At 44.0% G+C, this 266,840-nt stretch overlaps 3 protein-coding genes, 2 long non-coding RNA genes, 1 other non-coding gene and 2 pseudogenes across 8 annotated transcripts; 6 read left to right on the forward strand and 2 right to left on the reverse strand.

The window, feature by feature from the left end:
- Positions 1 to 231: 231 nt before the first annotated feature.
- On the reverse strand, positions 232 to 33,601 carry KHDRBS1 (KH RNA binding domain containing, signal transduction associated 1). Of its 2 annotated transcripts, none has more exons than XM_070774560.1 (11): positions 33,042 to 33,601; positions 20,747 to 20,871; positions 19,465 to 19,581; positions 18,100 to 18,246; positions 15,308 to 15,441; positions 14,315 to 14,516; positions 13,758 to 13,825; positions 12,914 to 12,972; positions 10,472 to 10,664; positions 7,810 to 7,869; positions 232 to 541 (listed from the first exon to the last, which is right to left on the reverse strand). In XM_070774560.1, exons 1-9 carry the CDS (start codon positions 33,421 to 33,423, stop codon positions 10,567 to 10,569), a joined length of 1,332 nt encoding a protein of 443 aa, XP_070630661.1. In that variant the 5' UTR covers positions 33,424 to 33,601; the 3' UTR covers positions 232 to 541; positions 7,810 to 7,869; positions 10,472 to 10,566. The 2 variants fall into 2 exon arrangements, with proteins under 2 accessions (XP_070630661.1, XP_019834868.1); XM_019979309.2 differs by having other exon boundaries at positions 8,382 to 10,664.
- Positions 33,602 to 34,002: 401 nt separating this feature from the next.
- On the forward strand, positions 34,003 to 48,262 carry LOC139177988 (uncharacterized). Its single transcript, XR_011562406.1, has 2 exons — positions 34,003 to 34,393; positions 36,917 to 48,262. It is a non-coding gene; the product is annotated as an uncharacterized lncRNA (long non-coding RNA).
- An 18,344-nt stretch (positions 48,263 to 66,606) lies between these two features.
- Positions 66,607 to 93,750, reverse strand: LOC109576017 (refilin-B pseudogene; annotated as a pseudogene).
- Positions 93,751 to 109,534: 15,784 nt separating this feature from the next.
- Positions 109,535 to 137,564, forward strand: PTP4A2 (protein tyrosine phosphatase 4A2). The gene is made up of 6 exons (XM_070774576.1): positions 109,535 to 109,685; positions 125,703 to 126,400; positions 128,599 to 128,691; positions 132,571 to 132,701; positions 134,025 to 134,099; positions 135,074 to 137,564. Exons 2-6 carry the CDS (start codon positions 126,305 to 126,307, stop codon positions 135,180 to 135,182), a joined length of 504 nt encoding a protein of 167 aa, XP_070630677.1. The 5' UTR covers positions 109,535 to 109,685; positions 125,703 to 126,304; the 3' UTR covers positions 135,183 to 137,564.
- On the forward strand, positions 115,848 to 120,563 carry LOC139177990 (tubulin alpha-1C chain pseudogene; annotated as a pseudogene).
- Positions 137,565 to 162,949: 25,385 nt separating the features above from the next.
- TRNAG-GCC (transfer RNA glycine (anticodon GCC)) lies at positions 162,950 to 163,021 on the forward strand. The gene has a single exon. It is a non-coding gene; the product is annotated as a tRNA-Gly (tRNA).
- Positions 163,022 to 174,356: 11,335 nt separating this feature from the next.
- LOC139186474 (uncharacterized) lies at positions 174,357 to 183,982 on the forward strand. The gene is made up of 3 exons (XR_011570035.1): positions 174,357 to 175,355; positions 181,980 to 182,143; positions 183,304 to 183,982. It is a non-coding gene; the product is annotated as an uncharacterized lncRNA (long non-coding RNA).
- Positions 183,983 to 211,311: 27,329 nt separating this feature from the next.
- On the forward strand, positions 211,312 to 243,084 carry SPOCD1 (SPOC domain containing 1). Of its 2 annotated transcripts, none has more exons than XM_070774582.1 (16): positions 211,312 to 211,422; positions 211,977 to 213,183; positions 231,734 to 231,775; positions 232,766 to 232,942; positions 233,389 to 233,481; positions 233,600 to 233,660; positions 233,972 to 234,062; positions 234,835 to 234,994; positions 235,133 to 235,249; positions 236,805 to 236,930; positions 239,337 to 239,448; positions 239,665 to 239,815; positions 240,128 to 240,263; positions 240,779 to 240,868; positions 241,160 to 241,346; positions 242,245 to 243,084. In XM_070774582.1, exons 2-16 carry the CDS (start codon positions 212,107 to 212,109, stop codon positions 242,910 to 242,912), a joined length of 3,288 nt encoding a protein of 1,095 aa, XP_070630683.1. In that variant the 5' UTR covers positions 211,312 to 211,422; positions 211,977 to 212,106; the 3' UTR covers positions 242,913 to 243,084. The 2 variants fall into 2 exon arrangements, with proteins under 2 accessions (XP_070630683.1, XP_070630684.1); XM_070774583.1 differs by having other exon boundaries at positions 233,389 to 233,430.
- The last annotated feature ends 23,756 nt before the right edge of the window (positions 243,085 to 266,840 follow it).

Raw genomic sequence — 266,840 nt, forward strand, 5'->3', positions numbered from 1 at the left:
GCTCTGAGGCTAAAGAACCTACCTTTTAAAGTACATGAACCTTCTTACATGGCTTTTCTCAGCCTGTTACAGAGGTAGTGACCAGCCACTCTCTAGGAGACCTCTGCAAGTGCCCAAGGCTGGCACCAGCAACACACATGTGGCAGGATGGGAAACAGGAGGCGGTGGTAGGGGGCTCCAGCCAGTTCTGCTGGAGACTAAAGGGAAGCAGGCAAACTGGGAATGACACAATTGGAGTTGCCAGTTTATTCACATCTAGGAGGCCATGCTGAGGATACTGTTAGTCCCCTTCAATCTTTCAGGTCCTGAGCAGGTTTAACTGTTAGCATCACAATCCCCTGTTGCCCTAAGGACTCCATTCTGGGCCTAGAGACTCTTAGGGGACTCTAGCTGGCTTTCTGTGGGTAAATCAGACAGATCAAGAGGTAGGTGGGAACAGACTGTTGATCTCCTCTCCTGGGTTTCTCTGTGCTCAGCAAATGCCCTCAGGCCAGCCTTGACACAGTAGACAGCTCTCCTGGTTTCCGGAGTCCTCTGATTGCTGCAAAGACATAGGCAAAAAAATTATGAAGCATGAAGCTGCCATACTGGGGGGATTCCCAAGCTCCCATCTGACCACTCTGCCTCCCTTACAATCTCCCCACCCTACAGCACAACCCCAGTTTACTGCATCCTAGACAAGGTTTTAGGTACACAGATGGGTAGAAAAAGAAGTCCACAGTCTATGAGCTCTCTTTTTGCTGTCAGTCAGCAATGAAAATGGAGCCTCACACATCCCATCCTTGGCCATGCCTGAGCTGAATGATCTGGGACAGACGCAACTAGACCTTCGGGGCCATTAACTACACAAGCATTGGAACCTCTAGCCATATAAAGAAGAAAATAATTTCTACTCTCTCAGAGATGTGAAAAAGATAAAGATTGTAACAAAAAGTTTTAAATCCTTTGGAAGCGAACGGGCATCTTCTCATAGCTATTAGTAGTACCTCAATCCTAGGCTCAAGGGTCCACTTTTTCTGGTTCTTACCAGCCCCTGATACTCAGCGTTATCCACTGAGAATTGGATAGGCGAGACACCCTAAGCCTGGGGCACAGGCCAGGGCCCTAATCTCATGCCAAAGAATGTAACTGTGCTCCTCATCTTAAAAAAAAGAAATGGTACTACCATCCCCTACTTGTTCAAGCCAGTAACTTAGGGTCCTCTTCTCCCACACCTAATCAATCATCAAATTATGTTCATTCTCTCTCTTAAAAGTCCTTGAATCCATTCATTTTTTGACACTTTCACTGATGTCACCCTAGCGCAGGTCTTCCTCAATTCTTTCCTTGTAGGTCTCCATAACCCATTCTCCACTCAGGAGCAAATGAAGTTTAAAAAGGAGAAATCTAACTGTGCTTCTTACCTCAGACTTCTGAATTCAACAGTCTTCAGTGATGAGCACAGCATAAGGCCCAGATTTCTACCTCACCCTGAAGCTGCCTCAGCCCTACCCTCTGCCTAGAATGTGTTTCATGTCCTTTCCCTAGATCATCTCCCAAACTCTCTGTCTAGTTAACTCTGACTCTAGATGTCAGCTCAAACATTATTTCCTCAAGGAAAATCTCAGAGTTGGTTAGCCCCTATTTAAGTCCTCACAGTACCCATTCTTTTCTTTCATAGCACCTATCACAACATAGATGATTTATGCTATTTAAGAGATTAACACGTTTAGTGTCTGTGTCCCTGGATACACTACAAGCTTCACGAGGTCAGGGACTAGTTTTATGTTACTTACTTACCACTGACTCTCCAGTGTCTAGCACATAGTAGGTGTTCCAGTTTATAATAGTGAATGTGTTAAAAAAATAAGATTGAGAGGAGTCATTTATACTGATCTCTGAGAGAAGCTTATGAAGAATCGTTATCAGAACACCAGGTATTTCTCTTTTTCAAAGGCAGATGCAGAGTTTGCTTCCTATATTCCAACCCCAGAGAGGCTGAGATATTGGGAGCACTCATTTTGTACCTAAAGCGAGGCCATAAGTAGGAATCATGAAGGCTGAAGGAGCCCAAAGACAGCAAGAAGAATTAGCTCTGTATCTCCATCTTCTGGCTCAAATGCTTTACGTACCTGCTGAGGAGACTGGCTACCCTGAGGTGGTCCAATGTGGGCTCCAGAGCTAATGCAGGCATCTTAATGTAGTATTAAGAGCATAAACAGTACCCAAATTTCCAGCAACGTGTTCTACTTTGGTGATTAATCTGGGCTGACAGCCTCGCTGGACTCTGTCTGGAAACACCTCAAGTGGGCTGTCTTTCTTCAGGAGTCCCCACAACCTCTCCCAATTTGACTGGGAAATGACAAGGCCTCTTTGAAGCAAAAAGCTCCCCGGTCTAGGTGGGGAAAAAGCACTGTGATAGCTTGTGTGCCTGTACGAAAATTCCAACCTGCTCATTCCTTCCTGAGATGTAGCTAAAGACAACCAGCACAGCTTAGGTTGGGGGTGAGAAGTGCACCTACTGCTGAGAAGCTGCTGGATTTGTAGTCAAGGAATGTCAAGGAGCTAACCTCCAGCAGCATGGTTATGAAATTCAAATCTCTTCCAGATACAAAGTTCCTTCCTTTTAAAAAGAGAGCTACAGTTGGCAGAACACTGGAAAAGAACACATCCTCAGCCCCAGAGCCATAGCAGGCTACTGAGAAGACATATAGCCGGAGGGGTAGAAAATTGATTTTAGAGGTCAGTGAATATATCTGCTCCTCATTACCAAACAAATGGGTTTGGTCTACTGCTTGAATGCAGCCTCACTGGGAGCCATCAGGCCACAACAGGACTAGGGTGCAGCCCACCATAGGTCTTTGCTCCCAAGGGGCCTACAAGGGTAAAGACAGGGAACAAAAGGATGCGAGCAAGGCAGTGCACTGGCTTCCTCCCAACGGCTGCAGCCTCACACAGCTGTATGCAGCCTGTCTGCTCAAGGCTATTAAATACTCATTGGATGCCTGTTAGCTTTAAACATGCAATAACAATCCAAAGAGCAAGAGGTACATGAGGGTCCAGAGAGAAAAAGGGAGGGCAAAGAAGGATCTAATTTTTTTAATTTTAGGAATCCGGAAATCAAGCTAGGGGTACCACCCATCTCGTGTATCAAAGCTAGGAACCACTTCCAGTGTAAGCGAATCTTTTGGTGGCCACTGTAGATACAGAGGAAAGACCAGGAACAGAGAGACTTGGGTCTGAACTCCAGCTCATGGGCCCTGTGGTCATCCTAACAAGTGCATGTCAGTTTCCCAGGAAAACTCACTTCACAGGTTGTAAGAATTGCCCTAGATGCTGCAGTATGATACTCCCTGGACAGTTAGCTCAGAAATGGTGGCAGAGACTTCATTCATTCAAGACTTGAAAGTGGTTAAGCAAAGCCTTGCTTAGTAATTCCTTAAGAGTGTGGTTTTCATCAGTGGAGACTCACAGAGTTTTGGTCTCTAATTCACAGGGTGGGTGAAAAGGACAGTACATAGCATGATGCCCTCAACGTATGGTGAAGGCCTAACATCCCCGCCTCAAACAGCCCTAACATCTGAGAGGAGAGATGGCTGTTCTTTCTGAAAAAGGCTTTTAGGTAAGAGGGAGCAGAAGCCAGGCATGAGGAGGGGAGAATACTTCCTTTGCTCTCCCACAAAGGAGTGATGCATATATGGAAGGTATTTACCGTCTGTTTCCTTTACTTCCCCAGCTCACCAGCGTGAGGGCAAACACAAGTGTGCTCAAGTCACTTTCCTGGTTAAGGCCTTAAAATACCTCCCTAAACTTCAGGACAATGTCCAAATTCCTTGACTAAAATTTAGCTTTTCAAAATCAGCACTAACCTACTCTCCCAGCCTCTGTTTATATAGGTGCTTAGCACATGTCCTGTTGAATGTTTTATACACATTAACTCACCCAACCTTCACAACAATGTAAAGTAAGTATTAAAATTTAAATATATAACTGTAAAATAAATATTATCCTCCCATTTTACAGATGATGAAACCGAGACTTGGGACGTCCCTGGTGGTCCACTGACTATGTCTCTGTGCTCCCAATGCAGATAGCCTGGGTTCGATCCCTAGTCAGGGAACTAGATCTTGCATGCTGCCAACTAAAGATCTGTATACCGCAACACAGATCGAAGAGCCCGCATGCTGCAACCAAGACCCAGCACAGTCAAATAAATAAATATTAAAAATGAAACAAAAACTGAGCCTTGGAGAGGATAACCCACCAAAGGTTCCAAAGCTAGTTACCATTACGTAAAAATGTGTGTTAAACTGTGTAAAAATGGGATAAAATAGTTACTTCACAGGTGGAGAAGATAGCGAATGGCATATAGTAAAGAATGTTAGAATTGACAAAAATGCAATTGTAGCTAAGTGACCTTTTTTCTCCGATTTTATCATTTCTGAAATCAGGACTCATTTTAACACTCATGAAAACAAACCACTTTGTCAGTTTAACTGACAGTATTTTTTCTTTCTGTGCACTATTTCATGATGCATCTCATAACACATGCCCTCAGTGTCAATGAAATATGGTGTTTATCTTAAAGCAGCAGCATGCTTTTGGCATAGAGAATGGGTTTTGGTGTACAAAATGCTAATGGGCACCTCCTCCATGACTTGTTATGCAACTGTGGTAAATTACTTCACCTCCCCTAGTAACAGCTGCCTCATTTACAAAAACATACAGTAGATAGTCAAATTAACTTTTTTTCTCTCTTAGCTTGGCAAAGCTGCCTATTTCCTCTATGTCACTTTCTCTAAAAAAAAGGCGGGGGGGGGGGCAATGGAGCTATCCGTGGTGATGCAGCAGATAAGAATCCGCCTGCCAATGCAGGGAACATGGGCTCGATCCCTGGTCAAGGAAGATCCCACACGCCACAGGGCAACTAAGCCCGTACACCACAACGACTGAGCCTGTGCTCCAGAGCCCGTGAACCGCAACTACTGAGCCCACACACAACCACCAAAGCTTGTGTGCTAAAGCCTGTGCTCCACAACCAGAGAAGTCACTGCAAGGAGAAGCCCATGCACTGCAACTAGAGTAGCCCCCGCTCGCTGCAACTAGAGAAAGCCCATGTGCAGCAACAAAAGACCCAGCTTAGCCATAAATAAATAAATGATTTTTAAAAATGGGGTCAAGGTCAATAATGGGAATAAACAAGTAATAAAATAAGTTAAAATGTATATTAAAGTTAATAGTAACTCTGCTGGCAAACAGTCGCCTGTACAGACTCATGCAAAGCACGAGAACATATCAAGAGGGAGTCCGCGTGCTGCCTGATGTATTCTAACTCAAATGATCTTTGGGTGACATACAGCTTCAGGGTTTGAGGTCAGGAAGGGATTACTTAAGGTTCAAACAACTGAGCAAAATACCCACCAGCACCACCCTTATCCTCCTAGTTCACTTGGTTCAGGAGCATTCTGTACATGCAGGCAAGAAGCCTTACAGGCCCTAACTCTCAGGTTGCTGTTCCTGAAATAAAACACGGTCCGAGTCTGTTTCACTCTTGGTGGCCAGAAAGCCCTAGTGGTTGCTAACCCATCTCCACCTACATTTTTAGTCTGAGACAGGAGGTGGCAAGTGGTGGGAGAGAGAGCAAGATGGACAAACCCTAAGGCTATTTGAATGCTGCCATATCCCTAGATAAGGAAGGGTGAGAGAGTTTCTTTAGCAGCAAGTGTCACTGATGAGTACCCTGGAAACCCTGGAAGGAGATGGGGAGAGGAGCAAAGGAGGTTGATGGTGGGGGAAGGGCATGTAGGGGCTCAACCTCTGAGCCTCTGGAGAAGTACATACAGCCAGGCATGGTAGCTACAACAGCCTCGTTTCCACGTTAGCAGCCTGCAGTGTTACAGGCATGACTTGGAGTCATCCATACCTGAGATCAAATGCCAGACCCACCAGTGACGAGCTCTTAATGATGCCAAAATAGTCTAATCAGCTATTGAGTAGCTGCTGTATGCCCCAAATTGTATTAATCAGTTTAAGTAATACCAACTTCAAAGGGGATAGATTTATACCTCTATGGTCAACTGATTTTCAACAAGGATGCCACGGTCTTTAAAGGGGAAGGAAAAGTCTTTTCAATAAATAGTACTGAGACAACTGGATATCCACATGCAAAAGAAAATGAAATTCCCCCTTCATATACAAAAATTAAAGCAAAATAGATCAAAGATCTAAATGTCAGAATTAAAACTATAACACTCTTGGAAGGAAAAAGATATAAATCTTTAGGTCCTTTAAAGAGACAATGGCTTCTTACCTATGACAACAAAAAGCATAAGCAGCAAAAGAAAACAACAGACAAACTGAACTTCATCAAATGAAAAACTGTTGCATGTTTCAAAGAAAATAAAAAGACAGTTCATAGAATGGGAGAAAATACTTGCAAATCATATATCTGATAAGGGTCCAGCATCAAAATATATAAAGAAATTACAATTCAATAATAAAAAGACAAATAGTCCAATTTAAAAATTGACAAAAGAGTTAAACATTTCTCTAAAGATGATAAGACAAATGGTGGTAAGTACATGAAAAGATGCTCAACACTGGTCATTAGAGAAATGCAAATCAAAACCACAATGAGATACCAATTCACATCACATAGTATAGGATAGCTATAATAAACAAAAAAAAAAAAATAGTAAGCGTTGGTAAGGATGTGGAGAAATTAGAAACCTCATTGCTGGTAGGAATGGTTTAGTTTCTGTGTAAAAAATTTGGCAGACCTTTGAAATTAAACACAGAGTTACCACATGACCTACCAATTCCTCTCCTAAGATATATATCCCCCAAATTAAAAACATGTCCAAAAACCCCACAAAAAACATATGTCCACACAAACTCTGTACATGAATGTTCACAGCATTATTCATATTGGCCAAAGCAGTAAATAAAATGTAGTACATGCAAATAATAAAAGTGTTTGACAAAAAAGGGGAAGTATTGACAACATGATGCAACATGGATATGGCTTGAAAACATTCTCAAGTGGAAGAAGCCAGTCATAAAAGATTATATATTGTATAATTCCACTTTATGAAGTGTCCAGAATAAGCAAGTTGATAGAGACAGAAAGTAATTAATGGCTGCTTAGACCTAGAAAGGATAAGAGGACTGTGGGAAATGGCTTAAAGGACATGGTATTTCTTTTTGAGGTGATAAAAACTTTCTAAAATTGATTGTGGTGATGACTGTAGAACTTTGTATATAATGAAAACCACTGAACTGTACACTGAGCAAGTGAATAGTATGGTATATGAATTATATCTCAATAATCCTAACATGTCTTTTAATTTGTATTAATAGGAGCTAACCTATCTGCAGAAGCTGCAAACTGGCAAGTGATGGCAGCATTTGGGTTGCACAGATGTTTTACAAGGTTGACACAGATCTAAGCAGACGGTAAACAACTGGCAGTATATAAAATCCAAATTTCTAGCTTTTCTTGAAAATCAGATCTAACAAGTCTAACAAGTAACTTTTAAAGCTGGGAAAGAAACATAAATGATCTTCAAATACATGATAGGATATTCCTGCAGTGGTCTAAAGCAGAATCAGTTTAAGTCACTAGAACGACTCATTCAAAATGAAAGAAAACTTCTAATATGTGGAGCTATCTTAAATGAAATAAGTAGCTTTGGGAAGTAATATGTTTCCTATCACTGTATATATATTAGGTACTGAAATGTACTATAATATGCATAAACCACCTGGCACAACCATTTTACAGTTAGGATAAAAGTCCAATATCCTTAACAGAAAACCACCTTAACATACCTGACAAGGGTCTTCACTACCCATTCTATTCCAGGAAATGCCTCAGGACTTTTCAACCACCTGAAAATGGAGAAGTAAGAGATCAGTATTTTGAAGAGGAAGTTTTAAAGACATACAAAATAAAAGATAGAGATCCTGCATGCAGTTTACACATTACAGGAGAGAAACATGCAACTTTAAAGAAATTTTAAGTAACATTTCATTGTGAATATCAATACGGGGACCTAATAGGGGATAATCCTTGTACATTTTAAAATAGCTGAGCAGAAAGCTTTACTTTGGGGAGCAGCAGATCTAAACTACAGTCATTGAAATTTTACAATGTGTCATTTAAGATGTCAGACTTTGTGCCCAGGTTACATTACAGTTCACTTGTGATGGGCAGGATTATTAAGAGTTATGGCTAATTTATGCGGCAGCATATGGTTCTTCTTTTTACAGCTATTTTTATTAAACAAGTTTTGCAAAGTTTTAACATTAAAATTAACAGCTAAAGAATTGTTTATGCAAGTTGCTGTCACAGTTTATGTAAAAGAGAAATATGTGCTATTAAAATCAGACATTTAGGTTACCTTTGGTTTTTTGCGATGCATGTTAGCTTTACACATCCTGATTCTCTTGCGATAATTTTCCTTTAAAAAGGGGGGTATAGAGTGATCTCTTTTCATCAAAACAAGACATAATGCCCTGAAAGCTGACTTCAAACCATGGTTGAAAATTCAGTTATTTACACTTTATCACAATCTACAAATACATTTTTTTTGTTGGTGTGTTTTAAAAAGAAAAAAAAATGTCCATCATGCACTGCTGCAGGCAGCTTGGCACTTCATACAAGAGGATTTTTCACCCCCGAGCAGTTTAGAGTGCTCCCTTAGGGAAGGCATGAGAATCCTAATAATTAATGTGAAGGAGTAGAAACAGGGTCAACCAATTCCATCACTTCCTCTCTTGGTCTCAGAAGGTACAGAGCCAGGCTTCACACCAGATCCTGCCCCAGCCCAGTTCTTTGATTAACAGCATTTCTGGGATTGGAAGGGAAAACCCTTAAGGGCACCCAGGGTTTGCTGAATTGTCATCATCTACAGACAAGTGCTATCCCTTTCCAAGCTCACAGAGATGATTTGGTGTCACACTTAGGGCCACCTAGGGGCTCTACAAAAGGTGCAAACTAGAGTGACTGGAACTTTAAATACTGAGGCCTAGGTATGGAAACCAATCCAAGTTTTAGCTTAGTTTGATTCTTCTCTCCAGAAATCAGAGCTTGTGATAAGGACTGGATAAAACTTCTTTTAACAACTTCCAGGGGGTGAAAAAGCTTTGGTTATTTTTAAACTAAAACTTAACAACTCATAAACTTTTTTTTTTTGGTAAACTTAAAATAAAATCCCCCCCAACCACTTTTAAGAATGTCTCCAACTTTTAACAAGCCCATTAACTTTAGAGTTAATTTAAGTTTATTTGAAAGAGAAAACTATTTTATTGTCCACCCAAAAAAATGACAATTCATCACATTTACTTTGATTAAAAAAGGACTAAACTTTATTGACAAACTGCTGCAGACATTTTGACATAAGTTTAAGCTACCTATTTAGGCAGACTTACACATGTAGCATTTAATCTTCCAAGAACAAAATGGGAGGACGGTACAAATCCAATTAGGACTTTAACTTATGTACAAAGTGGATTTTGATTCCTTTTTCATTCAGCTGCAGTGTCCCTTTTTATATCATGCTAGTGTTGAGACATACTTGACTAACTTCCTTGGGAACAGCTCAATATTGATAACCGTCAACTTAAGGATATCATCAGCTTTTGGCCCCAGTGTCCAAGTGAGTTTTTCATGGAGTGTAGATCTCAGATGGACAAAATACTTTGTCTTTTGAAATACTGAAATGTTAATTATTAGAACTATTACTGAAAGGTTGTTCATGATTAAAAAGCTCTCCATCAAATTCAAGTGGCCAGCCCCTCTCCCCAAATCAACCTCTTTAGAAACTTACTTCCCGCTAAGTATCTCTCAACACTGTATGTCTGGGGCTAGATTTCAAAACCCACGTAATGAAAAATTCAGTTTTACGAACCTAATTTTGTTTTGTTTTTAAATCAATTAACGTTAAAAATTGCATCAACTATTTAATTCATTAGGATCTTTCATATTAAAATTTAACCTTAAGATTCAACCGCCATGTGTTTTTTTATATAAAGGAAACATTTTTAGAGACATCTGAGCTCACTTTTACATGGTGGCACCTACTGCCGTTAACATTTGTGATTTTAAATCTTAAACAGCCCTGAATTTTGAAATGTAGCCTAGTTTGGGATTCTGCAACTACAACTTTACGGGATGCCTCAAATCAAAACTAAGAGAAAGTTAACAAGCCTTAACTTCAGAACCTTTAAGCAAGCAATGTCACTTTTGAAACTAACAGGTTTGTGTTTTTTTTTTTTACTCAACTTCTTTTTTATTATAAAAGGTACATTTCTGTTTATATTTAAACAACAAAGAAAAAAGCATCTACACACTTAAAAAATTAATTCGATATTCCTAAATCTATTTTAACTCATTTTAAAATACTACATACAGAAGCCAGAATGCAGAGTTAAGAATGGAGTAAGGTGGGGAGAAGAAGGGGACCACGAAGAAAAACACTTAGACAATTACTTGTCTGTTGTGGGTAAAGCAACAGGAATCCTGGGAGATACAAGAAATCAGTAACAACTTTGCTCATAACTGATATTTTCCCCTCATGTTTGTTTTTAATAACGTCCATATGGGTGCTCTCTGTATGCTCCTTTCACCGGCCTAGCTGGAGGGGCCTTCAGCGACGGCCTGGTCCCATTCCAGTCATCCTGGCCTGTGGGGAAAAGCAAGAACAGTTTATAAACCATGTGCCAATGGCATTTTGGAATGGGCAGGTGTACGTCACCTGGTAAAGATCACCAAACATGCTGCTTTGCTTCCAATGTCTTGCCACCTCCTCTGTGGTTTACTTTTTTACTCTGCTTGGCCCTCCCTGCCAAGCAGCTCAGGCAACTTCCCAGGTATAGGGCAGTTCTGAGTGGATGGCCAGAAGGAACAGTTCAGAAAGGACTTGCGGTGATGTCCAGGAAAGAAGCTGTCCATAGGCAACACGCATGATCTATATTCCAGCCCCCAAACCTGGATAAACCCAACACCTTGCTTCGGACAGTGAGGAATCAATCTCACTGGGGCTGCAATGCTCTTTCCTATTTCCAAAGCAGTTCAGGAGAGAGCCTCTAGTAAGGTGACAACTTCTGGAAGTCTTTCAGATTGAAAGCAACAGAGGCAGCTCCCTCTCCATGCAACAGCAAGTCAGATTTGCCTGTGGAGAAGTATCCTCTGGCTCCCTGGGAAGAGCAAGCAAGGATCACATTTCAAGAACCCTCCACCAGCAGAGCTGGCCCACTGCTCTGGCCGTGGGAAATACAATCAAATGTATCTATAGCACTCATTAGGAGAATTTATTATCTCATTTTTGTGCCAATAGTCCAGAGACGCTAAACAACATGACATGACTGCTATCCTCAAATGGTTTTCCTTTGTGACGGGGAAAAGCCTATAGCAAAAACAATCATGTACTTTTAGAGTTGATCTCTCATGAACATGAGTCGTTTATAAGTTTATTCTTTCCGCTCACCCCCAGACTTTACCCAGGCCTGCTATTTCTCTAGCTGCTTGCATTCACAAACATCTACTTCCATCATTCTAGGTCTAAAACCCCTACATGGATGTAAAGTTGCTATCTAAGCCTGTTTATACCTCTAGTACAACAGACATGTCCATCACTTTCTAAGTGACTTCTTACTGTACCAATCAGATAGTATATTTTTCTAGCTCTGTTTATAAAGGCAGAAATCAGAACAGATTAACCATGGCAGCATCATACCAGAAGCACAAGGAGCAGCCTGCCTGTTGCAGTGCAGTCTTTTTTCTAGCAAAACAGAAAGGTAATTTAGTGAACACTTACAGAGGTCCCATTTTACTGCTCACCGATGATGGGAAACACCCTGGGGCAATCATATCACCCTTCTAAACAGTGGCATATGAGCAGACCAATGCAGTGTTACAGATGGCAACTGTCCAGGACCATTTAGCTAGAGCTGGTAAAAACTGTTCCCCTGGACAACTGACTGGCTGCTAAATACTATGCTGAGGAGGTGAGGAGTCTGTCTGTGGGAGCTCTAAGAAGCTCTTTCCTCTTTCAGTTAGGTGTAAGGGAGATTGTCAACTACTATCTTAAATTGTCAACTGCTGAGTCCCTTGCCAAGGTCTCTGGACTTCCCACAGGTATGCCAGAAACATCTCGTATTTAAAAGGCTGCTCTCTCTACATCTACTGCCACATGGCACTCCCTCTGGGGCCCATTATCACAGGTCCATAACTGGCTCTTGAGGATACCTCCTGAGCAATGTGTTTTCAACCAGGCCTCAGGAAAGGCAGTTTGGTCCTGCTGCCATTCCAGCATCTACAGCTCTCTTGGGATTAAGGACTAAGTTGAGATGTCTCCAAGACAGTAAGGAAGCTGAACTGTCTTGAACTGGCTCCAGTCCCCAGTTTCTAATCTAACAGGCACCTTTCTTGCCCTCAAACTGCTCTTGTCATTGGGTCTCTTTCAGCTAGCATTTCCTCTACACTGAGATTCTTTACAATGAGATCCAAAATTGTTTTTAAAAATGAGATGGGTCAGAAAAGTTGGATATGATTCCATTCTTATTATCCATCAGTGTGGCCTAGGTATCTTGCAGCAAAGGCTCAGCAACATAACCTAGGTCTAGCCATCTCCCAGCGTCAGCCGAAAAGCCTGCTGCTCCAACCAGCCAACCTGGACCTTAGCCCGAGTTTAGGACATCCGCTTAGCCACCCAAGAGTACACCTAACTCATTTCAATAGTCTTTCTTTCTACTACACACCACCCGATTTAAATAAGAGCAGGATTTCTAGTGTCACATCTATCAACATGTTGATCTTTTTATGAGGTTTCTCCTTAGGTACATGACTGCCTGACCCCCAATAATCCCGTCACCAGCATTCTTCTGGGCACTTACTTGCACATTTTGTCCCACCACAGAAATAAAGACATACCATATGCTTCATAAGAATCTTGAACCTCCCCATGTCCATAGTCATAATATTCTGAGTCCCTGAAAGTCAAAGATAGAGTATTAGAGCTATACAGCAACCATGTTCAGTTTTACCTTTCTCCCAAATGCTTCCATATTTTAGTCATTTTACTGAGGGTGCAAAACAAACAAAAGAAAGTTCATTCTACCCTCATCTCCAAACTGTAAAATATTTCCAAAACATGTATATACTAGATACTCATTTAAAAATTATGACAACTACAGCAAAGAAAAATGAATAGCCTACAATTTAAAGTGAAAAAGCTCAACCCAAAAGCTCAGTGTAAACACACACATTCACAGGGCTCACTGGAAGAGAATAAGCAAATATGAAAAGAACTGTCTTGTCCCCACTGCAGAATTATGAGAGGCCTTTCCCAACACAGTTAACATACATATATATACACATACACAAAAACATGTTTTTTAAAAAAAGACCAGAAGAGAACCTGAGTTAAGTAATGGGAATCTAGTACCCTTTTAAACTTCTATGCAACTTTAATGTAGTTGTGACAGTTTAAAGTAACAAATCAAAACAATTTTAAGGCATTTTCCCTTTGTTCCCATATAGTCACAGCTAAGGAATTTTTCATATGCCAACCCCAGATTCTACATTATAATTTAAGATACACAGTTTTCCAAATCTGCAGATCCAAGTGTGTGCCTTACAGATGTCAAAAGCAGAGGCAACACCCTGAAAAGGTGAGCCATCTGCTCCTTAGATTTGTGCTGCCTAAATCTCTTAGTTCCTCCAACTCCCTCTATATCCCAAGGACACGAAACAGCACTCCCACTGCCTGACTCACCCTTGGCTCTGGCTGTAATAGCCTTCGTAGCCTTCATAACTCTGTTCTGCATATGTATCATCATATCCCTACAAACAAAATGAAATAGAAAAAGTCAGAATCACACAAAGTAGGTAAGGTAATATGGAGGGCTTATGAATGAACAGAACATGGAATTTCCCTCCAAAGTATTAACATCTGTTGTGGAATAGTCAAGAAAGAAACATTTAGAAAACGATCAATCAAATTAAAAAAACCCTTTCAGCTTGGGCAGGAAATAACGTTCAAGTTGAAGTTTATCAGCATTATCAGCAGTAGTAGGGGGAGTCTCCTTAGTAAAACACTAAATATCAAGGCACAGCTTATTTCCTGTTTCATCTACATTTGTATACAGTAAATTATACTTAAAATGGAAAAATCTTCTCTCATAGTTTAACAATCACTGCAACAGAAGAGGGCAGATTCTAAACCTTATAGGCAGTTCCTGCTACCTACATCAAGGGCCAATGCCCTGTCACTCAACTTCCTTTGACAATCTGTTAGCTATTAAGAAATGGCACATGGTCCAAACGTCTTACATATTCTTCATATGTTTCTGGTGCAGGCGGTGGAGGCAAAGGTATTCTCTGGATGCCTGCTGTCCGTGCTCTTGGTGCTGGAGCACCCCTCACAGTAGGTGGGGGTGGCACTCCTCGAGTCACAGTGGCACCTCTGGTAATGGCTCCTCTCACTGGTGTACCACGCACTAAAGCCCCCCGAGGTGGCCCAACGCCACGGCCCCTGCAGAAAAGAGTTTATTTTAAATGGATATTTTTAATAAATAGGCTACTTTCATGTTCAGATTTGTCTTAAAATTCTGGAGCCAGGTAGATTTTATGATGCCTTAAGTTGACTATTATCAAAAACAGAGGAATGGGGACTTCCCTGGGGGGTCCAGTGGTTACGGCTGTGTTCTCACTGCTGTGGCCAGGGTTCAATTCCTGGTCCTCGAGTTAAGATCCCACAAGTTGTGCAGCACAGCCAAAACAAAACAAAACAAAAACACAGAGGGATGTGTAGGTAGGTAAAGGACCCATTCTGGAAGGTTCCCTAGGCCCATGGTGGACCTGTTAATATATTATTAGTGGAGAGTCTGTCTTGCGAGTCTGAATAGTCCATAAAGGTCAGTCAGCAAAAGTAAAATTCTAAAGTCAGAGACCATTTAAAAATGCTGAAAACTGTTCAAAATTAAAAAAAAAAAACAACAACAAAAAAAACAGCTTCAGCAGGACTGCTGCACCTGCTTACGGCCAAAGTAACCAAGATCTAAAATTCCACTCTTTTTTTTTTTGCTGTGCCGCATGACTTGCAGGATCTCAGTTTCCCTGACTAGGGATTGAACCTGGGTCACGGCAGTGAACGTGTCAAATTCTAACCACTAGACCACCAGGGAACACTCTAGAACTCCACTCTTGATGCAACATACACATCCGGAGACCCCTTCTAAGCTGGAGATAAGGGCAGCAGGAAGATAGAAATGGTACTAGCAGTCAGATTTACATCCCATTTCTAGCTGTCTCTATTATTTTTACCTGGGAACAGGTGGAGGAGGCGGTGCAGCTCCCCGGCCTCGCACTGGCACCCCACGTCCACGGGAGGGCTCTGGTACTCCATTCAAGTAGGAAAGCTCTAAAAATTGTTCCTGGCAGATATCATCCATCATATCCTGTGGATAAAAGATAATGAGAAGGAGTATTGTGCAACATCTCTACCTTCTGCTGAGAAGTCATCTAGCCCACATGAGCCTTGGATGCGAAGAACAACTTTGAAAGCCCAGATGAAATCTCAGATTATTCTCTGAAGTCAAATGGCACGCTACCTGTCACCTCTTTGAGGAAAATCTTGATGGTAGGCCCCTCATTGTTCAGATGAAGTTCTTCATGATGTGGTCCCTGCCTAGCTCTCCAGATCACTTCCATCCTCTATCCATGTATAACCTCCTTTCAAGCCATGCTGAACAACTTGCAGTTCAGAACATGGCATACTCATACACATCCATTCTTGCAAACAGTTTCCTTTTCCTAGAATAATAAAAGCCACTACCATTAATTAAGCTCCACAGCTGGGTACCATATAATAAGCCTTACATAGGGTTTTCAGTTTAATCTTCAAAATAATCCTGAAGTAGGCAGATCTTCCCATTTGGGAAAACAGATTCAGAAAGCATAAAGCAACCAATATAAGGACATAGAGCTAGTGAGTGGCAGATTCTATATGTTAATTCAGAATTACTTATCTCCAAAATCTAGGCTTTGAATCATTAATGTATCAATTAATCAGTATATTGTTGCCTTTTTCTGTCCACCTGAAGGACTCTAATTCTTACAAGATTTAATCAAAAGTATTACCTTACCTCTTTTGAAAAACTTTCTCTTGATGCCAACTCCTCACTCTCTCCTCTTTTCCCATGGCACAATGTAATCTTCTCTAAGCACTTACCACATCATTTAAAAATGTCTGTCTGTCTTTCTCACTAGGTTATAAGCTCTTCAAGAACCATTTCTGTAACTTCAGACCCAAGCATAGTATTCAGCACCTACTAGATACTTAACAAATGTTTGGGATGAACAAGGAAACTGAGGCTCAAAAAGTGATATAATAACTTGTCCAAGATGATTCAGATAAAGCCCCCAGTCCAGTGCTCTTCCTGCTGTACCAGTTTCTAAGGGAAAAACGGAGGACTCTGGTCATGGATGCAAAAACAGGCTCATTTGTTTTCTTCACAAGGAGGAGGAACCGAGTCAAATGCCATTTGTAAATCTTTTCACGTATTTCCCGATGAGAGCATTCAGTCTCAACACTTAGTGCATTTTTATATATCCCAGGTGCATACAGCTTCTAAAAGATTCTGGTCGCCACAGAGATGCTCCCTCCACCTCCACGCCCTGACTCTTCACCTCTTCCTACCTTACACATTTCAACTGTTTGAGACTCAAACATTAGAGAGTCAAGTGACCAATGATGGGCCATTTGCTCAGATTTCTCTAGCTGCCATAGCAACACTGAGGAAACCCAGATCTTCTTGGTAGGCTTCTTTTTTGAAGACTCACTTACATGGAAGTCTTGAAGATGTAGCTCTTTTATATGCTGAGATTAATGATAAAGAGAAGATGGGCATTCCTCTGCAGTTCTTCAGAAAACGGATGGCTCAGGATGCTTCAATACACACCTCAAAGAGTAAAGAAGCCCCTCAAGGGAAAATTTACCAGCTCTGAGTTTTTTCTAGGATATTTTAAATATGCTGTTTCAAGTTGAACATTCTAATGATGACATACTTAGAAGCAGAGCAGAATAGATATTTGAGACAGTGCTGGAATCCTTGGAGCTCAGCATTACAGAGACACACTGCCTAAAAATTTTTGCTCTGCCCATTCTCATATCCTCTGACAGTTCCAACTCCCTCATTTTACATGTATAAGAAAACCAAGAACTATGTATCATCTCTTCTCAGTTGATGAAAACTATGATGCTTACTCAATTCTAGTTGAATAGTACTCTAAATGCTTCCTAAGGTTCCAGAGTCTTCTTTGGTTGTTAAATATTGAACAGTAAGCAGTATGTTAACTCTGAAAACTACCAGGTCTTGTCAAAAGGCAAAAAGTCATCATTTCCTACTTATTCAAAGAATGAATAACCTCTGATCAGGTGGTAATAAGGAAGACAGGTAACCTGGTCTGTTCCAACTCTTCCAAGGCCTTAACTACATTCTGAAAGAAGCTATACACCAATCTGTTTAATGTCATCAACAGTTACGCCTACAACCATCATGCCTCCTTCAAATCAACTCTACTTGAGTAAACTCCTCCAGGATAGATTCTTGAATGCACTCAGGTCAGAATTTAACCCATTTACACTGGAGGCCAGATAACACATCATCAGACTAGATGATGCTGTTACCATCATCTAGACTCTCAGGAGTCTACACTATAACCCCTTAAGCACAGGGGGTTACAACTGCCTTCACCATTTTCCTATCATAACCTCCTGGTCCCATACTAGCACCAAAATAATTTATTGAAGACCTTGTTAAATCTTTTTAACCAAATGTTAGAATGCCAAGACACACTGTGGATCCAAGATATTGACAAAAGATACTGGCATACAACTAAAATCACATTAGACCAGGAGTGGTAGAGTGGCCTCGGGGCACAGTGGTTTGAGAAGTAGGTACAAGTAATGGACTACCTCAGAAAAATGAACATAAATTGCAGAAGTTGCAATTTCAGGTTATGCAGAGACCCTGGTTAAGAACCCCTGCCTTAGCAATAAGCACAAGATCCCAGTATTCTCTTGCTCAAATGATACAGGATATGGATTTCCTTACTGGTACTAGAAACTTCTTGACTTCCTCCATAGCATGGGCCATAAGAGCATAAGCTTCACATGGGGGTCCAAAGACTTCAATGAAGACATGCAGATCCATATTCAAGTGGGCATATTTGGGGTCTCCACCTTTGCGCAACTCTTCCTCCTGTGGAAAAATGCACAAAAACACCATTATCACTTGGACTACGGAGAAAATGACACCTTTACCATTAGGCCAAAGGGACAGTGAGAAATGACTCCAACACCTAAAAAAACCCAGTAAAGTATAAGAAAAAAGTAAAAGAAACTCTGGAGTATCGTAATTTACACAGTCTGCTAAACCTACGATTGGTCTGCTGCTAAAAGCTAACTGTTGTTCTGAATTGCTGGTGTGTTCACTGGAGCTCGTATTAGAAGGCACAGAAGAAACAAACGTAATTCCAGTCTCCATTCAGATAACAGCTGTTTGCCAAGCATCCATCCACTCATTCATTAATTGCCAAGCATTTGCTTTTAATAAACCCCAGGTAGAGCTGTTAATCACCAGCTCTTCGGATATGCTTGTATAGAGAAGGAAAAAAGTCATAACAGAGAGAAGAAAATCTCATGTACACCTCATTAAACAGAGTATTATACTTCAGCCCTAACTGTATTCATCCAGTGAGAAATGTTGGAGGAAAAAGAAGAGGGTCTGAGAAAACGTTCATCAATTAGGCTGCATACAAGGAGGCCTGAAAGAGTAAGTTTTTAGGCTGGAGCAGGTTATATCCCATCTAAAAAGCTGAATCTAGAAAGCTAAGACTATTTTGTTTTGGTGGGAAGTTTCTCCACACTTAAGAGTATAAAGAATACGGGGCTATGGCTTGGGGAAAAGTAAGCTCTGGATCCTACTGTCAGGATTTCTCATGGTTCCTTCTGTAACATCTTCCTTTAGCATGCCTCACATTCCAGCTGGCTATAAAACAAACCAGCCAACTAATCCTCAAACTCACCTGCACTCACAACACTACTGCTCACACTTTCCACACTAACTGGAAACAGAATGCTGTTCACATTTTAGTGTCTTTAGTCTGGGTAAGTTTCAGTACATTCAGCTTCCCCTTCCAAGTTTTCCTAGATAAGCTTACTAAGGCCAAAGCTGCTACTGCTATTTCTATTACTACACAGTGAAGTCAGAAAAAAAAACAATTACCGGGGCATACCAAGGTTCTTCTGGGGTTGCCAAAGTAAATTAACTGGTCTATAATCTCTCACATCCAATGCGAATTTAAGGGAATCATTTTCAGTACACATGTAAGAACTAGCTTCCATAAGGTATCCATACTGGACTCTAGGCTACTGGAAGGCATTAGGGTGTCTTCTTGTCTCATTAATGTGAGCTTACCTTGGCTTTGTCTCTCATTGAGCCCTTTCCCAACACAGAAATCTTTGCACCAGTCTCTTCTTGCAGTCTTTTGATTGTATTTCCTTGTGGTCCAAGGATCTTTCCCACAAAATTGAACTGATAGAAAATAAAGACAGATTTCTAAATGTGTATGTTCCTATAAAATATTTCTACATGTATTATTTATCTTCAATAATCCTGTAAAGGAAGTAGAGTACTAACCACTCCCATTTTACTAAAGGATATACTGAAGTGGTACTGATAAAATTGATTAGCCAAAGGTTATACAACTGGAAAGAGGCTTCCTGGGTGGCTCAGTGGTAAAGAATCCATCTGCCAATGCAGGAGATGCGGGTTCGATCTCTAGGTTGCGAAGACCCCCTGGAGGAGGAAACGGCAACCTGTTCCTGTATTCTTGCCTGGAAAATCCCAGGGACAGAGGAGCCTGGCAGGCTACAGTCACTGGGGTCACAATGAGTTGGACATGACTGAGCAACTGAGCATAGCATGGCACAAAACTGCAAAGTGGCAAGTCTAGAACTTGAATTTCCTGATGTAGTGTGGTGCTCTTTCCAAATTATCACACCACAACTCTTTGTAATTTAACATACATAAACATTTTTAAGGCAGTTACTTTAGAACAGAACAGACATATGGTACCCTTTGGTAGTACTGGTCTGACTGATTAAAACTAGTTGTTTTAAAAAAAAAAAGGAGGAGGAGTAGAAACCATTTATTTAAAAGTGAAACTTTGGGAATTCCCTTGAGGTTCACTGGTTAAAACTGTGTGCTTCCACTGCAAGGGTCACAGGTTCCATTCCTGGTCAGGGAACTAAGATACTACAAGCAGTATAGCCCAAACCAAAAACAAACAAGAGCAAAAAAACTTTGAGTAAGAAATAAAATTAACTTATTTTTGTGTCACAAGGATTTGTGTTGTATTTCCTTTATTTAAACTTCAGCTCAATCTTTTGACAAAGAACAATTAGGGTTCAATTTTTTTCCTTTAAACTTGAAGCTAAACAAACACTTGAGAAGGAAATTCCTTTTTTGATAATAAAAAGATGGTCGCATTTCCTTCCTGGCTGTAGCTATGCTCTTGGTTGTAGGCCTGTGTGTCTCGCCTGCTGGATACGGTCACTACAAGCATGGGACAGAACCTTCACCAAGCCAACAATCTCTGTAAATCTTTTGTTACAGCCGGTGCTACAAGACACACCACATACTACATACTCTCATACTACGAAGACAACTCAAAGAAATGAGGCACTCTTTCCCTTACCTTGGGATACTGCTTGACAGGTATCAGAACCCTCTCCTTCAGCTTCATGTTCTTGTGAGAAAATAAATCCAAGTAATTCTCCTCATCGTCCTTTTTTGAATCCCCTTTCTGAATCTTCTCAATTTCTGAATAGGACAAACAGAAATTTAATTTAGCTTTGTTCTTTTAAATAAAGGCAAAATTCTAAGTCTACTTAAAGCAGTAAGAGGGAATAGTGTAATGAGACCAAATATTAATGAACAGTTCAGATGAATAGTGCCTTAATTTCAAATAGAGACAGCACCAAAGCTAGATGAAGTTGACTAGGAAACCGAAAGCCTGCCTCTTTTTATTTACTTGGCTATGCTGGCTCTCAGTTGTGGCATGTGGGATGATCTCTGAGTCGTGTGGGATCCTTCGCTGCACATGACTCTCTAGTTTTGGCTTGCAGGCTTAGTTGCTTCGCCACATGTGGGATCTTAGTTCCCTGACCAGGGATTGAACCCACATCCCCTGCATTGGAAGTCTGGAGTCTTACCCACTGGACTACTACTTTGAGGGAAGTCTCAAAGCCTCCCTCTAGTAAGGGCAGTTTGTTCTTTACTTTCAGCTGAAACCTCTACAGAGACATTCCAATGTTCTTTAGACAGGAGTGAGATGAGCAAAGAGGGATAATTAAACTGAAAAAAATTAAAACCTCCATCAAGAAAAAGTCCAAAGCCATATCTTTATTATTATTATTCTATTTATTCATTTTGGCTGCACTGGATCTTTGCTGCTGCACTTGGGCTTTCTCCAGCTGTGGTGAGCGGGGGCTACTCTCCAGTCGCAGTGCTTCTGCTTCTCCCTGTGGTGGCTTCTCTTGCTGTGGAGCACAACCCCAAGGCGAGCGGGCTCAGTAGTTGTGGTGCACCGGCTTAGTTGCCCTGAGGCAAGTGGAATTTTCCTAGAGGGATCAAACCCATGTCCCCTGCATTGGCAGGTGGATTCTTAACCACTAGACCACCAAGGAAGTCCCCAAAGTTGTATCTTAATGAAGAGACAAAGTTAATTTAACTACACAACTGAGAGTCCTATTAAAATTTTCTAACAGTAGTGCTTTGGATAGGAGTAGTCCTTAAAAGTTTCAAAGACCTCGGTTTTACTCTGCCACTCACTCGTTGTGTGAACTCTGAAAAGTTTAACTGTTCTGAACTTTGATGTCCTCATTTGTAAAATGGACGTATTATCTACTTCAAGAGGTTGCTATAAAGACAGAATAAAGTAACATGCAGGGAATTCCTTCGTGTTCCAGTGGCTGGGACGCCTCTCTCCCAATGTAGCGGGGCCTGAATGTGATCCCTGGTCAGGGGACTAGATCCTGCATACAGCAATTAAAAAGATGCTGTATGCCCCAACTAAGACCTGGCACAGCCAAATAAATAAAGTAAAATATGCAAATATGCTAATTAAAGCCCATTTCTTTCTTTCTGCTTTTCCTTTTGGCCATGCAGGATCTTAGTTCTGCCCCCTGCAGAAGTCCGGAGTCTTCACCACTGGACCACCAGGGAAGTTCTAAAAGCACATTTCTTAGGAAGTGTTTTAATATCTACTTAACACTCTCTAGCCCAAATTCACTCAGTGTCCTAAAGGAAAAAATGCACCAAGGTAATTTCAATTCACAGGTTAAGACAGTTTTATCAGCTAGAACCTTAGTATCCCAAAAGATTCCTATCATTAGGGAACTCCATTCATTCATTCATTCATTTAGTGATTCCAAGTGTTTGAGTGCTTCCTATGGTGAGGCACATGAAGGGACAGGTATAGGTATGATCACTAAGCACCATGGAAAACTTACTAAGGGCCAGGCACTTGGCCCTCTAAAGTATAGGAGAAACCACACAATCAGTCAGACATGGTCCCAATCTCCACTATGTCTATATACAAGAAGTACCAGTATACGAAGCTGGCGATGAAGAATAGTTAACAGCTACAAAAGGAGTACTAACAGAGATGGGGGCAGAGTATGGAGGCAATGAATATCAGCAATTAAAATATTATACTATGGTCCACTGAGAATAAAAAAAAATTTTATACGCCCTAAAATCAGTGGAACACTTTAACTAACACAATGTTCTCCTTATACAACATTTCCAGTGTTTCTATCTTCCAGATTTTAAAAAAACTTTTTGGCCATGCCAAGGGGCATGTGGGATCTTAGATCCCCAAGCAGGGGTCAAATCTGTGCTCTCTGCACTGGCAACATGGAGTCTTAACCACTGGACCAACAGAGAAGTCCCTATCTTCTGTAATTTAAAGATAAGGGTTCTCAAGCTTCAATATGCAGCAGAATCATCTTGATGGCTAGTTCAACTAGACTGCTGGGACCCAATCCCAGTCTGGGAATGCATTTAGGATTGTGTTAGGAATCTGCATTTAAAACCATGACCAGGTCATTCTGATATTGCTGCCCTAAGGTTCACACTTCAAAAACCACTAGTTCAATATACGGGCTTCCCCTGTGGCTCAGATGGTAAAGAATCCGCCTCAAATGTGGGAAACCCAGGTTCGATCCCTGAGTCGGGAAGATCCTTTGGAGAAGGAAATGGCAATCCACTTCAGTATTCTTGCCTAGAGAATTCCATGGACAGAGGAGGGTGGCGGACCTTTATATACCTTAGTATATAAAGATATAATACTTTAAACACATTCTGCAAATCTAAACCTTTAACAAACTTTAAAAAATAACTGTTTAGAATAAATCTAGCTATGATGTAGGAAAGTTACTGAGACTCACAGAGTTCAGAATTCCAAACTGAAGGCTTCTCTGTTTATTAAAAAGCCTAAACTGAGATGTTATACACTTAAAAGAACCGTAAATGACCATGCTCTTTGCACTCCTATTTTTCATTGCTTGGAGTAGAAAGCAAATTTAACCTTACAATCAACAGACTAAATGCTTCATTCAACACCCTATTTGTTCACTGTTTCACTGCCTGTGTATCCTGACCTCCACTCCTTCCCATTTACTGCTAATATTAACTTTGCAGTCACTGGTTTTGAGCTACCATCTCTGAACACACCTCTTCTAGAGCTTCTGGGCTGGTCAACTGGGTACTTAAAATCTTCAAATGTCCTACAGGAACAAAGATGCCACATTTCAAACCAGAATACACCACTGAGGAGCTTCTAAAAACGTGGCACAAGTTACATACGTCATCTCACCCATGTCTCTGTGTGCTCTAACTGCTGCCATCTAGTCAGGCCCTTCAGCTGTACTTTCTACCACTTTCCAGAAACTTTAATTGGTCAGAACAAGAAGCTAAGACTCGAAATCTGTTAATCTGTATTCCCATAGGAAGCAGGGCTGCAAACGTTGAACCTAGTAGAAAGGTTTAATATCAATGAAATGTGCCCTGTGAATATAAGGCCTTTCTAAAACATGGATCTGGGACTTCCCCGGTGGTCCAGTGTTTAAATAAGACTCTCTGCTCCCAATGCAGGGGGCCTGGGGTTTGATCCCTGGTCAGGCAACTAGATCCCACACACCCCAACTAAGACCTGGCACAAACAAATAATAAATAAGCAAAATTTAAAACACAGATCCTTCTGCTATGTTTTGAATGAGGTAGATTTAATTAGGATCCCCTTGTCCACTTACCTTACAATTTAAAAAATAATATTAAAGCATTTTTTAGAGAATTCAGAGAACAATGATTTAAATAAAACAGGACTGAAATGATAAATCAATCACAGGGTTAGCCTAGAAAGCAAAAGAAGCAATTTGAGCCTTCAAAGAGAGTCATCTTCCACTTTTGGAAGGGGAAGGACCAATCCTTTATTCAGTGCCTGCTGCTGCTGCTAAGTCACTTCAGTTGTGTCCAACTCCGTGCGACCCCATAGATGGCAGCCCACCAGGCTCCCTTGTCCCTGGGATTCTCCAGGCAAGAACACTGGAGTGGGTTGCCATTTCCTTCATCCAATGCGTGAAAGTGAAAAGTGAAAGTGAAGTCACTCAGTCATGTCCGACCCTCATCGATCCCTTGGACCGCAGCCTTCCAGGCTCCTCCGTCCATGGGATTTTCCAGGCAGGAGTACTGGAGTGGGGTGCCATTGCCTTCTGCCTATTCAGTGCCTACAATACATCAAATTCTATACAAATATGACCCCATTTATACTCAAACATTACTGGGTGAGACAGCTGGTACTATCCCTATTTTACAACTGAAGAAACAAACTCAGAGAAGTTAAATCTCTAAGTCAGAAAGCTGTTGAAGTAGTACCCAAATAAGGATTAAAACCCAGGCTTTCTCTAACTTCAAACCTCATGCTTTTATTATTGCCTCTCAATAGGCAGAGAGGGGCACACTTTAAGTGAAAAAAGAGCTACTTTTGTAAAGTTTTGGGAAATTCAGCTTATACCCCCAGACACTGTCATCCACCTAAATGCAACAAAAGGGCTCTATCGACACCTCAGATGTTCAGCTGCCTGATCTTTTTCTTTTTCAATTTCTCTCCTTAGCCTCACTTCTTGTGGAGAGCTAACAAGCAGGCTGTAAAGGGAAGGAAAAAAAAAAAATAATAAGGTGAAGCTTCCTAGAAATGCCTTACCCGCAGGCAAAAGTACTTCTAGACAATCTTTGTGAAATTGACTCCTTTAAAAGATCTTTTCTTGGGTCTCTGGAGACCTTGGATGTCCCAAGAGTCAAAGAAAGAAAAAGTATCCTGTAAACAACACAGAGAGGTGACCTGTTTGGTTCAGAGTCAGATGCTGACAATAATCATTATCTTACCCTTTTGGGTTTCCCTTTGTCTTTATAATGAGGATTATCCTCACTTAACAGGTGCAGAAATCCTGTCCAACATCACAAAATTAATGACAGAGGAGGTATTTAAACCCAGGTTATTCTGTATGTCAGTTAGCAAATTCAATCAGTGTTGTGGCATTTCTTCTACTATAACTTAACCTTTCCTTTTTTGGTAGGCCTTATCACAACCGTATTGTAAGTGCCAAAGGATGAGAACTGCTTCTTAAATGTATGTCTGAGAGGAAAACCTGAGTTTTGAAGCTAAACAGAACTGGGTGTGAGTCCCAACTCTGCTACATGCTTGCTGTGTGATCTTGGGGCAAGTTGTTAAACCTCAGTCTTGCTTCTTACTTTTAAAAAGGAAGATTTTTTTTTTTTAAACAGAAAAAAGATTTCATGAACAGAAAAATATTAATACTAGAGAAGTTAGAAAAAATTATATACAGATTTTATTAACTGGCCTGGCTTAACTAAAAATGACTATCATGTACAATCCATTAACTGAACATTTAATAAATGCTACATAAGGAGCAAGACAGTCATGATTTTCTGACTAAGGCATCCAGAGATAGTGTTTCTAGAAGGGCAAGATTCACAGGTATCTGCTCCAAAAGGTCAGGTGTCACGCCCTTCTCCAGAATATCAATGTATTCACTTCAAACATCTAACAACAGCACTCCTGCCCCTGCTATCAACCATTTCTGGACCCCTTCATCACTGCCATTTATAATACAGTGCCTAATAGACAACAGGCATCTATAAACATATATCAAATTAAAGAAATATTCCATTAACACTCTCAACTTCCCTTAACAATTCATATAACTTTACCATTCCCAAGTTTATAGTTCTCTGCCCTGTATCTTGTCTGTTGGTAAATCCTTATGGATTCACAAGTCCAATAAGTTTATTAACTTTGTATAAAGCCACTCCATTCTTTTCATTTTTCAAATTAATTATTCTGTAAAGTAAGAACACAAAGCTACACATTTTTAATTTTATTTAGGGTCATGAGCCCTTACAGACTAACTCCCCAGAAAAACAGACACGGTATTTCACATACAATGTTAACTAAGGGTGGGTATTGGCTCAAAAAAAAAAAAAAAAAAAAAAAGCTTCAAAGCCTGAGTTAAGAGCCCTCTAAGAGGGGTTCAATTCCCATATTTCAAGATAATGGCAAACTCTATCATGGCCTATTGACCATGGTCTCCCAAATCTCTTTCTTAGGGTACAACTTACAGTTTAGGGCTTTTTTTTCCTTTTAAAAACAAAACAAACAAACCACTTTATCTTAAAATAATTGTAGATTTACATGCAGTTTTAAGAAATAAGAGATTCCCTATATCCTTCACCCACTATTCTCTATGATAACATTTTGCAGGTCTATAATACAATATCATAACCAAAAAATGCAATTACAATCTACTGACTTTATTTGGATGTCATCAGTTTTGCATGTACATGTGTGTGTGTGCACGCGTGTGTGCTTAGCTCTATGCAATTTAATCAGATTCACTCGACCACCACCAGTGTTGGTACAGAACGACTCCAGTACACCACAGAACACAAAGTTCCCTCATGCTGCCCTTTTATAGGCACAGTCACTTCCCTTCCTCTCTCCTTCACACTGGCAATCACTGATGTTCTCCAACTCAAATTATTTTGTCTTTTTAAGAATGTTAAATTAATGGAATTATACAGTATGCAATCTTTTGAGACTGGCTTTTTCATTCAGCTAATTCTCTTGAGGGAATTCCTTAGCTGTCCAGTGGTTAGGGCTTGGTGCTTTCCCTGATGCTTTCACCAGGGCTGGGGTTCAATCCCTGGTCAGGGAATCAAGATCTTATCTTTTTTTTTTTTTTTAACTGTTGAGTAGTATTTCATGGTATGGATGTACCACAGCGAAACTATTCATCAACTGGACATATATGGCTTATATCCAGTTTTCGGCTATTATGAAAATTCATGTACAGGTTTCCTATGAATGTGAATTCTAATTTTTCTGGGATAAATGCCCACAAGTGTAATTGCTGAGTCATATGGTAAACACATGTTAAGTTTTGTTAAAAACTGTTTTATCTGAAATTTATTCATGCTAACATTTTAATTTTTCTGGTATTACATGTTCCATAAAAACAATATTGTACCACATGGATAAAGCCTTATGGGATTGACCTTTTCATATAACATTAGATTTCTAAGATCTCTCCATGTTGTGGCATTCAGCTATAGTTTTCATTTTCACTGCTGTATTTCATTTTGAAAACTTCTCAGTATCCAATCAATGATGAAATAAGGTACACCATTTTATTACTGAGGCATTCACGAATAAAAGTTTGAGCATATTCCCAATACATTCCTATTTTCCTAGATAAAACAACCATGAAGTTGTTGCAAATGGTAAATGCTGCCTCTTTCTTTCCTAGTATTTATATTCATACCTACAAAGACATCCCTCAGTGTCCCAAGAAGACTGGTCCCAGGACCACACCCCCATACCAAAATAAGCGGATTTCAAGTACCTTGTATAAAATGACAAAGTACTTGTAGATAACCTACACACACCCCCTTGTGTACTTCAAATTATAACGTCTAATACAATGTAAATAGTTGGAAATACAAGGTAAACCACTGCAAAGCCAATTCAAGTTTTGTTCTTTGGAAATTGTGGAATCCCCCTACCCCTGAATATTTCTGATTCACTGTTGGTTGAATTCACATACATGAAGAAACTGTGGATATAGACAGCCATTATTTGGTCTATATAGGTCCTCTTCAATTCCACTTCTTGGGTTTAATAGGTCTTGCCAGAGGTCTGTACAATCATAGCTACAGTTTTTCTAGTTGTCATGTACAGATGTGAGAGTTGGACCATGAAAAAGGCTTAGTGCCAAAGAAATGATGCTTTCAAATTACGGTGCTGGAGAAGACACTTGAGAGCCTCTTGGAATGCAAGGAGATTATATCAGTCAATCCTAAAGGAAATCAGCCCTGAATTCACTGGAAGGACTTTCGGTGAAGCTCCAATATTTGACCACCTGATGTAAAGAGCTGACTCACTGGAAAAATTCCTGATGCTGGGAAAGACTGAGGGCAGGAGAAGGGGGTGACAGAGGATGAGATGGTTGGATAGCCTCACCAACTCAATGGATGTGAGTTTGAGTAAACTCGAGAGATAGTGAAGGATAGGGAAGCCTGGCTGACTGCAGTCCATGGGGTCACAAAGAATTGGACATGACTTAGATGTATTTAAATACATTAAAAAAAGATGTATTTCTATAGCACATTGTAAATAAAATACAGAAATTAACTATTTGAAATTTAAATAGGTTTTTGTTTGGAAATATTCTGAACTGACGTGTTTTTTTGGCCTTGCCATGCTGCATGCAGGATCTGTTTCCTAACCAGAGATCAAACCCATGCCCTCGGCAGTGGAAGCGTAGAGTCTTAACCACTGGACCACCAGGGAAGTCCCTGCACTGAGTGCTTATGGAAAATGAACTGCTGAGTATCCTTTCAAGATCATCTGGGGATTGTTAATCTATTCAAAATGTTTACTTATTCCTGAGTCATTTATACTGACTTGTACTTTCCCAGTTATAAAAAGTAGAAAAAGAACACTGATATATATAAAAACATCTTATATTTATTATATAAGTATTTAACACAAATACTATGATAAATTATTTGTTTCAGAAAACAAGCATGGGTACCCTGAAAGTCCTTGTACTTCTGCAAACGCATTTAATTGTCATCATAGTTGATTATCAATTTGGCTAATATAGAAGTCTATATTCAAAATCAAAATCCTTCAGAATTGTGTTGATATTTTTCCATCATGCAATGAACATGAATATTCATTCACCAACTATTTAGTAAGAAGCCACTTTGTGCAGTACTCTTAAAGGAACAGAAGACACAGCTGTGAACAAAGCAGACAAAAGATCCCTGCCCTGGTAGAGCTGACATTCTGGTCATAAAGAGGGGGTAGCCAACAAGCAAACACATTAACTACAACATATGGTGCATCAGATGCTGATAAGTACAAAATAAGGTTAAGCTGAGAAAGGGAGAGGGAGGGCTGGGAAGGCCAGAATGGTCTGGTTCTTGTGGCACCTCTTGGGAAACGGGCAGAGCTGCCTGGAGGAGTCACAGTCCCAAGTGCTATGCTCTCTGGGTTTCCTCCTCCTTCTATGTCTTGGTCTCGTTACCTTCACTGATCTGTTGGCTAGACTATGATGTGTTCAGATTTTCTTTTAATATTTTAGCACACATAAATTTTTTTGTGTACAATTTGTTGCAGGCACTATAGTGAGGGATGGGGGAGTGGTGAGCAAAGAGGTTTAGGTGTGAGGATCCAGACTTAGACTGACTTCAAATCTTCCTTATGAAGTTTATTGATTTTGTTACCTTAGGCAAATTATTTAATCTGCTTGTCTTGGTTTCCTCATATGTAGAAATAAACATAAGAGTAATAAGAGTAACTTCCTCTTAGTAAGGTTAAAAGTTGATGTAAAGTGCTCAGACCAGTGTCCAGCATCCAGCATAGTGTTAGTCGTATTTTTCCTACACGTATCCTCATCACAGAGTTTAACTACTATTGTCTTCTCAGTCTCATTTCCTCACAATTGGTCAACTTTACTACAATCCCTTTTCCAGATCATTCAAAAATATCTTAAATTAACTATACTCAACTTAAAAAAACCTTAAAAGCTGGGTCCAACATATATCAACATTTATCCATGCTAAGAGTCTTCCTGGGTAGCTCAGCTGGTAAACAATCTGCCTACAATGCAGGAGACCCAGGTTCAATTTCTGGGTCTGGAGGTTCCCCTGGAAAAGGGATAGGCTACCCACTCCAGTATTTTCGGGTTTCCCTGCTGGCTCAAATACTAAACAATCTGCCTGCAATGCGGGAGATCTGGGTTCGATCCCTGGGTTGGGAAGATCCCTAGAGGCAGGCATAGCAACCCACTCCAGTATTCTTGCCTGGAGAATCCCCATGGACAGAGGAGCCTGGCGGGCTATAGTCCATGGAGTTGCAAAGAGTTGGACATGACTAAACCACTAAGCACAGCACACTCATACTGAGAAGTATTCACGTTTCCCAAGTCAGCTCTCTCAATGAGCCAGCATTACCTCAACCCCCTTTCTCCAATTAAAATTCAATTTGGTTAAAGAAAAAAAGACATAAAAAAAGCTTTGGACTTCTCCAGTGGTCCAGTGGTTAAGAATCCATCCTGCAATGCAGGGGACCTAGGTTTGATACATGGCCCTGGGGTCTAAGATCCCACATGCCACAAAGTAATGAAGCTTATCGGTGGAAACTAAGACCTGACACAGTCAAATAAATAAATTATATATATTTTTTAAAAAGTGAGAGGAAAAAAAGCTCAAATTAAAAAAAAAAATTAAAGCACGCTCTCTTGTGACAAAAGTTAAGCAGTAAGAGAACGGTGAAAATTTTATGTTAACTTATAAGGATCAGGCTTTCCTGGTGGCTCATATGGTAAAGAATCTGCCTGCAATGCAGAAGACCTGGGTTCGATCCCTGGGTAAGGAAGATTCCCCTGGAGGAGGGCATGGCAACCCACTCCAGTATTCTAGCCTGGAGAATCCCATGGACAGAGGAGCATGGTAAGCTACTGTCCATGGGGTCACAAAGAGTCGAACATGACTGAGCAACTAACACCTTCACTATAAGGATTAAGTTTTTGATAGCTACTCTAAGAAATCGTATTTTACTTAAAAGACTAGACTAGCACTGGACACCTGATGTGCGCAGAATGGCAAGAAAAATTTTGTGTTTTCATCCTAACTGTGTACCACAAATTTACAACTAGGAGAAAATTGGTGGCAAGTTATTAGCTAATGATTATAGGTCAAAAGGAACTGTGCCAGAGCTTTTTATACAACATTTAATCCTCACAATTCACCACCCCACTTTACAGATGAGCTTAGTGAGATTCAGAAAGTTTCCCAAGAGTAGATGACTAGTCAAGAGCTAGAATTTCAAACCCAAGTCAACACCTTACAGTTTTAAAGTTTATTTTATTCTCACACATGTAATCTGGACTGTTTGAAGATGCAAAATAAAAATAAGACCCATCAACTTTTACCATTGTCTGAAGTTCTTGAACCTACGCGTACTTGCTTTCAAACAACTGGTATTTGCTATATGCAAGACAATATGAAAAACATAAAGATTAAAAAAATCTTTCCTTGCCCTCAAAGAGTTTGCCAGAAGAACACAATGAACAGTAATGTTTCAAACAATCTGACTGTGTTAGAGAAGAGCAAAGCACAGAGTTGAAACCGTAAGCAGTTTATTTAAATGTTATTCTTGAATGTCTCGGGCTTTGTTTACTGTTTAAAAGTAAAGGTCTCTGATGTTGGGAGATAGAGAACAAACGCAGGGGAAAAGGTATTTTCATATGGGGCCTGTCCATTATTTCAATCCTGCCAAAGGGTCCAACTACTCACTCAGTGTTGGAAGGTTTTGAATTTTTATTTGGTTATAAAATTTAGGTATCATAAGACACTCTTATTATACCGTTTTAACAAGAAGAGAGAGCAAAATAGGCGGCTTTCGGGAGAAATCAGAGCGACTAGATGATGGCTAGTTTTGAGCAAAAAAGGAGCGCTAGTCTACAGACAGAGAACAAAGACTACTATTCCTTATCTGTTTCACTACTGAAAAGAGCAGGGGAGGAGGCCACGCAAACTTCTGTCAATTTTTTCCCCCATCTGATTGGGAATGCCACGCAAACCATCCTTAACCTCTCTCTATCACCCCTTCACCGTCTCTAGGTTTATTTTTTTTCCCCTTTCTTGAATGCACAACACACATTATAAAATAAAGGGATCCAAAACGTCTGGCTCGGCAGAAATGACCATCTTATTGCCGAGATCGGAAATATAATTCGGAAAACCTCAAGCTCGGATTCCCACAGGTTGCTCCTGCCTCCAAGCAACTCAAGCTCCAGTTACCGCTAAGTCCGATCGGCCCCTGCGGCCGCGGCGCGCTGGACAGGGCACCCCAGTCTCACCCCATCTCACCTCAACCCCCGCCCCCACTCACGGTCCCTCCGGGCTCAGGCTGCCTTCACCTCCTACACTCTCAGTTGAGGCGCCGACCGCCACCCGCGATCAAACAAGCTTCCCCTTTGGGGGAAGGGGGAGATGAAGGTTCCTTTCTGGAAGAATCTGAGCACTCGGAGCGCAGGGCAGCTGTAAGAGGGGAGGCGGAAGGGTCGGCCAAAGGGGCGGGGAACGCGGCATTTATCCATCAAGATCTTTGCGCTAAGAGATCGCCAAGTTCCCTCCGGGCCTCCACTGCAGCCTAGAAATTCTCCCTCGCACTCTGGGCCGGGATGGGAACGTGGGATCTTAAGCTTCCGAAGATGAGGATGAGAGGAGTCCACGACTGCCTGCGTCCTCAGGGAACGGGAAGCAAGAGGAACAAAGCCGCTACCACCCATGCCCCCGGGTGGCCGGGCGACCCAGAGGGACCCCAGAGGCCCGCTTACCTGCCGTCAGCAACTGCATGGCGTGAGTGAAGGACGGGTCGAGCGAGTCCTTCTCGGCCATGAGTTCGGGCAGATACTTGTTCTCTGGCTCCATCTTGACGGAGGCAGTGGCTGAGGGGGGCAGTAGAGGGGTCGGCGCTGGACCGCCCACTGTCGCGTCGGGACCGGTGGCCGAGGGCGGCAGCAGCGGTGGCGGCTGCGTGGCGGGCGAGGCCCGGGCACCCCCGCGAGACCCTCCTCCGCCTCCCCGGGACCGGTGAGGCAGCGGCGGCTGCCGAGGGGGCGCCTGACGCACAGAGGGGTGGGCACCTGAGGGGTCCATGGAGCCGCTGCGGCCCGAGGACCGGCTCATGCGCGCGGCGGGGTCGTCCCGGCGCTGCATTGGGAAAGATGTGCGATTAAGGGATCGAGGAAGCGACGCGGTAGCGGCGGAGGCCCGAGCGGCGGCGGCCCGAGCGGCGGTTGGCGGGGGTGGGAGAGCGGGAGCGACAGCGACCGAAGCCGACCCGAGCGACCCAGCAAAAGAGAGCACCGGAAATGAGGCGGCGCGCGTGCGCAGCCAGCCACCGGCACCGCCCTTGGGTCTCTCCGCGGAGAACAAAGTCCCCGGTCGGGCCACGGCGCCTGCGCACCGCCGCGGAGTCCGAAGAAGTCGCCTCCCCGCTCCCCTTTTTCCCTCTGAGCCCTCCAGGCCTGGTACTTGTGCGCGTGCGCGGGAGGCCGCGGGCTCCGTTCGTTTCTTTTCCACGTGACTCGGCGTTAGCGGGACACGTGTCTCCTCCCTTTTCTGGCCGAGCGCACAGAGGGGGCGGGGGCTGTGGAATGTCTTTGTCTGCGCGCGAGCCCGCGGAGTGTGGGGCGGGAGACCTGTTACTCGCTGGGCCACGCCTCCAACGGCTGAGGGGGGCGGGGGGGGCCGGGGGGGATGCCTGTACTCAGTCGGGTGGGTCGGGGTGGGGGGTGGTTACTGAAGAATGAAAGGAGACCCTCCCGGGGGATGCGGGAGGGGAAGGAGAGAGAATTGGGGCTGACTGGGCAGAAGGAGACGAGGGTGAGAGGCACAGGGAGATTAGAGTGAAGAAGGAACGACTAAGGGAGAGTCTGACGTAGGGTTGAGGGGTGGAGATGCGGCCAGACTTGGAGGGGGCCATTGAGGAAGGACTGGTCAGTGGAAAGACTGAAGGCTATTGGAGGAGTTAAACTAAGAGGGAGGGTTCAGATCGGAGACCTGATATCCAGCCAGGAAAAGGGCCCCAGACCGAAGCAGGGAATCGAAGAAGTCGTGTCCTGTCGTTTCCAGTATAGTAGGTTCTTAGACATACCCGTTGTTGATCAGAGAAGTCGTCTGAAAGGTGAAGCATTTTAACTTTCTGCATATAGTACTGCTTTCTGCAGATTGTGTTTCTTTCACAAAAAAAAGTGGGGTAGAGGCCAGCTCTTTAATCTGTGATGGTTGCATCATTCGGGTGGCTTCTTCTGCTGATGTGAGTGCTAATCCTCCTGCTGTAAATCATCTTTCCACACTTGCTCAAAGAGATAGACCCTTAGCACAGCTCTCAAGGCCAAGGTATTATAGTGGACAGTCTCCCACAGCGTACTCCTTATCCTGGGGTGCTATATGCAGATGAAGGCTAGGTCTTTACTTTCCATAAACTCTAACACTTGGTACCTTCTCTAACCCTTCCCCCCACAGATTTTTTTTTGCTTCTCTCATTCGAAGCATTTGCTCTCATCCCTTTTCCTTCTGGATCTGTTGCCCTAATAAGCCCACGCTTTCCAAAAGCATTTCTGGAAATTGTCTTCTGGGTGCCTAAAAACTGCTGATTTTTAGATTTGAAACTTAGAAGCCTTCAGCTTAGGGAACATTAGGGCTTGGCTGCCTTCTTGGGGGTAGGGAGATAAATCACCAGCAGGAATGAGAACAAAACAAAATCTCCATAAATTATCACACTTGTATCTCCAGTGTCTAGGCAGTACATTACTTTGAGGTCACATAGATAGTTTATAATCAAGGAGGAGGAAAAAAGAAAGGAATGTTTTTGGATAATTGTAATGAAGACTGTAATGTGACAAATGCCCAAAGATAAATAAATATTAGGTGGGATTAGAGTTCAAAGTGGAAGTTAGATTTCAGCCAGGGGAGAATGAATTCCAAGCAAAGGAAAGTGTGAATACATGAACAGAGATGAGAATGTCACAGATGTGTTTAAGGTATGGGAGTAATCCATTTGTGGACTGTGGAAAAATAGGTGAGTTGAGAGAGCGAGTGTATGGAGGAGGGGAAAGGGAGTGAAGAGGATTTATAGCTCCCTTGCGATTAATTTCTGCTGTTGTCCTTGAAATTCCTGCTTGGGTGGTGGTGTTACAAATGTCTGAAGTGTCCTTGCTCTGTAATGAGATGCTCAGCTGGAGGTACCTTGAGCTGAGGCTAATAAAACTTTGATAAAGAAGTGTCTGAGAAGGCGCTGGGTAGTGGTATCTGTGGGTTTCTAGACTAGACTCAACATTTTGGGAGGCTGTCAGACCTTTGCTTACTTTGTCGAAAGGTGGGGTTGAAGAGAAGTTTGAACCTTCCTAGCGAGATACAAAAACAGTTATCTCTGAGGTAATATGTTGTGACCCTGCAGTGTGTTCACCAAGTAGGCGAAGCAACAGCCTTCTGTTTGGGGGTCGGGGTGGGGTCTTCCCTGGGGTCAGGGAAGAGTAATTCCTGTCCTGAAAGACTGGAGGTCTGGATTTCATTTTGTGTGGACCACGATATACTGTGCCCCACCTTCACCTGAAGGTATTAACAGCATGGCCTTGTGAAGAAACTGACTTTGGAGTGAGGCAGACAAATTCAAAGCCAGCTATGCCTTGTTCTTGCTGTATACCATTAGTAAAACTATAACCTGAGCCTTAGTTTCTTCCTCTCTAAAGTTGAGTTGATGATATCTACCTTGCAGAGTTGTTGTGAGCATTAACAAATAACAGTGTAAACCTCCTGGGTTTATAAGCAGAATCAGGATAGTTGTTATTCCATTTAGCGCCTAGTGAAGATTTTTGGGTGTTTCCTGTTAGCTGTGGATCTGAAAGGCCTGTTCTCTAATCTGTCTCATTTTCACTGACTGTAGCTAGATTTTGTTTTGGAGGTGGGAGAGAAGTTTCTTCTACCCTGTTTCCTCCCTGCATTCAGTTTCTATGGTGTAGGATGCAAGATTAATTGAGAGCATTGTGATTCAGATGGAGTTAGGTCCGAATCTGGCTTACCTGCTGGATGATTGAGTGCATTACTTAAACTTCCTCAGCCTTGCTTTCTCCTCTTTGATAAACAAGGGGTCATAACAATACCTACCTTGGGGCTGTTAGGATTAAACAGATAGTGTTTGTAAAGCACTCAGCACGGGAACTGGCAATTAGTAGGTGCTTGATAAGCGATAGTGGCCATTGTTATTATTTTACTGAGTACCTTATTGCTTGTTTTCACTTTCATGTGAGTCCCTAACAGAGGGTCTGGAAGGACTTTTTTTTTTTTTTTTTTTTGCACGTAGCTGCTTGACTTGTGCTTGATCCATGAATGGAGGACCGGCAGGCCCCGTCTGCCTTCCCTGCTTTGCGGTCAGTTCCCAAGAGTTGAAGGGTTCCAGCCTGGAGCTCTCCAGCTCTCCCTGGGCCGGAGAGTTTCTCTTCTATCCATCTGTTTAAGCTTAAACATCTATGGTGCCAAATATGTGGAGGATATGGAAGGAGAAAGGGAGACCAAAATTCAATTTTAAAATTTTTCTAAGATTTAAAAAATTTTAAATTAGAGTATATTTGATTTGCAATGTTGTGTTAGTCTTGGGCACACAGTAAACTGAATCCATTATGCACATACATTATCCATTCTCTTTCAGATTCTTCTCCCATATAGGCCACCTACAGAATATGGAGTATGGAGTAGAGTTCCTTGTGCTATATAGTAGGTCCTTAAGACTCTACACATGGACATCACCAGATGGTCAACAGCGAAATCACATTGATTATATTCTTTGCAGCCAAAGATGGAAAAGCTCTATACAGTCAGCAAAAACAAGACTGGGAGCTGACTGTGGCTCAGATCATGAACTCCTTATTGCCAAATTCAGACTTAAATTGAAGAAAGTAGGGAAAACCACTAGACCATTCAGGCATGACCTAAATCAAATTCCTTATGATTCTACAGTGGAAGTGAGAAATAGATTTAAGGGACTAGATCTGATAGATAGAGTGCCTGATGAACTATGGACGGAGGTTCACGACATTTTACAGGAGACAGGGATCAAGACCATCCCATGGAAAAGAAATGCAAAAAAGCAAAATGGCTGTCTGGGGAGGCCTTACAAATAACTGTGAAAAGGAGAAAAGGAAAGATATAAGCATCTGAATGCAGAGTTCCAAAGAATAGCAAGAAGAGATAAGAAAGCCTTCCTCAGTGATCAATGCAAAGAAATAGAGGAAAACAACAGAATGGGAAAGACTAGAGATCTTTTCAAGAAAATTAGAGATACCAAGGGAACGTTTCATGCAAAGATGGGCTCGATAAAGGACAGAAATGGTATGGACCTAACAAAAGCAGAAGATATTAAGAAGAGGTGGCAAGGATACGCAGAAGAACTGTACAAAAAAGATCTTCACACGACCAAGATAATCACGGTGGTGTGATCACTGACCTAGAGCCAGACATCCTGGAATGTGAAGTCAAGTGGGCCTTAGAAAGCATCACTATGAACAAAGCTAGTGGAGGTGATGGAATTCCAGTGGAGCTATTTCAAATCCTGAAAGATGATGCTGTGAAAGTGCTGCACGCAATATGCCAGCAAATTTGGAAAACTCAGCAGTGGCCACAGGACTGGAAAAGGTCAGTTTTCATTCCAAAGAAATGCCTAAAGAAAGGCAATGCCAAAGAATGGTCAAACTACCGCACAATTGCACTCATCTCACACACTAGTAAAGTAATGCTCAAAATTCTCCAAGCCAGGCTTCATGTTCAAGCTGGTTTTAGAAAAGGCAGAGGAACCAAAGATCAAATTGCCAACATCTTCTGAATCATGGAAAAAGCAAGAGAGTTCCAGAAAAACATCTATTTCTGCTTTATTGACTATGCCAAAGCCTTTGACTGTGTGGATCACAATAATCTGTGGAAAATTCTGAAAGAGATGGGAATACCAGACCACCTGACCTGCCTCTTGAGAAATTTGTATGCAGGTCAGGAAGCAACAGTTAAACTGGACATGGAACAACAGACTGGTTCCAAATAGGAAAAGGAGTACGTCAAGGCTGTATATTGTCACCCTGTTTATTTAACTTATATGCAGAGTACATTATGAGAAATGCTGGGCTGGAAGAAGCACAAGCTGGAATCAAGATTGCCCGGAGAAATATCAATAACCTCAGATATGCAGATGACACCACCTTTATGGCAGAAAGTGAAGAACTAAAGAGCCTCTTGATGAAAGTGAAAGAGGAGAGTGAAAAGTTGGCTTAAAGCTCAACATTCAGAAAACGAAGATCATGGCATCTGGTCCCATCACTTCATGGGAAATAGATGGGGAAACAGTGGAAACAGTGTCAGACTTTATTTTTGGGGGCTCCAAAATCACGGCAGATGGTGATTGCAGCCATGAAATTAAAAGGCGCTTACTCCTTGGAAGGAAAGTTATGACCAACCTAGATAGCATATTGAAAAGCAGAGACATTACTTTGCCAACAAAGGTTCATCTAGTCAAGGCTATGGTTTTTCCAGTGGTCATGTATGGATGTGAGAGTTGGACTGTGAAGAAGGCTGAGTGCTGAAGAATTGATGCTTTTGAAGTGTGTTGGAGAAGACTCTTGAGAGCCCCTTGGACTGCAAGGAGATCCAACCAGTTCATTCTGAAGGAGATCAGCCCTGGGATTTCTTTGGAAGGAATGATGCTAAAGCTGAAACTCCAGTACTTTGGCCACCTCATGTGAAGAGTTGACTCATTGGAAAAGACTCTGATGCTGGGAGGGGTTGGGGGCAGAAGGAGAAGGGGACGACAGAGACTGAGGTGGCTGGATGGCATCACTGACTCGATGGAGGTGAGTCTGAGTGAACTCCGGGAGTTGGTGATGGACAGGGAGGCCTGGCGTGCTGTGATTCATGGGGTCGCAAAGAGTCAGACACGACTGAGCGACTGAACTGAACTGAACTGATTATCTATTTTGTGTTTAGTAGTGTGTATATGTCAATTCCAATCTTCCAATTTATCCCTCCCCCGCCTAAGATTTTTTAATTATTATAAATCTATGCTTTGATTATTTAGCATCTCTGTGCTTCGTTTTTTCTTTTATACAATGGGGTTAAACTACACCTGCGACTTCCCTGGTGGTCCAACGGTTAGATTCTGTGTTTCTGCTGCAGGAGGCATGGGTTTGATTCCTAGTGGGGAGCTAAGATCCCACATACCTTGTGGTGCAGCCAAAAACAAAAGGGCAAACAAACAAAAAAAATACCCCTACTACCTACTTCATAGGGCTGTTTGAGGACTCAAAGAGCACATTTATACAAAGTAGAGTAATGCCCAGAAGATTACAAATGTCAAATAAATAGCACATTTTATTATAAAAATAATATGCTTCTAGTTTTAAGGAAAATCAACCATAAGAAAGGAAGAAAGTGAAAAGTAAAATTCCCCTTAAAACCTGGCCCATTCACTTGACTGTGCTTTTCTAAATATATCCACTATTCAGTGGTTGCTTATGTAAACGTCTAGACATTTTTAAGCATCTGTATGTGAGTCTGTCCTTTTTGTTTTAAACACAAACTGAAATATACTATATGAACAGTTTTTGACTTATTTTTAAATGAAATACTTTATTCAAATATCCCTTATCAGTATATGTAAATCTATTTCTTTTCTCATGGTAGGATATTATTCCACCAAGTACTTCTCATTACCTTCTGATGGAAATGTAGGTTTTTCCAGCTTTTCAGTGTTACAAATGATACTGCAACGAACATCATCCTACAGAACATTTTTGTGCACTGATATCAATATACTCATGGCATAAATTCCTAGAAATGACACAATAAAACTGTACCTAGCAACATCCTCTTCTCCAACCTCCTCAATCAATTCTGGCTATTCTCGTCCCATAGTTTTTTTTAACCTGATTTTATTTTTTCATGGAAGAGCATTTCATTTTAAACATAGCAGTGTGTAATGTCAATCCCAAACTCATAGTCTTATCCCCCACTGCCAGTAACCATAAGCTAGTTCTCTATTTGTTTTGTAGATAAGTTCATTTGTATCTTTTTAAAGACTGCATATAAGCAATATTGAATGATATTTGTCTTTCTCTGTCTGACTTACTTTACTCAGTATGATAATCTCCAGGTCTACACATATTGCTGCAAATGGCATTATTTCATTCTTTTTAATGGCGGAATAATATTCCATTGCATATATGCACTACATCTCCTTTATTTTCCTTCCTGTAGTTTTGGTCTTTGCCTCTGTGGTGTGGTGGATGAAAATGGCATGATGGCCAACACTGAATAAGAGTCCATGCCCTCAAGGAGCTTACTGTAGAGTGAAGAGGACAAATATGTAAATCAAGAGTTATCAGGCAGTGTGAAAAGTGCTTAATCACAAAGGACTATACCAAGGGCTGCTGGAATGCACAGGAAGGAGTGACTGGCCAACTGCCAACATAAATGAGGGAAGGTGAGATTTGGATGAAAGTTGCCAGGTGAAGTGGGGGCAGGGCATTTTAAATGTTGGGAGTTCAGACCTGGGTCCTGTGCCTAATATCCATACTCCATGATCTGGAATTTAGATCTCTAACCCAAACTTCTGTGTTCCAAATGCAGATAGCCAATTGCATCCTGTTACATCCCCCTATTGATGTCCCAGAGACCCATCAAACTCACCATGTCCCCAGTAGAACTCACACTTGCAGCACCAGCAGTGCTGCTTCAGGGCTCAGATGACTTGAGAAACTAACTCCTTCAATTAGACCCAGGCTTGCTCCAGCACTTGAGAGCATCATGTGCCAGCAACACTTAAGGAGGAATCCACTTCCAGGGCCAGGCTGCTTGTTTGCCTCACTCTAGTCCAGGGGTGCTCTTAGCATTCCTACAGAAGGCACCCTTCCTGGGGTCAGTGGGCAGGGACAAAGGGGGTCAGTGTGGGGCTGATGTGCCCAATGACTTGGCCCCAACACTTAGTCTGACAGTCGCTTATGAAAAGTCCCTAGAAGTGTCCCCAAGATACTTGAAGGGAACTTTGTAGGGGGAACAACAGGAACTTGGAATGATTAGTGTTTGTATGGCTTTGTTTGAGTTCACAGGGTTATGAGGCCTGTGTAATATTTGGATTATAATAATTTTTTATGCCTGTCCCCCTTGTGTGCAGGAACTATTTCTGTCTTTATATATAGACAGAGGCTGGAACAAAACAGGCATTTAATAAACGTGTCTTGCTAAACTCTCTTTCTCCCCGTTGCTTTCACCACCAGCCTGCTTCTCCTCCCAAGTTCCCTGTCTTAGGGACTAGCATCCCCAAACTCACCACACAGCCAGGAATCTGAGAGTCATCTTTAACTTCTATCTATTGCCTCACTGCTCTATGCCCACCCTATGAAATCCATGCCTGAACCTTTTTGTTGTTTACTTCATAAATATTGCCTCTCTGTGTTTCTCTGTCTCCACTACCTGTGTCTCCATCTTAGGTGCCATGATACCTCACCTGAACTTCTGCAACCTCTGAACTGGTCCCCAACTTCTCCTTTTGCTCCTACCCCTCTTCTCTATTTCTCTACCCAGAAGCCAGCGTACTGTTTTCCAGATGTAAATCTGATCATGTCTGTCTGTCTCACACACATACAAACATCCTTAGTTAAACCTCTTCAGTGGCTTGCCACTGTCCTTAGAATAAAGACCAGAACCCTCACCACGTCTGATCCAGCCCTGCCTGCATGGTGAGCCCTGCCTGGCTTTCCTGCTTCATTTCATGCCATTCTTCTCCTCAGTTCCTGTGCTTGGCAACCCAGCTCTTTTTCAGTTCCTCAAGCAAGCCAGACTAAGGCCTCCCCCAGACTGCACACTTTCTGGTTCCTTTGCCTAAACTCCAAATATGTCTTCCCTCCCCTCAGTCAAGTTCCCCTGCCTCCGCCTCTTTTCGTTGTTATTGTTGTTTAGTCGCTAAGTCGTGTCCAATTCTTTGTGACCCCAAGGGCTGTAGCCTGCCAGGCTCCTCTGTCCATAGGATTTCTTAGGCAAGAATACTGGAATGGGTTGCCATTTCCTTCTCCAGGAGATCTTCCTGACCCAGGGATTAAACCTGTGGCTCCTGCTTGGCAGGAGGATTCTTGACCCCTGAGCCACCAGGGAAGCTAATTCTTATCTATCCTTCAGACTTATGAAGAATGTCATTTCTTCAGAGAAGCCTTTCCAGATCCCCAGGGCCAATCAGGCTAGCTTTCACTGTTACATGTTCTCAGGGCTTCATTCCTAACACTTACCACATTTTAAATTTACTTCTTCATGTGATTGTTTGAGGAACATCTACCTCTGCCAGTTGAATGTAAGGCCTATTCAGGCAGGAGATTTATCTGTGGGGCTTACATTTATGTCCCCAGCAACTGGCACATACTGGATTGGCTGAGTTGGCTGATCAACAAAGAGTGGTTGGCTCAGTGACTAAAGAAATAGGAACAGCACATACAGAGATATGAAAGCATTACAAAGCTTGGCATGGGGCCCTGGCAAGTCACATGGTATGATCTAGACTGGGGTCTAGGGAGGTGCATGGAAAATAGCAGGAGATGTTGTAGGCCCCGAAGTTAGTCCATGTTTTGATGCTCAAGTAAGGAAATAGAAGGTTCATGGGGAGCATCAGGGTCAGAGCATCAAAGATGAAGAGCAGAGAAGAAAACCATTGGCTCACAAGCCATATTTGGCCTGTGCATATGTTTTAATTGGCTTGCCTAACTTAAAAATAGCAAATAGAAGGGGGAAAAGTAGAAGCAATGACAAATTTGATTTTCTTGGGCTCCAAAGCCACTGCGGACAGTGACTGCAGCTGTGAGATTAAAAGGCACTTGCTCCTTGAAAGGAAAGCTATGACAAACCTAGACAGTACATTAAGAGGCAGAGACATCAATTTGTCAGTGAAGGTTTGTATAGTCCAAGCTATGGTTTTCCAGTAGTCATATACAGATGTGAGACTTAGACCGTAAAGAAGGCTGAGAGCCCAAGAACTGATGCTTTCAAATTGTGGTGTTGGAGAAGACTCTCGAGAGTCCCTTGGACTGCAAGGTGATCAAACAAGTCAATTCTAAAAGAAATGAACCCTGAATATTCATTGGAAGGACTGATGCTGAAGCTGTAATACTTTGGCCATCTGATGCAAAGAGCTGAATCATTGGAAAAGACCCTGGTGCTGGGAAGGATTGAAGACAAAAGGAAAAGAAGACAGCATAGGATGAGATGGTTAGATAGCATCCTTGACTCAATGCACATGAATTTGAGCAAACTCCAGGAGATAGTGGAGGACAGAGAAGCCTGGCATGCTACAACCCATGGGGGTCACAAAGAGTCAGATGTGGCTTAAAGACTGAATGACAACAACTTAAAAAAATTTCTCAAAACATCAGCTGTTCTAGGAACAATGGGTTTGTACTCCTGCAAGCAATAATTAGTTTCCACCTTTAAAGGGCATTGCCTCTAACTCCCTGGGCCTTTTCCTACCAGCCTGACTCTCTAAGCATTTAAGTTGTGACCCAGTTTTAGAGGGATCATTCCAGTAGGGGAATGGAAGAGGAGGGTGGAGAGTGGATAGGGGAGGGCAATGGCAGTGGGAGGAACCCAGGGAGTGGAGGGAGTTCATGTTAAACTTGGAGACACCGAAGCCAAAGGGACCCTACATCTGGACTCAGTCAGTTGAGCTCAGGCTTAGGGTTGGGGAGGAGAATAAGCTTTAGATGCTAGGGCTCTCCTTCCGCCATTAGAGGCTTTGTTTGGATTAAGTGTGCATTAGTGTTAGTCACTCCATCATGTCTGACTCTGTGATCCCATGAACAGTATCCTACCAGGCTTCTCTGTCCATGGAATTCTTCAGGCAAGAATACCAGAGGGGGTTGCCATTCCCTTCTCCAGGTAATCTTCCTAGCCTAGGGATCAAACCCAGGTCTCTGCATTGCAGACAGGTTCTTTACCAACTGAGCCAGCAGGAAAGCCCTTTGTTTAGATTCAGTTTAGTTCAGTTCAGTTGCTCAGTCATGTCTGACTCTTTGCGACCCCATGGACGGCAGCATGTCAGGCTTCCCTGTCCATCACCAACTCCTGGAGCTTACTCAAACTCATGTCCGTTGAGCCGGTGATGCCATCCAACCATCTCATCCTCTGTTGTCCCCTTCTCCTCCCGCCTTCAATTATTCCTAGCATCAGGGTCTTTTCAAATGAGTTAGTTCTTCACATCAGGTGGCCAAAGTATTGGAGTTTCAGCTTCAGCATCCGTCCTTCCAATGAATATTCAGGACTGATCTCCTCTAGGATGGACTGGTTGGATCTCCTTGCTGCCCAAGGGACTCTCAAGGGTCTTCTCCAACACTTCAGTTCAAAAGCATCAATTCTTTGGCACTCAGCTTTCTTTATAGTCCAACTCTCACATCCATACATGACTACTGGAAAAACCAAAGCTTTGACTAGACAAACCTTTGTTGGCAAATTAATGTCTCTGCTTTTTAATATGGTGTCTAGGTTGGTCATAACTTTTCTTCAAAGGAGCAAGTGTCTTTTAATTTCATGTCTGCAGTCACCATCTGCAGTGATTTTGGAGCCCCCCCAAAATAAAGTCTGTCCCTGTTTCCATTGTTTCCCCATCTATTTGCCATGAAGTGATGGGACCAGATGCCATGATCTTAGTTTTCTGAATGTTGAGTTTTAAGCCATACTTTTCACTGTCCTCTTTCACCTTCATCAAAAGGCTCTTTAGTTCCTGTTTGCTTTCTGCCAGAAGGGTGGTGCTATCTGCATATTTGAGGTTATTGGTGTTTCTCATGGCAATCTTGATCCCAGCTTGTGCTTCATCCAGCCCAGCATTTCTCATGATGTACTTGGCAAATAAGTTAAATAAGCAGGGTGACAATACACAGCCTTGATGTATTCCTTTTACTATTTGCAACCAGTTTGTTGTTCCATGTCCAGTTCTAACTGTTGCTTCTTGACCTGCACACAGGTTTCTCAGGAGGCAGGTTAGGTGGTCTGGTATTCCTATCTCTAAGAATTTCCCACAGTTTGTTGTGGTCCACACAGTCAAAGGCTTTGGATTAAAGAGAAAATAAAAGCAAAACAGGAAATCTGATGTGATCCTGGCTGATTTGAGAGTAAGTGAATGGATGAAAGTGAAAGTGAAGTTGCTCAGTCGTGTCTGACTCTTTGCGACCCCGTGGACTGTAGCCTACCAGGCTCCTCCGTCCATGGGATTCCCTAGGCAAGAGTACTGGAGTGGGTTGCCATTTCCTTCTCCAGGGGATCTTCCCAACCCAGGGATCGAACCCAGGTCTCCCGCATTGGAGGCAGACGCTTTAACCTCTGAGCCACCAGGGAAGCCCAAGTGAATGGATACTGGAATTTTAACAAGATAAAAACTACCTTCTTCTGGCCTGTCCTTGCCCTCTCCACATCTCAGAGAGATACAAGATAGACAAGACCATGGTCCTTAGTACAGAGAAGATTGACAGTCTTGTTGGGGAGGAAGACATTTAAATAATTAAATGCTGCTGCTGCTAAGTCGCTTCAGTCGTGTCCAATCCTGTGCGACCCCATAGACGGCAGCCCATCAGGCTCCCCCGTCCCTGGAATTCTCAAGGCAAGAACACTGGAGTGGGTTGCCATTTCCTTTTCCAATGCATGAAAGTGAAAGTGAAGTCGCTCAGTCGTGTCCGACTCTTAGCGACCCCATGAACTGCAGCCTACCAGGATCCTCCGTCCATGGGATTTTCCAGGCAAGAGTACTGGAATGGGGTGCCATTTCCTTCTCCAAATAATTAAATAGTGCTAGGTAATAGAGAAGCATTCATTCATTCACCAAATACATTGTGAACCCCTACTGTGTGCCAGATACTGTGCTAGGTATTGGGAACACAGTCTTGAAGAAAACAGACATGGCCTCTGCCCTTATACAGTTTATACCTAGGTGGTTTGGGAGATCAGAGGATGATGGAATTAATTCTGAGGGATGCAACTCTCATAGGCAAACATTTGGGCTAGGCCTGGAAGGAATAATAAAATTTTGCTGGGACTTGGGTTGGAGCACAGAAAGTCCATTCTAGTCAGAAAGAAGAACAGGAAGAGCTGGTGAGAATGCGTGAGATTTCTATGTTAAAATAGAGAAGTGTTAGGTTGGAGTAATTTTTATAAAAGAGAAGAAAGCAAACTGTTTAGAACACAAGTTGCTTTTTAATCTAAATATCATTGGGCTCTTTTGTAGAAACTGAATACTTTAAAATGGAACTACTTCAAAATAACTAAAACAAGAAACGAATCCAGAGGTGAAAACACTGTTATTCCATTGTATGAGGTTTCACTGTAAAATAATCATATTAAATCAGCATAACACTCTAGAAATTACCCATTGAAATCAGAGGCTTTTGATTCCTCTTTTCAAATTGCTTTCAGAGCCTAAAGCCCGTTCTTATTTTTTGGGCTCCAAAATCACTGCAGATGGTGATTGTAGCCATGAACTTAAAAGACACTTACTCCTTGAAAGGAAAGTTATGACCAACCTAGATAGTATATTGAAAAGCAGAGACATTACTTTGCCAACAAAGGTTCATCTAGTCAAGGCTATGGTTTTTCCTGTGGTCATGTATGGATGTGAGAGTTGAACTGTGAAGAAGGCTGAGTGCTGAAGAATTGATCCTTTTGAAGTGTGGTGTTGGAGAAGACTCTTGAGAGTCCCTTGGACTGCAAGGAGATCCAACCAGTCCATTCTGAAGGAGATCAGCCCTGGGATTTCTTTGGAAGGAATGATGCTAAAGCTGAAACTCCAGTACTTTGGCCACCTCACGTGAAGAGTTGACTCATTGGAAAAGGCTCTGATGCTGGGAGGGATTGGGGGCAGGAGGAGAAGGGGACGACAGAGGATGAGATGGCTGGATGGCATCACTGACTTGATGGACGTGAGTCTGGGTGAACTCTGGGAGTTGGTGATGGACAGGGACGCCTGGCGTGCTGCGATTCATGGGGTCGCAGAGAGTTGGACACGACTGAGTGACTGAACTGAACTGAACTGAACTGAAGAAAATAAAGTTTGTTACTGTTGTTTCCCCATGTATTTGCCATGAAGAGATGGGACTGGATTTCATGATCTCAGTCGTTTGAATGTTGAGTTTTAAGCCAACTTTTTCAGTCTCCTCTTTCACCTTCATCAAAAAGCTCTTTAGTTCCTGTTCGCTTTCTGCCAGAAGGGTGGTGCCATCTGCATTTCTGAGGTTATTGATGTTTCTCCTGGCAATCTTGATTCCAGCTTGTGCTTCATCCAGCCCAGCATTTCTCATGATGTACTCTGCATATAAGTTAAATAAGCAGGATGACAATATACAGCCTTGACGTACTCCTTTGCCAATTTGGAACCAGTCTGTTGTTCCATGTCCAGTTCTAACTGTTGCTTCTTGACCTGCATACAGATTTCTCAGGAGTTAGGTCAGGTGGTCTGGTATTCCCATCTCTCTAAGAATTTCCCACAGTTGTGATCCACACAGTCAAAGGCTTTAGCATAGTCAATGAAGCAGGTGTTTTTCTGGAATTCTCTTGTTTTTTCTATGATCCAGTGGATGTTGGCAATTTGATCTCTGGTTCCTCTGTCTTTTCTAAATCCAGCTTGAACATCTGGAAGTTTTCGGTTCACATACTGCTGAAGCCTGGCTTGGAGAATTTTGAGCATTACTTTGCTTGTGTGTGAAATGAGTGCAATTGTGTAGTAGTTTGAAGATTCTTTGGCATTGCCTTTATTTGGGATTCCCTGGTGGCTCAGAGGTTAAAGCTTCTGCCTGCAATGTGGGAGACCTGGGTTCAAGCCCTGGGTCGGGAAGATCCCCTGGAGAAGGAAATGGCAACCCACTCCAGTATTCTTGCCTGGAGAATCCCATGGATGGAGGAGCTTGGTGGGCTACAGTCCAACAGGGTCACAAAAAGTCAGACACGACTGAGTGACTTCACTTTCACTTTCACTTATTTGGGACTGGAATGAAAACTGACTTTTTCCAGTCCTGTGACCACAGCTGAGTTTTCCAAATTTGCTGGCACATCCCTAGTACTTATTTATCTTATAACCGGTAGTTTGTACCTTTTGACCACCTTCTCCAATTCCCCCTCCCCCAATTCCTTGCCTTTGTAACCACAAATATGATCTCTTTTTCTGTGAGTTTGTTTTTGAAATATAATTGACCTACAACACTATGTTAGTTACTGTTATACAACATAGTTATTTGGTATTTCTGTATGTATGTTTAAAAATGGTCATGTAGGTCTAGTTATGGTATGTCACCATTCAGAGATACTACAGAGTTATTGACTATATTCCTCACATCGTACAGTTTATAACCATGACTCATTTATTTTGCAACTGAAAGTTTGTGCCTCTTAATCTTCCTTACTTTTTCTTTCCTCTGTCTTTTCCCCCTTCCCCTCTGGCAACCACCTATTCATTCTCTGTATCTCTAACTCATTTCTATTTTGTTATGTTTGTTTGTTTTTTAGATTCCACATCTAAGTGAAATCATACAGTTTTTGTCTTTCTCTGGCTCATTTTACTTAGTATAATATCCTTTAGGTCAATCCATGTTGTCAAAATGGCAAGATTTCGTTTTTTATGGCTGAGTAATATTCCATTGTGGGGCTTCCCAAATAGCACTAGTGGTAAAGAACCCGCCTGCCATTGCAGGTGACGTAAGAGATGTGGGTTTGGTCCCTGGGTGGGGAGGATTCCCTAGAGGAGGGCCTGGCAAACCCACTCTGGTATTCTTGCCTGGAGAATCCCATGGACAAAGAAGCCTGGCAGGTTACAGTCCATAAGGTCACACAAAGTAGAACATGGCTGAAGCAACTTAGCAGGCACGCAATATTCCATTGTATATCTTCACCACATATTCTTTATCCATTCATCTATTGATGGGCACTTAGATTGCTTCCATATCTTGGCTATTGTAAATAATTGTGCAGTGAACATAAGGGGTACATAGTTCTTTTCTAATTAATGTTTTTGTATTCTTCAGATAAATACCCAGGAGTGCAATCACTGGATCATATGGTAGTTCTTTTAGTTTTTATGAGGAATCTGATTGTACCAATTTATACTTTTTGATGTTGAGTTGTATGATTTCTTTGTGTATTTTGGCTATTAACCCCTTATCAGATATATCACTTGCAACTACCTTTTCCCATTCGGTAGGTGATCTTTTCGTTTTGTTGATAGTTTCCTTTACTGTGCAAAAGCCTTTTAGTTTGATGTAGTCTCATTTGTTTATTTTTGCTGTAGTTTCCCTTACCTGAGGACACATAGCCAAAAAATTACTACTGAGAACAGTGTCAAACAACTTACTGCCTATGTTCTCTTCTAGAAGTTTTATGGTTTCATGTCTTACATTTAAGTCTTTAATCCATTTTGAATTTGTGCATGGTGTGAGAGAGTAGTCTTCTTTCACTGTTTTGCATATAGCGGTCCAGTTTGCCTAATACCATTGAAGAGGTTTCTTTTCCCCGTTGTATATCCTTTCCTCCCTTGTAATAGATTTAACTGCTCATATAATTAATGCGTGGGTTTACTTCTGGGCTCTCTATTCTATTCCACTGATATATGTATGTGTTTTTGTGCCAGGATCATACTGTTTTTTATTACTGTAGCTTTGTAGTATAGTTTGAAGTCAGGGTCAATAAATAGTTCTTAAGCATCTCCTATGTGCCAGGAACTGTGCATGTTGCTAGGGACATAATAGTAACATGATGTGGGTTGCTCTCCTCAGGTTGCCAAAACAGTGGGGGACACGGACAAATAAACTGGCAGTTGCTTGTCAGTATAGTATCAGTAAATGCTAGAATGGGGTAAGGTACAAGGTGCTGTGAGAGTACAGAGGAGAGGGGCTGGTCTGAGGCGTTAAGAAATGCTTCTTGGAAGAGGTGTCATTTAAGCTGAATTTGAAGGGTCTCAAGAATTAGCCATGGGAAGGGTTGGAGAAGAACATCCCAGGGCTTGAGGGAGTGTAGAAGGGAGCAAATTATTGGTGAATTTGAGGACCAACAAGGAATTTAGAATCACTGGGTCTTAGAGGTATGCATCCTGTAAAAAAAGAAATCGCCTTTAAGTTTTGTATGTTTTAAAATGTAAACCCTTTGAATTTGTATAGTAAAGACTTTCAAAGGTTTTTCAGCAGCAGGATGACATGGTTCAGGGGCCTGGCCAGCCCTCAACTGCTTCTCTCCCTAATATCCTCAAATCAGTCTTGATAATAATCTCTTGAGCTGTATTATATTCAGTGTTGAAAAACACAAAACACAAAGCACGTTGAACACCTCTGTTCTCCCCTAACTAGATGAAAAGGAACAGAGGAGGGAAAAAGTATTACTCTCTAAGTAATGGAAAAGACCTACCTTCAAAAGTGCCAGAGACCACTTAAATCCTACCATCTGTGAGGTCATGAGCCCAGGGGCGCAGTGTGGCAGAGACATAGGGCCCACTTTTTTTATGGAAGCTTGACAAATCCAGCTTATTAAAGAACAGGGCCAGTCAGTTGATTCTGTGCTCCAATAAGCTGACTCATTAAATTTGTCCCTAACTTCTAGGGTAGTTGTACATAAAACGATTCCTTATTGTCACAGTCGGCTTGCATTTCTTGGGATAATGGTTCACTGCCTGTGTAATTAGACTTTTTTCTGAGACAAACTCAATAGGGCACTTTTCAGATACCTTTTCTGATAGGACATGCTCTTCTTTACTAGGGCCTAGGAACTCGGAATCACAGAAATAAGTAATAATAGCCAACATCTTCATTTGTTCAGTTTATTTAATTCTCACAATAGTCCTTATGACACTGGTACTCTTATTCCTATTTTGCTGTTGACAGGATAAAAGCACAGGAAGGTTAATCCCTTGCTCAAGGTCATCAGGGTGAACCTGGGTAGTCTGACTCAAGAGCCCAGATTATTTTAAAATTAATTAATTTTTATTGAAGTATAGTTGAACAATATTATATAAGTTATAAGTGTATAATATAGTGATTCACCATTTTTATTACTTATTTATTTATTTTGGCCATGCCACACAGCTTGTGGGATCTTAGTTCTCTGACCAGGAACTAAACCCATGCCCTTGGCAGTGAAAGTGTACAGTCCTAATCACTGGATCACCAGGGAATTTCCACAATTTTTATTTTTATTTTGTTTTTTCTTTTGAGCCGTGCCACACAGCTTGGGCGATTTTTAAAGGTTATGCTCCATTTATAGTTATGATAAAATGTCAGCTATATTCCTGGTGTTGTACAATATATTCTTGTAGCTTATTTGTTTTATACAGAGCAGTTCGTACCTCTTAATCCCCTACCCTTATCTTTCTCCTCCTCCCTTCCCTCTTCCCACTGGTAACCACCAGTTTATTCTCTATATCTGTGAGCCTGTTTCTGTTTTGTTATATTCATGTATTTTCTTTTTAAAACCATATATGAGTGAAAAAATACAGTATTTATCTTTCTCTGCCTGACTTATTTTATAAGTATAAAATCCTCAGGTCCATCCATGTAATTTAAAATGGCAAGATTTTGCTCTTTATGGCAGAGTAATATTCCATGTTCTATATATGTCTCACACATCTTCTTTATCCATTCATCTGTTGATGGACACTTAGATTACTTTCATATCTTACCAGCTGTAAATAATGCCACTATGACACGTGGGGTACATGTATCTTTTTGAATTAGTGTTTTTGTTTTTTACAGATATATACCCAGGGGTAGAATTCCTGGGTCACATGGTAGTTCTATTTTTAGTTTTTTGAGAAACTTCCATACTGTTTTCCATAGTGACTATACCAGTTTACATTCCCATCAACAGTGCATGAGGGCTCCCTTTTCTCCACATTCTTGTCAACATTTGTTAGTGGTGGTCTCTTTGATGATAGGCCGTTCTGACAGGTTTGAGGTGATATCTCATTGTGATTTTAATTTGCATTTCCCTGATGATTGGCCATGTTGAGCGTTTTCTCGTGTGCCTATTGGCCATCTGCATTTCATCTGTGGAATAATGTCTGTTCAGGTCTTCTGCCTATTCTCTAGTCGTTTGTTTTTTGATGTTGCTTTGTGTGAGCTGTTTATATATTTTGGATATTAATCCTTTAGCAGTCATATCATTTGCAAATATTTTCTTCTAGGTTGTCTTTTTGTTTTTTCAATGGTTTCCTTTTCTATGCAAAAGCTTTTCAGTTTAATTAAGTCCTATTTGTTTATTTTTGCTTTTATTTCCTTTATTTTTAGGAGACAGATTAAAAGAAAAGTATTGCTATGATTTATGTCAAAGAGGGTTCTGCCTATGTTTTCCTCCAGTTTTATGATTTCTGGTCTTATATTTAGGTCTTTAATCCATTTTGAGTTTATTTTTGTATATGGTGTTAGAGAATGTTCTAATTTCATTCTTATGTAGCTGTCCAGTTTTCCCAGCATCACTTTATTGAAGAAACTGTCTTTTTCCCATTGTATATTCTTGCCTCCTTTGTCATATTAATTAATAATTAATTATTAATTGACCATAAGTATGTAGGTTTATTTCTGGGCTCTCTATTCTTGTCCTGTGATTTGTGTGTTTGTTTTTGAGCCATACCATACTGTTTTACTCACTATAGATTGTAGTATTCTCTCAAGTTAGAGAGTGTGATTCCTCCAACTCTTTTCTTTTGAGAGCCCAGAATTCTAAGTACTGCACTATAAGTGTGACCAATTTAGGGATTTAAAGACCACGATACAATCATAAACTCCTAAAATTGTGTAAATTGGTAAATTTTGACCTCTAGTTCTATAAATTGGATGTAATTATAAGCAGAGACATTACTTTACTGGCAAAGGTCCATATAGTCAAAGTTATGGTTTTTCCAGTAGTCAATGTATGGGTGTGAGAGTTGGATCATAAAGAAAGCTGAGCACCAAAGGATTGATGCTTTTGAACTGTGGTGTTGGAGAAGACTCTTGAAAGTCCCTTGAACTGCAAGGAGATCAAACCAGTCAGTCCTAAAGGAAATCAGTCCTGAATATACATTGGAAGGACTGATGCTGAAGCTTAAGCTCCGGTACTTGGGCCACCTGATGCGAAGAACTGACTCATTAGAAAAGACTCTGGTGGTGGGAAAGATTGAGGGCGGGAGGAGAAGGGGACGACAGAGGATGAGATGGTTGGATGGTATCACTGACTTGATGGACATGAGTTTGAGCAAGCTCTGGAAGTTGGTGATGGACAGGGAAGCCTGGTATGCTGCAATTCATGGGGTGACAAAGAGTCGGACACAACTGAGTGACTGAACTGAATACTGAATTTTGTGATTATCAAATCAGATCAGATCAGATCAGCCGCTCAGTCGTGTCCGACTCTTTGCGACCCCATGAATCGCACCATGCCAGGCCTCCCTGTCCATCACCAACTTCCGGAGTTCACTCAGACTCACGTCCATCGAGTCAGTGATGCCATCCAGCCATCTCATCCTCTGTCGTCCCCTTCTCCACCTGCCCCCAATCCCTCCCAGCATCAGAGTATTTTCCAGTGAGTCAACTCTTCACATTAGTTGGCCAAAGTACTGGAGTTTCAGCTTTAGCATCATTCCTTCCAAAGAAATCCCAGGGCTGATCTCCTTCAGAATGGACTGGTTGGATCTCCTTGCAGTCCAAGGGGCTCTCAAGAGTCTTCTCCAACACCACAGTTCAAAAGCATCAATTCTTCGGTGCTCAGCCTTCTTCACAGTCCAACTCTCACATCCATACATGACCACAGGAAAAACCATAGCCTTGACTAGACGAACCTTTGTCGGCAAAGTAACGTCTCTGCTTTTGAATATGCTATCTAGCTTGGTCTTAACTTTCCTTCCAAGGAGTAAGCGTCTTTTAATTTCATGGCTGCAATCACCATCTGCAGTGATTTTGGAGCCCCCCAAAATAAAGTCTGACACTGTTTCCACTGTTTCCTCATCTATTTCCCATGAAGTGGTGGGACCAGATGCCATGATCTTCATTTTCTGAATGTTAAGCTTTAAGCCAACTTTTTCACTCTCCACTTTCACTTTCATCAAGAGGCTTTTTAATTCCTCTTCACTTTCTGCCATAAGGGTGGTGTCATCTGCATATCTGAGGTTATTGATATTTCTCCCGGCAATCTTGATTCCAGCTTGTGTTTCTTCCAGTCCAGCGTTTCTCATGATGTACTCTGCATAGAAGTTAAATAAGCAGGGTGACAATATACAGCCTTGACGCACTCCTTTTCCTATTTGGGACCAGTCTGTTGTTCCATGTCCAGTTCTAACTGTTGCTTCCTGACCTGCATACAAATTTCTCAAGAGGCAGGTCAGGTGGTCTGGTATTCCCATCTCTTTCAGAATTTTCCACAGTTTATTGTGATCCACATAGTCAAAGACTTTGGCATAGTCAATAAAGCAGAAATAGATGTTTTTCTGGAACTCTGTTGCTTTTTCTATGATCCAGCAGATGTTGGCAATTTGATCTCTGGTTCCTCTGCCTTTTCTAAAACCAGCTTGAGCATCAGGAAGTTCACGGTTCACATATTGCTGAAGCCTGCCTTGGAGAATTTTGAGCATTACTTTACTAGCGTGTGAGATGAGTGCAATTGTGTGGTAGTTTGAGCATTCTTTGGCATTGCCTTTCTTTGGGATTGGAATGAAAACTGACCTCTTCCAGTCCTGTGGCCACTGCTGAGTTTTCCAAATTTGCTGGCATATTGAGTGCAGCACTTTCACAGCATCATCTTTCAGGATTTGGAATAGCTCAACTGGAATTCCATCACCTCCACTAGCTTTATTCATAGTGATGCTGTCTAAGGCCCACTTGACTTCACATTCCAGGATGTCTGGCTCTAGGTCAGTGATCACACCATCAGTGGTATTAATATGATGCCTACCATTAAACATTTCTAAAGCATAAAAACAGAATTTCTTTGTATCATTAGGTTGGCCTAAATTGAATTAATTTATTCTCAAATTATATAATGTGTTATTATATAATAACATTCAGTTGCTACGATAAAGCTTGTTAAGCAATTGTGTTTGCTTTCTTAAAGTTTATCAGGTCTTTTGAAGGGGCAGGAGGAGGGGGAGAAAATGACTGAAGCATCTAAAAAGGCAATCTACAGGCAACTTAGATTGCTTTCCTCCTGGTAAATATTCCTATTACAAATCTCTCTTCTTAAATCTTTCATTCATCTTAGAGCCCAACGCCTATAATGCCTAGTATGTAAATACTACAAATCACAATTATTAACGTTTTTTAAGGACTTAGTGTATGCCAGGCTCTGTATAAGCCTTTAAGCCTAGGAGAAAGGACTATCGTTATGTTAGCTTTACACAAAGGAAGAACTGAGGCTCAGAGGGTTTAAGTAATTTTCCCAGATCACAGAAATAGTGAATTAGGTGTGGAGCTTAGGGTTGTCTTGAGTCCAAGCTCTTAAACTGTAAATAGTTGTAGAGCTTTGCTCCAAGAAATAGATACCTACTGAAATACATGAGGATGATTATTATAATGAGGATGCTTCTCCTACAGTTTTGAACAAGTCATACTCTTCTTTCATCCCAAACTGCTCCTTAGTTTAATCTAAGTTAACAGATCAAAATATGAGATGAGATGCATTTGGGGCCATTGTCTTTCTTCTTGACTTCAATACAGGGCCTACCTGACACTTTTGGATGTATTATAGAGCATATCGCATTTTATGATGCCACGTAATTATGAGGTTGTCATCAGCAATGGTTCTTAATAGGAGATCTAAAACATCCCTGTGAAATTGCTGATGTAGGCCTAGCAGACATGTTCTCCACTAGATGGGGTGAGGCAATGGGAGATGAGATAGGAGTGAGGATCAGGCATTAAAGGCAAAAGCAAATATCTAAGGTAGGGTCTACATGTGTAACCTAAAAAGATCATTATGGAACAAGAGTGTTTATATTTTCTTGGTTGTTTTGTTTGGGTGATAAAAATATAAGGTGTTCTCAAATAACCAAAATACCCCTTTCTTAGAAGATGGTAAAGGACTTCCCTGGCAGTCCAGTGGTTAAGACTCCCTCGCTTCCACTGCAGGGACACGGGTTTGATCCCTGTTCGGGGAACTAAGATCTACATGCCATATGGTGTGGCCAAAAAAGAAAAGAAAGATGGTAAAAACACCAGCAAAAAAATCTAATTCGGATGTCACACCTTACATATTAATAGATGTATACTAGTAAACCACAGGCAGGTGATTTCTGGGAATGCGATCTAGGAGGCAGCAACCTGCAAAGTCGGGGTAATGTCAAAGGATATGGTACATGCCCTAAGAAAGCAAGCAAGCAATATATGATGCCATCTTCTCCATGGCTGGAATACAAAGGTCCAGGGTGAAAGTGGGAGTGATCCTTCTAACATTTATACTTAATAATTCACTCTTAGAAACTTTGCTTTCTGTCCCTGCAACTCTGGGTTCACTGGGTTTTGAGGTTCTGTTTCTCAAGAAATGCTTCCTCCAGATAACTCAGGAATTATTAATAAATTGGTTCTGTTAAATTGGAAGCTGACATTTCCCCCTGGTCATCATGTGTGAAAGTGTGAAAGTCACTCAGTCGTGTCCTACTCTTTGTGACCCCATGGACTGTACAGTCCATGGAATTCTCCAGGCCAGAATACTGGAGTGGGTAGCCTATCCCTTCTCCAGGGGATCTTCCCAATCCAGGGATCGAACCTAGGTCTCCTGCATTGCACCAGCTCAGCCATAAGGGAAGCCCAAGAATACTGGAGTGGGTAGCCTATCCCTTCTCCAGGAATCGAACCGGGGTCTCCTGCATTGCAGACAGATTCTTTACCAACTGAGCTATCAGGGAAGTGGTCATCTTGGGCTCCTCATACCTTGGTAGGATGATCCAAACCTTCATTTCCATAAGATTCATGCCCTTCATGTTTCTGCCTTTATTGCTTTGCTGTGGTTTTACATTGATGGCTATTGGCTATGGGAATATTAAGAGGTAACCTGGTGAAGCCACTGGGAGCAGACAGAGTTCTCCTTACTGCTATTGGTATCAGCAACTTAATTTCCACTTGATAATCAGAATCAGTTGCCCTATCCAGTGTTGTAAGCCCCTTTCTGCTATTGACTCAAGAGTATGCACGGTCATAGGCTCCTGCAGCTTGGCATGCAGGAAGAGAGAGTTCTTGGGGTTTCCTCCTGCTCTGTGCCACATTTTCTTATTTTCTGGGAGTGGCTGCTTCCTTCCAAGATATCAGCTCCTGTCAGCAACCCCTCTTCTATGGCTCAGGGTCTCACCAGTCCTGGGCTGCTCATACTATTGAGTCAATGGCAGAAAAGGGGCTTACAACATTAGACAAGGCAACTGATTCTGATTATCTAGTGGAAATTAGGTTGCTGATACTAATAGCAGTAAGGAGAACTCTGTCTGCTCCCAGTGGCTTCACCAGGTTACCTATTAATATTCCCATAGCCAATAGCCATCAAATCATAGCAAAACAATAAAAGCAGAACCACAAAGGGCATGAATCCTGTGGAAATGAAGGTTTGGATCATCCTACCAAGTAAAGAATCCCCTCCAGCCAAGGTGCTGGCAGGAGGTAAAGGGAACATGGAATAGATGGCTGAAGAAGGCAGCTATGAGCACCAGCTTACCCTCCTGACTGCCTACTGAAGCAAGGTCTTTAGCTACTGTATCTTATATCTTGATGATTTCTCCTTCTGCACTTACTGTCTGGCATGAAAAACACTAGTGGCTAACTTTGCAGTTTAGGCTCCAGATGGAAGGATAACTGAGCTGACATCACTTGGCAACAAGGTAGTTGGTAACTGGTGGACTGTGTGCCTCTCTGTGTTACCCACCCCCGTCGATGGTGCTAATCTCCAGGAAGCAAATCTCCAAGGACTGTGTCATGCAGGCTCATCGCTCACTTGAGTTCCATCAGTGGAAGGCACTGGAAAGAGTGTGGCGTGCAGGAATGGAGAGCTCTCGGGGGTTTCCTCCTGCTCTGTGCCTCATTTTCTTATTTTCTGGGAGTGGCTGCATCCTTCCAAGATAATCAGCTCCTATCAGCAACCCCTCTTGTATGGTTCAGGGTCTCACCAGTCTCAGGAAACTCCCATTTCCTTCCCCTTGCCTTTTCAAGCAAGCATGGTAATAATTTCCTGCTATTGCTGGCCTCTGGCTACCTCAACCTCCCTTTTTGGTGCTCACACTGCTTGAATAGACCCTTCATTAAAGTTTCTTGAATAATTTGGATTAGTTCAGTTTCCTCCTGAGGCTCTGACTGATAGCTGAATCATTTAAGGGTGAGATACAGAATTCTCAAAGTAAATCTGTTTATTATTTAAAAATAAATCAAGCCATAAATCATTTTTAAAAGGGTAGGAGATGAAAGTCGTTCTTTTTTAAAACATAATTCATTTTTAATTTTAATATTGGTTTCTTTTTTTTAAAACATTTATTTATTTGGCTGCACCAGATCTTAGTTGTAGCCTGTGGGATCTAGTTCCCTGACCAGGGATGGAACCTAGGCTGCCTGCAATGGGAGTACAAAGTCTCAGCCATTGGACCATCAGGGAAGTCCCTTGTTTCTTTTCTACAATTTTATTCATTTATTTATTTTTATTTTTGGCTGTGCTGGGTCTTTGCTGCTGCTTGGGCTTTTCTCTAGTTGCGGCAAGTGGGGGTACTCTCTAGTTGCCGTGTCCAGGCTTCTCATTGTGCTGGCTTCTCTTGTGGAGCATAGTCTCTAGGGCACACAGGTTCAGTAGTTGTGGCGTATGAGCTTAGTTGCTTTGAGGTATGTGGGATCATCCTGAATCACGGGTCAAACCAGTGTCTCCTGCATTGGCAGGCGGATTCTTTACTACTGAGCCACCAGGGAAGCCCCTAAAGATAAGTTATTATTAAATGAAGAAGTCATAAAACAAAATGAAGTGGGATAGATGTCAAAGATAAATTTAAAAAGGCGTTTTCATCAAATACTCTCCCTAAGGTTAGAAATGGGAAGCATATCAAATGAGAAGGTACTTATTCTTTTTCAAAGCTCTGTAATTTCAAAAGAAAACTTTTCTCTTAAAATACAAATCATCCTTATTACATAAAAGACATAATTTAAGAGTCTGAGAAAAGAGACTTCTTAACTCATAAGTAAGTGGTATTTCCCAGTCACTTTTAGGAATGTTTGTCTTTAATCAGTGGGTTTAAAAATCATCTCTTCCAGCTTGCAAACCAACATGAATCCACCACTGATCTATGACATTTGATCCATGTCTTCACATGTTTCCTTTTCTGTAACTTTCAGAAAATCAGATTTGGAGAAAAAGGATTTAAGAGAACTACAGGTGGGTCCCTAGTGAATAACCTAACAAAACAGAATCTGCTTTTCCATTCACATGACACATCCACAGTTGCTCCCTTCTACTTACCTCAATTATGTATTTTGTATAAAAAAAAATCTCAATGTGCATCTCAACACAGGGCCATATTAAAAAACTCTATTCTCTCCCCGACATCTCTCCAGCCGTACTGCCCATGACATTGTCCTAAGCTCATCAAGGGTCAATTGGGTCAGAGCAAAACCTTAGGAATTCTCTTACCACGGTTTAAAAATTACATTTACCACTTGTCTTAAATGACAAGATTATTAAGTCAGAGGGAAAACCCCCATTTTTATCAATAAATGCTGTGTAATGTACTCTTCCAAATGCATAAGGCATTTGCTGCTCTGCATGATGACAGGAGACTATGGGGTCCTGGAGTGCCCCCTCGAGTGGTCCCCCTGCTAAGCTTCACACTGGCAAACTTGGGACCATGGAGCCGGTCACAGGCTCCACAGAAGGGATGCTTTCAATCAGGTGCATGATGGACTGCTGCTGCTAAGTCACGTCAGTCGTGTCTGACTCTGTGAGACCCCATAGACGGCGGCCCAGCAGGCTCTGCCATCCCTGGGATTCTCCAGGCAAGAATACTGGAGTGGGTTGCCATTTCCTTCTCCAATGCATGAAAGTGAAAAGTGAAAGTGAAGTCGCTCAGTCATGTCCAACTCTTCGCAACCCCATGCGCTGTGGCCTACCAGGCTCCTGCGTCCATGGGATTTCCTAGGCAAGAGTACTGGAGTGGGTTGCCATTGCCTTCTCCCAGCATGATGAGCTAAACACTATTAAATCTGAGGAAGACAGCAAACCATTTAGCCCTCCAGGCTTCTGATGACTTTAAATGACACTGATTATCATCACACCTGCCCTCCTCATAACGAAAGTCCCTGCTGTGGCTCCAGGGTACTCACAGAGCTCTCAATGCAGCTTTCAGGACAGAGGGAAGCCATAAGCAGAAATCCAGTGATCTAGCAGGAGTCCGAGCTTCCAGGACTCTGCAAGCCCCAAACAGCTGACATCATTTGGATGCCTCCAAAGGAAATACCCACAGTTTTGTTCCCTCTGATATCAGAAGAGCAAAAGCTATCTGCCACTTTCTTTACTCAAAGTCCACAGGGACATATATGTATGACTGAGTCCCTTTGCTGTTCACCTGAAACTACCACAGCATTGTTAGTTGGCTCTACCTCAATACAAAACAAAAAGTTTAAAGTTTGAAAAAAAAATCCACAAGGATTGGCAGGAGGAAGATGTAAGGGCTGGCTGAGGCAGGGTGGGATGGGGTGTGAAGCAGGATGGGCAAGCGGCTGAAGGCCAGCGGCAGCCTGGCTTCTGTGGCCTCCTGGCCTGGCCCAGCCTGTGTCCCTGCTTCTGTGGCCCCATCACCTGAATTCACAAAGTTTCTTCTGTTCACACTCAACTCCATGACTGTTGCCCTAAAACGAACACGTAAATGCATACACACGGTCATCACAGCACCCAGGCTTTGGTGTTTGACTTGTGACATCATTCACTTGGGTTGGGGGCAGGGGTGAAAATTTTCTGTTTTTTTTTTTTTTTTTTTTGCTTAGACCTCAGGCCATCTAAGTTAAATTCACCTATTCCAGTTCATTTTAGTTTGCTGATTCCTAGAATGTCGACGTTCACTCTTGCCATCTCCTGTTTGACTACTTCCAATTTGCCTTGATTCATGGACCTAACATTCCAGGTTCCTATGCGATATTGCTCTTTATAGCATCGGATCTTGCTTCTATCACCAGTCACATCCACAACTGGGTATTGTTTTTGCTTTGGCTCCATCCCTTCATTCTTTCTGGAGTTATTTCTCCACTGATCTCCAGTAGGATATTGGGCATCTACTGACCTGGGGAGTTCCTCTTTCAGTATCCTATCATTTTGCCTTTTCATACTTTTCATGGGGTTCTCAAGGCAAGAATACTGAAGTGGTTTGCCATTCCCTTCTCCAGTGGACCACATTCTGTCAGATCTCTCCACCATGACCTGCCCGTCTTGGGTGGCTCCACGCGGCATGGCTTAGTTTCATTGAGTTAGACAAGGCTGTGGTCCGTGTGATTAGATTGACTAGTTTTCTGTGATTATGGTTTGTGTGTTTGCCCTCTGATGCCTCTCGCACCATCTACCATCTTACTTGGGTTTCTCTTACCTTGGATGTAGGGTATCTATTCAGGGCTGCTCTAGCAAAGCGCGGCTGCTGCTCCTTACCTTGGAGGAGGGGTATCTCCTCACCGCCGCCCCTCCTGACCTTGAACATAGTTCAAGAGTAGCTCTTGAACTACTACTCTTGGAGTAGCTCCTCTGGGCCCTTCTGCACCCGCGCAGCTACCGCTCCTTGGACGTGGGGTAGCTCCTCCCTGCGCTGCCGCCCCTGGCCTCGGGCATGGGGTAGCTCCTCTCAGTTGCCGCCCCTGACCTCGGACGTGGGGTAGCTCCTCTCCGCCGCCACCCCTGGCCTCGGACATGGACTGGCTCCTCCTGGCCGTTGCCCCTGGCCTCAGACGTGGGGTACCTCCTCTCGGCCACCGCCCCTGATCTTGGGCGAGGGGTAACTCCTCTCGGTCACGCTTCTGCGCGGTCTGTTGCAGGAATCCCTTAGAAGAAATGGAGTATCCGTCATGGTCAACAAAAGAGTCCGAAATGCAGTCAGATCAGATCAGATCAGATCAGTCGCTCAGTCGTGTCCGACTCTTTGCGACCCATGAATCGCAGCACACCAGACCTCCCTGTCCATTACCAACTCCCGGAGTTTACTCAGACTCATGTCCATCAAGTCAGTGATGCCATCCAGCCATCTCATCCTCTGTCATCCCCTTCTCCTCTTGCCCCCAATCCCTCCCAGCATCAGAGTCTTTTCCAATGAGTCAACTCTTCGCATGAGGTGGCCAAAGTACTGGAGTTTCAGCTTCAGCATCATTCCTTCCAAAGAAATCCCAGGGCTGATCTCCTTCAGAATGGACTCTTGGATGCAATCTCAAAAATGACAGAATGATCTCTGTTCATTTCAAAGGCAAACCATTCAATATCACAGTAATCCAAGTCTATGCCCCAACCAGTAACGCTGAAGAAGCTGAAGTTGAACGGTTCTATGAAGACCTACAAGACTTTAACACCCAAAAAAGATGTCGTTTTCATGATAGGGGACTGGAATGCAAAAGTAGGAAGTCAAGAAACACCTGGAGTAACAGGCAAATTTGGCCTTGGAATATGGAATGAAGCAGGGCAAAGGCTAATAGAGTTTTGCCAAGAGAACACACTGGTCATAGCAAACACCCTCTTCCAACAGCACAAGAGAAGACTTTACACATGGACATCACCAGATGGTCAACACTGAAATCAGATTGATTATATTCTTTGCAGCCAAAGATGGAGAAGCTCTATACAGTCAGCAAAAACAAGACTGGGAGCTGACTGTGGCTCAGATCATGAACTCCTTATTGCCAAATTCAGACTTAAATTGAAGAAAGTAGGGAAAACCACTAGACCATTCAGGTATGACCTAAATCAAATCCCTTATGATTCTACAGTGGAAGTGAGAAATAGATTTAAGGGACTAGATCTGATAGATAGAGTGCCTGATGAACTATGGACGGAGGTTCGTGACATTGTACAAGAGACAGGGATCAAGACCATCCCCGTGGAAAAGAAATGCAAAAAAGCAAAATGGCTGTCTGGGGAGGCCTTACACATAGCTGTGAAAAGAAGAGAAGCAAAAAGCAAAGGAGAAAAGGAAAGATATAAGCATCTGAATGCAGAGTTCCAAAGAATAGCAAGAAGAGATAAGAAAGCCTTCCTCAGTGATCAATGCAAAGAAATAGAGGAAAACAACAGAATGAGAAAGACTAGAGATCTCTTCAAGAAAATTAGAGATACCAAGGGAACATTTCATGCAAAGATGGGCTAGATAAAGGACAGAAATGGTATGGCCCTAACAGAAGAAGAAGATGTTAGGAAGAGGTGGCAAGAATACACAGAAGAACTGTACAAAAAAGATCTTCACGACCAAGATAATCACGGTGGTGTGATCACTCACCTAGAGCCAGACATCCTGGAATGTGAAGTCAAGTGGACCTTAGAAAGCATCACTACGAACAAAGCTAGTAGAGGTGATGGAATTCCGGTTGAGCTATTTCAAATCCTGAAAGATGATGCTGTGAAAGTGCTGCACTCAATATGCCAACAAATTTGGAAAACTCAGCAGTGGCCACAGGACTGGAAAAGGTCAGTTTTCATTCCAATCCCAAAGAAAGACAATGCCAAAGAATGCTCAAACTACCACACAATTGCACTCATCTCACACACTAGTAAAGTAATGCTCAAAATTCTCCAAGCCAGGCTTCAGCAATACATAAACTGTGAACTTCCTGATGTTCAACCTTGTTTTAGAAAAGGCAGAGGAACCAGAGATCAAATTGCCAACATCTGTTGGATCATCGAAAAATCAAGAGAGTTCCAGAAAAACATCTATTTCTGCTTTATTGACTATGCCAAAGCCTTTGACTGTGTGGATCACAATAAACTGTGGGAAATTCTGAAAGAGATGAGAATACCAGACCACCTGACCTGCCTCTTGAGAAACCTATATGCAGGTCAGGAAGCAACAGTTAGAACTGGACATGGAACAACAGACTGGTTCCAAATAGGAAAAGGAGTTCGCCAAGGCTGTATATTGTCACCCTGTTTATTTAACTTATATGCAGAGTACATCATGAGAAACGCTGGGCTGGAAGAAGCACAAGCTGGAATCAAGCTGGAATATTGCTGGGAGAAATATCAATAACCTCAGATATGCAGATGACACCACCCTTATGGCAGAAAGTGAAGAGGAACTCAAAAGCCTCTTGATGAAAGTGAAAGAGGAGAGTGAAAAGTTGGCTTAAAGCTCAACATTCAGAAATCTAAGATCATGGCATCTGGTCCTATCACTTGATGGGAAATAGATGGGGAAACAGTGGAAACAGTGTCAGACTTTATTTTTCTGGGCTCCAAAATCACTGCAGATGGTGACTGCAGCCATGAAATTAAAAGACACTTACTCCTTGGAAGGAAAGTTATGACCAACCTAGATAGCATATTCAAAAGCAGAGACATTACTCTGCCAACAAAGGTCCGTCTAGTCAAGGCTATGGTTTTTCCAGTGGTCATGTATGGATGTGAGAGTTGGACTGTGAAGAAAGCTGAGCACTGAAGAATTGATGCTTTTGAACTGTGGTGTTGGAGAAGACTCTTGAGAGTCCCTTGGACTGCAAGGAAATCCAGCCAGTCCATTCTAAAGGAGATCAGTCCTGGGTGTTCTTTGGGAGGACTGATGCTAAAGCTGAAACTCCAATACTTTGGCCACCTCATGCTAAGAGCTGACTCATTGGAAAAGACTCTGATGCTGGGAGGGATTGGGGGCAGGAGGAGAAGGGGATGACAGAGGATGAGATGGCTGGATGGCATCACTGACTCGATGGACATGAGTTTGGGTGAACTCCGGGAGTTGATGATGGACAGGGAGGCCTGGCGTGCTGCGATTCATGGGGTTGCAAGGAGTCAGACATGACTGAGCGACTGAACTGAACTGAAACCTCAGGCACCATCAGGATTCCTCTGCAGTGTTGACTCAGTCACTGGAAAGTACATTCACCCTGATGAACTAGATTATCAGAAACATTTGTGTCCACCTCCTCCCAGGAGGCATCAAGTTCTAGGTGTGGCTGAAAGCTCCCAGTGTGAGTAAAACCCTCCTCATGGACTCCCCAGAAAGTGTTTTCCCTAAGGATTTTTTCAAAATGCTGTTTTTCTCCAAAGGGGCCTGTGCTATGTTTTGCCTTATGAGAAAATTAGGGAAGTATTTGGAAACCCCAAAATACATATCTGGAGAGTTACACAAGCCTGTGGAGATGTTACCAGATGCCAAGAGTTCAGGACATGACACCAGAGCCGAGCTTGGAACCCACCTGTGGAAGGAGCCGAAACCAAACTGTTGCCTCCAAACTCAGCCACCAGCTGACCTGACCCCACTGTGAACAGGGTGAACGTTTCCTTTCTCTCTTTCTTGAAAGGCATCTTATATTCTGGTTTGGGGTTTTTCAATATCACAAAAAAGATTTAGAGGATTCCAGAGGTTTGGGTTAACAGGAAATACAAATGGAAATTAAAAAAACAAAAACAAACCTGAATGGAACTCAGCTCTCCACAGACAGAATCTACTTGGGTGTCACAGCTCACTGTGTGAGCACCACTTTTGTAGAAGTGAAGACACCAGAGGCTGAAATTTCTTCAAGCTCACTTTTTCTATCTCAGATAATTTTTCTGCTCTTTCTCTGACAAACTGACCAATGGAAAAAGAGCTCTCTCCTTCTCCCTATTTCAAAGTGTGGCCATTTTCCTTTTGCTCTAGCTATTTTTGTGTTTTTTCGTCATGAGGCTTAGGGCTTCCCTAATAGCTCAGACAGTAAAGCATACGCCTGCAATGCAGGAGACCTAGGTTCGAACCCTGGGTTGGGAAGATCCCCTGAAGAAGGGAACAGCTACCCACTCCAGTATTCTGGCCTAGAGAATTCCATGGTCTGTATAGTCCATGGGGTAGCAAAGAGTTGGACACGACTGAGCAACTAACACACCTTGGGGGAAGCTATGTTAATAGCAAACTAGAAAATACATTCCTTTAAAAAATAATTGGAAAAATTATAAAAACCAAATTCCCTCAATAATTAGAAGCTATTGTGATATGTTGTTATTTCTCAGGCTGGGCTTAGGGGTGAGAAAGAAATGCAACCCACTCCAGTATTCTTGCCTGGAGAATCCCCATGGACAGAGGAGCCTGGTGGGCTGCAGTCCATGGGGTCGCAAAGAGCTGGACATGATTGAGCGGCTAACACACACTTTCTGTGTTAGACTCTTCTAGGGCTGGAATGATAACCGAGGGCAGCCTCGCTCAACCCTACTTGGACCAGAAAGCTGGCCGGCCTCTCAGTGTGCTCGAATCAGCTCTCTTCCAACAGGTAAACACCGCCCAGAAACTCCCTGACTTCGAGCTCCACACTGGACAGGTGCCTCCTCAGGGTGTTGTGGCAGTTGTCATCCAGGGTGGTGGTGTAGAACGCCTTGGGGTACTTGAGATAGAGGATGGTGGTACTGAGGCAGTGGGCAGGCTCGTGGTGGGGCTGGAAGTGCACCTTCGCCTTGTAGATGTGCCATGTGCAACTGGGAATCCAGGAGATGATCTGGCTGCAGGAGGCCACCGCCAAGTCCTAGGACAGGTGGACATCGTTGATGAAGTGCCAGTCTGAGTTGTACTTGATAGAGGATGTGTACTTTACTTCCATTGGTGGTAAGGGGTCAAACACCACTCCTTTGCCAAAGGCCAGGGGTCATAACCTTGGCGAGCAGCTGGAGACTGGGGGGTTGGAGAGAGAGAAGCTGGATTCAGGGCCATGGGGGGATCCTGCATTGGGCCAGAGCCCTGGGGGCTGGTTCAAGCTCCTTGCTGCCCTGGGCCCCGAGAGAAACCAGTGGCTGGGGCTAGGGAGAAGCCTTGAGTCTGGACTGTCCAGGATGCTGTTGCCCTTCTCCATGTCCATGTGCTCTGGCACATCCTGCAGGCCAAGCCAGCTCACCAGGGTGGTTGGTGCCCATGGCTGGGCCCAGGCCACTGCACCCTGCCCCCCTGCCCCAGTTAAGTCATTCTTCACTAAACATGTGTTGAATCCTTACTATGTACAAAATAGGTGTTGAGAATATAAAAATGGAAGTCAGTTACTGCTCTAGGATAAATCTAGCTGGGAGGCAGAGGTGTATACAAACTGTACAGTGTGATAGGCACTGTCGAATTGCCATGGAACAAATTTGAATTTTACTCATTTATTTCACGACTTGGATTTATTTTAATCCCTTTCCCCATGGCCTAGAAAATGGTCATTTTGGGGGGCATGTAAAATCTCAGAGAAACACAGTCATTTTTAAAAGTTTAATTTATATACTGTCTTAGTAGAGGCTCTTAATTTCTAATGCAACAGAAAAGGATCTTGAGGGATACCCACCAAAGTGTTCCCAGTTGTTATCTCTGAGAAATAAAACTAAGAGGAAAAAATTTAATCGTCACTTTATACTGTATCATTTTCAGGTACTTTCTCTGTGTGTGTGGGCTCTTAGTTTGCCATCCACAGATTGAACCCACCACGGCAGTGAAAGCCCCAAGTCCTAACCACTGGACCATCAAGGAACTCCAGTTTTTTTCAGTTTTTAATTTAAAAAGTGGTTAAAACTTTATGCAATTAAATAAGTAGTTTAAATGAAAGAAAGGAAATAATATTTATGGAAGATATCAGCAAGAAGACTATTAACTTGGGCCTTAACAGCAAGGAGAATATCGACTTGGGCCTTAATGGGTAGGAGGAATTCATGGAGTGGAGAAGGGATGTTGGATAAAACATAATCACAGAATATCTGATCAGTGTTTCAGATTGGTGTAGTATCTCCTTCACACCTGCCCCTGTAAATTAATTTGTTGATAGAATCTTGTCAGAAAACAAATATGTATTGAGTTCCTGCTCTATGCCAGTATAATAGATACCAAGGCAGTATAAGTCAGAGTTCTTGCTCTTAAAGCATTTACAGTCTCAACAGGGAGTTAAGACATTCTCAGAACAGTTAGAGACAGCCCATGGTTAAGTGCCAACGAGTTTGGCCCATGAAAGAGCAGGAAAAGCTGAGTACACTGCCAAGGTTTCAGCCTGGGAGCCTTGGAACAGTGGTGCCATTTATAAAAATGGAAAGTTGGGAAAGGAGAGCTGTTTTGAAAGCAGATATACCTATAGTAAAATATCACAGTCTATGTAAATTACTATTTGGCTATGCAAATGAGTAGGAATGCATAAGTAATGCTTAGACTGGAAGGTGCCAGGAACTATAATAATCTCTACCTTTTATTGAATGTAGACTGGGTGCCAGGCACTGTGCAGAGTTATTTGCATACATTATCATTTAATCTTCACAACAAATCTATGAGGCCATTATGACGGCCATTTTTCAGATGAGGAAGTCTGGGAGAGGTTGGTCTTGCAACCAGTGGGAAAGTGACATGTTAGGATGAGAACACGTCTGTCCAACTCCAAATTGCTATGACACTATGCTGTGTCATCCAAGTGGATGTACAAGATACCAACTCTGCCCTGTGGTGTGAGTTGAAGGCACAGGCAGGTGTCCCAGTAGGCATCAACCAACTCCTCAAACAGGCAGAGCTCTATTGCAAGGACCACACCAACATCATCAGAGAAACTCAGAGAAGATGATAACTACACCCTGGAGTGGGCAGGGAAGGCCTCCGGGAGGAGTGGAGGTTTGAGCTAGAATGGATCGAATTTTAATACAGCAGGAAATGGCACTCCAGACCGAGGAGGCTGCAGATGCAAAGGAGAGAAAATAGACACAGAGAAGGCGTGCATGTGGTGGAGAATCTAGGTTGGGGCCTGAAGGAAAGTCAAATGTAGAAAATCAGATATGAAAGCCCTTGAGTGCCTTTGGAGGAAGGAAACAGCCTTAATAGAATTTTGAGTGGAGATGAAAGAGTGGTGAAAAGAGACTATCTGGTATGATTAAAGTGATCTTTTCAGGTCAGCTGTAATACTCAGGATAGATTGGAATTAGCCACTTAAACTAGATAAGATCTGGGTTGGTATTGGTTTTTGAATGGCAAGAGGAAAGATGGAAAAGAAGGAGGTACATGTGAGAAATGTTTTGAGGGAAAAATAGAGATGCTTGGCAACTGAATGGATTCAGAAAGACAGGAAAGGAAACAGAAAAGAATCTAGGATTTGACTTGTGGTTGCTGGAAGAATAATGATACCTTTGAGATCAGGATCAAGGATAGACTGAGCTTGCTTTGTTGACTGTGTTGTGGCCTTTCTCAGGGGGAGAGAAGGTAAAATGTGGAAAGCAAAGGACAGAAGAATAAGGAGTAAGCTAAGGAGGATGAAGAGCCTGGGAAGAAAGAGAGAGAGAGGTATCAGGGGATCAGAGTCAAGAAAACCAAGGGGGCAGGCAGGAGGTCTCAAAAAATTCTGTAGTGACCAGCAGGGTCAAATAGTATAGAGATGGCTAGAAGAATCAACAGGAAAGAGACCACTGGCTTTGATAAAATCCATATGCAGGCTTCCCTTGTAGCTCAGTTGGTAAAGAATCTGCCTTCAATGCAGGAGGCCTGGGTTCAATTCCTGGATTGGGAAGATCCCCTGGAGAAGGAAATGGCAACCAACTCCAGTATTCTTGCCTGGGGAATCCCATGGACAGAGGAGCCTAGAAGGCTACAGTCCATGGGGTCACAAGAGTCGGACACGACTTAGCGACTAAACCACCACATGCAGGCTTTTGTCTTTCAGTAAAAACTACCAAACAAACCAGATAGAGGATGCTGGAAAGAGGGTGATGATCCTGTACCCATGCAGGTAACGTTCCCTGAGCACCTATGTGCTCAGTCTCAGGTGATGGCTGAGCTCTATCCATCCCATTGACAAGGCTGTATTAGTCATGCTTTCTTATAGAGGGAGACTGAAGCTCAAAGAAGTGAATTAATTCTCCCAAGGCCTTGAAAGTGAAAGTGAAAATCATTTGGTTGTGTCAACCCAATGGACTGTAGCCCACCAGGCTCTTCTGTCCATGGAATCTTCCAGGTAAGAATACTGGAATGGGTTGCCATTCCCTTCTCTAGGGGATCTTCCTGACCCAGGGATCGAATTTAGGTCTCCTGCATTGCAGGCAGATTCTTTACCATCTGAGTCACCTATGGAGGGAGACTGAAGCTCAAAGAAGTGAATTAACTCTCCCAAGGCCTTACATTGGAAGTAATGGAACTAGATATCCAACCAGGTCTGCGTGTTTCTAAAGGCCTTCCCACTTTCCACCTCAGCAGTGTTGGTGCTGGAATGTGTGATGATATGATGCTACCATAATAATAATATGAACACCTACCATTTAGTGAGCGCTTTCTGGCACTATGATAGTTTATGTATATTAATTTTATTTTGTGACACCCTTTAAAGTAGGTGTTATTAACCCTATTTTACAGCTGGGGAAATTGGGGCTCAAAGAGGTTAAGCAGCATGACCAGAGTCACACAGCTAGAAAGTGGTTGAAATGGCCTATGTGTGGAGCTGTGGTCTTCTGTTGCCTCTCAAAAATGTCTTTCTTTTGGCTGCATCACCTGGCATGTGGGATCTTAGTTCCCCAACCAGGGACTGAACCCTGCCGTGGAGGCGAGGAGTCTTAACCACTGGACCCCCAGGGAAGTCTCTTGAGAATTTCTTAAAGGAGGACTTGCCTGGTGGTCCAGTGGTTAAGAACCCGCCTGCCTTTGCAGGGGACCTGGGTTCAGTCCCTGGTCTGGGAAGACTCCACATGCTGTGGAGCACCTAAGCCTGTGTGCCACAACTACTGAACTGAGCTCTAGAGCCTGTGCTCTGCAACAAGAGAAGCCACTGCAATGAGAAGCCCGTGTACCACAGTGAAGAGTAGGCCCTGCTCACTGCAGCTAGAGAAAGCCCGAGCAAAGCAATGAAGACCCACAGTGAAAGTGAAAGTCCCTCAGTCATGTCCAACTCTGCGACCCCGTGGACACAGTCCATAGAACTCTCCAGGCCAGGATACTGGAGTGGGTAGAGTTTCCCTTCTCTAGGGGATCTTCCCAACCCAGGGATCGAACCCAGGTCTCTCACATTGCAGGCAGATTCTTTACCAGCTGAGCCACCAGGGAAGCCCAAGAATACTAGAGTGGGTAGCCTATCCCTTCTCCAGCGGATCTTCCAGACCCAGGAACCGAACCAGGGTCTCCTGCATTGCAGGTGGATTCTTTACCAACTGAGCTATCAGGGAAGCCCAATGAAGACCCAGCAAAGCCATAAATAAATAAATAAAATTTAAAAAAAAAGGAATTTCCTAAAGGAAACTTCTACCTGGGCTCCAATAGGTGACTAGCTAGTGCTCCTAGACTTTATGTTGTTCATTGTATCATATGCTGTATCACATACTTCCTGGGTGATTTTCAGTGACTCAAATGCTGAGCTTCTGGTGGCAGACTCCCTGCATAGCATCACTTCAAGACTGCTGTCCTGAGCTACAGTGCTTTCTCTTTATTATATTCCTTGCTTCACTGCAGGGGTTGAGAACACTGTGTGGCTTTTGAATCTGCTTTTCCTCAGGGATGGAGGAAGCCTTGAGAGTTCATCCTTTGCCTTAATTGTTAGAAGTGTCTGGGCAGAATCGGGCACCTGTGGCTGGCCAGTGGCGCTCCCTGGCAGTCCCAGTGGCCAGCATCACTTTTCCTGTCTGAGCTTGGTGGGTGGAGGCTGGCTGGATTGATAGAGGTGTCCACCCGGCCATTGGCGCCTGTGAGACAGCTCTAATTCTCTCCCAGAGCCTTCACTCTGGCCTGGGCAAAACCCAGTGAAAGCACCATCTTAGTGACAGCAGCCTTGGTGGGGAGGAGGCAGACTCGGAAATTTCCCTGCGGGGTTCTGGGCGGAAAGAAAGCCAGCAATGGGCTGACACTGTGATTGGTGGGCCTGAGCAAGGAGGGGCAGTAGGCCAAGGATGTCTCTTCCCGTTAGTCGTTAGCGAGGGCCTCAGGGAAAATGTCAGCCTTCCTGATCTGGTATCATCTGGAGCCCCTGCTGTATAACTGAGTGATTCTCTCCGCACATGGTCAGCAGCAGATTTTTCTCAAGGTGAAAGCAATTAGGCCTTGGTCTCCTCCTCCCCTGCTGTCGGAAAGAAAAGGAAGATGGAAAGGGAGGGCCGTCCCTGCTCCTGCTGAGGTCAGCCAGGCTGCCCTGGCCAGTTCCGGTAATTGGCTCCCTCACCTGCTCACACTTCTCACAGTTTGCCCTGGTCTTGGATGTTTCAGCGTCGCTCAAGGCTGAGGCTCTGAAGAGGGCAGCAGTTGTTCCCTTTCCACGTATCTCTAGAATGAAGAAAGAGGGCATCTCACCCTGCTCGGGGCAGAGAATTAGCTGGAATACCACGAGCAGGGCCTGAGCAGCACACCCAGGTGGGGCTGGGTTGTATGTGCTTCCTCTCTCTGGAAGATCCAAAGCAAGGTTGGAGAAAAACTCTTTGGGAGGTGGAAGAATTTATTCATTCGGTTAACAGCTATGCCAAGCACTCTCCTAGGAGTTCCTGGTGTCTGTCAGTTTGGAGCTGGGAAGAGTACAGTGGATGCAGGAGGTAGAGGAGTGGGAGAGGTTGGGAGAGGAATTACAAAGGTCTGAATGTCACAACAGAGGAGGCCAGGACACCCTGGGACCTGATGGACTGCAGCAGTCAGGGAAGGCTGCTTGGAGGAAGAGGCTTTTGAAAAAGGGATAAAATATCTTGATAAAATGCTTGAAGGTAAAAAGGATAAGAACTGAAAATAAAAGCTTCTGAATATTCCCTACCACTATCCCTAGTAGTAACAGCTGTTGATACAGTGTTATGTAGTTTTGTAGGAATTTTCCATGTGTAGCCAGTTGTAAATACATCTTCAGAACTCCTTTTTAAAAAACGAGACTCTACTAAGCGTCTATTGTGCTGGTTACTTTTTCTTCACAATATATCCTGAGCCTTTCCCCAAGTCTATAGAGATTTGGCTCATTCCTTTTGAAGGCTGTGTGTGGTTTGAGGAAGTAATTTTTGAAAGGTAAGAGCTGAAGAATGTGTGAGGTTAGGAAGGCAAAGGGGTGGTACCCTAAGGAACAGAATCTGGGAAAACAAAAACAACGTAGATCTCCCTAACTATACTTCCTAACATCTCCTTCCTCCTGTTTTCAGACCTCCCTCCCTTGCCCTGCTGCCGCGTTTTCCCCACTCTAATTTGCAAAGCAGTTCAGCTCCTTTGTCTTGCCTAGCCCCGGGGAGTTTCATTCTTCATGCCAAAGCAACTTATTAAGTATTTTCTAAACAAAGATCCTGTATACCCAGAGAAAAATTATGCCACTCCCCTAACAGACAAAAGTAGCTGCAGGCAGTTGTGGTTTTAAATAGCAATTAAGGGGGGGGGGTGTGGCGTGAAATCTGTTACATAAAGCACCTGGCAGTTCATAAATGGTGGTTGTTTGTTACTATTATTATTTTACATGTGCTGATGGATAAGTTGGCTGCTGCAAGAACCCTTCATCCTGGAGCACTCACCTCTTGGTTGGCAGCTTTTTAAGTGTGCAGGGATGGTGTTTTATTTGTCTTCATATTCCCATCTCTCAGCTCAGGGCCTGGCACAGAGCAGACATGCCAGAAATAAGTGTTGAGCTGAACACTCAGGGGCTGGAGTGCGCTGCTCTGAGCAGACGCCGAGTCCTGGATGCTGCAGGCCTGATACAGGTGCTTTGGAACACTGGAGATCAGAATCAAAGACTTCTGACCCTGGGGGATCTCATCATCAAGCTGAGTCTTAGGAAACATCATCTCATATCACAAACTGTAAAATATCAATAGTCCCCAGATCAGTGCTATCATCGTTTCTTTTGTATTTTGGAGGTGGGGCTAAGCTTCCCTCCTGGTTTTTTAGGCATGAAATAGAAACAGTAATGTGCACAAATCTCTTTTTAAAAAACTTTTCATGGTGTACGGCAGAAACCAACACTACTGTAATTATCCTTCAATTTAAAAAATAAATTAAAAAACTTTAAAGTATTTATATTAATTGAAGTATAATTTTTTATTTTTTGGCCACGCCATACGGCATGTGGGATCTTAGTTCCCCCACCAGGAATCAAACCTGTACCCCCGCTGCACTGGAGGCACAGAGCCTTAACCCCTGGACTACCAGGGAAGTCCCTGGAGCATAGTTATAGTGTGATATTATATAAATTACAGGTGTACAATATAGTGATTCACAATTTTAAAGGTTATACTCCATTTAGAGTTATTATAAAATATTAGCTATGCTTTCTGTGTTGTACAAATGCACAAATCTTAAAAATCTTAAATAAACAGCTGGATAAATGTTTATACTGTAAATGCCTTTATAATCACCATCCAGATCAAGATACAAACCATTTTCAGCACCCCAGCAAGCCTCCTGTGGCCGCCTTTCAGGTACATCCCCTTCCACAGGAGAAGCTACACCTTATGACCTCCATCACCATTAACTAGTTATATCTGGTTTTGAGCTTTTTATAAATAAAATTACACAGTCTGGCTTCTCTCACTCAACATAACTGTTAAGATTCATCTGCATCGGTACTAAGTTCTCGCTTGTGTGTGGTGTAGTGTTGTATTGAATAAACATATAACAAAGGACATTTGGTTTGTTCTTCTGAATAAAGCTGTTAAAAACATTCTCTTACAAATCTCTTGATGGCCTTAAGCACTTATTTCTCTTGGCTATATATATGTGAGTAGAATTGTTAGGTCAAAGCAGATACATGTGTTTTGCTTTCATAAATTACTGTCAGTTTTCCAAAACGGTTGTGCCAGTTTACAGTCCCATTGGCAGTTCTATTTGTTCGGCTTTCTTGCTGATACTTTCAGTCCTTTTAATTCCATCCATTTTGGTAGGTGTGTAATGGTATCTCATTGTTCTCATGTGTTTTCTCTAATAAGTAATGATGTTTTCATATGCTGATTTCATGTGCTTATTGGCCATTTGGATGTCCTTTTCTTTCTTTTTCGGAGAAGGCAATGGCACCCCACTCCAGTACTCTTGCCTGGAAAATCCCATGGACGGAGGAGCCTGGTGGGCTGCAGTCCATGGGGTCGCGAAGAGTCGGACACGGCTGAGCGACTTCACTTTCACTTTTTCACTTTCATGCATTGGAGAAGGAAATGGCAACCCACTCCAGTGTTCTTGCCTGGAGAATCCCAGGGACAGCGGAGCCTGGTGGTCTGCTGTCTATAGGGTCGCACAGAGTCGGACACGACTGAAGTGACTTAGCAGTTCTTTCTTTTTTATTTTTGGCTACACTTTTAAAATTTAAAAAAATATATATTGTATTTGACTGCGCTGGGTCTTCATTGCAGTGTGTGGGCTTTCTTTAGTTATGGTGAGTGGGGGCTACGCTAATTACAATTCTTGGGTTTCTCTTGTTGGGGAGCACAGGCTTAGTTGCTCCTCGGCGTGTGGAATCTTAGTTTCTGAACCAGGGATTGCACCCACGTCCTCCGCATTGGCAGGCAGAGTCTTAACCACTGGGCCACCAGGGAAGTCTGTCATTGACCGTTTCAACGAGCCTGTTCAACCTTGATCTTCTCAGCCAGAAATGTCTCACCCACACTTCAATGACCATCCTGGAGCTGCCTCCAGAGATTCTGCTCCTAAACCCTGCATTCACATGTCCAAACCGACTCTTTGATATCTCTAACAGGATGACCCTCATGCTCCTCAAAAATAACATCCCAAACTGAAATCTTCAACTCCTCTCAGGCCCAAATCAATTTGCCTTCCTTTGTGCTCCGGCCAAGTTCATGATCCAGGCAATCTTCACTTACACTGTTCCTCTTAATGCTCAGACCACAGTTTCCCACGGGCTTCCCAAGTGGCGCTAGCAGTAAAGAACCTGCCTGCCAGTGCAGGAGATGTAAGAGACGCAGGTTTAGTACCTGGGTCCAAAAGATCTGCTGGAGGATGGCATTACAATCCACTCCAGTATTCTTGCCTGGAGAATCCCATGGACAGAGGAGCCTGGCGGTCCATAGGGTCACAAAGAGTTGAACACGACTGAAGTGACTTTAACAAACAACACACAGTTTCACATATCTCAAGAAACCTTCACAACCCGTTTCCTTCTTACCCCTTCCATGCCCCTCCTTATCCTGAGACCTCCTCAGGTCTCAGCTTACAGTTACTTCCTCTGGGTTAGGTGTTTCCTATGTGCTCCTCCAGCCACTTCCTTCCACATGCCATTTATCACACGCTGTTGTAATCACCAGGATCATTGCCTGAATCCCTGGATCAGCCGTCTGTTGTTCTTGCCTACTCAGCATTCATTCCCCACTTCTTAGTTAGCACTCCAGTTTTCCCTGGGAGCCATCCCTCTTTCCTCAATCTGTGTGGTCTGGGTAGGGCTGCACGGAAGGGTGTGTCTGTCCCTCAGGCCTGGCTAATTGTCATATTCCATCCTTAAGCCCCATAACTGGGTCAGTGTTAGGCATAAAATCAAGGTAGTTGATCAGAGCCAATCTTAGAATTTTCCCTGGAACAAATGGGAAATAAAGATTCTTTTTCAGGGGCGGGGATTAGAAGAGGGATGGCATTGACAGGCTAAGAAGAAAACCTAGAGCCAGGGACAGCCATCACGACACCACCAGAAGGAGAAAAGCTGCCTAAGAATGGAGGAAACTCAGAGGAGAGCAGGATCAAGGCAGGAAGAGATTGACTCCCACTGAAAAAATGTCATTATTTTTGGCTGTGCTGGGTCTTTGTTGCTGCACGGGCTTTTCTGAAGCTGCGGCAAGTGGGGGCTACTCTTCAGTTGTGTGTGTGGACTTCTCATCGCTGTGGCTTCTCTTGCTGCTGAGCACGGGCTCTGGGATGCAAGGGCTTCAGTACTTGCAGCACGTGGGCTCAGTCATTGCAGCTCCTAGGCTCTAGAGCACAGGCTCAACAGTTGTGGCCCATAGGCTTATTTGCTCCATACCATATGTGGTCTTCCCGGATCAGGGATTGAATCCGTGTCTCCTGCATTGGCAGGCAGACTCTTTACTACTGAGTCACCAGGGAAGCCTCTACTGACATTTTCCAGCCCATGGATCAACCAGCCTGAGGTTCACCCTTTAATCAACTTTTCAGTCAAGTGAGCCAACAAATTCCCCTTTGCTTAAGCCAGTGTGAGTTGGTTTCTGTCACTTGCAACCAAAAATGTACTAATACATTCTTCCATTAGACTGCAAACTCTGTGAAGGCAGCAGTGCCTGGCATAGAATAGGGATTTAGCAAACAGGTTTAAGGAAGGAAAAGAAGGGCTCCTCTTCTTCACTTTGCTAGTCCTTCCTCCCAACTTCTCCCACCAGATGATGTTCTAGCACCATCCTCAAGTTTCCCCTTGCAGGTTCAGGGGTCACTCACTCACCCTCCACCACGGATGTCTGTTCCCTGATTGCTCTCTAAGCTTACCTGCCTGTCCCATAGACACTCTGATGGCTGTTCCTCAGCTCTCTGTTCTCCACATTACCTTTGCTGATCAATCCAACCAGCCACGCATTCTAAGTGGACGATCTCTCCTCTGTATTACTGGAGCACGTAGATTCTACAATCCTGCATAGCATGTTTTTCATTTTTAGTGCTTTGATGGATTTTCTCATAATCTTCATTTAGCTTTATTGTCAAACTACAGAGTAGCAGTCGTTAAATGCCTAAGTTCAGAAGGCTGACTCAACGAGTCGAATCCCAGCTCTATCCCTTGCCAGCTGTGTGACTCTGAGGAAGTGACTTAACCTCTCTGAGCTTCAGATGCCCCATCTAAAAAATGGAGATGATAACATGACTTACTTTATAGTGTTTTTTGTGAGAAGTTAATGAATTGATTACTGTGAAAAGACTTGTTTACACTCTGGGAAAATTACCACATGAGACATTTCACAAAGGAAGTGAAAACAAGGCCAATTTTCCAAGTGGCTAAAGATGGTTTGTTGGTAGTGGGAAATGGGGCAGGCTAATAGCGTAAGCGTCTTACCAGTAACTCCTAGTGGGTTCTTTTGTTTTCTGTATTTCATCTGTAATGTGTTCTGACATCACTAATGAAATTATCTTCAAGTGTTTGGCTTCTCATTAGGGTTTGAGAGCTGGAGGGGTGACCAAGTGGATTTAACCACAAAGGGGCGCTGGTGGTGTTTGCTGCAAAAACTTGGGGAATAGTGTTGCTTACTCTATATGTACATAAGTTAGGGTCACTGACTGTGATTCCAGCACATGTACATACATGTTAGAGAGAAAATTCAGGAACTCCTCCAGCCACTACCTAACTCTGAGATTTCACAGCTGGGCTGCAGTAAAACATTTCAGTTGTAAGAGCTTGGGCTTCACAACCGGTCGTCCCTGGCTTTAGGCGTCATCTCTGCCTGTTGCTTACGTGTGTGATCTGAAACTAGTAATTTAATCCTCTCCAAGTCTCAGTTTTCTCCTCTGTAGAAATGGATAAAGTAATTGCTTTTAAGGTGCCAATCTGAGGGGTGCCAGTTCACAACATAGTCTATATTATTGATAGCACCTATTTCACAAGGTGGTCGTGAGGATTAAGTGAAATGGTTTCCACAAGGCAATGAGCTCAGTGGTGTGCACATTGCTATTATTAGTTATTGTACATGTATAAGTTCTTCTGTTATCATCATTTTTATAGCAGGAGAATGTAGAGTCAGGTGAGTTAATGAGGAAGCCTTTCTGAAGAGACTCTAAGGCTTAAACTGGATTTGAAAGGTAGGGAGGAAACTATTTTGGCTGAAAAGATCATGGTGAGTTGTTTTGTAAAGGAAGAAGAGGGAACAGGTGTCTGTGTGGCCAAAACAAGATACTTGGATGCAGCTCAGCCCTGTCCTCAGGGCCCTCTTGGGCCCCGGCCAGTCTTGGGGAATCCCAGAAGCTTCTCTGGCTTGGCTGCAGAAGGAAGCAGACATCTCCTATGGAGAGAAAGGGAAGTCACCAAGCTGCTGCCTGTGGTGCCTGAGATTGGGGCCAAACCGGCTGGCAGACAGATTTCCATGGGGTCAAAGGAGCTGGCGGGGTGAGGACCTGAGGGTCCAGGGCTCTGGCCACGTGGTCCACTGGCCTGGCAGGTTCTTTCTCTCTGCAAGGTTAGCATCTTCTTCCCAGATGCTCAGAATTCCTATCTCTTCTTCCCAGATGCTCAGAATTCCTATCTCCTGTGTGCCAACCTGGGGGTCTTCTCTAGGGAAGGGAGGTGAGCACTGTACAGGGAACTATGAGAGAACTAAAACTCAGCTTCCAAAGTTCTTCATGGGACTTTATCCGAGAGACCGCCAGATGAGGCTTTTGGGCCATCTCCTGTCTGCCTCTCTGTATCCATCTCCCATCCTGCCTTGGGTCTGCCTGGTTTTGCTACACCTACAGACTTTTTGCCTTCTGGCTTCTTGCTAGGCCTGTTCATTGAGGAGCCTGTGGATGACAGGCAAGAGGAGAGAGAGGTATTTATACCCCTGGCTCCCTCTGCAAGCTGGCGGTACTCTGTGATGGACAGCCACTGCTCTTCTACCAAAGGCCCTCCTCTGGGTCCAGGTGACTGTTTTCTCCTCTGTTCTTCAGGCCTATATGTAGTGATAACTCCTCAGTTATTACTAGTCCCAGGTCACCGTGCTTCCCATTGTGGTTCTCTTACACTGAGCTTCCCTGGTGGCTCAAATGGTAAAGAATCTGTGTGCAAAGCAGGAGACCCAGGTTCAATCCCTGGGTCAGGAAGATCCCTGGAGAAGGGAATGGCTACCCACTCCAGTATTCTTGCTTGGAAAATTCCATGGACAGAGGAGATTGGTGGGTTATAGTCCATGGGGTCACAAAGAGTCAGACACGACTTAGTGACTAACACTCATTTCCACTTTACACTGTCTATACCATAGTAAATAAACCCTCTTCAAATGATTCTAATTTGAGTGTGCCATCTGCTTTCAGCTGGGACCCTGACTGATGCATTTGCCAAGTAAGGATTTTTTGGTTGTCTTAAGGCGGAGAGAGAGAGAATGTGAATTCTTGTCTCATTATTGCTTCAAGTACCTGAAGCTTGAGGTACAGACTTTAGACGTGTCTGCTCAAGTGTTTAGGCAAGAGCTCAGAGTTTGCAGGTTTCAGTCTCTTTCTGTTCTTCAGCTCTGATTCCTTTGGATTTGCATGGCACTCAGGCATTCTCTCTACCTGGCAACCCCCAGCAAATCCAAACTTATAGCCTCCCAGTGTCACGTCCAAAGCCAGGTTCATATCTTTCCCGATGGATTCAACAAAGATCCAGCATTCTTGTTGGCTCTGCATGGGTCACAAGATCACTCTTTAAAAACAATTTTTTAAAAAAATTTATTTGGTGGTGCCAGGTGTCGGTTTTGGTACACAGGATCTACTGTCTTTGATGTGGCATGTGGGATTTTTTTTTTTTCAGTTGTGGCATTTGAACTCTTAGTTATGGCAATGTGGGATCTAGTTCCCTGACCAGGAATTGAACCCAGGGCCCCTGCATTGGGAATGTGGAATCTTAGCCACTGGACCACCAGGGAAGTGCCACAAGTTCACCCTTGAACCAACTGCTGTGACCAGGAAGATGGGATAAGCAAATGGCCAGATCTGAGTCACACACCCTCACTGAAAGCTTGAAATAGAGGTGTCAACTCCACCCAAATCACAAGGCCTAAGGGTGGGGGAGGGTGGTTCTCCAAAGAGCGAGGGTACTCTAACCAAAAGAGGAGGTATGGATACTGAGCAAGATAAAACCACAGGAGTCTATTCTACTTGGCTGTGTGAATTTGGATAAGTAACCTAACCTCTGGAACTTTTGTGTCCTCTCCTCCAAGAGTACTAGGAATATCTAGTGATTCTTGAGCAGCTACCGTGTGCCAGGCCCTACCCTAAGTGTTTTAGATGAATCTTTGTTTAGTAATGACCATTATTTCCTCCTCTTTACAGTAAGATAAAACAGCTTTCCCGGGGTTCCAAAAGCCTAGATGTGGCAGAGATGGAACGTGAGCCCAGATTTGTCCGATCCAAGAGCATGTGCTATTACACCCTGGTAGCTCAGTCGGTAAAGAATCTGCCTGCAATGCAGGAGACTTGGGTTTGATCCTTGAGTTGGGAAGATCCCCTGGAAGAGGGGGACCTTCTCCAGTATTCTTGCCTGGAGATTCCCCACGGACAGAAGAACCTGGCGTGCTGCTGTCCATGGGGTCGCAAAGAGTCTGACATGACTGAGCAACTAAGCACAGCGTAGCCTCTTATTTTATCTTTATTTTTGGCTGCACTGGGTCTTCATTGCGGTATGTGAGATCTTCATTGCAACGTGTGAGATCTTCATTGCAGAGCATGTGGGCTCAGTAGTCGCTGCGTGAGGGTTTAGTTGCCCCATGGCGTGTGGGATCTTAGTTCCCTGACCAGCGATCAAACCTGCATCCCTTGCATTGGAAGGCAAATTCTTAACCACTGGATTGCCAGGGAAGTCCCTGCCTCTTAGTTTAGAGCCCAGCTTGTAAAGTTGTGAGGACTAAGCTTGCAAGGTTGTTGTGAGGATTAAAAGAGATGCAATAAAAATGATACAACCAACATTTATTATGCTCTTACTATATGCGAGATCCTGGGCCCAATGCTCTAATGTGAGTTCATATTTAATCCTTGCAACAACTTTCTCAGCCATGAGAACACCTAGCACAACCCCTGCCCAGTATGAATTCAGTGATACCTTCTCTCCCCTTATGCTCCTGACTTTCCTCTTCGTTTTGGTTCAAGCACCTCTGCCATGTGCTAGGGGTCTTCAGTGTTGTTCAGAGTCTCTGAGCTATTTACCCTGCTGATTAGAAGCTTAGAAAAACCAGGTTTGGGGCTCACAGGAGATTGGAGAAGTCCTCATGGGGAGACAGGGCTCAATCAGAGGAAAGGGAAAGTAGGCCTGAGGGAAGTGATGTGTTTAGTGTTACTGCATCTGTGTTTTTCCCCTGAGCACCTTTGGTCACTTTTAAACATCTCACGGGAACTGGGGTTTACCGTTTGGGGAAGTGAGAGAGATAGAGAGTTGATGAGTCCAAAGCTTCCCAGCAAGCTGATGTCAGGACCACATATAAATTCTGGTTTTCCCTCCAGTTCTCTGGACTGTTTCATCCTGGGGTTAGTTGTCCATTATCTTTGCTTTTTGGAAGATTTAAACATTTGTTTATTTATTTGGCTGCACCAGGTCTTAGTTGCAGCCTGAGGGATCTTTGATCTTGCTTGTGACATGCAGGACCTTTTTAGTTGTGGCATGTTGGGATCTAGTTCTCTGACCAAGGATCAAACCCAGGCCCCCTGCACTGTGAGCATGGATGGAGTCTTAGACACTGGACAACCAGGGAAGTCCCTATTGTCCATCATATTTGACTCTTCCTTTCTTCTCTTTATTCTCTTAGGTGCCAGGACCTGACGTTTCTCCCAAATGATTATTGTTACCTTAAAGATTGTTGAAAACTTTGACCAAGTTTTCTCCATTGGGATTGAGGGCAGGGACTGTATCTTTCATTGTTTGTGTTTCCAGCAACTAAATGCATGTTTAATTGAACTTAATAATAGCGATAATTTATTCAGAGCCTCCTGTGAACCAGTTACTTCACAGATCATCACATTTGATTCTCACAACAATTGTGTGTTAGAGCTACTGTTTTTATCCTTGTTTTACAGAAGAGGAGTATGTAGCTCTAAGATAGGTGACTTGTCTAAGGTCATGAGGCTAGCAAGTGGCTAAACGGTAAGCCAATGAGTAGCTTGGACGTCTCTTTTGAACTCCAGACTCGCGTATCCCACTATCTATTTAACGTATCCTCTTGAATGTCCAATGGGCATCTGAAAACTAACATGCCCAGGATTGAGTTCCTGGTCCATTCCCCCTAACCTCTGATCAATTAATTGCAACTGCATCTTTTAGTTATTCAGGACATCAACCTTGAAATATCCTTAATTTCTCTGTCTCACACACCCTAGCTCCAGGCTATCAACACACTTGGTCGGCTCTACCTTCAAAATAACTCCAGAGTTGACCCTTTCTCACTCTCTCCACTGCTCCTTTTCTGGTCCAAGCCATCATCATTATCACTGTAACAGCCTCCTAGTTGATTTTCTTGCTTTTGCCTTTGCCCTCTGTAATCTATTCTCAACAGATTTAAATGTCACCTCTCTGCTCGAAAACCTTCAGCGGTTAAAGTCATGAGTAAAAGCCAAAGTCTGTACTCTGAGCCACAAGGCATTATCTGAGCTGGCTTCCTGAGACTTCTCAGACCTCATGTTTCAGGCTCCTCCTCCCCATTACTTCAGAGCCTTTGCGTATGCTGTTTGCTCCACCTGGAAAATCTCTTCCCCCAAATATACACATGACTAGCTTCTGGATCTCTTTCAGGTCTTTGTTCCAATGCCATCTTGTGAGGCTTTTCCTGGACATTCTACCTAAAATTTCACACCCTCTCCTGATATTTCCTATTCATCTTTCCTATGTTATTTTTTTCTCCTTAGGACTTAACACCATCTAAGATAATATATGAATATACTCTGGTTTATTATCAGTCTTCTCACTAAAATGTATGCTCCTTTATAGCAGGAGTTAGGTTACTATTCTTTCAAACTGACTCTCTAGCTCCTTTAGCAATGCCTGGCACATATGAGGGGCTGATGCTGTAGAGACATAGATATAGAGAAGCATGCAGAATGCCTCCTGGAAATCCAGGAGGAAAGGAGTGTGCAGAACTACATGTAACAGTTCTTTATCCCGAACTCAGATCTATTGAGTCATTTCTCTGCTTTAGGGGAAGAATGAGTTGGAGGCAGAGAGAAGACAGGATTATTGTATCAATGAATGCCTTGCCCATGGAAGGAAAACATCAGGAGGAAATTATGGGTGTTTCCCATTTAATAATCACAAAGTCCTTTTTAAAAAAATAATAGCTTTATTGCCATATATTAGGTGGGTGCAAAATAATTGCGGTTTTGTACTGTTGAACTTTGCCATTTGATATTGGAATATGTTCTTTAATGTGGTTATGTTATGTATCATTTTAACGCTCATTTCTCACTTTATGTTTTTTTTTAATATTTATTTATTTATGTATTATTATTAGCTGAGTTGGGTCATTGTTTAAGAACACACGCTTAGTTGCACCGTGGCATGTGGGATCTGACCAAGGATTGAACCTGAGTCCTGACCAGGGATCAAACTTGCGCCCCCTGCACCAAAAGCATGGAGTCTTAACCACTGGACCACCAGGGAAGTCCGTCACTTCATGTTTTTTTGCTAATGACTTATTATGCGGGCTTCCCTGGGGGCTCAGGTGATAAAAGCGTCAGCCTGCAGTATGGGAGACCCAGGTTCGATCCCTGGGTCAGGAAGATCCCCTGGAGAAGAAAATGGCAACCCACTCCAATACTCTTGCCTGGAAAATTCCATGGATGGGGGAGCCTGGTGGACTACAGTCCATGGGGTCGCAAAGAGTCGGACACAACTGAGTGTCTTCACTTATTATATATATTTTATATTTATTTTAGACTATGGAAATGATGTTAGACAAAAAGTAAATTTGAGCAATTTTCTTATTTGAGTTCAAAATGGGTGATAAAGCAGCAAAGACAACTCACAACATCAACAACACTTTCGGCCCAGAAACTGCTAATGAACGTACAGGGCAGTGGGGGTTCAAGAAGTTTTACAAAGGAGACAAGAGCCTTGAGATGAGGAGTATATAGTGGCAGACCATCAGAATTTGACAAGGACCAATTGAGAGCAATCATAGAAGCTGATCCTCTTACAACCACAGGAGAAGTTGCTGAGGAACTCAACGTTGACCATTCTCTGGTCATTTGGCATTTGAAGCAAATTGGAAAAGTGAAAAAACTCGATAAATGGGTGCCTCATGAGCTGACTGCAAATCAAATAAATCGTCGTTTTGAAGTGTCATCTTCTCTTATCCTTTGCAACAACAACGAATCATTTTTTTATTGGATTGTGGTGTTCGAGGAAAAGTGGATTTTACGAGATAACTGGCGACAACCAGCTCAGTGGCTGGACAGAGAAGAAGCTCCAAAGCACTTTCCAAAGCCAAACTTGCACCAAAAAAGGTCATGGTCACTGTTTGGTGGTCTGCTGCTGGTCTGATCCACTACAGCCTTCTGAATCCCAGTGAAACCATTACATCTGAGAAGTATGCTCAACATATTGATGGGATGTGCTGAAAATTGCAATGCCTGCAGCCAGCACTGGTCAACAGAATGGGCCCAGTTCTTCTCCATGATTCCGCCCGACCGCACATTGCATAACCAATGCTTCAAAAGTTAAAAGAATCGGGCTACGAAATTTTACCCATCTGCCATATTCACCTGACCTCTCACCAACAGACTACCACTTCTTCAAGCAACTTTTTGCAGGGAAAATGCTTCCACAACCAACAGGAAGCAGAAAATGCTTTACAAGAGTTTGTCAAATCCCGAAGCACAGATTTTTACACTACAGGAATAAACAAACTTATTTATTGTTGGCAAAAATGTGCTGATTGCAATGGTTCCTACTTTGATTAATAAAGATGTGTTTGAGCCTAGTTATAATTATTTAAAACTCATAGTCCAAAACCACAATTATGTTTGCACCAATCTCATAATTCACATACAACATGGTTCACTTTTAAGTGTAAAGCTCAGTGATTTTTAGTATCTTCACACAATTGTGCTATCATCACCACACTCTAATTCCAGAAGATTTTCACTGCTCCATTATCCTTTGAAGCAAAAGATTTTCAATATTTACAAAGCCCCGTTTATCTATTTCTTTATTTTGCTGCTTGTCCTTTTGGTGTCATATCTAGGAAACTATTGCCTAATACAATGTCACAAAGATTTGCTGCTGTATCTTCTTCTAAGAGTTTTGTGGTTTTAGCTTTAACATTTAGGTCTATAATATAGTTTGAATTAAATTGTTTATATGGCATGAGTAGGGATTCAGCTTTGTCCTTTTGCCTATGGATATCCAATTGTTTCCTTTGCACTCTTGTCTAAAATTAATTGAGCATAAATGTAGAGGTTTATTTCGAGACTCCCATTTCTATTTCATTCCCTGATACTGGGAAAGACTGAAGGCAGGAGCGAAAGGGGACGACAGAGGATACGATGGTTGGATGGCATCACTGACTCGATGGACATGAGTTTTGAGCAAACTCCAGGAATTGGTGATGGACAGAGAAGCCTGGTGTGCTGCAGTCCATGGGGTCGCAAAGAGTCAGACACGACTGAGCAACTGAACTGAAGTGAATCTTATTTTTTAAAAAAACATGTATTTATTTGGCTGCACTGGGTCTTAGTTGCAGTGCTAGAGATCTTTAATCTTTGTTGTGGTGTCTTTAGCTGTGGTATGTGGGATCTAGTTCTCTGATCAGGGATCAAACCTGGACCCCCTGCATTGAGAGTGCAGAGTCTTAGCCATTGGACACCAGGGAAGTCTCATCTTATTTTTTATTCTTGTGCCAGTATCACACATTGATTATTTTAGCTATGTTAAGAAGCTTGAAATTTCCCCCCTAAGATTGTTTTGACTATTCTGTGTCATTTGCATTTCCATATAAATTTTAGCATCAGCTTGTCAATTTTTGCAAAAAAAAAAGCCAGCTGAGATTTTGATAGGCCTTGCATTGAAACTGTAGATTAGTTCGGGGATCGTTATCATCTTACTCCCCAGAAACCCATCTGTTCATTCCAATCCATGAACAGATTTCTTTCCATTTAAGTCTTAGGTATCTTTTGAGTCTTCTTTTAATCTCTTCTTTTTCCAACAATCTTTTGTAGTTTTCAGTGTATGAATCTTGTACTCCTTTTGTTAAATTTATTCCTAAGTATATTATTCTTATTGATGCTATTGTGAATAAATTTATTTTCTCAGTTTCATTTTCAGATAGTTCATTGCTAGTTATTATGGGCTGAATATTTGTGTCCCCACAAAGTTCATTCATTGAAGTTCTAATCCCCAGTGTGATGATGGCCTTGGGAGATGATATGATCATGAGCGTGAATCCAATGAATGGAATTAGAGCCCTTATAAAAGGGACCCCAGAGAAGACAGCTGTCTGCAACCCAGAAGAGGATCTCACCAGAACCTGACCGTGCTGACACCCTGGTCTCAGACTTCCAGCTTCCAGAGCTGTGAAAAATAAATTTTTGTTGTTTTTAAGGCACCCAATCTATGGTATTCTATGATAGCAGCCGAATGGACTAAGACATAGTGTATAGAAATTCAACTGATTTTTGTGTATATCCTATAACCTAGCCAAACTCATTTACTAGTTCTAACAGTTTTTTTTTGTGTGTGTGTGTGTGTATGTATGGATTCCTTATATGCAGAGTACATCATGCAAAATGCTGGCCTGGATGAAGAACAAGCTGGAATCAAGGTTGCTGGGAGAAATATCAATAACCTCAGATACACAGATGGCACCATCCTTATGGCAGAACGTGAAGAAGAACTAAAGAGCCTCTTGATGAAGGTGAAAGAGGAGAGTGAAAATGTTGGCTTAAAACTCAACATTCAGAAAACTAAGATCATGGCATCTGGTCCCATCACTTCAAATAGATGGGGAAACAGGGAAACAGTGGAAACAGTGGCAGACTTTATTCTTTTGGGCTCTCAAATCACTGCAGATGGTGACTGCAACCATGAAATTAAAAGACACTTACTCCTTGGGAGAAAAGTTATGACCAACCTAGACAGCATATTAAAAAGCAGAGACATTACTTTACCAACAAAGGTCCATCTAGTCAAGACTATGGCTTTTCCACTGGTCATGTATGGATGTGAGAGTTGGACTATGAAGAAAGCTGAGCTCCGAAGAATTGATGCTTTTGAACTGTGGTGTTGGAGAAGACTCTTGAAAGTCCTTTGGGCAAGGAGATCCAACCAGTCCACCCTAAAGGAAATCAGTCCTGAATACTCATTGGAAGGACTGATGGTGAAGCTGAAAATTCAATACTTTGGCCACCTGATATGAAGAGCTGACTCATTTGAAAAGACCCTGATGCTGGGAAAGATTAAAAGCAGGAGGAAAAGGGGATGACAGAGGATGAGGTGGTTGGATGGCATCACTGACTCAATGGACATGGGTTTGAGTAAGCTCCAGGAGTTGGTAATGGACAGGGAGGCCTGGTGTGCTGCAGTCCATGGGGTCGCAAAGAGTCAGACACGACTGGGTGACTGAACTGAACTGAACTGAGATTAGTTCTCTTTTCTTTTTGCCATCTCCAGAGATAGTCATTATTATTATTAATTCCTAGTGTTTCCTTCCAATGTATTCTATACATATCTAAATAGAAATGTGTACTGTTACACAGATCCTTATTTAAGACACAACACATTTACACTTATTGACAGTTACATATCGTGCTTGGTTTTTTTTTTTTAACTTAACAATGAATCTTGGACATCATTTCAGAGTGGCACATATAGATCCACCTCATTCTTTTTAATAGCTGCATACTATTCCATTTTGTCCAAATGCCCCCATACTGAGTGCTATTTAGATTGCAGTTTTGTGCTTTGCCAACAATTCTGCAACAAATATCCTTGTGCGAATTTATTTGTACATATCAAGCTGCTTTGACAAATACTTGAAAAGTAATTAGAAGCATACAAGAACACAAGCTTTATTTATTTATTTACTTTGGCCACACCACATGGCATGTGAGATCTGAGTTCCCCAGCCAGCATGGAACCTTCACCCTCTGCAGTGGAAGCTCGGAGTCTTAACCCCTGGGTCCTAAGAGCTTTTATAATTGGGATGATTGTATTTATCTTCTTTCAACCCTGCCTTCTACTTTCTGGAACCTGAACTCCAAACCATCAGTGCTCTTTAGCGAGCAGGAAAGTTTTTCATCACTTACTCAGTACCCCACCCTCAAACAGGCTATGACCTGGGCTAAGGGAGGCTAAGGGTATGACTGCAAACCCATCAGGACAGTGCTGTCCACGCCAAGCCAGAGGTTCCCAGGAGACGTTCTATTCCACCTGCTAGAGCAAGTGGTGGTGTGCAGCACGCTGATGACTGCAAGGGTAGGTGACCTTGGCCAATCACGATGTGACTGGTGTGCTGTTTAGCACATCAGAACTGCCCTGTTCTGACCAGAAGAGGGCAGTAGTGAGCTGCCTAGCGTTTCTGCCAGGCTCATGGAAGGTTCCCCTCCCTGAACAAGGAGCTTCTGTCTGGAGCAGCTCCACAGAACCGGGCAGCCAGGTACGTCTCCCTGTGCATGAAGAAGGAAGGCATATTAGAGGTAATCTGGTAGAATATGTATTGAGGACAACAGAGGAGAAAATAAAATCAAGGTAACTCCCTTCCCTTATGAAAATAGCTTCATTTTTTCTCATAAACATAATGTATATACATTATGTACATTTCAAACCATACATGACAGTACAAAGAAGAAAAAGACACCTGAAATCCCATGGCCTGGGATAACCATTGTTCACATTGTCCGCAATATTTTTGTAAACTGCTTTTTTTTTAAGCTCAGAAAATGATGTGAACATCCATCTTTGTCGATACCGCACATGTTAGAGGCCTCAGGACTTGAACTTACATAAATGCTTCTTCAGTTTTCCCACCCTAGTTACCCCAAAGGCAGAGAAGATGAATGTATAGCTGGGCGAGTGGTGTGTGAGACAGTGTGTGTGATGCTGGGATGAGAAGGAGAAACTTCTTTGAAATATTGTGCTTTAACCTTAAATGTTCACATTTTGCGTTTTACATTATAATATTTGGCAAACTACTCCATGTTTATTTTAATTTAAAAAGATTGTCTTTTGTTCTTCTAGTCTTTATAATATTCTGTTGTATATATGTACTATCATCTATTAAACGAAACACAGTGTTGAACATGTCAGTCATTTCCAATTTTTTTCCGATATAAACACTACTGCAATGAGCATTCTTATGCAAATGTATTTTTTGTCTGAATTATATCCTTGGAATGAGTTCCAGAATAGGCATTTATATACCCTTTTTTAAAAAAATTATTAATTTCACTCTGTCAGGCCTTAGTTGCAGCACGCAGGAGCCTCCATTGCAGCATTTGGACTCTCTACTTGTGGCGTGCTCGGTACTTGTGACATGTGGGCTTAGTTGCTCCTCAGCACGTGGCATCTTAATTCCCTGACCAGGGATTAAACTCAAGTCCCCTGAATTGCAAGGCAGATTCTTAACCACTGGACCACCAATGAAGTCCCCAGAACTGGCATTTTTAAAAATAAAGACACTCTTTGCCTCCTCAATGCTTTTGAAAATCGGGTGCACATGATGAAAAGGGTGCTGATGGGGAGAAGGCTTGTTCCCTTAGACTTCCTCGTGTAGCTGTTGTTCTTCGGTTGCTAAGCCGTGTCTGACCCTTTGTGACCTGCGGACTGCAGCCTGCCCCCTGTCTTTCACTACTTCATGTGCACTGAGTTGGTGATGCTGTCTAACCATCTCATCCTCTGCTACCCACTTCTCCTTTTGCCTTCGATCTTTCCCAGCATCAGGGTCTTTTCCAATGAGTTGGCTCTTCGCATCAGGTGGCCAAAGTATTGGAGCTTCAGCATCAGTCCTTCTAACAAATATTCAGCATTGATTTCCTTTAGGATAGACTGGTTTGATCTCCTCACAGTCCAAGGAACTCTCAAAAGTCTTCTCCAATTGGCACCTTTTAGTGGCCTGGTTCTGGACTTGGACTCAACCCCTCTTTTGCATTTGGCACAAAATGATTACATGGCTTCTTGGTGCCCAGCACTGTGCTAAGTAAAATCTTTCCACCTTATCTCATTCACTCTTAACTACCTGGTAGGGTGGGCATTATTATTCCTGTTTTATAGAGGAGGAAGCCAGTTCAGTGAATCCATGTGTTCTGGCCAAGGTTACACAGCTAATAACTGAATGTGTAGGTGTCTTGATTAGGAAGCCTAGCAAAGGGACTTCATCAGCCTTGTAAACAGGACACCTTGACTGCAGACTTGTTTCTAAGATAGTTGTCTAAAAAACATTTTAGATATAAGGAAAAACAACCCCCACACACACACAAACCACTAAAGCTATTTTAAGTTTTCGAAAAAGCAGGGAGGGTAATGGTGGAAGAGAGAATTATATGAACACAGAGAAATCTCTTGGAGCCTAAAAGGAGAAGTAATTTGCCTCATGAGAAAAGAGGAAGCAACTCTTCTCTCTCTCTCTCTGTTTGCTCTCTATTTCTCAGAGAGGTCACGGCCTCTCTTCCCATGTGAGTCAACCTCATTCTTCTTGAATAGATCAGTTTCTAAGGTCCCCCATGAATGTGACTTTCTCCCAGCTCCCAACTTTCTATTCCCTCAGTTTAAGCATGTAGTTCAGACAGAACTAGGATCTCTTCAGTCCTAAACCCAAATCCCCAGGAGAGAGAATCTGATCTGATTATGCTGCAATACACATCTACTTCTGGTCCAACCAGTTGTATAGTTGGAGGGCAGGGTTCAGTACTAACATGGCTGTTAGTCTAGTTTGTGGGTAGGCACCAATTCTTACAGAAAGATCACTGTGGCTGGGCACATTCCTATAAAGATATATGTTTATGTCTACTATGACTGCCTTTCTATAGAATCCAAATATTAATCTGCTCTCCTTTGCATGTGTGACTAGCACTCAACTCAAGGTGACTTGAAAAAAAAAAAATTTATTGTCTCTAAGACAACAGTCAAGGGCTTGGATTTAGGCACAAATAGATACGCTTGCTCAAAAGATACCATTAGGAACCTGTCTCTTTCTGTTTCTCAGGCCTTTTTCTGTGTCTGCTTCCTTTCTAGGCAAGCTTTCTCCTCTTTGTGGTAATGCGGCCACTAGCAGCTCTAGGCTTGTATTCTCATGACTTAGCTTCCTCTGAGGAAAGCGAATTTTTTCTTCCCAATCCTTTCAGCTCTGATTGGCTTTGATTGACTTACAAGCCCATCTTGAACCAATCACTGTGGCCAGGGGGTAGTTTTCTCTAATTGGCTAGTCTTGGGCCACATGACTATTCCTAGAGTTCAGATGGGGAAGCCACCTTGAGTGGGGGAAGGACAGTTTCCCAAAGGAAAAATGGGGAGCTCTTAACAGAGATTCCAGAACCTACTATTTTAAAACAGCAGGTTGGATTTGCACCAATAACCTCCTAAGTATGTTAAAGAATCCTGGGAGAGGGGGAAGAGATGCCTTTCATTCTTTTATTCGATATATGTTTATTGAGGGTTCCATATATGCTCAACATATATGTAAAAAACTAGGCTCAGGGGATCCAATAGTTAATGAGATGGACAAGGCCCTTGCTGTCATGGAGCTTAAATTCCAGCAGTGCACCAACAAATACATGTATCTTGAGCACCCACTATGTACAAAATAGTTTCAACTACTTTCTTTCCCCTCTCATTCATATAAAGAGAGAGAGAACGTGGCCTTTCCCTCTAAGAGGAGTTTACAATATACCAAGGCTGATGAAATAGTGATAAGTAGTAAGAGGGGCTCAAGATGGGGAACACATGTACACCCATGGCTGATTCATGTCAATGTATGGCAAAACCCACTACAATATTGTAAAGTAATTAGCCTCCAATTAAAATAAATAAAATTTTTTTAAAAAGTAATAAGAACAAATGGTAAGTGCCCAGAGAGTTACACAAACAAGAAAGGGCTCTGAGACAGGGCTGTGCTGAGGAGGAATGCTACGACATGGCAATAATAAAAATAACAATAATGGGTAACATTCATTCAGTGTGTACTGGATGCCAGGCACTGTGCTAAGAGCTTTCTGAGCTCTATCTCCTTTAACCCCAATAACAACCCTATGAAGAAAGTACCCTGTCTTACAAAGGAAGGAATTGGGGCTCAGAGGGGTGAAGTCAATTTCCCGAGAGCACGCAGCCAGAGGTCGCAGAGTCAGCACTTGAACCCAGGTCTCTCTGACTTCAGAGCCCATCACTTTAACTATCACACAGTGCTGGGCCTAGAAAGAAAGGCAGGAGGGCCGAGAAAGAAGGCCAGGAAATGTGGGTCTGTAGTGTTCCTGGGGTGGGGGTGGGGGCAGAGGGCAAGGAGCCAGCAGGAGCAGGCTTTGTTCTTCCGGCTACACTGAGGGCTTCTCTGAGTCTCCATACATGGCAGAAAGTGGCCGTCCCCAGCTTTGGGGCCGGTGTCTGACTCCCTGGTGCTGATTACAAACTGGCAGCCCTGTAGGTCAAATATGATGCACAAGATATTCTTAGTCGGTGGCATTAAAAAATGAATTAGTGCCCAATATTTGAAAACTGGGAAATTTCACATGAAAGTATGGAAAATCACAATATCTGACAAGTCTGGACCTACATTCCCATGGCAACCATCTGCTAGAGCAGAGTAACAGCTGCTGTCATAGACAAGGCCCACAGTCTCCATGTGCCACCGTCGCCCATTCCCTGTTGTCTCTCCTTGGGCTGTTCCACTCATTGTCGTTACTGATGCGACCCCTGGGGTGGTGCTTGGACTATGGTCACTATGCCCCAGTTTCAGAGTCCCAGAAGACAGAATACAGCTCAGCTTGGGTCAAATGTACACCTCTGGTTCAAGCACTGTGAGGATTGCAGGGCAGGCTTTGGTGAGATCGTGAGTCTAAGGGCACCTCTCTGTGAGGTCTGTGGGCAACAGTGGTCCTCAAGAAAAGAACTGCAGCTGGACAGACACTCCCAGACAAATCCAGTACAAAGGGGGAAGAAATTAAGACTGAGAGCCTACTTGCGAGACGTGTAATAATCTAGGCTGCAGGTCATGATGAAGACCTGAAGTGGAGCAGAAACAATGGGAATGGAGGAGAAAGGAGGCCATCGATGAGATGCTAAGGGTATGGTGATTTGTGGGCAGGGCAGGAAGATGGCAAAGACAATGTTTGAGCCTCTGGCTTGGGTAAAGGGTAAAAGGTGGTGTCATTCGTCAAGATGGGGAACCCAGGAGGAGGAGCAGGTTAGGGAGGAAGTAAAGAGTTGGGTTTAGGGTGTGTTGAGCCTGCTGTGCCTGGGGTCATGCAAATAGAGCTGCTTGGTGGCATTTGGTAGAAGATCTAGGCTGGAGATATGATCTGGGAAGGTGTTAGTTGCTCAGTCGTGTCCGACTCTTTGGGACCCCATGGACTGTAGCCTGCCAGGCTTCTCTGTCCATGGACTTTTCCAGGCAAGAATACTGGAGTGGGTTGCCATTTCCTTCTCCAGGGTATCTTCCTGACCCACGGATCGAACCCTGGTCTTCTACATTGCAGGCAGATTCTTTACCATCTGAGCCACCAGGGAAGTGACCAGCGAAGAGGTGGAAGTTAAAGACCTGGGAACAGATTAAACCTGGGAAGGGGCTTGAAGATAAGGAAGGGAAGACAGCTAAGAGCAGAGTCATGAGGACAGGGAGAGCAGCCAGTACCCAGAGTGCTGGTCTCAGGGGGAGGAGAACCAGGGGGCTGTGGTCTGACAGAAGCCCCAGGAGGGAGAGTTTAAAGAAGGGGGTCGTCAGAGTGTTTGAATGTTTGCAGAGGGCAAGAAGGAATGGCCTGGAGACAGAGTTTGGGATTTGGCAACTAAGAAGCCACTGATGACTGTGATGGCCGTGGAGTGGTTGGGCTGAAGGCAAGGTGCAGGGGCTGAGAAATGATCGGGCAGGGAGGATGGGAGGCAGGGTGTCAACTCTCCCTGGGACTGGGGCGTGGCAGCAAGGAAGAGAGTTTGTCCCACAGAGTTTGTGTAAAACAAGATTTCATGGGAAGGCCTGGCGGCAGGCTAGAGACCCAGGTGTAGCTCATGTCTTATTCTGAGAGCAGAAGGGAATGGAAAGGTCTCAGATGCCCCGTGCTGTCTTGTTTATGGAGCCTGAATGAAAGCCCCTCCTAGGGGCCAGCAGAGGGAAGTTGCCCTGAGAGGAGGCCCTGGTTTTGAGGCTGGGTTTTGCTGGGTTTCCCCCATTCTGCATCTAGTTTCCTTGATCCACTGATTATCTCGGGCCGGTTTTGCTGAATGACTCAGGAGTTTAAGCAAGCTTTGCTTACTCGGTTTCACAGTTCTGGGGGAGGGGCGGTCGGATGCTTTCCTGATAACTGGGAAACAGTCATTAGATACTGAAAGAAGGACAATTAGGCCTCAGCTTCAGGGGCACAGAGAGAGAGGGAGGGAGAAGAGGGCAGGGGAGAGGAAAAGAAAAAAAAAGGGGAAGGCTCTCTAAGCAGGAAAGAATTTCAGTGCCTGGACCTGGAAGCAAACAGCTGATTTTGGGCTCCATTGCCTCTCTGCCTCCTGCTGTGTCTTAATAAAAATAACAATATGCAACAGGTAGTGAGCGCTTTCGCCCTCACCAGACTCTGTTCTAAGGGCCTAGGGGCTTTATGTCTCAAGTCTATTACTCTGATGATTCTGTTTGACACAAGGAAGTTGAGAGTTAGGGAGGTGAAGTCACTTGCCTGGGGCACCCAGCCAGTAACTGGAAGTTCTGCGACATGACTGCCAAAAACCTGTGTTCTCTACCCCGTGTGACTCCGCACTTCTGAGGTTGTGGCTAGGTGACCCACAAGGTGGTGGGCTTGGCCAGGGGCCTCCGCGATGAAGCTCTCAGCAAATGCCTGGAAACAAGCTTCTCTCCGGCTCGGGTTTCTACTGGGAAGGAAGGGACAGGATCCTCTCAGCTTCTTCTGAGGCTCCTTGTCACCTGAGACACCCTTCCAGAGCTCCCTCCCCCGAGCGTCTAAGCCCAGGAATAAAGGGCCTATTCACTGGGCCTCTCCTAGCTGGTCTGGAAGTGGCCAGGCAGCAGCCTGCGGTCAGTCCCCCTCCTCCAGCCTGGCCCCTCCTCTGGACTCGACACCTGGTATCTCTTTCTTGTGTCCCTGAGCCCAGGGCCCCTGAGGCCCACACGCGGTATCGCTTTTTTGTCTAAACTGTCCCCCAAGAAGACACAGTTTTGTGTGCTGCCTGCCCTCGTCAGTGCTCTGTTCCAAGGGTTCCTGTGGAATCCAGGCTCCGGTAAACACCCAAAGAGGAGGAAGTGGGCCAAGCCATGAGCCTGCGATTGCATCAGGACTGACGCACTCCCTGCCTTTTCCCCCACCTCGGTCTCCAGAGGAGCCCTTGGGGCTCAGCCCAGGCCCTTTCCACCTTCATTCAGCCCAGGAGAGAGGCTCAGGCCAAGGTGAAGAAGGGGTTGCTGGGGAGGGATGCAGCTTAAACTGCCCTCTCCTTAGCTTGGGAGAGAAACAGCCAACACATGTGAAAGATAGAGGCGATGCAAAGGTGGAGTGGTCAGAGGACAGGGTCCAGAGAGGCTGGGAAAGTAACGTCTACGGAGTTTCTACTGAGTGCCACATAATAATGACAACAGTAATATCTGACTTAGGGACACATCAGGCACTAGATCAGGGGATTCTGTAATAAGTAACTAGCACGTTTTGTCTGGGGGTGCTATATGGTTCACCTGTCTCATCCCATCTAATTCTCACATCACTGTGTGTTGTATGATTATCATTATACATTCTTTTTTTTTTTTAATAGGAGGATAATTGCTTTTCTATGTTGTGTTGGTTTCTGCTATACAACAACGTGAATCAGCTAGAAGTATAAATACGTCCCCTCCCTCTTGAGCCTCCCTGAAACCCACCCCATCCCATCCCTCTAGGTCATCGCAAAGCACCCAGCTGAGCTCCCTGTGTTATACAGCAACTTCCCACTAATTAGCTGTTTTACACATGGTAGTGTCAGAGAAGGCAGTGGCACCCCACTCCAGTGTTCTTGCCTGGAGAATCCCAGGGATGGGGGAGCCTGGTGGGCTGCCATCTCTGGGGTCGCACAGAGTCGAACACGACTGATGGGACTCAGCAGCAGCAGCAGCAGCAGCAGTGTATATCTATGTCTGTGCTACTCTCTCAATTTGTCCCGTGTTCTCCTCCCCCACTGTGTTCACAGGTCCGTTCTCTATGTCTGCGTCTCGATTCCTGCCCTGCAAGTAAGTTCATTGGCACCATTTTTCTAGATTCCATATATATGTGTTAATATACAATATTTTTCTCTTTTTGACTTACTTCACTCTGTATTTCAGAGTCTAGATTCATAGGATGATTCTTTTACATGTGAGGGAAGTGAGACTCAGAGGGTTTAAAGTCCAGAATTACGTCACAGTTGGGCACTGGAGCAACAGGCTTTGGATCCGGTTCTGTCTGTTCTTTGAATCATCATTCTATAGTAATTAATGTAATTTTTGTCAGCAGGAGTAGGGCAGTTAATATTAGCTTTGGTTTATAGATGGTGAAACTGAGGCTCAGATAAGTGAGTTGACATGTCTGAGATCCACAGTGCAAATCTCAACTCTTGTCACCCTTAATTTCGGGCCCTCATGCTGAGTTCTTTGGGCCCAAGAAGAAGGAACTCTTGCTAGAGGGTTTCCAAGAGTCCTTGTCAATGCAGTGTGAGCTTGTTTCTCCCCTCCCTACAAGGTCACCTCTCTGGGCAGGGATAGAATCGACACCTGCCTTGGTGAAGTCACTTGTCACGCTGGCTTGTGGTCATCTGCTGACCCAACTTTCCCTCTGGACTGTCAGCTCTCTGAGGGCCAATTCTGGCTATTCAGTCATCTCTCTGCACTGCTAGTGCCTGGCCCAGAGGAGGGTTTGTTGGAATGAATAAATGGATTCAGTTGAGGAGCTGAGATTTGAACCTAGGTCTTTTGGGCTCTGGCAGAGCCATTCCCACGCTCTCAACCCACTGCAGGCTCCCCTCAGCAGTGAGGCCTAGTTACACAAGCCGAAAAGCAAACAGCCAAGGCAGGAGGTCAGCTGATTTAGAATCCTTTCCCTCTCCTCCCCTTTCCTTTTTCCAGAAGTCAAGGAGAAACATGAAAAACTCCAATGTGCCCTGAACCAGTCTCAACCCCCCAAGTCAAGGAATGTAAAGGTGAGGAGTTGCCATGGTAACAGCAGAGCCAGGTGTGCTGGTGAATACTCAGTTCCTGCAGGGAAGTCATGCCCGGTGCTTGTCTGAGGATTTTATGATTTCTGGTTATAGGGGAGCCGCATTTCATTTGTTTCTCTTAATGGGACCTTACAGGAGACTTTTGCTTTTCATTGCTTCCATTTGCTTCTAAGTGGAAAGGGAGAGGAAAAAAAAAATCCCCTCCCCACCTGCACAGAGAAATGCCAAAAAACACCAGCAGTGCCATTAGAGGCTCTGCCACTGCTGGTCATAAAACCCCATCATCACTTAAATCGCTCTATTTTAAAGGTTTGTGAAAACTGCACCAAATTGATTTTTCCCATATCACTTCTATCTGTTATTTCTGTGGTTTCTCTTCTTCAGTGCTGCATTTCCTGGGAGCAAGAGAGCAAGTCTACATGGAAACTTGAGGTACTCTGATGTGGTTTGGGAACCAAAAAATAATTGTTTAAGAGGTTACCAAATTGTTTTTTTTCCCCCCTTTTACTTACTGACGTACTTATTATTATTATTTTTTAACCTTGGGTCTGTTGCAATGGGCTTTGGCTCACAGAGTGCAAACTTAACTTAGCTTCAGGTCATGATCATTGTTGAGCAGAGATCTTGTAAACACAATGATGGAAAGAGCCTTAGAAGTCACCTGGCTCAGAGGTCCCAGAAGTTTAAAAAGTGGGGAAGGGGATCCAGATGTGGTTGCTAGCTTTTAGTTTGGCCAAACAACAACATTAAAGAAAAACAACTATCATTTACTACAACCACTACTTCATGAAAGGAAGGATATTTTATTTTATTTTATTTTTTTTAGCAACTGAACTTTAATATCTTTCCCCAAAATTCCCAATTTATAAATTACTCTGCATTTGTGTATATATTTACACAAATATACATCATAAATTCCCTCATCTTAAATTCAGCCTTTCACAGGAGCAGGGTTCTGGGAATCTGAGACAACTGCTAGTCCGAGCTGGTACTCTAAGGAGCCCCTTGGTCTTAACACCGGCTGCTGTGTGCGCATCACAAGGGTCCACCCTGTAGCACCACAGATGCACAGCAAAGGTGCCAGTTCCGTTGCAGTCCAGGGAAGGATATTTTAATACCAAAAAAGGTAGGAAGAGTATACTGTCAGAATGAAAGCCTGTTCCTTAAACTGAATAAATTTCGCATATGAAATGTACCTTTTTTGTTTTTGAAATTTACCTTTTTATCCTTACTTTTCTGCTGTCTCCATCCACAAGCACCAGTCTTCGCATAGACATTTGAGAAACCACTGGTTTGGTTTACTGTTTCTACCAGTAGTTCTTGGAGATGGTGTCGGGCTCTGCTTAGTTACTTCTAGTGGCTGGAGTGCTCATTACTTCCCTTTTTGATAATTGAACCTGTTTCTTCTTTTTCCTCTCCCCTCTCTTGCCTGCCCTTCTTCAGGTTGGTTATTGTCTCTCTTATATTCTCCCTTATCTCTCCTGCAGTTACCACTTTTGTAGCATTTATCCTACACTATTGTACTCCCTGGGTGATACATTCATGGACAACTAGACCGTTGGTTTCTTGGGGGCAGGGTGTACATCAGTTTGCTATTGGATCCTCTGGCTCATCACTGGTAGAAGCTCATTACTAATTGTTGACTGAAGAAATGAACTTCTACCTACCAGACTAATGATATCATGAAATAATTGTAATAATAATCATGAAAATAACACATTAGTTGGGACTTCCCTGATGGTCCAGGGGTTAAGACCTGATCCTCCCAATGCAGGGGGGCCAGTTCGATCCCTGGTCAAGGAACTAGATCCCACATGCCACAACTAAGAGTTTGCATGATGCAACTAAAGACCCAGTGCAGCCAAGTAAATAAATGGTGGGTATGTGTTTGCATGCTCATCTGTGTCTGATTCTGTGACCACATGGATTGTAGCCCGCCAGGCTCCTCTGTCCATGGAATTTTCCAGGCAAGAACACTGGAGTGGGTTGCCATTTCCTATTCCAGGAAATAAATATTTTAAATAAATATTTTTTAAAAGTGTACTATAGCCTAAGCACTTTGTGTAATTTACATCAGGGTCAGCCTTTTATCTTAGGGTATTTGGAATAAGATGAAAGTGATAATCTATGCAGCATGGTGCTTTAAAAGGAACAGTTTCTCTGGGAATTTATCCTACAGAATTCCTCTAAAAGGAATCCAAGATGTATGTGCAGAAATGTCCATTCCAGTACTGCTTGTGTTAGCAAAAAAATGGAAACAATCCAAGTATCTATCATTAAGGAACCTGTTAAATTATAGTTTAGCCATACTACATAGGCAGCCTTTAAAAGAATAATGTAGATCTAAATGCAACTGACATGGGAAAGTGTCCAAGGCATATTGCTAAGAGAAACAATCCCATTTCTATTAAACATGCACACATGTGCGTGCATATAGGAATACATCAAAAAATATGAATGTACAGAGAAAGATAGGGAAGAACAATATAATACAAACTGTTAATGGTTTTCTTTCTTTAGGTATGATTACAGGGGACTTTTACTTTATTAAGCATTCATCTCTATAATTAAAAATTTTTTTATAAGAAGCATATATTATTTTTTAACAGCCTTATTATTATTATTGACCATACCACTAAGCTTTTAGGATCTTAGTTCCCTGATCAGAGATTGAACCCGGGCCCTGGCCATGAATGCACTGCCTCCTAACCACTGGACTGCCAGGCAATTCCCTTAGCAGCCTTAAAGTAGAATTTACATATTATAAAAGGTGCATATAATTTTTAAGGCTGGGGCTGGGAGTTAGAACAAAGCTAGAAAGGAAAGGCTTCTGACACTGAGGCTAATCTAATCTTCAGTTCTTTTGTTTGTCCTGTTCCCTTCCCCACAGTGGGTCTTCCCACCCTCCTCAGGCCCTCTGGTGGCTCAGTGGTAAAGAATCTGCCTACAATGCAGGAGACTTGGGTTCAGTCCCAATCCCTGGGTCGGGAAGATTCCCTGGCAACCCACTCCAGTATTCTTACCTGGGAAATTTCATGGATAGAGGAGCCCAATGGGCTCCCAGACCATGGGGTAACAAAGAGTCTGAAACGACCTACCGACTAAACAACAACCCTCCTCAGGCCCTCAATATCTTTAAATGGCCTGGGAAACTCGTTTTCTTTATCTGGGCCTATGAGAGGCTACACTAGATGACTTCTGAAGTTCTTTCCAACATTAGCTCTGGTAAGTTTGTAGCCCTTCTGCTCTTTCTCTCTCCTACCAAAATTGATGTTTAGGGAGGGGCTGATAATCCCAGTCTCATTATTTAATACATGCAAATGGCTGGTAAGACCCAGTTTTCCCCTCTTGTGATATTTGCATTGTAATAAAAGATAAGCTATAGTTTTGGCTTTCAGCCAAGAAGAAACCTTCAATTGTGTAGTTTATATGTACGCAAGTTGAGGACACAGTAGGTGATATGTTGATGGAAGCAGGGCAGAAAGCCACTGTGAGGGCAAAAAGTCAAGATTCTGGCCATGGCACCTGACGGAACCAAGACCTGCACCATCGAGGAAGGAGTCCTCTGTTTCACAATGTGACTTTGGGGGCTGTGGTGGTTTAGTCACTAAGTCGTGTCCCACTGTTGCAACCCCATGAACTGTAGCTAGCCAGGCTCCTCTGCCCATGGAATTCCCCAGGCAAGAATACTGGAGTGGGTTGCCATTTCCTTCTCCATATGTGACCTTGATTGCCCCATTTAACCTGGTACTTTGAAGTCTTAGTGTGTCAGAGACTTAATATATGGTCAGAGAGCATATATTAAACATTTATACACAGGCTTCCCTGATAGCTCAGTTGATAAAGAATACAGCTGCAGTGCAGGAGACCCCGGTTCAATTCCTCGATTGGGAAGATTCCCTGGAGAAAGGATAGGCTACCCACTTCAGTATTCTTGGGCTTCCCTTGTGGCTCAGCTGGTAAAGAATCCGCCTGCAATGTGGGAGACCCGGATTCAATCCCTGGGTTGGAAAGATCTCCTGGAGAAGGGAAAGGCTACCCACTCCAGTATTCTGGCCTGGAGAATTCCATGGACTGTATAGTCCATGGGGTCACAAAGAGTAGGACACGACTGAGCGACTTTCACTTTCACAGACAATCTAAGTCACTCTGAAAGAAGTTGCCATAAGAAAAGAGTTTACACCGTTAAACCAACATCCCTCATGGAGGTAGATCATAACCACATTTGATATCATTTGAGAAGCAGATGGTGCAGAGGTGTAGATGGTGTTGAGGGTATGGGGCTCAGGACAGATACTCTTCGGTTCAAATCCCTCTGGGTGTGACTTTGGTCAAGTGGCCTCTCTGTTATTCACCTTGGATAACAATTTCCACCTTCTAGTACTGTTGTGAAATTGAACTCCTAATACCTATAAGCCTTCCCCGGTGGCTCAGTGGTAAAGAATCCGCCTGCCAATGCAGATGCCGCAGGAGACCCCGGTTGGATCCCTGGGTGGGGAAGATCCCCTAGAGTAGGCAAACCCACTCCAGTATTCTTGCCTGAGAAATCCCATGGAGGTGCCTGGTGGGCTCGCAAAGAGTCGGAGACGACTTAGCGATTGAGGACGCAATACCTATAAAGTGAAGTCACTCAGTTGTGTCCGACTCTGTTGCAACCCCATGGACTGTAGTCTACCAGGCTCCTCCGTCCATAGGATTTTCCAGGTAAGAGTACTGGAGTGGGTTGCCATTTCCTTCTCCAGGGGATCTTCCAGACCCAGGGATCTAACCCGGGTCTTCCGTGGTGCAGGCAGACGCTTTACCCTCTGAGCCACCAGGGAAGCCCATAAGAGCTTACTACAATGGTGCCTCGCACAGAGTAAGTCTCAGTAAGTGTTAGCTGTGCGCATCATTACTTCCCAATCACTGCGTTCGCTGTGTAGGGAAATTTGCTACACTACTTCCAACAGCACTTTTCCACTTCTTAATAAATTCTTTGGTATTTTCCAACTGCCCAACAGGGAAACTCAAGGTTATCAGGGAACGCTGTGAACTGAATCGAGCAGTCAGGGCAGCGCCAAACTTAAAGTGCTGGCTCGGAGTCCTCCCCTGACTCTCAGCACCACTTTCCCGGGGCCTCAGTTGCCCCATCTATACTAAGATAAAGTAAGGAGGTTGAGCCATGTTTCTAAACTTTCCCCTCTTCCTCGCTGCCAGTTCCTGAAGTCCTTTTCTTTCTGGATTTCTGACTGAAATCCAGTAACACCTGACGGCGGTTGAGAGGGGGATCCTGACAGCTGATGGGCCGGATCCAGAAGGAGGCTGGGCCCTTGCAGAGCACCCAGGCCCAGCCTTGATTCAGCGGCAGCTTTCCCGCTCCTACCTGCACCGCGGGAGGGAATTTCTGACCCGCGAACCCATCCCGGGAGCCAGCCTGGACGTCTCCCGGAATTCACAGCTTCTCTCCCTCCACACCCGGCTCCCCCTAGCAGCACGCGCCGAGGCTCTTCGGTTAGGAGCTCCCGAAGGCCGACTGCAGTCCGAGGGCGGACCGCCAGGGTCTGCGCTACTCGCCGAGGCTTCCCGCAGAAGCTGATTGACAAGGGCAGGGGCGGGGGAGTAGGTGCCCGCAGCCCGCAGTAACCCGGGCCCTGCCCCCTGGGCCTCCGCCCCTGTAAAGAGGGCTGTAAAATTCCGGAAGAGAGATTAGAGGCAGGGGATGGGTGGGGCGGTGAATCAGTACATTCTTTCCTCCTCCTGCCTCCCCCTCCCCCGTTATCACTTTGGAGAGGGTTGAGTCCTCTCTTGGCCTTCTCCTGACCGGTCCACTGGCAGGGTCCAGACGCGCTAAGCAGTGCTGGGCAGGGACCTCCCAAGCTCAGCTGAATTTTCTGGAGCCCGGACCGCTCATTTTGCAGCTCGTGACCCCGTTTGGTTTCGGGTTGGGGAATTGGTCGTTGCTTCCCATTGGGTCCTTTCCATAGAGAAGTCCACCGGCCTGTCTGTGCATTTGTCAGTAGCTCGCATGTATTATTAGGCAAGCCCCGGCTCTGTCTTTTCTCCCTAAAACTTCGCAGTGTAGGCATACTTTATCTCCTGATAGCTAGGCAGAGAGGTTAGGTAACCTGCCCAAAGTCACACAGTGGCAGAGTCAAGAATAATCCCAGCTCCGTTGATTCCCTAGATTTCCTACCAAACCCTGCAGCTTTCTTAACTTGAAGATTTTGAAAGGCAGCATCCATTAGGGGATAGGGAAGAAACATGTATGGACTACCTCCTACCATGCTGGGTACTTTAAATATGTCTTTAAAGACTGAAAGCCATACAGTCCATGGAATTCTCCAGGCCAGAATACTGGAGTGGGTAGCTATTCCTTCTCCAGGGGATCTTCCCAACTCAGGGATCAAACCCAGGTCTCCCACATTGGAGGCAGATTCTTTACCAGCTGAACTATCAGGGAAGCCTTTAAGGATTTATTTTCACAGCAACCCCCTGAGATAGATATGATCATCAATGCCCTATTATACAACAGGCAACTTTAAGTTTTGTGGTTTTTTGTTTTTTTTGATATGGATCACTTTAAAAGTCTTTATTGAATTTGTTACAATACTGATTCTGTTTTATGTTTTGGGGTTTTGTCCAGGAGGCATGTGAGATCTTAGCACCTGCACCCCCTGCATTGGAAGGTGGGGTCTTAACCACTGGACCACCAGGGAAGCAACTTTAGAAGTTGGGAATTTGTGGGGCTGAGCTGGGATTCCTGTAGAGTAATAGTATAAAACTACAGTTAATGTCTCTGTAGTGCTTGGCAGTTTACAGAGCACTTTCAAGATCGTCATTTCAGAGCTATCCCATTTCACAGATGAGGACAGAGGTTCATTCCTGAAGTTAAGTCATCTGTCCAAGATCACAAAACTGCAGAGCCTGCAGTTTTGAAATAAACTCTATAGAGTCAGTAGTAGCAAAGTTCATGCCCTTTACTCATCCCACAGTTCCATGTACCACTCTAACGATTGTAATAATATCTAACGTTTATTGAACACTTACTATGTGTCCAGTATGGTGTTACCTGAATTATATACACTAGTCCTGTAAAGCTCAAAACTATGTCATGAGGTAAGTACTGTTTCCTTTTCCATTTTACAGATGGAGAAATTGAGACTAGGTGAAGTAACTTCCCAAAGTTACAAAGCAATAAAATGGCAATGCAAGGATGCCTGATGAAACAGTCTAGGGTCTCACAGTGGGAACCAGGCACCTGCGTCGTGCACCCACTTCTATGTAAAACCACTTCCCTAAGGGTCTTGGTTTCTTCGCCACACTACCGTTATTTCTTTCTCTAACCCCCGTGTGTGGCAGGCCCACACAGCTCCTGCTCTCAAGGAGCTAATGCTTCATAAAATCATTTGAGAAGACCGCCAAATTTGCCTCACAGGGGCGCTGGAAGGATTAATAAGCTAATGGCACTTGGAATGCTTGAGCAAAGGTGCTGGATGAACTCAGAGCACTTATTATGTGTAAAACTCACTGCCAAGGGTGGTTCACACCGTAATAAGGGGCCTGCAGCCCAGTTCGTGATCTGTTTGACGTGTGCAACTTTCCTTGGGAAACCGTTTGCATAAGGTCATTCATGCATAAGGACAGCATTTCCCTGCTGTCCTGGGAGTGTGGGGAGTTGGTGGTGCCCTGGTCTCAGGCCTTTTGCTCCCAGAGGAGGGTGTCGCCAACATCTTAGAAGGGATTCCGGCTTAATTTGACACACACGTTATTGACTGGAGTCGGAGGCTAACCTCATGCTTGTGTAGGCTTCAGAAGCAGACAAGGGCTGAATCCTGCTTCTGTCACTTTGTCTCTCTGAGCCTCCAGTCTCTTTTTATTATTTGGCTGCGCCACGTACCTTGCAGGACCTTTGTTCAATCTGACCGGGGATTGAAGCCCTTGGTAGTGAAAGCGTGGAGTCCTAACCACTGTACTGCCAGGGAATTCCGTCCAATTCCTTTGAAAATGAGGAATTCCTTTCCACTTCCTCACAGGGTTATTTTGAAGAGTAAACTTGATAATATATTTTAAAACACCTTGTGCAGGTTCAGAATAGAGTAGATGCTTAATAAATAGTACCTGTTATGATGGCTATTAATATCTTTATGTTGTTATTACATTATTAACTGACATTTTAGGGCTGGACTGAGAGCTAGACAGGGGGAAGAGTCATTCGTTTACTCAACAGTCTGCTACACTGCCTCAAGTAACACAGTCTAAATATGGGAGAACATGAAACTAGGCATTTATAATACACGTGATACAGGCTATGATAGGGGATTGCATAAGGTGTTTTGGGACTTCAGCAGAAGAATCAATAACCAGGAGACTCAACAAAAGTTTTGCAGAGCAGGTAGTTCTCTGTTTCAAACCTGTGCTTTGAGGAAGTAGAAAATGCTGTCTGCTGGAGCCAAGTAGAATGTGAGAGCTGAGCCTGTGTTCTTCACCCAAAGGGCCTGGATTCTGATCTGCAGCCCCTCTTGCTTCAAGGCGTCTCAACTCCCACACAGCCCACCAGCCGGCTTTGCCCTGGAATACCTATCTCCTCCTTCCCTGGTCGCTCAGACTAAAACCCAGGAGACCTGGGTTTGATACCTGGGTCGGGAAGATCCCCTGGAGAAGGAAATGGCAACCCACTCCGGTATTTTTGCCTGGAAAATCCTATGGATGGAGGAGCCTGGTAGGCTACAGTCCAGTGAGGTCGGGTCGCAAAGAGTCAGACACGACTGAGTGACTTCTGTTTCACTTTTCCTGGGCTACCTACTGGTAGTGAACATCCTGGGATCTGTGCTGTGGTGAGGTGGCTGAGTCATAAAACCTTTCCTTTTACTGCTAAACTGTAATGAATGCCTTCTTGTCAAGAGCAAAGCCCCAGGCTGACCTTGTGGGGAAGGTGTACTGACCATTGCTTCTCCCCACAGGGCCAAGTGAATATGTGTGTTGGGGTGAGGAGGTTGGGGAGAGGCAGCCCAAGGGGCAGGAGTACCTTCTAGATAGGTGTCTGACTGACTCACAAGCTGGAATCAAGATTTCCAGGAGAAATATGGGCTTCCCTAGTTGCTCAGTGGTAAAGAGTCTGCCTGCAATGTGGGAGACACAGGTTCAATCCCTGGGTTGGGAAGTTCCCCTGGAGAAGGAAATAGCAACCCACTCCAGTATTCTTGCCTGGGAAATCCTATGGACAGAGGAGCCTGGTGGGCTACAGACCATGGGGTCACAAAGAGCTGGACATGACTGAGTGACTAACACTTGCTTCTTATGGGAGAAATATCAACAACCTCAGATATGCAGATGATACCACTCTAATGGCAGAAAGCAAAGAGGAACTAAAGAGCCTCTTGATGAGGGTGAAAGAGGACAGTGAAAAAGCTGGCTTAAAACTCAACATTCCAAAAACTAAGATCATGGCATCCAGTCCCATCACTTCATGGCAAATAGATGGGGAAAAAAGTGAAAAACAGTGACATTTTCTTGGTCTCCAAAATCACTGAGGACAGTGACTGTAGCCACAAAATTAAAAGATGCTTGCTCTTTAGAAGAAAAGCTATGACAAACCGGCACAGCATTTTAAAAAGCAGAGACATCACTTTGCCAACAAAAGTCCATATAGTCAATGGTATTGTTTTTCCAGTACAGATGTGAGAATTGGACCATAAAGAAGGCTGAGCACCAAAGAATGCTTTCAAATTACGGTGCTGGAGAAGAGTCTTGAGAGTCCCTTTGACTGCAAGGTGATCAAACCAGCCAATCCTAAAGGAAATCAACCCTGAATATTCATTGGAAGGACAGGTGGTGAAGCTGAAGCTCCAATACTTTGGCCACCTGATGTGAAGAGGGGACTCATTGTAAAAGACCCTGATGCTAGGAAAGACTGAAGACAAAAAGAGAAGGGGACCACAGAGGATGAGATAATTGGAGGGCATCACTGACTCAATGGACATGAGTTTGAGCAGACTCAGGGAGATGGTGAAGGATGGGGAAGCCTGGCATATTGCAGTTCATGGGGTTGCAAAGAGTAGGCCACTAGTTAGCATCTGAATGACAATTCTGAGAAGATGAGGCTTCCCAGGGTGAAGGAGGAAGACAGAGCCCCTTGCCCCTTTTCCCCAGCTCTCAAGGGTAAGCCTCCAGTGCTGCTTTCCTGCTGCCATCTGGCAATGGCCCAGACCAATCTCCCAAGTCACTGGTGACCACATCTTTCAAACCAAAACTCCTAATTCATGGTCCGACAAAGAATTTCTGCCCCCCTTCTAAATGCAAGAGAGAATACTGAGAGCTCTAGAATAATCCGTGTCTTTAAATTCAGGGTCTTCTCTTTATCACGCATTTTTCATACGTAATGAAAAGAGCCCCACGAGGTAGCTGATAATCATTTTTATTTAATAGTTGAAAATACGAAGATAGGAAGTAACTTGCCCAAGATGCTATCTCCCGGAAGTTTGAATTTTGATCTCCTCGGATTCCTAGGTTTGCGCGCGCGCGTGTATGTGTCGCGGGCGGGGAGCGAGGGTAGGGGCACGCAAAAATATCCTGAGCAATTGCAGACACACACGCCATTTATTTGGGGCCTCGAGAAAGGGCAGCCAAGAACTGAGCTGCCCCGGTTCTCACTTCTGGGTTGGAAATCCCCGAGCAAAGGGCTCGGTCTCCGCCTCGTCCCATCAGGGTCTGGCCTCAGGCCTCAGGGCCCTGTCGCGGGAAAACACCCTTCGACCTTGAGGGTCACCCTGCGGCCTCCGGCCCTTGCTCAGCCCAGGTGCGGATGGGCGGGCCACGGCGTGGGCTAATGACTCCCCCGGTCAGGTTCTGCACCCCCCCGCCTTCCCTGTCACATGGACGCGCCTTCCGCAGCCAGAAGTGCTGATCGGAACGAACCACGAGGAGGAGCGGGGGAGGCACCCAGGGCAGTGGGTCAGCGCCCCGCGGGGCAGGTGGGCGGGCCCCACCGCCTCGAGCCAGCCCGCCAGCCAGTCAGCGGGCGCGGAAGGCGGGCCGGCGGGCGCGCGCGCCGCGCCCCGCAGCGCCCCCTGAGGGGCGGCGGCGAGAGCTGGTTCCGGCTGCGCGCGCAGCGGTGGTGGTGGCGGCGGCGCGATCGGCCGGGGCTGTAACCGTCGTCCGTCCGGTAGCGGCTGGAGCGGCAGCGGCGGCCGGTCACGGCGCGAGGCGAGGCCACAGGGCAGCGGCGGCAGCGAGGACAGCGGCAGCAGCCGGAGACGCAGCGGCGGCCGTAGCAGCAGCAGCAGCAGCAAGACGGACTCGTGGACACGCGCCGTCGCCGCCGCCGGGCCGGGCCGGGTGTCGCGCGCCGAGGCTGGGGGGGAGTCGTCGCCGCCACCGCTACCGCCGCCGCCGCCGCCGCCGAGGTGACTGAGGAGAGAGGCGCCTCCTCGCTCCCGCCGCCGCCAGACTTCAATGCCCAGTCCCCAGCTCGCCAGCGTGAGTTGCGCGGCTCCCGGGCGGCCCCCCGCGCCGCCTCCCGGGGGCCTCGGGGCAGGGGAGGGCGGGAGGCGCCGCAGCCATTAGTGCAGGCCCGAGACACGTCCCCGGAAGGAGGGCCGGGCCGGGGCCGGGGGCGGGGGGAGCGCGGCCGGGAAGCGTGGAGAGCGAGGGTGGGGGTGGGGGGGATCGCGCGTGTGGGAGGGGAGAGGAGCGAGTGCTGTGTGCAAGAATGTGGAGTGTGTGTGGGGGGGGAATGTGCGTGCGTGAAGGCGAGAGTGAGTTGGGGAACAGGGCTGAGTGTGCATGTGGGGAGAGCGTGGCGGGGGAGAAAGTGCAGATGGGGGAGTTGGGGGGCTATGTGTATGTGTGTGCGCGCGCGCGCTCGCTTGCAGAGGAGAGTGAGGGGAAGTGTGAGTTGGGGGCGGTAGCGGGTACAGTGTCAGGAGGGTGGGAGGTGAGTGTAGGGGAGAGGGAGCTGGGAGCCATGTGGGAACGAGTGAGTGAGGGGAGAATGCTTGTGCGTGGGAGAGTGGGGTAAATGGGGAGCGTGAGTAAGTGGGGGAGGGAGAGTTTGCGTGCTAGGGGTAGAGTGATGGGCGGGACAACGTGAGAGCAGCGTGAGAGCGAGCTGGGGAGAAGGTGAAGGGCAGGCGGATGAGGGAGCGTGGAAGTGTCTGCCTGTGATTGTCCAGTCTGTGAGCAGGCATCCTTGGGGGCCATCCTTGATCGTTTTCTAGGGCCGTAGTGAACCTGGGTGTCCTGGGTTAAGGAGTTCTTTCCAGGAGCATCTTGTTCCTGGGTCCTTGGGTTCAAGTATGAGCAAAGGGTACAGAAGTCTATTCCAGTGGCAATCATTTTCTGGCCCTGTGCCTCCCCCCGCCACCCCCCCCCCCCAATATTTCAGAACATGGACATCAATTTCCAAATTTGTCGAGCACATGATTGGTTGGCATCCCACCCTAGTCTGGGTTCTGAAAGCTAACTAAAACAAGTTTGAGTATTGCCTGGGATCCTAGACTCTTGCCTTTTGAATGTTCAGATAGACACTTGTAAAGTACTGCTAGTTTTTCAGGTGAGAGGTGTTTTATTGTTAGGTAAATATATAAGAAATGTGTTTTAGATTTTAGCTCTTTGCTACCCTTCTGGAGAGAAGCTTTTAAGAAATAGTAATGGTGTAGCATGTTGATGATGAAGCTCAATCATAGGGTAGTTTATTATTTTCTAGAATTTTTCAAAGGTATAAAATAGCAGTTCTAGCATCATTGTATGCATTCAGCAAATGGTTTTCTGTGTGGAGTCACCAAGTTGTAGCTGCTGCTGGATTAAATTTGGTAGTTACTGGCTGCCTTGCTCTGTGTTACAGAGTCGTTCAGACAGGAAGTCAGTGAAGTTATTATGCCTTATTCCACATGCAAAAGGAAATTAAGGCTTCATCATCACTTGCCAGCATAATCATTGTGTTGGTGAAGATGATGAAAAGTTGCTTGCTGGTATTCATTTTAAAAGTAGTTTCATGTTGTATTGTGAATGGATTAATCATTGCCATGGGCTTTTCCAGATTCTTGTGTTGTAGAAGGAAGAAGGGGTTCTTGATGAAGAGTGCCTTATACGGATTTTATACTGAAATGATGAGAAGTCTCTTAGAAGTTGGAAGTCTTTTCAGTTCATGCAAAGAGTAGTGTGGTCCTTTTGGTATTAAATGTGATAGAACTACAAGCAAAAGCATTCGTGTGTAATTAGAAGTCAGAAATTATAAATTTCTTACAGTGTCATTTTCTTGATCATTAGCATGCTCTCTACTTTGAGAAACAGTGAGTAGTATTGTTATCATTCGGTGGGTGACTGGATTAATTAGTATTAAGTGCCTACTGTGTACCAGGTGCTTTTTATACTCTTGTTTAGTTCTCACAGCTACTATTAAAAGGTGGTAGGTGTTCTCATTTGCATTCATTTGACACATATGGTTTCTATTTGCCAGACTTTAGGGGTACAGTGATGAGCCCTCATTGACTTACAGTGATGAAATGAGGCAGTATGGAGACTCAAAGAGGTTAATTAACTTGTCCCAGGTCAGAACGTAAAAGAATGGGAGCTAGATTAAAAACCCAGGTCAGTCTGACTCCAAAGTCTTTGATTTCTCCACTATACCATTAATTTCCCTCACGCTAGGTTGTCTGTCTTTGAAGTTTCTCGTCCACACAGTGACCTAGCAGCTTGTACAGGTAAGAGGTGTTGAGGTTAATGCACAAGACTGACTGGCTGGAGGCGAGTAGATCTTTAAGGACATGCTGACTTGAGGCTCTCTGGGGCCTAAGTTAGGATAGGCTTTTATGTGGGTGGAGATTCTGCCTTGGAACTCACTTGGGGCCTTAGGGTGTGTGCTTTGAGACAGAGTTTTTATGAGGCACCTGGGATATGTCTGGGAGAGAAAAGTCTGATTAAAGAAACCCAATAGACTTTTGTGTTTTTTATTTTTGGGGAAAGAAGAAGAGTGTATTAATTGGGTCTAAGAGTCACAGAAGTTGTCTTTTGTAAAAATCTCTCTTCAGCTTTGTGATATATTTACTTCAGGAGACTGTGAGATTGTGAAGAAAATATATATGAAAATACTTCATTATTTATAAATTGGACTACAGATTCAAAGTGTTATAATCACTAAGACTTTACTACTGAGGTAACAGTTTGTTATATTTAGTAGCTGGAAAAGGCTGCTAGCATTGTAGACCACCTTACAAATGAAAAATTGTTTAGAACTGCTGAACCGGGTATATTCTGACTCAGAACAGCAAAAGTCAAACCACTCCCTCAATGAGTCAGGCAACTAATATTTAATTTGAGCGAACCAAATTTATAGACAGAAACCATTTACAACATCATTGAACTTTGGTGGCACTAGGGAAGAGTAAATGTTTGAATGCTTTTGCACATACTTTTAAAAAAATCTGAAAGCTTCATATTTATGTTTTACTTGAAAAGACCCTTGTATGAACAAGGAAAAAGATTTATTTTTATTCACTTTGTCTTTAAAGACAGTATTTCTATATGAAGTAGTTCCAGAACACTTTATAGTTTTGAGACACAAAGTTGAAATTTAATGGAGATTTATTTTAGAGGGTTTGACTGTACTTTTGTTGTTGTCGGAATATGGGATTGGTAACCAGTGAAGCCTCTGGAAAAAGCATTTACAAATAAGATGCAGAGGAACAATATATACATTTTTAGCTGTTGCTCTTGAGTGAAACTTTAGAGGAAAGCCCAAGTTAGGTTGATTTCTTCAAGTGCTGTCGCTTCAGCTCTGCTACTTAGAGAAGTTAGTGATCTTTAAAAATTTTAAGCAACTGGAAATCAGGACCGGTAGTTCTGACATACCAGACTTAGTTATGTTTATTGAATTAGGGTGGTGGCTTGAGATTTTGAAGTCTTGGAATACTTGTGAAGTCCAGCATGCTTTAGGTTTCAACATAATCGTCTCAAGAATCTTCTTTGTGCTGAAACACAAATGATATCATTTTAAATTCATAATAACCCTGGGAGTAAGTAATGGCAGCCTTCCAGTTTTGTAGATGAGAAAATTGGTTTAGAGATCAATTGTTGAATCCTAAAGAGTATCAGTAAATAGATGGCGGCAGTGGATTAAAAAAAATTTTTCCCCTTGGGGCTTAAAGTACTTAAGTCTCTTTCTAACTCTCCCCCCACCCTCCTCAGTTAACTCTAGTCATTTACATGAGTTGTGTAGGAATTAGTAGACTTTAAGGAAATTACCTTTTTCTTTGCTTGAAATTTAGTATTTAGTTCTTTTTTTTTTTTTTTTAAATTAAGGATACTTCAGTTACTTTTTTTGCTCTTTGGGGCATGTTGTTTGAGATTTTTCTCAAGATACTAGTTGGATTATGTAGAAACTAATGATTATTCTCTTAAGTTTATAAAGCAAGAGTCCTTGATGTTACAGTTCAGGTAATTTTGTATCTTGGGTTTGTTAAATAAACAGATGCCACCAACTAAAATTACTTGGGAAATGGTGATTTGAATCTGTTACTTTGAAATATTATCCATTTTCAGTTTCAGAACTAGTGTATATATATAGAGGTGTCTGCTTGCTTTCTCTGGTTAGCCTTCATTTTATTGACTGAAACACGTTCTCTGGTTCCTTTGACCTCGGCTTGAAGCCTTACAGGACTGCTTGATACAAGGCTCAAGTGGATACTGTATCAGGAATCTCTCCCTCCTTGGAGTAGTAGAGGTTTAAGCTAAACCAGAAACTGTCTCTATGACGCCTTCACAGGAGAAGCTGCACAGCACCGCAGGCTCTGTCCACTGCCAGTCGTTCCCCTCTGGGGCTCCTGGAGCCTGTGTGAGGATGGAGCCCATCTCTTGCACACGCTGAGGTGGTTTTTCCTGCCCTGTTTGTTTAGTCAGTGTAGATTTACAGTGCATAAACTCTCTGCCAAAAAAATGGCTGAGGGGTTGACAGATTATAGCAACAGCTTTATGTGACTTGAATACAGATACGTTTTGCTTGCCTGCGCTGATTTTTTACCCGTAGATTCTGTAACACAGCATCCACTCCATTTTAAGTGGCATAGAAACTAAATTTCATCATTTAAATATAAATTTACATTACATAACATTCCTTTTTAAACTGTAGAGAATTTTAAGATTAAGCTTTTCTGTGACCCTTTCCTTGCTAGTTGAGCCTGTTTTGAAAAAATATTTTGACCATTAGAACAGTCTTTACCTTTTAGAAAATTAGTGTATTTAATTTTCTTCATAGTATTTCTGGGTTGAAATTTCATTCTTCTCAGAAAATGTTAATTCTTTTGGCATAAAATGCACACATGATATATTTGCTTTAGCAGATCAGATAAATTACTTTATATTTTTATTTCTGCAGTGGTCAAAAATGTTGGCTCTTAACTAATGTATTGTTTGACGAGAATTCAAATTCACAGTCAAGGCTGCTTTCTTCCAGTTGTCTTTAAGTTTTGAGATTTGAGCGTAACTTTTTTTGCAGTCTTTCACTGAAAACATTCACTGTGTTGTACCACCGTAGTCTTTGTAGATTGGATTTATATACACATACTGATATTTACTGTTTTTAATAGAAAATTGGTGAGTTTCCTTCTTTCCATTATCAGTGAAAGCCTATCATGAGGGAACAGAGTGACTGGTTGGTTAGTGCAGAAGGATATGAGTCATCAGCAGGATTTGTCAGCAAATTGAGAAGGATATGATGGAAAAACAATAGATTCTAGTGGCATTCTTCATTCCACACATGTGGTTACAAACGGGTTTCCTCTTGGTAATTGGTTTAAATCATTCAAATAATTTAGATCTTTCTGGATGAAGAGCACATCAAATTTAAGCCATAGCCTTAACTCTGAACTGTTTTTCTAGTGAGATGAGATATTCATTTAGAGATCATCCACAAGTAGAATTTAGTTAAATTTGTATCTGTTTACTAAGAAAAGAATTCAACTGTCAGGTAGATTTTAGTAAGCTGAGAGGCTATTTTTGTGAAGCTTGCTGGTAATTACGGAGCCGCTTAGTAGATCAGGAGATGCCCACCAATACGGCAATATTTGTTTTCTCTCAGTGAGCAAAGAGTTACTATTACTCTGCTTTTAAAATCCCTGAGAGCTTTTATTGCGTTTGAATCGGTGTGAAATTCTCAGCATGGTCAAGGCCTCCTGAGAGTTATTTAACCCAAGACTTAGTTCCTTTCTCAAGTCGTGCTACCATGGCCTGTCACTATTTCTGCCAGTCTTGTCATAAAAGTTTTATCTTTCCTAAGTCTTAATCCCACTCCATTCTACTCATGCTTATTTTGTGTCTTCAAAGTATGTAGCATTAATAATGAAATTGTAATACCCACCATCAAATATTTTTCACCCACATGTATTCTCTAGGATCCTGATTAATATGGTATGCACACAGAGCCCCACAAATGCTTTTGTTGTAAGAGTAGATGACTGCGTTTTAGTATCATTCCGAACTGGTGTATTCTCTCTCACTTCAGTGAGCATTTGGAGGAAGAGGACATGAAAGATGAAATTTTGCATTCTTTAAGTGAGAAGAGAGGGAAGGTGAATCCATGTTGAACTAAGCTGGTGAGCAAAGAATAATAATCCCTTGGCATTATAGAGGTATTTCACCCTTTTTACTTCACATTTACATGTAATGTGAAACAGCTGCCTTCACTGTATGGTTTCTGAAGATTTTTGAACGTTGCATTTTATGAAAATAAACATCAAGTCATTATTGGGCAATTAGTGGATAGACAGTATGTTTTAAAAGGCCACCAGCAGATCCAAATTGAATGATTTGGGTTCTTGTCTGTTTATCTTGTACTATACTCAGTGCACAGAGAGATGGCTGAGAAGTATAATGTGATTTATAAGAAGTTTAGGAGAGGAAGTGAAGTGTAACTGACTTAGGGGAAACTTGGACCAAAATGCCCTAACAGCAGAAAAGTTTCTGGGGCTCAAACAAAACTTATGCTGACAAGATGTAATTTGGAATGTTTTTATTCCATATCCTGTACATAGAGAGCTTCCTTCCCCGCTTCTAGTGGTGGATACTTGAAGAGGACCTTTAAATATGCTCAATAGGTTAGACAGAATGGGGAAATGAAAGAGTTAAGCTGACCCATAAACTGCTAAGCTCTGAAACATATATTTTAAATAATGCTAACAATAGCCTGGAAGTTTTTGCTTTGCATGCTGCTCCTGTGCTGTAGGTTATTTTGAAAGGTGATTCAAATAACCTTTTCCCAAGTATCTATTTTGCAACCTCAGGGAACTTGCAGCTGTTATAGTCGTTCTAACTGTCCTGATATAGCTCAGAAAACATTTCAAAGTGGTGTTGACAGGGTGAATTCAGGTGCCCTTTTGGATTTTTACTTCTGAGTTTGCTTTATTACAATTGAAGTTCAGACTCTCAAATACATTTCTTTATTAATGAAGTAATTCAGTGGTTCTTGGGTTAATGTATATATAGTGATAAACTAAAGTAAAATGATTAGGACTTAAATTGTTCTCCAGAAAAATTATTTAGCCTTTTGAGATTAAAGAAATAAAGATGGAAGGAAAGAAGAAAACAAATATTAATATTTAATTTTATGGGAATGCAGCTGAATTTGAAATATTTACCTATTCCATATAGGAAAGTACTACAGTTTTTTAGAAAAAGAAGGTGCTTAAATTTTGTAATAAAGAGGCTTGGGAGTCTTGTACATAAACTGAAGTCTTTAAACATAAAGCCCATGGAGAGTATAGTCATGATACCTTTGCCTGGAAATGGAAGAGAATGAATAGAATCAATTTAATAGAGCTATTTAACTTAATCTTTAAAAGAGTCACTGAAAAAAATAAGCTTATGTCCAATACTAGAATGATGTTTTAGGATGTTAATGTTTTTGCTGGTATTCAAATAATTTTTTTTTTTAAGTGAAAATTGGCCATAGTGCTGTTATCTCCATTTAAATTTTATTTCTGGAAGGAAAAATATTTAACGTGTTTGGGCAAAGAGATTCAGCTAGAGAATTGCTAATCTTTAGAGGAACAATGAAGTCCAAAGTTGAAAAGTAAATATTTTCAAGTGTGGCATGAAAATAATTTAATGCAATTTTGGTATTACAGTTATTTGTAGAGGTAGGAATTACCAGAAAAGGACAACTGCTTCTAATCACCAGAGAACATACAAATTTAAAAACCACTCCCTTTTCATTTGAGTGGAAACAGCCCACAGGACTCAAGAAAAGAACTGGCGCTGTCCTCAGAAGCGGGTGTGATTGCTAGTTAATTGCTTTCCTTTCCTTTCTGAGTGGCAGGCCATGTATGTCCTGCTGGTTCTGAAATGTTAAGATATTTTCCCACCAACAAGGTCATAATTTCTTTTTATAGAACTGATTATTGATTTGTGTACTGGAACTTGATTCTCAAGTTCCCTCCTTAAATGAGGAAGTAGAGAAGTGGGAATAACCAAGGGAGTGACTACAAAACTTTTTTTTTTTTAATCAGTAAGAAGCATGTTGCTATTTTTAGCTTGTTTACAGATATTTTGGATCCTAATTTGTGTAGAATTTAATGATACCTCTTTATCAATTCACCAGGACTGTAGTCAGTAAGGGAAGAGAACTAACATTAATTTGAATCGCCTCAAGTTTAGGTTGCCAAATGGCATCTGCTTTTCGTTTGATAAATGCAACAATAGAGGGAAGAACAAATATTAGTAGTACAGAGAGTAGAACTTTGTTTCTGCGGGGCTCTGATGAGTTGGGTAGGTTATGAAAGATGAGTAAAAAGTTCCAGTTTGAGACCAGTTACCCAGAAGATGAGGTTTTTTTCCCTACTTGACGTTTAGTTGGTACAGTATGTGTTTCAGGTGTATAATGTAGTGATTGGACGTTTAAATACATTATGAAATGATCACCTCTGTGAGTCTAGTAACCATCTGTCACCATAAAAAGTTATTATAGTATTATCGACTATATCCCTTATGCTGTATATGACTGACTTAATTTATAACTGGAAGTTTGTGCCTCTAAATCCCCTTCACCTACTTCTCCCAGGCCCCTGCCCAGAAAATGAGAGTTTAATTAGCAGAGTTGAGTCTTCTTTAGTTTACAAGTCTTAAGATACTTTTTATCTCAAATGGTCAAAATGCAGTAGATTCAGGAGTTCTTTACAGAGGCATTTCTCTGCTTTTCTTCCTTGATGGTTTTGAAGATTTTATGGTCTGTTGTCTGAATAGTCAGCTATCTGAGAGTTCTTAAGTTACTCAAGGCCTTGACTTTTTTCCCCAAGATCCCATGTCTAATCTTTGGACAAGTCTTTTGGAGTTCTACTTTAAGGTATATCTTGAAACTGATTCATATTCTCTCTCCTGCTGCTGTTTTGGCTCAGGCTACCATTATCTAGCTCCTGGATTGTAGCATCAAGTTCCTCCCAGATCTCACTGCTTTTCACCCTTACTGCTCTTACATTCTGCCTCCAGGTAGCATCTAGAATGATCCTTTTAAATATAAGTTGTCACTCTTGCTTGAAACCTCTTATTTTCTCTGAATAAAAGTCAGATACCTCTGTTGGCCTACAAGGCCCTCTCCGTTTCTCTGACCCTCTCCATTCCCCTGCCTGGCCTGTCCCAGTAGCACTAGTCCCCTTGCTGTTCCTCGAGCACTGCAAGCGTGGCTCCACCTCATAACCTTTGCAGGAGCTAATCCCTCTGCCTAGAGTGCTCCCTCAAATGTCTTTTTGGCTCATAGGTCTAGGATAAAATGTCACTTTTTTCATTGAGGCGTTTTCTGCTAGCCTTATTTAAAAGTGGAATCCCACTACTTCTCCCCCGGACTCCTTAGTAGTCTGTCAGTGGGAGATCTTCGCGGCCGTCCCCTCCCCTGTTCCAGCCCTGCAGAACCGTACAAGTCTCCGTTATGCGTGAGTGCATCTCCATCCACGTTGGCCAGGCTGGTGTCCAGATCGGCAATGCCTGCTGGGAGCTCTACTGCCTGGAACACGGCATTCAGCCCGATGGCCAGATGCCAAGTGACAAGACTATTGGGGGAGGAGACGACTCCTTCAACACCTTCTTCAGTGAGACGGGTGCTGGCAAGCATGTGCCCAGGGCAGTGTTTGTAGACCTGGAACCCACAGTCATTGATGAGGTGCGCACTGGCACCTACCGCCAGCTCTTCCACCCTGAGCAACTTATCTCAGGCAAAGAAGATGCCGCCAATAACTATGCCCGAGGTCACTACACCATTGGCAAGGAGATCATTGACCTCGTCTTGGACCGAGTTCGGAAACTGGCTGACCAATGCACGGGTCTTCAGGGCTTCTTGGTTTTCCACAGCTTTGGTGGGGGAACTGGTTCTGAGTTCACCTCCCTGCTGATGGAACGCCTCTCTGTCGATTATGGCAAGAAGTCCAAGCTGGAGTTCTCCATTTACCCAGCCCCCCAGGTTTCCACAGCTGTCGTTGAGCCCTACAACTCCATCCTCACCACCCACACCACCCTGGAGCACTCTGATTGTGCCTTCATGGTAGACAATGAGGCCATCTATGACATCTGCTGTAGAAACCTCAACATTGAGCGCCCAACCTACACAAATCTTAACCGCCTCATGAGCCAGATAGTGTCCTCCATCACTGCTTCCCTGAGGTTTGATGGCGCCCTGAATGTGGATCTGACAGAGTTCCAGACCAACCTGGTGCCCTATCCCCACATCCACTTCCCTCTGGCCACATACGCCCCTGTCATCTCTGCTGAGAAAGCCTACCATGAACAGCTTTCTGTAGCAGAGATCACCAATGCTTGCTTTGAGCCAGCCAACCAGATGGTGAAATGTGACCCTCGCCATGGGAAATACATGGCCTGCTGCCTGTTGTACCGTGGTGACGTGGTTCCCAAAGATGTCAATGCTGCCATTGCCACCATCAAGACCGAGCGTACCATCCAGTTTGTGGACTGGTGCCCCACTGGCTTCAAGGTTGGCATTAACTACCAGCCTCCCACTGTGGTACCTGGCGGAGACCTGGCCAAAGTACAGCGAGCTGTGTGCATGCTGAGCAACACCACAGCTGTTGCTGAGGCCTGGGCGCGCCTGGACCACAAGTTTGACCTGATGTATGCCAAGCGTGCCTTTGTTCACTGGTACGTGGGTGAGGGCATGGAGGAAGGAGAGTTTTCTGAGGCCCGTGAGGACATGGCTGCCCTTGAGAAGGATTATGAGGAGGTTGGAGCCGACAGTGCAGAGGGAGATGATGAGGGTGACGAGTATTAGCATGTCTGCTGCGGTTTCATCTTGGGACTGTATTATTTGTGTTCCGTGGAGCTGCACACTGTGGCCCTGTCTTATCAATAAAGGTGATATTTCCACTTCCAAAAAAAAAAAAAATAAATAAAAGTGGAATCCCCTCTCCCTTCTGACATTGCAGGCTCACTTGCTTTGCATTTTTCTTCATAGCAAAGGCACGTTTTATTTGTCTTTTTCTGTCTACTAAAATATAAGGTCCATCTTGGCAGGAATTTTTGTTTTGCTTACTGCTCTTGCTGTACCTATAAGAATATATGATACACATTGTGTCCAATAAATACTTGAATTTATGAATTCTTAACTAGCTAAATTGCAGGAAAAATGTCTGATCTTTAGTGAGAATGAATTTCTTTTGATAGATTATTCATACTTATTTTAAGGCCAATGCAGATGTCTTCAATGAAGTGAAATGAATTTGTTTTAGGAAAAAATTGTTGCAAGGTTTTAGTCTTATATGGGGCTTCCCTGGTTGCTCACACAGTAGAGAATCTGCCCGCAATGCAGGAGACCTGGGTTTGATCCCTAGGTTGGAAAGATCCCCTGGAGAAAGGAATGCTACCTACTCCAGTATTCTTGCATGGAGAATTATATACCATAAAACTTACCTGGAGTCTTATACACTGTATTATGCTTTCATGTTGTCTGCTGTAGAAACAAGCTGACTCAAATTTGCATGACTTCCTGTAGAATTTCTGGTAAGAAGAGTAAACAGTAAATGTATATTTGTTCTTTAGACCTTTGTTTTTAGATTTTATTTTCTAAGATCTAGAGTTCTTTATTGTATATTTACTTATAACGTGCAGTTTTAATTTGGTGAACACTGGCATAACCTATCAAATGGTTATTGTATCATTTACTTTAAGAATAGAGGTGATTCTCAGTGGAAAGCTTGGTGTGAGTGGTTTGACAGGATTTTTAAAAGGTAAATGCCCAGTAAGTTTGTTGTTTTTTCACTGAATCATGTCCGACTCTTCTGTGACTCGATGGACTGTAGCCTTCCAGGCCTCTCTGTCCATGGGATTTTCCAGGCAAGAATACTGTTGTGGGTTGCCATTTCCTTCTCTAGGGGATCTTCCTGACCCAGGGATTCAACCTGTGTCTCTTGCATTGGCAGGTGGGTTCTTTACCACTGAGCCACTAAGGAAGCCCCTCAGTAAGTTTGGGTTACATTAAATGGGGCTGATTTTGTAAAGTTTCTCATGCACTTGAATTCTCTATATTTGAACTTAGAATTAACAGTTGCCAAAGCAGGATCTGAATTTTACTCAGTAGTATCTTTGACAAAGAAGAAAGCTGTCTTTCTGGAAATATGTGGGTACAGACTTGGTGGGGACAGAGGGACTAGCCCCCTTTTGAGGCTCTTTGTAATCCAGTGACCATAGCAGTTAAGGTTGTAGTGGAATTGTAAATCATTGTAGAGTTCTTTATCACCCTAGAATTAAAAAGTAAAAGGACTTGCCTGGTGGTCCAGTGGTTAAGATTCCACAGGTTTGATCCCTGATTCACATGCCCTGCATGGCGCAGCTAACAGGAAAAAAAAAAGATAAAATATTAAAATTAAGGTAAAAACCCAGAAACTGTTCAGAAGGCATATATTGTAAATCATGCTCCTTCAGCTTCAGTCGCCTCCACCCTGAGGCAGTCACTGTTGGCCTCCTCTCTTTGTTACTTTCCAGATAGTCTGTAGGAATGAAAATACATTCAGTACTCACAAATATTTCTTTATATATTGTTCATATTGTAAGCACCTTACTCTTTTCACTTGTTATTGTCTCTTAGCCATCTTTCCATACCAGTTTACGTTGATCTTTTGTTTTTTTTAACCTCTCTGTGGTTTTTTATTTTAACATTGTGCCATAATTAGATGATAAATTGTATTATTTCATGCATTTTGACTTTGGAGTCTCATCTGGGTAGATGTTGCGGCTGCCAGCTGCCAAGTCGCTTCAGTCGTGTCCGACTCTGTGCAACCCCATGGACTGCAGCCTACCATGCTTCTCTGTCCATGGGATTCTCCAGGCAAGAACACTGGAGTGGGTTGCCATTTCCTTGAGTATTGACACTGGATATTTAAACTTGTGACATACGCTCTTCAGAGTTTTAAGTGGTCTCTGTTGTGTTACTGATTTAGTCTTACTGGCAGTGCACAATTCTAGCTTGGTAGGCCTCTGCTTACTTGCTCTTTAGCCCCCTCTTTCTACATTCTTCTTTCTCTTGCCCCCTTCTCTCCCTCTATAATTTAAATGGGTTTCTCTGTCACAGACCATCCTTTCCAATTCTTCAGTGAAGTTACATTCTTTTCTTCAAAATGGAAATTACTGGTTGGGAAATGGAAATATCCCAAATTCAACATTTTAAAAGTTAGAGTTGATAACAGATAAAGGGTGAAGGAACTATTTGGATGTGTATTTGAATTTGATCACTGTCAAGTAAACAAGCCTCTTCTACCATTTGGTAAATTAAAACAAAAAAATCAATTTTTACTTAAGTAGGTAGAGCAGAATCAATGTTAGAAAACTTGAGAAAGTTTTCCAGTAAAGTCTGCAGGTGCTGAGTTTATGCTAAAATTTACAGCTTTGTAACTTCTGAGTACTTTCCAGCTGTGGTGGGTTGTTTATGATTTTTTTTTTTTTTAACAGACTGTTTGCTTTTCATTCTTAAGGGTGTCACAGAAACTAACATTAGTTTATCTGAATTGACAGGTGCAAGAGCTTTTAACAGTTAATGTGTAGTTGAACTTGTGGGGGAGGGGAAGCAACAGAAACTTGGCTTTTATCATGTATCTGTTAACTTTGATAGACCATATTGTTTCATTTGGCAGAAATTCCTTTGCTGGGGATCTCAGTATGGTATTAAGAATTTAAAATCTGGGAATTCCCTGATGGACCAGTGATTAGGACTCAGCGCTTTCACTACTACAGTCTGGGTTTGATTCCTGGTTAGGTTACTGAGACTAAACTTGTGCGGCCAAAAAAGAAAAAAAAGAATTGAAACTAATAATAAATTATCCTTATCCCTGGAAGTGGTCCTTTCAAAATGAGCTTGGAGGAATAAGATGGGATAAAGGTTGTTCTGTTTGCTGAGCAGACAAACACTGACTCGGTAGAAAGCTTAATGCTAGAGCTGTAACCTTTTAAGCCTGGCCATCACTACAATGCTGGTCTTTCAGTGTCTTTCTCAGCTGACACACACATTCGCTATGATAACATTAAATGAAGGGATTCTAACAGGTTAGAATTTCACTGTGTTTCACTCTGAGCTGCTCACAAACCATTGTTCTTTGAGTAGTTACTTAATAATCTTTTCTCCCCTTATTAAAAGGTCAAAGAATTGCAGATGAACATCCAAGTAAATATCTGAAGAGCAGTTACATTGTCATGAATAAGACTATGACTTAAAAAATAAGTGGTTACCTTCATTAGTCAAAATTGAAGGAAAAATAAGACTTGGCTTCTTGTCCTTGATCTGCTACTAATTAGCAGTATGGTCTTAGTTAAATCTTTTTAATCTCTCTGAATCCCAAACAGCATCTTTTTTCTTTCTTTTTTTTTTTTTAAGGTCAGTGTATTTGATCTCTTTAAGTTTTGCTAGCTTTAAAATTCCTTGACTGTGCAAGGAATCCTCTGTGAAATGTATAATCTAAAGTGGCTGTGTTTTAGGGTTACCAGATGGAATTATGAATGAGAGTGATGGTGTGTATTATGTTTTTCTTAGTTTGAAGGCAGAAGTTTTGTTTTCACAAGTAGTGGATAACTCAGTTTGCTGGGGTATTGAAGTTTTTAAGATTCCTTTTTTGAGTATCTTATATCTTTCATATTTTAGGAATGTTTTAGTTTCGTGCTTGTTTCTGTGGTAATATGATCAGAAGTATATAATTTACAAAATAAAATGTTATAGAATATTATAAAAAGGAGACTGGAAGATAGAAGGTTAGGCTTGAAAGCTTGAGGCTTAGGTTCATTCTTATCTGTTTAAATTTCTCCCTTCAAGTGCCTCTGTCATCATCTTTCATCTGGTCACAGTGATCTTTATTAGAGTTCTAAGTAAGCATTTACTGGTGGCTTAGGGAAGAGGCAGGTAAAAGAACTTAGACCTTGTTCCTGTTTCCAGAGGAGTTTATGATTATGTTGATACACTGACTGAGCCAGCTATACAGATTACTGTTTTGAAAATTCTGTCACTTCTCTTCTTGCCTTGTTTTTAGTAGGAATTAATATTCGGACAGAAGACTGCTGTGTGAATCAACCTTTAGATGCCTTTGTACTCTTGAGTCAGTGATATGTGAAATAGTAAAAAGATAAATAGAACTAGAAATGAGAAAATAGAGGAGTTGTTCATTGGTTGAGTCAGCTGGCATTGTGGTACCTTTGAAAAAATATAGGACTTAACAGAAGACTTGAGTTTGAATTTGGGCTCAACTAATTCATTCACTTTAGGCAAGTCAATTCACTTTTCTGAACCTCTTACGTCATTCTTCATAGGTAGTTAAAAACTACTCAGAGTTGTGAGGAAAAGAAGATAATTTCTTGAAAGTACTTTTTGAACTGATATCATATTGGGGCCAGTGCATATATTTTGTATAGAAAGAATTAAATCCTCATATGGAATTTTGGTAAATATCCTTTATCCATTTATAGATACAGTTTTAATCAGAAATCGTTAACATCACAGCAGAAAAACAAGATCATTGTGAACTTTTTAATGAAAGAGGTTTAATGAAAGAGAGGTTTTAAGTTAAAATCTTTTAATTATTTAGAAATGATTTTTTAAAAACTCAATCATAATCATTTTAAAATGACTTGAGTTAGAAATCTTATTAGTACAGAACTTTATTGAACCTCATTTTGTAAAAAGAAAAGCATACTTTTTTGTGTATGTGTGTACCACATGGCAAGCATGATCCTAGTTCCCTGACCAGGAATTGAACCTGTGTCCCTTGCAGTGAAAGGGGAGTGAAAGTGTGGAGTCTTAACCATTGGACCGCCAGGGAAGTCCTTGGCATACTTAACTTTTGAATCCTCTGATTTTTAAAAAAGCCTTGGTATATACACTTTTATCCTTTTATTGATAGATGGCAATAGTTTCGAAGCGGCACCATTTCAGATGTCTTGAGCTCATAAAAAATATATTCTTGACTTTGGGCATTGTGTTTACTATGCTGTCAACCTCCAGTTCATTTTACTTATGCTTTTCTCCTCCAGGTTTTTCGTTGGAATATACGTTGCACATTTATGGCGATTCTGAGCGTGAGGGCAGACTTCTGCCAGGCTCAGCACAGCGTTTCCGCTGACAAGTGAGCTTGGAGGTTCATGTGCCATAATTAACATTGCCTTGAAGACTCTGGACACCGAGATTGGCCTCAGAAATAGTTGGCTTCTTTTTTTTTTTTTTTTTTTTAATTGCAAGCATATTTCTTTTAATGACTCCAGTAAAATTAAGCATCAAGTAAACAAAAGTGGAAAGCGACCTATACTTTTAACTTGTCTCACTAGTGCCTAAATGTAGTAAAGGCTGCTTAAGTTTTGTATGTAGCTGGAATTTTTTTGTAGTCTGAAGGTATCCATCAACAGACATTGAGGCCCAAGTTGAATTTGGATTCAAGTGGATTCTAAATACTTCTGCTTATCTTGAAGAGAGAAGTTTCTGAAAGAATAAACAAGTTGAATAGAGAGAACACTGATTTAGGCATTTTAGTGGTCTTTTTAATGTTTTCTGCTGTGAAACATTTCAAGATTTATTGATTTTTTTTTTCATTTTCCCCATCACACTCACACACGCACGCTCACACTTTTTATTTGCCATAATGAACCGTCCAGCCCCTGTGGAGATCTCTTATGAGAACATGCGTTTTTTGATAACCCACAACCCTACCAATGCTACCCTCAACAAGTTCACAGAGGTAAGATTGTAGCATGGTCTACCTTTTGGTATATAATCCACCTTTGATTTATAGGTAAAGTCACGTTAAAAATTAACACCGTTGTAAAGAAATCTTTTACCACAAAGCCATTTATTTCTGTGGTTGAAGTATGGATGGTCTTTGTTTGAATTGAGCTGAATTAGTTAAAACAGATTTTTAAAAGAACATTTATGGAATTTGGGGATATCTTAGAGATATATCTAGTACTGTGTTTTTTTACTGTATCCTTTCAACATTGTTAACAGTTCTTTTGTTACACATTCAATAATAAAGGTAATTAACATTTATTGAATACTTAGTATGTACCCAGCACTACAATAAGCAGTTCTTTCTATACACTGTATCATTTACTCCTTACAATAACTCTGTGAGGTATAGGTACCATTGTTTCCCTCTTATAGATGAAGAAACTGAGGTTCAGAGTGATTTAGTAATTTAGCAATTTGTCTGAATGCACCCAAGTATGTGGTGGAATTATCTCTGACACTAAAACCCATTTCTGCCTCAAATGTTCTGACCACTTTTGATGAAAAGCTACTGTCAAACAACTTAGGAATAGTAACCATCGTATACATGTGTCCAGAAATTTGGGGGAGGGAAAGGTATTAGAGGCAGCATTTTTATGTCAGATCCTGCATTTTTTTCTGTTGGTAGTAGTAGAGAAACTTTTTGTACTTTATTCAACAGACATTTGAATGTAAGCTTTTAAATCATTCTCAGATTGTTCAATTCCAGTGTGATTTCTGTTGATATGTTTGTAAAGTAGACTTGGAGAGCTAGATGAATGGCCAAGGATCCTAAATCTACCTCTGTCACTTGACAGATGGCAAAACTGAGTTCAGAAGAGGTCTTTTGACTTGCTGAAGGTCACGAATATTTACCATAAAAAATTTGTACTGGAACCTTTCAATGAACAGCTACTGTAGAGTTCATTTTAATGGGATTTTATTTGTGTTTTGAAATTTTTTAAAATTCCTGACTCAATATATAGCACAACTTCCCTGAGTCTGTTTTATAAAGAGGCCTTTCTGTGAAAAATAAAGTCTTTTACCAATTAAAATAACTTTTCTCTTTAGATAACCAGATGATTGACACTTGTAGGATATCACTGTTCCTGCTTATTTATATTTTAATTCTCTGAGCTTCTTAACCTTGTGTACACAGTGTCCAAGTTGATTCCAAGCCTGTATGCCCTCAGGTTGTTCAGTCACCTTTAAGCCTGGCTGAATTACATGATACTATTTTCAGCCTGTGGATTCCTTGGTCATAGACTCCTGCAACTATAAAAAGATATTGGTGGCATTACTGTAGGGAAACTTTTACATTGTTTTTTGGCCACACTGTGCAACATGTGGGATCTTAGTTCTCTGACCAGGGATCAAACCTGTGTCCCCTGCATTGGAAGGAGGAGTCTTAATCACTGGACCACCAGGGAAGGCCCTATAGGAAAACTTTTAAAGAAGCAAGAATTCTGGATATAATTATTTCTGTGTTCTTGACTTTGTAATATAAACCACTTTCTAAATTTAATTTCAAAATTACTATTTCTTTAAATTACAAAAAGCAAAAAGCACTTACTACATAAAAAATCAGAAGATACAAATAAGCAAAAGACAATTTAAAAATACTTAACTATTGCTGCCTGCTATCTAGACATTTTTCTCTGTATTTATGTGTATATTTATAAATATACATATAGATAGGATTACACTGTGTATTTAAAACAAAATTTCCCCCAACCTCCTTAATATAGCTGTGACAGTATTCTGTATGAATGCGCTGTACTTTCTTAAACCGTTTGCCTGTTTTTGGACTATTAATATTTCTAGCTTTTTACTGTCTCAAACAGCATGTGCTGAACATGCTAGTACCTAAATCTTTGTGTATATCTTTAATTATCTCATTAGTATAAATTTCCATAAGTAGAATTTCAAGGCCAAAGTTTATGTGTGTTTTTAAAGTTTTTGTGTTATGCTACTAAATTGCCCTGTACAAAAGTGAGTCTTATTGATGTTTCCGCTGTGAATACAAGAGTGTCCATTGTCTATGTTGTTATAAGAAGAATGATTTTGATCTTTGTTTAAGAATGAAGTCTCATTTCAATTTATATGCATATGTTTTTAAAGCTTTAATTGCAGATTCTAAAAACATTTCTTTATATTTGTTTTCCTTTAAAGGAACTTAAGAAGTATGGAGTGACAACTTTGGTTCGAGTTTGTGATGCTACATATGATAAAGCACCAGTTGAAAAAGAAGGAATCCACGTTCTAGTGAGTGTGTAGTGTTCTAATTTTTCACTACAAACAAGTTGTACCTTTCAAACATAGACATTTTTAAAACTTGGCGCTCGTAGTTTGTTTTTTAAACTTACAGGAGATACAACAATCATAGCAATCTAGTAAAATTCCTTTGGGTTGGCAATTTTGTTCATTTGTACCCTTAAAATCTACAGATGCAGAGTATTTTCAACAAATAAAAGGCAAAATTTAGCGTACACTTATTTTAAGAATCGGAAATTTCATTTTTCTCTAGGCAATTAACGTGATATTTAGCTTTTGTTTCTAGGCTACTGGTTTGAATCTAACTTTTCCATTAGACATTCTTAAATCACGTGGAAATATTCTCTCTCACTTTGCAAGTACAGATTGGTTACTTAATATTTTATATTGTAGGAGTCCAGTTTATATCGGACACAGGATAACTTGTAGGAGACAAAAAGGTGGGAGAAAGGAAAAGAAGGGAAAGGGAGAAGCCACCTAGCTTGAGAATAATTAACATACTCTATGATATTTTGGGGTAGGTTTCTAACAAGCTTTTGTATGATTTGATTTCTTTCATAGTTCAGTTTGAATATAGTGATTGGAATTATTTTAAATTAAGTTTCTCCTTGCCCCCTAAATATTCTATTAGTGGAAATAGGAACCTCACATTAGGTGAAATTTTATACTTGATTCTCCAAAAAATTGTCTATATTAGAGTAGCACATATTTGATTGACCCTGTAGTCTTGGTGTCTTAGAGCTGTTTGACATAGTTGTGGGAAGGCATTGTAGTGCAAAGACAACTAGAGATTTTTGAAATGATTGGATAGGAAGAAAGTACTAAGCAAGGTAATGGTACAAGGTTATGTTCCTGTTTTTTGATTGCATTGGTTACTAGTTGAGAAGGCAGTTGATACAAAGAAAATGAATGTCCTGTTGGTAAGGCAGTTGTCTCATACCTGATCCGTAAAGTTTCCTCACCTCCACTTTGGTGAAAACATAAAATCTAAAAAACCAAACATTATGGTTTATTAAGAAAATGTATTTTAATAGTATGACATGGTAATAATACTTTGCTTGCAGTCCTATTTCCGAATGGCTTTAAGGTCCTCTGGCTGGATCACTGGGAATAAGTATAAACATGGGTAAATGTAGCCCTATGTTTAAAAAAAACAAAAACAGAATTTTAACTTCTGAAATTAAACCAAAATACAAGTTCTTTTCCTGTATTGTAAGTATGTTCTTTAGTGGGTAGATGAGAAATCAGTTTGTTTTGACAGTTGGCAGGGTGAGAAAATGAACTGCAGAGTGACCGTAGTCTGTTTGAATCAGTAATGTTGGTAAACACCTTTATAAAATAGAACTAAAGAACTTGAAGTAGTTTGTAGAAGATAATGGTAGATCTGAGATTTATTCCAAGCCTTTAAATCTAGCCTTTTGTTTTGAAGAGCTGTGATCAGGTAAAATTAAAGGTCTAACTAAAGCTTGAAAAAAAAGGGACATTTAGAATTAAGCTTGGAATTTCTTTTTTTTCCTAGGCAGAAATTTTAATTTAAGTGTAATCAATAATTTACCTTTGCTAGGTGAAGATATCCAACTTGAGACCTTTCAACACTTTGACCAGTGTTCTTGTAAATCAGAGGCTTATTAGAAAAGACTGATGGTTTCAACCATCAGTTTGAAGTTCAGTTCAGTTCAGTCGCTCAGTCGTGTCCGACTCTTTGCAACCCCATGAATTGCAGATGCCAGGCCTCCCTGTCCATCACCAACTCCCAGAGTTCACCCAGACTCACGTCCATCGAGTCGGTGATGCCATCCAGCCATCTCATCCTCTGTCGTCCCCTTCTCCTCCTGCCCCCAATCCCTCCCAGCATCAGAGTCTTTTCCAATGAGTCAGCTCTTCGCATGAGGTGGCCAAAGTACTGGAGTTTCAAGCTTTAGCATCATTCCTTCCAAAGAAATCCCAGGGCTGATCTCCTTCAGAATGGACTGGTTGGATCTCCTTGTAGTCCAAGGGACTCTCAAGAGTCTTCTCCAACACCACAGTTCAAAGGCATCAATTCTTCAGCACTCAGCCTTCTTCACAGTCCAACTCTCACATCCATACATGACCACAGGAAAACCCATAGCCTTGACTAGATGAACCTTTGTTGGCAAAGTAATGTCTCTGCTTTTGAACATGCTATCTAGGTTGGTCATAACTTTCCTTCCAAGCAGTAAGCGTCTTTTAATTTCATGGCTGCAGTCACCGTCTGCAGTGATTTTTGGAGCCCCCCAAAATAAAGTCTGACACTGTTTCCACTGTTTCCCCATCTATTTCCCATGAAGTGATGGGGCTGGATGCCATGATCTTCATTTTCTGAATGTTGAGCTTTAAGCCAACTTTTTCACTTTTACTTTCATCAAGAGGCTTTTTGGTTCCTCTTCACTTTCTGCCATAAGGGTGGTGTCATCTGCATATCTGAGGTTATTGATATTTCTCCCGGCAATCTTGATTCCAGCTTGTGCTTCTTCCAATCCACCGTTTCTCATGATGTACTCTGCATATAAGTTAAATAAGCAGGGTGACAATATACAGCCTTGACGTACTCCTTTACTACTTTAGTGGATTTTTGATAGAAACTGCTCGTGTGAGTCAGTAAAGGCATGTTTCATACTACTGTTTCTTAACCAGATGCATTTCAGAGTTTTAGAGGAAGTAAGCTCTTAACTAAGATACTGGTTTTACTGGTATTTACAGTTAAACTCTAGCAACATTTATGATAACAACACTGACAGCTCTTTAATTATGGGGTATAGTTGACAAACGTAATGTGCTGTCGTGGCTAATGGCTACATGAAGTGCTCTAGTGGTGCCCAGAGTAAGGGCAGGATCAGTTTAGTGTTCTGTCACTTTTCTCTTTTTCCTTCTCTAGTATCTTAAAGTGTCCTTATGCAGTCTCACTAGAATAGTATTAAAAAATATTTCCAGTGTCTTTGCATTTCTGTCCTTGAAGCTAGATGGGAGAGAGGGTATGTAACTCGTGAATCTCCCTTCTCTCCTTTCTTCAAAGGTGACTTATGTTGATTTCTCAGAACCTTGTGTTTTGGTAACAAGGAAGATAAACTCCTGCCTGTATTGTGAACTCACATGGGGTTGGTCTTAATTGAAAAACAACCGAGATCAATGAATATTAAAGGAGAAAGGAATACTTGAGAAAATGGTATTTTTTTCTCAGGATTGTATCATGTGGCACTGTGCTTATAAAATGGGATATGTATAATTTAGGCAGAGCTTTAAAAATATTTGCTGCTTGACTTTTACCAAATACATATGTAAGCACAAAGATCGTAGTCTGTTTCTGTTATGGTCTGCTGTTGGAAATTACTTATCAGAGAGTTTTGCTCTAAAGAAAAGATACTTGTAACTTAGAGCTACTTAGAGGGTAATCTTCAAAATTATTTTTGTTTGTAGAGAACAATGAGATACTAGTTGGTACACTTCTTTGCCAGACTGGACTTAAATCTTATTGACAGGTGTTGTGTCCTCTCTTACTTTGTCTCAGTTTTAATTTTAATTTTCTCTATTATGTCTAATTATTGCTTTATTCAGATAAGATGTTTGAAGAATGCTAGCCTCTTGTCACTATGATAAGAGTTATTTCCAAAGATAAAGTTCGATGCTTTTGATGCTGGCTGTGCTTCATTGAGAAGGCTGAGTTGTTTGGCATGCTTGAATTTTGATCTTGATCATTTTTCAGAAGTGATCAGAATTGTGTGATTAAGAACAGGTACATGTTAGTACAGTTAGTGCAGGTAGGCCTCTCGTGTGTATGGTGTAGCTGTTGTGCATTAGGATGTTCATCCTAGAGAAAGTATCAATTTAATTTCAAAGATCTTTTCCTCCTAGGATTGGCCTTTTGACGATGGAGCGCCACCCCCTAATCAGATAGTAGATGATTGGCTAAACCTACTAAAAACCAAATTTCGTGAAGAACCAGGTTGCTGTGTTGCAGTGCATTGTGTTGCAGGATTGGGAAGGTAAGCTCTTCTCCTTTTGTCTGTGAATTCATTATCAAAACTTTTACTTTGGTAGAGATGTGTATTTGTTAACTAAATACTAAATTGCCTGAAAGGAAATGAGAGTAAAAGCTGGTGTCATGATTTCTCAAAGTAACTTAGGTTTCATTGTTTGTCTGAGTCTGATACTATACTAGATTTAGTGGGTGATGGTTCTCAAGTTGTTTTGAAACTGTTTTAATGTAATTTTCTTATCTTTGAGCCAAAAATACAGCTTTAATTCAATATGTTAGTTTTTTCTCCCCATTTCCAGTAATCAAAGGTTTAGGTCTTTTAAATTGACAACAATGGTAAAATATCTTTAGATTTGAAGAATTTGTACATGGTTCATTTTGGTCTGAGATGAATAGGAAATTAATAGATAAAGAGCAGATGGTTGAACCTTAAACTCTTCTAAGGAAATGTATGGAGAATGAAAATTGACTTTGATTTTAAAAACTTTTCCCTTGAGCATTTCATGAAATGGTGTTGCAACACTCAACAACAGTAGATTGTCAATTTATGATCTGCACTTTGACTCAAAACATTAATGAAGGCTGCTGTTGCCTCATGGTGGTGGTGACTCAGGCTGTTACCTCTGCTCAACCCTTTTGTTGTTTTCCTTTTTGCAGTTTAGTACAGTTTCTTCTTCAGTGTCAAGAAGTTTCAGTTCTTTTCCTGACGTGGGGAAATTTTTTAAACTAATAGCTGTCTTAGTTAGGTAGCCAGTCCAAAGTTAGTGCTCTGTAATGGACTTTTTAAAAACATTGTTTCGTTTGTTATATTAAAAAAGAAAAAAAAAATACATATGTGTGTTGATATAGAAAGCAAATCCTAATTACCAGTTCTCTGACAGTCCCCTACCTCATAGAAACGATTTTGTTGAGGAAATCTAGCACTGTTTTCATATTTGGTGAAGAAATGATAATAAATTGATTTGTAATGAAAATTCTGAGACACTCAGGTTAATACATCTGGTCATTTACTATGATAATGCTTAAAGATCAGTGAATTTTTGGTGATATAAAATGATGGGAAATTTAAGATACAACGTGATAATATTTTAAAGAGTAAAGATCTCTAAATAAAGGTTTAAATTTTTGTGCTTTTTACTAAAAATAGAAAATAACTTAGAATCTATAATTTAGATATTTTACTATGTAGGAAAATATCTGATATTTTAGTATATAGGAATAAGGAAAGCTCAGGCTTTAAATGGTTTTGATAATATGTAACCCTGGGTTTTAAAGAATCCTTTAATTCCAAAGACCTGTGGTCAACTTACAAGTGAGTGTTTCTCTGCAGGGCACCTGTGCTAGTTGCACTTGCTTTGATTGAATGTGGAATGAAGTACGAGGATGCAGTTCAGTTTATAAGACAGTGAGTATGAAGTTTTATTTTCCGAAATACATAAAGCAAAATCATACAAGAGGGAGCAATTATAAAAAGTATCCAATTATAGTACAGAGTAATTTGCTGTCTTTGGCTTAGAATGTTGTTTGAAGATACCAAAAATAGCAAGCGATAAAAAGACTCACAGTAACACTCTGGCTCCCAGATTTAAATATTTTCTCATTTAGATGGCAAATTTGGACATTGTAGAATATGTCCAGTATATGACTTGAATATCTAGAAATCTTTAAAATGAATAGCTAGGTAATGGAGTTGCAGTGATCTAGTGCTTCTTTTAAGAGATGTCCAAAATGCCTTACAGATGTAACTCTGTGACAAAGAGGAAAGGAAGAAACCAGAGGGAGTAATCACCTAGGACTCTGAAGTGACCTGTTCAGTCACAGAATCAGGATGGTAGCGCCCAAACAGAATCTTGACATCAGTCTGGAATAACAGGCTGTTTTGTTCTTTCTTTGGCAATTATTGTCTTGCCCTTTCTCTTTTTAGCCTTTTCTTACCAAAAAAATTAAAAAATGACACTTTGTGACAAAGGGTATGAAATGTATGGTAGCACCTCTTGGAAGGTAACGTGTTTCAAGGAATGTCATCTGTGTCTGCTGCTTTATATAAATATTTGCTCATTTATCCTAAATACTTGCTGCCAATTCTAATATGAAGAATATATTAATTGGGAAGAATATAGTCAGATGTCTTTGGATAAACCATTCTGATACTTATTAACAATTAATAGACTCTAATGAGAGCAAAGAAAATTTGTCTATTTTTCATTTAGGAAGGCACAGAAATTTCATTGTTCATTTCAGCCCTTTCTCATAGGAAGTGATGTATGGGAAATATGCTGGTTTTCAGCTGTGTAGAGTTAGAAAGGCCATAGGCCATAAATATGCATGTCAGGCAGCTCTTTTTTTACATGATAAAGTTTGCCATTCTTGTATTTTCAGAAAAAGAAGGGGAGCATTCAATTCCAAACAGCTGCTTTACCTGGAGAAATACCGACCTAAGATGCGATTACGCTTCAGAGATACCAACGGGCATTGCTGTGTTCAGTAAAAAGAAGTGTATACGAAGGCTGACTTGATTGTAGCATTTAGAGGGAACTCTTGGTACCTGGAAATGTGAATCTGGAATCTTAACTGTGTCATCAAAGTAGTGATGGATTCAGTACTCCTCAACCACTCTCCTAATGATTGGAAAAAAGCAAACACAAATCCCTCTATAACGTGAATAAAATGTTTAAGAAAAGAAAAAGAGAAAGAAAATAGGGATTAATTTAGTGAAGGATGATTTTGCTTCTAGTGTTGGAGTTTGAATTTCTGCCAGGATTGAATTTATTTCAAAATCTCCTGTCTTTTTTAACTTTCTCAAAATAGGTCTCTAAGGAAAACCAGCAGAACATGAGCCTCTACAGAACCATCTGTTTGGGGAGCACACTCTTCCATTATGCTTGGCACATAGATATCCCTGTTGTGGGATTTCTTTCTTTCTTGGGGGAGGGGGGTGGGGGGAGATTGGTATATTTTTCCCTTCTTCTCACTTTCTCCTATCCCTGTTTTTTTTCCCCTGATACAAGTTGTAGGTGGAATAGGAGAAGCCCATGTTGCTATAGATGTGTGTGCAGTCTGGCAGCCTTAAGCCCACCTGGGCACTTTTAGGAAAAAACAAACAAAAAACACCAAAAAAAAAAAAAAAAAGAGGCAGTGACATATATATTGTATGATCCAGGTGGTTCTTAGTCTTTACTGATGATGGGGTATTCATGTTAGTTTCTTTTCTTGAAAACCCTATTCAGCATTAGGCAAAGTAGCCAGGAATTTTTTGTTTTGATAAATTTGTAGGGAAATGGCATTTTAAGAGGAGTCTCTCAGAGAGCTTAGCTGAGAGTCGAATTCATCTCTTTTCCAACCAATGAAGCTAAGTGGATGTCCCAGAGATGTTTGTTTCAGAAGGGGAGTACTCCAGGCCATCACTAAAGATGTGTCCAGGCAGAGCCTTAGTACACTTTCTACACCTTGTAGAACTGTGGGCTGTAGCATTACTCTGATTTTCTGTCTGATGATGTCAGAGAATGCTGGTAGTGTAAAGTTTTTTATTTTAGGACTTATTTGTACTCTGAATTTTCAGGAACAGTCAAAGGAGTAGCAGCAAAGACACAATATTTTAGACCTGAGAAATGCCTGAAATGGGTATTTTCCAAACTGCTCCCTATATGTACAGTTCAGTTTAACCACTGATTGCCTTGTTATTTTCTTACTAGGTTCTTTATGAGACTTAAAAAAAAATTTTTTTTTTGCTGGTTCAAAACCAACAATGCCTAGTGAGTATGTGTCCACAGGCCATAACAGGGTTAGAAGAGAGACATAGAGCAGCAAAGGGACTGTGGCTAGTGCAGTGGTGTAGTGTCATTTCTGCAGATTCTTTGCTGGGTTTAATGTACTGATCTAGAAAAGCTGTTTTTCTGCTCCTTTGCTGTTGTGACCAGGCTGCATTGACAGAGCAAGTTGGATGATACCATCAGGGGCTCTTGCACTCTCCATTTGAATATTGCATAATTAATAGTGCTCTGCTTCTAAGGATTTGAATGGAGTCTTAGGGTCATCTTGTCCTGTTGGAATTTGCTATGCAGAGCCTTAAACTTCCCATTTTGTTAGGATCAGCTAGGCCAGTAGGAATGGACCAGGACCTTGTCTCACACTGATGATACCTCAGATGTTGGCTGGCTATGTGAACTGCCTATTTCCTGTGCCGAGCTGTTTTTGATTTTTAAATAAATGAAAATCTGTAGATTCTCTCCTCCCCTGTCCCAAAAAACAAAGCAAAATAATGCTTTTTGAAATTGTCTCTAGGATTTTAAAGTGAAAAAATGATGGTACTATCCAAAGTTCTTTATTTCAGAATCTGACAGTGGATTCCTTTAACATAGGCTCAAGATCAAAACAGCATACCCTCTAAGCTCAGACAGACTGTTGACTCCAAGGGTTTTGATCAATACCATAACAAACCTTTTTCCTTTGACATACTCTGGGTTTTGTTGTTTGGAGGGAGAGAAGAAGGGAGGGGGAGAGAAAGGGGGAAGAGAGAGAGAGAGTGTGTGTGTGTGAGTGAGCGAGCGAGTGTGCAGTACCCACCAGTAACAGTGCCTGCCTGAGTTAGGAAAGTGACATTCCTGGTTCTGTATGAGGAGAAGGGTATGTACAATAACATGCAACATCAGCCCTCATATTGTTGTAAATTACAGAATAATGTTAATTGTTCTCAAAACTGGATTTTCTTCAAAATTAAAAAATTTTTTTCTTTCGGATTTAATGAAGTATTGCTAGCTGAAGCCAGTTTGACATGGTGAGAGAGATGTCAGACTGATGAAAGGTGTGCAGCCTGATTTAAAACCAAACCCTGAGCCCTTTTAAAGAACAATAAAACATATTTTACATGCTCTTTGTCTGTGCATTTGTTCTCTGTCTTCAGGTTGAATTTCATTTATGTCTGCTTAGAAATCTTGGTATTATCAAGGCTTCTTTTGGGTCCTGCTTATAATTACTATAAGGAGGTGAAATAATCAGATGTTGGCAAGTTTGAAGATTTCATGCCTCCTGGGTGTTCAGTAAGGGCAGACTTAACAGTAGTTGGGATACATGAGGTTCACTTTCTGGTTCAGTTCTTGGAGGTAGCACTGTAGGAATTCAGCATCTCTTCTCATCTCAAAGGATTTGTTTATTCCATAGAGTTTTGATGAAGCACTGAAACTTTTTACTGGAAAGCTTCAAGAACAGTGAGAAAGGAGGAACTTAATGTATCATTCGATTTGGGGGTGGGAAATCTCCCTTAAACTATGGGTGGACATCTCTCCATCCATCTGGATAACAAATTCATGGGTGAGGTACTGAGAATGAAAAAATAAGACACTGATCCCACTTTGGAGGACCTCTGTCCAGTAAAGGAGCCAGATATGTAGACAGTGGTTACAGAGCTATGTGACTTAACAGTTCACTGATCTTTCACTTCATGTCTTTCATTATGCAGCTTAGACTCTGTGGTCCAGTGTTAGAATCACTTAGCTACATAGTCAATTGCCTTGCCCCATCTCTTGCTTCATTATACTTGCCTGGCTGAACTCCCATTTTTGGTTAAGATCAATATGGCACCTCTGCAAGTTTAGTCAGCTGAACCTGCTGGCACAGTTTCTGTGTTTTAAAGTCACAATCTCAAGTAGACCTTAGTATCATCTGATGATCCTATTTGCATTTCACTGTCCCATTTACTCTCTTGGTACTCTTGAAACTAAAATTTTTCTAGCTCTCACTCTCAACCTATGACTTTTTTTTTTAACTTAGAAAATAGAAACAAATTCCACAGGCTCCTACCGTCACATCCTTGTCGGGAGTACTTTTGAGTAGTTTCTTAATAGTAGAGCCTTGAAGGGATTATACAAATAGCATGTTAAAGTGCTGTGACTATAGCACCTGTAGAAAGAGTGATAATTTACTAGTAAGTATTTGAGCACCTGCCACATACTTACACTATTCTAAGCACTTAAGATATGGTGGCAAATAAATGCCCTTACAGGGTTTAAATTCTAGTGAAGATAGAGAATAAATACAAAGATAAGTAATACACTTTCAGATAGTGGTTAGTAACTATGAAGATACGAAGAAAGTAAAAGGGGTTATTGATGGGGTTATGTATGGAGTTAGATGGAAGGGTCAGGGAAGGTCTCTGATGAAGGTAAGGGAGCCTACTATGTGCAAATGCTGTGTGAAGGCAATGGAAGTACTTTGCAAGCAGTGTAACAGCATGTTTCAACTTGAAACACAACTTGTATGTTCAGGAGGTAGCAATGGGTGGTATGGCTGAAGTCCAGCAAGGAGTAATGGTGAAATTTAGGCAGAGACCAAATTGTGTGGATTTGAGGAGGCTGGAAAGATTGGGGTCATATTGTAGAGGGTATTGCATATTACAGCAAGAAATTTGAAAGTCTATTTTTTACTCAGGAGGAAACATCAGATTCACCTATGTGGTTTATTAAAAATGTCCATGTTCAGGCATCACTAAGGTCATTCAGAGACATTACTTTGCCAACAAAGGTCTGTCTAGTCAAGGCTATGGTTTTTCCAGTGGTCTCACAGTGGTTTCCTCACATGTATGGATGTGAGAGTTGGACTATAAAGAAAGGTGAGCACCAAAGAATTGATGCTTTTGAACTGTGGTGTTGGAGAAGACACTTGAGAGTCCCTTGGCCTGCAAGGAGATCCAACCAGTCCGTTTTAAAGGAGATCAGCCTTGGGTGTTCTTTGGAAGGAATGATGCTAAAGCTGAAACTCCAGTACTTTGGCCACCTCATGCGAAGAGTTGACCCATTGGAAAAGACTGACGCTGGGAGGGATTGGGGGCAGGAGGAAAAGGGGATGACAGAGGATGAGATGGCTGGATGGCATCACTGACTTGATGGACATGAGTTTGAGTGAACTCTGGGAGTTGGTGATGGACAGGGAGGCCTGGCATGCTGCAATTCATGGGGTCGCAAAGAGATACGACTGAGCAACTGAACTGAACTGAAGGTCATTCTGAATCAGTCTTGAGTTGGTAATATCTTTGGGTAATGAGGAGCCTTTGAAGGTTGGTAAACATAGCAATTACATAGATCTGTGCTCAAAAAGCTTATTCAAGAAGTCTTTATATTAGGGTTTCCCTAGTAGCTCAGAGGTAAAGAATCCACCTGCCAATGATGGAAACAAGGGTTTGATCCCTAGTCTGGGAAGATCCCACGTACTGTGGAGCAACTAAGCTTGTGTGCCAAAACTCTTGAGCCTATGCTCTGGAGCCAAAGAGCAACTACTGAGCCCATGTGCCACAACTGAAGCCTGTGCACCCTAGATCCCATGCTCCGCAACGAGAAGGCACCAAAATGAGAAGCCTGTGCACAGCATCTAGACACTAAACCCCACTCACTGCAACTAGAGAAACACCCACACAGCATCAAAGACCCAGCACAGCCATAAAATTATATTAAAAAGTCCTTAAAGTAGAGGCCATACCTCTTATGAAACTCAGTTGCTGCAATACTATGTGTGCAATAAATAACAGCTGAATGAATGACAATGTTTTGGAGAGAGTAGAAGCTGAGAGACCATTTATGGGTGGTAGGCTTTCTGCTTCATTGACTACTAAAGCCTTTGACTGGATCACAACAAACCCGAAAATTCTTAAGAGGTGGGAATATCAGGCCACCTTACCTGCCTGCTGAGAAACCTGTGTGTAGGTCAAGAAGCAACAGTTAGAACCGGACATGGAACAATGGACTGGTTCAAAATTGGAAAAGGAGTATGGCAAGGCTGTACGTTGTCACCCTACTTATTTAACTTACATGCAGAGTACATCATGAGAAATGCTGGGCTGGATGAAACACAAGCTGGAATCAAGATTGCCAGGAGAAATGCCAATAACCTCAGATACACAGATGACACCACCCTTATGGCAGAAAGCGAAGAGGAACTAAAGAGCCTCTTGAAAGTGAGAGAGGAGAGTGGAAAAGCCGGCTTAAAACTCAACATTCAGAAAGATAAGATCATGGCATCCAGCCCCATCACTTCATGGCAAATAGATGGGGAAACGATGGAAATAGTGACAGACTATTTTCTTCGTCTCTGAGATCACTGCAGATGGTGACTTCAGGCATGAAATTAAAAGATGCTCCTTAGAAGAAAAGCTATGATAAACCTAGACAGCATATTAAAAAGCAGAGATATTACTTTGCTGACAAAAGTCCATCTAGTCAAAGCTATGATTTTCCCAGTAGTTGTGTATGGATGTGAGAGTTGGACCGTAAAGAAAGCTGAGCACTGAAGAATTGATGCTTTTGAATTGTGTTGGGGGAGACTCTTGAGAGTCCCTTGGACTGCAAGGAGATCCAACCAGTCCATCCTAAAGGAAGTCAATCCTAAAAGTTGATTGGAACGACTGGTGTTGAAACTAAGGCTCCAATACTTTGGCTACCTGATGCAAAGAGCTGACTCGTTGGAAGGAACCCTGATCCTGGGAAAGATTGAAGGCAGGAGGAGAAGGGGATGACAGAGGACGAGATTGTTGGATGGTATTACTGACTCAATGGAGATGAGTTTGCGCAAACTCCAGGAAATGGTGAATGACAAGGGAATCCTGACATGCTGCAATCTATGGGGTCGCAAAGAGTAGGACACGACAGTGACTGAACAACAACAAGGTTGATGATGGCTTATAGTAGGCCAGGAGATGTGTTTTTAGTGTTGGGGCCTCTGTCTCCTCTGCTGCTTTGGGCTTGAGGCAGTCAGGAAGACAGAAACAAGAGGATGACACTAGCCAGTATCTGCTGAGTATAACTGGCTTCAGAATTTCATAAGCATTATCATTTAACCTTCTTAGGCTTCCACTCTTGCTAACTGCTTGATTGTACTGCTATAGTAGAATGAGATGTTTATGATCGCATTGCTCTGGGTTTTCTTACTCAGTGAATCCCTATTAATTGAGCTGCATCTTTATATTAAGTGTGGGGAGTGAGGCAGAGAGGAGTGCAAGTGTCTGTGTGAACAGCAGTTCTCTCTAGTCAGTGGATTTAACTTGTGCAAATTGTGTGTAATGGGCCCTACCAGCAACAAACCAGGACATTTGAGCAGAGTGGTTTATAATTTATAATTGGCTTTCTATTACTGTTGGCTGATTCTCCTGCACAGAGAGTATTACTCCAGGATTGGTATTTGATTTAAGAAATTTTCAAATTGATTTTATCTTCAGTGCATTAATGCGTGGCCTAAATTCTTGCAGAAGCATTAGATAACCAGCCTGGACATGCTTTAGCAATCGTAACTGGATCTGAGCTGGCCATGCTACAGCTTTTATTCAGCATAGATAAATCACTTTTCTGAAAATACTTCTCTACCTAAGCCCTGTGACATTTTTTTTTTTAGGACACTGCAAGTTTAGGCCCCTTGAAATTGGAATATATTACCCAAATCATGCTAAGACACACAAACAGAAATTTGTTAACACAAGTAGATTTAATCTCTATCTTCCTGTTGGAACAGAATACATAAATATACAAGGAATGATGTGGAAATCAGCCCAATTTTCAAGGGTGTGCAATTGCAATGCCTTTTGAAATCCGGAAATATGAAATGTGATTCCAGTAATGAAAATGCTATAAATGTAACCGAGTACATGAAAACCTGGAGGATGTTCCGCGATTTCATGAGGATCAGCATAGGTAAATGTTTTTAGTGAAACATTTTTTTTTCACCTGTGAAGTGCAGAATAGATCACAGCTGCACAAAAATACCAATTAATCATCTTCTAATGCTTTTATGTAAATGATTATATTTGACTTTCGCTTAGAGTTGCCATTAACACCTGGAACCCTAAGATTGATAACAGGTAAAATTTTAATGAATACATAAATTAGAGATTTGAATCATGTTTAGATTAATTTATAACACCTTTATTCATCACAAGTCCTCTTGAAATCTAAAAATCAAAAGATGAGACAGAAAATAGAGAAGAAGAGATAGCCTTTGAGCTTATCAATTTTTTAGAGGTGGGAAAGGATGACTAGGAAATGCTAAACCCTCACGTGTTTTTTCTGCCTTTTGCAATAATTTGCCCAGATGCTAGGCCTGTGTGTCCTGTGGAGGACTTATTTTCTCATGCCCTGAGACAACACTGATCTTTTTTTCTTTCCTTTTTTTTTAATGAAGATTTTTCTTCTTATGCACACTCCTTGCTTTAGAAAAAAAATTTTTTAGTCAAAATCGGCTTACTGTAGAAACTTTGGGAAATACAGAGGATGTGGAATTAAAAAAAAAAATCCTAATTGTCCTGCCATCCAGGGACAACCTTTATTATGGGTATTTCTTTCATTTTACCTCCTTACCTCCATGTATTAATATGTGTATTTATGTAATTATGTGTCTTCCATTTTTAGTTATATAGCCAAAGTAGTATTTACAATTTATTGAAAGTTTACCGTCTGCCCGGCACTGCACTCAGTGTTTGAAATGTGTTATGTTTTGAATGGTAGATCACTTTACTTTCATTCTACAGAGGAGGACATGGAAGCTCAGAAAGGGTCCGTACCTTGCCCAGTATCACACTTGAAATGTCTCACTCGGAAACCCTGATCATATCTCTGTGGTACACTCCCCTTGCTTTCAATAAGTGAAGCTGTTATTAACTGAAACCAAGTTGCCCCCTGAGGACAACTGTTTTCTCTGCAACCTCAAAAAACAGAAGTTACTCATTCTCCCATGACCTGTGTACTACAAAGGTCACAGGGAGATGAGGGGTTGGCCACATCTAGATTATTGTTCTGCCCTTGGGCAATACCAGTTGAGACAGTCAACCACTGCCGCTCATTGCTGCTCTCCTCTGTCGCCCTCCCCATCACTCAGAGCAAGGAATTCCTTGGGCCTTGAAAGCCCACCCCTCATCATTCTCTCATCCTTGGCTGATTGAGTGCCTCTTCCAGCCCCTCAGCATCAGAGGCCTTTACTACCTTAAATCCATACCTCATTTCCTTGGTAATGAGACCACTCTGCTTCTGATGTAGTGAGGAGGTTGAACAATATCTGGGCAAAAACAATTGTATGTATATGTGTATGTGTGTATATGTACCCACATATATATCTATGTATACACATGCACATATATGTTTACTGTACATTTTACTGATGAAAAGAATGCGTGATGGGTTTCTCTGGTGGCTCAGCTGGTAAAGAATCCACCTGCAGTGTGGGAGACCTGGGTTCAATCCCTAGGTTGGGAAGATCCCTTGGAGAAGGTAATGACTACCCCCTCCAGTATTCTGGCCTGGAGAATTCCATGGACTCTATGTGTGTGTGTGTGTATATATATATACATATGCACATATATGTTTACTGTACATTTTACTGATACAAAGGATGTATAACATACAGTTTTTTTAGAAAGTTAGATTTGTTCTATCAGGTTCAGAGTATGTTGGGAATTATAGAATCCCTCTTGTACACTGAATGTCTTGTGATTGTTTGTTGTGCTTTATTCTGAAAGCCTAGATGGCATATTAAAAAGCAGAGACATTACTTCGCCAACAAAGGCCCATCTAGTCAAGGCTGTGGTTTTTCCATTAGTCACATATGCATGTGAGAGTTGGACTATAAAGAAAGCTGAGCACCAAAGAATTGATGCTTTTGAACTGTGGTGTTGGAGAAGACTCTTGAGAGTCCCTTGGACTGTAAGGAGATTCAACCAGTCCATCTTAAAGGAGATCAGTCCTGAGTGTTCATTGGAAGGACTGATGTTGAAGCTGAAACTCCCAATATTTTGGCCACCTAATGCGAAGAGCTGACTCATCGGAAAAGACCCTGATGCTGGGAAAGATTGAAGGTGGGAGGAAAAGGGGATGACAGAGGATGAGATGGTTGGATGGCATAACCGACTCAATGGAGATGAGTTTGGGTAAACAGGAGTTGATGATGGACAGGGAGGCCTGGCGTGCTGCAGTCCATGGGGTCGCAAAGAGTCGGACACAACTGAGTGACTGAACTGAACTGATTCTGAAATCATGTCTCAAACCGGAATGCTTTTGAGGACAGATACTTCTGTAGAGGTCCTTTGACCTGAATAGTTCAGGGTTTGAATTAAGTTTTATTTCAGTGTCTATTCTGAATCGTAGCCCGTATGAAACAATGTGACTTTGGTACTGGACTTTGCTGATGTGCTTGAGTGTGTGCTAGTTGTTTTTGTTTTTGTTTTTTCTTTAAGTAATAGCCATATGGTGAATTTTCTACTTTGTTATGATTGCCTTTTATTGGTGGGCATGCAATAAGTGTTTCTTGGAAATGGCCAATTTTTATTAAGATGTTTCTGGAAGAAAATTAAAAGAAACATGCAATTTTAAAATAATAAATCTTTACTGTAAATTCCATACAGTCAATTAATTATCGCAGAATGCTTTTGTTGATTTTTCCACAACTCTTATATCCTAGCCAACCTATGGTAACAAATGATACCATTTATGATCAGCATAAATGATCGTTGTTATTTTCCTTTTTGTTACAGACATGGAAGTAGAACAATGAAGACTTATGTTAGAACTTTACTCATTCATCAGTGACATGCTTTCTTTATGGAATTGGAAAATAGTTTCTGAACACTGGAGGACTACTTCCTCCATTTCTTTGGATGCTGCTTACAATGTAATGGCTACAGACAGGATGCACTTTAAAGTTTGATATCCATCACTAACATTTTCTCCATTAATTTCTTAAATGTACACAATCACAAAAACAAGCCCTGTCTGTAGCATTTTCCAATTTCCATGGTATAAATACTCCTGCCATGGCCCATCACAAGCTACCAGTAGACATAGATTTTTGAAAAGGTGTAGTGGCACACCATTTTAATATTTCCACCAAACAGATACCATAATAGTAAATAATAATAATAGTAAAAGAAAGTGAAGAGTCTTAAGAATGTATAAGCTTTGTTTTTATTATTTATGTTTTTATAACTAATTTTTAAAAATTTATTTTATTGAGGTATAGTTGATTTACAATGATGTGTTAATTTCTCATTGAGAGCAGACTGGTTTAGTTATACATGTGTATTCTTTCTCATATTATTTTCCATTATGATTTATCACAGGATATTGAATATAGTTCCCTATGCTATATGGAGAAGGCAATGGCATCCCACTCCAGTAATTTTGCCTAGAAAATCCCATGGACGGAGGAGCCTGGTAGGCTGCAGTCCATGAGGTCGCTAGAGTCGGAGTGACTTCACTTTCACTCTTCATTTTCATGCAATGGAGAAGGAAATGGCAACCCACTCCAGTGTTCTTGCCTGGAGAATCCCAGGGATGGGAAGCCTGGTGGGCTGCCGTCTATGGGGTCGCACAGAGTCGGACACGACTGAAGTGACGCAGCAGCAGCAGCAGTGCTATATAGTAGGACGGTGTTATTAATAACTTAATTTTTAATAATGGCTGTATTTAACAACCAGCTTGCAAAATTCCTAAAGTCTAATGATCACTTGGCGTGAGTGACTTCCACACAGCACTGGGTATGCTTGCCTCTGCGCCTATTTGCTGTCCCAGTCATCATCCATCTTTCCCACCTGCAGCATGTATGCTTACCCTTCGGTTCCTTTTCTGTTCACTCCTCAACCCACCACAACCTGACTTTTGTCCTTTCCATGACAGACCCTATGCTAGTAAGTTAAGACTCCTCTTCCCCCACTGGCTCACTGAATTCCAGTTTCCCCCAAAGCTCTGTCATAGGTAGTCAGCTTTTCTCTTCCTACACATTTTGCTTTGGTGATCTCACCCAAGCCCCTGACACGAAGCACAACTCTTGGCTCCCAGATCTATAATTACAACCGACATCTTTCTCTGGAGCTCCAGATCCATGTGTCCAACAGACTACAGGACATCCCACTTACTCATCCCATTGAAGTTCAAACTCAGCATTTCAAGAAATATATTAATTGAGCTTTTAGCTGCCACCCCTGAATCTGACTTTGCCCCTCTTTTTCCTGCCTCAGTAAATGGCGATGCCTTATTTACTAAGTCTTCCAAGCAAGGTATCTGGGCTTCATCCTTGATTTTTCTCTCTTCTTCATCACTTCCACCTTTCCCCCTGGTAACAAATCTAGATTTACTCAACAATTCATTCATTCATCCTTCCATTGAACTTTCAGTAAATATGTATTAGAATGGCTGAGTAGTATATTGGAGAAGGCAATGGCACCCCACTCCAGTACTCTTTCGTGGAAAATCCCATGGATGGAGGAGCCTGGTGGGCTGCAGTCCATGGGGTCATTAAGAGTCAGACACGACTGAGCGACTTCACTTTCACTTTTCACTTTCATGCATTGGAGAAGGAAATGGTAACCCACTCCAGTGTTCTTGCCTGGAGAATCCCAGGGACGGGGAGCCTGGTGGGCTGCCGTCTCTGGGGTCACACAGTGTCGGACACAACTGAAGCGACTTAGCAGCAGCCACAGCATCAGCAGCATAGTATATCGAGTAAGAACACTAGAGCTTGGAGTCAGTCTGCCAAGCACGAAATTCTGGCTCTGCCATTTCCCTAGCTTTGTAGCCTTGAGAAACTTACTCAACTACTCTTGTGTTTCAGTTTTCTTTTTTTTTTTTTTTAATGATTTTATTTATGTATTTACTTTTGGCTGTACTGGGTCTTCGTTGTCTCCTGGGCTTTTCTCTAGTTGCAGAGAGCCAGGAGCTGCTCTTTAGCTGCAGTCTGCAGGCCTCTCGTTGCAGTGCCTTGTTGCAGAGCATGGGCTCTAGAGCACACGAGTTGCGTTATTTGTGGCACACGTGTTCAATAGTTGCGGCTCCCAGGCTCTAGAGCACAGGCTCAATAGTTGTGGTACACCGGCTTAGTTGCTCCACCTCATGTGGGATCTTCCTGGACCAGGGGTCAAACCCGGTGTCCTGCCTTGACAGACAGATTCTTTACCACTGAGCCACCAGAGAAGACCTCGTTTCAGTTTTCTTAAATATAAAGTGGAAATAATAATAGAATCTTTTTTCACAAGGAACTCAGAGGTTGAAATGATTGTGCTGAGTGAAGCACTTAAAACCCAACCTGTGATAGAGTAACCACTCTAGAAATGTTAGCTGTTTCTGACTGGGGCCACAGTCCCTCTGAAATCTGTAGGAGAATCTTTCTTTGCCTTTTCCTAACTTCAGGTGGTTTTCTGCCAATCTCTCACACTCCTTGGCTTGCAGCTACCTCACTCCAATCTCTGCCTTTGTCATCACATGGAGTTTTCCCTGAGTGTCTCTGTCTTTACATGACTGTCTTCTAATAAATTAGGACACCAGTCGTATTGGATCCATCCTGCTATAGTATGACCTCATCTTAACGGATTACATCTGCACTGACCCTGTTTCCAAAGAAGGTCACATTCTGAAATGTTGGGGATGAGGACTTTAACATATCTATTTTGGGGGGACACAGTCTAATTCATGACAGGCAGGAAGTATGATATAGGGATCATATCTAATCCCTAGAGCCACGTCTTAGTCCTTCTGTCTTGTAACTCTTCCTAACTAGACCCCAGTCTGGCCCCACCATCACCCATTCTCCATGTGGCTGTCAGAGTAATTTTTCCAAAACATAAAGTTCATCATGTTGCCTCCTTCTGAAGCCCTCTGAGGTTTCAGGTAAAGATTTAGCATGAAAGAACGATCTTGCTCCAGCTCCTTCCTGCTTCTCTACACTGAACCTTTGACAAAAGCACAGACCAAAAAACTCTTTGTAGTTCCCCAGTTGTATCATTCTCTTTTGCAACTCTGGACATGCACCATTCCTCTGCTTTGCATATAATCACCCTCATAGTTCTTCATTTGTCTGGGGAAGATGTCCCCGACTCTCCCCAGCCCTCTTCTGAGCGCCTTTCGTAACCCTGTGCACACCCTGAACGTTGGGTCTTACTGAATTCATTGTTTCTTGTGTTCTTTTTTTTTTTTTCAGGACAGAATGCCCCTTAAGGGCTGGGACTGTTTTTATATCCCCTATTATTATAGATTAGTGTCACTTTGAATTTTTCACCACTGTAAATAATATTGTGATGTTTATGTTTAAATAGTTTTCCCATTTAAAATTATTTCCTCAGGCACAACTCAACAGCAAAAAGACAAACAACCCAATTTTTAAAAAGGACAAGGACATTTTCCCGAAGAAGATATAAAGATTGTTGATAAGCACAAGATGTTCAACGTCATAGTCATTAGGAAAATGCAAATCCAAACTCTCACAATGAGATATGACTTTATACCCACTAGGATGGCCATAACAACAACAACAACAACAACAAAATAAGCATTAGCAGGATATGAAGATGAAGAAATTGGAACATCCCTGGGGGAATGTAAAAGTGGTAGTCACTAGAAAATTGTTTGGTGGTACCTCAAAAAGTTAATCTTAGAATTAGCATATGACCCTTTGGGACTTCCCTGGTGGTCTAGGTTAAGCCTCTGTGCTTCCACTTCAAGGGTCATGGGTTTGATCCCTTCTCAGGGAACTAAGATCCTGCCTAACATGTGGCATGACCAAAAAAAAAAAAAGAAAAAAATCAGTTTTTAAGAATTACCATATGACCTAGCAATTCCAATCTTAGGTATATACCTGAAAGAATTGGAAATTGGTGTTCAAACAGAAACTTGTACACAAATGCCCATAGCAGCTCTATTCACAGTAACCAGAAGGTGGCAATGATCCAAATGTCCCTTAATGGGTGAATGGAAATGCAAAATGTAGTGCATCCATACAGAGAAATATTACTCAACCATAGAAAGGCATGAAATACTGATACATACTACAGTGTAGGCGAACCTTTAAAAAAGTCATGTTTATAAGAGAAGCCAAACACAAAAAAGTTATATATAGTATACATATGAGTCCATTTATACACAATATATATACGATTCGTATGTCATATATTTATGATCGTATATATATAATCTTATAGATATGATTCCATTTATATAAAATATTCAGAATAGATAAATCCATAGAGAAATAAAGCAGATTGATGGTTGTCAGGGGAGGAGGAGAGAATGGGAATTAACCGTCTAATGAGGATGGATTTAATTTTTGGGTAATGAAAATGTTTTGGAATTAGATAGGGTGGTAGTTGCACAACATTGTGACTGTTCAAAATGTCACTGAATTGTACACTTTAAAATGTTTTATTTCATGTTATATGGATTTTACTAAAAAGTTAGAACAAAGAAGTAATACAGTACTGATACATGCTACAAAATGGATGAACCTTAGAGACAATATTCTTGTAAAAGAAGTCATACACAGAAGGTCACTCTATTTATGTTAAATATCCAAATAGATAAATTCATAGATACAGAAAGCAGATTAATGGTTGTCAGAGGCTGGGGCAGAGGGGAATGGGGAGTGACTACTGAATGGTTATGAGGTTATGAGATTTCTTTTTGGTGTAATAAGCTGTTCCAGAACTAGATATCAGTGATGGTTGCACAACAATATTGTGAATGTACTAAATGCTACTGAATTACACACTTTAAAATGGTTAAAATGGTAAATTTTATATTATGTGTATTCTACCACTTCCCTTAGAAGAAATGGAGTAACCCTCATAGTCAACAAAAGAGTCTGAAATGCAGTACTTGGGTGCTGTCTCAAAAATGACAGAACAATCTCTGTTCGTTTCCAAGGCAAATCATTCAATATCACAGTAATCCAAGTCTATGCCTCAACAACTAATGCCGAAGAAGCTGAAGTTGAACGGTTCTATGAAGACCTATAAGACCTTCTAGAACTAACACCAAAAAAAGATGTCCTTTTCATTGTAGGGGACTGGAATGCAAAAGTAGGAAGTCAAGAGATACCTGGAATAACAGGCATATTTGGCCTTGGAGTACAAAATGAAGCAGGGCAAAGGCTAACAGAGTTTTGCCAAGAGAATGCACTGGTCATAGCAAACACTCTAATTCAACAACACAAGAGAAGACTCTATACATGGACATCACCAGATGGTCAATACCAAAATCAGATTGATTATATTCTTTGCAGCCAAAGATGGAGAAGCTCTGTACAGTCAGCAAAAACAAGCTGTGGCTCAGATCATGAACTCTTTATTGCCAAATTCAGACTTAAATTGAGGAAAGTAGGGAAAACCACTAGACCATTCCGGTATGACTTAAATCAAATCCCTTATAATTATACAATGGAAGTGACAAATAGATCCAAGGGATTTGATCTGATAGAGTGCCTAAAGAACAATGGACAGAGGTTCATGGTATTGTACAGAAGGCAGTGATCAAGACCATCCCCAAGAAAAAGTAATGCAAAAAGGTGAAATGGTTGTCTGAGGAGGCCTCACAAATTGCTGAGAAAAGAGAAGCTAAAGGCAAAGGAGAAAAGGGAAGATATACCCATTTGAATGCAAAGTTCCAAAGAATAGTAAGGAGAGATAAGAAAGCCTTCCTCAGCAATCAATGCAAAGAAATAGAGGAAAGCAATAGAATGGGAAAGACTAGAGATCTCTTCAAGAAAATTAGAGATACCACGGGAACATTTCATGGAAAGATGGGCACAATAACAGAAATGGTCTGGATCTAACAGAAGCAGAAGCTATTAAGAAGAGGCGGCAAGAATACACAGAAAAACTATACAAAAAAGATCTTCATGACCCAGATAACCATGATGGTGTGCTCACTCATCTAGAGCCAGACATCCTGGAATGTGAAGTCAAGCGGGCCTTAGGAAGCATCACTACAAACAAAGCTAGTGGAGGTGATGGAATTGCAATTGAGCTATTTCAAATCCTAAAAGATGATGCGTAAAAGTGCTTACACTCAATATGCCAGCAAATTTGGAAAACTCATCAGTGGCCATAGGACTGGAAAAGGTCAGTTTTCATTCCAATCTCAAGAAGGGCAATGTCGAAGAATGTTCAAACTACCACACAATTGCACTCATCTCACATGCTAACAAAGTAATGCCCCAAATTCCCCAAGCCAGGCTTCAACAGTATGTGAACCGTGAACTTCCAGATGTTCAATCTGTTTTTAAAAAAGGCAGAGGAACCAGAGATCAAATTGCCAACATCAGTTGGATCATCAACAAAGCAAGAGAATTCCAGAAAAACATCTACTTCTGCTTCATTGACTAGGTCAAAGCCTTTGACTGTGTAGATCACAACAAACTGGAAAATTCTTAAAGAGATGGGAATACCAGACCACTTTACCTGCCTCCTGAGAAATCTGTATGCAGGTCAAGAAGGAACAGTTAGAACTGGACATGGAAGAGTAGACATAGACTGGTTCCAAATAGGAAAAGGAGTTCGTCAAGGCTGTATATTGTCACCCTGCTTATTTAACTTCTATGCAGAGTACATCATGCGAAATGCTGGGCTGGATGAAGCACAAGCTGGAATCAAGATTGCTGAGAGAAATATCAGCAACCTTAGATAGGCAGATGACATCACCCTTTCAGTTAGCAGAAAGTGAAGAGGAACTGAACAGCCTCTTGAAGAAAGTGAAAGAGGAGAATGAAAAAGCTGGCTTAAAACTCAACATTCAAAAAACAAAGATCATGGCATTCAGTCCCATCACTTCCTGGCGAATAGATGGAGAAAAACTGGAAACAGTGAGAGACTTTATTTTTGGGGCTCCAAAATCACTGCAGATGGTGACTGCAGCCATGAAATTAAAAGACGCTTGCTCCTTGGAAGAAAAGCTATGACTAACCAGCTGCTGCTGCTGCTAAGTTGCTTCAGTCGTGTCTGACTCTGTGCGACCCCATAGACGGCAGCTCACCAGGCTCCCTCATCCCTGGGATTCTCCAGGCAGGAACACTGGAGTGGGTTGCCATTTCCTTCTCCTATACATGACGGTGAAAAGTGAAAGTGAAGTCACTCAGTTGTGTCCGACTCTTAGCAACCCCATGGACTTCAGCCCACCAGGCTCCTCCATCCCTGGGATTTTCCAGGAAAGAGTACTGGAGTGGAGTGCCATTGCCTTCTCCGATGAGCAACCTAGACAGCATATTAAAAAGCAGAGACATTATTTTGCCAAAAAAGGTCCATCTATGATGTGAGATTTGGACTATAAAGAAAGCTGAGTGCTGAAGAATTGATGCTTTTGAACTGTGGTGGAGTTCAACTGTGTGGAGAAGACTGTTGAGAATCCCCTGGACTGCAAGGAGATCCAACCAGTCCATCCTAAAGGAAATCAGTCCTGAATACTCATTGGAAGGACTGATGCTGAAGCTGAAACTCCAATATTTTGGCCACCTAATGTGAAGAACTGACTCATTGGAAAGGATCCTGATGCTGGGAAAGATTGAGGGCAGGAGGAGAAGGGGATGATAGAGGATGAGATAAAGGTTGGATGGCATCACCAACTCCATGGACATGAGTTTGAGCAAGCCTCGGGAGTTGGTGAAGGACAGGGGAAGCCTGCCATACTGCAATCCATAGGGTCACAAAGAGCTGGACATGACTGAGCAACTGAACGACAACAAACCACCTTAGAAACCTATTTCCTTAGGAAAGATTTTCTAAATGAAGTCTGAGTCAAAGGATACGATATTTCGCTGGATTTCTGTTGAGAAGTAGCCACTCATTGCCCTCTCACCAGCAGTGTTTGAGAGGATCTGTATTGTGTCTTCACTAGACGTTGTGATTGTTTTTTAACAGCTAAAAATGTCACTAATTTGACATTACACTCTTCCTCTTCAGGGAAGTTCCTCACGCTTCCAAGGATAAGGCTAAACTGAACAGGAAGAGTTGTTTAGGAACATAGCCAGAATAAATAGATTCTAGAACTGGGAGAGACCCAGGGCATCTAGACCACTGGATCTCATCCTCATCATCATTATTTAGTAACAGCCTTACTCAGTCACTCAGTCATGTCCAACTCTATGCAACCCCAGGGTTCGTAGCCCACAAGCCTCCTCAGTCCATGGGCTGATTTTTAAAGGCAAGAATACTGGAGTAGGTTTCCATTCCCTTCTCCAGGGTATCTTCCTGACCTATGGGTTGAACCCACATCTCTTGAGGCTCCTGCATTGGCAGGCGGATTCCTTACCACTAGTGCCACCTGGGAAGCCGCTAACAACCCTCCTAGCCTGAAATAAAATTTGTGGGCTATTTTAGGTAGCTTAAAGACTCTAGATTTTTAGGCTAAAAGTCTATGTGATGTAGTGCTAAAGTCTGTATGATGTAGAACTTCAGACCATGTGATTCTTGGAGTAAAAGTCCTGGGTTCAAATTCCTGCTCTGCTGCTTATTAGCTGTGTGAACTGGGGTACTGTTTTGTGCCACAGTTTTTCATCTATAAAATGGGGCCAATGATAGTATATACCTCATATGATTGCTTGAGAACTAAATTAGTATATTAGTATATATATTCATATATACATTGTAATCCTAATGGCGGAATTAGGATTACAATGTATATTAGGATTACAATGTATATTAGGATTACAATGTATATTAGGATTGCAGTTTCCTACATGGAACAACAGACTGGTTCCAAATAGGAAAAGGAGTACATCAAGGCTGTATATTGTCACCCTGCTTATTTAACTTATATGCAGAGTACATCATGAGAAATGCTGGGCTGGAAGAAGCACAAGCTGGAATCAAGATTGCCAGGAGAAATATCAATAACCTCAGATATGCAGATGACACCACCCTTATGGCAGAAAGTGAAGAGGAACTAAAAAGCCTCTTGATGAAGGTGAAAGAGGAGAGTGAAAAAGTTGGCTTAAAACTCAACATTCAGAAAACGAAGATCATGGCATCTGGTCCCATCACTTCATGGGAAATAGGTGGGGAAACAGTGGAAACAGTGTTAGACTTTATTTTTGGGGGGCTCCAAAATCACTGCAGATGGTGACTGCAGCCATGAAATTAAAAGACGCTTACTCCTTGGAAGAAAAGTTATGACCAACCTAGATAGCATATTCAAAAGCAGAGACATTACTTTGCCAACAAAGGTCTGTCTAGTCAAGGCTATGGTTTTTCCAGTGGTCATGTATGGATGTGAGAGTTGGACTGTGAAGAAGGCTGAGTGCTGAAGAATTGATGCTTTTGAACTGTGGTGTTGGAGAAGACTCTTGAGGGTCCCTTGGACTGCAGGGAGAGCCAACCAGTCCATTCTGAAGGAGATCAGCCCTGGGATTTCTTTGGAAGGACTGATGCTAAAGCTGAAACTTCAGTACTTTGGCCACCTCATGTGAAGAGTTGACTCATTGGAAAAAACTCTGATGCTGGGAGGGATTGGGGGCAGGAGGAGAAGGGGACGACAGAGGATGAGATGGCTGGATGGCATCACTGACTCGATGGACGTGAGTCTGAGTGAACTCCGGGAGTTGGTGATGGACAGGGAGGCCTGGCGTGCTGCGATTCATGGGGTTGCAAAGAGTCAGACACGACTGAGCTGAACTGAACTGAACTGACCTGACCCATAAGAAAAAAGAAGGAATTTATAATAAAATATATTTTACATTTGTAAATACCCTAGAGACTGCAATAGATGTTTGTACCTACATGGAGAATCACCCTGAAAGCCATGGCTGTAAATGCAGTCTGAAGGCTGCAGCTGCTGCTACTGCTGTTATGTCATTTCAGTCGTCTATTTGTGGCCCCATGGACTGTAGCCTGCCAGGCTCCTCTGTTCATGGAATTCTCCAGGCAAGAATTCTGGAGTGGGTTGCCATTTCCTCCTCTAAGGTATCTCTCGGACCCAGGGATCGAACCCGGTCTCCTTCGGCTCCTATATTGCAGGGGGATTCTTTACTGCTGAGCCACCGGGGAAGCCCAAGTGGGTATGTGTTGCAATTCAAACACTATAAGCACTTTGACTGGTGACAGTTCTATCAAAAGCAATTCTCTAAATAGATCAAATTTGTTGATTTTCATTTGAGTTGACCTCCTGGGAAGTATTTTTAAAAACCATGCTTGTATGTAGAATGGATGTAGATTCTAGGCTCAGATAAACTTACAGGTTTTTCATCTTTATGTGCAGTGGGGCACTTGAAAGTGGATCACAGGAGGATTCTTTATTGTTGGGATATTTATATTTTCTAGATATCTAGAGTCCCTGGCCTCTTTCTCTAAAGGTCAGCATTCTGTAGTGGGTATTTCCTCACTGAGAACTACTGAAATTATTCCAACCATCGCATTTTCCAAACCAGGTACTGAGGCTTAGAAAAAGTTTCCTTTTTTTTTTTTTGATACCTGAGCCTTAAGACATAAAGCTTAGAAAGTACTGACAGCTGAATGTTCTGCCTTTTGGGCCAAAGAACTGGAAGGGAATCAATCTGTGGGAAGGTTAGAGAGAGGCATATGAAGAGCCAGAGACGAGAAAGAGAGAGAGAGAGAGGAGAAAGAGTGTATTTGCAGCAGTGGCAGGTGGGCACCAGATGCTTTTGGGGTCCAGCTGCTAACCTGGTCTCTCTGCGTGGATGTGCCCATGTGTGTGTCCTGTTTATTAAAAATCAATTTTATTGAGGTATAATTCACGCGCAACAAAAATCATTGCTTTTAAGTATTTAGATTCAAAGAAATTTGATGAACTTTAATGCCGTAGACAGTCATGTAATTACCACTACAATCAAAATCAAGAATAGTTCCTTCAATCCTCAAAGCGTAACCTGTGGAACTTGAGTTCCACGTGATACTCCATGATTCTTTTTGTTTAAAAAAAGCTTTGTTGAGCTTATAGACAATAAAGCTGCATGTATTTAAAGTGTGTAACTGGATATTTTGACATATGTGTATACCCATGAAACCGTCACTCTAATCAAGATGGTGAACACCTCTATTACCCCCCAAATTTCTTCCACTTCTTTGTAATCCTTCCCTCCCATCCCTCTCTACCTCAACCAGAGAAACCACTGACCTGCTTTGTGTAACTATAGATTAGCCTGCATTGTCTAGGGATTTTTATAAACGAAATCATGCACTCCTTTTTTGGTCTGCCTCTTTTCATTCAGCAATTTATTATTATTATTTTTACATTTATCCATATTGTTTGTTGCAAGAATCAGTAGTTAATTGCTGAGTAGCATTTCACTGGGTGGATATGCCACAATTTGTTGGACATTTTGGGCTGTTTCTAGCTTGAGATTATTACAAATAAAGTTGCTATCAGCATTCATGTACAGGTCTTCATGGGAACATAATATTTCTTTTTCTCTTGGGAAAATACCTAGGAGTGGAGTGGTTGCATCCTATGCTATCCTTATGTTGTTATTTTTTTAAAAACTTTGACGTGTTTGCAAAACATCCATTCACAGCATTATTTTTGACGTGTTTGCAAAACATCCATTCACAGCATTATCTTATTTCTTTGGCTGCGTGGCTTGTAAGATCTTAGTTCCCCAACCAGGGATCAAACCTGGACCCCCAGCAGTGGAAGCACAGCGTCCTAACCACTGGACTGCCAGGGACTTCCCACCGTTCTGTTATTCTTTTTTAAATTAAAAAAAAAATTATTTATTTATTTTCATTTTGGCTCTGCTGGGATCTTCACTGTTGCTTGGGTTTTCCCTGCTTGTGGGTTTTCTCTTCTCTCTAGTGGCGGTGCACAGGCTTCTCTTGTCGTGGAGCCTGGGCTGTGGAGTGCAGGCTCGGTAGTTGTGGTTCACGGGCTTAGTTGCTCTGCGGCACGTGGCATCTTCCCAGACCAGGGATCGAACCCATGTCTTCTACATTGGCAGGTGGTTTCTTTACCACTGAGCCACCAGGGAAGCCCCACCTTGCGATATTCTTAAGAATCTATTTTCCTTTTTGGCTGAAACTGATCAATTTAGGATCAGTCAAGGCCCTCTGCAGGAGACGGACTCAGTTCCTCCTCTCTGAGTGTCTCCGAGCTGCCTCTGTCCTGTGTGAGCCACAGTGCACCTTGCCTTCCTGAGCACGTCTCAGTGGAGAAGCTGTGTCGGCTTACATAAGCACACTGACCTCTTGCCTCTTGCCAGAGTCTAAAATCATGAAATCTTTTGCAAGCATGCTTTCGCTGCCTCTGGACTGGAATGTTAATTGCCAGTGGAGTTGTCTGACTTAGCAGTCTGATCAAAATACGCCTGTGGATGGACAAGGTCAGTGATTGACTCTGTGGAAAGAGAGCCTTAGATGAAAAGACGGTTTGAGGAACAGGGAGCCATCGGGATGAGCTGAGAACGAGGCTCATGCATTCAGAGCAGCTTCAAGACAGTGGCAGCATGCTTTTACATTTGAGTTTATTTCTGAAAAAGGAATGCATTCAGATGGCTCAAAAATTCGAGAGCTTGGGTGGGTATACAGCATTGTGAAAGGCCTGTTTCTTACCCACATCCCCACTTCCTCTTCCCGGAGGCAAACCACAACTCCTCCCTCCCCAGGTCTTGTTTATCCTTCCAGAGATTTGCATATACTACATACACAAATACACATGTGTACATCTTGTGTGTGTGAAGCGCTTTTACACAAGTGCTAACAGGCCAAGCACATTGTCATACGTTTTGATTTTTATTCACTTTACTTATCTTATTTAGAACTTGTACATAGTACGGTGAAAAGAGTCTGCTCATTCTTTTTTTTTTTTTTTAACATTTACATAGAATTCTACTGTGCTGGATTTAACCTGTTGAGGCAGCACTTGACCACCAGTATTGGTATGACAACAGTTGACAGGGTGAATAATTTTAGTTTGCACAGTAAATCATGTCAAAGTTATAGGTGGATTCTCTAGGCCTGCTGGGCTGTGATGTCATCTCAGGGAAGGCAGACTAAGGGGAAGGTAACATTTCTGAGCACTTGATATGCCGAAGGGCTCATAAAGCAGTGATTCTTCTACTTTGGTGTCTTGGAGAATTACCAGGGGAGCTAATTAAAAGTGAGGCCAACCAGGCGCCCCCCTCCTTCACAGCCCCAGAAGTTCTGATTCATTGGAGCTGGCAGTGGAGGGGAGCACAGATTTTCATAAAGGTAGTCCTCAGACTCGGCTTTGAGGAAAGCCCGGCTCTGCAGAGGGAAAAGCAGAAGAAGTCACTGAGGAATTAATTAATTCAAATTCTTAAAATCATTTCATTCCTATATTTTTAAACCTGAGAAGAATTCATGAAGGAGAAAATAATGTTTTCAAACAGTCTGGAAGGCTCTGCAGTCTCCCCACCCCTGCCTCCCAGTTCTCTCTCCTTAGAGACAACAATTTCTTCCCTGGTGGCTCAGTGGTAGAGAATCTGCCTTCCAATGCAAGAGATGCGGGAGACACGGGTTCAGTCCCTGGCTCGGGAAGATCCCCTGGAGGAGGAAATGAAAACCCACTCCAGTATTCTTGCCTGAAAAATTCCATGGACAGAGGAGGCTGACGGGCTAGAGTCCATGGCGGTCACAGAGAGCCTGACTGAGCAGTTGAGCATGCTGCAAAGTTCCTACAGCACTGCAGGGAGCACCTCTGTGACTGAGGAAGTAGGCCTGTTCCTCGTTAGAGGCAGCGAGAAGAGCACTTTTCTCACTGTTTGAGAAGGGCAACAAACTTGGATTTGGGAGTGCTGGGTCAAATGCCTTTAATATCAGTGACTCCCTGTAGGCCAGGAACTGAGCTCAGTATTTTCCATGCATTATTTTCCTTAAGGAGAAGACTCTTGAGAGTCCCTTGGACAGCAAGGAGATCCAACCAGTCAATCCTAAAAGAAATCAACCCTGAAGATTCATTGGAAGGACTGATGCTGAAGCTGAAGCTCTTATACTTTGGCCACTTAATTCGAAGAGCTGACTCACTGGAAAAGACCCTGATGCTGGGAAAGATTGAGGGCAGGAGGAGAAGGGAGCAACAGAGGATGAGATGGTTGGCTGGCATCACTGACTCACTGGGCATGAATCTGAGCAAACTCTGAGAGATAGTGAAGGACAGGGAAGCCTGGTGTGCTGCAGTTCACGGAGTCGCAGGGAGTTGGACATGACTGAGTGACTGAACAACAACAATAGTCTCAGTTGATCTTTCAACGAACCTTTTTACAGAGAGCAAAACCAGGCCGAGAGATTTAGTTATTACCTGGGGTGGGGGTGGTGTGGGGCTCACACAGCTAAAGGAATGAAACCAGGGTTTTAATTCGGGTTTAAAACCCTTGGTCTTAAACACTGTTTGGAGGACCAACCACTTAGTCACTGGGCATTTGGAGAAAAGCTCTTCACCACCTGCACTTCTCGGGCCTCCATCGCCCTTGGTGGAAACCACACATTGATTGTCTTTTACCCGCTTGGGAGCTTTGTGAGGACATGTCTGCATGTTGTTCTCCACCGTAGGTGGAGCACCTGCCCTCAGGATGGACAGCGGGCACCCAAAAAAGGGCTCCTCCGCTGGGGTTTAGGTAGAATCCAAGAAAGGTGAAATCCCATAAACGGCAGTTCCTCAGCCCGGTAATTTTTTTAGAATTGTTGTAATTTTAAAAAATGCATTTATGTATTTATTTATGGCTGTGCTGGGTCTTCGTTGCTGCATGGGCTTTCTCTAGTTGCGGCCAGTGGGGGCTACTCTCTAGCTGCGATGCATGGGCTTCTTATCCTGGGGGCTTCTCTTGGTGGGGCACATGGGCTCCAGAGTGTGTGGGCTTCAGTAGCTGCTGTTCATAGGTCTACTTGCCCCATGGCGCAGGAAACTCTCCTGGAACAGGGAGGAACCTCTGGCCCATGAGTTGGCAGGCGGACGCTCAACCACTGGACTATCAGTGAAGTCCCTAGAATTGTTTTAATTTTTAATAAATGTGTCCTAATTACAGATGGATGTATGCTCAATACAGTTCAGAAAATAATTTTTAAAAATCTAAATATCCATAATTGCATACCAGGAAAAAATCCTTGACCTTTCCCTCATCTTGTCTGCCCATTTTATATACACATATGTATACACATACACACATGTATATATCTGTACATATTATATGTTATAAATAACATCATATGGACTTTCTGGGTGGTGCTAGTGGTTAAGAACCTGCCTGCCAATGCAGAAGACATAAGAGATGTGGGTTTGATCCCTGGGTTGGGAAGATCTCCTGGAGGAGAGCATGAAAACCCGCTCCAATATTCTTGCCTAGAGAATCCCATGGACAGAGGAGCCTGGTGGGCTATGGTCCATAGGGTCTCACAGTCAGATATGACTGAAGCGGCTTAGCACACATGCATGCACATTACATCATATATATAAAACGTAGGCAGGCAAGGTCATTGTATATATGTATGTATAATAGTATATGATGTATATATATATAATATGTATCTACCTATCTACCTATATATCATTGACCATTGCTCTCCTATTTCCCCTGTTAAACAGGCTGAATAATCTCCACTTATAGGCTCCAAGGAGGTCCCTGGGGGATTTTTGCCAGCATAGTGTCAGACCCACACTGGCTTGGTTTTTCTACGTGAAAGGAAAAAGATGGCAGTATTTCAGGAAATTTGGGGGGCTAGGCCTGCCTTGAGCCTCCAGCCTTATCTATTACTCTGCGGTGCTGACTGCAGGGTCATCAGTGACCGCCGGGTCACAGCACGATCCTCAGGAGCCCTCACTCTGGAAGAGACACGGTGTTCCCAAGGGACCCACGTGTCTGCTCCCTGTGCTCTTTCTAATCTCACAGCAAACAAACATCTTGACCTCCTATTTCTCTACAGTTTCCCTTGATTTTGGTTACTGTGGGTCAGTCCTCTGGAGATAGAACACTTCTGGGGCACTCACAGACTTTAGCTTTTACTTTTGCAGAGTGGACCCAGCCTGAACAATTGCCAGCTTCCCTGACAGATTTACTGTCTTCTCTCTGAGGCCCAGGAGCATCCACAGCTGTAGGGCTGCTGTAGATTACATTTCTGTTTAAATTATTCACTGTCCATCCTGGAGGAGGGTTATACTACGTCTTTATTCTGTTGAGTTCAGGAGTGGCCGTAAGATTTGATTTGGTCAATAAAACGTTGGTGCCAATGGCCATGTCACTTGTAAACAGATGTTTTCCACCAGCTTGTGGTCTGCTGTCTTTTTCTTTCTTTCTACCATGAGTCCAGCAATGTCCCTGAGAGGGTCTGCCCCTTCAGCCTGGTCTGACAATGACACGGAGTAAGCACAAGCTGACCTAAGATGACATTTGACATGAGTGAGAAGTCCTTATTTGTCAGAGAAAAAAGAAACTGTCCCTGACATCTTGAGGTCATTTGTTTACTATAGCATAATCAAGTCCATCCTGCATCTCTGTTATACTGGCCTCAGGCATGTTACTCAATCTCTTTGAACTTGACCATCCCCATCTGTAAAATGGGGAAAATTGTGCTTACTTCATTTACAGGGTTTTTTGAGGCTTTTATAAGCAATGGGTTGAAAGCACCTGGCCTAGATCCTAGAACTCAGTAACTGCTTATTAAATGCTAGGTGAATCTCAACCTAATAAGCAACTGGAGAGAGACCAGACACAGACTGATATTTGGTGGCCTTCCCTTAAAAAGCCAGATAAGACACTGATTTCACGGTAGCACTATTCACAAAGCTAAAAGACAGGACAAGCCAAATATCCATAAATGGATGAATAAGTAAACAAAATGTGATGTAGACATACAATGTCATATTTATTATTCAGCCTAAAAAAGAAGGAAATTCTGACACAGGCTGCAGTGTGTATGAACCTTGAAGACATTATGCTAAATGAAATAAACCAGACACAAAAGACCAAATAATGTAGAAGTCTCCTTATGTGACTGCTAGAGTAGTCAATTTATAGAGGCAGAAATTAAAGTGGAGGTTACCCGGGGTTTTGGAAGGAGGGGGTTGGGGAAATTTAATGTGTATAGAGTTTGAGTTTGTGAAGGTGAAAAAGTTCTGGACATGGAAGGTGGTGATGATTGCTCAACAATGTGAATGCACTTAATACCACTGAGTGAATGAGTGAGTGAAAGTCACTCAATTGTGTCTAACTCTTTGCAACCCCATGGACTATACAGTCCATGGAATTCTCCAGGCCAGAATACTAGAGTGGGTAGCCTTTCCTTTCTCCAGGGGATCTTCCCAACACAGGGATCAAACACAGGTCTCCTGCATTGCAGGAGGATTCTTTACCATCCAAGCCACAAGGGAAGCCCTAGTACCACCAAACTATACACTTTAAATGGTTAAAATGGTACATTTTATATTATGTGTGTTTTATCACAATTTTATTTATTTTTTTAAATTGAATCATTTGTCATTGTATTATTGAGTTGTAGAGTTCTTTATATGAATATGATATCATATATACCCTTATCAGATGTATAATTTGCAGTTACCTTCTCCCATTTTGTGTTCCCTGGTGGCTCAGAGGATAAAGCATCTGCCTGCCATGCAGGAGACCCGGGTTCAATCCCTGGGTTGGGAAGATCCCCTGGAGAAGGAAATGGCAACCCACTCCAATATTCTTGCCTGGAGAATCCCATGGACAGAGGAGCCTGGAGGGCTACAGTCCACGGGGTCACAAAGAGTCAGACACGACTGAATGAGTTCACTCACTCTCCTATTCTGTGTATCATCTTTTCCACCTGAACTCTTGTTTAATCAATATTTTTTTAAAATTTTAATCAGTATTTTTTAATTGAAGTATAATGTTCTTGCCTGGAAAATCCCATGGACAGAGGAACCTGGCAGGCTACAGTCCATAGCGTCGCAGAGTCAGACGCAATGGAGACTGAGCACCAACCTATAGTTGACTTACAATGTTGTGTTAATTTCTGCTGTACCGCAAAATGATTCAGTTATACAAATCTATATTCTCTGTTAAATATTCTTTTCCATTATGGTTTATCAGGATATTGAATATAGTCCCTGGTGCTATAGAGGAGGACCTTGTTGGTTTATCCATTCTATATGTAAGAGTTTGCATCTGCTAGCTTCAACCTCTTACTCCATCCTTCCCCCAACTCCCTCCCACTTGGCAACCACCAGTCTTCTCTATGTCTGTAATTCTGTTTATATTTCATAGATAGTTCATTTGTATATTTTATTTTCATTTATTTTAAAATTAGAGTATAATTGCTTTACAATACTGTATTAGTTTGTGCTGTACAACAGTGTGAATCAGCTATATGTATTGTGTTGTATTTTAGATTTCCCATTTAAGTATTTTATCACAATTCTGTAAAGCTGGATAAAGCTTCTTTTTTCTTAAAAAAAAAAACAAAAACCCTCATTCCTTTTTTTTAGTCTGCTTTGTTGGGCAGACCTCATTTGGAGTCTTCTCTTGCTCTGGGCCACAAAATTTTATCTTTTCCTTTATTATTATTTTTATTACACACATCACACATGGTCATCATTAAAAAAATTAAAATGCAGATAAGCAGAAAGAAAAGAAATTTACTCATGTACTCACCCTGCAAGGATAACCACTGTTAACGGTTTGGTGTATCTCATTCCAAACAGTTCTCTAAACACTTACACATATAATTACACATGCATCTATATGCATTTATACAAACTTACATTCAAACATAAAATCAGGTCATATTATATACACTGACATAAAAACCTGCTTTTTAAAATACAAAATAATAAATACACGAACAATTTTCCACATTAACAAGTATAGATATGCATTATAATTTTATTTTTACTATTAACTTTTTGCATTGAATTTTATTTATTTTTAAATTTAATTTTTATTAAAAAAATCATTTATTTTGGCTGCAGCGGGTCTTCATTGCTTCACAGGGGCTTTCTATAGTTGCAGGGAGTGGAGGCTAGACTCTGGTTTCAGTCTGCAGGCTTCTCTTTGGGGTGGCCTATCTTGTTGCAGATCACGGGCTCTAAGGCACGTGGGCTTCCGTAGTCGTGGCCGGTGGACTCAGTAGTTGTGGCTCACTCTGCATAGGCTTAGTTGCTCTGTGGCATGTGGTATCTTTCCCTACCAGGGATAGAACTGCTGTCTCCTGCGTTGGCAGGTGGATTCTTTACCACTGAGCCACCAGGGAAGCCATGGATGTAACATCTTTATTTAACCAATTCCCCATTGATCGACATTAAGTTGTTCCCATTTGTTTTTGTTATTATAAGCAAGCCTGTGGCAAATGTAATAATAATGGTATAACTTATTATTTTCTACACCAGATTCTATGCTAAACTCTTTACAAGTTATTATTTAATCTTCACAAGAATCCTAGAAAGTAATACAGTTATAATCTCTGTTTTATAGGTGAGGAAACTGCAATTCACAAAGGTTAAATCACTTGTCTATATCATCCAGCAAGTGACTTTCAACACTGAATGGAGCTCTGCCTGATATATTACAGTCCATCCTCTTTCCTCTAAATTGTGCTGTGTCCCAACTCCTGAAATAGGGCTCCTTAAATTCCCTCTCCTGTGGCCACAGAATGGGAGGGATTTGTGGGCAAGGAGCCTGCAAAGTCCCCCATCTAACTCTTTTGAAACCTAAATGAAGCCAAAAATTTGTGCACCTATTTTCCCTTATGAAAGTTTACATACTCGCCAACAAGGATACCATGTCTTCCCTGGGGACTGTCCAGGAGGTCTTAGATCTAGGTCATCACTGTCAGGGAGCAGACCCAGAACTGCCTGAGGTCGTGTGCTCTTGATCTGCAAGTTTGTCTGTTGTCTGCTCAACCCCAGGAGACACACTGGGTGCTCTCCAAGTTTCTCTCTAGCTGAGGCTTAGACGTTGGCCAACCCAACCCAGAGTCTTGTGCTTCCTTGCCAAACAAAGCAGGTGCTCCTGTGGGTCCAGGTCTTTGGCCTCCCTGTGTACAAGTAGCAGCCACTAAGGGTTGATTGGTTGTCTGCTAGCTACTTGGGCAACTGCTCCTCTAGATACAGAACCTGCTTCCCCTTGTTTGTACAAGAGGGAGTTATAAAGCATGTTAAAAGGCAAGTTAAAATTACAAGTTAAAAAGCATGTTGTTGCTGCTACTGCTGCTGCTAAGTCACTTCAGTCGTGTCCGACTCTGTGTGACCCCATAGACGGCAGCCCACCAGGCTCCCCCATCCCTGGGATTCTCCAGACAAGAGTACTGGAGTGGGGTGCCATTGCCTTCTCCAATGCATGAAAGTGAAAAGTGAAAGTGAAGTCGCTCAATCATGTCCGACTCTTAGCGACCCCATGGACTGCAGCCCACCAGGCTCCTCCATCCATGGGATTTTTCAGGCAAGAGTACTGGAGTGGGGTGCCATTGCCTTCTCCAAGCGTATTGTTAGGTTAATACAAATTTAGAATTGTTACATCTTCCTGGTAAATTGGATTTTTATCATTATGAAATGACCACATCTCTCCATTATGAAATATTTTTGACTTCAAAGTCTGTAATTTTATTATGCTGCAGCCATGAAATTAAAAGACGCTTACTCCTTGGAAGGAAAGTTATGACCAACCTAGATAGCATGTTCAAAAGCAGAGACATTACTTTGCCAACAAAGGTCCGTCTAGTCAAGGCTATGGTTTTTCCAGTGGTCATGTATGGATGTGAGAGTTGGACTGTGAAGAAGGCTGAGTGCTGAAGAATTGATGCTTTTGAACTGTGGTGTTGGAGAAGACTCTTGAGAGTCCCTTGGACTGCAGGGAGAGCCAACCAGTCCATTCTGAAGGAGATCAGCCCTGGGATTTCTTTGGAAGGACTGATGCTAAAGCTGAAACTTCAGTACTTTGGCCACCTCATGTGAAGAGTTGACTCATTGGAAAAAACTCTGATGCTGGGAGGGATTGGGGGCAGGAGGAGAAGGGGACGACAGAGGATGAGATGGCTGGATGGCATCGCTGACTCGATGGACGTGAGTCTGGGTGAACTCTGGGAGTTGGTGATGGACAGGGAGGCCTGGCATGCTGCGATTCATGGGGTCCCAAAGAGTTGGACACAACTGAGTGACTGATCTGATCCTGTAACTAATGTAGCCATGTCAGCTTTCTTTTGTGTCAGTTCAGTTCAGTCGCTCAATCGTGTCCGACTCTTTGTGACCCCATGGACCGCAGCACACCAGGCTTCCTTGTCCGTCACCAACTCCTGGAGCTTACTCAAACTCATGCCCACTGAGTCGGTGATGCCATCCAACCATCTCGCCCTCTGTTGTCCCCTTCTCCTCCCGCCTTCAATCTTTCCTAGTCTCACAGTCTTTTCCAGTGAGTCAGCATTTCGCATCAGGTGGCCAAAGTATTGGAGTTTCAGCTTCAGCATCAATCCTTCCAATGAATATTCTGACTGATTTCCTTTAGGATGGACTGGTTTGATCTCCTCGCAGTCCAAGGGACTCTCAAGAATTTTCTCCAACACTGCAGTTCAAAAGCATCAATTCTTCAGCACTCAGTTTTCTTTATAGTCCAACTTTCACATCTATACATGACTACTAGAAAAACCATAGCTTTGACTAAATGGAACTTTGTTGGTAAAGTAATGTCTCTGCTTTTTAATATGCTATCTAGGTTGGTCATAGCTTTTCCTCCAAGGAGTAAGCATCTTTTAATTTCATGGTTGCAGTCACCATCTGCAGTGATTTTGGAGCCCCCCCTCCCCCACCAAAATAAAGTCTCTCACTGTTTCCATTGTTTCCCCATATATTTGCCATGAAGTGATGGGACCAAATGCCATGATCTTAGTTTTCTGAATGTTGAGTTTTAAGCCAACTTTTTCACTCTACTCTTTCACTTTCATTAAGAGGCTCTTTAGTTCTTCTTTTCCTGCCATAAGGATGGTGTCATCTGCATATCTGAGGTTACTGATGTTTCTTCTGGCAATCTTGATTCCATCTTGTGCTTCATCCAGCCCAGCGTTTGGCATGATATTATAGAAGTTAAATAAACAAGGTGACAATATACAGCCTTGTATATTGAATATTGTGTATTGAAAGGAAGTATACTCCTTTCCTGGTTTGGAATCAGTCTGTTGTTTCACGTCCAGTTCTAACTGTTGTTTCTTGACCTGCATACAGATTTCTCAGGAGGCAGGTCAGATGGTCTCGTATTCCCATCTTTTGAAGAATTTTCCACAGCTTATTGTGATCCACACAGTCAAAGGCTTTGGTGTACCCAGTAAAGCAGAAGTAGATGTTTTTCTGGAACTCTCTTGCTTTTTGATGATCCAATGGATGTAGGCAATTTGGTCTCTGGTTCCTCTGCCTTTTCTAAATCCAGCTTGAACATCTGGAAGTTCATAGTTCATGTACTGTTGAAGCCTATGTACTGTCAACTGTGTCTCTTACATCTCCTGCATTGGCAGGCAGGTTCTTTACCACTAATGCCACCTGGGAAGCCCGTAGGCAATATATAGTTGAATTTTTATCATCCACTCTGGCAATCTTTGCCTTTCAAATGAAATATTTATTTTTAAACCTCAAGATAATCTTATCATTAGTTACAGTCAACATTTATTTGGCTTCATTTGGCTTCCCTGGTAGCTTAGACTGTAAAGAATCTCCCTGAAATGCAGGAGACCAGAGTTCAGTCCCTGGGTCAGGAAGATCCCTTGGAGTAGGGAGTGGCAACCCACTTCAGTATCTTTGCCTGGAGAATTCCATTGACAGAGGAGCATTGTGGGCTATAGTCTATGGGGTTGCAAAGAGTCAGGCATGACTGAATGACTAACACACACAAACACACACACACACAGGATCATTTTTTGTCTGCCTGTAACATTACTTTGCCAACAAAGGTCCATCTAGTCAAGGCCATGGTTTTTCCTGTGGTCATGTATGGATGTGAGAGTTGGACTGTGAAGAAGGCTGAGCACCAAAGAATTGATGTTTTTGAACTGTGGTGTTGGAGAAGACTCTTGAGAGTCCCTTGGACTGCAAGGAGATCCAACCAGTCCATTCTGAAGGAGATCAGCCCTGGGATTTCTTTGGAAGGACTGATGCTAAAGCTGAAACTCCAGTACTTTGGCCACCTCATGCGAAGAGTTGACTCATTGGAAAAGACTCTGATGCTGGGAGGGATTGGGGGCAGGAGGAGAAGGGGACAACAGAGGATGAGATGGCTGGATGGCATCACTGACTCGATGGACATGAGTCTGAGTGAACTCCGGGAGTTGGTGATGGACAGGGAGGCCTGGCATGCTGCGATTCATGGGGTCGAAAAGAGTTGGACACAACTGAGCGACTGAACTGAACTGAATATATTTAGAATATCTTCAGTATATTTGATTTACTAGTGACAAATTGTTTCAGTTTTGTTTGTCTGAAAATGTCACCTTAATGGTTGCTTTTCTCCCCAGTGTCTAACATGTTGGAAGAGAACAAATGTCAATTCAGAATTTTACACTTAGCAAAATTATCCTTCAAGAATGAAGACAAAATGAAGACATATCATTTCACTGAACTCTTGGTTCTTTCCATTCCAAACCTGCTCTTCCCTGGCAATCCCAATAATTTGGGCAGGGAGCACAAAAATATTGAGGTTATCTAAGATTCATCTTCTTTTTACTTCATCTCATATCCTGTTTTTTGTTAAGTCCTGTAAACTCTGTTACAATCTAACCACTGTTTACTGCTTCCACCTCTACTATGTTTACTTAAACTACCATAATCTCTCACCCAGTTGGTGTCTCTGCTTCCTGTTTTACTACCCACATGATGTCGACACAACATCCTTTTATAATGCAAAGGAGATATTGCTATTTTCCTGCTCAAGACCCTCCAATGTCTTCCCATCACATTTAGCATAAAATGCACAGTATCCTTGCATAGTGTCCGCCATGCAGCGTTCCCTGCCTCTCTCACTTCGTTTCCACGCCCCCCTCACCCTGCACCTTGCTCACTGAGCTCTAGCCACAGTGGACTCTTGATGTTCCTCACTTATTCACAGTTTGCTTTCAACTCAGCATCCTCCCGCATGCTCCTCCTTCTGCCTGGAGTCCTCCCCCGAGACTGAGCTTGCCTCCCCGCCTCACTTCATTCTCACCTCTGCCCAAATGTTAACTCATCTTCAGTGAGGGCTTCCCTGAACTCCCGTTCTAAAATAAAGCCCTCTCACTCTCTATCCTCTTCTCTGCTTAGATTTTCATCATAACAATGATGACTATCTGACCTTACTTCAAAAGGACTAAACTCCAGGGGGACAGTAACTTTATTTTATTCACTGCATTCATCCCTAGTGTCTCAAACCGTCCCTAGCAGAGAGGAAATTATCAGTAAATACCTGCTGAATAAACGGATCTTCACAGTTGTCTATTTTATAATGAGAATGCATATTAAAATATTTTAATGCAAATGTAGCCCACATATCTAATCTCATCAGCTTGTTACTACAAAGTTGAATTTAATTGCCTGATTGCTTTTTCATATTCAACTTGTAATGACTTTACATCCCATTCATGTGATGGCAAATCCTGTCTTTCCTCAAAGGGCCCTGCAGTTATCCCTGGGGGTCCCAATAGAAGAGCTACCAGGAGTGATGTACTAGAGTTGGCATGCACAGCCTCCCAAGAGCTGATTGTTAAATACTAAGGAATTCTGAGAGCTGGTTGTTACACTGTGGTAGCTTGAAATTGAGTTACAGGGGGAATATTTACACCCTGGAAATCAGAGAATGCTATAAATCAAAGATTTTTTTTATTAATTGAAAATATTTATTTATTTGGGTCTTAGTTACAGCACGCAGGATTTTCGTTGTGGTGCACAGACTCTCTAGGTGTGGTGTGCAGGCTTAGTAATTGTGGCGTGGGGGCTTAGTTGCTCCCTGGCCTGTGGGGTCTTAGTTCCCCGACCAGGAATCAAACCCATGTCCCCTGCCTTGTAAGGCAGATTCTTAACCACTGGACCACCAGGCAAGTCCCCAGGGTGCTTTTTTAAATTAATTTTTTCCCCCTAGAGCCAGTTTATCAATCCAAGTTTCCCCAAACTAATTAGTAAATTGCTGTCTCCAGGTGGTACCAGCTCCCTTCCTCCTGAGGCCAGGTGGAAAGCTCTTGGAGAACCCTGCCCACTGCCACTGCCCATCTGGAGAAGGCCAATGCCCCTGCCAAGGTTATATCACATACTCTCAGGGAACCAAGGGTAAAACTAAGGACTGCTTATCCAGTAGATACGGAATGAAGGGGCTCTTTGAAGATATAGGATTTCTCCAAAACCTCCCTCAGCTTCTCCTCTTACCAGCTGACTTTGAAAGTTCTTAGACCTTTGGTTTTTTTTCAATCAAGTCTCCATAGTGGCAGTGCCAAAGCATGGCTTGATGACTTTATCCCCCCCGTGAAGGGCTGCTAGTTGGATTTCCATACCAATTCTTCATTCTTCCTTACTATAGCTGTGATGCCAGAGCAGCAGAATGGCAGAGCAGGAGATAAAAGAAACCACCATAAGGGCATTGGAGACAAAATAAAATCCCTTGACTCACTTAAGTGATTGTAATTGGCTTACCTGCTGCCTGACCAATTCCTATCTGAAACATTTCTCTATAATATCCATAACGTCCCCCAAACCAGTTAAGTAAAATATATTTTCCATTAAGTACAATATCAAAACCAGAGCCCTAAACATCCGCCCCACAACCTGATGACTACCTCCAGGCCACTCTGTGGACTCTGGAGCTGCTTTTGCAGTTCCATATATATCCCTTCTGGCATGTGCTGCACCATCCCTCCCCAAGCAGAGATACCCAGAAGCAAGAGGTATCCAGAAGGCATTTCTCCTGAACCTGCTCCCTCCACAGAGCAAGGCCTTTACGTTGAGGAAACAGCCGAGTGTGGGCCTTTAGACATGTAGTTTCAACCCTGATACTTAAAAGCATCCTGAGGAAAGTTATTCATAGAATTTTCAGTTGCCTTATCTGTAAAATGGAGTCAATACTCCCAGGCTCATAGGGTTGATTGCTGTAAGGTTTAAATGAGAAAATGCCCAGAGTAAGTTCTCAGTGGGTAATAGCTCTTATACACAGGGCTGTAATGAACTTTATGGCCCATACTTATCACAACCAATCATTTCCTTAGGATAAATTCCTAGAAGAGGAATCTCTGGGTTACAGTTTCTGTTCATTTAGAACTTTGACAGATACTGAAAATTGTTCTCCAGAAGGGTTTATCCCATTTCTCCAGAACTTCATTATCTCTGTTGACTTTTTAAAGGCAAAAAGCTCACCTTTTTTTCTTATTAATTTTTAAGTTGGAAGTATCTTTAATGACTCATAAGGTTGACCACTTTCTCACATTTGTTGGTCATTTGAATTTCTTTGGCAAATTTTCTATTTTCACCCTTTGCCCGCTTTTCTGTTGGTCATCGGAGGTGAGGGACACAGAAGAGCTGAACCTGATTTGGCTGATGCAGTGGCATCAGAGGACACTCAGAGTAAATGAAAATCAGTAGATGGATCCGAGAGAAGTTCAAGTGGTTTATGTTTACATGATGGTTTTGGTGATGGTCTGGATACGGGAGAGCAGAAGAGAAGGCAGTTAAGGATGACATCCAGGTTTCTGGTTTCTTCAGCTGGTGGGAGTGGGAGTTTCTTTATTTCTTCTGGTTAGGTGGAAGTGACCTCTTCTGCAATGGGGAAGATAGGGAACAAAGATGATGCTTTTCCTTTTGGCCATTTGAGTTTGGGGTGCCCTGTGGGATATCAAAGGCTAGTAAACAGTTGGGTTTGTAGGTCTGGAGCTCTGAAGACAGATGTGAATGGTAGTCGTTGCTTTGCTCCTGGAGACCATGAAGAAGGAAGACCTGGAGAAACGGGAGACATGCCAATACTAAAAAGATGGAGAGAGAAAGACAACTGGGAAGGAGGGATGGAAAAATAAGTGAAAAACCAGGCGTTGGAGGGGCATGGAAGCCAAGGGAAGAGGATGTATCAAGGAGAAGGTAGTGAACAATGTCCAAGGAGTTGAATAAGACAAAAGCTGAGACATGTCCGTTCAAGTTTCCACAGGAGCAGGAGTAGTTTAATGGTGTGACAGTGGTGGAAATCGAGTTACAGGGGGTTGAGGAATGAGGGTGAGGAAGCAGATGACAAGTGCCAGGTCTCTGTGGGTTTGGAACCACTGAGGAAGCAGGAGTCAAAGGGCTGGCGGGCGTGGCCTTTCCTCTTTTCCCACACCTTCCGCCAGCACTGGATTTGGCCATTTTTTACTCTTCATCTGCCTGATAGGTTAACATGCCTTCTCATTACTTTTATTTTCACTTAGTTGATTGTCAGTGCAGTTGATTGGTTATTTCTTCTTTTTAGAAAAGTCTCCTGTCCCCAGGTTGCTGCTGCTGCTGCTTCTATGTCATTTCAGTCGTGTCCGACCCTGTGAGACCCCATAGATGGCAGCCCACCAGGCTCCCCTGTCCCTGGGATTCTCCAGGCAAGAATACTGGAGTGGGTTGCTATTTCCTTCTCCAATGCATGAAAGTGAAAGTGAAAGTGAAGTTGCCCAGTTGTGTCCGACTCTCAGCAACCCCATGGACTGCAGCCCACCAGGCTCCTCTGTCCATGGGATTCTCTAGGCAAGAGTACTGGAGTGGGTTGCCATTTCCTTCTCCACAGTTAATATGAACTCCAGATAAAGAAGAAATGCTTCTCAAGGATGTCCCAAATATTGCATAGGCATTCTTTGTTTTTGCTGACAAACTTTTCCCCACCCCAAGGTTATAAAAAATATTCACCTGTTCATGTTTCTAACACATTATCATTTCATTTAGATTTTTTTCTCATTAAATTTTAAAAAATTGTTTAATAGGTGTCAAATTCTGTGACAGATTTTTGGTCAAGTTGTTTTTGAAGCTGTCTCATGTTTATTTTATGAGATACAGTTCTAATTTAAATTTTTCCTAAATGGTTAGGAAGTTGTTCCAGCACTACTTATTGAATAATCTAACAGTTTATCGTGATTTAGAAAACTATCTTTTCACATCTTTTTTTTTTGCCATGCCATTGGGCTTCAGGAACTTAGTTCCCCAACCAGGGATGGAACCCAGGGCCCCTGCAGTGGAAGCACCGAGTCCTAACCACTGGAAAGTGAAGTCGCTCAGCCCTGTCCAACTCTTTGCGACCCCATGGACTGTAGCCTATCGTGCTTCTCCGTCCATGGGATTTTCGAGGCAAGAGTACTGGAGTGGGTTGCCATTTCCTTCTCCAGAGGATCTTCCCAACCCAGGGATCAAACCTGGGTCTCCCACATTGTAGTCAGATGCTTTACCATCTGAGCCACCAGGGAACCACTGCACTGCCAAGGAATTCCCTCGTATAAAATTATTTTACATACTTTGGTCTCATCTTTCTATTCTGTTTCATTGTCGTTTGTCTACTGTGTTCTACTAATCATTTAAAAACTTTTTTTTTCTGTTTCAGGGATGCTCTGACATCTTGGGTTCTTACTAATCCTGAAGAGACTGCCTCTCCCAGGGCTAGAGAGGCTAACTCCTCATATCAGATCAGATTAGATCAGTCGCTCAGTCGTGTCCGACTCTTTGCGACCCCATGAATCGCAGCACGCCAGGCCTCCCTGTCCATCACCAACTCCCAGAGTTCACTCAGACTCATGTCCATTGAGTCAGTGATGCCATCCAACCATCTCATCCTCTGTCGTCCCCTTCTCCTCTTGTCCCCAATCCCTCCCAGCATCAGAGTCTTTTCCAATGAGTCAAGTTGCCTGCGGGCACACATACGCAAAGGAGAGTGAGGAAGCTCACTTAAAACACAACATTAAAAAATTAAGATCATGGCATCTGGCCCCATTGCTTCGTGGCAAATAGAAGGGGACAAAGTGGAGGCAGTGACAGATTTTCTTTTCTCGGGCTCCAAAAACACAGCAGACAGTGCTTGCAGCCATGAAATTAAAAGGTACTACTCCTTGGAAGGAAAGCCATAACAAAACTAGATAGCATATGAAAAAGCAGAGACATCACTTTGCTGACAAAGGTCCATCTAGTCAAGGCTATGGTTTTTTCAGTGGTCATGTATGGATGTGAGAGTTGGACTGTGAAGAAGGCTGAGCACCGAAGAATTGATGCTTTTGAACTGTGGTGTTGGAGAAGACTCTTGAGAGTCCCTTGGACTTGCAAGATCAAACCAGTCAATCCTAAAGAAAATCAACCCTGAATATTCATTGAAAGGACGGATGTTGAAGCTGAAACTCCAATACTTTTGCCGCCTGACATGAAGAGCTGACTCACTGGAAAAGACCCTGATGCTGTGAGAGGTTGTAGGCAAAAGGAGAAGAGGGTGGCAGAGGGTGAGATGGTTAAATATTGTCACCGACCCAATGGACGTGAATGTGAGCAAATTCCAGGATATAATGAAGGAGTGAGGAGCCTGGCATACTGCAGTCCATGAGGTCACAAAGAGTCGGACATGACTCAGCAACTGAACAACAGCAACGCAAATGCAAAGCAACCAATCCAAAGCCCATACCCACAGTCACATTCTTGACCTGCCTCTCTCACCAGGCCGACATTCTCCCTGCCCTAAATCCCCCTAGGGTCCTGTACCAGACACCTAGGGACCATTCCCAGAGCAGCTGAAATGTTTCGGGCTGACCAATCTTAAACCTGTTTAGTTGTTTACCCCATGAAAACCACAAAAAAGGACCTGGCCTGTGGTTTCCTCTTCCTCCTTCCTCCTGACCTACCTGGATTTCTTCCTTACCTGTCCTGGCATGGCCCGGCATGCCCATTCCTCTTGGGAACTGTAAATAATAAACTCTTCTTTCAAAGGCAGTGTGCTTACATCTATCACCCTGTCATAGCTGATTAATACACAATCCCAGGCACATTGAAAAACATCTCTGCCAGTACCATACTGTTTTAACTTCTAAAAGGTAATTTTTAATGGATGGGCAAGCCCTTTCTCTTATTTTTCAGACTTTCCCTGAATATTATTATACCTTTATTCTTCAAATTGCCTTTAGAATTGCTTTGTTAAATTTGAAGATAAGATCTTTGGGGATTTTAATTTGAATCTGTGAATTTTTGCATTAATTTGAGGAAAATAGGTGGATTTTAAATATTGAGTGTTTCTGTTTAAGAAGTTTCCAAGTTCTCTTCTATGACCCTCAAAAGACTTTTTCCACCAGAAAGTTTATTTCTAGTTACTTTATGTCTTTACTGATATTGTGAATGGAACTCCTCCCCATTGTAATTTCTAACTGCTTTTTATTTGATTCTTGTGTATTTATTTTGTAAATTGGCCATGTTCTGGGACTCAATTTATTTTTAGATTTATTTTATTGAAGTACAGTTTTTTAAAATTTGTATTGAAGTATAGTCTATTTACAATGTTGTGTTAATTTCTGCAATACAGCAAAGTGATTCAGTTACACATATACATACATTCTTTTTCATATTCTTTTCCATTATGATTTATCATAAGATATTGGGTTCCCCCGGTGGCTCAGACAGTAAATAATCTGCCTGCAATGCTGGAATCCTGGGTTTGATCCATGGGTAGGGAAGATCCCCTGGAGAAGGAAATGGCAACCCACTCCAGTGTTCTTGCCGGGGAAATTCCATGGACAGAAGAGTCCATGGGGTCCCAAAGAGTTGAACATGACTGAGCAACTAACACTTCACTTTACTGAATATAGGTCCCTGTGCTATACAGTAAGACCTTGTTGCTCATCCATCCTATATGTAGCCGTTTGAATCTGCTAATCCCAAACTCCCAATTCTACCCACCACCCTCTGCCTCACCTTGGCAACTACAAGTATGTTCTCTATATCCGTGAGTCTTTTTTTGTTTCATAGATATGTTCATTTATACAGTATTTTACATTCCACAAGTAAGTGATATCATATGGTATTTGTCTTTCTCTTTCTGATTTACTTCTCTTAGTATGATATTTTTAATGGCTTTTATGGGGATTTCCAGATAAATAATCATATTAACTCTAAATAATGATTACTTTGCCTCCTGTTTTCTAATATTTACACTCTTTTTCATGTGTTTCCCTAATCAAATTAATGAGTATTTTCAGAACTCCATTAATGAAGAGTCATGATATCATTTCTGATTTTTCTTTATATTTAGAGTTTCATTATAAAGTACAGTGCTTAAGGTTGGTTTGAGACATTAAAAAAAATAATCATTTGAAGGAATTATTTCTATTTTACTAAGATTTAAGATAGTTATGGATATAAAATGTATCAAATGTATTTTCATTATTTTTAATATTATATCATTTTCTTTTTCTACATATTAATAAGATAAATTATATTCATAGATTTTCTAATATTGATCTATCTCTTTTTATTCCTGTAAACAATGCCCCCAAAAGCCATGATGTATTTTTCTTTTAAACCAGTATTTTAGTCTATTTTTCAGAATAAATTATATTAATAGACATTAATATTGTGCTATCCTAACATTCCTATAATAAATAACTCTTGATCATGGCATATTTCTCTCTTAATACACTATAAGTTCTCTGTGTTAATATTTTTAAGAGTATAAACTCAGTGTATAGCTTAGTTGCACAAGAAATATCACATTTCTCATTCTGTCATAATTTTCTTTATCAGTTTTCATCAATATGAGTAAGTGAAGTTGTTCTATTCTCTTCCTTTTCTGCACTGTCCTTGAGTTTAGAACACAGGGGTTTTGTAAAGAAAACCAGGAATATTTCCTTCTTTCTCTTTCGCCTGGTACAGTTGTCCCTATTTATTGACGTAACTGCCTGATATGTAGGGGCATCCTTCCCTTGTGATACCTGAGGCGACTGAGATTCAGACTTGCCATCATTAAGCCTGGTGTCAAGGTCTCTGGGAGGCAAACCTCATCAGCGAAAGACACTCCAGCATGGTGGAAAAGCCTGGGCTGGAGGGCGAGGCTAACTAGCCAGTGACCTTGGGCATCCTTCCCCCTACCCCGCCATCTCCAGTTTCTTAAGAGAGTTTTAACAAGATGATTGTGAATAGAACTGAGGACAATGCCTGATCATAGTAAACACTAAACAGACAACATCTGAAAACCAAACTGGAAAAAAACAAAACCCAGAAGGCTATTGGATGAACCAGAAATAAGGCACAGGGAGAATGGTCCTGAAGATGACTCCTTCCACGCTGAAGAAAAGCCTCAGAAAATATCTCTACCCACAGCAGGACCCCCTCTCTGGCACCCACGTCTCATGTACCTTTCAAATTCAGCATCTTTTGCCAGCAAACAGTTGCAGGGATCATTGCAACAGTCAACTTTCTGCCTGGACACCTCAGATTCTCCTAAACCAGGCCCTACGTGTGGATCCATTGTGACCTGGGACTGCATTTGAACAAAGGCTGTCCAGCCACCCAAAAAAAAGCAATTTCCATTTTTACTGACGCATCCTGAGTAATGTAAAATGGGTTCAAATGAAGAAATCTCATACCTGAAATGGCCTTTCTCTACTTCACTCACACCTCCCAGTTGCCTTGAAGACTCAGCCTTCTCTCATCTTCCACCCTAGCGGGCAAGCATCCTCTCTCTCCTTCCATTCCTTTCACCCCCGTTCCCTTCCTTCTCCACCCTGTGCCCACTCATGGCGCTCAGTTCTCTACACGACCCTCCCCAGCAAGGTATTTTGTCTTCGGCTGTGATCGCTTCTCCCACAAGAAGCAGCTGTCCCTGGGATTTGTTGATGCTGTTCTCTGTTGCCCTTGAGGATGATTTTTGTCTGCAGAGAAGACTATTAAAAAAGTTTATTTTTGGTTTTAAAAATGGAGTCAGTTTATTAAAATTACAAATTCACAGACTTTGGTTCTTTCTCAGGCTTTTATGTTCAGGTTACAAATCTTATTATTCTATTTATAACCCTAACACATTTTAAGAATAATTTTTAAGGAGACTTTGAATAATATTTGATCCTGTTTATGAGCTCAGTTAATTAAACACCTTCACCAACATAAAACTGCATTGATAAATTTAAATAGATTTGACTTCTTTTTAAGCATTCAAATTTTCTTACTTAACAAACAAAACTTTCGTAAGTGCAAAATAATTCTTATCAATCTAGAAAATTAAACTAATAAATATGGTGAGCCAAAAACTCACTTTGATGTTCCAGCATTGTGCATTAGTTTAGTAAAATTTCTGACAATCATACATCTTAATCAATTATTCCATTACACATTTATGCTAGAGTTACACAGTTAATTTGTCATTCTAATAGACCAAGTGCTCTTAAACATTCCAAACACATAAAATACCAAATATGAGTAGATTTTGTCTTATCACAGCATTATTAATGCTATAGTTCTAGTTCTCTTAGACCTTTCGGCACTTAATTTTAAACAATAATAGCTAATACATTGCATTTTCTATGTGCCAAATTCTGTTCTAAGTGCTTTTCATATATTATGTATTAGCTCATTTAATTCTCACAAGTTCTTGACCACAGGCTTCAAGTGTGCCCTGAAGGCTGCCTGTCAATCACACTGTACGGCAATGGCCCCTTCACTTCCACATGCTTTTGAGTGACTGTTTCCTGCATTTTGTTTCAACCTGCTCCCCCGTCAGTCTCAGTCAGTGACCTGTCTCAGTGACTCACTGGATGATTTCCATCAGAAACAGGCATATTGTGATTTCTCCCATCTTATAAAGTAAGACAAAAATAAATCTTGTTTAAAAGCCGTATTTTCTCTGCTAACTATCAGCCCATTTTGCTTTTTTATTTTTTCGTTTTAAATATTTGTTTGGCTTGCAACGGGTCTTAGTTGCGGCTCGAGGGTTTAGCAGTTACAGTGCATGGGACTAGTTGTCCACGTGGGATCTTGGTTCCTGATCAGGGCTCAAACCTGTGTTTCCTCCATTAGAAGGGGGATTCCCAACCCCTGGACCACCAAGGAAGTCTCAGATTAGCCCATTTAAAAAAAAAAACTTCTCTTTTGCAACCAAATTCCTCTAAAGCATTGTTGCCCTTGATCTCCACTCCTCTCCTCTTGTCTCCTCTAAACCTGTTCCCGGACATCCTTCTCTCCCAGTACTCCACTTCTGTTCATCTTTTCGGAACCATCAGCAGCATTTGACACAATTAATTACTCTTGCTTCCTGCAGACACCACTTGTAGGACCTCCTTGCTCCTGGTGTGTCCTCCTTCCTCACTGCTCATCCCAGCTCTGTGTCTTTTATGGTTCGTCTCTTTTCTCTTCTCTCACATCGAGTGCCCGAGGCTTGGGCCTTGTTTGTCCTCCCTTCCCTGTGTCCTCTCGTTCCCCTGATGCTCCCATCTAGGTCCATGGTCTTCAATGCGTTTATTTACACACCCGTGAATCCTAAATTATATTGTCTTCCCAGAACTCTCTTTTCAACTACATGCTCACCTATCCAGCCACATATTTACTCAATATTTGTACTGGGTGTCTAGCAGACATCTCAAACTGAACACATTCAAAACTGAATTCCTGATCTTTCCCTCATTCCCAAAGACTGTTCCACCCAAGTCCCCCCCAACCCTACCTCAGTTGATGAGCATCCTTCTAGTTTCTCAGACTGAAAACCCTGGATTCCTCTCTTTCCAACTGGGAAATTCCACTGGTTCTGCCATCAAAATATACCCAGAAAAAAAAATATATATACCCAGAATTTGGCCATTGTTTCTTATCTCCACTTCCTCACCCTCGTCTGAACCATCGCCTATCACTTGGATTGCTGCAATGGCTACCTTGTTGGTCTCCCTGCTTCTACCTCACCCACTGACATTCTGTGCTCAACATAATCCATATAATAGATTAGGACACTGTGATCCCTCCCCCGCTCCCCCCATGTCCTCAGCCTGCCTTTTGTCTGTGGAAAAACGTTAGCCAAAGCATAAGTTTAATCAGAGAAATGAGAACATGTGGAAACAAAGGAAAACAGTCAAAGGAGACCAAATAATAATAATGTACTCATTAAACGTGGTCAGGACTTTTAGTTCCTTCTCAAGGGCTATACATAATATTCTGAGCCATATCCTGTGAGCTGTCTTATAGATCCTGAAAACCCCACCAGGTGGGGAAGTTAACTTCATGATGATCAGACTGTAGCCATGACATCAGATCAGATCAGATCAGTCGCTCAGTCGTGTCCGACTCTTTGCGACCCCATGAATCGCAGCACGCCAGGCCTCCCTGTCCATCACCAACTCCCGGAGTTCACTGAGACTCACGTCCATCGAGTCAGCGATGCCATCCAGCCATCTCTGTCGTCCCCTTCTCCTCCTGCCCCCAATCCCTCCCAGCATCAGAGTCCTTTCCAACGAGTCAACTCCTAGCATGAGGTGGCCAAAGTATTGGAGTTTCATAAGCTGCCACAGTTCTGAGAATTAGCCTCAAAGAAATGGAAACAATACAACCCTGGAACTGAAGATTAACTGTACCTAAAACAATCAACATGACACTGATTAGACCACCGATGGCCAATTTCAAGATGATTGTCAGAGCTGACTGTACTGTTTCTGCATGTAGCCCCCTCCCTCTGTCTGTAAAAGCTCTTACCCACTGACTGTCCATCGGTGGGGAGTCAGCCTTTGGACAGACGTCTGCCCCCTCCATCTAACACCCCTGCTCCAGGTTGCTGGCCTACAAAATAAAGCAAACTTTCCTTTCCACCAACCTGGCCTCTTTATTGGCTCTTCAACAGCGATCAGCCAGACCCCACATTTTCAGTAGCAGTACTAGAGGGATCCTTTCCTTTTTGGCTGGGCTGGGTCCTTGTTGCTGCGTGAGGGCTTTGTCTAGTTGCGGCAAGCAGGGCTAGTCTCTAGGTGCTGTGCTCAGGCTTCTCACTGCGGTGGCTTCTCTTGTTTCAGAGCACAGGCTCAAAGATGCCTGAGCTCAGTAGTTGCAGTGAGTGGGCTTAGTTGCCAGTAAGTAATCTGTCCTCCCAGCCGTCTTTGTGTCTTACCCTGCTCTGCTTTTTGTTCCCACAGCATTTATCAGCTCCAAAACAACACATAACTTACTTGCTGATTGTGCTTACTCTTTGCCCAGCTAGAGGCCAAGATCTTTGTTTTGTTCCCCAATGTCTCCTAAATGCCTAGAATGATGCCTGGCATTTGGTGGGCACTCAGGAAATACTTTTTAAATGACCAATTCCATTTGAGAAGTACATGTTTTATTTACTTCTTATAGATGAGGAACCTGGGGCACAGAGAAGATAAGGAATCTGTCCCAGGTCACCCAGCCAGTGAGTGGTGAGGCTGGGATTTGAACCGACAATCCTTGATCCTAAAAACAACACTGAATTGCCTCTTTGAGACTTAAAACATGGGAATGTCTATGTAGGCTATTTCTGGGATTCAAGTTCCTTATATTATCTAATTCTTTTTACTCCCCAAAGAATGTACTCCCAGGAATTCCTTGGTGGTTCAGTGAAACCTCCTCGCTTTCACTGGTGCAGCCAAAAAAAAAAAAAGTGCATGACCATTCAGGTTGAGGCTGAATTTTGCTTTCTTTTTTCCTCTTAACATATGTAAACATGATTTTCCTTTTTACAGGAAAGACCTTTCAACTGGATGGGATTGTTCATTCTGTCATGTTCTTGTGGTCACGTAACTCTACAGACCAAACATAAGCTTCATGAAGACACATTTTTGGATACTCTGTGTCTTTTGTTTCTTATTGATTTCCCAATATCTAATAAAACAGTGCCTGGAGCAAGGTAAGTGTTCCACAGATGTTTGTCAAATGTTAAATAGATGATATTTGAGATGATAGCCAGTTAAATTTTAGCTGTATTATATGGCTTTGTCTGATACAAGGTCACCATTCATCATGCCATTTTCCAATTTATTGCACATGCCACTTGTTCCTTCCTGTTTTCACTACAGTGGACCGTAGTCCTCCACTGGCTTTTATTTCCTTGCATAACTCCTCCCAACTCCTCGTGATCTGGGTAGAGTTACCAAGGTGGTAACCAAGGTGGTGCCCCAGGCATTAAGCCATGGAGAGGTGAAGTATGGCCTGGCCCAGGTCAATCCTGTGACTGATGGACTCGTGACTGAAGTTGGCCAATCAGCTGGGGGCTTTTATTATTGTTGCTATTATTATTACTATTATTATTATAATTAGCAAGATGGATGTTATTCTTTCTTATGTTTCACAAGGGAATGAGGTGCAGGCTGTCAGTGAGGTTGCCCCTGAGGATGTCAGTGGATTTCTTTCTGGTCACAAAGAGAGTATGTGACCTGATGGCATGGAACCAACATAAGAATAAAGGTAGAGAGAGGGAGAGGGAGAGAGTATGTGAGGGAGGGAGGGAGAGAGAGACCTATGGCATGTTTTAATGGCAGTCTTTAAAATCTTTGATCATTGGTCAGTTCAGCTTTTCTACTTCTACTAGAGACAATTCTGGTAATTTGTTTTGATAGATTGTCACTTTCCTGTGAATTTGCACATTAGTTACCATGATGTTATTATGTTGTTTTTAAATTCCCTTAGCAGTTTCTATATTCATATATGTATACATGTGTGTGTTATACTTAATTAGGCTTGCTAGTGATTTTGTACTTTAAAAAAATGTTTTTGAAAACCCAACTTTAGTTTATCCTTTCAACTCCTTTTTATTTCTTTCTTTGCTACTTCATTCATTTTTTATTTTATTTTTATTCATTTTTTCAACTTCATTTTGTAATTTCTCTAGGCCTTAGGTTGCATATTCAGCTTATTTGCATTCAACAGTTTTTTTAACAGTAAAATAATTTGGAGTTATAAATTGTCTTCTGAATAAAGATCACTGTACCCCATAGGTTTTGCTATAATGGGTTTCTCTTTCCCTTAATTTGATTATTATTATTTCTGTTTTTATTTCCTCTTTACCAGGTATTGTCTTCCATCAACTTTTCCTGGCTAATTCTTACTTGTTCATCAGATTCAGCTCAGACATTATTCCTCAGGGAAGTCTTCCTGACCCCGCAAATCAGGTTAGGACTTCTTGTCGTAAACTCTTCCAGAACTGATACTTCTTAATACATCATGAATGATTATTTGTGCCACCATCTGTTACTTTCTCTTCCTTACCAGACTGAACTCCTCAGTGCAGGGACCATGTTTATCTTGTTCAGGGCTTCAATATGTATTTATTGAATGAATGACTGAAAACTCGTTATTAGGGAGAATGTCAAACAGTACAACTCTTTGGGAGGGGAACTTGAAAATACTTTTTAAAAATACCTGATTGCTTGTGCATTCACCCTTTAATCCAGCAATCCCACTTCCAGTATTTTAACCTAAAGACACACTGGAAAAAAATGCTAACATGATTTATTGCACAAGGTTATTCATTGTGGCATTATTTGAGATACAAAAGGTTGGAAGCAATCCAAATGCCCATCATTAGGAGACAGGCTGAATCAGCTGTGGTCCATTCACACAGTGGAATATTCTCTGGCTGTAAAAAGAAATGTGGAAGGTCACTGCAATGGCATGATCTCCAGATGTATTGCTAAGTGAAAAAGCACAACTTCGTAGAACTGAATATCTAGGATGCTATTTTCTGTGTAACAATGGGGCAGAAAGAGTTATAAATATGTATACAAATTGTTTATATTTGCAAAAAAATAGTAAAAGAATAAACAAACATATAAAAACCCCTGAAAATGATGACTTTTGTGGGAAAGAATAGAGCAGAGGGACAGTGATGGAAGGGATATTTTCTTACACATAGACTGTTGTATGGTTTTGACTTCAGAATCAGATAAATATTTTACACATTCAAAAATAACATTAAATCAAAAGGAAGGGAGAAAAAAAGCATCTCTAGAATTTGAAAGCAACATGAAACGAAGGACCCTGAATGTGTATCAAGTTAGTGATATAACCAAGTCAGTAAAAATGATTGTTCCAATGTTCCAGTGGGCTTTAGGACACAACATAGCTACTATATCTTTAAAAAAAATTAATCTTTTTTAGTTGCTATTTTAATTATTTACTTAGCTGTTCTGGGTCTCTGTTGCAGCATTCTGGATCTAGTTCCCTGACCAGGGAACTGAACCCAGGCCCTCTTCACTGGGGCTCAGAGTCTTAGCCTCTAGACCACCAGGGAAGTCCATAAAGAAACATTTTTGAAGGTCAAAAAGAACTGCAAAGAAATCTTAACATTTCATTTGGAAGTCTTTCTGTTAGTAAAAATACTGGCATTATTTTTGAACCTAGTTTATATAAATCACAGGATAATGCAAATGGCACCCCACTCCAGTACTCTTGCCTGGAAAATCCCGTGGACGGAGGAGCCTGGTAGGCTGCAGTCCATGGGGTTGCACAGAGTCCGACACAACTGAGTGACTTCACTTTCACTTTTCTCTTTCATGCATTGGAGAAGGAAATGGCAACCCACTCCAGTGTTCTTGCCTGGAGAATCCCAGGGACGGCGGAGCCTGGTGGGCTGCCGTCTCTGGGGTCGCACAGAGTCGGATACGGCTGAAGCGACTTAGCATAGCATAGCAATGATGATGGACTGGAATCTAAGATCTTCAGTGGATTTGAGAAAAGAGATATGAGGATAAGACCAAAGAAGTTAAGTAAGAACCTTAAAATGTTACATTTGAATTGGAAATAATAGCAGAAACTTGCAATCCTTTTATTTTTCTGTTCTAAAGTGTATATTTTCCAGTTCTGTCCACTGAAAATGTTGACAGCAATGATAACCCTTTATCAATGAGCATATCTAGAGCCCAGATTGTGTTCTCCAACTACCAAAAATCTCAGCTCCTTGGAGACTGGCTAATCCCAGATCTGTGGCAGGAAATAGACAAGATGAGTCTGGGAAATCTTGTTGGGCCAGAAAGCAAGGACATTGTCAAGGAATAAGGGGATCATGTCCAAAGGATGTACAGGAGCCAAAAAGAAAAGCAAGATATCGATTGAAACACATTGACTATATAAACATTTATATGGCCCTATTGATGCTCAGAGAAAGAAGGCTTCAAATCAACCAAGTATCATTAAATACCATTGGAGGTAACCAGGGCATAATTCCTCATCCTGAGGATTAGCCATGAAAAGGAAAGAATTAGGCCTTTATCCTGTCATTTTTCTACTATTTCATCTCAACTTAAAAGCCCTAGTTTATGAGAGAAAGTTCCCTATAAAAAATTCCAGCTAATAAATGTGGAAGGATTGATAGGATTAAGAAAATCATCTTTTTTACAGCCCTTAATAAAATAATGGGTTCAGGCAATAATCACCAACGGATGAAATTATTATACTAAAAGTTGACAGGGAGTTTTATGATGGAGGGATCAGATTGTCACCCCCTGAGCCCACTGCTTAATCTTAGTATTACTGTGTGTGTTTCCTGCTGCAATGTCACGTGGCACGCATAGCCCTGCCTATCAAGTGTCTGCCTTTGCTTGGATTCCCTCAGAAAAGCAGACCGTAGGAAAAGGATCTGGGCACAAGTAGCTTATTTGGGAGATGATCACAGGAAGTACCTTTATGGGAGTTTGGGGAGGTGAGGCCAGGAAGGTAGAAATCTAATACAAAGTGAATTAATGAGTGGCCTATCACTTAGACAACTGGGCCCCAGTTTCTCTGGGGACCCTCTGAAATGCTATGCAGGCAGTGTTAGAAACCTCCTCTGAGAGGCAAGCAAGCTGGAGTATTGAGCCACCCGCTCCCATCCTGCTTGGTCAAAGATTACTCCTGGGAACCTCCCTGGTTAAGAATCTGCCTGCCAAAAAAAAAAAAAAAAAAGAATCTGCCTGCCAATGCTGGGGACACAGGTTCAATCCCTAGTCCGGGAAGTTTCCACATATCATGGGGCAACTAAGCCCGTGGACTAAACTACTGAAGCCTGAGCATCCTAGAGCTTGTGCTGCGCTCCAAGAGACCCCCCCACCCACCTCCAATGAGAAGCCCGAGCACTGCAACTAGGGTAGCTCTCGCTTGCCACAGCTAGACAAAGCCTGTGTGCAGCAATGAAGACCCAGTGCAGCCATAAATAAATAATACATACATACATAAAAAAATTTTTTAAAGGTCTCCTCTGTTGTATTAATACCCCAGAGAATGCCCTCAGTGTGCAAGACTCAGCAGGGCATTGGTACCGCACATCTGCAAGTGGAGTCTAGGATTGACCAAGAGGATCTAGCCAGGCATCAGCCCCAGCTGCTTTGTGTCTTGCTGGAAGAGTTGACTTCTAGTGACAGGAACTCCGCTAGGAGGAATAAGATGAATGATACACATAGATGAAGGCAGACAAATCCAGAATGGAGGATACTCTGCAGGACAAATGACTTCTTCAACATGCTGTTCTCTGAGCTAGTTACCCTGGTGAGCAATGGGCCCAATCCCACTGGGGCCCCTCTGAGGACCCACAAGGAGCAGGCCTTGGAGTTGTGCCTCTTAAGACCAGAGAGCTGAGGCATTTATCCTGCACTCCACGGCGGAAGATTACTCTCAGGGCATCAGCTTTCTGCATTTCCAAACTATGCCTGCTGGAAGGCTGAGTGGCTTTCCCCAGCAAAGGAGAAAGCCCAGGGAAGCCACAGAGCCCAGGGGTGGCAGGGCAAGGTGCACAAAACTGGCTCCCCAGCTGCCAGGAGTCAGTGGGCCAAAGGGTTGTGGGGAGGGACACCATCATTGTCTGGAAGCATCTTGGCAAATTCTCATGGTTCTCAAAAACAAAGGCCTTTTGCTACCCCTGCTACTGGGTACCTCCTGCAGATACCTCTGGTCCTCACCAGGTACCAGAATTTCCCCTGTGAAAGCAGGCTGTGATGTGTGATGTGTGTGCGCGTGTGTGTGTGTGGAGGGGGGAGTGTGAAGGCACTTGTAATACCAGGTGGTGCTCAGAGTTTCTGTACTGGGTGCAGCTCATTTCCTGCTCACAGACATGGGTTCTGTGAACGTTCAAGTTCAAACATGTCACTTCCCTGTTTAAGATCAGCCCAGCAGCCCTGCGGCGCCTCCTGAGATGGTGGAAAGAGGCTGGGGGATGGGCTGCTGCTCAGCTGCCTGGGTCGGGCACATGGAACTGTGGGGTTGACAGGGTATTGAGGGCTTGGTGGGTTATAGTGGGGCTGGGCCCCTCCGTAGGTCCAGGCAGCTGCTTCGTCTCTGGTCCCTGGCCTGGACCCTGTTAGGACCCTGCCCCTGTTCTGGTCGCCACCTCTCATCTCTCAGGCGCTCTCAGCCTCACTCTTCCCCAGCTCTCCATCTGTCGTGCTCTCTTCCTTGCTTTCCCACCCCCGACACCTGGTTCCCGACCCCAGGCCGCATTTCTGCCTCTGTCAGGCCATGGGCCTCCACCTGGAACTCTCCATGGCTCTGTGTTCTTCCTCCTCCTTCAGGATAGTTTTCTGCTTTTCAAACAGGAGCCAGTTTAAAAAAAAAGAAAAAACCTCTTATAAAAATTTTAAATAGTAAACATACCATAAAGACATTAAAAGTTAGAGAGAGGAAAAAATGAACAATCCCTTCATTCTGACTCAACAGCTGTGGTCAATTTTGTTGATTTCCTTTCAGTCTTTAAAAAATGAGTTTTTAAGCATATTACCCTATTTTGTTGTTGTCGTTTAGTCTCTTAGTTGTGTCTGACTCCCTTGCTACCCCACAGACGATAGCCCACCAGGCTCCTCTGCCCATGCGATTTTCCAGGCAAGAATATCAGAGTGGTTTGCCATTTCCTTCTCCAGGGGATCTTCCTGGTCCAGGAATCAACACGCATCTCCTGCATTGGCAGGTGGATTCTTTAACCACTGAACCACCATGGAAGCCCCATATCATCCTATACTTTTAATTTAATATGTTGCTTTTTTATCTTAATAATAACCTCAGATATGCAGATGACACCACCCTTATGGCAGAAAGTGAAGAACTAAAGAGCCTCTTGATGAAAGTGAAAGAGGAGCATGAAAAAGTTGGCTTAAAACTCAACATTCAGAAAGCTAAGATCATGGCATCTGGTCCCATCACTTCATGGGAAATAGATGGGGAAACGGTGGAAACAATGACAGACTTTATCTTGGAGCTCCAAACTCACTGCAGATGGTGACTGCAGCCATGAAATCAAAAGATGCTTGCTCCTTGGAAGAAAAGCTATGACCAACCTAGATAGCATATTAAAAAAAGAGAGACATTATTTTGCCAACAAAAGTCCGTCTAGTCAAAGTTATGGTTTTTCCAGTGGTCATGTATGGATGTGAGAGTTGGACCATAAAGAAGGCTGAGTGCTGAAGAATTGATGCTTTTGAACTGCGGTGTTGGAGAAGACTCTTGAGAGTCCCATGGACTGCAAGGGGATCCAACTAGTCCATCCTAAAGGAAATCAATCCTGAATGTTCATTGAAAGGACTGATGTTGAAGCTGAAATGCAATACTTTGGCCACCTGATGTGAAGAACTGACTCATCTGAAAAGACCCTGATGCTGGGAAAGATTGAAGGCGGGAGGAGAAGGGGATGACAGCAGATGAGATGGTTGGATGGCATCACCGACTCAATGGACATGAGTTTGAGTAAACTTCAGGAGTTGGTGATGGACAGGGAGGCCTGGCAGGCTGCAGTCCATGGGATCACAAAGAGTCAGACACGACTGAGCGACTGAACTGAACTGACTGACCTTTGCTATGGGAGCTGAAGATCCCATCCCCTGGTTTGGGAGCCTGGTGAATGTCTTGAACTGTTTGAAAAAGGAATGCATTAATAAGGGTAAGTGTAGACGGGGCTGCTCAGCAAAGTTGAGCAGGACAAGGGTGCTACTCAGGACAAGGGTAGCCATCACTCCCACTGAGCACTCCACAGAGCGGCCAATGAAGGCCCAGGTTGGTCAGTGAAGAGCCAGTGGCTAATGTGGCTCTTCAGCCAAGGTGGCCTCTGGTGCCCACTTAAGGCAGAAGATCTGCTGGTGATGGTCCAGTGCCCAGAAAACCCCTGGTAGTGGTGATGGAGAGGGCTTAGCACTCTAGGCACTGACTCCCTTCCACTCCTTGTGGTCCCACAGGTCAAGTTCCCTCATCCCAGGCCCCTACCCACCGACCTTTTCCAAGGTCATGCCTCCTCCCACTCCTTACCCCTCTCCCAGCTCAGTGACCCCATTTACTTCCCCAGGTGGCACGTGATCTGGGTTGTCTCTGTTCTCTTTTCCATCTATAGTTAACGCATTAAACTCTGCCTCCAGCTTCCTTCAGGACCTTCCCTTTCGATTTTCAAGAACATTTTCTTCTCTCGGCAAAAGCAGTCTCTTGCAAATCAAAGGCTCTGCCTTTCAAACGTGTGGTTTCTGATGTGAGCTTCAGCAGACTATCTGGGAAGTTAAAAAACAATGACATCTGAACGTTGGCTGTTTCCTTCTCTTTATATTCCTGCTATGAAAGCACTCATTCTCCTGGAGGTAAAGTGGGACCTCTGATTGACGTGAGGAAGTGGGGAAAATAAAAGAATAGTTATTTCGAGATGTGCTTGTGTTGCCTTCCTGCATGTCAATGACAGGTTTGTTTTCCAGGCTGTTACATGTCTTTTAACTTTGCTCCCATAGTCCTCTGTCATTCAGAAGTGAAATGTCTCTGTGTAGTCAAATCTATCCACCTTTTCCACTTTTCTTCCAGTGGTTTATGAGGTTTGTGTTTTACATTTAGTTCTTCAAATCAAAGGTACTTTGTACATGTGTCTGGTGTGAGGTGGAGTTCAAATTTTGTTTTTCAAATTGGACAGTCATTTGTCCTCCTGCCATTGATTAAATAGTCTGAATTTCCCCCATAGATTTGAAATGTTACACTTGTGATAGATAGAATTTCTCTTGTTTTATAAGTATTTTTATTTCTGGATTGGCAGTTGTCCCTTAGTTTTATTCATTAAATTTTTTTCTTGTGGGAGAAGGGAAGAAATGGGGATTATTGTTTAATAGGCACAGAGTCTCAATTTGGGATGATAAAATAATTCCAGAGATGGATGGTGGTGATGGCTGTGTAGCAGTGTGACTGTACTTAATGCCACTAAACTATACACTTTAAAATGATTAAAATGATGTTTTATGTTATGTGTATTTACCACAGTAAAAATTCTAAAATTGTTTTTTATTTGTGTATATTTTCTATATATCTTTTCTTCCAGTTTAACCTGAGAATCAGCTTGTCAAATTCCATTAAAAAAAAACTTCGATATTTTGATTGAAATTACATGAAATTTATAGGTGACTTAGGGGAGAAGTGACATCTTTATAATACTGAGTCTTTCCATCCAGGGACATGATGTGTCTCTCCACTTATTCAGATCTCCTTTTATGTCCTTCAGTAAAGTTTTATAATTTTATTCACATCAGCTTAGTCCTAGATATATAGTGGCTTTAGCTCCCATTGTGAATGGAATCATGAGTGCAGCACAGGGCTGTCACTCAGGTCTACCCCCAGCCTAGCCCCTCAGATGAATGAACGGGTCCAAAAGACACATGAGGCAGGAAGTAAAAATTACACGATTCATTTCACCAAAAGCCTCTGCAATAGGCAACAGGCTAATTCAAGCGAGCTGAGCTGAAGAGACGGCAAGGGCAAGAGGATGGTTGACCTTCAGGATCCGAGAAGCCCGAGTTTGTCATCAAAAGGCCAGGAAGAGGGAGAAACGCAGATGCTGGAGGTCGGCACTGATGCTCATCATTAATGCTGAGATAGCTAAAATGCCTCTTTCACTTTGCAGAGCAGACTGTGACTTTGAAACCAGGAGACCCGAGTTTGAACCCTGACTGTCACTTACTAACTGAGTGGCCTTGGGCCAGTCGCTTAGCTTCTCAGAAGCCTAGTGTCCTCACAAGCAAAATAAGTGTGAATGCTTCCCTGATGGCTCAGGTGGTAAAAAGTCCACTTGCAATGCAGGACACCCAGGTTTGATCCCTGGGTCGGGAAGATCCCCTGGAGAAAGGAATGGCTATCCACTCCAGTATTCTTAACTGGAGAATCCCATGGACAGAGAAGCCTGGCAGGCTACAGTCCATGGGGTCACAGAAAGTCGGACACGACTGAGCGACTAGCACTTTCACTTTACTAATTATATATTCAGCTGTTTAATTATTTGTCTGTCTCCCACTGGACTGTAATTCCACATGGGTAGGCTCCATCTCGAACTGCGCATTCATAAATGTGCAGGGTTGCTGCTAGCCCGTCCAGTCCTCTCCAGGGAATTTGAAAAAGGCATCCTTTTGATGCCTGTGAGCTCACACCTCTGTGAGCCCCTATCTTCGTGGCTGGGTGCGTGTTGCATCTTGGTCCTGACTTGTCCCTGTCCTGGGTGCTCTTGTGCAGTGAGTGACCCTCCCTGTGTGTCACAGGTCTGGAACATAGGAGGCTCTCAAGAAATTGATTGAATAAGTTGATGATTAGATGTGCGGTTTAGAGAAGGAGATGAGGAAGCCCCTGAGGGGTTCTTGTTTGTGTTCAAAAGAAGTTCTCTACTTGCAGGTGCCCAATAGCATGGAATTGGCAAAGTGCTTTATTTCCTGTTGCGGGGGCTCAGGATGGCATCTTCCAGCACCCAGCCTGGGACCCCTACAGGAATGGGCCAATCTGATGACCTGGTGAGAGAGACCACCCAGGGCTTCTTTGCGTGAGGCCTAGGGAGCCTTCAAGAGGCAGCGTCCCCAGGGAGGAGGGAGCCTGACTTGGTAACAAAACCTTGAGCAACCCAGGGAAATAGAGATGAAAAGTAAGTGGGGAAGCTCTCTGCGGAGGGGAACAAAGTGGTGCCCTGAAGGCTAAGGAGGAGCCAGACACATGAAGAGCAGGGGAAAGCATTCTAGACACAAGGACAGTGTGCGCAAAAGTTTTGAGGCTGGGGAGAGGTTGCTTGGCCCCTTTGGGGAATTGAATGTTGGCCAAGGTGGCTGGACCTCCATCTGTCTTTTCTTTTTAAAAAATTTTAATTTATTTATGGCTGTGCTGGGTCTTCCTTGCTGTGAGCAGGCTTTCTCTAGTTGCGGTGAGCAGGCTTCTCGTTGCAGTGGTCTCTCTTGTTGCGGAGTAAGGGCTCTAAGTGTGTGGGCTTCCGTAGTTGCAGAGCGCTGGCTCGGTGGTTGTGGCACACGGGCTTATATGTGGGATCTTCCCGGATCAGGGATTGAACCTGTGTCCCCTGCATCGGCAGGAGCATTCTTTACCACTGAGCCACCAGGGAAGCTTTCCATCTGTCTTTTCATAGAATCTTCACTAATCAGGTGCCTTTTGGAATGTCCTGCAACCATCCTCCTCTTTGTGAACTCTGTGAAGTTCAAATAACTGAGTCATACTCTGACTACATCACTGTCTCCCCAGCACGTCTTTTATCTCTGAGTACAGCCAGCCTGGGAGTTGATAGAGTCATCCCACTAAGATAGAGAAGAACCCTGGCTCCACTGCATATCGACTGTGGACTTTGCCAACCCCTCCTTCTCCATCTCAAAAATGGGGGTAAGAAGACCAATCTTACCTAGTTGTTGGGAAGATTCTTAATAATAAGGGCAAGAACAAAGGAGAGATATTTTAAAACTCCAGGAAAAAGATAAAGATGCAAAATAAGGAAATATGCAAGCACATTCCTTGTGCTTGAACAGTATTCAGATGTTTACAGTAATCCTTAAGTTTTTATTTTTCTTCTTTCTGTGCTGGGCAGAACTTCCAATGAAACACGGAACAAAAGCAGTAATAGTGGGCAATGTTGCCTTGTTCCTGACTTTAGAAGAGATAGAACGTGCTCCATCCAGTATGAACACTAGCTTAAGAAACTGTGGGAATGGTGAAATCTGAGTCCTCACAGAACTTCTGATCTTTCTTCTTGCAACTAAACAATGGTTTTCATGTTTCAGCCACCCCAGGACTCCACATTGCCTATGGCAGTAAAGTTTTTTTTTTTTTAAAGCCCAGTGTTAAAGGCCTCTTACCCTTTCCCAATCTTAAATCTTCAGAGTTCACACACTCATTCCAAATGCCTGAACATCCTAGAACACACCCTTGATGGCATCTTGAATTATAATTTAGAATGTTTTTTCTGTGCCTTTATGCCTGCCTGCCTTTGCATAATGATCTTCCCTCTGTCTGGGACACCTTCCCTTTCATGTACTCCCACTCATCTTTCCAAGGCCAGCTCACTTCTCCAAGGAGGCTCTCCTCCCACCCTCTCTAGCACTTAACATCAGACTCTTTTATGCATAAGTCTTACATGCATAAGACTCTGAGGCACAGGCCCCAACACATACAAGAATCTTTAAGTATCTGTTGCACAAACACATGTGTGCTGAGTCACCTCAGTTGCGTCCAACTCTTTGTGACCTGACCCTATGGACTGTAGCCCGCCAGGCTCCTCTGTCCATGGAAGATTCTCCAAGCAAGAGTACTGGAGTGGGCTGCCTCCCAAGGATCTTCCCAACCCAGGGATCGAACCAGTGTCTCTTAGGTCTCCTACATTGGCAGGCAGGTTCTTTACCACTAGCGCCACCCGGGAAGCCTGTACAAACACACAAAGGAACCCCAAGATTCTGGATCACCAAAAGGAAAAAAAAGTGCTGTTCTTCCAACAAATCTAGACGGCTTTGCTTCAGCCTCCAAACTCCCACATGTGTTCAAAAATGTTGTCTTCTGCCTTTATACTGGCTCAACACTTCAGCTGAAAATAAAATTCCTGAGTCACACTTTCTCTCCTTGCTGACATTGTAGGTGGTGCCCTATTGAATTCCAACACTGGATTCTGCCACCGAGTCAGAGGCCAGCCTTATTTCCCCACCTTGTAAGTGATATGTTCCCTTTCACGGAGTTGCCCAAAGGGTTCTTTCTGAACTTTGGAAATCCCACCACTTTCTTAGATACGTTTGGTATGGATCATTTTGAGTCAGTTTTCATGGGTCTCATTAATTTTTCAATGTCTCTTTTCCCCCTAAAATATGTTCTTGAACTGTATCTTGTAATAATATTGTTTGATGCCATTATTTTGGTTTACTTCTTCTGTTATGTACACATGGCTTTTCTTTGTCATTTTATTTCCTCAGTTAAACTTAAAAAAAAAGCCTTTTCATTTCCGTTTCCTCACTTTGCTAATTTCTTTTCCCTCTGTCCCTTACCATGTTTCAGCAAAGCCTGTTCTCTTTTGTGCTACTTTCCCCTTGACTTTCATTTCTGTGACACTGTATGGGGTTGGCCAAAAAGTTCTTTCACAAGATATTATGAAAAAACTCAGATGAACTTTTGGGGCAATCCAATAGTTTCCCTGAACCCTGAAAGCTATTTCTTTCTGTTACCATCTCACTCTGAAAACTGAATTCGCTACTTCCCCCTGAAGCTCCGTTCTGAGCTTCTTTGCTTTTACCTGCTTCCATTTCAGATTTCTCCTGGTTTCCTCAACGATGGCCTTTGCCTCATTTTTCCCCTTCTTGTTGTTTTTTGGCAGGAGAAGTGGGGAAGGACCAACTTTTTCAAATAGGACATTCCAACTGCATCATGGATAACCTCACTTCTCTCCTCTACAGTGATTGGCTGCTGAGCCTACAGGATTCACAGGATCAGCCTTTGTTAACCTCTCTGGCTTCATTTTCATTGTTCTTCACTCTGTCCACAGTGAACTCATTGGTTTCATTTCCTTGAAAGCCCAGCATCTTTCCTTCTTCAAGACTTTGAATCATCCTTCTTTGCCTTTCCTCTGCTCTTTACCTGGATGACTCCTACGTATCTTCCAATTCTCAACTGAAAAAGTCACCTCCCCAGGGAGCTCTCCCTGACTTCCCCAGCTGGTGTTCCACAACCCTGTCAAGTCTCCAGTGCTCTGCACCTGTCCTCCTGGTGCTCGGAGTCAGGACACTCCGTTATCTTCCCCCATGTTGCCCTAATACCGTTCAAGCAGTGACACGGACATTTCAGTAGCCCATGAGGCTTTGTTCAGGGTGAAAGCACAATTCCCATTTGGCCTTTTGAAATTCTGACATTAATAATGGGATCCCCATTGCAGGGGTAGCCAGAGTTCCTGGGATACCTTGGGTGGGAAGGAAGGTCTTAGTGAGGAAAGGCCAGGTGCCTCCCAGGGGTTTTTAATCCAATGAAGAGGGACAGAAGATTCAGCAAGGTTTTTTTCCTGATATTGTTTGGGCAAAACCATGGGCATCAGCCAGTGGCAGGGAGGGGCACTGGTCCACAGAACTCTCGGAGGGACCAGGGCTAAGCTGCCTGAGACAGCTTCGGTTGTTCTTTTAATTGTGTTTTGATTGCACACATGACATTTAAACAGCACTAAAGGCAATGTTTAAAAAGAAAGAGAAGCCACTGGACCCCATCCATCTTACACATCTGATGTGCTGGAAAGAGGCCTGGGCTTGGAGTCCAGCACACCAGGCTTGGCAGCCTGCAGATTCCTGGCTGTGCCACCTTGGGCAGGCTATTGGCCCTCTCTCTGCCTTAGCTGCCTAAACTAAAGGGGAACAACACCTTCCTTATGGGGATTATTTGAGGACAGATGGGGAAGTAAGTGAGATCAGGTTTGTGGGATTCCTTAGGCATAGTGTCTGGGGCCTGGTGGATACTCAGTAAAGTTTCTTTTTTTTTTTTGTATGAAGGCAACGGTTTTCATTTTCTTTAAATTTTCAGAAAGCTTCTGCCAAGCTTTCATCAAGTCCATATGAACATTTTGCACTTGTGATCATGCTTGAAATTTAATTTTGCACTCTGCTTGTAAACTTACTGTATCCTAAGCACTTGTTTCAACGTTTTCATGATTATTTCATGGTGGATGTGCCATTGAATCAATGTGTCATTATTTATGTAACCATTTTCCCACTATTTGGATATTTTTCAATGTTTAAATAATTCCACATAGAATTCTGTATTCTGTATTATTGTTGCTTTCATTGGCATCTCATTTTTATTTCTCCTGCAGAAGGTTGAATATTCTTCCATGTTTACTTACTCCTCTATTCCCTCACCTGAATTGCCTGCTCATGACCTTTGTACAGATCTCTCTTAGCTACTCCGATATTTTTTATCGCCGTGTACGAAATCTTTACATAATGAAGGCACTAACCATTTGCCATTTTCCCTGCTCCCTGGGTTCAGTTTCATTTCAGTTGTTTTCTAATAGAAAAACTTAGTGTTTCATCTATCAGTTTTTGTGTTTTTTAAAAGATCTTTATTTATGTTATTTTTGGCTGCACTGGGTCTTACTGCCGCTCACAGGCTTTCTCTAGTTGTGGAGAATGGGAGGCTACTCTCTGATTGCGGCGCTTGGGTTCTCATTCGGCGGCTTCTCTTGCAGAGCACAGGCTCTGGGCGCACTGGCTGCAGAAACGGTGGCACATGGGCTCAGTAGTTGTGGCACACAGACTTAGCTGCCCTGTGGCATGTGGGATCTTCTGGGACCAGGGATCAAACTGGCATCCCCTGCACTGCAAGGTGGATTCTTAACCACTGGATCACCAGGAAAGCCTCCTTTGCGTTTGTCATTTCTTTGGTTGAGTTCATCAGTTACCTAACAAACACCACATGGTAGATGAACCACATGGAAAGGTATGGGGCAAGGGAGGAAAAGTCCTCCCAGTTCTTGATTTCCATAAGGTCTCAGTTAAGTTGATGTTACAGGCATGAACACAATCAAGATGCTACCTCATCATGAACAGAAAGGGTTGCGCCAGCTCCAGCATCAGCAGTGGTCTGAGTTGTTTCTCTGCAACAGGCCCTGTTCTGAGAATTTGCTTTCACTGTCTCATTGAAGCAGCACAACAACTCTGAGACTTAAAAACTATTATTACCCCTTTTTATAGATGAGGAAAATGATCCTCAGAACGAGTTCCAGCAGCTAGTAAGAGCTGAAGCCAGTATTTGAAATCAGCCAGCCAGGGTGTAAAGCTTGCCTTCTTGACCACTACCCCAGGGCATCCCCAGGGTGGTGGCAGTGGTGATAATGGCAGTGGTAAGGGATGGGGCTGTAAATCAAGGAAGGCCTCCAGAAGGAGGTGAGACAAAACTGGGAAATGAGAGATGAAGACACCTTCACCATCAGGTAAGGGGCTGGGGAGGAATGCTGCTAAGCTGCTACGGAGAAGGCAATGGCAACCCACTCTAGTACTCTTGCCTGGGAAATCCCATGGATGGGAGGAATGGGTATTCCACAAAGAAGGAGCAGCTTTGGGGCTTCCCTGGTGGCTCAGCGGTGAAGAATCTGTCTGGAGGCCGCAACTACTGAAGCCTGAGCACCTAGAGCCCATGCTTTACAACAAGAGAAGCCATAGCAACAAGAAACATTTGCACTGTAACTAGAGAAAGACCTGTGCAGCGACGAAGACATGGCACAGGCGAAAATAAATAAGTGACATTATTTTTTAAAAAGAAAAGGAGTAGCTTTCCCAAAAGCATGAAGCTGTACCCCTCCCCCAACCAGAGACTGTAATCTGGCCAGTAGCCTCAAAGCACAGGTGTTCTTTCATTGCCCACACTTTCTTTAGTCTGTGTATTCCTCACAGGCTCCATGTTAGGTGTTAGAGATACAGAGGTGAACAAGACATTCAGGGAACTCAAACTGGGCCTCGGTAACCACCTAGAGGGGTAGGATCGGGGGGAGGTGGGAGGGATGTTCGAGTGAGAGGGGACGTGGGTAAACGTATGGCTGATTCATGTTGATGTTTGCTAGAAATCAATGCAATACTGCAAAGCAATTATCCTTCAATTAAAAATAAATACATTAAATTTAAGAAAAAAAGCAAGACGTTCAAGATAATACCTGCTTCACAGAGCTTTTGTTCAAGGTAGGGGGAAACAGACAAGAAGGGTGTACTGAATGTTTATCATTCATTACTGGCTAACAGTTAAAAACAATTCTTTTCTACATATTGACTAGCCTTTATATCTTAAGTTTCTCCTTCCCAAAGCAGAAGTCATCTCTCCTTGTAGGGTATAGGCATGTGATCTACTTTCCTCCAATCACACTCATCCTCCTGAGATATCAACCAGAAGATAGGCTGTGTGGGAGCAGCTATGTGTGGAGCACACCTTTTGCTGGCCTGGATGGTGACCAAGGCAGGACTGGTCTCTGGGTTTGTGATGGCAACAGCAGTTCCCCCATCAGTTCAGTTCTGCTGTGTGCTTCTTGGAGATGCTCCTGAGCTGGATCTAGAGCTGAGTTGTCCATCGTCCAATGAGCCTAACATCCCTAATTAAATTCTCTTTCCACTTAAATTGGCCAGAGTGGACCCCATCGTCTTCAGGCAAGAGTACTGTGAATATGCAGACAAACAAATAAATACACACACCAGGAAAACCAAGGGGTTTGCCCAGAGTTCCCCAGTGGTGGAGCTGAGATCTGAACGCAGGAGAGTGAGGATCCAGAGGCAGCATCTCATCCTAGAAGCTGCGGGGTCAGTGCCCCTGCCTTGTGGGACCAGTCCTCCTGGGTTGCTGGCCTGAGAAGACCATCTAGTCTCCTCATTTGTGAAGAAGAACACAATTTCCTTTCCTTTCAGGTGCAAAGATTGCAGGTGGCTGGGAGGAAAACCTTTGCATGTGGTGCCCTGGCCCCAGGCTCTTGATCTCTTGCAGCAATCTCTGCACTATCCTCCTGCCCCGAGGACTGCTAGGTGATGGGATTGTGTATTTTCGTTAATGTTATCGTCGTGCGATTCTGTATCTATCCCATGGTCAGAAATAAGGGAGGGGCTACAGCCTGACTGGACCGTCCCAGAAAGGGAAGAAGGGCAGAAACAACCCAGTATGTATGAATGGCCTGGAGGTTGTGGGCCATCCAAGTCCCGTACGTCTGTGTCTTTGTGAAGAAGGAGGGCTCACGTGCACCGCAACTAGAGAAAGCCTGTGAGCAAAAAGGAAGACCTAGCACAGCCAAAAATAATCAATCAATCAATCAAAGAACGCAGGCTCAGTGCCCCTGGAAGCCGGAGGCATGTCCTTGACCTCACTATTAAGAGGACCACTGCAGGGACTTCCCTGGTGGTCCAGCGGCTAAGATTCTGCTCTCCCAATGCAGGGGCCCCAGGTTCGAACCTTGGTCAGGGCACTAGATCCCACATGTCACAACTAAAGATCCTGTACGCCAAAATGAAGACTGAAGATCCTGTGTGCCTCAACGAAGACTTGGCGCAGCCAAAATAAAAAATAAATGAATAAACAAAACAATACCAAAACAAGACTACTACTACAGAAGGGAAAATGGGGGCTCCTGTCTGCAATTCAGGATCTGCTTTCGTTAAGTCAGCATGTTGTTCTGGGAGACAAGACAACTCGCCTGGAGCATGAACTGACAGCAGGGGAAGTCGATCACACACAAGTGGTCCCTTCACTGGCAGGGCTTGCCTGTTAGCAGCAAAAGACAGGTGTTTTTCTGTTGGATCCATTTCTTTGCATTTTCCAAGGCTGGTGGATCAATAGCTACAAACAGCTCAAATAAATTTCTGTCTCAGCTCCTTACAACTCTCAGGTGGGAAAACGCACCACTGGATAACTCAGGTTCCCATCAGGTGCCACTGCTGTCAGCAGCTGCTGTCCCTGGCTTCTCTAGACCCACATGACAAGCCTTGGAGGGTCAAAACTACTGTGCCTATCTCGGAGATACGGAAACTGAGTCTCAGACAGGGGAGTCATTACCCAAAGTCCTAGAGCTGGCAGTCATTGGCTTCAAGGCCTCTGTGTGTGGTAAGCTGTTTGTTTTTACAGACCCCATGGACTGTAGCCCGCCAGGCTCCTCTGTCTATGGGGATTCTCCAGGCAAGAATACTAGAGTGGGTTGCCATGCCCTTCTCCGCGGATCTTCCCAAACCAGGGATCGAACCCAGGTCTCCCACACTGCAGGCAGATTCTTTACCATGTGAGCCCCCAGGGAAGCCCATTTGTTTTTACAAACTAGGTTATTACCATTGTCAGTTTCCCGGGCTAACAGTAACAATGATTCTTAGAGACAGCAAGTTGTCATCCCAAGGTTACAGAGCCCGTGAATGGCAAGGCTGGAATTAGAAGCCAGCTTGTGGGACCGCAGAGCCCTCTGCTAGGAGAGCTTGTCAGCCTGGGCTGGTCCAGCCTCCACAGGCCTGCCCTGGAAATAATGGAGAAAGGCCGGAGGCACTAAGATTTGTGTTTCTCTGAGTAGCCCCCAGAGGGAAAGGCAGGCTCCTTCTCCATCCGTGGTACCAAGAGCATCAATTCCCAGCTCTGGAAGGACCTACTCCCCAAGGCTGCAGTTCTATTTTTAGTTTTGAATCCATCAATAAACAGAGAACAGCAGAGCAGGCAACTCCTGGCTGCCTGATTTTAGTTAGAAGAGAGACAGGGACCATTTATTAAGCATTTTGTGTGTGCTGGCCATTATGCAAAATGCTTCATGTAGATTATCTACGGAAATCTTTATAACATTCCTATGAAATGACTATATTTTTATCATCATTTTATGAGTAAGGGAAATGAGACTCAGGGAGGTTAGAGAATTTGCTCGAGGCTACCTGGCTGATAAGCTACAGAGCCAGGGTCCAAATGAAGATCACACGTAGTTTTGTGGGACTCTAAGTCCACACTCTTTCCAACCTGGCAGCCTCCAGATAAGACAGCCTGGAAGAGCATTATGGGCAGAGGGAACAACACAGGCAAAGGCAAAGACGTTTGAAGTGCAAGGCCTGTTTGGGGAACAGTTGAGAGTCTGGTGGGATTTAGGTTGACAAGGAAGATGAGGCCAGGTGCTTGAGCAGCACAAGATTCTGGAAGATTGTCAATCCCGGGATGGTGAGTGGTTCTGGAATTCTGGTTTCTGGAAAGATTGTGAGTGGAAGACTGATACGGCCATGTCTGAGCTGTAGAGTAGACGACGGATTTGAGGGAGAGACGGGGAGAGGGAGACAAAGGAAGATTCCCACTAGTAACAGTGGGAATAGCTTCCATTTACTGAGCACTTTCTATGTATGTTAGGAGTATTAAATGCGTTTCGTGAGTTACCACCTAATTCATGGATCAGGGGCTCATTCGGTGGTAGCTATTTGGAGGCTATTATTATCTCTCTTTTACAAATGAGAAAACTGATGCATTGAGAGGTCAAGTGACTGCTCAGGGCCACTTGGATTGAAATCTGAGTCTGGTTGATTCCAAAGACCTTGATGGCTACTGTGACCAGATGGGAGGGCAGGTCATAAAAACAGTTTCCAGCAAAAGAACATTTATCTGACATTCAGGAATGAAGATGATAAGGTAGGTTGCAAAGATCATAGGGAAGCAGAATTTTTATTTTGTTTTGTTCTTTAAATATGTTTATTAACACACACTGAGGAAAGCAATTATGTCACTATGGTCACCAAGCTTTTCTGGGGCCGAAACTGGCAGACAGACTCAGCCAGGGGAAAGGGCATTGTTTCTGCAGGGCAGTGACTGGGGAGGCAGGAAAGGGCAGGGTCCCAAGTTCAGTTTGTCCAGCAACTCTGAGGTCTCCTACAGTCAGAGGCGCAGTAGCAAGTGGCTGGGGCCAGTGAAAAAGGGGGGCGGGATCATTCTGAGTTTCAGCCGCATCTGATAACTGACATCAAAAGTCTCCAAGGAGGTAGAAAATATACCTGCCCCCTGACACACACACAATAATGGGGGTGTGTCAAATGTCAAAGGGACACGGGAGCCAATTGAAAGAGCTCCCAGTGACCAAAACGGGAACAGTTTGAGCAACAAAAGAAAATAAAGTAGCATTGGATTACAACCCAGAGCACACAATAAATACCCATGAGTTCTTACTGATTACAAATACATGATTGAATAAATGATATAAATAAATGATTAAGGAGAGAAAAACCTCCCATGCAGAATTCCAAACAATTTACGTAGACATTCTGCCCTCAAGGAATGGAGCATAATTCCCCAGTATTTACGTGTGGGTTGCACACGGTGGCTGCCTTCCTAAGAGTACAGGGGGTGGGGCGGGGGGGCGGGGGAGGCGCAGAGAAACCTTGCCAGTGGAGAAACTTGACAAATGTGACCTCAGCCAGGTGACGAAGGTCGACAATGATAAGCAGTCACGTTGATACGATGTGTGTGCATCAGCAGCCTTGGGCAAGGTGCCAATAGCTTTGCATAAACACAAGCATGTCCACCTGAGCGGACATGGCTCTGGTTTATCATCGGCTGCGTCCGTCCACGACCCTGCAGGCTGGGGATCAGGAGCCTTGGAGCGTCTGACCAGCGATTGCCTCCGCTGCTAGGAGCTCAGAGGCACAGGAAATCCAGAACCTTCGGCCTCGGCCTGGAACTTACAGGGGCAGCCAGGTTCAGGAGCATCTTAGGAGGGCTCAGTCAGAGGTCCGGCAGTGCCCAGCAACCTTGACCAGGATTGCAGAGTTCACAGTGTCCAGGGCATGACCTTGAGTCAGAGAGGAGGTCCCAGGGGCCGGGGTCCCAGCAGCTGGCAGCCTCAGCAAAGTCCCGTGGTGCCTGTCCTCAGATGACTCCGCGCCTCAGGACACAGAACTGATGCCTTGTGTTCCAGAGTCTCTTGCCTGGGGCCCAGAGGGTTTGCTTCTGGTTTTCCAGTCCTTGAGTCCACAACTCGTCCTTCAGCAAATCGAGGAAGCTGGGAGGAGGTGGAGTGATGGTGACCCAGCGGCCGGTGCAGGCCAGGTTCATTGGAGGGGATGGCACGGTGACCTCTGAGTGAGCCGCCCCACTGACTTCTGCTGCTGCCGGCTGGTGGAAGCCGTGCAGGGTGTGCCTCTGGGGAAGCTTAGTTCCCAGGGACGTCTGTTCTCCCATCACGGGTTTGCCTCCCCTCTTTCCCTGGGTCCTTCAGATTGAGAAGCCAGAATTGAAGAAAATGCACAAAGGTATCCATGGAAAAGAAACTTTGTCCTCTCTGCCCCTCCCCAGCAGCTGGAGAAGCCAATTGACAAAAATCAGTCCATCTCAGGGAGTCAAGACTGAGAACTTCCCCCTAGTTGAATCTGTAGTGGCCTCTGGTGTGGTGGCCAGAGGTGTATGGGACAGTCAAAGCCCAGCCTGTCAAGTAATTGACTGAAGGGAATCCTGCCAGGGGAGAGCTGCCTGGTGCCTGGGGAAGGTCCCCAGCCCTGGAACTGCTAGGAGAAGAAGAGGGAGAGGTGGGGCTGGCAGACCTTATGGCTGATGAGAGGTAGGGTTGACTTCTAGGTTTCTGGCTGGGAGGACTTGGTGGATGGACCTCAGGACATGGAGTTGGAGATGCAGGAGGAGGGGCAGGTGGGGCAGGAAGCCAGCTTGGGCCACGCCGGCTGGCTGCAGGCTGGGAGCGGAGATGGCACCTCTTGGGCCAGGAAGACAAAGCCCTTTGTGCTGGGGTTCCACATCCACTCACTTGGCTGGTGCCCAGCCAGGAAGGCCCAGCCCCCAAGCCCTCAATCAGTGGCAGTTTCCCTGCCATACATACAGCACCAAGGTCTCCCCTATCAGCACGCTGCCTCTCCCTGGTTCTCAGGAACCCCTTTGCTTCTCCCCCGCTAGGCTCTAGGCCCTAGCTCTCCCCATCCCTCTTCCTTCCTCGGATGCAGGAAATTTCTGGCCCTGCAGCCCACTCAGCCGAGGGTCACCCCCCAGCTTCCAAATCTAGTCTGGGCCTCAGACATTTGGGGAGAAGGAAGGGAGGGAAAGAAGCACCGAGCACTGAGTGGCTACTGGTTTAGGTGCTCCGTGATTCTCACACCACTCTGCTAAGCGTGTTGCCACCCTTTCAAATGGCAGCCCTGGGATTTGAACCTATGTCTGTCCAGCTCTAAAGTGAGTGCTCTTTGCACAAAAGGAGAGAGCTGTAATGCCCATATGCTCTCAACACTGAGCTAGCTCCTTGCTCCTGTGTCTCCATCATCCCCTCTTCCCTGGCTCCTTCTCCTTTGGCCATAAACTCAATGCTCATTTTCCTGGAAGTCCTCTCCCCTTGACCTTGCAGTCCTCCCCTTCCTTTTGCTAGCAAACCTCCTGCTTCATTCCCTTCTATGACAGAGTCATTCCCATGCTAGAGCCACCAATGCCCCTGGGCTCCATGTTAGGCTCTTTCTTGTTCTTTTTCATTATGGCTTTTTACAGGAAATTGAATGTATTCCTCTGTGCTATACAGTACTGCCTTGTTGTCTCTTTATTTTATGTATAGTAGTTTGTATCTGCTAATCCCAAACTCCTGATTTACCCCCCGCCACCCTCTTTCCCTTTGATAACCATGTTTGTTTTCTCTGTGTATGAGTCTGTTTCATAAATAAGTTCATTTGTATCATACTTCAGATTCCACATGTGTAATATGATGGGCCCTTTCTTATTTAGTCTTTATATTTCCAGGTTTGGACTTCCCTGGTGGTCCAGTGGTTAAGACTCTGTGATCCCAATGGAGGGGGCATGGGTTCAATTACTAGTTGGGACTAAGATCCTACATGTAGGTTGGTCAAAAAAAGAAAAAATATATATATATATTTCCAGGCCCTTCTGTAGCAAATGACACTCTCAACAAACTACTCCTTGAAAAAACAAAAGATTTGTTTTTCTTTTAAAATGGAAAAGAAATATATGCCCCAAACACGTATGTATTGCAGGAAAGAAAGAAGAAGAAGGAGAGAGAGAAAGTGAGTGAGAGGCAGGGTACTAAGAATTAGAAAGTGGTCAAAAATGGAAATGAACCTATCTATGAGACAGAAATAGCCTCATAGACATAGAGAGCAGACTTGTGGTTGCCGAGAGGAGAGTGGAGGGTGGATGCACTGGGAGCTTGGCTTAGCAGAAGCAAACTATTACATACAGAATGAATAAAAAGCAAGGTGCCACTGTATAGCACAGGGAACTATACTCAATGTCCTTTGATAAGCTATAATGGAAAAGAATATTAAAAAACAATGTATTATATATATGTATAACTGAGTCACTTTGCTGTACAGCAGAAATAAACACAACAATGCAAATCAACTACACTTCAATAAAATAAAATTAAATTAAAAAGAAAGTGGTCATTAAGAAGTGAAAAAATAGCACCTATTAGGATGCAGAGTCATTAGGGGGTTTCTCCTAATGACTGGTGGGAGTGTAAGTTGGCACAAACACTTGGGAGCAAAGATGGGCTTTAGTGATAAACATCAACATTTACCTCTTCTGAAGATTCTGACTTAAAGCCTGCTGCCAGATGCAGACATACAATTAAAATACACAGTCAGCATGACCACCTCAACTTTACTTCTGATCATTGGGCATTAGGTTTTGATACAGGAACGGGCAACCTAGATCCCTAACATGGATAAGAGCCAGGACATAGAAGCAACTTAGACGTCCATCGACAGATGAATGGATAAAGAAGTTGTGGTACACATATACAATGGAATATCACCCTGCCATAAAAGGTACGAATTTGAGTCAGTTCTACTAAGGTGGATGAACCTAGAGTCTGATACACAGAGTGAAGTTATACAGAAAGAGAAAAACAAACATCATATACTAACGAATATATATGAAATCTAGAAAAATGGTGCTGATGAAACTATTTGCAGAGCAGCAATAGAGACACAGACATAGAGAACAAACTTGTGGACTCAGTGAGGGAAGGAGAGAGTGGAATGGATTGAGAGAGTAGCATTGAAACATATTACCTTATGTAAAATAGATAGCCGGTGGGAATTTGTCCTGTGACGCAGGGAGCTCAACCTGGTGCTGTGTGGCAACCTAGAGGGTCGGGATGGAATGGGGTTTAGGGAGAGGTTCAGGAGGGAGGGGACATGTGTATACCTATGGCTGATTCATGTTGATGTAATGACAGAAACTCACATAACGTTTTAAAGCAATTATCTTCCAATTAAAAATAAATAATTTGTTTTTAAAAAACAAGAAAAAAAAATGACTGAAGTTTCAGGTTAAGAAGGAATTAAAAGGAGACGTCCCTGTTGGTCCAGTGACTAAGACTCCATGCTCCCAGCGTAGAGGGCCTGGGTTTAATCCTTGGTCAGGGAACAAGATCTCACACACTGCAAACAAAAGATCCTACGTGCCGAAACTACGACCTGGTGCAGCCAAATACACAAATATTTTTTTTTAAGTCATAAAAAGAGAAGGAATTAAAAGAACAATAGTAAGCCAAAGGAAGCAGAAGAAATTACATAATGAGAGAAAGAGCAGAAGGTAATGAAATAGAAAATACAATGGCAAAAACAAAAGCCCAGAGAAAATAAACAAAAATCTAATTATTAAACAAAACAAAACATAGAAAGACTGATCGGGAGGGAGAGAAAGAGAAAAAGCACAAATAAACAGTATTAGGAATGAAAAGTGGATGATAACTCTGATACAACAGAGATTTTTTTTGACTCATGGGAATACTATGAACAACTTTGTGCCGTACTATGAACAACTTTGAAGACCTAGGCTGCTATCAAAAAGTCTACAAACAATAAATGCTGGAGAGGGTGCAAAGAAAAAGGAACCCTCTTACACTGTTGGTGGGAATGCAAACTAGTACAGCCACTATGCAGAACAGTGTGGAGATTCCTTAAAAAACTGGAAATAGAACTGCCATACGACTCAGCAATCCCACTACTGGGCATACACACCGAGGAAACCAGAATTGAAAGAGACACATGTACCCCAATATTCATCACAGCACTGTTTACAACAGCCAGGACATGGAAGCAACCTAGATGTCCATTGGCAGACGAATGGATAAGAAAGCTGTGGTACATAAACACAATGGAGTATTACTCAGCCATTAAAAAGAATGCATTTGAATCAGTTCTAATGAGGTGGATGAAACTGGAGCCTATTATACAGAGTGAAGTAAGCCAGAAAGAAAAACACCAATACAGTATATTAATGCATATATATGGAATTTAGAAATATGGGAATGATGACCCTATATGTGAGACAGCAAAAGAGACACAAATGTAAAGAACAGTCTTTTGGACTCTGTGGGAGAAGGCGAGGGTGGGATGATTTCAGAGGGTAGTGTTGAAATGTGTATATTATCATATGTGAAGCAAATTGCTGGTCCAGGTTTGATGCATGAGACAGGGTGCTCAGGGATGGTGCACTGGGATGACCCAGAGGGATGGGATGGGGAGGGAGGTGGGAGGGGGGTTCTGGATGGGGAGCACATGTAAAAATAAATAAATTTGAAAATCTAGATAAGATAGACATAAAACATAAACTACTAAAATTGGTTCAAAAAGAAAAAGAACTGAATAGATCAATAGTCATTTAATAAATCAAGCTAGTAGTAAAATGTCTCATTGGCCAGTGGCACCATATAATTTTCCAGTGAATTTCACCAAATGTTATAAGGAGTAGAAAATCTTCATACAATGTTACAGATACTATAAAAAAAAGGAAATCTACCTGATTCATATTATAAGACTAGTACAAACTTGACCCTAAAACTAGAGAAGGCAGAATAAGAAAATAAATCTTTAACCTATCTTTCTTATAAACATAGATGCAAAAACCCTACTGAACTGTATTAAATCAAATGTGGTGGTGTTTTGTTTTTTTTTAAATCATACTTAGCTAAGGACTGTATTAGTAATGCAAAGATGGTTCAACATTAGAAAATGTTATCAATGCATTTTATTGCATTGTTTTAGGTAGAAAGGTATCAAAAGATGTGGAGCAAACATACAATAAAATTTGCCTCATTAGTGAAAACAGTATTTAGTAATAATAACAGAAGGGAATTTCCTTAATGTAATATATATTACCTACCAAAAGTCTACAGCAAAAATTGTGAAACTTTAGAAATTTACCATTTAAGTAAAGAAAAAAAATTCCCATGCATCTATTCAATATGGCACTATAAGTGCTACACAATGCAGGAAGATTAGAAAAAGAAATATGACATATAATGAAAATGCAGTCTAAATAAAAGATATCAAATAAAAAAGGGAACTATAACTCTAATGCAATACAAGATGAAATTGTCATTATTTTCAGACTTAATGATCACACAGTTACATATAATTATAAGAAACCAATAGAAAAAATATTACAATTAATGAGAGAGTTCAGCAAAATTTCTGGATACACAGTCCACAAAATATAACTGTCTTCCTTTTCATTGGTAATAAACAAGTGGAAAAGTAAGAAGAAAAAAGAGCAACAAAGATTACAGAGCACAAAATAACTTCATAAAAATGCACAATATTTTGGTGGAGAAAAATCACAAAATTGAATTGAAAGTATGGAGAGAAATAAATCAAATTTATAGGTTAGAAGACTCAGTATTATACATATTCAGTTATACCCCCAATCTGTGCATTCAATGAAATTTTAGTATAAATCCAAACAGAATTCTTCAGGGAACTTGAAAAAATGGTTCTACCATTCATATGGAAGAATAAAGGTATGTAGACAGCTAAGACAATTATGAAAAATAGGAACCAAGCTGGGGATAGGACTTGCCCCCAAGGTATTAAGATGTTATCAGAAGACCATAGTATTAAAATAATGGCATATTAGTTAGGAATAGACAACCTGATCACTAGAACAGAAGAAAGAATCCAGAAATAAACCCAGGCATTATTGGGAACAAGGTATACATCAGAGATGTCATGAATCAGTGGAGGAATCAGCAAACAGTCCATTGGGCATTGGGCCAAAACCTGGCAAAACTGTACCTTGATCATTTTGTATGACAAAACATTTAGAATATCAGGAGACAGTGAGACCTGCTGGGTTTTTAAACCAATTTACTAAAGGTAAATTAAAAGAGGTAAACATAGGATTAATATAGGTTAAGGATTTAGACCATATACCCAGCACTCGGTTTCCCTCATTAACATATTTTTGCTTTTTAAATTCAACATCATGTCTTTGAGATATTGGATAGGCTAAAAAGTTTGTTCGGGTTTTTCCGTAACAGAGTATGGAAACCTTGGCTTGAAATAGCACTATTTGTATCAGTCACCATTGCCCTTTTATCCTCTATGCCATGTGATACCTCTGCTTCTCCTTTCCTTGTCCAATTGTGGGAGACTTTCATTATCTAAATGGGCCAGAAAAATAGTCTACTTGGTCTTAATGGCCCTGGTCCATGTCTCTGCCATCAGGACCAGGACATTCCACGGTGGGAAGTCATCTTCAAAAATTTTTCTTTAGAGCAGTAATTGTGGTCATTGGTAACATCCAATCTCACCTCTTAACCTCATTTGTGACCTTGACAGCCATATAATGAGAGTTTTCAATATGGATCACACTACAGCTTCCTTTTTTTTTCTTAAAGTAGATTTTATTTTCTAGAAGAGTTTTAGATTTGGAGGGGGAAAAAATGAAGATTGGTACAGAGAGTTTCCATATACCCAGCACTCAATTTCCTTCATTAACATTTTCTTGCTTTCTAAATTCAACATAATGTTTTTAACATCCAACATCTTTATTGGATTGGCTAAAAAGTTTGTTTGGGTTTTTTCATAACATCATATGAACTTTTTGGTCAACCCAATATTTAAATGTATTAATTCTAACAATGTAGTAATCCCATTGAGTGGAAGCTTCTTATGGTCTCACATGGCACAAGTTTCATGCTGGGGAATTTCATCTACCTCTCAGTCAAATCTCTAGTTCTGCAGTGAAAGTATTTACATAGTCATAATGTTATAAATGGGGCTTCCCTGGTGGCTCAGTGGTAAAGAATCCACCTGCCAATGCAGGAGACATGGGTTCTATCCCTAGGTGGGGAAGATCCCCTGGAGGAGGGAATGGTAACCCACTTCAGTGTTCTTGCCTGGAGAATCCCAGGGACAGAGGATTATGATTGATTGACTGGCAGGTTACAGTCAATGGTTTTGCAGAGTTGGACATGAGTGAGCAACTAACACACAACAACTAGAGAGAACCTGTGCAATCAAGACCCAGAGCAGCCAGGAATAAATTAATTATTTTAAAAAGTCAGCAACATTTCTTTTAAAAAAGATACATAAATGTATTTGGCTGCACTGAGTCTTACTTGTGGCATCCACCATCTTTAGTTGCAGCCTGGGAACTCTTAATTATCGCATGTGGGATCTAGTTCCCTGACTAGGGATCAAACCCAGGCCCCCTGCATTGGGAGTGTGGAGTCTTAGCCACTGGACCACCAGGGAAGTCCCAGATGGATAATATTTTTTTAAAAATTTCAAGAAAGACTCCAAAAGCAAAATTTGGATTTCTTAAGCACATGCAAGATATTCATACAGCATTTACACTGTACAAGGAATCATAAGCAGTCTAGAGATGACAAAGTATTTGGGAGGATGTACATAGGTTACATACAATGGCTATGCCATTTGGTATAAGGGACTTGAGGATTCCAGAATTCTGGTGTGCCTGAGAGTTGGAGAACCAAATTCCCCAGGCAAAGGGACGACTGTAATAGCAACTAGTCGAAAAACAAAAAAACATATAAATATAAAAGATAAAAACGGGGAGGAGCAAAGAGGAAGGATTGTTAATGAAATCACACAGCAGTTAGTCAATAGATACTGTTAGCCTGGCGAGCTGCAGTCCATGGGGTGGCAAAGAGAGGAACACAACTGAGCGACTGAACAACAAAGACATTAATAAACCAAGGAATAGAAGTATGAGTATATTATTCATAGTCACATGAATAAAAAAAGAAAGAAAGTTGTTCCCAAGAGCTGGGCAAGTGAGAAGACATTTTTAGGTTTTAATTTCTAAACTTTCTGTTGGGGTTGGGTGTTGCATGTTCATCTACGTGAATTATATTTGAGACAACAATAATTAAAATAAGTAATTGAGGAAAAAATCTAGATTTGATTCTGATATTCCTCTAGAGGTTCAGGTACTTTCAGAAACGCCCCATTGCCATAGGATCAACATGAAACTCTCACGCAGGCATTCAAGGCCCTTTCTCGTCAGGCACTTCCTCCCGGAAGCCCTCGGGTGGAAGAGGGCGCCCTCTGCCGGAGCAGCGACGCCAGCACGCCCGAGGTCCCGCCCTTTGCGTATCAACAGACTCCGCCCCCAGCCCTCGGGGGCTCTTGGCATCATGTGATCTCAGCCCATTTACACCTGGGTGTCGAACCCCGAGAAGGGGAGCCCAGAGACCCCAGACCCCAGGTGAGAGCGAGTGGGTCGGTGGGTTCTGGGTTCCCTGAGCGGTGGGAGACTGCCTGGTCAGGCTGGGAACGTAATTGGGAATGTCTGTCAGGCGCGGCCCGATGTGAGCGTGATGGACAATTAACATGAGTGATTTAGAGCTGGGCTTTTTTTCGGGGACCGAATCCCGGGTCTTCCACTTTTTATCTGCGCGTGGCCTTGGGCGAGCCACTGGATATCAGTTTCCTCGCCTGTGGCTGCCAGCATGAAATGAAATAATGCACAGAAGTACATAATTCATAAATGGTAACTGTTGCCTTTAAAGCTCATACAAGCAAATGTGTGAACTCTCAGAAGAGGGGAAGACTTTATAAAAGGTGGCTGTAGCTCAACCCTGTTTGAAAACAGGCCTCCCCTCCCTCACCTGGGGCAGTGTGTCCCGCTGGGGTGCTTATGTCAGTGGTTCCTGGGTGCCCTGGAGGTGCCACCTATAAGGGAGGCTGCCTCTGAGGTTCCCATTGGCCTGGTGTCCTGAGTGGGCCAGCACGTCAGACCCCCCTCTTATCTCCTCACAGGGCCTGCCTTCTGTATTGGGCCCCTGGAGGCGAAGAGACGTGTCTCACTCAGGAGGCAGCTCCAGCGGGTCCCAGCACAGAGGACCCCGTTCTCAGTCCCCTCAACAGCCTTGGGCTTTTCCAGGAGGACATGGAAGAAACCAGCTCCATGTCAGGCCTGGCACCAGACCTGTCAGGAGAGAGCTCGGGGGACCCCGTTTGTGCTGGCAGTGGGAAGAGGGTCCTCAGGGAAGAGTCTTGTCAAGGTGCCAGCTCCCAGGCAGTGGGTGCTCCTGGGGCTAGCCCAGAGGCCACGGCCCATCCAGTGGTCCTGGGGCTGCAAACTGTGGGACAGAACCGGAATTCAGTGCCCAGCTCCAGGCTCCGCCGTCAGCTGCCCACAGAGCCTGCCCAGGGGAGGGCTCAGGGCCTCAAGAGGGTCCAGATTATTCTGCACGATGTCTTAGCTGGAAGTTGTCCCAGGAATCTTTGTAGTGGGTGTGTGGGGGCAAGAAAGAAAAGCAGGAAGTCTGAGACCCCCTCAGAGGGTCAGGAAGGTAGCTTCTTATGGCTTGGTCAGAGTGGGGACAAGCCCAAGGCTGTGGGAGACTCCCTGCAAGGTGCTGACGTGGCGTCCTTGGGAGGCCCGTGCAGTCCTCTCTCTTGCAAGGACACTGGGTCTGGGCCTGGACACCCAGGTGGAGGTTGGGTGGACTGTGACTCAGGGATTGAGAAGTTTGAATATTTGCCCACTGTAAGGGTTGGGACCCCGCCAGGCAGCCCCTGTGACCCTGTGAGCTTCCCTGTGCCCACTGGAGGACCGTCACTTCAGCTAGCTGCCCAGGATCCTCTCCAGAGCCCTGAGCTGTGCCTGGGAGGGTCTGGAAAGGCTTCCACAGCACAGCAAGAAGCTGAGCACATCATGAGGCCTGGTGATGGTGATGGCCATGGTGCTTCACACAACCAGGAGGAGCTGGAGGTCGTGGCTCGACCAGTGTCTGGGGGGAGGCCAGGGCAGGGACTTGGTGACACCCCCTCCAGCTTCCTGGAGCCTGTAGCCAGCAAGGCTAGCTCAGGCCCATCCATGAGGCAGAGAAATTCCAAGTGTGCTAAACAGTTGAAAATGGACCCAGTGCCTGGTGCCCAGGATCAGGGCACTAACAGATGGCCAGACAGCTCCAACCAGGACCAAACAGAAGAATCCAGCCCAGGAAGCGGCCCCAGACTGGTAAGTTGACTCTGAGAGGTTGGGATGGGAAGGGCATCATTATCTTTTGGTGTCAGTGAGTCTTGTGTTCAAATCCTATCTCTGCCCACTTCCTAGTTGAGTGGCCCTGGAATATTTTTTAAACTGTTTCCTCATGTGTGAAAAGGGAATTCTAGTTCCACTTTAATGGGATTGTTTTGAGGAGAAATGAGATGATGATGTGAAATAATGTACTTAGCACAGCATAAGGCACAAGGTAAATCTGTTTATGTTAAATGTGCTTTTCCTTGAGTGTAACAATAGTCCTGTGAGATAGGCATTAGCCCTATATTTCCAGGGGAAGCTGAGGCTAAGAGAAGTTAACAAAGTTCTCCAAGCTCACACAGCAAGGGAGTCAGTCCCTAGCCATGTTCCCTGTATTCACTGCTTCCCTTTTTCCATTGTTCTTTTATTGATGCTAATAATTGTCATTTTATTAATATAAATAATCATGGTCAATATGTTTATATACCAAGGGCAGAAGATGGCATTGCTGTGTTTGATGTATATTTCTGACATAGTTGAATTTTTTTTAATTGAAGCATCATGTTAGTTTCAGATGTACAGCATAGTGATTCGATTATATAAGAGTCGGACACGACTGAACGACTGAACTGAACTGAATATATATGTATATATATGTTCTTTTCAGATTCTTTTCCCTTGTAGGTTATTACAAAATATTGAGTATAGTTTCCTGTTTTATATAGTAGCTCCTTGTTGGTTATCTATTTTATATATCATAGTCACATAGTTGAATTTTTATCACCTCTATAGAATGTGTGTTGTGTGCTGAGTGCTTTTGATTTAGTCTTCACATGAAGCCCAAGGAGGTGAGGTTACAGGCCCAGGGTCTCACAGCTGGTAAAGGACAGAGCCAGTATGCAGACCCAGGCAGCCTGTCCAGAACGCTTACTGCACTCCTGCTATGCGCATTCCCACCACCATTGCAGTAGTAAAGGCCCCTGGCATGCTTACTACATGCTGGGCACTGTTCCCAAGCACTTACCTTCAGTCTCCTAACACCCTTACAGAGAAGATGCTGTTGCTATATACCCATTTTAATGATGCAGACACTGAGGCTCGGACAGGTAAAGTGAGTATGTCAAGGTCAAACAAGCAAACTAGTTGAACTAGGATAGGAACCAATGAGCTGTGGTGATAAATGCCTGTGGTGATTTATCACTATTTGATACTATAATTACATTAGAGATGCTATTACATTATCTGTGTAAATATCACTCAAAACGTTCATTTTTAATTAAAAAATGAATACATGTTTATCATAGAAATTAAAGAAGAAATAAAAATCCCCATAATGCCAACAACATTCAGAGCTATCTCCTGTTGACATTTTGGTGTATATATCCTTTCTTCCATCTTTTTCATGTACATATATATCTTTTCTTTGCCTAGAAATGGGATCATGCAGATCAAAATTTATAACTTGATTTTTTAGGTATTAAAAATTGTTTCTACAGTGAATTTGTTGACATAGAATGAGGAAATCCCTTTTAATGTCTCCTGACCCAGTTGCCCTTTGTTTGATATTAATGGTTAGCATTCTTCCAGTCTTCTTTTTTATGAACTTCTGTACATATATGATGGAGAAGGCAATGGCACCCCACTCCAGTACTTTTGCCTGGAAAATCCCATGGACGGAGGAGCCTGGTTGGCTGCTGTTTATGAGGTCGCACAGAGTTGGACACGACTAAAGCGACGCAGCAGCAGCAGCATACGTATATGAACATCTTATATTGATCGAACCTTTTTATATATAAGTAGGCTCATGCCGTGCCTCATTGTTCTGGGACTTCTACTTTGATTTTCAGATGCTTTAGAGTTTGAAGACGTTTCCAAGTTGGCAAATCTGTGCTTTCCCTGAACTCTGCATCATGTCTGTCTACAGGCACTGCTGGGACCAGAGGGTGGGCTGGGACTTGCTTTTCTCATTTCTGGTCACTGTCGTGTAGTTAAGAGCATGAAGCTCAGAAGCTGACAGATTGGCATTCAGGCCTGGCTTTGCTGCTGTCTGAATGTGACCTAGGCAAGCGGCCTCACCTTTCCAAGCATAATTTCCTCATCTGTAAAATAGAGGTAATAAATTACTTACTCATTGGGCAGTGGTAAGGGGCAGGTGAGATGACATGTCCTGTGTTCGGCATTTAGCACAGTGCCTGGTACAAGAAAAATACTCAGAAATGTTACTTGTTGTTGACTATACATTGTCCTTCTCCAAGGACTGCCAGGGTGAACCCCTGTGCATCTGGCTTCTCCCCATTTCAGATTATCTATGTGGGCCAGATGCCCACAATTGGGATTCCTGGGTCTGCAGTGTTTTGAGGGGGTGTTTGAGTTTGGTGGTGGAGGCAGGTGCCTGCCCGTCTTGACAGGAAGCAACCCACGGCTGCTCTCTGCTTCAGTCCCATCCTTGACTCTGCGACATGGTCCCTCATCCCACAGCATCCCAACCAACCGGTTGCCATGGCAACTGGTGCCAGCTGCAGGAGAAGAATGGAGGCTGTGCTGCGACAGGGATGGGCAGGTGGTTGAGGCCAAGGCTGAGTAGGGTGTGGGCAGGTGTGGGCGTAGTGCCCAGCTGGTCTGGATCCCCTCTCAGGGCTCTGGCACCTTCTCCTGGAGACAGCTCGGCTCATATCAGGAGCAGATAGACAGGTTCAAGGTCAGGCTCTGCTTCTTACAACTGAGTGACTTTAGAGACATCTCTTCTCTGAATCTTAGTTGCCTCCTCTATGAAATGTCAGGGATCAGCTGGGCCCCAGAACTACTGGGAATCTGGTGTGAGAGGCTGGCTGTGTTGTGTTCTTTTGGTTTGAGATTGAGATTCTTGGAGGAGGGTGGAGAAGTTGGTTTGACCCCCAGGGTGGTTAGTGAGATCTGGAGCCACTCTGTGGCTGGGATACCAGGAGGCGTGGGACAGGCAGCTCTGCCAGGGCCCCCTGCTCTACCCGTCACAGTTCAGGAGGTACACAGCTCCTCTGGCCCCACCTTAGGCTCTCACACTCAGGTACCCTGTCTGCAGCTACAGAGTATCAGGAGGTGTGTGAGGGAGGCACATGTCTCCAGCAGATGGACAGCCGAAGAATAGCTCTTATAAGTGCTTACTATATACTAGGAGCTTCACATAGGTCATCACCTCACGTTTAATCCTCATAGTAGCATGAAAATTCAGTGTTAATATGCTTATTTTGCTGATTAAGAAAACTGGGATTCAGAAAAGTTAAGTGACTCACTCATGGTCACACAGCAAGTAAGTGGTGGAGTCAGGGTTTGAATCCCGGCCTGTTCAGTTCCACTCTGTGCCCTGAGCCCAGCTGCCAAAGGCCTAGCTACAGGATTTAGACGTTTTTCCCTCCCGGGGGAGAATGCAGTTTGTTTATTCTTTTAAATTAATTTTTATTGGAGTGTAATTCTTTTCAATGTTATGTTTCTACTGTACAGAGTGAATCAGGTATACGTATTTGTACATCCTCTCTTAGATTTCCTTCCCACTTAGGTCACCACCGAGCACTGAGCAGAGCTTCCTGTGCCATGCAGTAGGTTCTCAGTTATTTCTTTTTTTCACAGTAGTGTATGTATGTCAGACCCAGTCTCCCAGTTCATCCCATCAGTGCTTTCCCTCTTGGTATCCATAACTTTAATCTCTACTTTTGTGTTTCTGTTTCTGCTTTACAAATAAGTTCATCTGTATCATTTTTCTGGATTCCATATATTATATGATACGTGTTTTTCTGTTTCTGACTTACTTCACTCTGTGTGACAATCTCGAGGTCTGTCCAGGATTTAGGTTTTTATGGGACTTTATGTTCAGCACACAGGGGTGCTCCTCCAGGATCTCAAAGTTCAGGGGAGAGGAGACAAAGTAACCAGAATTGAAATGCAGATAGAACATGCCATGCCTGGCATGTTCCAGATCCCCAGAGGACAATTGAGTCTTCCCTGGGGAGGGGTGAGAGGGAAGGCTTGGAGGTAGGGTGGAGCAGAAAGGGGTGCTGTCGGAGCTGGGTTTGGGCAAAGAAAATGGGTGTGCAGCAGGCTGAGACATAGGAAGAACATCCCAGGAAGAGGACAGAGCACATGCAGAAGCTCAGAGGCAGGAGGCAGCCTGGAGCATTGCAGGAGAGGAGCAGTAGGTGGGATAGGGTCCGAGGGGAGGAAGGAGGTGGGAAAGATCAGTGATCATAACATTGCTGTATTTTTGGGGGGCTCCAAAATCATTGCAGATGGTGACTGTAGCCATGAAATTAAAAGACGCTTGCTCCTTGGCAGGAAAGTTATGACCAACGTAGACAGCATATTAAAAAGCAGAGACATTACTTGACCAACAAGGGTCTGTCTAGTCAAAGCTATGGTTTTTCCAGTAGTCACGTATGGATGTGAGAGTTGGACTATAAAGAAAGCTGAGTACCAAAGAATTGATGCTTTTGAAGTGTGGTGTTGGAGAAGACTCTTGAGAGTCCCTTGGACTGCAAGGAGATCCAACCAGTCCATCCTAAAGGAGATCAGTCCTGAATATTCATTGGACAGACTGATGCTGAAGCTGAAACTCCAATGCTTTGGCCACCTGATGCAAAGAGCTGACTCATTGGAAAAGACCCTGAGGCTGGGAAAGATTGAAGGCGGGAGGCGAAGAGGACGACAGAGGATGAGATGGTTGGATGGCATCACCGACTCAATGGACATGAGTTTGAGTAAACTCCGGGAGTTGGCGATAGACAGGGAAGCCTGGCTGCTGCATTCCATGGGGTCGCAAAGAGTCGGACCCCACTGAGCAACTGAACTGAACTGAACATTGTTTAAAGGGAATTGGAGAGACTGAAGTGTGGTCAGGTGCCAGGAGAGACTCTCTCAATGACAGGAACCAAGGAATCTTTAACAACATCAGAGTTTACAGAGAGAGCTTTCTGTCTTCCAGGCACTGTTCTAAGAGCCTTGAATAATGGTAATAATCCTTGCATTGACACTAGGAAGTTGATAACTGGTATGATCCTCATTTTACTAACGAGAAAACTGAGGCACAGGGAGGTTAAGTAACTTTCCCAAGATCACACAGATCCTAGGTATTGGCAGCAAGTATCCTATTGCATGAATATGGCATGATTTATTTATTCCTTGACTCCATGTGGGCATTTGGGTTGTTGGCAGTTTTTTGCTGTTACATCTGGTGCTGCTGTGATGAACAGTTTTGTATGTTTCTTGGTACATATGGGCAAGAATGCCTCCATGGAATATTCCTGGGAGTGGAATTGCTAGGTTATAGAGTGTACATGTCTTCAACTTAGTGCCAGATGTGTCTAAAATGGTTGAAAATAGTCTGTACTCCCATCAGCAGTGCCAAATTCTAGTAGCCCCATATCTTTACCAACACCTGATATTATCAAACTTCAATTTTTGCCAGAGTGAGGATATGCTATGGTGCCTCACTGTTGTTTTAATTTTCATTTCCCTATTACTGAGGAGACTCTTGGCATAAATTCTGGTATTTTCTGTTAAGTCTTTTGCCAAAAAATTTTGGTTGTTTTAACTTTTTCTTATTGATCTGTAGGAGTTTTTTAAATAAATAAATAAAGTATGTATTTTTAATACATGTATTTAATGTATTTTTTAAATATGTATTTTAGATACTATTCCATTGCCTGTTATATGTTTTGCAAATATATTTTCCCAAAGTTCATATTTTGATTTCTTTATGGTGTCTGTTGATAGGTAGAAATTCTTTTTTTGTTGTTGTTTGGCCACACCACACAGCATGTGGGATCTTAATTCCCCAACCAGTGATCAAAACTGTACCTCCTGCAGTGGAAACTCGAAGCCTTAACCACTGGACTGCTAGAGAAGTCCCAGAAATTTTTAATTATTAAAAATTGTTTATTGTGATGAAACATACGTAACATAAAATCTCCCTTTTAAAACCACGTTTCAGTGCACAGTTCAGCATGGAGTGCATTCACATTGTCGTACAGCCATCACCACTATCCACCTCCAGAACTTTCTCATCTTTGCAGGCTGAAATTCTGTACCCATTAAATAACCCCCCAATCTCCTCTTCCCCCAGCCCTTCATAACCTCTATTCTACTTTCTGTCTTTTTGAATTTGACTATTTTGGTACCTCACATAACTGAAGTTGTACAATAGTGGTCCTTACGTGTCTGGCTTATTTCACTTACCATGATGTCTTCAAGGTTCATCTTGTAGCATGTGTCAGAATTTCATTCCCATTTTAAGGGTGAATTAACCTTTCATGGTATGTATTTACCACAGTTTGTTTATCCACTCATCTGTTGATGGAAATTTAGGTTATTTTCACCTAATAGCCATTGTAAGTATGCTGCTGTGAATGTGCACGCAGGCTAAGTTGCTTCAGTCGTGTCCAACTCTTTGCGACCCCATGGACTGTAGCCATATCCAAATTTCCAGTAGTCTCATAAAGATGATCATTTATTTTTATACTTTGTTTTTTTAAGTTAGGGTCTAAATAGGATCTGTATGTTAGAATTGGTTGATACGCTTTTTAAGCCTCTCTTAACCTATAGATGGGAGTCCCAGGTGGCTCAGTAGTAAAGAATCTGCCTGCCAGTTCAGGACACGCAGAAGATGCAGGTTCAATCCCTGGGTCAGGAAGATCCACTGGAGGAGGAAATGGCAACTCACTCGGGTTTTCTTGGCTGGGAAATCCCACGGACAGAGGATCCTGGGGGGTTACTGTCCATGGAGTCACAGAGTCAGAGACAATTGAACATGCACATGTAACCCACAGGTCTCTTTCCAATCTTGTTTTTTCTGAACTTTTAAAAGTTTTTTAAATTAAAAAACATCTTTTTATTTTATATTGAAGTGTAGCTGAGTAACAATGTTGTGATAGTTTCAGGTGTATAGCAGAGCAACTCCACTATACACATATGTATAGTATACATACATTTATAGCATACACACATGTATAGTATACACACATGTATGTATATACATATATGTATAGTATACATACATGTATATATGTATAGTATACATACACGTATAGCACACGTATATGTATATACATATATATATCCCTCAAACTCCCCTCCCATCCAGGCTGCCACGTAACATTGAGCAGAATTCCCCGTGGTATATAGTAGGACCTTGTTGGTTATCCATTTTAAATATGGCAGTGTGTACATGTTAATCCCAAACTCCCTAACTATCCCTTCCCCTCGTTCTTCCCCCCTTGGCAACTGCAAGTTTGTTCTCTAAGTCTCTTGAAGTCTGTTTTTGAAGAAACTAAGTTGTTTGTTTATTTGCTAAGTTGTACCTTATTGCATCTCTGTGGAATAGTGAGACCTGATCCTCTGTTTTCTATATTTTCTGTGAAGTGGTGGTTGAATCTGGAGCTTTGATTAGGTATAGATTCAGAGTTCTGGGCTGACTAATTTGTTTTTAGTGGGTTTGTTTTTTTTTTGGTCTTTTTAAAATTATCTTTCTTTTTTATTAGTTTTTTTATTTTTTGGGAAGCAGACTAATTTGAAAGCATATAATGTCTCATTTTATTTCTTTGTATTTTTGATGTACTATAAAATGGTAGTTTTTAAAACTGCAGTTTCTAGCTGTTGATGGTATATAAAATGCAATAGATTTTGCAGAAGTCTTTTATTTATATAATTTATCTATTAGGATTTTGTTTGTTTTCTATGTAGACAGTCATGAAACATGCAAATAATGACAATCTTGTTATTTCCTTTCCAATTCTTACATCTCCCCTACTCCCTTCCCTTATTGTGCTAGCTGAGACCTTTATAGTATTGTGTAGACCTGCATAACATTGAATTTAAGTGGTGATAGCATGGAGCCTTGTCTTGTTCTGGATTTTAAGGGGAATGTGGTCACCATTTCACCAGTATATTTGCTATATTTGTATTTATATATATCATTATAATATATTATATTATATAATAATATATACTATATAATATAGTATTATATAATTATATTATATAATATATATAGTATATATTTGTAAGGGAACTCCCTTCTATTCCTGATTTGCTTGTTATGAATGGAAAGTACATTTTAAGAAATAATTTTCTACAGGTTTTGAAATAATATGATTTTTTATTCTCTTACTAATATTAGTAAATTTAAAGAATTGGATTTTTTAAGTGTTAAGTCAGTCTTTCATTTCCAGAATAAACCCCAATTGATCATGTTATATCTTATGTTTTCTGAAAACATAAACATGTTTTGTGTTTGTTTCCAGAACATAATGATGTGTTTTATGTTTCTTGTTTATGTCTTCATGTTGATAGTATTTGGTTTGGAAATTTTGTGTTTCTATTGATGAGTTAGTTAACTGGCCTGAAATGATTTGTTCCCATACTGTCCTTGTGAGGTTTTGGTATTCAGTTTTGCAGCTTCAAAGAATGAATTGTAGACTGTGTTCTCTTTTTCCATTTGCTGCAGCAGTTTGTATAAAATTGGAGTTATTTGTTCTTTGAACATTTCAGTAGAATCACTGGTTAAAGAAAGATCTGGACGGGTGTTTTCTTAGGGAAGATAATCCTCCCCTACTGAGTCAATTAATTCTACGCTTATGTGTTTATTCAGTTTTTTAAAAATTTTTCATTGAGTCAATTTTGGTAAGTTATATCTATCTAGAAATGCATCCACTTAATCTGAGTTTTCAAATTTACTTGCATGTTGGCATAAAGTATTTTACAAATCCTCTAATTTTTTTTAATATCATGATTACTCATTGCAAATTTTGTCTTGTTGTGCCTTCCCTGTTTTCCTTATTGTTGCCAAAGAGTTGTCTGCTTTTTGAGTCTTTTCAAAGACCCAATTTTTGGTTTTGTTGACCCTGTCTGTTGTATATTTGTTTTCAGTGTCACACTTCTTTCCGTTTATTCTTATTATACTTTGAGAATAATGCTTGGTTCATTAATTTTCTATATTTTGTTTCTAATAAAGTCATTTAAAGTTACAAAGGAACCTCTGATGATCATATTAGCTGCATCCACATACTCTCTTATATAACCTTTCTTATTATAATTCAGTTCTCAGAATTTCATAATTTTTACTACTCATTTTATTTGGCCTGTGTACTATTTATAAGCATATTTCTTAATTTCCATTCTTTCTTTACTTTCCTTCTCTATTTTTTTTGTTATCCTTTTTAAAATTAGTTAATTACTTTAATTTTGACTGTGCTGGGTCTTCATTGCTGTGTGGACTTCTCTCTAGTTGGAGCAAGCGGGGACTACTGTGTAGTGGCCGTGCTCGGGCTCCTCATTGCAGTGGTTTCCCTTGTTTCAGAGCACAGGCTCTAGGATGCAAGAGCTTCAGTAGTTGTGGCGTGTGGGCTCAGCAGTTGAAGTTCCCAGGCTCGAGCGCACAGGCTCAACAGCTGTGGGGCACGGGCTTAGTTGGTCTGTGAATGTAGGATCTTCTTGGACCAGGGATCGAACCTGTGTCTCCTACATTGGGAGGTGGATTCCTTACCGCTGAGCCACCAGAGAAGCCTTTATTATTGCTTTTCAACTAATACATATTGTAGCCTGAGAAAGTGATCTTTATCTGAGTCGTCTGATGTGGTAGCTACTAGCCACTTGTCTCTGCTGAGCACTTGAAAGTTGGCCAGTCCAAATTGAGATGTTCAGTTCAGTTCAGTCGCTCAGTCGTGTCCGACTCTTTGCAGCACCATGCACCGCAGCATGCCAGGCCTCCCTGTCCATCACCAGCTCCCAGAGTCCACCCAACCCCATGTCCATTGAGTTGGTGATGCCATCCAACCATCTCATCCTCTCTTGTCCCCTTCTTCTCCTGCCCTCAATCTTTCCCAGCATCAGGGTCTTTGCAAATGAGTCAGCTCTTTGCATCAGGTGTCCAAAGCATTGGAGTTTCAGCTTCAACATCAGTCCTTCCAATGAACACCCAGGACTGATCTCCTTTAGGATGGACTGGTTGGATCTCCTTGCAGTCCAAGGGACTTTCAAGAGTCTTCTCCAACACCACACTTCAAAAGCATCAATTCTTTGGCACTCACCTTTCTTTATAGTCCAACTCTCACATCCATACATGACCACTGGAAAAACCATAGCCTTGACTAGACGGACCTTTGTTGGGATGTACTATAACTGTAAATACAGTACTGGATTTCAGTGACTTAGTCACTGAAAAAAAGAAATTAAAATTTCATTAATAATGTTTTATATGGATTATTAGGCTTGTCATATGAGCATGCATTTTAAAAAACATCAAAATTGGTGAATTCTTGTGTTCAGTTAAGTTCAGTTCAGCTGCTCAGTCATGTCCGACTCTGCGACCCCATAGACTGCAGCAGCCAGGCTTCCATGTCCATCACCAACTCCTGGAGCTTGCTCAAATTCACGTCCATGGAGTCAGTGATGCCATCCAACCATCTCATCCTCTGTCGTCCCCTTCGCCTCCCACCTTAAGTCTTTCTCAGCATCAGAGTCTTTTCCAATGAGTCAGTTCTTCACATCAGGTGGCCAAAGTATTGGAGTTTCAGCTTCAGCATCAGTCCTTTCAATGAATATTCAGGACTGATCTCCTTTAGGATGGACTGGTTGGATCTCCTTGCAGTTCAAGGGACTCTCAAGAGTCTTCTCCAACACTACAGTTCAAAAGCATCAATTCTTTGGTACTCAGTTTTTTTAATAGTCCAACTCTCACATCCATACACAACTACTGGAAAAACCATAGCTTTAACTAGACGGACTTTTGTCGGCAAAGTAATGTCTCTGCTTTTTAATATTCTGCCTAGGTTGGTCATAGCTTTCCTTCCAAGGAGGAAGCGTCTTTTAATTTCATGGCTACCATCACCATCTGCAGTGATTTTGGAGCCCAAGAAAATAAATTCTGTCACTGTTTCCATTGTTTCTCCATCTGTTTGGCGTGAAGTGATGGGACTGGATGCCATGATCTTAGTTTTCTGAATATTGAATTTTAAGTCAGCTTTTTCACTTTCCTCATTCACTTTCATCAAAGGCTCTTTAGTTTGTCTTCACTTTCTGTCATAAGGGTGGTGTCATCTGTGTATCTGAGATTATTGGTATTTCTCCCTGCAATCTTGAATTTTTGGGTAGATATTTTAATATTGAAGATGAAAGATAAAAAGAAACATTTTCAGAATACCATGCTTTATTATTTCAAGAAAGGTAAAAACACAACTGAAATGCAAAAAAAGATTTGTGCAGTGTGTGGAGAAGGTGCTGTGAGTGATTAAACATGTCAGAAGTGGTTTTCGAAGTTTCATGCTAGAGATTGCTTGCTGGATGATGCTCTACAGTTGGGTAGACCAGTTGAAAGTGGTGCTGATGGTGGTTTAGTCGCTAGGTTGTGTCCGACTCTTGCAACCCCATGAATGTAGCCCCTGTCCATGGGATTTCCCAGGCAAGAATACTGGAGTGGGTTGCCATATCCTCTGGGAGATCTTTCCATTGAAGTTGATAGGGATCAAATCGTGGAATTAATTGAGAACAATTAAAATTAATGTTATACCCAGCTTCCCAGGTGGCTCAGTTGTAAAGAATCTGCCTGCCAGTGCAAGAGATACATGACATGTGGGTTTGATCCCTGGATCGGGAAGATCCCGTGGAGGAGGAAATGGCAACCCACTGCAGTATTCTTGCCTGGAGAATCCTGTGGACACAGGAGCCTGGCATGCTGCAGTCCATGGGGGCTCAAAGAGTTGGACACCACTGAGTGACTGAGCACACATGCAGTGTTACACCACATGAGAGGTGGCCGACACACTCAGAATATCCAAGTCAAGCACTGAAAATCATTTGCACCAGCTTGGTCATGTTAATTGCTTCGATGTTTGGATTCCACATAAGTTAAGCGAAAAAACCCTTCTTGACTGTATCTCTGCATGCGATTCTCTACCTAAATATAATGAAAATGTTCCGTTTTTAAAACAAACTGTGACAGACGATGAAAAGTGAACACTGTACAGTAATGTAGAATGGAAGAGATCTTGGGGCAAGTGAAATGAACCAGCACCAACCATACCAAAGGCCAGTCTTCAGCCAGAAAAGGTGATGTTGTATATATGGTAGGATTGGAAGGGAGTCCTCTATTAAGAGCTCCTTCTGGAAAACCAGACAATTAATTCCAACAAGTATTGCTCGCAATTAGACCAACTGAAGGCAGCACTTGATGAAAAGCATCCAGAATTAGTCAACAGACTACGTATATCAGGATAACACAAGATCACATGTTTCTTTGATGACCAGGCAAAAACTGTTACAGCTTGGCTGGAAAATTCTGATTCATCTGCATGTTCACCAGACACTGCACCTTCGGATGTCTATTTAGTTCGTCCTTATAAAATTCTCTTAGTGGAAAAAAATTCAGTTTCCTGGAAGACTATAAAAGGCACCTGGAACAATTCTTTGCTCAAAAAGATAAAATGTTTTAGGGAGATGGAATTATGAAGTTGCTTGGAAAATGGCAGAAGGTAGTGGAACAACCAGTGAATAGATTGCCCAATGAAGTTCTCGGTGAAAATGAAAAATGCGTCTTTTGTTTTTAACTTTAAAACCGAGGGAACTTTTTGGCCAACTCAATACGTATTGAAATGATAATGTTTTGGATGTGTTAATTAAAATATAAAATGAATTTCACTTGTTTCTTTTTACTCTTCTTTAATGTGGCTACTGGAAAACTTAAAAATGCACCTATGGCTCACATTCTTATTTAATTGGGCAGTGTTGGTCTAAAAAATACTCATTTTTTGAAACTTGCTGAGATTTGCTTTATGGTTTAGGCTGTGTTTAATTTTCGTATATGTCGCACGTATACTTGAAAAGATGTGTACTCTAGTTGTTAAGAACAGTGTTGTATATATGTACACAGATTAAACTTCTTCATTGTTTTCATTGAATCTTTTTTCTCCTGACTGATTTGTTTCAGCTAAATTTAACAATAATTAAGAGAAATACATAAAAATTTCTTGCTACAATGTGGATTTGACATTTTCTTCATGCTTTGCCAATTTTTGCTTTCTGTTTTGGAGGTTATGTTATTAGATGCCTATGCATTTAGAATTGTTGCAGCTTCTTGATGAAACTGCTAGTCATTATGTAATAAGGTCTTTACCTCATTATTTTTTGCCTTAAAATCTGTTTTATCTGATATTAGTGTAGCTATAAAACTTTATTTTGGTTAGTATTTACCCATTCACATATTACTCCATTTTTTTCTCTTAACCTTTTTGCATCACTGTGTTTTAGAAATAGGTTTTACAAATACTTTTTTTCCCTTTAAAAAATTTTATTTTTTTAATTTAATTTTATATTGGAATACAGTTGATTAACACATATGTTTCACGTGTACAGCAAAGTGATTCTGTTATACACGTATCTATTGTCTTTCAAATTCCTTTATAAATATCTTATAATTGGATTTTCTTTTTTAAAGATCTGGTAATTTTTGTATTCATTTGAAGTGTTAATCCATTTACATTTGTTGTATTTATCGATTCATTTGAACCTATTCCTACTGCCTTACTTTGAATATACCATGCATTTCCTATACACTTTCTCCCTTTTATTTATTTATTAATTGATTAATTTTGGATCACAAAATATAGGGAAGACACAGGGGGAATGCCTGTGACCCCTTGGCTGCACTTCCCTTCCATAAATACCTTTTAGAACCCCAGATTTGTGCTGCCTAGCCATTGTCTCACAGCCTAGCAGCTGCGTGTATATCCAACCATGTGGGAAGCTTAAGCAGACTCCTGTACTCAATGTGGTGTCCCTTCCAACTAAGTCTTCCAGCTCACTTTTGCCAGGATTGCAATAGCACTGATTGTTCCAACCGCCTATGTCCTAAAACTCTCATGAAGGAATAGGTCTCAGGCAAGTTGTGCCTGCACAGCCCTTAGACCACGTAGACAACACAGCCCTGTCTACACTTTTAAAAAGGCCCTTCTTAAACAGCCACGACAAAGGCCCCTCCGCTCTACCCGGTCTTCTAAGCCCCAGGCTGCCTGTGGCACCTGGATGGCAGCCCCTGGGGGCCCCCCGCAGCCTGGTGTGGTGATGGAGGAAGGCCAGGCCAGGCCAAGCATGACGAGTAAACCATTTTATTGGGCTCAGACTAGAAACCCATGGGTCCTGAGGACGTCTGTGAGTTTGTCAGTTTTCTTCTGTGTTCTTTTCGGCCTGCTTCCATCGCCTCATTAGCTACTACGTCTCCGAGAATGGTACCTGGCCTTCTCTCTTCTCTTCTTCCGGGTGGCTTTTACTGCCTGGTTCGTCCAGCCAACCTCATGAGCCAGGGGCCCTAGGTAGGCAGACTTCTGCCTGGGCTTCAGACGCACAAGCTTGAGGGTGGCAGGAACCACCATCTGCTTTTTCTGGCCGTAGGGTGGGGGGGTCCCTTCAGACACCTTTGGTGGCCCAGAGCGGCCTGGCCCGGCCTCGCTTGCTCTGATGGAGCAGTGTGCCTCAGTCCTTCGGGGGTTCGGCAGTGGTAGGGGCCACAGAAGGGGGTTGGTGTTTATCCGTTTGTGGAGGAAGGCCGGGTAATTCAGTTTATTTCTGTAGAACTTGCTGGAGATGCTGATGCCCTCACAGCACACGACCACAACCTTCAGGCCCAGAAGCACCTGCTTGGCCATGATGGCTCTGGGCGTTGAGCACGATGACCTGCCCTTCCGCCATCTTTGGCAGCCAAGTGGGGTTTATCGCCTCCTTTTAGATTGACAGCCTTTTCTTATTCCTTTTTATCTCTCTAGTAGTTTGGAAGTCTTTGGTGTCCTATTTACATTTTTTTGATGTCTGTTAGAAATGTCAACAGAAATACCTAGGCTATCAAAGTATAAAGGTAGTTACTATCTTCCTCTGAAATAACAGGATCTTGGAATACTTTAATTCTAGGCATGCACCTTCCCAATTTACGTGATGTTGTTATCTAGGAAGTTAGTCCTCAGTTATTTCTCCAATCCCACAAATGACCCAAATATTATAGTTTCATAGAATCTGTGTTTGTTTAGGTTTAACCACATATTTATCATTTTCTTTCGTCAGAATTCCTCTTTGCATCTCAGCTTTTCTGTCTGGATCATGTTTTTTTCCTTTTGCCTTAAGTTCATCCTTTAACGTTTATTAAGAAAGATAAAATCATTAAAAAAAACTCTCGGTTTTTCTCTATGATATCTTTATTTAAAAATTTTTTTAAGATAATTTTTTTTAATTTTTTAATTTTATTTTTAAACTTTACAATATTGTATTAGTTTTGCCAAATATCAAAATTTTTTAAACTTTTTTTTAATTGAAGTATAATTAATTCACAGTGTTGTGTTAGGTTCAAGTATAGAGCAAAGTGATTTGACTCACTGAATCTGTTCTTTTTCAGATTCTTTTCATTATAGCACAGGGAACTATATTCAATATATTTTAAAATATTGAATATAGTTCCCTGTGCTAAGGGAACTATATTCAATATATTCCAAGGTATTAAATATAGTTGCCTGTGCTATAATGAAAAGAATCTGAAAAAGAACAGATTCAGTGAGTCAAATCACTTTGCTCTATACTTCAGTTGACTCTTTGCGACCCCATGGCCTGTAGCCCACCAGGCTTCTCTGTCCATGGGATTCTCCAGGCAAGAATGCTGGAGTGGGTTGCCATGCCCACCTCCAGGGGATCTTCCCAACCCAGGGATCTAACCCAGCTCTCCTGCATTGCAGGCAAATTCTCTACCATCTGAATCACCACAGAAGCCCAAGAATACTGGAGTGGGTAGCCTAACCCTTCTCCCCCGGATCTTCCTGACCGAGGAATCAAACCGGGGTCTTCTGCATTGCAGGCAGATTCTTTACCAGCTGAGCTACCAGGGAAACCCCTGGGATCAGACTGCCAGGATTTAAATCTTAGGTCTCTGGTTTACTAATTGTATGACGCTGAGGAAACTGACTAGCCTTTCTGCACCTCTATGTGCCTCAGTTTCCTCTTCTGTAAAATAAGGGCAATAACAGTACCGATATCTAACTCACAGGGTTATGGTGAGGATTCAGTGAACTAACATGGAGAGTATTCATAACAGTAATAGCACATTGTCAGTGCTAGATGGTTAGCAAAGTGTTAGATGGTTATTTTTTCTCTTGGTGCTTTTAGGATGTCCTTATCATTGTTGTGGAGCAGTTTCACTATGATGTGTCTAGGTGTGAATCTACTTTTACTTAAACTTTTTGAAATTCACTATGCTTTTGGAATCTGTAAATTGTTGTCTTTTATCAATTCTGGAAAATTCTTAGTCGTCTGTCTTCAAATACTCCCTCTGCTCAGTTCTCTCTTTCTGGGACTTTGGTTTGAGTGAAATCAGTGCTTTTCACTCTGTCTTTTGTGTTTCTTTGATTGTGTTTCACGGTCTCTGTGCTGTGAATAATTTGGATAATTTCTTTAAACCTATCTTCTAGTTCACTAGCTTATTTCAGCTGTCTAATACTGTTAGGCCTATATATTGACTTTTTAAGTTTTCATACTTATTATCATATTTTTCATTTCCAGAAGTTGTGTTTGGTTCCCAACCAAATACGCTTGGTCTTTTATGTGTATTTTTGCCCTTCATCATATGTTTGGACTATAAAGAAAGCTGAGCACCAAAGAATTCATGCTTTTGAACTGTGGTTTTGGAGAAGACTCTTGAGAGTCCCTTGGACTGCAAGGAGATTAAACCAGTCCATCCTAAAGGAAATCAGTCCTGAATATTCATTGGAAGGACTGATGCTGAAGCTGAAGCTCCAATACTTTGGCCACCTGATGCCAAAAACTGACTCATTTGAAAAGACCCAGATGCTGGGAAAGATTAAAGGCAGAAGGAGAAGGGGATGACAGAGGATCAGATGGTTGGATGGCATCACCGACTCGATGGACAGGAGTTTGAGCAAGCTCTGGGAGTTGGTGACGGACAGGGAAGCCTGGCGTGCTGCAGCCCGTCGGGTTGCAAAGAGTCGGACACGACTGAGCCACTGAACTGACTGATGTGTTTGACCTCGCCTTTTCTTTTTTTTTTTCTTTCTTTTTTGGCTGCACTGGGTCTTCATTGTGGCCTGCAAGCTTTCTCTAGTTGCAGTGTGCAGGTATAAGTTGCCCTGAGGCATGTGGGATCTTACTTCCCTGACCAGGGATCAAACCCATGCCCCTGCATTGGAAGGCAGATTCTTAACCACTGGACGACCAGGAAAGTCCCCTCACCTTTTATTTATTTAGGCATATTATATGTACATACATTGTATTCTTGTCTGATAAGTCCAGTATCTGAAGTCTTTGCCAGTCTGATTCTGCTGCCTGTTGTTTGGAGCCTCATAACACTGGTATGTGGACCCCTGAGAACAGGGGCCAGCCTAAAGGTTTTAAACTTGTAAAGACCATTCTTAATCTCTTGCCTGCTTTCCTTCCCAGATATCCTGTTTTCTTGTCTCCTCCCCCCGGCTTTTTTTTTTCTCAATTTACTTTTTTGAAAGGCTGATTCACTCCCATGGTTTAAAAAAAAAGTGAAAAACCTTGTTCCCAGCTCTCAGTTCCTTTCCTACTGGAAGCCTCTGTTACCAGGTTCTTGTGGATACTTCCAGAGGTATTTTATGCAGATGCAAGCAAATACAAATTAAAAATTCTGTCTCTTTTTAAAGCAAATGGTAGCACACTACACACATTGTTCTGAACTTTCTAATTTTAAAAATAGTATGTAATTGTAAAAGAAACACATGCTCATTTTGAATAACATAAATACCCAGGTGTCTGCGAGTAGAAAGTAAAAGTCCCCCTGGAATTTCATTCCCCAGAGATAACCTGTATTGTGCATCTATAAATATATATTTACATAAATCGGCTTATGCAACATGTACTGCTCCATAACCTATTTTTTTCTTTTTCTCCCAACTATGCAGCTTGACGTCTTTCCATGAATCTTACCACATCTGTCAGTGCTCTCCACATAGCCCAGCAGTTAAATGCCTGGACTTTGGAGTCAGACAGAACTAGATTCTAATTCTAGCTCTGTCGCTTAGTAGCTACAGGACTTTTCAGAGCCTCTCTGAGCCTCAGTTTCATCATCTATAAAATGGGGATAGAAATAGTACATAGTCCATGGTGGTGTTCAGAGATCTTAGTAGGATCATGTATGACATGCTCCCTCCACAGCCAGCTGCTTTATAAGCCCTCAACAAATGGTGGCTTTTACTGACTCACTCTTTTTAATGGCCACTTAGTATTATGGCCTGGAGAATTTCATGGTCTTTATAGTCCATGGAGTCGCAAAGAGTCAGACACAACTGAGCAGCTTTCACTTTTAGAATCCATAGTATACTGTGTCACTGTTTACTAACCATTCTCCTTTTGATGGACATTGGATTGTACCCCGTTTTTTAGTTACAAATGCCAACCCGGTGAACACTGAATATACATCTTTCACCTTTGTAAGGGTGTCTTCTTATGAATTCACTGCAGGGAGGGGGGGTCACTGGGTCCTCTGAATTCTAATCTTTCTATCCTCTTTCTCTCCAAGGAGACGATGAGAATGGCCCATGGAGTGAAGCTTGTGTGTTACGTAGGTTTTTGCTTTTTATTACTGCTCTTCTTTCTTCCTCTTCTGAGGTCTGGTGGGGTGGGAGGGGTCCTCCCCAGAGACAATCCCAGGCCCTTGCCCCTGCCTGCCCTCTTCCAGAGCATCCCCACTCCCTATGATGTGACTCTCAGACTTCCATCTTCCCCCAAACCTTGGAACCTGACCATTCATGATCATTCACTCAAGGATTAGTTTTCAGATCCACCTACTTTTAAAACAACTTCTGGTGACTTGTAATAAATTGGAAGAATCAAAATACACTTAAATGGGATAAAAGTCTAAAGAAAGCAAGAAAAGGGCAAGGAGAAGGGGAAATCCTGTTACTAACAACCCCTCACTCTACCAATCCTGGAAAGGTACAACTGCTAGGTTTAAAGTTAAAACTGAGCTTCCTGGCGGCCAAAGCAGAAAGGGGAGCAGAATAGGTTCTATAGGTCATCAGAAGACCCAGAACTACTCTGCACCTTGAATGGGTCATGAAGGGCTTCCTCTCTGGGTAATAGAGGGATGATCAGTAGGCTTTCAGAGGGGTATGGATATGTTCACCATGTGGCTGCTTCAGGGGGAAAAGGCAAGTCACTGATCCCCAAAAACGGGCCTGACAGAGATTTTGAGAAAGAGAGGGTGGACTCAGAACAGGATATGAGCCCCTGGTAAGATGCATCTCTGGTCATAAGGGTGAGAAGGGTCTTGGTATAGGGTCCAAGTAACTGTGAACGTGGCTGGGAGGAAGGGCGAAGCCGAGAGAATGAGAATGATGCCAGGCTTCTTTCCTGGGATGGAGGCCAGGCAGTCAGCAAACATTTACTGAACCCTACTGTGTGCTGGGCCTTTTCCAGGCATTGGGAGTACAGTGGGGGCCAAGACACACGTGTTCTCTGTCCTCATGGAGCTTACCATTCAGTGGGGAAGAGAAAGGACTGTAAATTGCAGGTGAGGTTAGCAGTCTGAAAGGCACTTCTCCCCTGGCAGGTTGGTTCCGAACCAGTGATCTGCCTCCTGGGGGCCGTGAGCTACAGCCAGGCAGGGGGGCAGCTACCTCCAAAGCTGGAGGTTCTGGAGGACATGATGGAGGCCAGCTCAGCCTCACCTGCCCAGAGGCCCAGAAAGAAGAAAAGGCGCAGGGCCCGGGGCCGCGTGAGGCGCCAGGTACAGAACAGGGTCTTTACACTGACATCATTTAATCCTGCTGGGAGAGACACATGGGCATGTGGTTCAGAGAGACGTTGCTGCAGCCCAGAGCGATGCTCTGACTTGCCCACAGTCACACAGAATGTGACAGCCAGGGGTGCGTTAGACCGTCATCTAACCTGGTGTCTGTGTGCTCCTTCCCCTGCACTGTTGAGTTCAGGAGCTTGACTGCATGCAGCAAGGGAGGGCGGGAGGGCCCGTGGCCTCCATGCATCTGGGGAGAGAGTGGTCATGGACCTTCCTTCCTGGCCAGCTGGCATGTCCCACCATTCCAGGATCCTCTAGCCACCTCCCTTGGGGAGGGGGGTCCTGGTGGCCTCTCTGACCCCTTTCACCATCCCCAGGAGTCACTCCCTGCACCCCAGGGACTCCCCCTTCTTCTCTGCCTCCTCGTTCTGTTGCAGGTGAGGGTTCGCATTCAGGAGCCCAGTGCTGAGGGTCTAGGGGTGAGTGCTTCTGCTCTGGCCACGCAGTCTCCCTCCCTGGAGCTCACACAGGTCAGGGCAAATGTGGGGGTGCACAGGTGGCTGGGGAGACGGTGCCCCCGGCCCCGACCCTGGGGCTGGGAGGCTGTACCCAGGGACGAGGCCTCAGTTCCTCACCCCTCCCCCACAGCGCAGCCCAGTGGAGGCTGAAGAGGAGGAACCTGGTGAACAAGCAGGGGGCGAGGACTTAGGTGAGGGGCTGTGGAGGGTGCCCCTCAGCAGCCGCCTGTCTTCCAGGAATTTCTGGGGACACACGGGCTCATGCCCAGCTCCTGGCCTGACCCCTGCTGGGACTCCTCTCCTCCCCCCACCATCTGCCTGCAGTCCTTCCCCAAAGGGGTGGGGCTGCTGGCTGCCTGGGCTCAGCAGACAGACATCCTAGACACCTTGGGTCCCTGAGGTGGGACCCCTTCCTTACCTCCTGAAGCCCCTCAGCCTTGAGTTGCCCCACACCCTTGCCCCTGAGCATCCCCTGGGAGCCCATGACACTCTCTCCCCACAGCTCAGCTTCAGCCCCAACAGGAGAAGCCACCCCTGGATATTGGGATACGGGGCACCGTGGTCCGCACCATGCAGGAGGCGTTGTGGAGTCGGTAAGGCCTTACTCCCCCTCCTCTGACACCTGGCACACCCTGAAGGGCTGCCCTCGCATGTCCCACCTCCCGGGGCTGTGCTGTGTTCTGAGGGCTTGTGTGTCTATCACTAACCGCATTTTGTCCTGTGAGGTCATTTGCCCACACGGCAAGCCAGTGGAGAGCCGGATTTGAGCCTGGGTCTCTCTGGCTTCAAGGTAGCGCTTTTCCTTTAAGCCACTGCAGCTCTCAGTGTCTGCTCTGTCCTTGTGGATATCACCCACAGAAAATGCTTTCAGACACAGGGCGACTCTGTGCTGGGACCATCTCAGAGATCTGAGCTCAGAGCGCTCATTTTACTAATGGTGAGACTAAGGCCCAGAGAGGGCAGGATTTTGCAAAGGCCACACAGCAAGTCAGTGGCTGATTCAGGGTTATACCCAGGACCAGGTCTCCATCCTCTGCACTGACCAGTGCCTTATCCTCCCACCCCCCGGCTTCTGCCCATCCATCCATACCCTGGTTCACTGGTCAGGGAGAGCAGGGGCCGAGCAATTGGACCTTGCTTTTCCACTCATTATGTGGCCTTGGCAAGCTCCTTATCTTCTCTGAGCAGCAGTCACCCGTCTGTAAGTGGAGAATGATAGTACCTGTTTCTCACAGAGTGAGATGGGTTCACTTAGGAAAATGTTCAGAGTAGAAACCAGAGTTGGCCCAAACCCTGCTCCGCACCCCTGCTCGCTCTCAGGCTCAGTGCCCTGGCCCTACCCTTGTTCCCCTCCCCACCCCACAGCCGTCGGAAGCACCCAGACCTGGTGCTTAGTGAGAAGGTCGTGGAGGGCATCGCTGCTGGCATCGAGGCAGCTCTCTTCAACCTGACACAAGCCACCAATGGCCGCTACAAGACCAAGTACCGCAGCCTGCTGTTCAACCTGCGGGACCCCAGGAACCCGGTGAGCGGGCCTCCGGGCTGGGCTGGGGCCTGTTCCGAGGTGGGAAGCCCTGGAGTATCTGGGAGCCTGACCTGGGAGTGCCCGCAGGGTTGGGGTGGGGGTTCTCCAAGCGGCGTGATGTAGCCCCTACCCCTGCAGGAGCTGTTTCTCAAAGTGGTTCATGGAGACATCACCCCCCACGGCCTGGTGCGGATGAGTTCAGTCCAACTGGCCCCCCAAGAACTGGCCCGCTGGCGGGACCAGGAGGAGAAGAGGGTGAGTTGTCAGATCAGGTCAGGACCTGGCAGAGGGACTTGGGGGAGGCTCGAGGATGGAGCTGGAGAGACAGAGAGTGAGGAAGAAGGTGGTGAGACGGGAGTACAGGATAGACAGAAACAGAAATGAGGAAACAGAGCAGGCAGACGGGGAGAGGGTCAGAGAGACTGTTGTCACTGGGGCGGATAAAACAGGAAAAGAGGCAGAAGTGAAGGGGGTTGAGGATGGAGAGCCTGGTAGAGGTGACGTCCCTGAGGTGTGGTCGTCCCCTGGCTTTTCTGTGGAGCTGGACTCGGGGTGTGTGTGTGTCAGGGTCGGGGGCGGGGGGACTGGGGATGCTGGCCCGGACTCTGGAGTCCAGGAATATCATCTGCCATCCATGGTGGGTAGACCCAGTGTGACGCCTCTGCTCCAGTTCCAGCCCCAGAAATTCCAGAAAAGGCTGAATGTCTTCCTGGTGCCCCGGGCCTGGTGAGGAAGCCCACAGCCCCCCACACTTCACAGTTGCACCCCCACATACTCTGTGTCTGTGGGTCTCTCCCTCCCTGGGAATGGCTCTGAGATGGGGGAAGTGTGGGCACTGAGCCAGCTTTGGGAGATGTTTGTGTAATGGTTGTTGGTGGCCCAGTGAGAGAGAGGGGGACTGACCGAGGGAGTGGGGCCCGTGGATGGACTGGGGGCAGTAAGACCTTGTTCTGACAGACACTAGGCTGGTTAGAATTAATAGTGTAATCCATTAGGTGCATTGCCCACTGCAGTCTGAGCTTCTGTCGGGGCATTGTGGGTCAGGGAGTAGGGTCATCTGTGTAAACTGTGGGGCCCATGCAGAATGAAAACGCGAGCACTTTGTTGAATGATGAAGAATTTCAAGACGACAGCAGCATGAAGCATGGGGCCCTTCTAGAACAGGGCCCTGGGCTACTGCATGGAGCCCATGCCCACAAAGCCAGCCCTGCAGGGAAGACTGGGCTTCTGTTCTCCAGGGGTTGTTAGAAAGGGACAGATAAGCTTTCCAGAAACATTTCAGATACGATGACATTGATCAACAATAAGGATCACAAGGAGCAAATACTATGAACTAGACTCCAGGCTAAGCACTCTATGTAAGCTGTTTAATATGACAATCTTAATTTCATTTCTAAAGAACAGGTCAGCTGAAGCTTAGAGCCACAAAGGGCTTGCCCAAGGCCACACCACGTTGTGGGTTTTTATTAGTGGCAGCTGGTGGCCAGTGGCTGTGCTTTCTCAACGACACACTCTTTGCAGGACAGAGAGTGGGTGGGATACAGTCTAGGGCAGATTTGACTTGTGGGAGGAGCAAAGCTCAAGAAGGCTTCCTGGGGGAGGCAGGGTTTGAGTTGGAGGGTGAATGAGTGGACTATGGAAAGGTAGGGCAGCTGGTGGGTCTTTCTGGGTTAGGGAGCAGGGAGCTGCGGAAGTAGAGGTGTGGAGGAAGGCAACCGGCTGGCATGGCAGGGGAGGAAAGGGAGCACGTGGGCTCCTGGTGGCCAGTCCCCCACAACCCCAGCTGAGCAGGGGCTGCCCCCTCTACCAGGGCCTGGAGATCATTGAGCAGCTGCAGAGGGAGCCGCGTAGCCTCCCGGCCTCCAAGCTGACCCACAAAGGGGAAGTCGAGATCCTGCGGGACGAGGACCAGACGCTGACCCTGGAGGACCTGGTGGTAAGTGGGAGCCTGACCTGGTGGTCGCCAGGCAGGGCCTGTGCCCACGGGCCCCAGCCCTCACCTCCCCAGCCGTGTGGCTATGGGCAAGGCACCTGACTACGCTGAGGCCCAGGGTTGTCACTGTAAACCAGGGAACGTCGGTTGCTGCACACGGTCTGGGAGAGCATGGGGCGAGACAGCTGCCGGCACGGGGCCTGCCGACACCTTCTCAGTGCTGCTCCCCCGCCTTTTGGCTGAACCCCATGTGTGGAGTAGTGAGTCCCATCTCTGTAGTTCCCCCAACCTCAGGCACTCTGACCGCATCCCAGGTTGGGAAGCAGGCGGGCCATGCTGTTTGAGGCAGTGACTTTAGGGAATGTTAAGGAGCAGAGGCTTACTCTGTTCTGCAGAAGGACTGAGGATGCTCCAGCAGGGAGCGGCGTGGAGTCCCGGCCGTCTGTGCAGCGTGTCCTTGCTTCCCCTGGGGTCTGCCCGATCCTCGTGCACATCCTGCTCCTTCACCCCCTTGGCTCCTCCATCTTGCACTTGGCCCAGCAGGCTGGAGCAGCCCTGCAATCAGTGAATCCATCCAATCCATTGTCAGCCTCCTGCAGCCAATCGGAGCGCCTCCTTGGCTCACTTCAGTCACTCCCAGGAGAAGGCTGCTTTGGCTTTGGTTGGGTGTTCCATGGATTGGATGTTCACCCTGGTCTAATCAGTTGTGTGTCCAGGATAGGGGAGTGTCGGGCAGGTCCCTTGAGCCATGTTTCCTGGGGAAACGGCAGTGGCCATGACCAACAGAAATCCCTACTCTTCTGCACCAGTATCCAAGCCAACAACCAGAATTGCTGGTGTTGCAAAGAAGAGCCCTAAGGGGGTGTGGCTGCTCCCTAACCCAAACCAATCTGCATTCCCTGAGAAAGTTGAATGCAAATGTAGGGGGAGGAGCCAGAGACAGATGGGTCGAGAGAGTGGTTGGAGAGTAGAGGAGGAGAAGATGACACAGAATAGCAGTCCCTCTGGTTGAACACCTACTATGTGCCCCTTTTACAAGTAGTGCCTCATTCAGACCTCACAATGAGTGAGATGGGTGAGGCACCTCACACCCAAGGTCGCTTAGTTGGCAGTGGGGGAGACTGGCACCTAGGCTGTCTGACTCCTAAGCTTGAGCCTTGTCCACTGCTCTAGAGGTGGTTTTAAGGCACAAGTAAGTTTCAAGATCTTTTCAAATCTTCCTAAAGAAATGTTTGCTCTGTGTTTAAAGCTGGTTCTATTGTAAGGTAGAAGGCTGATTTAGCAACGGGCATCAGGACTTGAAAAATGTTCATTCTCCCCGATTCTGTCATCTGCTTATGAACTCATCCTAAGGAGGTAAATTGAAAGTTTAGGAAAATACTTTCTGCTCAAGGATGTCCTCAGTGTTATTTGTACTAGTGAAAGCCTGGGCATGACCCAGTTGTCACTCAGCAGTGCAACAATGGTGATGCGCACACTCCAGTCCACCCCATGAGTGCTGTGTCTGTAGGGACCATATAACATGGTAGATGCCTCTGCTGTGGTTCATGGACAGAAAAGACAAGCTTGCGTGTATGATCCCAGCTCCTTTTTTTTTTTTTAAAGTTATTTATTTATGTATTTAGCTGTGTCAGGTCTTAGGATCCCTTAGAAGATCCTAGGGATCTTCATTACGGCCTGCCGGCTTCTCTAGTTGTGGTGTGCGGGCTTACTTGCCCTGTGTCATGTAGGATCTTGGTTCCCCGCCTAGGGATCAGACCTACATCCCCTGCAGTGGAAGGCAGATTGTTACCCACTGGACCACCAGGGAAATCCCCCAGCTCTTTTAGCAAAAGGATTCCTGAAACTCTGGGTATAGATAAGCTATTATAAAGGAATACCCAAAATATCAGCAGTTGCTTCTGAGTGGTGAGACAAAGAATGATTTTTTGTTTTTTTTATTTTCAAATTCTCTGTGTTTTCTAAATTTTTTGTAATAAGTTCATGGTACTTTTGTAATTGAAGAATGTATTATGCTGACGCTGTCTGGGACTTGCTGGCTAGCATCCGCCCAGCTGAGGCCAAGGTAACCACCTAGCCGTGAGAACCACCCCTCCTCCTAGCACCGCCCCCCCCAGCCCTGAGCTCTGTCTTGCTCCAGCTCTGGAGCAGAGGCCTGGTTTACAGTATCTGGGTCCAGTTCCCCCTGTGACTGCAGAACTACTGTGTGACCCTAGGCAAGTCCCTCTGTTTCTACCTCTGGAAAATGGGGACACTCTTCCTTACTTGGCTCTCAGAGATTCAGATGAGACCAGGGGTGTTTATTTAGAAACACAAAACCACATCGCTGAGGCCTCCATATAACAGGAGGCCTCCTGACTCCCCAGCCGCCTCCCCAGCCCACCTCCTCTCTCCTCTTGTGCCTCCCAGGGACCCATGGTGTCCATAGACGGCGGCCCCCGGGCCCTGCCCGCCACATCGAGGGACAGCATGGAGCAGCACCAGCACCACTTCCTAGACCCCAGCTGCCGCATCTGCACGGGTCGGGGGAGACACGGGAGGGGCGCAGGGGCGGCGGGCAGGCCTGGACTGGGCGTGGGCTTCAGCAGCGACACGGATTCATGACTTGGGGCGATGGTGGCAGGGTGTCCCAGGTCACCTCGAAAAGGACCTTGTTCAAACCCAGTTTGTAATGCCCTGGGCTGGCTTCAGCCTAGCTCCTGGCCTCCATTTCAGCTCTTGCCTCTGCTCTTTGCAGACTGGAAGCCCTCGTGTGAGCGGCCAAGCTCACTCAAAGCTGCAAGGAGGATGCGGGACCATGCTTTCCAGAGAGCCACAAGCCAAGTTCCTGTGTCCTTTCCAGATATGCCCCAAAACAAGGAGAAGCCTCTAGCAATGTGCAAGGACAGGTGTGGGGAAGTGGGCAAGGAGGTGGGCAACCCAGCAGGGTGGGTAGGCGAGGCACCCACTGGGGCTGCAGACAAAACCTGGGCTTTTCCATATGGCCTTAGGCAAATCTTGCCTCTTGTGTGGGCCTCACTTTGCCCATCTGTGCAATGGAACTAATCACCCCCGCCTACTGGTCTCCGCCTTGTAAGGCCTTACTTGGACCGGTGTTCCAGCACCCACTGGAGTCACAAGACCTTCTCTGAAAACTAAGGAGCTGCTGGGGAAGCCCTGATGACCTGTTCTGCCTGGCCCTGTCTCTCTCTCCCTCCTAGGCTCCAGATGCCTGCTGGGCCCACAAAGGCCCTGCCCACCCAGCTGCCCTGGGAGGGGTCTTTGGACATGTTCTGCATCAAGCGGTTCCGGGTCAGGGCCCAGCTGGTCTCGGGACACAGCTGTCGCCTCATCCAGGTGCTCCTGCCCTGCTCTTCAGGGACTCCTTCGCACATTAACCAGCCCCCTCAGCTACACACACCGCCGTTCATTGATTGACACACTCATCATTCTTAAATCATTGGCACCCTCTCTGTGCTTGGCCCCATGCTAGGCATAGGGGCAAATGAGATGCCAGCCTCACTTCACACATGGGCAAAGGACTCCTTGTAACCCAAAGCATAAAGCAGGAAGGACCCAGGACAAGGTCTGGTGTTGCCTGGTTCAGAGGAAACCAGGAGTGAGCGAGTGATCAGAAAACATTGGATGAGGGGTTCGAGGAGGGAGTGAGGGGTTTCTGAGAAGTTGCAGATTGGCCAGGACAGGCTGTAGGCCTCCAGGAGTAATTAGGGCCCCAACAACCATGGGGGGCCCTGATCAACTGCCTGCCCGTCCTCTTGGCCACAGGCCATGACTTCCAGATAGCTGGTCCTGAGTCTGCCCTAAATGGGTGGGAAGCTGGGAGGCTGACTGGCCGTCCTACCTGCCTGCAGGCCCTGCCCCAGGTGATCCGCTCTGCAAGCTGCATCGCCCCTGACGCTGTCTGGGACTTTCTGGCCAGCATCTGTCCAGCTGAGGCCAAGGTAACCACCCATCCGTAAGAACCACCTCTCCTCCTAGCACTGTCCCCCCAGCCCTGAGCTTTCTTTTGCTCCAACTCTGGAGCAGAGACCTGGTTTAAGATATCCGGGTCCAGTTCCCCCCCAGTGACTGAAGACCTCCTGTATGACCCTGGGCAAGTCCCTCTGTTCCCACCTCTGAAAAATGGGGACACTCTTGCTCACACGGCTCTCAGAGGTTCAGATGAGACCAGGGGTGTTCACAGGAGCAAAGCATGACTGTTGCTAAACCTGCTCTCCTTCCTGCAACCACAGGACATCTGCGTGGTCAGACTGTGCCCACAGAGCTCTCGGGACACCCAGAACTGCCACCTGCTCTACTCCTACCTCAACAACAAGCAGTGCCACGGCTTAGCAGCCATGGAACAGGCGAAGGTGGTCCTGCTGCCCCTGCCTGCCTTCCAGCCCCTGCCCTCCAGGCTGCGCCCTCTTGGAGGTCCAGGTGAGTGCCCGAGGCCTGTCCCACACCCCGCCTCCCCTCACTGGGTGACCAGACGGGCATTGCTGACATAGTCACCCCATTTCTGTGGAGGCAGGCACGCCTCAGCAGGGAATTCCCGAGACAGGCACGTGTGAGAACAGACTGGTATACCGCCTAGTGTGTGCCAGACAGCGTTCTGAAAGCCGTACTTAAATATTAAGTCAGTCCTCAACATTACTCTATCAGAATGGTAGTTAGTTTCTTCATTTCACAGATGAGGAAACTGAGGTAGGGAGAAAACAAGTGACTTGTCTAGAGTCACAGAGTCAGTCAGTAGCAGAAACTGGGCTCCTAGCCACCACTTAGCCTCTCCAGTAAGGCTGATGAGAAACTCACTGGCCAGTCACGTTTGACTCAAACATGGCAGAGCAGAGGCAGGAACCAGAAATAATCAGCTGAAAGCCAGGCCTAAATAAAAGAGAAAGGAGGGATGTTCTTACCACGGCTGTCCTGGGCCAGACTTGGCTTTTGTGCATGGGTAGCCTCCAGGGCGTGGCTCCAGGAAAGCATGGTTGGGGGCGGGGGTGGGGTGGTATCAAGGAGTGGGGTGTGCCTATTCCTGAGCAGAGGGTTTGATGTTTCTGGGCTGCCTGATCTGGGGACTCTGTGGTAGAATCACAGTCTGGAGATCAAACTATCCATGCATCATTCTCAGCCAGTGAACCCGTTCTCACACCATGAGAGCATCTTAAACCTGCCTACTTACTTTTCTCAGCCCCTCATGGGCCCCATCTTACTGCTGGAAAGCTCTCTTGGGATCTAAGCTGTAGACCTCTTGGCCACAGACAGAATGCAGTTTCTGGGGGCTGTGAGTTCTCTCTGTCCAAGCCTTTGGTCTCTTTCCCCCATCTTTCTCCAGGCCTGGAAGCCACTCACTCAAGCCTGTTGCTGGCTCTGCTGCTCCCGCAATCAGGGCTTCCAGCCATGGCAGGATCTGGTGCCTTGAGGGGGAAGGTTCGCAAAATGGTCTCCTTCAACCGAAAAGTGGAGATGAGATGCTACCAGCCAGAGGACAAGGGACCACATGTGGCCCTGAAGGGCTCCCCTCCCCCAGGGGGTGCCATGCAGCAGAGCCAGGGCAAAGACAGCCTGGCTCCAAGGGGAATTTGTGCTTGGCAGAGACCACCCAGAGGCAGGGGGAGTCTATGGGGAGAGCCTAAGACCCGGCAGGGTCCTGGGCGAGGGCTGTGGCCTCCAAAACCAGGCTGGTGCCAGTCCTGGCATCCCTATTCAGCATCACCAGTTGGCCATGACCAACACTGCCACAGGGCTTCCTGTCCCAACCAAGCCCTGCTCCAGCATCTCAAATCCCTGGTGGCCATGACCCAGCAGCTCCAAGCCTCACTGATGTCCCCAGGACAGGAGGAACTTTCCCAACCACCTGTTCAGCCTCCCACAGTCCCTGGGACTCATGGCCTTCTCTGCCAGCCCCCTGCAGCTCCAGAGCCCCCTGGCTCAGCCCTGGACTCCTCTTTGGGCCCTACAGATAGAGCTGGCACTGATAGTCCCCTTCCTGGAGAGACCTGACCCTCATTACTCATAGAAGAGGGGTTTTAATTCCCCCACCAGTGTTGAACTCTTAAGTGTTCCAGGGAGAGCAACAGGGACATAGGAAGGGGAGAGTTAGCTGTTTACATTTGCTGTTCTGCTATTTGCTTGGTGTTGATTTTTGGTTTAATAAAGAATTTGGCAAAGTTGAGACTGCATCTGCTGGCTGGACAGGAGGGACCCTGGGACTGGCCCTGTGTGGGTTGGGGTGGGTGTATCTGGAAGATTCTGTGCACAAGTATGGCAGAGCTAAAGTGCTAGGGATGGAGGGGCGGGGCAGCTTTGAGTATCTGAGGTCCTGGGCCATCACTGTGCCCCAGGGTTCACCTGTTGCCATGGTGGGCTCTGGAAACATTTTAATGAACTGGATGGAAGAAGTAGTGATGAGAGAGAGGGCAGCTCTAGGTTGGGGGGAGAGAAAGAAATGAGGTTTTTTGAAAGGGCATAGACACTTAAAGATTGTTAGGGAGAGAAGGAGAGCAAGTTGCAGGGGTTTTTAAATTTTTCAGTTACCAAGGTTTTTCCCTTTGATAATTGGAGGTTTCCACCATAATCCCCATGTCTCTGTTTCTGTGCATATCTGAGGGTCTCTGTGTGTCTAGTGCCGTGGGCATGTGTGTGCGTCTGATTCTATGTCTGTCTGTGGGTCTCTGATGTCTCTTCTTTGTTCCTCTTGCCAGCCCCCAGGGACTGATACTGGAGACAAGCCAAGGGTCTTGGCTTGGGAGGTGGACTCTCAGGGTGGGTTTGGAGGCTATTGTTAGGGTGGGATGGTGCTGCTTTGTTTGGGGGCTGGGGTAAGCTCTTAGCAGCTGCAATTGTAAGGTATCTGAGTGTGTGTGCACCTCCAGAGAGCTGCATGGGCTCTAACTGCCTCCTGGCTGCCTAACTCAGGGCCCAGAAGCAGGGCTAGCATTGGAGGAGAGAACTTGCGGCAGGACGCCAGCCTTACCCACCACCCGCTGCTTCGGCTTGAAGGGTTGTACCACTTCCCACCGGTTCTCGAAGTCTACCTACGTCGCCCTGGGCTGGGAACACTGGGACAGTAGTTGGGGGTGTCCCACTTCTCTGCCCCACGAACTCTGCTGCTGCCCTACTCGCGATCGACAGCAGAGGGGGCCCTAGACCTTGGGATGGAGGTCGGGGCTGGCAGGACTGGAGGCCCAGCTGGGGGCGGGACGAAGTGTGGGAATTTCGCGGTAGGGATTGGAAGCACGTGCGGGGGTGGGGTGGGACAGAGTGGGAACTGGATTGATGAACGGGGGAGGGGGCAGGGTTCCGAGGGCCTTGTCTGGGCCTCCGTCTTGTATGCAAATTACGCAAATTACCATGCAACCTGCGGCTGGATGCTGACTCGGCAGCAACTTGGGCCATTATTTTAACACAAGGCAGTAAGGGGACGGCTGTGCGCCCCCTCTCAAGGCCCAGGGCTTCCTCCCAGGAAGGTAGGAGAGCGTTTGCTGCTTTTCCAAGCACTCAAGGAAGAAGCAGCTCCGTACTCTGGACTGAAACTTCTTTCGGAGCGTCAGTTTTCCCTTCTGTAAATGGGAGTGATAATGCGGCCCTCTGGCACCTTGCGCCGCGGAGAGGACTATAGGTGATCCCGTAAATCCTCAGGCTGCCTGGAGGTCTGGACAGCATAACCTTCACCCACCTTTTGGCCGAAGTCCACAGCCCCTTGCTTTTTATTTGGCAGAGATGGCCAGAAGCGCGGGTTAGGCGAGCAGTTACTAGGGGGCGTGGCCGGAGGTTGCTGGGCTCGGGGTTGCCAAGCAACGCTGGGCGGGGCTCACGTTGCTAGGCCGGAGTAGGAGTCTCCGCCGCGGACCTGAAGAGCCCCCACAGCTCTCCTCGGTTTTAGCAGAGGACGGCCGAAGGCCGTGCTCTCCCGAGATTTTCTCTGGGCTTCTGTTTCCCCCAGGCAGAACGCCTTTTCTGAGGGTCCTTCCGGTCACACCCTCTGAGACTCCGCGAACCTCTGGGCCCTGGAGCGAGGAACCCTGGGTCTTTGTGAACGTGTCTACGCGTTTGCTTGTGCAGTAGAGGGAACGGGGGTGGGGGTGGAGGGGTCGCTTTTGGGTTTCTATAGCAACTGCTCCAGTGTCACCCCATTGCTCCCGAAGATTTGAGCGGTTGCTTGTGCAAATTTATATGTATCTGCATGTCATTAACATAGAGGCGGAGTCGGAACTTGTTTGGGCAACAATCCCTGGACAGTTACATTTGCTCTTCCCTCATCTCGCCGCACGGGCACGTGGGCTGCGCATGCGTGAGTGTTTTGCTTATTAACGTTCCCAGGTTTGGGGTAGGTGGGTGAACTGTAATAGTGACCACCGCTTCCTGGGTCCCTCAGTCACCTCATGGAGCTATTTGAGTGAATCTGTCCAAGTACCCTTGACCAAAGACCCAGTCCCACCAGGCAATGCCAGGTCTGGTCGGAATCCCAATCCTGCCATTTCCTGTCTGTGTGGCCTTGGGCAAGTTTAGTTGCCCTCTCTATGGCTCAGTGTCCTTCTCTGTGAATGGGAATACTAATCCCTAACTCAACAGTTATGTGAGGGTTCAATGAGATATCACTTTTAGGTACACCCCTTGCTGCTTCTGGCATACAGTAGGCCCTCCGTGATAGCGCTCTCCTCCCCTGCATGGAGCCCAGCTCCTCTCAGGCCCCAACCAAAGCAAACTGACTTCTTTGCAGCTCATGTCGTGAAAACAAAACACCAGGAAGAACTTCCAGACGTCAAAGCAGCCTGGATTTGAGGCACAGGGTGAGGAGTATCGTTTGCCTTTTTGTCCTTCTTGGAGGCTGGAGGCCAGATTGATAAAACATGGACACGCTGCCCATCACCACCATTACCACACACACCCTTACACCCTTCTCTATCTCAGTGGCCCACTGTTTCAAGAAACCTTACACTTCTGTCTCAAAGCAGCAGCAGCGAAGTTGAGAGTTTTGAGAACCAGATGAGCTTTTAAGGGGACCAAGCGAGTATTCTCCAGGACTGTGACGTCTGGGATGGAGCAGGATCTAGCAGGAGGCTGCGGCCAGAAACTTTGCATGAAGAGCCACGTAGCTGCGCCTTTTCCGGAGAGGACTGGGGGACCCTGGGGCCACTTCTTTGCCTTTTATGTCCTTAGTGTCCCCATTTGGGGACAATTATGAACAACTGGGACTCCTCTGCTGTGACTTGGGGCAAAGGGAGGCAGAAGTCAGCTCAGTATGGAGAACCCTCTCTCTGCTGCAGCTGTGTAGCAGTGCCAGGCAGGAAGTGAGTTCCCTGTTGGGGCTGTGAAAGCAGAAGCTGAGAGGGATCCTTGGAGCATGGCTGGGATAGAGCAACAGATCTGGAAGTTCTTGTTCTAACTTGGACTCTGTTCTAGTTGTTCATTTGTCCAGTTGTGTCCGACTCTTTGTGACCCCATGGACTGCAGCACACCAAGCTTCCCTGCCTTTCACATCTCCCAGAGTTTACTCAAACTCATGTCCATTGAGTCAATGATACCATCCAACCATCTCATCCTCTGTCGTCCCCTTCTCCTCCTGCCTTCAGTCTTTCCCAGCATCAGCGTCTTTTCTAATGAGTCGGCTCTTTGCATCAGGTGGCCAAAGTATTGGAGCTTCAGCTTCAGCATCAGTCCTTCCAATGAATATTCAGGGTTGATTTCCTTTAGGTTGACTGGTTGGATCTCCTTGCAGTCCAAGGGACTCTCAAGAGGTTTCTCCAGCACCACAGTTCAAAAGCATCATTGCAGATGGGAGAAAAAATGGAAGTCTGTCATTGTTTCCATTTTTTGTTCCATCTATAATTGTTCCAGAGAGCCTCTTAAAAAACTGGAAAGTCCTCCTGAGTCCAGTGTCACCTTTATGCTCTGGAAGACGCTCCCTCTTGTCTTCCTCTCTATGTGTCCCTCTTGTCTTCCTCTCTCTCTATGTAACCTTAGCAGCCAGGGTCAGAGAGGTGGCAGAGCAGGTGTTAAAGGAGAAGAGTCAGTTCTACTGTGTTGATTTCTTAGTTCTCAGTTAAGTTCAGATAATTAAAATAAATGAGATTGGCTCCTATCCTAGGTGGCGGGTGGTCGTTGGTGATAAAGAGGGAGTGTAGAAGCTGGATTCTGCTTGGTTGGTTGGCTTCCTGGAGGAGGTGGAATTATGTTGGGGCCATACCCTGCAGTTGTCAGTCTGCTGTATGCAGGACTGCTGTCTGCCGGCGGATGGCAGTGGGCCAACTCCTTCCCTAGAAGCCACCTGTGCTCCACAGGTAAGGGTTCTAGGGACAGGCTGAGAGCCTGGCAGTGCCCAGTTGGCCTGCTTGTGTCCTGCTCTGGGGGCCAATTAAGTCTTCATCCCTAGCTGCGCCGATGAACAGTTAATAAGGCGGCAAACACCTGCAGCTATGGAGGCGAATTAAGAGCAACAGTCGGCATAATACACAACCCGATAAGTGAGCAATTAACAACCGGAGAAAGATTAATAGAAGCAATTACGTCTTACTCGGAGCTCTGTAAATACGACTGTCAATGGCTGAGGGATTCAGTCCAGTCTCTCCTGGCCCCACCCCAGGCTGCAGCCTTTGCTGGAAGGGGAGCCAGCCCAGCCAGCTTGTGGATTCTGAACCACATAGTCATACGTAATCATGGAAAGTGTGCATATATGCAGATGTGCACATAGACATACATATACAAGTATGCTCACAGAGACAGTCCATAAAATGCACAGACACACACATTCCTTACTGTCACCCACACTCACATTCACATAAATGGGTACACGGAACTACATGTTGGTCCTGCCAGAAATATACACACAAGAAAATACCCACAGTGTCACAAACAGACACTTCCCTGTTTTAGACAGAGCTAGAGCCACACAGGGGCTTCCCTGGTGGCTCAGACAGTAAAGAATCTGCCTGCAGTGCAGGAGACCTGGGTTCAATCCCTGGGTTGGGAAGATCCCCTGGAGGAGGGCATGGCAACCCACTCCAGTATTCTTGCCTGGAGAATCCCCATGGACAGAGGAGCCTGGCGGGCTACAGTCCATGGGGTTGCAGAGAGTCAGACACGACTGAGCAACTTGAGCAGCACAGAGCGGCACAGACTACCAAACACACAGTGACACTCACATGTACAATTTGGGCATGTAGACACGCAACTCAGTACTCTCAGGATCCCAGATGCATATGGCATCTGCCTGCCTTTGATGTCCACCTTGCAAAGGGTCTTGCATTGTGAGTGAGAGCTATGGCCAGGCATTGGTCTGAGAGAACCGTAGTGAGGGTAGGAAGGGACTGAACATACGTGAACACATATGTAAGCATGTCTGTGTGCATGTACCTCTAAGCATGTATATCCTTGCAAGAGTGTGTTTTACCAGTGTATGTTTCTGTGTGTAAACGTACATGTGTCTGTACATCTAAGTGCCAGTATGGGTGTTGGCCTGTCGTGATGTGTGCACAGGTACATGTGTATGTGCTTGTCCAGCGGATCTGTGACTACACACATGGGCTTCCAGTTCCTGTGTGATGCTGAGCCAGTGCCCAGGTCTGGGTAACTGTGTGACTGTTCCTCTGAGTGGCTTTATGTAAGTCCTGTCTCTGTGCTGGGGCGGATGAGGGAATTGTCTCTAGGATGCTTCCTGGGGAGCCTGCGAATTCTGATGATCCCGTGGTCTACCTCCAGGGGTTTGGGTTCAAGGACAGTCCAGCATCCTCTAGAACTCCTTGGTTTTCCTCCAAGGGACTTCCAGCCCCTGGAGTGGGACTCAGCACCGTTGGGCCTCACCCAGGTAGGAGGAGAGGAATGAGAACAGTTCCTAAAGAAATAGACTTGAAGGGTAATTTCTCCTGGTTGAAAGTCGAGCCAGGGTTTCCCTGAAACGTTTCTCTCAAGGCCACAGCTCCAGTCCCCAAGGGGCTCTTCCCACTCCTGCCTCCACCTTGGAGCTTCTCATGGAAAGCCCCCAGACCTAAGACTCACACACTTAGCCTGCAGTCTGGGACATACTCCATCATGCACAAAAGCTCCCAGACTACAAGGATATGGTCATGCAGATTCACAAACCTAGATGGTCATGAATATAAACACATAAATCCTATTCATGTTCACACCCAGACCTAGCTGCCCACTCACCGTCTCCTGGCACACACAGAAAATCACACACTCGTGGGTACACACACCTGCACTCCCACATGCCCCCACTCCTGTCACCATCTGAGATGAGTTCAGTGCCAAGCCCATGGGCCCAGAGGGTGGTCCTGAGACAGGTTCCCCCCTGCTTCTCCTAAGGTTAGCCTGGTTAGATGGCCCCAGGAGAGTTCTCCATCACTACTCACCCACCGGCTGACAGGCGGGAATGCTGAGGCCTGGCTTTGCCAGAGGGGGCACAGTGTAAAAAAGGAGGTAATGAGGCTCACCAACATCCCCCACCTCTCCACCGGAGACCTGGATACAGCCTGCTCAGGGCCTCTCATTTTTGGGCAGGGATGAGCTTCTGAGCAGAGACACAGACACAGGGATTCACAGGGAACCATCCACACACACTCACACCTCCACAGGACACCAAAGGACCCAGGCACAGGCAGTGTCTGGCACCCCCACACCCCGGCAGAGGCGCCCCCTCACCAGGCGCCAAAGCCAGGGTTAACCTTGCAGAGTGTCTGGCTAGACCCCTCACTCCCCAGCAGCCACCCACCATCTAATGAAAGCAGACAGGAAACAGATCTGAGGGCCCCCGAAGCCAAAACATCCACATGTCAGTTTCTCCTTCTGTCAGTCAATCCAGCCTTCTGTTGGGCTTTTATTCATTCAGTCTCTGTTTTTCATTTGTTCGTGTGTTCACTCATTCATTTTCAACCAAGAAGGATGTTAAACAAATCATTACTTTCAGGCTAATGACCTGGCAGCCCTTCTGGCATCCTGGCTTCCTGGCCAGGGGGCACAGTAGCTGGGAAGGGAGCAAAGCGGGGACCCAGGGCTCTGAGGGAGAAAGGGGAGGAGTGGAAAGGGTACCCCATCCCCTACTTCTTCCTCAGACCCTCAAAGTGAAAGAAAAGGTGCTGCTTCTGCAGCTGGAAGGAAAAAACCAAGTCCCAGGATAATAGATAATAATAGCTAACACTTTCAGGCTCTTACTCTGTGCCAGGCACTGTTCTGAGTGCTTTCCATGAATTAACTCAGTTCATCCTCATAACAACTCTATGAGGCAGTTACTATTATTAACCCCACTTAGGCACACAGGGAGGTTAAGTAAATTCCTCAAGGTCAAACAGCTTGTCAGAGCCCCCCCAAGCATTTAGAGAGCCCAGGGCAGAGTATAAAAGGAGGCATCTAGCCATCCAATGGTTCTGCTTCTCTCTCACCCTGCTCCCTGCAGCAGCATGAGGGGCTTCATGTGCATGCCTGTTGATGCCCCAACACTTGAGTTCCTGCTTGCCATGGTCTTGGCAAAGAGCCACCCTTCTGAAACCCTTCAGCCTTGAGGAGAAAGGACGTGGGAAGAGACCACTACACCCTGGCAGCTGGCTTAGGGCTGTTTGGGGAAGGAGTTCCAAGACCCTAGGTTGGGGAAAGAGGAAAGTGAAAAAGTTGGCTTAAAGCGCAACATTCAGAAAACTAAGATCATAGCATCTGGTCCCATCACTTCACGGGAAATAGATGGGGAAACAGTGGAAACAGTGTCAGACTTTATTTTTGGGGGCTCCAAAATCACTGCAGATGGTGATTGTAGCCATGAAATTAAAAGATGCTTACTCCTTGGAAGGAAAGTTATGACCAACCTGGATAGCATATTCAAAAGCAGAGACATTACTTTGCCAAAAAAGGTCCGTCTAGTCCAGGCTATGGTTTTCCCAGTAGTCATGTATGGATGTAAGAGTTGGACTGTGAAGAAAGCTGAGCACTGAAGAATTGATGCTTTTGAACTGTGGTGTTGGAGAAGACTCTTGAGAGTCCCTTGGACTGCAAGGAGATCCAACCAGTCCATTCTAAAGGAGATCAGTCCTGGGTGTTCTTTGGAAGGACTGATGCTAAAGCTGAAACTCCAATACGAAGTTTCGCCACCTCATGCGAAGAGTTGACTCATTGGAAAAGACTCTGATGCTGGGAGGGATTGGGGGCAGGAGGAGAAGGGGACGACAGAGGATGAGATGGCTGGATGGCATCACCGACTCAATGGACATGAGTTTGAGTGAACTCTGAGAGTTGGTGATGGATAGGAAGGCCTGGCATGCTGCGATTCATGGGGTCACAAAGAGTCGGATACAACTGAGCTACTGAACTGAACTGAGGTTGGGGTATGGTCTCAAAGTGGGCTGGAGCTTCAGATGGGCACAACTGTGTGAGCCTGTGGACCTTTACTTTTTTCTTTTTTAGTATTTCTTTATTGAATTTATTTATTTGACTGTGCTGGGTCTTAATGTGGGCTTCCCTGGTGGCTCAAGGCAGAAGATTCAGGTTCAATCTCCCTGGCTCAGGAGGATCCTCTGGAGGAGGGCATGGCAATCCATTCAAGTATTCTTGCCAGGAGAATTCTGTGGACAGAGGAGCCTGGCAGGTTTACCATCCATAGCGTCCCAAAGAGTCGGACACAGCTGAAGCAACCGAGCAGGCAGGCACACGCGGGTCTTAGTGTGGGGTGCAGGATCTTCAGTCTTCATTAAGCATGGAGGTACTTTTATTAGTTGCGCATACGGGATTTTTTTTTTAGTTGCAGTATGTGGAATCTTTAATTGTGATATGTGGGATCTAGTTCCCTGACCAGGGATCAAACCTGGGCCCTCTGCATTGGGAGCCCAGAGTCTTAGCCACTGGAGCACCAGGGAAGTCCTGAGCCTGTGGACATTTAAATTCTTCACCCTGTGCAGAAGAGGGCCTAAGTGGGGTCATCTAAAACGGGGGTTCAGAGCAAGGGCCCCGCTTGCCAAGGTCTGAAAATATGGGAGCTGGTAAACGACAGTCCCAGGCTATGATCCCAGGCTCTCTGGCTGGAGTCAGCTCTTTACAGACTGATGGGGGCCGAGGAGGGCAGGGGGCTGACAGGAGGGGCAGAGGTTGCTGAGTTCTACTTCCCCACCCTGACTCCCAACCCTGCCCTGATCAAATCCAGGCCCTTCCCACCATGGGAAGGCTGTGCCCAGCTCTGTCTGGGTGCTGGGGCTCTCAAGGGTGACTTGATTCTTAACCTTGTTATCCCTCTCACCCCATTCTCATTGACATCCCCGCCCCTCCTGCTGCAGGGATTAGGGAAGGAATGGAGGCTCTGGGATTGAATGGGTACCAGTACATCGACACATCCAGCTTCCTGCCTCTGTTTCCCTGGCCCCAGGATTCCTGCTGGTCTCCAGAGACTTTTTCACATAATTACCCAGGCTAGGTTTTTCAATTTCTGGTGCCAGCCAGGTCCTTGTTATGCAAATATAGGCAAATGAGATGCAAACGGAGCAGTCCCAGATTAACAGAGAAATCCCCAGCAGCTGGAGGGGTCACCCTCACGTCGGCTCCTGGAGCGTCCCCAAGCTCCCCGCAGCCTGTCCCTGTCCACCTGGGTGTGTCTGGCCCCTCCAGTCCTTGCTGCCACTTTCGCGCCCCCTCCCCGCTGGAAACTATCTGCCCAGACCCGGGGAGGGTCTGGACAAGAGGGGACAACTGGGCCCGGGCCCTCCGCCACCATTCCTGCTGAGGTCTCTGCCTTCTCCCCATTTTTAAGAGACCCAGACAAGGATGGAGGTTAGGGTTGGGGTGGTGAGTGGGGCTGGGAGAAAGGGAGAACTCTGCTTTGCCCCTGCAGAAGAGAGAACTCATGCACACATGCATACCCATGGACATGTGGAGTTGAGGGTGAGAATCACCCCTAAGATGTACACACATGTACACTATTCACACACAAGCCCCACATGCAGCACCACACAAATCTGGCCAAGCTCCCCACCTTTCTTCCTCCTGTGCTGTGCTCAGTCACTTCAGTCATGTCCGACTCTTTTCGACCCCATGGACTGTAGCCCACCAGGCTCCTCTGTCCATCAGATTTTCCTGACAAGAATACTGGAGTGGGTTGCCATGCCCTCCTCCAGGGGAATCTTCCTGACCCAGGGATCAAACCTGCGCATTCTTTACTGCCCCAGGGAGGTCTGTCTTTCTTCCCCCAGCACGCCATAAATTAAGCCATAGATGCCAACAGGCTGAGATAGGAGAGCAGGCTGTGTCTCCATCCTGGGACCTGAGGTTAGAGGCTGGGCTGGTGGAAGGACCTGGGGTCTGTGTGAAGACAGAAGGGAGTAGAAGATCCTGCCCAGGGCCTGTCCCTGGGGAAGAGGCTGGGGGTGTGTGAAAGTCTCCGCAGGAGCAATGCCCACCTGAACCCCCGGGGACAGGGTTGAGGCTGGTGTCTATACCCTCAGGCACTGCCTGGGGAAGCCTGGCCCGCTGGCTGGCCCAACCGGTCCAGGCCCAACTTCTAAAAATAAGAGTCGAGAATCTAAGCCCCTGGTTGGTTCTGCAGGAGCCTGTTGCCTTGGCAACCCCTTCTTAGAGGCCTCCCTCCCAGCTGCCCCGTTTGGCTGCTGGTGTCTCTGCCAGTCCCCTATGCTGGCCCCTCTGTCCTGTCCTTCTGGGGAGGAAGGAGGGGGTGTGGGGCTGGGGGCAGAAGCCCCTGGGGACTTGGGCTGAGCACAATAGCCTGAGTGTGTGACCTGTCTGGGGCTGACTGTGTTGGAGGCTGGCTGAGTGTGGGTGTGCGGCTGTGTGCGACAGGACCCGTGTCTGACAGCCTACGTCAGGCTGTGCCTCTGTGCGTCTCTTCTGCCTGTGCCTTGACTCGAAGTCCCTGTGGACGACTGTGCGCTGTCTGTGGATCCTGGTCCACGTGCGGCCGTGTGTACCTGTCGGAGGGAAGGCCTAGCCTTGGCCTTTCTGTGCCTGCCCCTGCCCACGGCTCCCCTCCACGTGGATTTCCCCGTACCCCTGCCCACCCCCGCTTTCTGGTGCAGCAGACCGGGAGCCCACACATGCAGGGGGCCCCAGCGTGAACCAGAGGTCAGGTGGTGAGTGGACCAAGGTCAGCTTCTCCCAGGGTTTGCAGCCAGATATGAATGAGCGCCGAATCTGCTCCTTTGGGAGAATGGGGGGGAAAGCCACTCCTGAAGCCATGCGATCTAAATCTGAGTGCATGCACGTGTGTGCTAGAGCCGCTGTCAGAGGCAGCACCTCCCCTCCCCCACCCCGCCTCCCCTCTCCAATTAATCACCGAGTCCTGTCAAATCTCCTCATAATCACTGCTCCAGCCCGCCCTTCCTCTCTTCTTCTCTGTCACTACCGCCCAGCCCAGGCCAACCCCCTCTCTCACCCAGATGATGCAACAGACTCCTAACGGCTCTCCCGGGCTCCTAGATTTCCATATCTTGCCTCCCCGTATCTCCCACGCCCCATGCTGTGGCCATGATGGTGATCTTTGTAAAACACAACTTGGATTCTGTTATGTTACACGACACCCGCGGCCCCTCCCCATCACCTCCCCGCAGAGGAACATCCACTTTATTCTCAGGGCAAAGTGCCAGCTCCTCAAGCTACTCAAGGTCTCCGCTCACTGACTGGGCTTACCTGTTGCCCCTTCACTCAGCTCCGCAAACTACGAAGAGTTTCCAGGAGAGGTCAGGATCTCTCTTGCCTCTGTGCCTTGTACATAATGTTTCCTAGCCTAGGACCAATCCTTTGGATAAACTTATGCACATGAGACTCAGCATAGGCGTCACCTCCAGCAGGAAGCCCTCCCGGACTGGCCAGGCTGTGTTCTCATGACATCCTGAGCTGCCTAGCCCCCGAACTCCACCACCACACATGCTACATATGTTTCTAATGACTTTCCCCAAAAAATCTTGTAAAAGATTTAGAAGAAACACAAAAGTATTAATTGAAACAAAAAGTCACTGATAATCCTCTCAGACTTAACTAATTTCTTCCAGACTTCTTTAAGTGAATTGATTAAATATTTTTGTTATAAAGTTAAGAATATCCTATATGTATAGATTCTTTTCCTGCTTTGTTTCACTTATCATTATATAATGAACCTTTCCCCAGGTTATTAAAAGTTCTTTAAGAACATGACTTTTATTGTTTGCCTAATATTCTTTTATATATGGATATATTGTATTTTATTTAACTAGCCCTCTATTGCTAGACATTTATGGTGGTTGTGATTTTTTATAGCTACAAATAATGGTAATAAGCATCCTTCTGCATGGTTCTTTTTCAGCATCTTTGGTAATTTCTTGGATTGAGTTCCTAAGAGTAGATTAAGAGGGTCAAGGGGTCTGTCTGTTTTAAAAGCTCCTGACACCACAGTGCAATGGCCTTCACCCTTCCATTGGGAGTCTGAGAATGATCCAGATTTCAGTTCTCATCAACACTGATGCTATCTTTGGAAAAAAAAAACTATTAATTTCAATAGGTAAAATTGCATTGTATTGTTTTAATTTGCATGTCTTTGATTACTGGTGAGGATAAAGCTTTTGTATCTCCTCTTTTGTGTCATGCACAGATCATGCTGAGCTATAATTATATTTTTACATCCTGCCTCTCCCTCACCAACCTTGGCTTCTGAGGGCAGAGCCTGTTTGGGTCCAATTCTGTGTATCGGGAGCAGGGACCGAGGAGGTATTCCCAGAGGGCTGGATGGATTTAATTGAAGACTGTCTTCAGCCTACGCTTTGACATTGGGCAGACCTGGAGTCAAGCTTAACTCAGAGGATTGAACTTGGGCAAATTACTTCGCCTCTCTGGGCCTCAGCTTCTGTGTATGATAAGTGGGTTTGAGTGAGGCTTCAATGTGAAGAAGCATGTGAAGAGGCATATGAGCTGTTGTTCGAGTTCTGCTCGTGTTCACGTTCAGGCAGCTGAGGGACGAAGGAATGTGCGGAAGTGGCCAACTCTCCCCTCCCAGACACGAGATGGGGTCCCGATGCCTCTTGGTCCAGAGGCGGACAGGGAGCTAAGAGCCAAGGGTCCAGGCGGGCTGGGAAGGGCTGTGGCAGCAGTCAGGCCTAAGCTCCAGTTCAGTTGATAGGGCATTTGTGTCCTTCTGTTAAGTCCCAGAGGGGAATGTTGGCACTGTTCCCATCTGGCAGGGTTTCTGTGTTGTGAGCTGTTACCCACACCATCGTGTGATATGGTTAAGTCACCGTCACCAGAGAGGGACAGCACCTCTGCCCTGGTGGCACAGCATCTCTTCCTGAGATTGGCCCCCTGCCGCAGGGAGTGTCTTAGAGACTAGCCCTCTCGCTGGGGACACCCTCACCCATTCTGGCTCAGGACGTGTTCCAAGACAGACACGCACAATTTCTCTGAACATTACCAGCCTAATGATACTGTCATTCGAAGTCTGGAAATGAGGAGAAATCGGCTTTTTCTCGGTAATTAACGTGAGTGATGGGCCTTGAGATGGTGTGGCAACCCCCTTTAAGTGAGAACCAAGCTCTTACGAAAGTCAGTCAGGTCATCTCTATGCCTCCAGGAAGCTCCACATATCCACCCCTGGCCTCTGTTTGGTCTCCCCTGGATGGGCCAAGGCCCCCCTACCCCTTCCCCTTTGCCATTTCTTTAGGGATCACTTTAGGGGCTGAGCCCTAATGGTCAGAAAGTTCCTCGTTGAGTCTTCCCACAGTCCTTCATGCTGCAGTTCAGTTTACTCTCCATTATCCTCCTGAGAGCTACCTTTATTTTGGGGGGAGTATCCTTGGCTTAGTAGAGGCTTTCTTTATCTTGTTTGTAGAAAGCAGAGGTAAAAACACTTGGATAAGAGTGGATTGAAATGAGGTACTCCAAGGTTTGCAGCAATGTTCCAGAAAAGAACCTGGAGGGATGGGGTAGGGCTTAGCTCTAGTCAAGAGAGTTGAAAGCTGACCCAGCTCTTCTGAGTGAAACATCACCAGATTCATGAATACTTCTCATGAATACTTCTCTGCCTCAGTTTCCCTACCACCCTCAGGGGAAAATGTTTTTATCCCATCCCTTTGTCTTCTTTGTTCACTTTTGGTGCTGAGGAAGGAGACACAGAGTAAATCAGCTCGAGGTCCTGCCCATGAACAGCTCCGAGTCCAGTGGGACAAGAGACGCTGATACTAACGCTCTGAAACAGATCTACAGTGTCACAGAAGAAGGAGGTTACAAAGGGAGCCCAGAGGAGAGAATGGAGGAATCTGAGAGGTAGAGGAGGGGGTCTGGAAGGAGGCATTTGATAACAAAGGAAGGGTGTTGGAAGAGCAATCTAGGTAGAAGGAATAGCGTGGTCAAAGGCTGGGAGGTGAGCCAAGAACCTGGGACGATCAGGAAATGGGTCCTAGATCCTGGGACACAGGGTGGGTGTAGAGGCTGGAAGAAAGGGAAAGCTGGGAGGTTTCCAGGGGTCAGAGGGTACAAGGCAGTGAATGCTGAGATAGGGCGTTTGAATTTTATCCCAAGAGCACTGGGGAGCCATTGAGGGTTTAACCAAAGGAGATATGGTTGAATTTGTTCCTTAGGTTGATCATTTGGGGAAAATATGGACAGAGCATGCAGGACAGGACTAGCAGCTACTCTTACAGTGTCTGTGGTCCTGAATGAGGGCAGCGGGTTCCAGAGATATTAAGAGGGAAGATCAGATGGGACCCCACAGCACCTACAGGTGAGATGAGCGGTAGCTGGTGGTCCAAGGTCAGGAACCCAAATTGACTCTCAGCACAGTCTCCTCCTCCTCCCCCCCCATCCCCCAGGGGCTCCCTAGGCCCCCAGGAAAATGTTTCAGCTCCCCAGAATGGTGTTCCCAGTCTGGCCCTACCTACGTCTTAGAACTCAGCTCCTCCCACCGCCCTGTGCTCTGGCCCAAATAGTTTCTCCACTAGTCATGAGCTCACATCACCCATTCTAGCATCCAAGCCTTTGTTCATGTTAATTACTGTCCCCCTCCCCATGTCTTCCCTCCTCCCTGCCTCTCCAAATCTTCCCCACCTCCTCAGTGAAGGAGGCCTTGCCTGCCTCTGCTCCTGCCACCCCAACCCCCCTCCACACATCCCGCCTTGTCAGCCCACTTTCTCTCCTTTCCTCTATAACCTTCACTTAGCAAAGGTCTGAGCAAACCTCGTCCTCAGCACAAACAGTTGTTCAAAGATCTTTAAAGGAGAACTGTAGGCTTTGGCTTAGGTCAGGGAGGAGAGCCGGCTTCCACCCTGCAGGGGCTCTGAGGGGGCCAGGCCAGCAGAGCAGCCTCCTTTGCAGCTATCTTGACTCGGCCAATGGAGTTGTTGTTATTGCTCCAAATTAGGCACCAATTTGCCCGTGTAATTGTTGGCTAATTGGCATGAAATCCTAATGCAATTAGTTGGGCCCCTTATCGGGGAGCTTGGGGAGCCAGGGGCGGTGGGGGTGGGCCGCTGGAGCAGGGAGGGTCTAGAAGTCTGGGGAAATGTGTCTGAGGGAGGAGGCCCTGAGCTGCCGTTGGGGTTGAGACAAGCAAAGGTAGAGACTGCAGAATCTCACAGTGGAAAGAACCTTTGGAGAGCCCGGGACTTGCAGCCCATCTTACAGATGGGGAAACTGAGGACAGGGGGCAGGAGGAAACTCCTGGGAGCTGGTGGGAGAGCTGGACCATATATCTGGGTCAGCTGTCTACAGGGAGCGTGGCTATGGCCTGACTGTGGGTCCTGATGGCATGACCCATGGCTGTCTGGCCTCTGTTTCCAAGTAAAGGTACCCCTTTGAGAGGGATGAAGGGAAAGGATAGAGGTTGTGGGTACCAGATCCCTTTTGAGTAGGAAATGCAGTAGGTAGAAGGCCTAGGAAGCATGTCAAATGGTTAAAATCGGAGGAGCGATGGGGGCAGAGAGGAGGCTCTGAGTCTCTCCCTGGGGAATGACTTTGGCATTGAGAGGAAAGATGGGGAGGCTAGAAAACTCAGCTTTTGTCCCCTCCTCACTTGCCGGCAGATACCCCCATATCCCACCCGAGGCTTTCTGCTTCTTCTGTCTCTGGAATGGGTCCGCAAAGGTGCCGGAGCCCGCTCATACCAGCTTATGAGGCCCCATTGTTAAGTGTTTAGGAATTTTGCCAACCAGTTTACTTGGTGTTGCTGGTTGAAATTGGCCATCATGGGAGGATTTACACCATGGAAATGGATAAACGCTACAAATCAAGACCACACCTCCCTACACCCTACTCAGAGCCAGTTGGACCGTTACCAGCAGACCACTGAATCCATCTGAAATGTGATGAAAGAGCCTCAGAGACGCTAATCATGTTAGGGCTCGAAGGTCTCTCCAGATCCCAATACAAGGGGAAACTGAGGCTCAGAAGCCACCAAGGAAGTCCATGGGCCACCAGACTCTCAGTCCACGCTCCCCTACACCCCAGGACTGATAACAGCAGAGGGGGCCGCAACGTTGCTTGAGGATTTGGCCTCCAGAGAGAGGAAGGAGACACTGGAAATGCAGGCTGGGTGTGATGGCCAGGAAGGGGGCAGAGTGAGCCAGGGGACCACAGCAAGTCATGTTTAAAGGGGCTTCTGTCAACAACCCAGCCTGTTTCCATAGTTTGGCCAGTGAGGAGAGGCTGTGGGCCCAGGCAGGATCAGGAGGAGGGGCGGCTAGCACCGGGACTGTTCTGAGGATGCCATTTTAGTCACATGGTCTCACCCCCACTCACCATCCCTAGCAGCCAGTCTCCCCCAGAATTGACTCTCACGCCCCAGGTTGCTCTTCATCCTCCTCCCTGAAGTCTGTCCTTAATCTCTCCAACTGCATCAGCTCCCAAAGTTCCATTCTCTCTAATCCCTATCTTTACCCAAATCTCTCCTGTTTCCTGGTCACCATCCCCGGATGTCCTGAAGGCACCTCATTGCAGTGTGTCCAAAATAGAAATCATCGACTTCCCACGAGTCTTTCCCCATCTGAGTAAATGGCACGCTTCCCCTTAGGGCTTTTGCACTTGGAATTTCCCCTATTTGGACAGCTCTTCCTCCCACTATCCCTCACCTCCTTCAGGTCTCTGCTTGGATGTCACCTTCTCAGAGACACCTTACCCCAAATTGACCTCATGCACCTCTACCTCTCCTGCCTGCTCGCCCAACACTATCTTCCTTCTTTTTACTTATCAACACTCACATTCCATGTACTTATCCTTTTGTGTCTGGCTTTCCTCCTCCACTGGAAGGTCAGTTCCACATAAGCACAGCAGTTATGTGATCAGGTTCTAGAACTTCCTTGAGATCCTAGATTGCATCCGTTTCACTCTCTTAGTACCATACACTTTTAGTAAGCTCTCACTAAGTATTTGTTGAATGAATGAATGATTGAATGAGCCTCTAACCAGTCACCTTCTCCAATCCTGGCTCCTCAAATCCACCTTCCAGTTGGCCATTGTCATTCCTTAAACAAACTTGACTATGATTCTAAAACCTACCTCTAGTTTACCTTATAAGACCCTCAGTGATATATTTCCAGCTTAACCTCCAGTTTCACACATCCTTCCCCAAACAACTGCACACACACACACACACACACACACACACACACACACACACACACACGCGCGCGCGCGCGCACAGAGCCTAGATACACTATTTGTGCCTGTGTATAGAGCTCCCTCAGCTCTTAGGTGGTCCTCTACTTTCTCTGACTCATTTACTGCTTTTCTTCCTTCAGTCCCTAGTCTTTCTGGAGCAGCCCCTTGGTGCCAGTCCCTTGCTGAGCCTTACTGGGAGGAGTCAGCCCCTACCCTCCTCAAAATTCTCCCATCTTTCCAGGAATGCTTGTGTACACATGCTCAGCCTCGTCCAACTCTTTGCAATCCCATAGACTGAAGCCCACCAGGCTCCTCTGTCCATGGGGTTTCCCAGGGAAGAATACTGGTGTGGGTTGCTATGTCCTCCTCTAGGGGTTTTTCCTGGTCCGGGGATCAGACCCGTTGTCTCCTGCATCTCCTGCACTGGCAGGCGGATTCTTTAGCACTTGAGCCACCTAAGAAAGAGGACCTGAAATCATATTCTCATCCCTAGTTCCTCTTTTATTGTCCTTTGGAGCCCCCTGTCCCCAGGCAGGCCCCTGGAGGGCCCTCAGAAGGAGGCAGCCCCTGGCTCTTGTCTGCTTCTGGCTATGGAATCACACATTATTAGAATGATCAGGAATAACTGGATTTGAGGTCTTTGTCCCCTCGCCGGCCTCCGGGAGGCAGGATGCAGGGTGAACCCTCCCTGTCAGGGCCCAACTTAGGGCCTAAGTGAGTAAAGGGAACAAGGAGTGATTCAGGCTACTTCTCTTCCCTAGGACTTCTGAACCTGGGCGCTCTTCACCCCACAGGGTGCGAAACCCAGGGAGAGCTGCGGTTCAAGGGAGTGAAATGTGCACACAAACTTGCCTGTATCTGGGACCTGACCTCTTAGCTGGGTTTCAGGGGCCTGTCTCACACTCCTGTCTGTGTCAGGCGTGTTAGCAACGTGTCCAGTGCCTTTGCATTAGGGTTGTGTGCGCCTGGCCTGTTGGGAGCCAGCCCCGCCTTGGTACCCGCCGTGGTCCTTCCTGCGCTCTAGCTTGAGCCTCAGGGCAGCCACAGGTCGGCGGCAGCTCAAGACTGATGAGCTGCCCCTACGCTCGCAGAAAAGCGCCAGCGTGAAACAGGCGCCGCTCCGTCCTTCGTCCTTCGGGCTAATGGCGCATCCTCTCCGGCCGTTGCCCCCGAGAGCCCATTGAGCGCCCACGGGTCGGAGAACTCGAAGGCGGGGGGTGAGGGGTGGAGCAGGGCTCAGGCGTGCCGCGCCCCGGGCGGCGGCGTGCCCGGGATCACCGTGAGGAGCGGGCTGTTCGCTCAGCCTCCCGCAGGCGCCCAGAGACGCCCAGCGGCGGCGCAGAGACACTCAGCACTGGGGGCGGCAGTGGCGGGCGGCCGGGCCTGCTCCCAGAGCCCTGCGCCCTCAGCCCCGCTCACGGACACCCACTCCTGCACCCTTGCACAGACGCGCCGACACTCTTGGGCACCAACACCGGCGGAGACGCAGTGACACAGACACCTGAGTGCGCACACGCAAGGACCTGATCGCAGCTTCATGCGGGGGCTGGACGCGAACACACGCGGACCAACACACTCAGACAGACTCCTTCCTGCAAACGCCTGCCCCCTAGGCTCATCAGGGCAAACGCGGGTCCACACAGGCGAGCAGACACACCGACACACCCTCAGTGACATAGCGAGCCCCCAGTCGCACTGGCACACTCGCAGACGTACGCAGGACCGAGACCACGGACACAGACACAGACACGCTAGGGCGGACTCGTCCTAGAAACCCACGCTCACAGAGGCAAAGGCGTGCCCACAGTGCGCACGAAAACCCGACACAGCCCTGTGGACGTTCACGCAGTGACGGAGACCCCGACACCCGGGCTCCCGGTCGCTGGATCGCAGCCAAGCAGGGGTCGTCCCGGCCCTACAGAGACCCAGTCCCAAAGCGCATCCACCCAGACGCACGCCACACATGCAGGCGCGCGTGAGCAGACACACCAGCGCCGCACACACAATCGCACAACGCAGACGCACTTGGGCCCCAGCTGCCTTTGAAATTCAATTCGGCGCTGTCTTCTGCCTGCTCTGCGACCCTGCGGCCCGGCACCGCCGGCTCGGGACTCGACTAGTTATTGCCACCCGCCCCCCTGCCGACCCCCGGAGGAAATTAAAATTCATTTCAGGGGAGACCTGGGCGGAGCGCGGGGCGGTGCAGCCTCTGCGGGGAGTGCCCTTTCTAAGTGAAGGGGTGCCTGGTGCCGAGGGACCAGGAACCCCTGCCCCTGCAGCTATGTGACCTTGACCCCGTGGTCAGCAGTTTCTGGGGCCCCTCAGGAGAGGTCCCCCTTCAAAAGGCAAACACAAAGCTGACTGAGTTTGTTGACAGTGAGGGGCACCGCCAAGGTCTCAGCCTGAGAGTGGGTACTTTCCCCCTGGGGCTTCTTGGGAAGAATTAGTTCAAAAAGTCCCCCAAGACAAGAATCACCATGTCATGGGTCTGGTTCTGCAGACACACAAAACACATATCCACACATAATCCACACTCTTCATCTAGACACACACACACACACACACACACAACACCCAGGTCCACAACCCGCCACAGACACACACCAAATACTATCACACACACACAGGCCCCCTGCGGGGAACTGAAGGCCTGCCAACAACCCCAAGCACACACAGGAACACACACCACAGGCTGGTACAGACAGGTACCAAATACTGACACACAGACACACACAGACCTGCAAATTGCACACACCCTGACTCATATGCCACCCCAAGGCACAGATCCTCAGAGGCCCGAAAACACTTACTCCTACACACACGTAAACACACACACACACACTGAACAGAAACACCATACACTCTGATTGCACACAAACTCCAACAGCACCAAACACTGCCCTGTCAACACCCTCCACGTTCACCCAGACACTGAGTGCGTGCACAGATTCTAGTATCAGCACAGATACTCATTCTATACCATATATATATCCCCCCAAAAAAAACCCATGCACAAAAACACCACACACTCCGCATGCAAACACACACACACACACAGCAGAGATCCCCAGAGCCAGGCCCAGGCTTCTGACGTACAAGGCCTGGGCAGACACACAAACCTGCGCGCAGGCACACCGTATACACACACAGACTCTGCCCCCACGCATTGACGCACACAGCCACCCACACGTGTACCCAAGCTCAGCCCCACTCACTCCCACTCTGACATGCAGAACACAGGCTTAGCGATGCACCCTGGGGCCTCTCGCCTCCAAACACAACAGTGGGGAGCCTTCTTGTCCCCCTCCCCTGAGCCCCAATCCCCTGCCTCAGTCACAGGGCTAGCCTCCAAGTCTGAGACCCCCAGAGGTGAGAGTTGCCAGGGTTGGCAGCAAGCTGGTCCCAGCCCCTCACCTGGCAGTAGTCATTGCCTTCCTGCCAGCATGATGTGGCATATGTTAAAGATGAGTGATGTCCTCCTGGGTTGTGTCCTTGTGCAGTGGTGTCTGAGGGGCCTGTGGTTGTACCAGCCAGGGAAGTGTGTAGGTGTCAGCCGGCATGTGGCATGTGTCCTTCCCAACACCCTCAGCAAAACCCTGGTTGTCTCCCTCAAATATAGGCAATCCAGCTTCAGCCTCTCTTTTCAATTAGCAGGCCTTGGGAGTCAGACCCCTCTCAGATCTCTCACCTTGAGGGAGCTGGTCTTCTCCGGAAGATCATCTCTAATCCAGAAATAAATTAAAGTCCACAGTTGGCCCTTGGTCTGTCCTCTGGGGGGTCGGGGGTCGGGTAGCAAGGAGGCTGAAGATGAGACAGGATTAACGCAGGACCTTCCTGAGTGAGGGGAGGTACAAGTTCTATCTCTGCCTCTCTCTCTGAGCCAGTTTCCTCATCTGTGAAATGGGGATCCTCCCAACTTAAGGGGTTGTTCAGATCCCCAGGAGAAGGGAAAGGCTACCCACTCCAGTATTCTGGCCTGGAGAACTCCATGGACTGTATAGTCCATGGGGTTGCAAAGAGTCGGACACGACTGAGCGACTCTCACTTTCACTGTTCAGGGACTAATAGAGACAAGAAGTTTTAAATAGCCAGCACAGTGTCAGGCCCACAGAGGCTGAGAGGGTCCCTCTAGGTCACCTCAACCCTGCCTGCTATGCTCATTGTGTCCGGCTTGGCAGGAGCCCAGTTCAGCAGGATCCAGGTGGCATAGAGCCCACCTTGTGGGGGGAGAGGGGGAAGGGTAGAGAGAAAATCCGGTATCTCAGATGGTGGGAACACACTCCCCTGACTGCCAGTGTGCCCCATGCCTGCCAATTATCCGAGGCCCTTCCCAAGGGACTTTCCCCCACACTCTGGAGTGGCTGCCAGGGCTCTTAGCCCCTAAGGCCTGTAGCAGTGGGGGGCTTGTGGGATTAGACCTCAGAGAGAATTTACCAAGGGAGTGCCTGGGCTGCGTCCTGTCAACCCGGAGGGACTGTGTCTGAATGCAGCCTTGATCAGGAGGTGACAGGACTGATAGGTAAGCCAGACAGATCTCTACTGCACCAGAAAAGTGGAAGGGGTCGCGTCCTAGGGTTGGGTGCGTGTGGTTAATTATATACCTGCGTGCCCTGGGCAAGTGTGTATGTCTGTGCGTCAGTGATTGTGTATGTCTGTGTGTCAGTGACTGTGTATGGATATAGTTTTGTCTGTATGTGCGTCTGTGTGTGTGTGTGTGTGTGTTTACAGGGACAAGGATGGCAGAAAAGGAACCAGGTCTTCCAAATAAGGAGAGGAGGTGCTACAGAGAAGTGGATCTGGACTCAGTTTCTCTACAGGAATCACATGTGCACACTGTCTTGGTCACACGCGGGTTCCGGCCGCCTCCTTCGCTGCAGTGATTTTAGCAGATAAGAACTCCAGCTGGTATGGGGAAGGTGAGGGGGGCACTGGGAAGGCCTCAAGGCCAGGGCCCCATTCTGTGTCATCTCCATGACCCAGAACCTAGAACAGCCCACAGCCCAGAGTAAGTCTGAAAGGGGCCCATACTCACGCAGATGACACCTCCCTGCATCTGGCACATTGTCTTTATTGTCTCACGTGACTTACATCAGCTGTCTTAGGTTGAGATCATTATTTCCATTTTACAGAAAAGAAAACTGAGGCTCAGGGAGCATAAGTGACTTGGCCAAGGTCACACAACTGGTGAGGAACAGAAGCAGGAGTCTAGATCTGTGTGATCCCAGGGCCTGAAGTCCTTCTGGTTCTCTAGATCTGTGTGATCCCAGGGCCTGAAGTCCTTCTGGTTCATCACGTGGGAAACTATTAAACACTTGTTTTATTGGGCAAGCGTTGATTGAAGATCTCAGAGTGGAAGCTGTTTGAGGGTGGGGTCTATGCCTGTCCTTTCCCCATTCATTCCCTCAACATTTATTATCTCCTATGTATCGTGCTTTGTGCCAGGAGATCCAATGCTGAATGGATGGACAAGGTCCATCTACAGGACTCATAATCCAGTGGGGAAAACAGATGACATGTAGGGAAACAGACAACATATTTTCAGAGCAATGAGTGCTAGGAAGGAAATGCAGCAAGGCAATGGTATCAAGCGAATGGAGTGGGGTGGACAGGGACCAGAAGGTGGGGGTGGGGAGGGGACCTGCTTTAGAAGTGTCATCGTGGAGGCCTCCAGGAGGAGGTGATAATAGAACTGTGATCTTCCTGATGAGGAGTCAGTGTGGGAAGTGCTGGGAGGAGGAGAGTTTGGAGTTTTCCAAGAGCAGCAAGGAGACCTGTGTCACCTGAGCTTTCTGTAGGGGTGAGGCAGTGGCTCTGGAGAGGCTTAAGGGCCAGGTCATGCAGGGCCTGGAAGGTCACGGTGCTCAGGGAGGTGGGAAGCCATTGGAGGCTTTAAGAAGGGGTCCCTTGATTTACATGTTAAAAAGATGGCTCAAGGATTTCCTTGGAGGCCCAGTGGTTAAAACTCCACACTCCCACTGCAGGATGCATGGGTTTAATCCATGGTTGGGGAACATGGCCAAAAAAAAAAAAAGATGGTTTGGTGAGCTCCAGAAGAATGAGAGGTAGAAGTGGAAATCTGGAAATTAAATGAGAGAGAGTTCAGGTACCAGATATTGGCAACTTGGACCCTGGTGTTGGCAGTGGGGATGTGAAGAGCGGATAAATTTGAGATATTCTGTGAGGTGGAAGCAATAGGACTTGCTGATGGTCTGTTTCTTGATGCCTGAAGTGAAAGTGTTAGTTGTTCAGTTGTCTCTGACTCTGCAGCCCCATGGACTGTATGTAGCCTGCCAGGCTCCTCTGTCCATGGATTCCCAAGGCAAGAATACTGGAGTGTGTAGCCATTCCCTTCTCCAGGGGATTTCCTGACCCAGGGATCGAAGCTGGGTC

The sequence above is a fragment of the Bos indicus genome, chromosome 2, assembly GCF_029378745.1.
Source record: "Bos indicus isolate NIAB-ARS_2022 breed Sahiwal x Tharparkar chromosome 2, NIAB-ARS_B.indTharparkar_mat_pri_1.0, whole genome shotgun sequence".
Classification (NCBI taxonomy): domain Eukaryota; kingdom Metazoa; phylum Chordata; class Mammalia; order Artiodactyla; family Bovidae; genus Bos; species Bos indicus.

Excerpts from the sequence above, each read along its gene's own strand:
- KHDRBS1 (XM_070774560.1), bottom strand. The coding sequence starts at position 33,423 with ATGCAGCGCCGGGACGACCCCGCCGCGCGCATGAGCCGGTCCTCGGGC. Across the intron at positions 19,582-20,746 it reads CTGTCAAGCAGTATCCCAAG|TTCAATTTTGTGGGAAAGAT; the intron begins GTAAGGGAAAGA and ends ATTTTCTATCAG. Across the intron at positions 12,973-13,757 it reads TATTACAGCCAGAGCCAAGG|GGACTCAGAATATTATGACT; the intron begins GTGAGTCAGGCA and ends TTTGACTTTCAG.
- PTP4A2 (XM_070774576.1), top strand. The coding sequence starts at position 126,305 with ATGAACCGTCCAGCCCCTGTGGAGATCTCTTATGAGAACATGCGTTTT. Across the intron at positions 126,401-128,598 it reads CCCTCAACAAGTTCACAGAG|GAACTTAAGAAGTATGGAGT; the intron begins GTAAGATTGTAG and ends TTTCCTTTAAAG. Across the intron at positions 128,692-132,570 it reads AAGAAGGAATCCACGTTCTA|GATTGGCCTTTTGACGATGG; the intron begins GTGAGTGTGTAG and ends TTTTCCTCCTAG.
- SPOCD1 (XM_070774582.1), top strand. The coding sequence starts at position 212,107 with ATGGAAGAAACCAGCTCCATGTCAGGCCTGGCACCAGACCTGTCAGGA. Across the intron at positions 233,482-233,599 it reads CCTCCCTGGAGCTCACACAG|CGCAGCCCAGTGGAGGCTGA; the intron begins GTCAGGGCAAAT and ends CCTCCCCCACAG. Across the intron at positions 235,250-236,804 it reads GGGACCAGGAGGAGAAGAGG|GGCCTGGAGATCATTGAGCA; the intron begins GTGAGTTGTCAG and ends CCCCTCTACCAG.